This window comes from Oryctolagus cuniculus, chromosome 21, assembly GCF_964237555.1.
Source record: "Oryctolagus cuniculus chromosome 21, mOryCun1.1, whole genome shotgun sequence".
Lineage (NCBI taxonomy): Eukaryota > Metazoa > Chordata > Mammalia > Lagomorpha > Leporidae > Oryctolagus > Oryctolagus cuniculus.
This window is the reverse complement of record NC_091452.1, coordinates 18,110,789-18,391,314: the sequence shown is the minus strand read 5'-3', so window position 1 is coordinate 18,391,314 and position 280,526 is coordinate 18,110,789. Positions and strand designations below refer to the sequence as shown.

Genomic DNA, 280,526 nt, shown 5'->3' with positions numbered 1-280,526 from the left:
CCCGGGCTCCGTCAGCCAGGGACCCCCACACTGGCCCCTGATGGGCTATGTGTATGAGGGGACTTCATCAAGTTTATAAAGAAATGGAATACAAAGGAAAGTTTATTTGGCAACCCCACATTTTGAATCCCATGCACACTTGAAAAAGCTCACAGAAATACATAGGATGGAAAAACTATGCAGAGATTTCAAAATTTTTGCCACCCACTTTAACTTTTTTATTTATTTGAAGGCCAGAGAGAGATAAAGAGAAAATGACCTTTCACCCCACGGCTCAGCCATCAGATGCCCACAACGGCTAGGGCTGAGCCAGGTGGAAGCCAAGAGTCAGGAACTCCAATCTAAGTCTCCCAGCTGGGTGACAGGGACCCAGGTACTCGCGCCCTCACCTGCTGCCTCCCAGAGCGCATTAGCAGGGGGCTGCATTGGAAGTGGAGCCGGGACCGTGACCTGGCACTCTGATATGGGACGTGGGACTCCCAAGTGGCATCTTCACTGCTGTGCCCACGCCAGCCACGCTTTCTCACGCATGCCTGTGGCTTTCACGTACTGTAGACATGAGCCGCCGTCCCGGATGCTGTGTGGTCTGCAAAGCCTAAAATATTTGCTACCTTTCCTCTTGTCCTGTTTAGCATCAGTTTCTCTTGTGCAGGAACCCGTTTTCAGAATCAATGGTATTTTGCAAACTACACACACCAAAAGATGCAAATAAACACTTCATGGTTTCCACGCAGCCTTCCAGCCTGGACGGGCGATCCTCCCCAACTTAGTTTTCTTATTCTTGGCAATTCTGCTTTTGCAGAACCTAAGCAAGCTGAAAAATACCACTCATAAGAGCTGAAGTTGAGATGTCACTGTCCCAGACCCACACTTGCCTGCTGGCTCTGCGAATACGACCCCGAAATACACACCACGAGGAGCTGGAAGCCGGTTCTCGCACAGAACTTCTGCGCCTGCTCCACCATCAGGCAGAGTCTCTGTCTCCAGAAATCCCTTCCCAAGGCGCTGTCCTCGATTCTGAGTGAGAGCTCCCCGGGGCAGCTAACACGCAGACCAAACGTACGCCAAAGAAGCAAGCAGGCTCTGGGAGCTGCAGGCAAAGGGGTTTTAGCCACGAAACCGACAAGGTTCAAACCCGGTTTGGTAAAGATGGTAACACTGCACTGTTCTGCGTGTGGGTCTCTGCACGGACAGTTCTCCGCCTGAAACGAAGGGTGACCTTTGTCACCAATGACAAGAAGCCTGTTGGGGTTTTATTATCCAGCGGCAGCCTCTGCATCACCCCTGAATGCGTACGATTATGAACAATGCTTCCAAATGGCCTTATAGACCACGTCCAGCACAAGTGAGAGCGGTTCACGGGGATTTGATGGGCCGGAGGGAGTGGGGGAAAAAAGTCACCATCTACGGGCGTGCTTTTCAGCATCCAGAGAGGGCAGAAAGAGGCAAAAGCAAGGGCTGGGCTCTCTCACTGCTTCCTGATAAGTGATAAAGGCCAGGAGAAGACCTTGGGGGACCCTTTCTGACATCCTCAAACTCCCTCTCCCTGGAACAAAGGCTGTTTCCTGGTGCGGGAGCTCTGCAAATGCTTGGCAGAGACTGGAGGTTGACAGTGGATTATTCTAAAACCTAATTTGGGCCAACAAATGCAGTTTTCCCAGAATTCTTTCCCTACCCTGTAGTCCAAGTCCCTTTGGGTTAATGAAGAAATTGACAGCAGACAACTTTCCACGTGGCATTTGAATCATTCCTTTGAGGGAGTAATTAGTGCCCCTATAAACTTGTATTGCTCTTGGGATAAAAAGGGTGTTGCAATAGAACTTGGGGAAAGATGACTGTGACTTGTGGCACATTTAGAAATCACTTGAACCTAAGGCTGCACAGGAAAGGCTTCCCGTATCTAAAATGCTTGGAACCAGAAACGTTCAATTTCCGATTTTTGGAATATTTGCAGATATGTGAGATGGGATCCAAGTCTAAACACAAAATTCATATATACTTTATAAACATAGCCTGATTGTAATTTTATGCATCTGTGTTTTGTTTTAAAGATTTATTTATTTGAAAGGCAGAGCTACAGAAAGAGGGAGAGAGAGAGACAGAGAGGGGGAGAGACGGGGTGGGGAGAGAGAGGGAGAGGGAGAAAGGGAGAGGGAGAAAGGGAGAGGGAGAAAGGGAGAGGGAGAAAGGGAGAAAGGGAGAAAGGGAGAAAGGAAGAAAGGGAGAAAGGGAGAAAGGGAGAAAGGGAGAAAGGGAGAAAGGGAGAGGGAGAGGGAGGGGAGAGGGAGGGGAGAGGGAGGGGAGAGGGAGGGGAGAGGGAGGGGAGAGGGAGAGGGAGGGGAGAGGGAGGGGAGAGGGAGGGGAGAGAGAGGTCTTCTATCTACTAGTTCACTCTCGAAATGGCTGCAATGGCCAGGACTGGGCCAGGCTGAGGCCAGGAGTCAAACTCCACTCAGGTCTCCCACATGGGTGCAGGGGCCCAAACACTTGACCATCTTCCACTGCTTTCCCAGGCACATCAGTAGGGAGCTGGATCACAAGTGGAACAGCCAGGACTCGAACCGGCGCTCTGAAATGGGGAGCTGCCGCTGTAGGTGGTGGCTCCATGCCTATGTTCTGATTGCAACCTGTCACCCGTGGGATTTTCCTGTCATGGTATCAGGAAGGTGCTCAGAAGGTTTTGGATTTTGAAGTTCAGGTTTTTGGTTTAAGGATTTTCAACCTGGAATCATCAGAGTTAGCAGAATTATCTGAGTCCGCATGTTTTACAGATCTCCTAGGTGGCCCTGTGAAGGGGTCCCGCACTGTACTGAGAACACAACCCCTCAAACTGTGGCCCATGGACCAGCAGGTCCAGCATTGCCTGGGGGCTCGTCAGGAACGCAAAATCTGGGTGCCATGGCACAGCACCAGCTTGAGTTCCCATTTCTGATCCAGCTCCCTCCTAATGTGCCTGAGAAGGCAGAAGGTGGCCAAGCACTTGGGTCCCAGGTTCCTGGCTTCCACCTGGCCCAGCTCCAGCCATTGCAGCCACCTGTGGAGTGAACCAGAGGAGGGAAAGTCTCTCTCTGCATCACTATGCCTTTCAAATAATTTTCTTTTAAAAGAAAAATATTTATTGGGGCCAATGCTGTGGCATCAGCATCCCATATGGGTGCTGGTTCGCGTCCCAGCTGCTCCTCTTCCAATCCAGCTCTCTGCTGTGTCCTGGAAGAGCTGAAGATGGCTCAAGTCTTTGGGACCCTGCACCCACATGGGAGACCAGGAAGAAGCACCTGGCTTCTGGCTTTGGATCGGACCAGCTCTGGCCATTGTGGCCATTTTGAGAGTGAACCAGTGGACGGAAGACCTTTCTGTCTCTCCCTCTCACTGATAACTCTCAAATAAATAAGATCTTTAAAAAAAGATTTGTTTATTTATTTGAAAGGTAGAGTTACAGAGAGGCAGAGGCAGAGAGAGGGATCGATCTTCCATCCACTGGTTCATTTCCCAAATGGCCGCAACGGCCAGAAGCCTCTTTTGGGTCTCCCACACAGGTGCAGGGGTCCAGGGACTTCAGTCATCTTCTACTCCTTCCCCAGGCCAGAGCAGAAACCTGGATCAGAAGTGGAGCAGGGGCCAGCACTGTGGTGCAGTGGATTAAAGCCCCGACTTGCAGCGCCAGCATCCAACATGGGCGCCAATTTGAGTCCCAGCTGCTCCTCTTCCAATCCAGCTCTCTACTACAGCCTGGGAAAGCAGTAGGAAGAAGATGCCCCAAGAGCTTGGGCCCCTGCACCCATGCGGGAGATCCGGGGGAAGCTCCTGGCTCTGGCCTTCAAGTCAGCTCAGTTCTGGCCATTGTGATCATTTGGAGAGTTGAACGCACGGATGGAAGACCTTTCTCTCTCTGGCTCTACATCTCTCAGTAACTCTTTAAAATAAATAAAAATGAATCCTTTAAGAAAATAAAAAGCATACTAAGATTTATTAAAAAAGAAAGTGGAGCAGCTGGGACTCGAACCAGTGCCCATATGGGATGCCGGCACTGCAGGTGGTGGCTTTATCTGCTATGCCACAGTGCCGGCCCCCAGATTCTTTTTTAAAAAGCAAAATCTCAGGTCCAGTCCTGGGGTCAGAATCTGCATATTTCACTGTTTGAATAACACAGGTGTGGGCTGCACATGGCTGGTTTCCCCAGAGTTCATGGATTGGAAACTTGATCTCTGGTGAGGTCCTCTTAAGTGGGCGGGCCCTTTCAGAGGAAGAGTTGTTCCTGGTGCTGCTGTCTGGCTTCCGGTCTTACCTCGTTATCTGTCCCTCTCGTTACCATGATGTCAGCTGATCCCCACCACATCTCAGCTGATGCTGGTGCTGTGCCATTCTCTTGCATCTCCAAAACTGTGAGCTAAATAAACCCCTTTTATCAAGTTACCCAGCTTCAATGATTTAAGCTTCAGGAAGATCAGGGGTAGGTGTTTGGCACAGTAGTTAAGATGCCACCTGGAGTAACAATAGATAGAATTAAAAAGGAGAGAATGTTCGAGTGGGAAGCAGTCTATGCAGCAGACTCATAGAATGACAATCACTCTAAGTAGCACTCTGACCTCAAAATCAGCCCTTAAGGCTTCCTGGTCTGGCTGAAAAGCCCATGAGAGCATTTCAGGCATGGAAAGCCAAGACACTGTGGCAAAAAAAATGTTCTACATGAAGGATTTTTGTGAAAGAGACTCCAATGGAAAGAAGTGGTCATCGAAAAAGGATGTACTTTTCTCTGAAGGGAGGAAAGAACTTCAATTTTGCTTATGGCTTGTCCAAATACTGGCAGAGTTTGTGGATTCAAAAGGCTCTCATAGCCTAGGCAGCTCAAGTCAAGAACCTTGGGTGATCACTGACGTCACACATAAGAGTGTTAATTACTAAATTACTAAATTAACAACAGGAGTAACTGTGCACTAACTCCTCATGCAGGACCTCTGTCTTCAAAGAGTTTATTATGAGAGCTAACTGTAAAACTAGTTCTATGTGTGTGTGCACATGCAAATTGTTGAAATCTTTACTTAGTATAGAGTTGGTCTTATGTGTACAGTTAATTGAAAATGAATCTTAATGGAGAATAGGAAGGTGAGAGGGAGGGGGGGGAGGGGTGAGAGTATGGGGGGGAGGGTGGGAATGGTGGAAGAATCACTATATTCCTAAATTTGTGCTTATGAAACATTCCTTAAAGATAAATTTTTTAAAAATATGCTACCTGGGATGCTCACAGCCCATGGGCTGGGTTTGAGTCCCGGCTCTGCTCTCAATTCCAGCTTCCTCCTAATGCACACCCTGGGAGGCAGCAGGTGGTAACAAAGTACTTGGACTCTTTTTCCTTCATCTAGGGAGTGGAGTCAAAACATCTAAATCTACAAAGGTGAGAGGCCTGCCTCCTGGCGCAGCAGGTTACGCCTCCCCTTGTAATGCTTGCATCTCACATCAGAGCACCAGTTCAAGTCCTGGGTGCTCCTTTTCTGATCCAGCTCCCTGCTAACGTGCTTGGGAAGGCAGCAGGGGATGCCCCAAGTCCTTGGGCCCCTGCACCCGTTGTGGGAGACCTGGAAGGAGCTCCTGGCTTCTGACTTCAGACCAGCCCAGATCAGGCCATTGTGGACATTTGGGGAGTAAACCAGCAGATGAAAGACCTTTCTAACTCTGCTTTCAAATAAATAAATCTTAAAAAAAAAAAAGGGACATTCAGAGTCAACAATAAGTACTCTTGATAGTGGTGGCTGCTCTAGGAATCTGTAGCTTTGACAAAATGGCAGTTGTTTTTTTTTTTTTAACTTGCTTTCTGGATGTGTCATCAAGTCACACAATTATACTTGAACTGTGGCAGAAGAACCCTCCACAAACACTGCATGTGGACACAAGCCATGTCTTCCCTGCTGTGTGACAGGGGAGCCCTCTAAATACTGACCGAGTTCCTACAACTATTTTCTCTGAGTTAAAAATGGAGAAAAACGGCACCTGCCCATGTGACCTGCGTCAGGTGAACATTCGAACCAACTCTGAGGCCTGCTTGTAACTAATGCCAATCAAGTGGCAAGAAGCAAGCGCCAAGTTCATTGGCGTCATGATCCCATGACTTCAATGCATTTGGCTTTGGTCACCAAACCCAAGCTCCATGGGAGGTCCTTTCTGAAGGACTCCATCTCTAATATTTCCAAGCAAGTGTTTTATTTTTAACTTTTATTTTGAAATATTATGGACACACAAAAAGTGGCAGAAATAGCATAGAGAGATCCTGTGTACCCTTCACTCTCCCAAAGGTAAATCTATTTGTAGCAACAGAAAATTCATGTGGGTACAATATTCAGACATTACTCAGATTTTTTTATAAATACTTATACTCATAGGCGTGTGGTTCTATGTAATTTTTATCACATCCAAGGAGTCTTACGATGACCAGGACAATCAAGACACAGAACGGCTTCCTCACCCCAAAGATGGGTACCCCTCTGTGAAACTGCCATGTTTGCTGAGTTCACTTGTGAATCGAATCCCCCAGTTCATAGAGCATAACTGTATTGGGGGGGGGGGTCTTTGGGAGTCCTTAGGGCTAGATGGGGCCATGGTGGTGGGCCATGAAGGCATTGGTGGCTTCATAAAAGGACTTGAATGAACATACCTGCTCTGGCTCCCCAGGGGAGCGAGAAGGCCCCCATATGAGGCCAGTACCATGATCTTGAACCTCCCAGCCTCTAGAACCATGGGCCAGATCAACCTCTGTTCTTAGTGACCCAGCCCCAGGTACTGTGCGATGACCACACAGAAAGGACAAAGACACACACGTAACCCTCTCCCTAACCCCGGCAACCAGTAATCTGTTCTCATCTCCATAGTCCTGTCATCTTGAGAAGGATACACGTGGGTACTTCCTAAAGGTCATGGAGAAAATGAATGAAAAGATAGTTCGTTTGAGCGCAGACACTGCCAGGGATGCCCGTGTCACACACCGCAGCGCCTCCCTTTGAGCCCCAGCTCTGCCTTCTGTTCCAGCTTCCTGCTGATGCACACCCTGGGGGGCAGCAAGTGACGGCTCACGTGCTCGGGTTCCCGCTGCCCACGAGATAGAGGCGAATTCCCAGCTCCCGCAGGAATCTGAGGAGTAAACCAGCAGATGGAAGCTCCTTCTCACTGTCTCTTGCCTTTCAAATATATTTTAAAAGATAATCCAGGTGCAAAAATTTTGAAATCCATGCATACGACTTTTCATATTGTGCATGAAGTAGATGCAGTATCCATTTCATAATATCTATTTCCATGAATTTTTGAAGATCCTTCATATGCGTGGATTAACATTTTTGATACCCAAATAAGTTTATCCTTTGATTTCAATTTCCATAAACTTGTGAAGTTCCTTCAGATACAGTCATATAGTAATATAATCTTTCGAAGTCTTTTTTCTTTGCCCAGTATAATGCCTTTGAGACTGTCTAATCCCTGTGTATACCTATATTTATTTTAACTGTAGAGTAGTACTATATCTAAATAAATTTTTAAAAGGTTTGTTTACTTGAAAGGCAGAGTTACAGAGAGACAGAGACAGTGAAACAGAAACAGATCTTCCATCTGCTGGTTCACTCTCCAAATGGCTACGACGGCCAGAGCTGTGCTGACCTGAAACCAGGAGCCAGGAGCTTCCTCCAGGTCTCCCACGTGGGTGCAGGGGCCCAAGCACTTGGGCCAAACTCCACTGCTCTCCCAGGCACATTAGCAGGGAGCTTGGCAGCCAAGATTTGAACCAGTGCCCATATGGGATGCCAGCACTTCAGGCAGTGGCTTTTTACCCACTATGCCATAGCACCAGCTCCATAAATAATGTCTTAGCAAAGGAAGTAATTTATAAGGAAGGTATAGGACCTTCATTCTTTTTATAAAAAAAATTATTTGAGAGAGGGAGGGAGGAGAGTGAGAGCTCCCATTTCCTACTTTTCTCTTCAACTGCCCCCTCCATTAGCCAGGACACGGGAACAAAACCCAGGCCTCCCACGTGGGTGGCAGGGACCCGATGACTGCCTCCCATGATCGTCACATCAGTAGGAAACTGGAGTCGGGAGCTGGCACCAGCAATGAGAGCTTGGCCTCCAACGTGCGAGGTCAGCAAGCTACCTGGCACCTTAACTGCCAGGCTCAACGGCTATCCTCATCACTTTGTTAAAAGTGGAACTACACGTCAGTAACTCGGTATGTTTGCTTTCACATACATTCCACGTAGTCATGGCGATAACCAAGGCCACATGTGCCCCTTCTGGACGACAAGCCTGCCCATCGATTTCCCTCTGCAACATCTCTCCACCCCTACTCCACCCACCCACCCAATTGCTTTCTCCCCAGAGTGATCCTTTGGAGATGAAAGGCAGGAAATGGCACAGAAATGGCCTTGGTCTGGAGGCGAGTGCCATTGTAAGTTACCGGTTGCCAAGACGACAGTATTTGGTGCTACAGAAATGGATAACTGAATGGATCGATGACAGGCTGTAGCTAGAATTTCTTCGTGGAGCGCGAGGCTGCTGGGTCAGCTACTGAATTATCCTCCTTGCATACCTAGCGTGTCTCTGCAGGCTTTCTGGCAATCTGGCAAGTGACGCGATCCTTCCACAATTAATGCTTCTGAAACGCACAGCCTACGAGATGGGCATGCAAAACTCAGCAACAAGGAGTGTCCTTTGGAGTTCAGGCTTGAAACTAACTCCAGGTTTGGGAAAACCAACAGGTCTGATACCGAGTTCAAGAGCTTTTTCACCATCTGCCCGGCCAACGAAAACAGCTCGGCTTCAGCTCCTGGGACAGTCTGGGATCACGGCATCTCACAGAAACGCAACACCCGAGACAACAGAGACACTTTACCACAATCCTACGTGTCCAAGCAAGTGTTCCCTACGACTGTCTTCTCCACTAGCTCACTACTGCTTCAGATTCTCCCTGTGCTCAGGCAGTAGCCACAGCCAGCTTCTGAAATTTACAAGAATTAAGTGAGGTTTAAACTGAGCTGTGTAGCCACACCAACCGCATTTCAAACACTCAGTAGTCGTAGATGGCCCACGGTCCCTCACACAGGCCACTTCTGTCACCCCAGCAAGTTTTACTGGAACATGCCATTCTACAAAGCTCAGCTTGAATAAACAGTAACTCCCTCTCCCTTCTGCCTGCCTGCCAAAGGCGACAGCTCCCTGATCATCAGAAATCAAGTGTTTCCCCAAATAAATTCAGAATCTCATCCATGAGCCCAGATCTTTCTCCAGGCCCGTCGGAGACCCAGCATCGCTGCCACCTAAGGCTCCCTGGGGCCACCTGCAAGTCCCGTCACCTTGGATGCCATGGTGCCACGGAGGCAGAGCGCCTTAACCACGGGTCCACCCGAGCCGCTCCAAACTTGCGTCGGTGCAGGATACGGCGCCCAGCGACCAGGTCGCAGTCGGGGCGCGCTCCCCCAGCACAGGCGCAGCAGTCAATAATTCATGCAGTGAGGAGGGCCCGCCTCCCAGGGCGGTCCACCTGTTTGCACGCAGGGCCACGCCAGGGTGATAAGAACTGGAAACCGGACCTCCCTTGGGGATCGTGTTCCAGCTGCTGCCCAGGCACCGGCTGTAGAAACCCAGGCAGGACCCTCTGTCAGCCGCGCTCTACATTAAAAATGCTCCCATCGCGATTGCCTCTGTTCCCTTTGGAAACTGCAGTGCAGGGAGCGCGTGGCCCTGGGTAGCATCAAGGGGTGAAATCCGGAGATTCTGGCCCTTCTCAGGTTGCCTTTCTTTTCGTTCTATTAACTTCTGTTCCAGAGACGTACTGTATTTATTTGAGAGAGAGAGAGAGAGAATCTTCCACCTGCTGGTTCATTCCCCAAATGGACGCAATGGCAGGGGCTGGTCCAAGCAGAAGCCAGGAACTTCATCTGGGTCTCCCCTGTAGACCACAGAGACCCAAACACTTGAGCCACCTTCCGCTGCTTTCCCAGGCACATTAGCAGGGAGCTGGATTGGAAGTGGAGCAGCTGGGACCCGAACCAGTGCTCCGATGGCAGCATCCCAGCTGAACCTGCTGCTCCACGAAAAGACACAACAACACATCCTGGCCATCTCTGGGTAAAACCTGCACCCCATATCAGAGCACTGGTTCATGTCCCAAGACTCGACTTCCCACCCAGCTCCCCACTAATAACGTGCCTGGAAGCAGCAGGTGGCAGTTCGAGTATCCGAGTCCCTGTCACTGTGTGGGAGACCTGGCTGGAACTCCTTCCCACAGCCCACTGAGGAGGGCATTTGGAGGACGAGTGAGTGGATGGAAGAACTGCCCCTTGCTCACTCCGCCACTCTGCCTTCCAAACAAGTGCATCTTTAAAAGTCATATTACTTAAGGAAGTAGAGTCCACCCCCTTCCAGGCCTGTCTTTGTGAGGTTGTATTTGCTCTTTCAAAGATGCTCATTTGCTACTAACGGTCAGGAAAAGCCCTCGTGTTCTTTCCTCAGATACCTTTCCAGCCTCAGACAGGTGAGCACTGTGTTAGCCTTAGACCAAGAAGCTGGTTCATTCTTTCTGTGGTGCTCATCCAGTGCTCACGTCCAGGCAAATTTAAAGGAACTGCTAAGGCTGCTTCAAATGTTATCTGATTCCCTTAAAATACATGTGCACAGACATTCTTTTTTCAAGGGCTTAGATTTTTTTTTTTTCACAGGCAGAGTGGTCAGTGAGAGAGAGAGAGAGAAAGGTTTTCCTTTGCCGTTGGTTCACCCTCCAATGGCCGCTGCGCTGTGGCCAGCGCACCGCGCTGATCCGATGGCAGGAGCCAGGTACTTATCCTGGTCTCCCATGGGGTGCAGGGCCCAAGCACCTGGGCCATCCTCCACTGCACTCCCTGGACACAGCAGAGAGCTGGCCTGGAAGAGGGGCAACCGGGACAGAATCCGGCTCCCCGACCGGGACTAGAACCCAGTGTGCCGGCGCCGCAAGGCGGAGGATTAGCCTAGTGAGCCGCGGCGCCGGCTCAAGGGCTTAGATTTTAATAGATGAATCAGTTTGGGAACCTGAGCTGTTTTTCCAGGTTGAAGTCCTAGGTTGTGAAGTAATTAACTTCTGGAATCATGCCTACTGTTACTCTAAGTAGAAACATGGGGAGTTTTTTTTTTAATGTGAATTTTCATTTATCTTTAAAAATTTAAAGTCAACTTTTGTTAACCTTAAATCCACTGAATTGAATCTACAGAAGTGAGACATCTCGGACCTTCACCCATGCTACAGGCTTTGCTTCCCAGTGGCCACAATACCCAAATGCCTGTTGTATTTATGGATTAAAAACTGCTTATACAGCAACAACAACAAAAAAGCCCACTCCTCACCTACCACATGGTCTAACCCACAGCCTAGACAACTTCAAGAACTAGAGCCCTGCACAGCAAGTGACAAGAACTGTTGAGCTTGGCATGTGTTTGGTCATTCGCGTGGGCATGGCTGCCCCCAGCTTCCGTCTCCAGCACACTGGCTGCCAGGAGAGCTGGCATCCCCTGGCCCTGCTGCTCACCACCTCTTCCAGCCGAGGCTCAGTAACCCTACTTGTCACACCTGAGTGTCCCCTCATCAAGTAACCACTTGTTGCCATCCTAACTCTCACCGCACACACACACAACCCTGGTACTGCACGCGTATCATATCCGTAAATACCCCAGCTACTACAGAGAGAATGTCGCCACATAAACAGACATGGCGGGAACAGGTGTTTGGCTCAGCAGTTGAGACGGAGGAGTAGACGGGTCCTCGCCCCTCCCGACTCCAGCTTCCTGCTCACGTGGCCCCTGGGAGGCGATGGGGATGGCTCAAGTGATGGGGTCCCTGCCCATGTGGGGAAAACGTGATTGAGTTCTGGGCTCCTGGCTCTGGCCCCTAAGTGGCGCCAGCCAGTTGTTGTGGGCATTTGGTGAATACACCAGCGGATGGGCCCTCTCAGTTAAATAAATGATAAACACAGAAATAAGAAACTAACTCTGGGACAGAGTCAGGAGAAATGAGACTAACCCTTCTTCTGAGCGAGGAAAGCAAGCTGTCCCCACCCATGGTTGGCCAGGAGGGGCCATGGTGAACCCAGGACAGGGAGCCCTGACGCCATCTCCGGCACTATGCTCCCGGCCATTAGGACAGGTGCTTGTCACCAGTGGCTCTATCCTGGTGTTCCAACCTTCAGCCCTGAGCAACCCCATGTTCTTAGAGTCAGCTCTCCACTCCTGCAGGATTTACCCCATGGATTCAACGAACTTCAGGTGGAAACCTTGGGACAAAGCCGTACACCTCTGAACTTATAGGTGTTTCTTCTCGTCATCATTCTCTAAACGGTTCAGGGGGACAACTGTATACTTAGCACTTATGTTGTATTAGGTACGAAAGGGCTTCCAGGGGCCGGCGCTGTGATGTAGCGGGTTAAGCTGCCACCTACAGTGCCTGCATCCCATATGGGTGCTGGTTCAAGTCCTGGCTGCTCCACTTCTGATCCAGCTCTCTTCTATGGCCTGGGAAAGCAGTGGAAGATGGCCCAACTCCTTGGGCCCCTGCACCCATGTGGGAGACCTGGAAGAAGCTCCTGGCTTCAGATCAGCCCAGCTCCAGGCATTGTAGCCATTTGGGGAGTGAACCAGCGGATGGAAGATCTGCCTCTCTAACTCTGCCTTTCAAATAAATCTTTTTATAAAACCTTCCAAATGTGCATGGAAAATACAAGTGTGCATAGCGTCATCCATGTTATCAGAGTCCATGTGATGCTCAGCACCTCCCCCAAGAAGCAGCTTAAGCAGGGACTCTGCCCCCTCCTCAACGGAATGAAGCTTGGTTTCAACCCCCCACCCCCACCCTCTGTCTGGGCAGGCTCAGCCCCACTCTTTACCCCTGTACACTGTCCCCCCTAAAGTAAGTCTCATCTTTAAAAAAAAAAAGCACGCATGGATTTCAATGTATTTTTATACCAAAAAAAGCTCACCTAATTTCATTCTCCGTAAACTTTAAAAGTTATTTCCCCCCAGTGGAAAGGCAGAGATAAAGACAGAGATTCTCCACCTGCTGGTCGACCCCTCAGCAATGGTGGTAACAGCTGGAGCTAGGCCAAGCCACAGCCAGGAATCCCATTGAGACACCAACATGGGTAGCAGGGACCCAAGTGCTGGGGCCATCATCCACGGTCTCCCAGGGTGCACCTCAGCAGGAAGCTGGAGCAGAAGTGGAGCCGGGCCGGGACCAGGCACTGCCGTCTAAGACCCTGCAGCAAATGCCTACCTCTCCGTGAGCTTCTTGTACATAAGCAATCTAGACATGACCTCAACCTACAGGAGGGTGTGCGGTACTTGATTACATTCAAGCATGACTTCGCCGCACATCAGGGACTTGAGCACCTCAAAGTCCGACACCCACCAGTTGTTTAAGAACCATGCACAAGGCTCTCAGGGATGACAGGCTGAACCTGCAGCGATTAGCCTTGGGCACCAGCCTCACCTGGTTAAGGGGTGTCCAGAACACTGCGCACATGCTGGGTGCCTCCGTGGGCATTTCGCTGGCCGAGATGGGCATGGTTTCCGAGTCACACTGGGCTAAGAGGATCTGCCCTCGTCCAAGGGGGTGGGGTGGGGGGTGGGGTGCAGCATCCTGGAGGCCTGGGCGGAACCAGAGACAGAGGAAGGGCGACCCCACTCTTGCTCTTTACCGGAGCTGGGGCATTCATCTCCCGCCTGTGGACGGCGGAACTCGGGACTTGCACCAGACACTCTGCAGGTTTGGAGACCTTCCGGCTGGGACCACCCTGGGTAGCCAGTTTCACCCAACATCCAGTTGCAGGCAGCTGTCAAGGGACCTCCCAGCCTCTGGAACCACAGTGCCAGTCCCTCTGGGAGATCTCCTGTCTGTGTTTCTGTTCCTCTGCAGAACCCTGACTAATGCAAGCCCTGAGGGAATATAGCAGAAGGATTAGGGGAGGCGGGGAGGGGGGAGAGGGAGGGAGGGAGGGAGCAAGCGAGCAGCAATCTCATCGGCAGGTTCACTCCCCATAAGCTCTTGAAATCAGGAGCCGGGAACTCGATCCAGGTCCCCCACGTTGGTGGTGGCAACCTCCATGCTTGGGGTGCACCTTAGCAGGAAGCTGGAACTGGGCACAGAGCTGGGACCCGCACCCAGGCACCCCAACTGCTAGGCCAGACGCCAGAGGAGGAACACTCAGTTTTAATCAACCAATGTCGTTAGAAATGACTCAGTTTTTGGCGGGCACTGTGGCTCACTAGGCTAATCCTTACTTTACAAAGTCAATACCAAACATTATTTATCCTGATCACGGTCCCTTAAACTTTACATCTGCTCTGTTTGCCTCATGTCAGTTCTAGCCCCGCAGTTTCAAAATTATTAAAAACAAAATCCCAAATGGATGTAAGTGAAATATTTGAGAATACGGGTGAGGTCATTTCTCATTTCTGGTTGATTCCTTTTATATAAGATTAAAGAAATGCCTTCATTCACTACCAAGTCTTCTAATCCACCTAATCTCCTAAAGACCATGTAGAAATTGTGAACAAGGCTGGCACCGTGGCTCACTAGGCTAATCCTCCACCTTGTGGCACCGGTACACCGGGTTCTAGTCCTGGTCGGGGCGCCGGATTCCATCCCGGTTGCCCCTCTTCCAGGCCAGCTCTCTGCTGTGACCAGGGAGTGCAGTGGAGGATGGCCCAAGTGCTTGGGCCCTGCACCCCATGGAGACCAGGAGAAACACCTGGCTCCTGGCTTCGGATCAGCGTGGTGCACCGGCCGCGGTGTGCCGGCCGCAGCGCGCCAGCCGCGGAGGCCATTGGAGGGTGAACCAACGGCAAAGGAAGACCTTTCTCTCTCTCTCTCACTGTCCACTCTGCCTGTCAAAAAAAAAAAAAAAAAAAAGACTCAGTTTTGTAGTGGACATCGAATGTACCATGTGGGGGGGGGGTCAGAAAGACCAACTATACCAGAAATGTTTTATTTCTTTATATCATGGTGGGATCTCTGACAGCTCCACCCAAGACAGACTTATTGAGCACCTACTGTATGCCTTCCCCATGTCAGACACTGAGAATACAGCAGTGACCGAGGGGGCAAATGCTTTTTACAGAATTCTTTATATTTTCTGTATGTCTGAAACATCTATTTTAATTGAAATTGAATTCACACTTACCTTAGAATTCCCCTATTTACAGCCCACAATTCTGTGATTTTTTTGAGTCTATTCATAAGGTTGTACCATCATTACCACGATCTCATTCCAGAACATTTTCATGACCCCCAAAAGCAGCCGTGTCCCCGTTGTCAGCCGCTCTCCATTCTCCTCGCCCCAGCCCCTGGCAGGTGCTAAGCTCCTTTCTGTCTGTAGCGATTTCACACTCTCCCGTCCCCACGGACCAACCAAGAAACCCAAACCCGCCTCCCCGCCCAGCGCAGCGCCCTGCCACAGCCGGCGGCGTCACACAGCTTCCCCGCACCCACAACCTCCAATCACTGTACACCTGAAGCCGCCCCGCCCATGCCCTGCAAAGCTTTCCCAGGCTTCTGCCAGCCTTCGAGTCTGGGCCAGAATGCACGTGACCGTGGCCGACCCACCGTGAGCGCTCCTGGCCAGCTCAGTCAGTGGCTCTTCCTTTATCTCCACTATCATTTATTGTGTCTGCTTTCTACAGAACTCCAGGAATTCCTACCCTGTGTAATAAAAATGGGTGGCAACTTCCCTGATGAAGAGGTCTCAGCAAAACCATTCCAACCCTACAGACTTGGAAGCTGCAAGAACTGATCGGAAGAGACGGACAAGATCATTGATGGAATGTATTGTGCAAAAAATCTTTATGGATCTCTGCTCCACTTATCCTGCTGTGTAAGTCTTTTGCTAATGACACGTCTTCTGTTTCACATCCAACAGCCATGCGTGCTCCAGAAAGAGATGGATAAAGCCATCGGCAGACATGCAGAACACTCGCGAATGAACTGCAGTGACTGATAGGCGAGTGTAACCTTTCAACCTTTCCCCCAAACACGTGTTAATGCAATTAAAGATAGGACTCTGTTTCTTTTCCTGTTTCGTGGGGCAATATTTTAGTTTTGAAACATTTTCCCTGGCATAGTTTTATAGCTCTAAGGTTCAATAAAGGACTTCACCCTCTCCCTTTCTTTTCTGGTTATTGTTATTTCATGATTACTGCTGCCAATAATTTTTTTTTAAGGGAAAGAGTTTATTGGGGGAAACCTGACAGACTGGAGGGAAGGGGCAAAGAAGGAGAAGAGGGAGGAGGGCGTAAGAGCTCCAGACAGAGATCAGGAGCAGAGGGGAGAGACAGACACGTGTTCAGGAACAGGTCCTTTTAAAACTTTGCCGGGGGCAGGCAGCGAAGTAGGGGCAGCGAATCCCATGAAGGTGGGGGTGGGGCTTGACAGCAGTGGTTGGGCCATGTGGCCACCTGCTGCCAATCATTTTGCCAAATGGGAGAGAGGGGTGTGAAAATGGCCTTTTGTAGGTCAGGTGCAATCTGGCACAACACCATATTGCCTAGTATTTTTAAAAGGCCTTTATTTATTTAATTGAAAATCAGAGAGCCAAAGAGAGATCAATCCTCCCAAATTCCTGTGACAGCCCAGGCTGGGCCGGGCCAAAGGCACGAGCCTGAACTCAGTCCAGGTCTCCCACATGGGTGGCAGGGACCCAAGTGCTTGAGTTGTTACCTGTGGGCAGGCTGACCACTGTGCCGGACGCTGGGTCCAGACACCCCCACTCTACCCAGTGTCCTTTCTCCAGACCGTGTCAAGGCCTCCTAGTAGGGATTCACCATCAAATACTGAAGCGTAGTGTTTGGGCTACTTCAAGTTTTTTGCTACCATAACTAATGCTGTATATGGAGAACTGTAGGACACGGAATTCCTGTAAGTCAAGGTTTATGTGACGTTCATTCAGCGTTTTGCTAACTCTGCCATAATGTCTCTTACCAAAGAGGCACAAACGTGTAACAGCGCCTACCTCATAGGAAACAAGCGACACCCCCTTCACAGCAAGGGGTCCAGCCTCTTTCTCACGTGTAAGAACCACTGTCACTTCTTTGTCTTTAATCGTTTTTTTTTTCCTCAACTGCCCTTTAGATAGTGATCATTTTTCAAAGAATTATTTAAAATTTTTTTTTATTTGAAAGTCACAGTTACAGAGAGAGGAGAGACAGGCAGAGAGAGAGAGAGAGAGAGAGAGAGGTCTTCTATCCACTGGTTCTGTTTTCCCAGGCCATCACAGAGAGCTGGATCACAAGTGGAGCAGCCGGGACTCGAACCAGAGGCCACATGGGATGCCGGCACCGCAGGCAATGGCTTTACCCACATGCCACAGCACTGGCCCCAAAGATTTATTTATTTATTATGAAAGTGAGATAGAATGAGTGAGTGACTCTTCCATTCACTGGTTCACTCCCCAGATGCTTCAGCAGCCGGAGCTGGGCGAGGCTGAACCCAGAGCTTCTGCCAAGTCTCCCACACAGGTGCGGGGCCCAAGCACTTGGACCATCTTCTACCGCTTTCCCCAGGCCATTTGCAGGGAGCAGGACCAGAGTGGAGCATCTGAGTCGCTGGTACCACAGGCAGCGGCTTACCTCACTTTACCACAGTGCTGGCCCCATGGTCATTTTTCTAATTCGTTTGTAACAGCTCTTTATATCTTAAGGAATTTGGTCTTCGGTCACCTGGGTGACACCATTTAGGATTTCTCGGAATTCATTTTCCATTTGTCCAGGGTTGAGGACAGTTAGAAATCTTGTCCTTAATGGCTTCTAGGCTGGGGTTTTGCTCACCAAGGCCTTTGCTATTCTGGTCTTTTAAGTGATAACATGATGCTCGTTTGCCCTGAAAACTGACTTAGGAAGCAATAAGATGCTGTGCACAAACTCTTGTCTCGTGGAAAAGGGAAGATCTTTTGAAAGCCCCCCTCAAACTTGAGTGTCAAAACACCACCACCACTGCATGCCCCCCACCCACCTCCCCGAGAAGGAGTGTTTACACAATTCACTTTGGGAAACGAGGGACGGCTCTTCCAAATTCTGGAACCTCCCAAGCTTGGTGTGAAGTCGTCTCCCGTGGCTCTGGGAAAGGAGTCCTGCCGCGCTTCAGTTTTCACATCTGCGGAATGGGAGCAGGCGATGCTCCCCACCTCACCTGGCGTAACGGAGGCCGTTAGCTTCACTGCTGGCCCCGTGATTGCTTCCACGAGGCAGAGGATGGGCGCTGTCCATCACTCCCACTGTTTCTGCCACGACTACATAGGAGGCAGGAGACGCAGACACACCCAGCGAGGAACCAAGAATGCTGCAAGACTGGATGAGGCAGGGATACAAAAAGTCGTGTCTGCTGGGGGCCCGTGTCGTGCACAGCAGGTTAAGCTGCCACCTGCAGTGCCGGCATCCCATACGGATGCTGGTTTGAGTCCCAGCTGCTCCATTTCCAATCCAGCTCCTCCATAATCTACCTGGAAAAGCAGTGGAAGTTGGCTCAAGGACTTGGGTCCCCACCACCCATGTGAGAGACCCCAGCTGAGCTCCCAGCTCCTGGCTTCGGCCTGACCCAGCCCAGCCATTGGGCATTTGGGGAGTGAGCCAGCAGCTGGAGAGCCTGCCCTCCTTTCCATCCCTCCCTCCCTCTCAATCTTTCAAATAAAATAAATGGGGCTCGGCACTCTGGCGTAGCAGGTAAAGCTGCCGCCTGCAATGCTGGCATCCCATATGGGTGCCAGTTCGAGTCCTGCCTGCTCCACTTCAGAACCAGCTCTCTGCTGTGGCCTGGGAAAGCAGTAGAAGATGGACCAGGTCCTTGGGCCCCTGTACCCACATGGAAGACCCGGAAGAAGACTTTCTTTCTCATTATTCCCTGGGAGCGCAGCCTAACATTGGCTCGCATGTCACTGACATCGGCTCAGCTATCCTAGAGACAGCAAGAACTACCCAGAAGGGCTGCATGGGGCCTGTGCAGACACTGAACCATTTTCTATAAGTCACACCAATATCCATGGAGTTTGGTGCCTGCAGGGGGTCCTGCAACCCATACCCTGGAGATTTTGTTCATTTGTTAGTGACTTATCTATTTGAAAGGCACGGATGAGAAAGAGGAAGAGAGGAAGAGAAAGTGGATCTTCCATCTATCAGTTCACTCCCCCAAAGGGCTGGACCAGGCTGAAGCCAGGAGCCTGGAACTCCATCCAGGTCTCCCACCTGGGTGCAGGGGCCCAAGTACTTGGGCCATCTTCCACTGCTTTACCCAGGCCATTAGCAGGGAGCCGGATCAGAAGTGGAGCAGCTGCGACTCAAACTGGTGCCTCCTATGCCACAGCGCCGGCCCCATGTGCTGCAACATCTTAGAGTCTATGAACAACCATGGGTCATTTGAACTTGGAGCCACCTCCAAAGACTATCAAGTTATGTTTCATCTTGTTTCTACTCAGGACCCTCAGGGAGACCTGGACCCCTTGAAAGAGAGAGAGAGAGAGAGAGAGAGAATGAATGAGTGTGTGTGTTTTGACATTTCAGGTCACACTTCATAAAAACCATGAAGCAAGCCAGCGCTGCAGCTCACCAGGCTAATCCTCTGCCTTGCGGCGCTGGCACACCGGGTTCTAGTCCCGGTCAGGGCGCTGGATTCTGTCCCGGTTGCCCCTCTTCCAGGCCAGCTCTCTGCTGTGGCCAGGGAGTGCAGTGGAGGATGGCCGAAGTCCTTGGGCCCTGCACCCCATGGGAGACCAGGGTAAGTGCCTGGTTCCTGCCACCGAATCAGCGCGGTGCGCCGGCCACAGCGCGCCGGCCGCGGCGGCCATTGGAGGGTGAACCAACAGCAAAAGGAAGACCTTTCTCTGCCTCTCTCTCTCACTGTCCACTCTGCCTGTCAAAAAAAAAAAAAAAAAAAGAGAGAGAGAGAGAGAGAGAGAGAGAGAGAGAGAGAGAAAACATGAAGCAAAGCCCAGGACATACTCTGCCATTTTTCTTTAATCACAGCCAGCAGAACGTGGTATTTGGAGACTGCCTGGGTTGCGTCCCAGCCCCACCAGCTGAGTGGCATTTATGGGTCACTCGGCCTCTCCACACCACCACCTCCTATTTGGGAAATGGGACACTCGTACCACCTGCTACTAGGCTTCTGCTAGAGCTAACTGTAGACACAAACAGCCCCAACACCCCGATCCGAAATGCTCCCGAACCCAAGACGGCACCAACACGACGCTCAAGAAGCTTTAGGTTTGCAGCATCTTGGATCCCAGAAATCTGGATCAGGGTCATTCAAAGCCGTCAACTCCAGGCAAATATTCTAAAGTCTAGAAACTCAGGGGCAGGCACTTTGTGCAGCCTGGGAGGCGAGCAGCCCCTATTTCACTACCTGGGTTCGAGTCCCGGCTCTGCTGCTAAATTCCAGCTTTCTGTTGCTGTGCACCCTGGGAGGTAGCAGGTGACAGCTCAGGTGCTGGGGCTCCTGCACCCACGTGGGAGACCTGGATGCAGTTTCTGGCTCCTGGCTTTGGCCTGGCCCAGCTACAGCTGTTGTGGCCATTATGTGAGTGAACCGGTGGAGTGAAGATCTCAGCCTCTCCCCAACTCGCCCTCTGATATTCTGACTTTTAAAACAATTCTGTCTTTAAAAACAATCCACACTCTAAGATGTGATAATTCTGGTCCCAGACATTTTGGATAAAGGAGACTGAATCTACACTAAGTATTATGGAATAAATGCGTACTTTTAGTAAAATCTTTAAAAAAAATAAATTATTTATTTGAAAGAGTTACACAGGGAGAGAAAGAGAGGCAGAGAGGCAGAGAGGCAGAGAGAGAGGTCTTCCACCTGCTGGTTCACTTCCTAGTTGGCTGCAACCACTGGAGCTAAGCCAATCCGAAGCCAGGAGCCAGGAGATTCTTCCAGGTCTCCCATGCAGGTGCAGGGGCCCAAGGACTTGGGCCATCTTCTACTGCTTTCCCAGGCCATAGTAGAGAACTGGATCAGAAGTGGAGCAGCCAGGACTTGAACCGGCGCCTATATGGGATGCCGGCCCTGCAGGTGGTAGCTTTATCCACTATGCCACAGCGCTGGCCCCTGCTTTTAGTAACCTTAACACACAAGCCAAGGCCAGCGCTGTGGCACAGTGGGTTAAGCCAGCACCTACAATGCTGGCATCTCATAGGCATCTGAGTCCCAGCTACTTTATTCCCATCCAGCTTCCTGCTAATGCGCCTGGGAAAGCAGCAGAGGACGGCCCAAGTGCTTGGGCCCCTGCTACCCACACGCGAGGACCAGACAAAGCTCCAGGATCCAGGTCTTGGCCTGGCTCAGCTGTCTGGGCAATGAACCAGTGGACTGAACATCAATTTTTCTATCAAAAACAACAAAAACCCACACAAACCAAAGTGATGTGGGCATACGGTTCCCAATTTCAGGATTTGTAATCTGGTGAATTCTTGACACACTGCAGATTGCCGTGGTCCAAATTAAACACCAATGGTCTTCTTCTGGTCATGGTTTTCAGCGAGTACCCACTCATCGTCTCTTGGAGATGGCGTCCAACACCAAGCGAGGACAACACCTGGCGACCATGAAACTCAGGTCAAGTTGTCCTCCAGGCCCTCAGCCTCGCCCACCACTCACACAACCCGATTCTGCTCCAAGGCAGTGGGGAGAGAGGGAGCTGAAAACAGAAGATGAGGGGAAAGGAGCAGGAGTTCACTTCAGATATGACCAAGACAGAGCTTGGCCAAAAGAGCTCCCGCTGGACAGGAAATGGGGCTCCGGATGGTGGGGTGGTCAGAAGCTGAGCCTCGGTCATCTGCGTTTGCCCTGCAAGTCACTGTCCTTTTCCCCAGTCACCGTTGTTTATTTGAAAGGCAGAGACAGAAAGAGGCGACAAGACAAACATAGACAAGAGACGACAGACGACAGAAAACGAATGAGAATCTCATCTAGTTATTCGCTCCCCAAATACCTCCAACAGGCCCATGTCAGACCCAAACCAGGAGCCTAGAACTCAATGCAAGTCTCTCCCGTGGGTTGCATGGGCTCCACCTGCTCCCTCCTGGGCTGGGGAATAGGAGGTAGGAGCTGGGATCGGGAGCAGAGCCAGGACTTGAACCCGGGCAGCCAGGTGCACATGGGGATTCCCATGCCGTGTCGCAGCTGCTGAGCTAAATGCCTGCCCAAAGGCACCGGCCTTCTAGATGCACAGTTCTTCCTCTGCAACGAAGCTCAGACCCTGAGCCTACAGCTTCCTTGTCCCAGGTCGTTAAGTACGGCGTCTAGGAGGGCGTCTAGGAGAGCTTCCTGTTTGCTGCAGAGGTGCTGTTTTGATATTTTTTGACAGGCAGAGTGGACAGTGAGAGAGAGAAACAGAGAGAAAGGTCTTCCTTTGCCGTTGGTTCACCCTCCAATGGCCGCCGCAGCCGGTGCACTGCAGCCGGCGCACCGCGCTGATCCAAAGGCAGGAGCCAGGTGCTTCTCCTGGTCTCCCATGGGGTGCAGGACCCAAGCACTTGGGCCATCCTCCACTGCACTCCCGGGCCACAGCAAAGAGCTGGCCTGGAAGAGGAGCAACCGGGACAGAATCCGGCGCCCTGACCGGGACTAGAACCTGGGGTGCCAGCGCCGCAGGCAGAGGATTAGCCTATTGAGTCGAGGCGCCGGCACAGAGGTGCTGTTTTAAGTGGTTTTTGGCATGTGGGCGGGCATGCTCCCTTTCTCCTGAACTCAAATGGCCTTTCCAGTTTCCCATACAGACTGGTCCCTAAATTGAACTCATGCTGAGATCTGGGAAACCTTTTGAATCTATGCAGCGAGCTATCTGTATATTCACGAAGATCTCAGAAAATCACGGCAAATCAAAGTCAACCCCTCGACTGATTTAGACAGCTCAAGTGTCCGCTGGGAAGTAGCTGCCTACTGCACTGCCCTCGGATGAAACATCTGTGGAGGCTGGCACTGTGGCATAGTGGGTGAAGCCACCGCCAGCATCCCATATGGGCGCCAGTTCAAGTCCCAGCTCATCTACTTCAGATCCAGCTCTCTGCTGTGGCCTGGGAAAGCAGTGGAGGATGGTCCAAGTCCTTGGGCCCCTGCACCCATGTGGGAGACCTGCAGGAAGCTCCTGGTAGATTCAGCTCTGTCTATTGCAGCCATTTGGGGAGTGAACCAGCAGATGAAGACCTTTCTCTCTCTCAAATAAAATAAATCTGAAAAAAAAAAAAAAAGAAAAAAAAAGTATTTCTGGCCATGAATGAGTACACAGCGAGAGTCGCATGGAAGTCCAGGCACAGGTTTACTATCATCACAGCCTTGCCTTAGAAGGGGCAGAGTTAGACAATGAGAGAGAGAGAGAGAGAGAAGAGAGAGAGGGGGGGGGGGAGAGAGGGGGGAGGGGGGAGGGGGGGAGAGGGGGGCAGAGGGGGGGAGAGAGGGGGGAGAGAGGGGAGAGAGGAGAGGTCTTCCTTCCATTGGTTCACCCCCCAAATGGCTGCTATGGCTGGCACACCATGTTGATCTGAAGCCAGGAGCCAGGTGCTTCTCCTGGTCTCCCATGGGGTGCAGGGCCCAAGCACCTGGGCCATCCTCCACTGCCCTCCCGGGCCACAGCAGAGAGCTGGACTGGAAGAGGGGCAACTGGGACAGAACTGGCACCCCAACCGGGATTAGAACCCAGAGTGCTGGAGGATTAGCCTAGTGAGCCGTGGCGCTGGCCACAAAGCTCTTCTCTTTGGTTACCTCAGTTCTCAGAGTAGAAACACCGCTCCCTGGAATTCACAGCAGAGAACACTTTCGGGGTGAGTGAGTGGCCCAGTGGTTAGAGGCCACCCAGCATGCCCACCCACGACTCAACTCAGAGGACCTGGGAACAAGTCCTGCTCCAGTCTCCAGGCCAGCTTTCTGCTAACGCTCACCTTGGCAGGCAGTGATGATGGTTCAAGGAGCTGGGCCCTGGACACCCATGTGGGAGACCCAGATGGAGCTCTGCCTTTGGTCCAACCCAACCCTGGCTGTGGTGGGCACTGGAGTGCTTGTGTCTTCATTCACTCCTTGCCGGGTGCATTAGCAGGGAGCCGGGTGGGAAGTGGAGCAGCCCGGGCTATGATGGCAGGCGGCAGACTAACCTGCTGCACCACAGCGCTGGCCTGTGTATCTTAAAAGTTTAAAAACCCACCCTCTAAGTGTCTTAACCCCCACATATAAAACTGTACACAAAGAATTACAATGTATCATTTATCTCCTCTGAATTTGTCTGTACTTCCCTCCCATCCTCAAAGGGTTGTATTTTTGCTTTGGCCTCCGGTCAGCTCTTGCCTTCTGATAACTGACCTCTCTGTCTCTCTGCCCCTCCTTCAGAGACCACCCCACTCCTCTCCCCAGAGCTGGGAAGGCAGCGCTGCCACCTGACACCACAGCAGGTCGGTTCTGAGGGCAGCACATTCCAGCAAGAAGGGGAGAAGGTCTCCAGGACATAGTCCAGCAACAGGACTCAAACCGCCAGACACACCCTCTCCACCCTCCTGCCCCAGAACCTCTGTGAACAGTCTCATAGGTGTGTGTCCACTGGTCCAAACAATGCACATCAAGCCAAGTATCCACCACTTAGACGCACAGAGAGATACTGCCTTCGGGGCCACCGTTAGTATCCAAGTACCTGTACACGTCGCTCGTTCATTCCTTCCTTCAATAAATATTTATAAAGTTCTAACCAAAAAAAAAAAAAAAAAAAAAAAAAAAAAGGAAGCTGAAGAGGCAACAGCCAAATGCAATGCCTGACCCTAGACTGAATCCTGAGCTCAAAGGAAAAAAAATGCTAGGAAGACAACAATGTAGGGGTGGGCATCATGGTATAGCGGGGGACACTGCCCCTTGGGGTGCCCGTATCTCAGAGGAGCACCTGGCTCCAGTCCTGGCCACGCCCTTTCCCACCCAGCTTCCTGCCAACACACACCTGAGGCAAGTGATGGTCCCAGAACTTGGGTCCTCGTCACCCACATGGGGGACGCTAATGGAGTATTAGGCCCCTGGTGTGACCTGACCCAGCCCCTGGCCGTTATGGGCATTTGGGAAGTGAGCCAGCAGATGAGAAGGTACCCGCCTCTCTGCCTGCCACCCCCACACTTGAGCACACTCTGGAAGTTACCAGGCTAGTTCTAATGGTCATTTCCAAACAGAAATAGGCTTTTTGCTATTTTAGGATTCTTGACCTCTTTCTTTGATGGATTAACCACTCCCAGATTCCTGTCCAACTTTATCTTACTAAACTGAGATTTTCCTCCTTTTCCAAACATTCAGAGCCTGGCCTTCATGGTAACCATCACGGCACCAAGCATAGATGTGGCCTCAATGTCAAATAGCACTCAGCAGACACGAATCTCCAAATCTAAGGTAGGGTTAACACTCAGGAGTGATAGATTACCAGTAAGTTGACGAGCCATGCTGCGTAGCACACACAGATAGTCACCCCACCTTTAAACTTCTGATTGCTTTAGCATGCACTTTGAATACCTTACTGTACAAAGTCAATACCAAACATCATTTATCCTGATCCCGGTCCCTTAAACATTACATCTGCTCTGTTTGCCTCATGTCAGTTCTAGCCCTGCAGTTTCAAAATTATTAAAAACAAAATCCCAAGTGGATGTAAGTGAAATATTGGAGAATACAGGTGAGGCCATTTCTCACTTCTGGTTGATTCCTTTTATATAAGATTAAAGAAATGCCTTCATTCACTACCAAGTCTTCTAATCCACCTAATCTCCTAAAGACCATGTAGAAATTGTGGACAAGGCCAGCGCCGTGGCTCACTAGGCTAATCCTCCGCCTTGCGGCACCGGCACACCGGGTTCTAGTCCCGGTCGGGGCGCCAGATTCTGTCCCGGTTGCCCCTCTTCCAGGCCAGCTCTCTGCTGTGGTCAGGGAGTGCAGTGGAGGATGGCCCAAGTGCTTGGGCCCTGCACCCCATGGGAGACCAGGAGAAGCACCTGGATCCTGCCATCGGATCAGTGCAGTACGCTGGCCGCAGCAGTCATTGGAGGGTGAACCAACGGTAAAGGAAGACCTTCCTCTCTGTCTCTCACTGTCCACTCTGCCTGTCAAAAAAAAAAAAAAAAAAAAGAATTGTGGACAATTATATACAGTGTGAAAAAAAAGTGTCCATGAACTGAAGTAAAAGCCAATGTATTATATCCATGCAATCAGATACTACTCAGCCCTACATAAGGAACGGGATTCTGATACATGCTACGTCATGGATAAACCTTGGAAACGTGATTCTGTGTAAAACAGGACACAAAAGGCCCCACGTTGCACGATTCCACTTACATGTACCCCCAGAGCACGAAAGTCCACGCAGGCAGAAAGCGGGCAAGTGGCTGGCGGGGACTCGGGGGACGGGGAAAGAATAGCAAAGGAGGGCAGGTACAAAGCCTCTAGAGGTTAGCAAGAACGTTCTAGAATAGTGGCAACGGTCATACAACTGTACACATAGGAGAGTACTTGAAAAATCTCTGAAAATAGAAACGGAAGTCGTTCATTTTGGTGCCAAAGTTTCTTGAAATCTAGGCTGACAGGGTCTTTAAGATGTTCACGAAAAATGTATACTACAAAAAATGTATACTACAAAAAATGTATACTATAAGAAAAACAGCCTTAAGTTTTTTCTTTGTGCTGAGATAAACTTACTCTTTAATTCCACTTCCCATGAAGTTTTCTCATCCTAAAACCCACCAGACTGTCTACTTTAGAAGTGTGTCATGGGGCCAATGTCATAGCACAGAGGGCTAAGCCACCGCCTGCAATGGCCCAGCAGTTCTCATCCAGCACCCTGCTGATGTGCCTGGGAAAGCAGTGGAAGATGGCCCGAGTATCTGAGTTCCTGTTCTCCATAGGGGAGACAGGGATGGAGTTTCAGGCTCCTGGCTTCAGCCTGGCCCAGTTCTTTTAAAAAATAAAAAATAAATAAAGATTTACTTTATTTATTTGAAAGACAGAGTTACAGAGAGAGGTAGAGACAGAGGTCTTCCATCCACTGGTTCACTCCCCAGTTGGCCGCAATGGCTGGAGCTGCATTGATCCAAAGCCAGGAGCTTCTTCCAGGTCTTCCATGCAGTTGCAGGGGCCCAAGGACTTGGCCCATCTTCCACTGCTTTCCCAGGCCGCAGCAGAGAGCTGGATCAGAAGAGGAGCAGTCGGAACTAGGAACTGGTGCCCATATGGGATGCCGGCGGTTCAGGCCAGGGCATTAACCCACTGCGCCACAGTGCCAGCCCCAAGGCCCAGTTCTGATTGCTGTGGCTATTTGGATTTCTCTGCCTTTGAAATAAACATTTTTTACTAAGTTTTATGCTATGTAGATTACAACAGAATAATGGAAACAAAGAAGAGAAAACTAACGCAGCACTCACAAGAATACAGAAGAGAAGCAGAGGGGAACCGCCTGTAAACGAGACCATGAACACACCCCGTGGGAAAGCGGCCGAAGCCGGAGGCGGTTAAGGGTGCACAGCCTTAGCTGCTCTCAGCGAGCGCCCTGGCCTTACTCTGGCTGCACCTGCAGCGACCTCAGTTTCTCATCTGCAAAGATGTGGACAGCATCCATTACCCAGGGCAGAAGTAGAGCACGTGGGGTCATGTATACACCGACTCGGGCACACAGTAGGCCCTCAAGTCATGCTGGCCAGGGCCATATGCAGCGGTGTGCCTCCACTTGTAGCTTAGCTCATTTCTTGGAAACCAACGAGATGAGACAGCAGTGACTAGACTGACCAGACCAAGGGTGCAAGAGAAAGAATGTTTGTTTTATTTTTATTTTTATTATTTTTTATTTATTTTATTTTTTTGACAGGCAGAGTGCACAGTGAGAGAGAGAGAGAAAGGTCTTCCTTTTCCGTTGGTTCACCCCCCAACAGCCACTGAGGCTGGCGCGCTGATCCGAAGCCAGGAGCCAGATGCTTCTCCTGGTCTCCCATGCAGTTGCAGGGCCCAAGGACTTGGGCCATCCTCCACTGCCTTCCCGGGCCACAGCAGAGAGCTGGACTGGAAGAGGGGCAACCTGGACAGAATCCAGAGCCCCGACTGGGACTAGAACCCGGGGTGCTGGTGCCATAGGCAAAGGATTAGCCTAGTGAGCCGCGGCGCTGGCCAAGGAGAAAGAATATTTGAGGAGATTGGCCCCTGCAGAGATGAGTAGAGAGCTAGCAGAGAACAATGAAGACAGAGGACGGATAAGCAAATCCGGGCCCCGCTGGAGTGACTCGGAGTTCCGAAGGCCTCCAGCTGCTATCCAGACCTTGTCTCCCTCCTCCCCCACCATTAACCTGTCTAAAGACCATCATTGAATTGTGGATGTACTGCCAAGTCTGGTGACCTGCATATAGAAGCTAGTGACAGGTTTGGCCCCTTGGGAACATTTACATGTGAAAATATGCACCAAGATCCACAGGGCAGTGGTGGATGGGCGACTCAGACAGCAGCAGCCACGGAAGCAGCTCCATCTGCAGGTGCAGGGGACCCTCGAGGAGCCCCGTGTGCCAAGGGCTGCTTGTGAGAGAGGACCCCCCCCCAGAATTCCACAAGCTTGGTACCATGTCCCCCAGTGGTTCATGTGTTGGCAGTGGGGTCCCCAGTGTGGCCATGTTAGGAGGAGGTGGGCCCTTTAAGGTGGGGTCTGGTGGGACTTGGTTGCATCACCGGGGAATCTGCCTCTGGAGGGGTTTGAGGTGGTTGCAGCGGGACTTAGGCAGTCGACAAGAGTTGTTAGGAAAGAGCAAACCCGGTCTTCCCTGCACACCGGCTGCCATCTCCCTCGCCACCCCTCCCTTGTGCACAGGCTCCCGGCACAGTGCCCTTGGCTGTGACGTGACGGGGGCAGGAGGGCTCTCCCCAGATCCAGCACCAAACCTCCAAGCTCAATAAACCCCTTTTCTCACAAAGCACACCAACTCAGCTGTTTTGTTAGAGTTAACGGCCAGGGGACCATTACACCCGGCACGAGACAAAAATGGTGCTGAGCAGAAGGGCAGGAGAGAAGGGTCATCCTCTTCTGCATCCTGGAGTCTGCCCACTGGTGGTGGATTCCAGCTCTTGGGGGGAAGAATCACTGCTTTGGGGGCCACTCCTGTCACCAATCTGCCACTGCCCCATGTCCCGCCACTGCCCCGTGTCCTGCTGCTTCCGGTCCCAACCCCCTGCCCACACCCTCCCCAGGGGCAGCAGTGATGGCTCCAGTACTCGGGTCCCTGCCACCCGTGTGGGAGACCTGGGTGGAGTTCCAGGAGTTCCCGGCATTGGGCCTGGCTGTTGTGGGCATCTGAGGGGTAACTCAGCAGATAAAGGATCTCTGTCTCTCTGCTTCTCATTTACAATTAAAATAGGGGGTAGTATTGAGGCATAGCAGGTTAAGCCACCACCTATAATGCCGGCATCCCGTACGGGTGCCAGTTCAAGTCCTGGCTGCTCCACTTCCGGTCCAGCTCCCTGCTAACACGCCTGGGAAAGCAGAAGGTAACTCAACTGCTTGGGCCCCTGCTACCCAGGTGGCAGACATGGAAGAAGCTCCAGGCTCCTGGCTTTGGCCTGGCCTAGTCCTGGCTATTGCAGCCATTTGAGCAGTGAACCAGCAGATGGAAGACCTCTCTCTCTAACTCTTGCCTTTCAAGTAAATAAATATCTAAATAATAAAGGAAATTAAATTAAAAAGTAAAGCAGCACCAAATCCGAGCTGCTGGAGACAGAAAGATGGTGGAAGGGACTGGAAGCCTCGAGGGTGCAGAGAACCCTGGCCGGTTTCCGCTGTGCAATGCAGTAGAACCACACTACCTATAAAAGTAGGAGGAACAGATGGCGCCAGGAGGGCGGAGTCGCGGCACGGGGGCGGAGTCGCGGCACAGCAACCACAGGCCCCACCCCCCACTCCCGCACCATCCTCCCGCCGCCCCGGGAGGCTCACCTTCCCGCCCTTTGCAGGAAGCCACGTGGGAACGCAGCCTGGCAGAACCGCTGCCCGCTCCTCTTCCAGGGTGGGCTGCTACCCGGCGCTCTTAGCTCTCCCGAGGGCCCGGAGCAAAGGGGAGGCTCAGAGCCCCTGCTGCCACGCGACTCCACCTCCTCCAGGCCCACGGCCAGTGTCCAGGCCCCGGACTCCCACCTCGAGCGCCAACATGTTCTCAGGAGGCCGGGGTCGGCCTTCAAGCCTGTCCGATAGGGGTCGGTGGGCGTCCGGGGGTCTGTGTGTGTGTGTGTGTGGGGGGGTGTCTCCGCTGGGAAAGCAGAGACAGACAAGCACACGCCAGGAGTGGAGACCCTCGCCACTGGGCACTTCCAGAAGCTGGCTCTCCCTCGTCGACGATTTAGCCTGTGATGGGCCAGCAACGGCCGAGTTCCGAGCACATTGCAAAAATGAGCCCTTTCAGTGATGGAAGTCTTATCCAGGGCACAATACCAGGCCCCAGACGGCATTTAAATACTCAAGTGAGCAATCAGTCCAATTGCTGATTATAATATTCATTGATTTTGAAAGAAAAGTTTGCATGGTCTTTAGCCAGGTGCTGGGGGAAAAAAAAGCAAACCAAACCCACAACCACAAAACCTAACTCCTCGCCTGCCATAGATGTGGCCAGTCTTCATTCAATTATTTTTCCATCCAAGAACCAAAGACCACAACTATGAATTTAGGGGGTGCTGTTGGGGTTGTGGGGTGGGGAGGAGGGAAGAGCACACAGGACAGAAAGTAGTGTGACTTCTGGAAATCTCTCAAATGCGATTTCACTTTGAACTTGGCACACAAATACCCAGGCATGATCTGCCCAAAACTGGGTGGCGCTTCCTTCCCAAACGACCGGCCCCAATTAAAAATAATGAGGCCTGTCTCCAGCCGCCAGGCCCAATTAGAGATAATGAGGACCAATGGCTCCTGGAACAGATTCATTTTTCTCTGATAGACGAATTGGGACAGGGGTCTCGGCAGAGGTCGCCGGGATAGGCCTGGCAACAAAGCGTGGGGCACTGAAGCTTACGAAGCCAGTTGTTAAATAAGGAAGTAGGAACTTCCTGGGCTCCCGAAGTGCCAGCCTGCACCCGGCAGCCACGGTCGCCGCGACACAGGCTGTGTCCACTGATAGGACAGGCGCAGTCACACACACACACACACACACACACACACACACACAGGCTGCGTCCACTGATAGGACAGGCGCAGCCACACACGCACACACACACACACACACAGGCTGCATCCCACTGATAGGACAGGTGCAGACACACACACACACACACACACACAGGCTGCATCCCACTGATAGGACAGGCGCAGCCACACACACACACACACACACAGGCTGCATCCCACTGATAGGACAGGCGCAGCCACACACACACAGACACACACACAGGCTGCATCCCACTGATAGGACAGGCGCAGCCACACACACACACACACACAGGCTGCATCCCACTGATAGGACAGGCGCAGACACACACACACACACACACACACAGGCTGCATCCCACTGATAGGACAGGCGCAGCCACACACACACACACACACAGGCTGCATCCCACTGATAGGACAGGCGCAGACACACACACACACACACACACACACAGGCTGCATCCACTGATAGGACAGGCGCAGCCACACACACACACACACACACACACACAGGCTGCATACGAGCATCTGTGGATACAGCACATTGAGTGTGAGGGAAAAACGCTACAAAAGTGCAACCGACTTCATGGAAGTATACACACGTGTGTGCGGCGTGTGTGCGTGTGTGTGTGTAGGAGCCCTTCTAATCCAAAAATCCAAAACCCAACATACTCCAAACTCTAACATTTAAAAGCTTTTTTTTAAAGTTTATTTTTAAGGCTCTTACCCACTGGTTCACTCCTTAAATGCCTGCAGTAGCCCAAACCAACGCCAGGACCTGAGACTCCGTCTGGGTCTCCCGCGGTACCAGAGCCATTGCCGTTACCTTCCAGGATGTGCGTTAGCAGGAAGGTTGGAACTGGAAGCTGAGCTGGGACTTGAACCCGGGCACTCTGATATGGGATACAGGCATCACAAGTGGCATTCTGACTGCTGGACCAAACACCTGCACCCTCCGAACCCAAAACTGTGAGCATGGACAGGACTTCAAGGAAAGGGAGATTCCACGCCTCCCTTCACCGAGTCACACCACAAACCAAGTGCACTGAAAATACCACATCAAATCTTTCAGCCTGGGGGTATAAGGTACGCAGGAAACATAAGTGAATCGTGTGCTTACACTTGGTCCTGCCCCCAGAGTATCTTCTTTATGTATATGCAAACATTCTAAAATCCAAAACCCTTCTAGTCCCAAGCTGGACGAAGTATATACTCAACCTGTATAGATACACACCTGTTTGCACGCATGCATCTTTCACTTGGAATTTTGGATTTACAGAGAAGCTGCAAAGACAGTACAGAGTTCCCATGCACCCTGCACCCAGTTTCCTGTAACATCAACACCTCGTATAACCTGGCACATGGGCTGCATGCGAGAAATAAAATTCACGATACTTAAACTCCCAGCTGGGTTCGGATTTCAGTTCCCACTTCGTGTTTGTTTTCCGTCCCAGCATCCGACTCAGGACACCACCCTAAGAGGACCTCGTTTGTCCCCTGCCCCGCCCCCTTGGAGTCCACAGGGCGGGGCCCACGGCTGTCCCTGCCATGCCTGCGTTCCCAGAGCTCAGGCTGCATCTCGATGTGGACTTCTAAGAACCAAGCACACTGTCGCCAAGCACGTCGGAGGCCCCCTCATCAGGGCCACAGCACCATGGCTGGCATGTAGTTGGCAGGCGATGCACAGGGCTGAATGGCTTGTAAGGAGGGAGGCTCAGTACCACGGCCAGAGCACACACTGGCAGGTGCTTCATCCTTGGCCGGATGAGTGAAAGCAAAAGGCTGTCATTCAATGAAGGCAGGAACCCACTGAGCTCCAGGCAGCTCCCAGCTTAGGGGCCATCACGGAGGTCTCCTTTCAATCCCTTTGCAGCCTAAGGAGTAACCAGCACCTAGGTACACTCCCCAGGGGTTCCAAGTGTCATTATAACCACTGAGATGACCAACTGCCTTTCAAATAAGCTAGTCCTTAAAAAACAATTACAGGGGCCAGCATTGTGACACAGTGGGTTAATGCCCTGGTCTGAAGTGCTGGCATCCCATATGGGCACCGGTTCTAGTCCCGGCTGCTCCTCTTCTGATCCAGCCCTCTGCTATGGCCCAGGAAAGCAGTAGAAGATGGCCCAAGTCCTTGGGCCCCTGCACCCATGTGGGAGACCCGAAAGGGGCTCCTGGCTCCAGATTGGTGCAGCTCCGGCCGTTGCGGCCAATTGGAGAGTGAACCAGCAGATGGAAGACCTCTCTCTGCCTCTCCTCTCTCTGTGTAACTCTGGCTTTCAAATAAATAAATAAATCTTTAAAAACAATTACATATCCCTATTTGCAGATGACATGATTCTATATATAGGGATCCAAAAGACTCCACTAAGACTACTGGAGCTCATAGAAAAGCATGGTAAAGTAGCAGAATATAAAATTAACACACAAGAATCAACAGCCTTTGTATACACAGACAATATCACTGCTGAGAAAGAACTTCTAAGATCAATCCCATTCACGATAGCTACAAAAAAAAAATCAAATACCTTGAAATATAGATGATACAAAAAAAAAATCTTCCATGTTCATAGATTGGAAGAATCAATATCAAAATGTCCAGCAATTTACAGATTCAATGTGATACCAATAAAAATACCAAGCATTCTTCTCAGATACATAAAAAAAAAAATGCTGAAATTCAATTGGAAACACAGGGCAACCCGAATAGCTATAGCAGTCTTATATAACAAAAACAAAGCTGGAGGCATTACAATACCAGATTTCAAGACATACTACAGAGCAGTTATAATCAAAACAGCCTGGTACTGGTACAAAAACAGATAGAGCAATGGAACAGAATAGAAAGGCCAGGAATTAGTGCATCCATCTACAACCAACTTATCTTTGACAAAGGAGCTAAAATCAATCCCTGGAGCAAGGACAGTCTCTCCAACAAGTGATGCTGAGCAAACTGGATCTCCCCATGCAGAAGTCTGAAGCAAGACCCCTACCTTACACAAAAACCCACTCAAAATGGATTAAAGACCTAAATCTATGATCTGATTATTATTAGAGAACATCAGGGAAACCCTGCAAGACATTGGCATAGGCAAAGACTTCTTGCTAAAGACCCCAGAGCCACAGGCAATCAAAGCCAAAAATGACAAATGGGATTACATCAAATTGAGAAGCGTCTGTACTGCAAAAGAAACACTCAGGAAAGTAAAGAGGCAGCTGACAGAATGGGAGAAATGATTTGCAAACTATGTAACTGATAAAGGATTAATAACCAGAATATATAAAGAGATCAAGAAACTCAACAAAACGACAACCCAGCTAAAAAATGAGCCAAGGACTTAGGCATTTTTCAAAAGAAGAAATCCAAATGGCCAACAGACACATGAAAAAATGCTCAGGATCACTAGCTGTCAGGGAAATGCAAATCAAAGCCATGTGAGGTTTTACCTCACCCCAGTTAGAATGGCTCTCATATAGTAATCAATAAATGCTGGTGAGGATGTGGAGAAAAAGGTACCCTAATCTACTGTTGGTGGGACTGTAAGCTGGTACAGCTACTGTGGACAACAGTATGTAGACACCTCAGAAATCTGAATATAGACCTACCATACGACCCAGCCATCCCACTCCTGGGAATTTACCCTAGGGAAATGAAGGCGTTCTCTGCACCCCCATGTTTATTGCAGCTCAGTTCACAATAGCTACGATATGGAATCAACCCAAATGCCCGTCAACTGAAGACTGGATAAAGAAATTATGGGATATGTATACCATGAATACTACACAGTGATTAAAAACAAAAGTGAAATCTAGTCATTGCCAACAAAATGGTTGAATCTGGAAAGCATCGTACTTAGTGAAATAAGCCAGTCCCAAAGAGACGAATACCATCTGTTCTCCCTGACCTGTGGTAATAGAGCACCTAACAGGCAGTCTGTAGAAGGGAAATTAGCACTTTGAGAAGCAGTGACTTTGAACAGCCCTCGTCTTGACAGTTGAGCAACAGTTGTGTTTTTCCCCCATACTATTTGTTGAACTCTTAACAGACTTAATCGTATGTGTATAAAGTTAATTGAAAATAGATCTTAGTAAAAAATAAAATAAAAAACCTGGCCCTGGTTCTCATAGGAATTTGGAGAGTGAACCAGCAGATGGAAGATCTCCTTGTCACTTTACCTTTCAAAATAAGTAAAATATCTTGGAAACAGAACACAAAGCAAGTAGTGGGCCACAGGCTGCTTTTTGCTCACTGATCAGCCTGTGACCCGTGACCTACCCTCCCCCCCAACATGACACAGGGCAATATGTAGAAGGGAGTGGGTACAACACCAATCACGCTATGCAGCAGGCAGAGTCTGTGCACATGAAGGAAGGTGGTTTCTAAAACCCACAGTGATCTGCAAGAGCAAAATCATCACCCACTTCACTTCACGATGCCGAGAGCTACTGTTGTAGTCCATGATAGGAACAAAAAGGTAGGGGCTGGCGCAGCACGTAGTAGGCTAAGCCTCCGCCTGTGGTGCCGGCATCCCATACGGGCACCAGGTTGAGTCCCGGCTGCTCCTCTTCCACTCACAGCTTCCCACTAATGACTTGGGGAAGCAGTAGAAGATGGCCCAAGTGCTTGGGCCCCTGCACCCACATGGGAGACCCAGAGGAAGCTCCTGGCTCCAGATTGGCTCAGCTCTGGAAGACGGAAGACCTCCCTGTCTCTCTGTCTTTCAAATAAATAAATTTTAAAAAGAAACTTCTAAAAAACAAAAAACCCAAAAAGTGGCATAGCAGATTGTCCTGGCTGCTCCACTTCTGGGAAAACAAAAGATGGCCCAAGTATTTGGGCCTCTGTCACCCACATGGGAGACCCGAATGATGTTTCTGGATGCTGCCTTCAGCCTGGCTCAGCCCTGACAGCCATCTGGGGAGTGAACCAGCAGATGGAACCGATCCTTCTTGCAAGCTTGAAATACTTTTAAGTGATACCTGGACCAATAGGATAGAACCCCCTTTAACCCTGATTTTCAAAATCTTATAAAAAAGCAACAAAACAAAACAGCAGGAAGCGCAGCCCCTCGTAAGAGTTACCATTCATTAAATCAGGTCAGAACACCTGGAACACACTCCTTAGCGAATTTCAAGGCTATGTTAATTAGCTTGACTGTGATACTTTTTTTTATTTTTTATTTTTATTTTTTGACAGGCAGAGTGGACAGTGAGAGAGAGAGACAGAGAGAAAGGTCTTCCTTTGCCGTTGGTTCACCCTCCAATGGCCGCCGCGGCCGGCGCACCGCGCTGATCCGATGGCAGGAGCCAGGTACTTATCCTGGTCTCCCATGGGGTGCAGGGCCCAAGCACTTGGGCCATCCTCCACTGCACTCCCTGGTCACAGCAGAGAGCTGGCCTGGAAGAGGGGCAACCGGGACAGAATCCGGCGCCCTGACCGGGACTGGAACTGGTGTGCCGGCGCCGCAAGGCGGATGATTAGCCTAGTGAGCTGCGGTGCCGGCTACATATACATATTCAAAGTATCATATCGGGGGTGGGTGGGATTTGGCCTGGCGGTTAAGATGCTATTGAAGATACCAGCATCCCACCGGAGTTCGAGGCCTGGCTCTGCTCCCAACCCCCAGCTTTCTGCTGCCACAGAGCCTGGGAGGCCAGGGTGAGGGCTCCGGTGACTGGGCTCCTCCCGCCTGCACGGAGACTTGGGCTGAGCTCAGCACTGGCAGGCATTTGGGGAACGAAACAGAGGTTGAGAGTCCGCTCTCCACCTCTCAAATAAATAAGAAAATAAATAAAAGATAATTGTGGTGTTCTTTGGGATATGTTATCAAGCAGCATGAAACTCAGGGGTGTGGAAGAAAGGAAATGAGTCCAGAGCCAGTGCTGCCTGCTGCCCCTGGGTGCAGCCCGCTCTGTCGCCCTGCCCCGCCCTGGGCTCCCTCACCGCCCAACAGCACAGCTGGCCACGCCTCTCCCTGGCCTGGTGTGAGGATGAGAAGTTAGTGCCTGTTGCTTCTACAGCACAAGTAGATCAAATGCCACGGCTTTGTTTGCTTTAGACCAATTAAGTTCTTCTCCGAGTTCTCGCCTCCACGAACAAACAGATGAGGTGGATTGCATCTGCGTGCTGCGGACTCTGAGGACTAATTTTGGAATCTTCCCAAGAACGGCAACGTCTCGACAACCGTGAAACACCTGTGAGTGGTGCATTTGAATCGCTACCGATCCTTCCTGCAAGCTTGAAATACTTTTAAGTGATACCTGGACCAATAGGATAGATCTGACACACGTGCATTTCAAACGTCTTAAGAAAGTTACTGCATACAAAACATTTAGGATAGGACCAAGAAGAGCCAGCCTGTAGTAAATGCTAATTGTTATTATGGCACACAGTCTGACACAGTAAGTTGGGGGTGGCTTACCCTACCCTATTCAGTGCTACCTGGAAGGAGGAATGACTCTCAGCTGACCCCGAACCTACGCCCTGCTGACCACACGAATGCCAGCAGGCATGCTGAACTCACCAGAACCGTGGGCCTTCTAGAACCTTCTCAGGTTGGGGGACCACAGCATCAGTACCATCTGGGACCAAAATCCCGGCAGTCTCCCAGGCTGACAGGATCAGAATCTGCCTTCCCATAGCACCCCTGCACTGAAGGCAGAGAAATAGGGCTCTCAGCACCCATGTGTCTCTCCCTACGGGCCGAGTGCTGAACAAGGTTCACCTGCATGTGTCCCCAAACCTGTCCTTGCCTAGGACACTTGTTCTTGTAACTGAGTCACTTCAATATCAAAGAAGCCAATGGAGCATCCCTCAGTATGCCTTATGGCCCCTGGATTAGCTTCCATTGAATTAGGGAAGGGAGAAACTAAACGATTTATGATGAAACTGTAGAGGGATTCTACCGTCAATTGTTTAGTAAGCATCATTATGTTCTTGATGTAATAAAGGAGCCTGGGACCACAGACAGTTTATTATGGGCATAATTAAAGCAAGAACATGACCAACTTGGCCCTACATCCTAAAAGCTCCAAAGATGTGTAATAGACCAGAATAGTTCCAATACTTAAGATTTTATTTGAACATTTTTGGCAGATGTTAGAGACTGGTAGCTGTAAGGCCTCACTCAGCCTCTTTCTTCCTTATCCCACAGCTTCAGTTTTTATTTGAAAGGTGAGGGGAGACAGAGAGGGAGGGGGAAGAGACAGAGAGGGAGGGGGAAGAGACAGAGAGGGAGGGGGAAGAGACAGAGAGGGAGGGGGAAGAGACAGAGAGGGAGAGACAGAGAGGGAGGGGGGAGAGACAGAGAGGGAAGGGGGAGAGACAGAGAGGGAAGGGGGAGAGACAGGGAGGGAGAGGGAGAGACAGGGGGAGGGGGAGAGACAGAGAGGGAGGGGGAGAGACAGAGAGGGAGGGGGAGAGACAGAGAGGGAGGGGGAGACAGATCTTCCATCTGATGTTTCTCTCCCCACAAGTCCACAACAGCCGGGGCTGTGCCAGTCTGAAGCAAGGTGCCTGGAATCTCCATGGGTCTCTCGTGAGGGTCTAGAGACCCAACTACTTGAGCCATCACTGCTGCCTCCCAGGGCGGGCACTGGAAGGAAGCAGGAATCAGAAGCAGAACCAGGGCTTGGACCAGGCACTGACCTAGGATGTGGGGTCCCAAGCAGCATCTCAACCACTGTGCTGAGCCCCCAGCCCCATCCTCGCTGTTTTAAGCAGTGAGACAACGACTATATACACTGTACCTGATAGTTTGGTGCAGGCTCAGACTGGATAAAAACAGACCCCGGGGTGGGGCTGGGGGGCAGCAGCGCTGTGGCCTAGCAGGTAAAGCTGCCTCCTGCAGTTCTGGCATCCCATGTGGGCACCGGTTCGTGTCCCGGCTGCTCCACTTCCAATCCAGCTCTTTGCTATCGTCTGGGAAAACGGTCAAAGATGGCCCAAGTCCTTGGGCCCCTGCACCGGCATGGGAGATCCGGGAGAGGCTCCTGGTGTCGGATTGGTGCAGCTCCAACTGTTGTAACCAACTGGGGAGTGAACCAGAGGATGGAAAATCTGTCTCTCCTTCTCTGTGTAACCCTTTCAAGTAAACATTTTAAAAAGACTCAGGTTCTTTCTAAGGAGCAAGCCTCGTCATACAGGCTGAGTTACTAATGCCACTGATAACCAGGACAACAATGGCTACACTGACCATTCCGAGTGGGGTATGATCCCACCCAGGCCAGGGGGCCATGATAGAAATAAGGGCCAGGGACAAAGCACCTCCAGAGTCATCCCGAGACGCTTATGAACACCCTCAAGGCCCTTCCAGGATGGGGGACAATGAATGGGCCCAGTGTAGGGGCACAATCATTATTCCTCAGCTGGCCCAACACTGGCCCAGATTCCTGGCTTAGGGCTAAGCACCACGGCCAGTGAGGAGGCAGCATTGGGTGCAGCGATGGAGACACCAGTGGGGACATGCACATTCTCTATCCTAGCGCCGGGGTTTGAGCTCAGCTCCTCTCCCAACTCCACAGCTGCCAGAGGTGAGTCAAGAAGTTGGGTCCCCACCACTCACCCGGGGGATCCAGACTGAGTTGCTAAGCTTTGGACCCGCCCAGCTATGGCTGCTGGGGCATTGGATGGGAGACCTGGCAGGTGGAAGCTCTATCTGCCATGTGCGCCTATGTGTGCACATCTACTGTGTCCTACTCTGCATCTTTGCTTCTGCCCTGCCCCAACTCTGCATCTGTCTCTGCCTTTCTATTTTTTTTGAAAGCTCCCAACTTACAAATGAACCAATTGTGTGTGTATATAGGGCAAGTGCCTAAAAGAACATGAAGTATCCCTGTGTAGATGGAGACATTCACATTCTACACCACTTGTACTTTTGCTCTAAGTTCTATTAAATAGGTTCATGGAAGAATGGTATTTGGGATAAATAACTCATTTGGAAGAGGGTCTTTTTAGTCATTGTTTTACTTGCCTTGTTCAGAAACAGATCTAAAAGGCCCAGGGAAATAAGTGTGTTTTGTTCTTTTAGGCATTTGGGGACTTTGCACTTGGGGAAAAATAAAGGAGAAATGCAAAACTTCTTTCTCTACTTTGCATCAAAAGTCAAACAGAACAGGAGAGAGGATTTTAGGAGGTGTAGATAGAAGCTGTAATGAATGTAAATTGCCATGGAAATGCCCCCCCCCCAAAAAAAAAAAAAAAGATAGTACACTGTCCAAAGTGAACTATAAACTTCTTGGAACAAGACAGCCACGTTCCGTTACCCCGAGGCCCGAGCACACCCTGGCGGGCCCCATACGAGGGAGTGTGCCGTTTCCACTCTCAACGTCCAGCAGCCCGGCGGTTTTCAGCCAGCAGCTCAGCTGAATGACAGTTTCAAAATCAAGGCCATTGTCCTCGAGAGTCCTTTTCATTTCAGGTGCAGATTAATTTTGGAGGCAGCCTGGCTGCCGCGCCCCCCCCCCCCCCCACCAGCTCCTTCCCGTTGGTTAGTGAACAGCCGGTGTTGGTTTGGATAATGAGCCCTGGGCCGGGCCCTCAACAGGCTCTGCTGGGAAATCGCTCTTGAAATCGATTGCGGCACAATCCCGGGGCCCGGTGCCTGCCGCACACCAAGAGGCTCCTGCACACGCACTCGGTGGGTTTCAGAGCCAGACTGCAGAATTTCACCAACGCTCGGAGTTGAAACAGACATTCACAGGGCCCATTCATCTGGGACTCGAGTGTCCCCAAACAAGCAGGCGCTAGGACCTCCATCGTATTCTCCCAGCCTAAAATGCAGTCTTTTTGTCCGTTACACCCATGCATGTAATCAGCGATTGTTCCCATTGTAAATCCCAGATTCACCATCTGTATGCGCCAAAGGGCCGGGGGATGGTTAATACGCGGTCCCTATGGGATTAATCTGCAATTTCACACTAAATGATTTTTAAGTATAATTTGTTACAATGATACAACATTACCGTTTCTAAAACAAACAGCTGTGATGGTTACATTGTGATACAAAAGAAAGCCGAATTCCAACCAGTTTATGTCACTGGGCCTCACGGTTTACTTTAGAGGCAGATAGGGGGGAAAAAAAATCCCAGGCTAGGATCTAGGGAATGGGGCTCAGGAAGAAATCACCCTGCTTTTGGTCAGTGGGGCTCCTGGGTCTGAACTTGAGAAAAACCATGCAGTTCTTCGAGCTATTCTTTAAGCCCGGCAGGGTTGTTCGTCGTTTGCAGGATGAACTGCTTATAGCGACAAGATGGCATTCTGGTAAACATCAAACCATCGAAGTCTCTTGTGTCAGAGGAGCCCTTGAGATCAGTCTGTGATATGACAAAAAGCTGGCTTGAAGCTTGTCAAGAAATGATTCCTTTTCATGCCATTTTTAAATGTCTTGGTTTATAGCATCAACAATCTATTTGAATTTCACAACATAAGCATATACTTCAACAAGTTTGCAAAAAAATAGCATTGAAGGATAAGGCTGGCTGCAAACAATCTTACAATCCATATGTAGCCTTTTCATAACATGTTTTCATGAATTTTAAGTTCCTTCATGTTACCCAAGAGAATATACTTATTTGAAATCAAGACTAGCCAAAGCAAGAAGACTAAAAAGTTTAATATCTATTCGAGAGGCAGAGCTATAGAGAGGGAGAAACAGATCTTTACCCGATGGTTCACTCCCCAAAGGGTTACAACAGCCAGTGTTGGGCCAAGTCAAAACCAGGAGCTTCATCAGGGTCTCCCATGTGGGTGGCAGGGACCCAAAGACTTGGACTGTATTTCAATGCTTTTCCCAAGCTGTTCACAGGGAGCTGGGTTGGAAGGGGAGCAGCTGGGACACAAAATGGAACCCAAATGGGACACCGGCATGCAGAGGTGGCTTTACTCACTCTGCCAGCCCCAGAATATCAAAGTCTGACACTTTAATCTGCTTTACCAAGCAGGAAGCTGTAGCTGGGTGGCTCCAGCATGCTATATGGCACCGGTTTGAGTCTCGGCTGCTCTATTTCCAATCATGCTCCCTGCTAACATGCCTGAGAGGCAACTGAGGATTGCCCAAGTGCTTAGGCCCCTGCACCCACGTGGGAGACTGGGATGAAGATCCTGGCTCAGCTCCGATGGAACAAGTGGATGGAAGACCTTTCTCCGTCTCTGCCTGTCTGGAACTCTGCCTTTCAAATAAATAAATCTTAAAGAATGAAGTCATTCTGAGATTCAAACAAATCTGATGATCTTCCTGAGCTATTTTAGATAGGGTTTCAATGAGTCTTCATAGGGGTCACGTGGCCAAGGTGTTCCATCTGGGTACTCGGCAGGAACACTTGCTCAGCCTCCCCTTTTTACTGCGGTTCAGCCCATGAACTACAGGTGCGTCCTCTGTGGGGCCAGCCAGGGGAGCAGCCATTCCTGGAAGCTGGATTCTCCCTGGTGCAATCTAAGGTTCTAACCCAGGAACCATGAAAGTAGTAGCAAAAGAGCTGCTGTCAGAAACCAGCGGGCGCAGACAAGCAGAAGAAGGGGTTCTACATACAATCAGGTCGACAGGCAGGGTACACCAGGTCACATCCACTTCCTGTCCCTCATCTGGGGACACTAGCACCCCTCTCCCTGTATCACCAGGGCTTCAGAAACATGTACAAAGCACTTAGTGCATCCCTGGGTTAAGTATGTTGTTGGGAAAGGCCAGTTTGTCCTTGTCATTAGCTACTCACAATCCTGAGGTTTTGACACTCATACGCGAGTAAGTGAAACATCTTATGTTCGTCCTCTACTGTGAGAGAGACAGCAATGACCCATGAAAACCCGTTGAAAGACAAACAGCAAAGGGTAGGTTTGGGGGCTGGGCAATGAGCAATAGTGGGGCTTGTAGCAAACTGGAGGTCATGTGACTGGCATTCTAACCCAAGGCAACCGTGCTCAGCCCTAGCTGCTGACCACCTCCAGGGAATGTGGCCTACTGTGGCCAGTTTCTCAATGTTTGAAGAAACCTGAAAATCCCACCTTGGAGAATTTTAAAATTTTGGCATCTAATTCTTTTTTTTTTTTTTTAAAGAAAAGCTGCAGGGCCAGTGCTGTGGCATAGCAGATAAAGCCACTGCCTGTAGTGCTAATTCGAGTCCTGGCTGTGCCACTTCCAGTCCAGCTCCCTGCTCATGCACCTGGGAAAGCAGTGGAAGATGGCCCAAGTGCTTGGATCCTTGAACCCAAGTGGGAGAAGCTCCTGGCTTCCCAGCTCCAGCCATTGCAGCCATTTTTTTTTTTTGACAGGCAGAGTGGACAGTGAGAGAGAGAGACAGAGAGAAAGGTCTTCCTTTGCCGTTGGTTCACCCTCCAATGGCCGCCGCGGCCGGCGCGCTGCGGCCGGCGCAGCGCGCTGATCCGATGGCAGGAGCCAGGAGCCAGGTGCTTTTCCTGGTCTCCCATGGGGTGCAGGGCCCAAGCACCTGGGCCATCCTCCACTGCACTCCCTGGCCACAGCAGAGGGCTGGCCTGGAAGAGGGGCAACCGGGACAGAATCCGGCGCCCCAACCGGGACTAGAACCCGGTGTGCCGGCGCCGCTAGGCGGAGGATTAGCCTAGTGAGCCGCGGCGCCGGCCAGCCATTGCAGCCATTTAGTGAGTGAACCAGCAGAGGGAAGATCTCTCTCTTACTCTGACCCTCTAACTCTGCCTTTCAAATAACTAAATTGGTCTTTAAAAAGAAAGAAAAGCCTGCAAGCTAAGGTCTGTGTGTGGCTGAATGCAGATTGCTCAAGATCTGATAACATATGCTAGGAGGGGACGTGGGTCAGAGAGAGCAGCACAGGTCTGTCGGTGACGGAGACCCAGGCGCACTGTGCAGTTACACATAAGCTACTCCCCAACGGAGACCTAGAGGCTAGAACACCAGCCCTGCAGGAGATGAGAAAGTAACATGAGAGTCACAAAGTGGCTGGATTAAAGCCACCCCAGCACCGAGGGGCAACACCGCCTTTCCCCACCTGCAGATGGTGAATGGGGTTTCCTGAGGGAGAAGGAAAACAAAGGGCTTAGATGGGGTAAGGTTATGGATTCCGGGAAAAAGACAAGGAGCCTAGTTTTCCATGCATTAAACAGCATCACCTTGAATGAACAGAAGCTGAATTCTCCCAGGGTGCAGGAGAAGGCTGTGCAGGTCGTCACGGGAACTGTTTAGCAAATGCAGATTTTCCTGGCTTTAAAGGGTGAGATCCTTTCTTGGAGAGTATGGGGAAGAGGCGAGAGGAATACGAGATGACCTGGAAACGCAGCCCAGGTTTGGGGAGCAGCAAGTGCTGTGTGGAAGCGTCGCCCAGCCCTGGAAGATGCTTGCTCTTTTACAGACCGGCAAGCAAAGGTGCAGGGAGGATGGCCCAGGGACAGTCAGTGCCGAGACTTGAACCTGGGCTGCCTGGCAGCCGAGCCATCAGGAAGCCCACCCAGGTGCTGTCACCACGCTTAAGGATGTGCTGTGGGCAGGGAAGGAGCGACACTGGATCACTCTAATTCACATGGAATCATTGTGTTCAAATGGCACCAGTTATTCACTTTCCACAAATCAAATATGCCCAAAATTATGTCAAACAACCTGGTACATCTTGTGATGAACACAGATCTCTCGGAATGTCTCAGGGCCCACGGTTCATCAACTAGCAGCATAGCAGAGAAATTCAGTAAGAACAGCCAAGAGATGGCCCAAATCTTTAGAAAAATTGTTTTAAGCTGTAGATGCCTTATTTGTTTTATAGGCTTCAACTTAAGCCAGGGGTGGGTGTTTGGTACAGTGGTTGAGATACTAGTTTGGATGCCCACATCCTAGATCAGAAAAGCTGGGTTTGAGTGCCGGCTCCACTCCCGATTCCAGCTTCCTGCTCAAACACACCCTGAGGGGCAGCAGGTGATGGCTCAAGCACTTAGGCCCCTGCCACCCACATGGGAAACCTGGCTTTGGCCTGGCCCACCCTCAGCTGTAGGGGATATTTAGGGAGTGAACCAGGGGATGGAAGATGGAAGATCTCTCTTTATGCCTTTCAATTAAGTGAAAGCCAGTAAATAAGATTTTTTTTTTTTGACAGGCAAAATGGACAGTGAGAGAGAGACAAGGAGAAAGGTCTTCCTTTTGCTGTTGGTTCACCCTCCAGTGGCGCTGCGGCCGGCACACTGCACTGATCCGATGGCAGGAGCCAGGTGCTTATCCTGGTCTCCCGTGCGGGTGCAGGGCCCAAGGACTTGGGCCATTCTCCACTGCACTCCCGGGCCACGGCAGAGAGCTGGACTGGAAGAGGAGCAACAGGGACAGAATCCGACGCCCCAACTAGGACTAGAACCCGGTGTGCCAGCGCCGCAGGCAGAGGATTAGCCTGTTGAGCCGTGGCACTGGCCCAGTAAATAAGATTTTTAGCGGCGGCCATTGGAGGGTGAACCAACGGCAAAGGAAGACCTTTCTGTCTCTCTCTCTCACTGTCCACTCTGCCTGTCAAAAAAAAAAAAAAAAAAAGGCAACTTTAAGCCCAATAGAATATCTAAAAAGTTTCAGTGTTGTCATCACCAAGAATATAGTTACAATAAATTGGTACAGCATTAAGTGTTTCCATGTTTGCACTCCCCTGTGTTTAGAGGTAGGTATTTGTTACAGCAGCGGAAATGGCATCCTGACAGTCAACACAAAATTTCCTCTGCACCTGCATGGACTTGGCCTCGAACTCTCAGGAGGAGACAGACCACCAGGGATGTCGGCGCTGGGGGTGGGGAGGCTCAATGATTTGCGGCTCCTCGCTCCCTCCACTCAGCAACAGCTGCGTAGGTGGTATTTTCTCTCTATCCTCAGAATTGATAAGCCGGCCCGGGGTCGCTCTGTTCACCAGTTTTCCCTTATACTGATGGAAATAAACCTGGAACCTACAACCTGGCCTTCTCCATTCTTCGTGGAGTTACAGAATCAAAGGCCTGTGGTTTCTATTCTTTGCCCCCCCCAAAAAAATTCTCAAAAGAAAGTCAATCGTCCAGAAGAAAAAACAATGAAACAACCGAAGCACCTGCGCCCAGGGTAGGTGAGGCACACCCTGTCCGCAGCTCAGTTTGTGCCCGCCTACCCTCCCGAGAACCAGATTGGGACAGTGCAGGGACCGCATCCACAGGGAGGCAGCAGGACGTCAACAGGACGCCGAGACCTTCTGGACTCCCTCTCTGGAAACGTCCAAGGGTTCAGCACCGTGCAGTAAATAAGACATAAAGCATTCATAAGCAGCAGTCCCTCCACACTCGCGCTCCCAAAGCGAACTCTAATCCACTTAGCAGCCACGCTAACGGCGGCAGAGAGATCCGGGCCTCCTCTTGGGAAGCGGCTTTTAAGCCTTGCGCTACAGCTTTGTGCTGCCTTGGAACCCAGGCTCAGAGACTGCTGGCACGAACCCCGACGAGAGACATGGGATAAACCTCCCATCGGAGTTTTTCTCCTAAGAAAACGTCGCCTCACTAGTTGATAGAAGTTGGCAAAAACAAGGGGGAAACGCCAGTCTCCAGCATGACTGCTATGGCTCAGACACAGCCCGGGGCCCCCCGGGGGTGTCCTAGCATCACCATTCCTCAAGCAAACTCTGGGTGCACCTGTTTCATAACCAACCCCTGCAGCTCACTGGACGGGGCCAGTGGCCAGGGTGGGAGACAGAGGAGTGATTACTTCTTGCTGCAAATTATGTATTCCTGACCTTCGTCCTCACCACTGGGAAATTAAAATCAGAGAAGAACCTGGGGACAAGGAGGAATAGTTACGAGCTGTAATGAGATGGAGCTACTTTGTGATTAAATCAAACATGCTCCCGACTTGCTAAATGAGTTCATATCCATGCTGACACTGCCCTTCCACTCCGCCTAGGAGAGATCGGCACCCCCAGCTGAGTCCGAGTCCGTTTGAAACTCACCATCAGTGTCACAGGCACCTGAGCTCTGAACAACCCAAACCTAGGACACCCAGGCCGGCCGGAGCATTTTCCACCTCAATAAAGCCCAAAGCCACAGTACCTGCGCATTTCTTCTCCTGCAAGATTTCCCGTTTGGGCAGAGGTCTGATGACTTGGGCTGACCCGGCGCCTTGTGGGAGTCTCACTGTCAGGGCATCTTAAATGCCTTCTCAAAGACTCGTGCTACAGGTGAGCAACTGATGAGGGTACTCAGTGGGAACAGGTGAACGCCACATTCTTCCCTTTTATAAGGAAACAAAAAGGACCAGAAAGTACTCACCTGGGCAGGTGCCCCAGCACACGTGATCACAGAAGCAGCAGAGACAAGGGTGACAAAATAAGGATTCCCCTCCCCCTCCCGCCAAGCTCTTTCCTGCCGTGGCTCTGCTGTCATTCAGGTGACACGCAGTGGAGACGCCCCCTATCTGTAGCAAAAGGGAAGACAGCATCGGTCTCAGGCGTTTCAGTGGCAACACTTGGCAGCAACCGCACCTGGAGCAAAGAAGGTCTCAATTCTTTAGGGAAATGGCCATGACTCCCGGACACAAGTGCCTGCAGAGAAACCAACTTCTCCTAGCAGGGGTGGGCACCCTTTCTTCTGCCAGGGACCCTTAGGGTATTGATTACACCGTTGGTGTTATCAACATCAAACATAGCCTGCTATACGTGCATTGGCTGCATTGTGGTTGCATGGGCAGGGCCAGAACAAACAATGGCCTGCGGGCTGTGAACTTTCTCCATCTTTTCCATCATGCGTAAATCTACTCTACAGAATTTACAGACTGCTGTGACAAGGGACTGAAAGTTCAATAGGTTATTTTGCTTGGTTGTTTTAAAGCAAGGCCTGTTCTTCATAAAATTAAATGTTAGTTTTTTTTAAAAAAAATTTATTTTTCTGAAAGTCAGAGTTACAGAGAGAGAGAGAGAGAGAGAGAGAGAGAGAGAGGTCTATCCATCTGATGGTTCACCCCCTAACTGGTTGCAACGGCTGGAGCTGTGCCGATCCGGAAACAGGAGCTTCTTCCAGGTCTCCCACGTGGGTGCAGGGGTCCAAGCACTTGGGCCATCTTCTATTGCTTTCCCAGGCCAGAGCAGAGAGCTGGATTGGAAATGGAGCAGCCAGGTCTCGAACCAGCACCCATATGGGATGCCGACACTGCAGCCCAGGATGTTAACCCGCTGCTCCACAGCGCCGGCCCCTTAAATGCTAGTTTTTAACTGGCCCATTTCTAGCTTCCGTACCTCTGCTTGCTTGATAATGGCCAAGGCCACTGGACTGTGGTTTCTCCTGTCTACTCCCAGCCGAGGACACAGGATAGCACAGGTGGCGTCAAGGTTACAAAAAGCCTGGCTAATTAGCCAACTGCTTCTCGCTTCTGTGTGCCTGCTTTCTGCTTGCACAAGCTCACATGCATAATCAAATGTCTGATAAAAGGTAGGTTCTGCCTTTACAAAGCCCCCAGCACTGCAGCTCGGGGCTGTCTTCCCTGGACTGCTCCGTGAGAGGGCAGTCGCCAGCTGGCTAATAAAGAACTCCTAATTTGACTTCAAAAGTCTCTCTGTGTTTTTCATCTGTGCGCCCCACAACACTGCATGGATGCTTTTGACTTTTTTTTTTTTTTTTTTTGACAGGCAGAGTGGACAGTGAGAGAGAGAGACAGAGAGAAAGGTCTTCCTTTTGCCGTTGGTTCACCCTCCAATGGCCGCCGCGGCTGGCGCACCACGCTGATCCGAAGGCAGGAGCCAGGTGCTTCTCCTGGTCTCCCATGGGGTGCAGGGCCCAAGCACTTGGGCCATCCTCCACTGCACAGCCAGGCCACAGCAGAGAGCTGGCCTGGAAGAGGGGCAACCGGGACAGAATCCGGCCCCCCGACCGGGACTAGAACCCGGTGTGCCGGCGCTGCTAGGTGGAGGATTAGCCTAGTGAGCCGCGGCGCCGGCCTCCTTTGACTTTTTTTATGATTTATTTATTTATTTGCAAGGCAGAGTCACAGAGAGGGAGAGGTCTTCCATCTGCTGGTTCAGTCCCCAAATGGCTGCAACTGCTGAAGCTGGGCCCATCTGAAGCCAGCATCCTGGAGCTTCTTCTGGGTCTCCCACACGGGTGCAGGGGCCCAAGCACTTGGGCCATGTTCTGCTTCTTTCCCAGGCCATAGCAGAGAGCTGGATTGGAAGTGGAGCAGCCAGGACTTGAACCAGCGCCCACATGGGATGCTGGCACTGCAGGTGGCGGCTTTACCCGCTGCACCACAGCGCCACCCGATGCCTTTGAGTTTAAAAGCTTTCCAGGATCCATCAACTGTCAAAAGAGAAACTTGACCCCCAACGCTCTGAAGGTACAAAACCAGACCTGAATGAAAATGACTGTTACTTCAAAAAGAGGTGCCAGTCACCCACGTGGACAATTCCAACCACGACGAACGCGGTGCAGCCCAGTGCTTGGAACACCTTTGCTTAAACGCAGCAGTAAATTTAAGTCCTGCAGGGACATTCCAAGCAACCACACTGCGGAAAACCACCTTTTTAAGCAGCCAAAAATCAAAACTTAAAGATCTACAGGTTGGGGTGAGGTGGAAAACGGGAGTTTCACGACCACGACCATGAGCTGAACTAACACCTGCAAACTGCATTCTGGCCTCCGGGACCCCCCGCTGATCTGTTTACTCTTGGGAGGCACGTCCAGGGGCTGTGGGTCACATCTCACCTAAATGGAAAAGTCCAGGCACACCCAGCCCGGGCAGCCAAGTGCTCTTCCTGAACCCCAAACTCAGAGTAAGGAAAGGCTCCCCAGTACCGGGGCGCGGGGCCCCCGCGGCTGAAGACGGCCGCAAAAACTCCCACGCAGCGTGGGAGGCCCCACCGTGCACCTGCCTTGCAGGTGCAAGGGTGCAAGGCGGGCCCGGGACGGGTTCGAATCCCGACGCTGCCCATTCTGGCCGTGAGCCCTGGGCCCAGCCTCTGCTGCTTCGTGCAGCAGACCCTCGCCCCCACCCCACTCCCGGTCTAAGCGGGGCCCGCCCCGTCTCCAAAGAGGCAGGTGTAAAAAAGAAACCAGAAACTGGCGCAAAGGACAACGCACAATCGGGGGAGGGGCGGCCGCGGCTGCTCCGTTGGCCCTTCGCTTCCCCGGCCCAGGGCTAAGGCCAGAGTGCGCGGGCGAGGGCGCCGGCAACGAGCCCGGACTGATTCCTGACACCTGGCGGGGCCGGGCCCGCCTGCAGCCCGCGCTTCGCGCCACCTTTCCCGCGCCGGCGGGGACGCGGGCCGGGAGGCGGGCTGCAGACGGGCTCCAGCCGCCAACGGCTCGGCTCGGCTCTGCGCCTGTCCCCGATCGAGCGCCGCAGCCTCCACCGCCGTCGCAACACCCGGGCAGCCGAGCCCCGCGGCTGGGGGTGGACGGGGGTGCGGGGCGCCCCCAGCCGCAGCCTGGGCAGGTGGAGGCTCCGGGCGCCAGTGCTCCCGGTTCCGCGGCCCCTGCCGCCGCGCGGACGCAAACTTTCTTAAAGGGACAGGTGACCGGGGCGCGCGCCCACCAGGGCCCCCGACTGTGTCCCCTGGCCCGCGCCCCCAGGAGGGGACAGAGGGCCGGCCGTAGGTCCGCCGCCCGCCCGCCCGCCCGCCTCCTTCAGCCCGCTCGTGAGTTTCTGTGCACGCGGCAACCTTGTGCCACTGAGTTCCCTCTGTCCACGCCACCCTCCCGCTGTCTACACGCATGCTCGCGGGCGCTCACTGGGTCAAATCTGAGCGGGGGCGTCCCTGCCCCCCACATCCCCCAGCCCCGGGCGGCTCCCCCGACCCACACCGGAGCCCCCCGGGCGCGCCGGGCTCGCCGCTGCCGGGGAACGCCCGCTGCGGTCCCCTTGACCCTGCCCGGTAACTGACCCTTGGGGGAAAGAAAAAAAAAAAAAAAGCCCCCCGCACGGCTACTGCGCATGCTCTGAGCTGGACAGCTCCGGAGAGGGAAATTTAAAAACGGTTCGAGCTGCGACGGCGGCCAAATTGCAGAACGCGAGGGGCGAGCGCCAGGGAGGCCCCCTCCGGAACCCCGCGCGCCGCCACCGCCGGCTGCAGGTACCGCAGTGCCGGGCCGTGCGGGGCCGCGCTCGGCGACTCCCCCGTCCCAAGCCTCTCTCCCGGGGGATCCTGCAGAGATGGCCCTGGGTGGGTTTCCCTGTGCGTTTTCAGGCTTGGAGTTTGCGACACTTAGGGACGCCCTGAGAGGTTATTTTTTTTAAAGGCTTCCGGGGGGCGGGTTGGGGAGCCGGGCTGGTTTCCCCCACCCCTCTTTTTGCAACTGCGGTTTTCCAGGGTTGCCACCCGGATCCTAGGGGCTTCCCTCGGCCCTGGCCCCTGCGACTTTATTCCCGTCCCTTCATATTCTCCTACAACCTCGCGGAGGTGCGGGGTGGGGGGTGGGAGGACGTGACCCGTGCCGCCCAGGAATCCGCCAGCGGTGTTGTTTGTTTTTCTTTAACGACAGAATGTCCTGTAGGTTCCTGGAGCTCCACCCTCGGAGCTGGGGGGGAGCCGAGGGCGGGGGTCCCGACCCGTCGCCGCTGATGGGAGTTCGTCTTTTGCTTGTCTCCTCCCCGCCCCAAGGAGATGATAGGAAGTGACATCTCATCCATGATGTCGGGACTCATCCGAAACTCGGGGCAAAGCCACCACCCCTCTCCGCAGGAATACAGGTGAGGGCTTCCTCTTTTTCTGGCTCTCTCTCACTCTTGCTCTCTCGCTCAAGTCTCCACGCGCCGCTCGTGGCTTCTGAAACTGCCCCAGAACCGGCGCCAGGCTTGCATCCCCTGCCTTTGCAAGTCGGCTAGCAGGTCTTGATTTCCGAGGTGGTCTCTGCGCGTGCGCGGGCTGGCCCAGTGTGTCCCGGGTTAGGCGCTGTGTGGGCGTCTTGGTGGGCTCCTGCTTCCCCTCCGGCGCCCCTAGGGGGTGCCCCCTCGGAGGCTTTCTGGGGAGGTGCTGGGAAGGTTGTGGCTGTGTGACATTGGGCAGGTCCCTCACCCTCGCTGGGCGGCGTCATCTCCTCCTCACTTAAAAGATGCTGTTGAGCTAGATATCTTGGGGTCTCCTGTGTTTGAGGAGTAAAAGACATGGGAACTGAGGCCAAAATAATTCTCTGGAACAGGCTGAAGCAAGGTGCGGGGGAAAGCGGGGGAAGTCCTCGGAGCCCCTGCTGGAGAGGCCCTGAAGGGGTCACCCCTTCTTTTGTGGGTAGGGAAACTGAGGCCGGGAGAGGAGAAGGGGCTTGTCCAAGGTCACAGGGCTGTGGGGAGAAAGTGGAGGAGCCTGGAGGCCCCTGCAAGCCCTGACCTGGTTCCCCTGCCCCACCCCCGGCCCCCCGGGAACAAGCGCGCCCAGCTTCAGGAATGGGGACAGGACTGGGGCTGGCCCGGGGAAGAGCAGGCTGTCATCTTGGATCAGCCCTGTTTACCCAGGGGGCCCCTGGAACTCGGCAGCAGCACCTGCTGGGGCAGACCACAGCCCCAATTAGAGGCCGGCTGCCTTGTAAGACCCCAAGGAAGCTGCGCACTCAAAGGGTTTTAGCACAGAGGCTTCTGTGTGCAGAGCTGGGGCCAGGTGCCCGCCAGTTTGTCTGCCCCTACTGTGTGCAGCTCCTCCTGTTTCCTTTGCCCTACGGTGGGGAGCTACTGTACTGACCCCCCACTGCACAGGTGAGCAACAGAGGCTCAGAAAACCGGCTTCCCCAAGATCAGGCAACCCAGGACCCCTGAGCTTCCTTCTAGCGCTGTAAGGGTTTGAATGATGGCAAGTGGGGTGGGAGTAGATTATGGGTTAGCAGCTTGGGCTCTGCAGCTCTTTATAATCCCAGCTCCTCTGGCTGTGTGGAGCTCTCTGAACCTCGGTTTTCTCATCTGCAAAATGGGAATAGAACTAGTACCCGCCGCACGGAGTGATGGTGATTATATCAGCATACTTAGCTCTGCCATCTGCCAGCTGTCCCCGCGCGGTTTTGCCTCTGAATGTTTGTGGGTTTGGGCACTGGAGAGAATCAGAGCTGGCCAGCCCTCTAGGGCTCAGTGGCATCCCCTGTGAGTGAAGCTGGCATCCAGCAGGCACTGAGTGTGTCCAGGGCAACCCTGCCTGTGCCCTCCAAGCTGGGAGCTGTGGGAGAGCTCAGCCCCTCCCCCGCCCCAGGGGGCTTCACTGCAAGAACTCAAAGACCCGGATTCTCACAGTGGCCTAACCACATTCAGCAGGAGCCCTGGAGGCAGCAGTCAGGTGCAGGTGGACGCCAAGTCCAGCTTTGTACAGGTCCCGGGCTTGCTTCTGTTTCCTCCTCTTCCAGATGGGCATGGTCAGGGCCTACGGTCCCTGGTGTTGCTTGGGAAGCCCAAAAGTGAGGCTTGCGGATCAAGGATGCATAACCTGCCGTGGCTATAGCTGGTGACCCAGTGTGCAAGAGAAGGGTCTGTGCAGGTTCTTCAGGACGGGGAAGCGTGGAGGAACTGCAGAGGGGGTGGGGGCCCCTGGATCCAGGGGCCCCCAGGAACAGGGCACGTGGGGACTTGAGCTCGAAACCACCACTCCCCAAGTGCACTGTGGCCCCCAGCTCCGAGTCCCACTGGCGTCATGCACAGGGAATGGAACAAAATAGGCTGCTCCATTGCCTTGCGGTGGTGGGACCCTGGGCAGGGGCTGCTCCTCCCTGAGCCACTGAAGAGCCCAGTGGGGAGCTGTTGAGAATTTTGCACCTGCAGTGGGGCTGGGAGAGGACATTAGTGGCTGTGCAGTGACACCCCGCTCGGACCTGCTCCACTTTTCTCCCCACATAATGGCCCAGGAGCAGGTTATGGGCTGCTCTCTTACCCTCCCCCGTCTCCAGACAGGGCTGCTGGTCCAGCCGTGGTGCAGCCCCCACTCAAAGCCGCCTGACGCTGCAGCCCCCTGGGGCCCGGTGCAGCCGTTAACTCTCAATGGCTGTGTGCGGGGAGGGCGGGGGCAGCAGCTGGAGGCAGCAGCCCCAGCCCCGGGGAGCTGGCGGGAGTCAGTAGCCTCCCCGCCCCACTGCCAGCCAAAGCTGGGGACCAGGGGCGGTCCTGACTCTGGACAACAGCAAGGGGAACTCGTGTTCCCCACAGCGGAATTGGTTTCGTCTCAGCTCAGAGAGCAGGAGGGCCGTCCACCCTTAGAGGTGCTAGGGAGTATGGTTGTTAAGCATCAGCTGTGTGCCAGGCACCTGCTCAGCTCCTCAGCAGGTGCACTGTCCCGTTTCAGTGGGACAATTGACAGATAAGGGTCCTGAGGCACAGATATGTGAGCTACCCAAAGGCGCATGCTCAGAAGGGGGCAGAACCCAAGATCTGTGACCACTGCACCCAGCTTTTGGAACTTATCCTAGAGGTCAGGGTCAGCAAGCTCCTTTAGTGGGTTCCATTAATCATTTTGCTTTTTGAGAGGCAGACAGGATGAAGAGAGCTCCCATCTCAGGTTCACTCTCTCTTTTTTTTTCTTTTTTTTCTTTTTTTCTTTATTATTTTTTTTTTTTGACAGGCAGAGTGGACAGTGAGAAAGGTCTTCCTTTGCTGTTGGTTCACCCTCCAATGGCCGCCACGGCCGGTGCGCTGCGGCTGGTGCACCGCGCTGATCCGATGGCAGGAGCCAGGTACTTATCCTGGTCTCCCATGGGGTGCAGGGCCCAAGCACCTGGGCCATCCTCCACTGCACTCCCTGGCCACAGCAGAGAGCTGGCCCGGAAGAGGGGCAACCAGGACAGAATCCGGCGCCCAGACCAGGACTAGAACCCGGTGTGCCGGCGCCACAAGGCGGAGGATTAGCCTAGTGAGCCACGGCGCTGGCCAGGTTCACTCTCAAAAGCCCACAGAGCTGAGACTGGGCTGGAGCCAGAACCAGGAACCTGGGGCTCAAGCCAGGTCTCCCAGGTGCGTGGCTGGAACCCAATTCCTTGAGCCATCCCTGCTGCCCCCCAAGGGTGCAATGGCAGTGGGGTTGGGAGCTGGAGCTGGGACTTGGACCCAGGCATTTCGATAAGGGACAGGGGCATCTTGGCCACTGGGCTCAGCACCCCCTCAAGAAGCTCCTCTTCCAAAATAGGAAAGTGAGGCTCAGGGACCTGAGTAAAGGCAGGTGCTTGGCCCCTTGGGCTCACCCCTGCTTCAGGAGCCAGGAGGCTCAGAGGTCCTCCGCACGGGTCCTTATGCCTGATGTACCCCTCCCCAAACCTCAGTCCCTGCCCTAGGAAATAAGGTGGCCCTGGGGAAGTCCCTGCCCTTTCTGCACGCTGGGCTGTGTGTGTGTGTGTGTGTGTATGGAAGTGGTGGCACATGTGGACCGTCAATATTGATTGGCTAGATGGGAGACTGGCAGATACCTCATGAGAAAGAACACGTCTGCGGAGATCTGGTGATGACCCATAGCTCAGGAGCCCCGTGCGGGATGGTTGAACCCCATCAGGCGGCCCCTCCCATCAGCTGTAACCTCCCTGTGGGGAGGGGGCCCCTCCGCCAGCGGTGGGGACGGTCCCAACATCTGCACAGCCCTCAGCACGCACGGAACAGCTTAGGCTACCTTGTGGGCCAGGAAGCGAGGTGGGGCCCAGCCCTGTTTGGGTGTCTTTGCATTTCTTTTTTTTTTTTTTTTTTTTTTTTTTTTTATTTTGACAGGCAGAGTGGACAGTGAGAGAGAGAGACAGAGAGAAAGGTCTTCCTTTGCCGTTGGTTCACCCTCCAATGGCCGCCGCGGCTGGCGCAGCGCGCTGATCCGATGGCAGGAGCCAGGAGCCAGGTGCTTTTCCTGGTCTCCCATGGGGTGCAGGGCCCAAGCACCTGGGCCATCCTCCACTGCACTCCCTGGCCACAGCAGAGGGCTGGCCTGGAAGAGGGGCAACCGGGACAGAATCCGGCGCCCCGACCGGGACTAGAACCCGGTGTGCCGGCGCCGCTAGGCGGAGGATTAGCCTAGTGAGCCGCGGAGCCGGCCTGTCTTTGCATTTCTACCCCTGAGAATCATCTGCATGCATGTGCACGCAAGTGTGGACACACACACACACACACACACACACACACACACACCAAGTCCCAAGACAGCTGCCATTATAGAAAGAAAAAAATTCTCGTTTCCAAACGCATCAAATCAGCTCCATGCACGCCCCCGTGGTCCTGTTGGCAATTCCCCTGGCTTGCTAGGTAGCATTTGCTCACCTTTTCCTGTAAACAGTTGCAAAAGATAGCTTAGCTAAATAAACACCTTGGGAAGCGCTTCAGCCCTCTTTGGGTGGTGGGTAGGCCCAAAGCAAGAACGGCTCTTGGTGAAGGAACTGACTTGGGAAGGAAGCTTCCCTGAGAGGAGGGGTGGCCGAGCTGTCCCGGGGAGCGGGAGCGGAAAGGCCTCTGAGCCGCTGGGGTGCTGATTGCTAACGACCTTTGCCGTGCCAGGCCCTCCGACAGGCAGGGTTAGGCGTGAGGGGGAAGACACCTACTATGAATACTGCACCTACTATGTGCCAAGCCCTGTCTGATACAAATGGGTCTTGCCCTCCCCTCTGCCCCCTGGGGTGGGGATTACGGTTATTCCATTGTACTTAGGATGTAACCGAGACACAGAGAGGTGAGGTGACTTGTCCCAGATCACCCGGCCACAAACGTGCAGAGATGGGATTTGAACCCCGAATGGGTGTCCCTTCCTCTGTACAGTCAAGGTGTTGATTCTAAGGAACCCCAAGATCGCAAAGCGAGAGCTGGATGTGGGCTCCAGACAGGGGCTCTGAGAGCAGAAACCCCCAGTGGGAACCGTAACCAGCCCTAAGTCCGCGTGGCGCCGTGCAGGCACCGGCTGAGCCCCCACAGTGTTCCATCTCTGTTGCAGCGGCCATGGGCTCCAGCTGGCCTTGGACGGGTGAGTGCTATATGTCCAACTGAGGCCTGGCAGGTTGCTGTGGGTCTCGCGCCAACGGCAGGTGTTGAGCATCTACAGGGAGGAGCAAGTTAGAGCAGGCGGCCAGATACGACTAATAGGTGATCCTGGCATTCTATGCTACGTGTGGATGCTGACAGCTCCAGGCATCTCAGGGGAGGGAAAGACTGGGAGAGGGTTGGCTAGTCTGCGAGGGCTTCCTGGGGGAGGTGGTGTCTAAGCTGGGCAGGAAATGGGAGGAGCTTGGGGACCAGGATATGCTGCCTCTCCTTTTCCTACTCCGGCAAAGACGTAATGAGACACGGATATAAATAAACCCCTCACCGCAGAGCGCCTGCTCTGTGGACGCAGACAGGAAGGGCCATGGGAGGACAGCATGGCCAGGGAGGGCCTTTCAGGAGAGGGAACATTTAGGCTGAGAAAGAGCCAGCCAGGAATGAGTGCCTGGAACAGCACTGCAGGCAAAGGGAAGAGCATGTGCAAAGATCTGATGATGTCAGAGCTGAGTGTGTTTGGGGAGCTGAAACGTGGCGAGGTTTGCAGGAGCAGAGGGGAGGGAGGGAGCGAGGCAGGGGAGAAGGGAAGCTGGACTCCCTGCGGGAGTTTGACGTCCCCATAAAAGGTCCGGCTGCTGTGTGCTAGCTGCATCCAGCCTACAGTTTCCCGGGACCTGCCCTGAGCCATCACTGCCCCGTGCCCACCTGTGGTTACCCACCCCGAACAAGAGGCCCTGGGAGCGGCTATGATGCCCGCGTCCCATGTCAGAGGCTCTGGCTTTGATCCCCAGCCCCGGCCGCTGACTCCAGTTTCTCACCAACGCAGACCCTGGGAGGCAGCAGGTGATGGCTGGAGCAATTGTTCCTGCCATCCATGTGAGAGACCTGGAGTCCCCGGCTCCAGGCTCCCAGCTCCAGCCCCAGCCCCAGCCCTGCCCCTGCAGGCATTTGGAGAGTGAACCAGAACGTGGGAACTCTCTTTGTCTGTCTCTCATATAAATAAAAGAAAATTAAAAAAAAAAAAAAACAACCAGGGTGATCCCATCCTCTCCCCATTTGACACTTGGGGATCTGAGGTTCCACGGCGTTCCCTACCCTGTGCGAGGTCCCTGCCCTGGGAGTGGAGCAGGACTGGCATCAGGGTCTCCCTGGGCCCCTGGGTGCTGCCCTGCTGGCTCTGCCCACTCATCCTGTCCTCTGTGGCAGCACAGCCCATCAGCGGAGGGCGCTGTCTGTGCAGCTCACTTGGGCTGACAACCTTGGACTCCACGGTGTCTCGCCTTGCCCGGGGGCACCAGGGGCTCCCCTCACCAGTGGCCCTGTCACCATCAGGACGCCGACAGCCTGGCCCTTTTAACAACCATATGATGACGCCACCTCCTTCCTGCCCACGGCGTGGTTTATTTCAGCCGTGGCAGGATGGCCCTGTGCGAGCGCTCGCTCCTCTGCTGTGGCCATGTCTCTGCGTGTCTCCGGGCCTCAGCCAGGCAGTCTGCGTGGTGGGGATGAGAGGAGCCGACACACAGCAGCCAGGGAAGCAGGAAGGAGCTGACCTGCCGGGGTTGCCTGGAAGGTGGGCTCTCTCCTCTTTGCATCCCAGGGCCAATCTCGTTGGACACAGGGAGCTTAGCCCGCCAGGACCTGACAAAGAGCAGCTCAGGAAATACTCAGGATGGAACATGGGACACCCTAGGGAGCCCACTCCTTGTTGGTCACAGGATGTTGACAATGATGTGAACCAGCGCTGCCTGGGGTGAGCACCTGCAATCCACAAAATACCTGTGAGATGGGAAGGAGGTTAGCACTCCCATTTTGCAGGTGAGCAAACTGAGGCTCAGAGAGCCAGAGGGCTGCAGATGAGACTCCCAGCTACCAAGTGGCTGGGTGGGGTTCCAGTCCAAGTCCAGCAGACCCCAGAGTCTACAGTGGTGACCACGCCTCAGAGAGGACCCCTGGGGACCGTGACTGGGCTGCTGGCTGGGATGGGCTTCGGGTGCCATGTGGCAGAGGGTCTGTACCTCTTGAGGGGCCCAGAGCCTTCCCAGCACAACCCAGAAGGGCACAAAGGTAGCAGGTGAGTGATAAGCACAGAGCAGGCACTTGGAAAATGGGTGACACAGGTGACAGTCTGCTGTTGGCTTTCCTGGTGGGTTGAGAAAGACGCGTTGTCAGGAGCCACCTAGGGCCCTCCCTCTGATCTGGCACAGGAAGAAGCCGTGGGCCAGCTCCCACACCCTCCGTGGACAGCTGAGGCTGGGGGCCATCCCTATCTCCTCTGTAAACCCAGGGAACCTGAGGCCCAGGGCAGGTGAGACACTGGACCCAGGTCACACAGGACCCCTCTGCTCAGTCACTGCTGCTTTACAAGTGGCGAAACTGAGGCCAGGCCAGGGCCAAGGACCTGTGGGAGTGGGACCGTCTCTGTGCCCCAGAGACTTCCACAGCGGCCTGGGTGCATCTGCCACCCAATAGGGACCTGATGAGTGGTCCCCTTGGCCCCTTCTTGGATGCCCGTGAGATGGGGGGCTCACAACTTCGTCAGAGCCTTATCCTGTCCCCCTTGCCGGGGCGGGGCGGATGGAGATTCTTTGATAAGCAACCGCACTAAAGCTTGAAATTCCGTGAAATCAGCTCCCGAACTCCCACACTTACAGCACAGCTCCGGGTGTTTAACGGCAACGCGAAAATCACGCAGTCACTGAACCTCCATTGTCCTTCAAGCGGCTGCGGTTGGCTCGCGGCTACCAGTTGGCAAGTACAGGGCTGTGGTTTCTAGAATTCGCACAGGACATGTCTGTAGGCAGGGAGGTGGGACGAGGGGCCTGTGGCTCAGAGGTAGAGGTGGAGTCCTGGCTCCACCGCCCCCAGCGGGGTGACCTGCGACTGGCCTGCGCCTCTCTGGTCTTGGTGTGCACATCTGGCAAGTGGGAAGCTGGTCACCAAGCACATGCACAGTTTTAGCCTCGGGAGCTGTGCCCCCAGGCCAGGGCTGTTCGCCCCCGCGTGGGCACCTGGAAAGCTGCGGCTCTGCGCTCCTTTATCCAAACTGAGTAATTATTGAGCGCCCACTGTGTGCCCAGCCACATGCCCTCCCTTGGGGGCTGTGAGCGCCCCTGCTTCACCATGGGGGCCTCCCAGGGCCACTTGCATCCAGAAAGGACTCTCAGAGTCCCCCAGAGACCAGGGGTGCAGCTCCTGCCCTCCCTGGAGTAGGAGGTGGCTTGAGGCCAACTGGAGTGCTCTCTTGGGGTCGGAGAAATAGGAGTCGGATAGAGAGACACAGAGAGGAGGAAGGAAAGGCGTCCATTGGGAGAGAACAGAAGGTGTGGGGGGTATGGAGGAAGGCAAAGTCAAGATGTGAGCGGGGGACAGTGCAGCTGGAGACAGAGGGCCCACCCCTTGCTGCATCCAAGCTGGCCCAAGACCTGGGGTCGTTAGCTGCAGGCACCTGTGCCTCCTTCCCACAAGCCTGGCTCTGTGGCTCTGGGCAGCTGGGGTGGTGGGCACACAAGTGTCACGCTTTGGGGCCTGTAGTGGGTGGGCAGGATGGAGAAGGGTCTATGGGAGACTGGGGGAGAGGATGGGCATTGGTTAAGAGCTCCTGTGGGTGCTCTGCCTCCCTCATCATTAAACCCATTCTGCAGATTAGGAGACTGAGGCACAGGAAGGCTTGGGAGGACGTCCAGCAGGAAGCCCGGGGCTGCTCAGCTGCAGGGACAGGAAAGGAGAGAGTGGAGGAAGCTGGCAGAGGGAGCTGGGTCTTTGGAAGCTTGATTCTTCTCTGCTACCTCTGGGGGTGGCGCCATGCAGGCCAGGGTTAGCCAAGAGCTGCAGACAATGCACAGGGCATGGGCAGACCTGCCCTGAGGACCAGGGCCACTCCAGGCTGGGCTTGGTCTTTTTCTTTGAATTGCATATGTCCTGTCCTTTCTCGGCCTAGAAGGCTGTCTGTCTGTCTGTCTGTCTCTCTCCTACAATGGCTCATAAAACCACTTCACCCCCATACTTCATGCCAGTCCTAGGAGGCACAGGTACTGCTGCTATGAGCATTATCGCTCATGCCCATTTTACAGGTGGGAAAACTGAGCCCAGGGGTTAAATGCCATTCCAAGGACATACAGCTGAGAAGCCAGGGCAGCTCCTGAGCCACAGTCTTTGCTGGGTCGCAGCCACTGTGGAGCCTGTAGTTAGGCTGCCTCCAGGAGGTGCGAGGAGTGAGCGGGGCTGGCACGTGGGGTGGTCTTCAGGCATTGGTGAGGGAGGGTGTTTTTTTTGGGGGGAGGCTTATGGTGCAGCTCTCTGCAGGGGGCCAGGGTCACCCAGGGCCTGGGCTGGGCCATGGGGATGAGGCACTCCCACCAGGGCTCTGACACATCAGCCCCAGCCCCTGTGACATATATTGAAGAGACCCCCAAGTCTGAGGGAGACCCTAGAGGCAGGGGGAAACAAGTCAGGCTTTGGAGCCAGTGGACTCTCACCACAGTGCTCCCTGGCAGGCATCCTGCAGGGCTGGCTGGGGCCACTCGCCAGCCGCCCCAGCTTGGGGATAGGCACAGGGGAGGACCTGACCACCTCTGGGACACCTGCTGAGCCCAGATTAAGGGACAGGCCTGTGCCCCCAGTGGAGCACGCACTGGCTTCTCAGAGCCCCTCAGTCACCCCAGGAACGAAGACTTGGTGACTTGTCCCAGGACATGCAGCCCAGGGCTCACAGACTTGCACCCAGAAGGTTGATCCTTGCCCAAGTCTCAGCCCGCCCCCTCTGGGCTGTCCTCCCTCCCCAGGGCAGTGGGGAGGACTGGGGTGGGCCTCCGGGAGATGCTGGGTTGCAGAGCCCTAGCCCAGAGCCCTGGGCTTGGTGGGATTTCTGCCCCTGGACATCAGATTCCTGCCCGCAGAGCCCTGGGAGCAGCCCGAGGCCGGGGCAGACAGGCCCAGGGTCAAGTCCTGGCTGCCTCGCTTCCAGGCAAAGGGGCTTTGCTTTGCGGGGACTGGCCTTGGTGCCCCCATCCATAAAGTGGGCCTGGGCCGCTCCCTGTCCCCTTCCTAGGACTGCCGCGAGGCCCGGAAGAGACAACAGATGCTCTATCAGCTGTAAAAGGGCCAGGCCGGGGAGCAGGCCTTGGGCACAGGGGCTAAGGTGCTGCTTGGGATGCCTGCACCCCTTGTTTGAGCACCTGGGTTTGTCCTGCCTCCACTTCCTGGCCAACTTCCTGCGAACACACACCCAGGGGAGCAGCTGGTAGTGGCTCAAGTACTCCAGGCCCCTGCCACCCACATAGAAGACCTGGGTTGAGTTCTGGTCTTCTGGTTTTGGTCTGGCCCAACTCCAGGAGTTTTAGGCATTTGGGGATGGAAGGTCCCTCTCTCTCTCTCTCTCTCTCTGTCACTCCCTCTGCATTGTCATGTCACTCTCAGGGTTGGTGGCCTGGTAGCCTGGGCTTGGCCTGTTTTAAAGGCACTCGCTGTGTGCAGGACACAGGGCTCAGGGTCGAGGCTCAGTGAGCCAGGAGGCAGGGTGAGGGCAGAGAGATGGGCGGGGAAGCCTCATCCTGGCCACGAGCAGGGAGCAGTAAGGATGCACACGGGGTCCCTGAGTGTGCGGGAGGAACCGGAAGTTCTCCCCCTCACTCAGCCGGTTTCCCATTTAAGAAGAGGGGTAGCCTCAGTGACACTGGGGACCTCCCAGGCTTGGCGGCCAGGACACAGATTTCGAGGTTGGCATCAGGGCATGGGCAGGGAAAAAGCAAAGCTTTCCTGGCAGGGGGCATAGAGGCACAGCCGGGCATAGGTGCACCAGGGCAGGTGCACCCTGGGTAGATGCAGCAGGCCGTGGCTCTTCCCACAGAGGAGCAGTGAGGCCAAGGGAAAGGGGACCCCGGTGGGCCCCCAGTTAGGATGGAGAGGCAGTCACCAGACAGCACCTTCGATCTGGCCCTTGCGCACTAAGCACCTGACCCATGGGGAGACAGGCTTGGAGTCCTTTAAGTGACTTCCCAGGCCTCAGTTTCAGTTTCTCCATCTATAAAATGGGGATGGTGCAGAACCCCAGTCTGGCATACGGGAAGTGTGAGGAGTGGCAGCAGGGCAGGTCCCTGCGACCTATGTACAGAAGCTTGCAGACCCCAGGGCTGGCTAACAGTAACGTGACTATGACCGTCGGGATTGGGACTAAGAGCTGTACGATAATAGCCATGCGCCAGACACCCCTGCAAGTGTGCTGCATGGAAAAACCATTTGGTTCTCCAACATCTGATGGGGGAGGGGGTTATTTTCATCCCAAGGTGCACAGACAAGGGGAAACCAGGATCCGAACCCAGAGCCCCTGCTCTTAACCGCCCCCTGTACTGCCTGTCAGCCTCACCCCTACCTGGGGTTCTGTTCCAGCTCATCTCTAGCGAGCAGGAGGAAAGCAGTGAGGGCAGTGGGGAGCTATGGCAGGTTCCTGAGCAGGAGGGGCCTTGCCTTACCAAGCACTGCTGAGTCAGCTGGCCACGGCGTGGCAAGAGGAGGAAGGGCAGGGGCCGGCCAGGCGTCCCCAACGGTGGGCCCTGCCCCTCCGCCTCATGCCGTGCTGAGGGGCCTAGGGGACACAGATGGCATCTCTTGGGCCTGGCCCGTGGCTGTCACCGGGCCAGATGAGTTATGAGCCAGCTGAAGAGGCAGCAGCCAGGAGGGGGAGGGGCACAGAAACAATTGCACCGAGACCCCAGGACAATGGGGGCCACGTGCCACGGGGCCAGCAGTCGCTTGTCACACAATGGGGCTCCGGGGACAGCAGCCGGGCCAACCGCTGCCAGTGACACGGGCCGGCTGGGTTTTCAAATCGCCCCAGGCACTGTTTTCCTATGAGGCAGCCAATGGCCAGGGCGGCCTGGCGGTCACCTGACGCCAGCACCGTGGGCTGAGGGCCCAGGCCCTGTGACAGCGGAGCAGCCGTGGCCATGGCAACACTAATTGGGGCCCTAAAACACTAGGGCAGGGAGAGCAGTGCTGGGGAGGAGGGGTCGAGGAAAACCAAAGGGGGGAGAGAGAAAGAACTGGACCTAGAGGCGCCAGGCAGAGAGGGGGCAGACAGGCCCCGGACCAGAACCTGGGGCTTCTGGGGTCTCTCTCTGTCCCCGTACTCTCCCCCAGGAGGCCTGAGCCACTGATCTTTAAAACTTGGAGCTCAGGATTTGAGCCGAGGGCCTCCCAGCAACAAGACAGCCAGCCCCTTGCTGTGACGTTGGCAGGTGCGCTGGGTCCCCGCAAGGGTCCGTTGGCGCATGCGTCACTACAGAGGCCAGATGCCACTGGGCGGCCTGGGCTCTTGGGGCCACCTGGCCAGTGCGACCTCAGAAGAGAAGTTGTCCAAATCGGGTGCAGCCTCTTTCTTCCACAGGAAGCCAAGTCTCTCTGCTCAGGATTCCATGGCGCGTGGTGGGTGGGGGTCTCTCACTGGAGCCTGCAGGAGCTGCCTGGGGTCCTGGGGAAGCAGTTGGGCTTCAGGCTGCACCCAAGCCCCCTGCCCCACCACTCTGATGCTGTGTTGCCTTGGGCACGTGACCCCGTGTCCTGCGCCTCAGTCTCCCCACCTGTAAAAGAGGGAGTTGAGCATATCCCAGTCTCGGGGCTGCTGTGGGGATTGAGGGGGGACCGTGCTGAGCACTGAGCCTTGAGCATGGCATGGAGCAGGCACTCAGTCAGCTCAGCACGTAGCCAACCCCGTCACCCACGTGGACTGTCCCCAAGCCCCACGCCAGCCCCGAGGGATACTGCATGGCCAGAAGCCACCCAGGACCTGGAACCTGGCAACCTGGGTGCAGCAGTGGCCTGGGTGACCACAGGCTCTGCCTGCTGTGTGCTGTGGAGTCCCAGGTGAGCTCCTATAGTGCCTCAGTGTCCTCACTTAGCCTATGGGGCCCAGAGACAGGGAGCGTTCCAGAACTCAGATTCTAGAATCTGCATACACAATGCTGGGGGAGAGGACTCAAGTCTCAACAGGACATCCATTCATGCTTCCCGAACCCCTCACTCTGCAGGGAACATGATACAATGTTGGTACTGCACCCGCATCACGACACAATGTTGGTACTGAACCCGCATCATGACACAGTGTTGGTACTGCACCCCCATCATGATACAATGTTGGTACTGCACCCCCGTCATGATACAATGTTGGTACTGCACCCGCATCACGACACAATGTTGGTACTGCACCCCCATCAAGATACAATGTTGGTAGCCGGCGCCGTGGCTCAATAGGCTAATCCTCCGCCTTGCGGCGCCGGCACACCGGGTTCTAGTCCCGGTCAGGGCGCCGGATTCTGTCCCGGTTGCCCCTCTTCCAGGCCAGCTCTCTGCTATGGCCAGGGAGTGCAGTGGAGGATGGCCCAGGTGCTTGGGCCCTGCACCCCATGGGAGACCAGGAAAAGCACCTGGATCCTGGCTCCTGCCATCGGATCAGCGCGGTGCGCCGGCTGCAACGGCGGCCATTGGAGGGTGAACCAACGGCAAAAAGGAAGACCTTTCTCTCTGTCTCTCTCTCTCACACTGTCCACTCTGCCTGTCAAAAAAAAAAAAAAAGATACAATGTTGGTACTGCACATGCATCACGACACAATGTTGGCACTGCACCCCCATCATGATACAATGTTGGTACTGCACCTACATCCTGCCATCCCACACCAGGTCACTTGAAGAATTTCCTCCTTGCGGCACTACGTCTGTACTCCTGATTTAGGAATATTTTGAATTTTGTGCTAATACCAGTGCTTGCCTTGTGGGGTGATGGGGGTATTAAATGGGATGAGGCCCGCAGTGAGCACCCCACTAAAGGCAGGGCTAAGAGAGATGGGCTCGCCACGTCCCCATGCTCAGTAGGTTGGAGGGTGGCTTGGGGGCAGTGAGGGGCCTGGGGTTCAGGAAGCTCCCCCACCCCAGGAACCGGCTGAGCCCCCCCACTCCGCCCGAGCTCCTTGCTCCTCTTCGCAGGCTCCTGGCTTCCACCAGCAATGAAGACCTCCCTGGGGACCTGCAGTCCCTGTCGTGGCTCACGGCCGTGGACGTGCCTCGGCTGCAGCAAATGGTAAACAGCCGCGTGGACCTGGGCGGCCCCAGGGCACCACATCCACACACAGGTAGGCTCAGGGCCCAGGTGGGGTGGAGGGAGGAGAATGGGGGAGGGGCATCTGAGGCCCAACACTCACACTTGCGGTGTGGCCGGGTCCCTGCATTCCTCTGGGCTGTAACACGGGGCTGATTCCAGCTGCCTTTGAAGGATGGAATTCATCACGTATCGAATGCAGAGCACCAGGCCCTGGATAAGCTGCGGGTCCTGTAGGGAGGAAGCCACACCTGCTGCTCCTCCAGTGCTTTAAAAAAAGATTTATTTATTTGAAAGGCAGAGAGAGAGAGAGAGAGAGAGAGAGAGAGAGAAACTTCCATCCACTGGTTCACTCCATCAAATGGCTGCAATGGCCAGGACTGGGTCAGACTGAAGCCAGGAGCTTCGTGTGGGCACAAGGGCCCAAGCTGCTTTCCCAGGTGCATTAGTGGAGAGCTGGATTAGAAGAGGAGCAGCCAGGACTCGAACCGGTGCCCATACAGGATGACGGTGCCACAGGGAGAGGCTTAACCTACCACTCCACAGCGCCGGCCCTGAGAATGGTTTTTATTCTTCAAGGGTTGTAAGGAAAAGATGACGGAGACCACATGGCCCAGGAAGCCTAAATCACTTTCCCTTGGCTGTTTTGGGAAGCCCCTGAAGGCCCAGGAGCAGGAGGACGGTACACAGCTGCGGGTTGCACTGGCAGCAGGTGGATTCCTTAGAGATGTGGAGAATGCTCAGGGGCAGGTACCTGGTGCTGCTGGGGGCACCCGTATCCCATATCCGAGCGCCTGGGTTCAATTCCAGCTTCCTGGTAATGCACACCTAGGAGGCAGCAGGTGATGGCTCAAGTACTTGGGTGTCTACCACCGATGTGGGAGACCTGGACTGAGCTCCGGGCTTCAGCCTGGCCCAGCCCTGGCTGTTGTGAGCATCTGGGGAGTGAACCAGTGGATGGGAGATCTCTGTCTCTCTCTGCCTCTCTTCCTCTCTTCCTCCCTTCCTCCCTTCCTTAGATTTCATTTATTTATTTGAGAGGTAGAGTTATAGACAGTGAGTGGGAGAGACAGAGAGAAAGGTCTTCCTTCTGTTGGTTCACTCCTCAGATGGCCGCAACGGCCAGAGCTGCGCTGATCCAAAGCCAGGAGCCAGGAGCTTCTTCCAGGTCTCCCACGTAGGTGCAGGGGTCCAAGCACTTGGGCCATCTTCCACTGCTTTCCCAGGCCATAGCAGAGAGCTGGATCAGAAGAGGAGCAGCCAGGAATAGAACTGGCGCCCATATGGGATACTGGCACTGCAGGTGGAAGATTAGCCTACTGTGCCACAGTGCCAGCCCCCTCTCTGCCTTTCAAATAAATATGTTTTAAAATGTTGAAGAAACACGATGGAAACAACCAGCACAGTACATTAAATGAACCAATAGTTGAAAAATCAATGTCTAGGATTTTTTTTTTTTTTAATTGAGCCAATCATTCCTGCACAGGGATCCGCAAACTCTTTCTGGGAAGGGCCAGGTGATAAACATTTTAGACTTGCTAGCTGCACAGTCTCCATGGAGGCTAGTCCATTTTTGCTCCCATGGCACAAATTCAGTCACAAACAGTGTGAAAATAGGGGCAGCCGTTGGGCACAGAGGTTAGACCAGCCCGCATCCATATCAGAGGGCCTGCTCCACTTCTGAGCCAGCTTCCTGCTAGTGAGCTCCTGGGAGGCAACAGATCATGGCCCGAGTGCTTGGATCTCTGCCACCAATATGGGAAACCAGGATTGAATTCCAGGTCCTGGCTGTTGCAGGCATTTGGGGAGTGAGCCAGCAGATGGAAGAGCTCTCTCTATGTCTCTTTCTTTCTCTTCCAAATAAAACAAGAAAATAACTAAAAATTTATAAGCAAGAAAACAAATAGGAATATTTCAAAAACTCCATGGAAATGGAGTTTATTATTATTTTAGTGCAAAAAAAGTTTTTGAAATCTACACATAGCTTTTTTTCCCACAAAATGCATCTCCCAAGAACTTTTTGAAGACCTCTGATAGGTGTGCCTGTGCCAATAAAACTTTATTTATACAACCAGACTGTGGGCCGCATTCGGCCTGCTGGTCGTGTTGCTCACCCTGGATCTGGAGCCCAGGGAACAGGCACATGGGGGGGTTGCCCTCTGATCTGAGCTGGTTCCTCGTCTGCACTGAGCTGTGACACAACTGTTCTCCTGGGGGAGCTGTGATGGCTCAATGCAATGGGCACAGAGCACGGGAGGCATTCCACGAATGGTAAAGTAAGGAAGCTCCTTCCATGCCCACCGCACCTGCTGGGTGCCTCTCACGGCCCAGTGTGTACAGCAGTGAGCCATGGGCGGTGTGGTCCCTGTTGTCTGGGCAGGCAGAAAAGGCCAAGACAAACAGACCAAAGCCTGCAGGGTGAGCCCAGGCAGCAGCCAGTACTTGCAGAAGAACTAAAGGACCCAGAGGGCTTCCTGGAAGAGATGGCCCTGGGGTGGCATCGTCTTGCAGGGCAACTCTGCCTGATTGCAAGTGACTGGCTGAAATCAGGCTGGTGTGGTGAGACTCTGGGATGGATTAGCAATGTCTGTCACAGGCCCAGCACAGGCAGGAGGAGGCAGCTTGTACACCGGTGATTCCTGTGCTGATTCTTGGTTAGAGGAGCAGAGCTTAGCAAAAGGAGAAGAGGCACACAGAAGCATTGGACCTAAACCTGGAGGCACAGGGGAGCCACGGGGGAGTCACGGGGGAGCCATGGGGGAGTCAGGGGAGCCACGGGGGAGTCAGGGGAGCCACGGGGTGTCAGGGGAGCCACGGGGTGTTTTAGAGAAGAAAACGCACAGTGAATGGCAGCATTGCCTCTGGGTAAAGGACAGGTGTTAGTTACATCCTCCTCCTCCTTGGCTCCTGTTGCCGGCTGGCATCCCACATCCGGCAAGGCGCTAAGTAGGCACTTGATGGGCATTATCTCATCTCTTATCAGAAACAGCAGCAGCCCAAATGCAAGCAAGACCGGTGCTGGCTGCAGTCATGCGCCCAGGAGGGACTGCCAGGCCCTTCATGGTGGGGGTGGCGCTGCCTTGGGGTGGGCTGGGCCTGCCTGCAACCCTGTTCCTCCAGCTCTGCAGTCCCTCTGCACCTCTCCCCTGCAGGTGCCCCGGCCGGGGCTGCTGACCTGCACGTGGGACCTACCCCAGGGCCCCTGCTCCCTGGTCCAGCCGGCATGGCCCCCCGGAGCTTGCTGGGCCTGGGCCCCGTAGCCAGCCATGGAGTCAGTGTAAGTGCCTCCTGGGGGGTGGGGGTGGGGGAGCAAAGGGATGCCCCCCAGGGCTTGGGTGCCCCACTGCCACCCTGACCCCCCTGCCTCCTCCTCTCCCGGCCCCAGCAGATGAGCCAGTTCTCAGTGGGTGGCCAGCCCTCACCTCGCTTGCAGGACACGTCCCAGCTGTACCCACCGGCCACCCAGCCACCATTCCCTCTCCCTCCAGGCGCCCAGCAGGTACCAGAAGCTCCCAGCAGCCCCGATCTCAGAGGCAGACACCCCTGCCTTGGGGCAGCTGGGGGGACCCCTGGGCCTCAGTTTACCCAACATCACCCATTGCTGTGCTGGGGTCATTGGTTCTGTTGTCCCCAGACTCCTGGCCCCACCCCCATCAGCCTCCCCTGGGCAGGGCAGGGGTCTTGTGTGTGACTTGTTCCTTCTCACCTCCTTCCCTCCCTCCCTCTCTCTCTCCCCCTCCCCCTGCGGGAAGTGCCCTCCTGCCGGCCTCTATGGCTCCCCATTTGGGGCACGGCCCCCCTACCCCCAGCCCCACATGGCTGTGCTCCCATCTCAGGAACTCCGTCCCAAGCACTACCCCAAGCCCATCTACTCATACAGGTGAGGTCCATGGTGGGCGGGGCCAGGTGCAGGTGCTGGGGGAGGAGGGGTCGGGGCTGCGTTGGGGGGACCTGGGGCAGTGAGAGAGCCCCCAGGTGCCAGCCTCCACATGGGTCGGCCAACACCAGGTCCAAGAGCTCACCCACACCCCGCTCCAGCTCTCCCAAGCTGTGTGGCCTGGGGCGGGGCAGGGTGTCTCGGCCTCTCTGAGCGTCAGTCTCTTCCAACATGGAAAGTCGTTGGGATAGCAGCCAGTGGGGCCTTGTGGGTGCCTGGCGGGGGTGGGGGAGGGCAGCTGGGGCAAGACCTGAGGGGCTGCAGATGCTCTCTACCTCTACAGGGATGTACGGAAGAGGGGGAGACAACAGTGAGGAAGGCTGAGCCCAGGGTCAAGGAGAAAGGCAGAGGGGATTGGGGGGAGGGGAGATGAGGCATTGAGAGCATGCTGGGGTCAAGCAGGGTGGGCTTCCTGGAGGAGGGGGGCTTTGGCGAGTCAGCCCCAGACCCCTTTCACACCCAGCCCACCCGGCCTCTCACTCCCAGCTGCCTCATCGCCATGGCCCTGAAGAACAGCAAGACAGGCAGCCTGCCCGTGAGCGAGATCTACAGCTTCATGAAGGAGCACTTCCCCTACTTCAAGGTGAGGCCCCGCCCTGGCTGCAGGTGCGAGAGCTGCCCGGGCTTTCGTCTCCGAAACCAGGGCTGCCCCTTAGGCCCCCCGTTACGCCCCTCTGCTGGCGGTAAGGACACACATGTGTGTAGGGGCACAGATGACGTCAGTATTAGCACTGGACTCCGAGGGAGGCAGACGAGCTCGCCAGGCAGCTCAGGGCACAGATGGAGGGTGCAGAGGCCAGCTAGAGCCCTGCCCTCCCCGCGCCTCCTCGGTTAGGAGGGGAGAGGTGAGGGGTCTGCACCCAGAAGGTCCCACGTGGGCCGCTGTTAGCAGCAATGCGCACTGCCACGTTTCCGGCCCCGACAGCGACCTCGGCCATGAGGCTGCAGCACAGTGAGAGACGGGGAGAGAGAGGGAGAGAGAGAAAGAGAGACAGAGAGAGACAGAGAGAGAGAGAGAGAGAGAGACAGCAGACAGGCAGGTGTTGCCGTATCTGGTTCCCTGGCAATAAAGCACAAGCACCTACAAAGTACATGCGTGTGACACACTGGGTGCTTTGTCCAGGCCTCAGCCTCTCTGCCCGGCTCCTGCGTGGAGAGAGGGTGATGGATCCACTGCCTTACAGCCGCTGGGGGCTGGGGGCTGGGGGCTGGGGGATGGGATCGCAGGCCCCTTTCAGCAGGGCACGCCCCCAGGCTGCCTCAGATCTCGCTCGCTCTGAGCAGCTCCCCTGCCACTGCTGGGTCCCATCCCGCGGGCCTGTCCCTGGGGTGAGGGTCTCTGCGGGGGTCCCGAGTTCCGGGCCTCCCCGCAGACGGCACCCGACGGCTGGAAGAACTCGGTGCGTCACAACCTGTCCCTGAACAAGTGCTTCGAGAAGGTGGAGAACAAGGCGGGCGGCTCCTCGCGCAAGGGCTGCCTGTGGGCCCTGAACCTGGCCCGCATCGACAAGATGGAGGAGGAGCTACACAAGTGCAAGAGGAAGGACCTGGCTGCCATCCGCCGCAGCATGGCCAACCCCGGTGAGCCACGCGTGCGCACACACATATACCACGTGTACACACACGCATACACCAAATGCACACACAATCACCACACCATCCGCCGCAGCATGGCCAACCCTGGTGAGCCACACACGTGCACACATGCACACCATGTGTACACGCATGCATACACCACATGCACACGCACACACGCTCACCACACCATCCGCCGCAGCATGGCCAACCCCAGTGAGCCACACGTGTGCACACACGCACACCATGTGTACACGCACGCATACACCACATGCACACACACTCACCACACCATCCGCCACAGCATGGCCAACCCCGGGGAGCCACACGTGTGCACACACATACACCACATGTACATGCACGCATATACCACATGCACACGCACACATGCTCACCACACCATCCGCGGCAGCATGACCAACCCCGGTGAGCCACGCGTGCGCACACACATACACCACATGTCCACACACATATACACCATGTGTGCACACTCACCATGCCATCCATCACAGTATGGGCAACCCCAGTGAGCTCCACGCATGTACACGTATACCACGTGCACATGTAAACCACATGCACACCCATGCACAATACATACTCATGCATACATGTACACACCATGTGTACATGCATACACATCAGCACACACGTACACCATGTGCACACATGCACACACACCATGTGTACACGTGCACACACATACATCAGCACATATACACGTGCAGCATACATACACACATGTATGCCACACACGTGCACCAGCACACACGTGTATACAATATGTACACACAACACATGCCAAACACATACACACCAGCACACGTGTACACCACACACACATACACCAGCACAGACACATGTACACGTGCACACACAATGTGCACACGTACACACACCAGCACATATATGTGTACACCACGTGTATACATACATACCATATGCACGTGGATACATGCCAGCATACATATATATACCATGCACACACGTGTACACCACACACATGCATGTATACCACACACATGCACCCTGTACACACAGGCCAGTGTCCACACATGCACTTACCAGCATGCACAATTCACACTTGCACACATGCCAGACTCCACACTTACACACCTGCATGCCCACAAATACCACATGCACACACAAACCACGGCACCATGCATACCACACACACCACGCACACACATGCACATGGTGGGGGCAGCACACGAGGGGAGGGCAAGGGCTCAGAAGCCTGCAGCCAGGGCCGTCTCCCGGCCTGCACAGAGGTGGTCCAGGACCACAGCCCGTGGTCGCTGAACACAGTTCCTCACCCAGAACTGTTTCTGGGAGCGAAAGCGGACAGGGTGAATCGCCGCGCCACCGAGGGCTGGTGAAGCAGGCGTCAGGGCCCCTGCACCCGGGTTAGGACTGGCAGATGCTTTAGAGGGGACGCGAACACAGCCTCCCCCTCCCGAGAGAGGGCACAGCGGGGGCTGGTGTCGAAGCAAGCTGCCGTAAGGTGCAGGCGCAGCTTCAGACCGAGCGTATGCACGCGTATACAGTTGGCGCTCATCACCTGCAGATTCCAAAATCGGTGTAAATCCCCCCATTAGGCAAAGCGGCAGGGGCTGCACAGAACCCACACTTGGGCCCCTGTGCGACGGTGCTCCAGACTTCAGAGGAAACTGGGAATATAGATGTTCACTGTGAAGTTCAGGTACACAGAGGGCTCACGGGGCGGTGTCGTAAAGGAAGATGCACGAGTCCACAGGTGTTGGCGCCAACGTGAGCTGACCTTCTGCTGCCACTGTGCTGGGCCCTCTCTGATGGGCTCCTGCCCCGCGCACACGGGGAGGAAGTGCAGGTGGCGCTGTGTAGTTTCGGAATAGCGACGCGGGAGAAAAGCCTGCACACGCCCAGTACAGACGGTGTTGAGACAGATTTCCAATCCTCCGCTGGATGGATCTGCAAACCCAGAATCACAGAAACACAGAGGGCCTGCTGTGTACACACACACACAACTGTGCACACAAAAACACACAACTGTGTACACATACACAACTGTGTACACACACAACTGTGTACACACAACCATGTACACAAAACCACACAACTGTATACACAAAAACACAATTGTGTACACATACACAACTGTGTACAACACCAGCTGTGTACACACACAACTGTGTACACATACATAACTGTACACAAAAACACACAACTGTGTACACACACAACTATGTACACAGAACACACAACTGTGTACACCAGCTGTGTACACAATAACACACAACTGTGCACACACACCAGCTGTGTACAAACACCAACTTGTACACATACCAACTGTGTACACACACCAGCTGTGTAAACATACCAGCTGTGTACACAAACTGTACACACAAACACCAACTGTGCACACACACAACTGTATACACACAAGAACAAACTGTGCACACTCCAACTATACACACACACACAACTGTACACAAACGCCAACTGTACACACACCCCAACTGCACTGTGTACACACACCCTGACCAGGAATGTGTGTCCGGGCTGTCTATCCACAGCCCCGCAGGGGAGCCGGCTCTGCCCAGCCTCCGCCCACATGGCCTGGCTCCCTTGAGGTCTGGCCCGAGGGAGGCTGGGAGTGCAGCTCGGAGGTGAACAAGCCAGTGAGGTGGGGGAGGGCCGCAGGGGCGCCCCAGGCTCTCAGCTGGGGTGGGGGTCACGCACCCCGACCTCAGCAAGAGCTCTGGGTCTGGCTCGAGAGACCTAGGCCAGTCCTGCTGCATATTAACAGGAGGGACTGCCAGCCTCTCTCTCTCTCTCTCTGCCTTTCAAGCAAATAAATCTTAAAAAAGAAAGTGAGGTCTTGGGCAGCTCATTTGGCCTTCTAGATTCTAAATGTTTTCATTTCTTTCCCTTAAATTTTTTTTAAAATTTATGTACTTATTTGAAAGACAGAGAATGGGGGTGAGAGAGAGAGCGAGCGGGCTCTCATCCAACGCTTCAGTTCTCAAACGCCTCTGACACCTGTGCTGCGCCCAGCAGGAGGCGGAGCCGGAACTGCGTCCAGGGCCCTCACGTGGGCAGCAGGGACCCAAGCAGCGGGCCAGCACCTGCTGCCTCCAGGGTGCGCACCAGCAGGGAGCCGGAGTCAGGAACCGAGCCGGGACTCAAACCCGGATACTCCGGCATGGGGTGCTGGCGTCCCAAGCAGCTGCCCCTGAGTGTTCCCAGTTCTGAAGGGGTTGGGGGCGGCCCTGCTAGACCAGGGGACCCGAGGGTCGGGTGTCCGCGTCGTGATCCATTGCACAGGTCAGAGCCCACAGCCCCACGCAACGTCAGAGTAACAGCGCCCCCTTGCTTCGGCAGCAGGGATGGGCCAAGACCCCTTGCTTTTCAGTCCGTGGGGGCCTGGCCCCATGGGGGTCTCTCATGCCTGCCTGAGCTCTCTCCCTCGGCTGGGGTCCCAGGGCCCCGCTCCTCCCTCCAAGACCCTGCAGCACAGGTGATGCTGTGCCCTAGAAGAGGAGACAGACTCCGAGAGGCCGCGAGGCGTCTGAAGCCGGGCGGGGCTGTGGCCTGGTGCCTGCCGGGTGGGTTCTCAGTGACCTCCCCCCCTCACCGCCCCATTCCCGCAGAGGAACTGGACAAGCTGATCTCCGACCGACCTGAAAGCTGCAGGCGCCCTGGCAAACCCGGAGAGCCGGAGCCCCCTGGCCTGCTGCGCCCTGCCACGGCGACCATGGCCCACGGCTGCCTGGCTGTCTCCCAGCTCCCTCCCCAGCCGCTCAGGACCCTGTCCCTGCAGTCGGTCCCCCTGAACCACCAGGTCCAGCCCCAAGCCCATCTGGCTCCAGACTCCCCGGCGCCGGCGCAGACCCCGCCCCTGCACGCCCTGCCGGCCCTGAGCCCCGGCCCCCTCCCTCACCCCGCCGTGGGCAGGGGCCCCGTGGACTTCATCAACATCGGCACGGACATGAACACTGAGGTGGACGCCCTGGACCCCAGCATCGTGGACTTCGCTCTGCAGGGTGAGGCTGGAGGAACCGGGGTTGGAGACAGGTGATGGGCATGGGCGGGGCGGGGGAGGAAACCGACACTGCCTGCATCCGCCCAGCCTCGTTGCCATAGCAACCCCCCTAGGAATAGCTAATCACAGCAAACAGTGAGCACTTCCTGTATACCAGGCCGGGGGTGAGGGGCAGGCATGTCAGAGGCGTCATGTCATCTGTCATGGTCCCCTGAGGCCACGCCCTTTCCTGTCCAATGAGGAAACTGAGGCCAGGGGCCCAGCATCCGCCAGCTGGCTGGTCCTTGAAGCCGGCACTCAGCCCGGGTCTCTCTGGCTACAGACTTTTCATCACTAACCACTGCACTCACAGCTGTGAGCCCGGTCACCCGCTGACCCGCGCCCATGGCATGGTCTTCAGTAAAGAGGACGTGAACGAATGAATGGATGGATGGATGCGCAATTGGGGATTTCAGGCTGCAGGAACGTGGGTGCACCTGCCACGTGCCAGGGAGGCCTCCTCCCTTAGACCGGAACCTGACCCGAGATGTCCGGTGTGTCGCCGACTCACGGGGCCCCTTGTCTTGGCCAGGGAACCTGTGGGAGGAGATGAAGGAGGACGGCTTCAGCCTGGACGCCCTGGGGACCTTCGGAGACTCCCCGCTTGGCTGTGACCTGGGGGCCTCGGGCCTGACCTCCGTGCCTGGCGGCAGTGAGCAGGGCTTCGCAGATGTGCAGCTGACGGGTCTCTACGCTGCCTACTCCAACCCCGACGGTGTGGCCGCGGCGGGCGCCGCCTCCTCCACGCAGTACCTGGGAGCGCCGGGGAACAAGCCCATCGCCCTGCTCTGAGCCCTCGGGGCTGGCACTGACCGGAGCAGGGCATTCCTGGAAGGACCGCCCCCTTGCCTCCCATGGGCCCCTCCTGGAGTCCTGGCAAGGCTGCAGCCTCTCTCTCTCTCTCTCCAGCCCCTTTGGTGCCTCCCACAGGAAGCTTCTGGAACCTTCCCAAGACAGAAGCACAGGAGAGGGTGGACCAAGCTGCCTGGTCCAGCTCTGTTGAGAATTTCTCCAGTGCAGCCTCTGGCTGCCAGGCCGCCTCCCCAGGCATCTTGGCGAGCAGCCCAGCGGGGGCACAGGCTAAGGGGCGGAGACAGCCATCTTGGGCTCCACGGAGGCCAACCTTGAACTTCCCGGTAGACCCCAGCGCGGGCTGAACTCTGGAAGGAGAGCCTGCCTGGGAGGCTGCCGAGCCCGCTTCACAGCCTGTTAGCGTCTTTAGCATCTCCCGGAGTGGCCTCCTGGGCGTGCTGGGCTCTGTGCCTGCATGTCCATTTATTTATATTTATTGTGTCTCACTCCCCCTCCATGGACTCCTCCATTGCTGCCCCATCCCGGCAACTCCCCAGCACCTAAGCCACTGGCGCCTGGCACCCGTGGTGGGCTCGGGGTGCCCCGGCCAGCCGTGGATGTCTTACTCCAACAAGCACTTTTGATCCTGGGAAGCTCCCTTTTTTTTTTTTTTTTTTTTCATACCAGAGAGCGCTGTTTTGCTGTCGGTTCAGTCACTGTGCAGACAGGTTCCCTGGGGTTGTGGAGGGGGAGGTGCCATGGTCTGGGGCTTGAGGGGGGGGTCTTTCTAAGGGCATATTGGGGTGGCAGTGGGAGGAAAGAGGGGTGCTTCTGGTCCTGGGGTTTCAGACAGTTCCAGAAAGAGAGAAAGCAAATGGCACGGCGTGGCGCTTGCTAGGTGCCAAGGGCAATGCCAAATATTTCCTGGTGGCACTCACTGCGGCCCTTTGGCAATGACTGATTCCCCAGTGCAGGATCTGTAGACAGTTGGGCTCAGGGGTCCTTGTCGATGGGGTGGGGAAGGAGAAGGTAACCAAGGCTTTTTTTTTTTTTAAGATTTATTTATTTATTTGAAAGAGTTACAGAGAGGCAGAGACAGAGAGAGGGGTCTTCCATCCACTGGTTCACTCCTCAAATGGCTGCAATGGCTGGAGCTGGGTTGATCTGAAGCCAGGAGCTTCTTCTTGGCCTCACACGTGGGTACAGGGGCCCAAGGACTTGGGGCATCTTCTACTGCTTTCCCAGGCCACAGCAAAGAGCTGGATCGGAAGAGGAGCAGCCGGGACTCGAACCGGCACCCATATGGGATGGTGGCGCTGCAGGTGGTGGCTTTATCCACCAGGCCACAGCGCCGGCCCTGACAGAGGCTCTTGCAGCAGCAGAAGAACCTGTGACTGTCACAGTGGCCGCGACACGACCCTTCCTAACCGCCCGATGCTTGGCCATGTGCTGGGAGCTCCGGGACCCGAGGGCCAGAACCTTCAGCCTTGTCAGCAGCCAGCCAGCTGCCTGAGGGGCGTGGCGCAGAGCCCTCTCTCCCAGGGCCCTCTTTAAGTCATCGCTGGTTCTGGAACTTTCTATGGGGCATGCATCCTGTTGAGACACAAAGCCCAGCACAGCCCATTTGTGACCTCAGCTCCATGCGACGAGACTCCGATGCTGTTTCCGTTGTTGTTGATGAAGATTCCACGACTGGTCCACTCCAGGGTTCTCTGCTGTAGTGTTCAATGTCTGCTCGCAATAAAGGCTGGACGGCCGCTCTGTGACTCTGGGGCAGGTGCAAGGGCAGGGCTGCAGGATAACCATGCCATTCATTCCCCCCCTGCAGATAATAGCTACTTTACAGATGAGGGAAACTGAGGGTTCGAGGGGCCATCCAGCGAAACATGGAGCCCAGGTCTCCTGACACCAAGCTCCCAGCACAACAGAGATGGAGGCGGGGCTGGGGGAGGGGCACGTGTCATCAGCGAAGTGGCTGTGGCCTCTCTACCGTCCCTCAGGGATTGTGAGTGCCGACTGCTGCTCAGAAGGCAGGGGACAGAGAGGTTCGGGGTGGGGGTCTGTGCTCAATCCCAGGGCAACCTCTTGGGTGGCCCCTGGGATCAGACATTGAGGCAGAAGCAGACACACCCTTGGCTGCACCTGCTGTGTGCCAGGCCCTGTGGTTGCTCATTCAAGCCTCACAGTATCCCCGCTGGTGGTGTGGCTTATTAATGACACCCACGTTGCAGATGAAGAAACTGAGGCGCAGAGGAATAAAGCAGGTGACTTGCTGCCCAAGGTCACAGCCAAAGGCAGACTGACAAGGAGTCTCGCTCTTCAGGCCACCCAGGCAGTGGCTGGCAGGCTCAGCAGGGAGCCTGGGTTCATGGGTGTGCGGTGAGCAAGTTAGGATGTGTAAGGATTGAAGGCCCGGGAGTGGTGAGGTTCTGAACAGGACCCACTGCCGTGGAGAGCAGGCAGGCGGTAGGGAGCTGGTGCGTGCAGCGCCCCGGGCCATCTCTCTCGGCCCCTCACTTGCCCTCCCTGGCTGGGCTGCTGGGTGGTCCTGTGACCCAGGCGCAGCCAACAAGAGCCTCGCAGCCCCCAGCCAGCCTCAGCAGGGGGTGGCAGTCACCAGCCCAGGGCCTCTGCAGAAGCTACAGGTCAGGGCGCCCTCCTCCGCCCTGGGCGCTAAGCGGGGAGGGGGAGTCCCGGGCTGCCAGGTCACCCTGTGGAAAGGCAGGGGAGCCCGCCCTGGTGCCTGAGTATTTCTGACCGCGGGTGTGTGGGAGCCAGGCCCGCGTGGGGTCAGGCAGAGACGCCAAGGTCCCAAGCTCCGAGCAGGGCCACGGGGAGGCCAGAAGAAAGCATGCGCAGAGACAGGAGCAGTGAGGGCTTTTCTCTGGAGTCAGGTGACTAATACAGGAGGGAGAATGCAAATGGCTAGTATCTGAGCACCTACTGTATACCTCACCCAGTTACACACAAGCCAGGCACCATCTCCCCCATAGCAATCCGCACCGTCAGTGGACACGCCCATTGCCCAGATGAGAAAACCGAGGCTCAGAGCTCTCAGCCCTGCAGCTGTGCTCCCCCAACCCTGACAGACACAGCAACCAGTGCTGACCTGCTCCACGCTAGGGGCGTGGTGACAATTTATCCATTTATTCCTCCTTGCCCCCGTGGGTGGAGCCATTCACTCACAGGGGGAGCCTGGGACCACGTGATGTGATGTGGGCAGCAGCAGTGACACAACGCTGACCAGCTGCCCTTAAAACAGGGAGGGCGTCCTGGGAGGGTGAGGGGCGTGGGCGACCACAAGGGCGAGGAAGAGCAGGCAGGGGCTGGGCACAGGGGTTAAAGGTCACATCCTGTCCCGAGCACCTGCCTTCAAGGCCCCCGCTCCGCGTGCGAGTCTGGCTTCCTGACAACGTGCACCCTGGGAGGCAGCAGCTGGGGGCGCCAGAACTGGGGTCCACAGGTGGAGTTCCCAGCCCTGACTGCGGTGGGCACTGGGGGAGTGAACCAATGGGTGGACAAGCTGTGTCTGTGTCTGGCTAAGAGAGAGAGAGGGAGGGAGGGAGGGAGAAGGAGAGGGAGATGAAGGTGTCACGGAAGATGCCTTAGGAAGCAGGAAGGAGTAGGAAAACCCCTTGTGCTCTAGTGGCTCCGAGAGCCCGGCCGCCGTGCCGGTGCAGCCCAGGGAGGCCCCCGTGGGACTCCTGACAGCCAGGGCTGTAGGATGATATGCGCGTGTCGTCTGAAGCCACAGTGCACGCCGGGGGCTCAGGGCCCTGGACAAGCACAACTGGATCCCAACAGGTCCGAGAGCAACACTGAGTTGTATGTGGGTTTGCATCTCCTGCACTCACAGCGGCGGTGACAAAGGCACAGGGAACAGCTGCTTGCTGCCTTTGTGTCCGTGACGATGGTCGGATACACGCACAGAGACATCTAGACCTATCCACACACAGCCACAGAACACACGCAGCCACACGTGGCCACACACAGCCACACGTAGCCACACAACACATGCAGCCACACACAGCCACACGCAGCCACAGTCACACCAGCTGCATCCAGCCATGGCCCCTAGCTGCTTATCTGGGTTTACAGACAACAGGGGCCCAGGGCCAAACCATTACATAACAGACTTGTGGGCAGCTGGCCAAGCAGGTGGGCCTGTTGGTCACCAGGACACCGGCTACCACAGAGACAGAGACACAGGAACACAGCGACAGGGGAGAAGGGCACAAGGCTGGGAACTTGACAGCTGCACCTGCCCACATTGCTCCTGGCACACACAGCAGCCATGGAGGCCAGTTCTGCCCCATTCAGACAGGACGCAAAGCCTAGAGAGGCCGAGACGGGAGAGCAGGCAGGGGTCGGGGGCCCCACCCCAGAGGGCTCGGCTGCTTCAGGAAGCCCTAAGGGGACATGGCTCAGTCTGAACCCCAGGTCTGCAGTTTCCCGTCTCTCCTTGGCTCCCCACTGCCCAGCTGGGTGTGGGCCTCCCAGAGGCGGCTGCCGGAGATTCACGGACAGGACTAAAATGTTAAAAGTAGGAGACAGGCAGCGGGGTGCTGGGACTGCGCTGGCTGCGCAAACTGTCCCCACAGGCGGGCACAGGCACGGGGTGGGGGTGGGGGTGGGGCCAGGGCTGGCAGCACCCAGAGCAGACCTGCAGCTCAAACAATGGAAGGTTCATTAGCAGCGCGCCCCCTGGAGGAGAAGCCAAGACAGGCCTCTCGCGGTGCCCAGCCTACTCCCTGCACCTTTCAGACCCGGCCGCCTCCGGACAGAAAGCAGACGCTCAGAGAATGAGAAACAGCTCCACTCACCTCTGACAGCCACCGCCCCCGACCCCCAGCATCTCCACTCCACGCCAAACCTGATGCCTCCTCCTCACCCACAACTGACCGGCATCCCTGACGAACGCAGGAAGCCTGCTCAGACCATTGATTGCACCTGCTGGGGCCCTGCCTGGGGAGGGCCAAGTTGTAAACAAGCACCCCGGCTACGCTGGAGAATGGCCAAGGCAAAGGTGAGAAGATCCCAGGTGAGAAGCGTGGGGGGCCGCAGCCGGAGCCGACCCAGACCAGTGGAGCCCTTGGCCTCGTGTGGATCCTACAGGAACCTAGGGCAGCTGTGAAGGAGGACCAGGCGCCAGGAGAACTGCGGAAAGACAAGCAGATCTCCCGTGGGTCCCTCCTGCCTGGCCGCGCCGTGGCTGCAGCTTCCGGCCCCACTGGCAGGGCAGCAGACAGAATGGAGAGTGGGAAGGCGGGCTGAGGGCTGTGGAGCCTGCAGGCGCACAGGTGCCGGCTGTTAGCCCCTCGACGTTTGGGGCTCGCCAGGTGAATGGTCCAGGGACTGTTTTTTTAAGATTTATGTATTTATTTGAGCAGCAGAGTTAGAGAGAGAGAGGGAGGGAAGGAGAGGGAGAGAGACAGAGACAGAGAGACAGAGAGAGGTCTTTCATCTGCTGGTTCACTCCCCACATGGCCAGTGCTGCACCAATACAAAGCCAGGAGCCAGGAGCTTCTTCCAAGTCTCCCACATGGGTGCAGGGGCCCAAGGACTTGGGCCATCTTCTACTGCTTTTCCAGGCCATAGCAGAGAGCTGGATCAGAAGTGGAGCAGCTGGGACTCGAACCAGTGCCACAGGAGGAGGCTTAGCCCACTCTGTCACAGCCCTGCTCCCCCGACCACCCCGCTCCACACGCTGGGACTACTGAGTTAAGATTGCTTTTTGGCTTTTACCTCTTGGGCCGGCTGCTGTTAAAACCAAAGCCAACCCCAAACACCACAGCCCGGAGGACAAACCATGCTGGCCAGGTTGTGGAGAAGTTGGCAGTGGGGATGTAAACTGGTGCCACAGCCATGGAAAACAGTGGTGAGGCCTCCAAACACCAAAAATAGGACGTGTCGCTGATGCAGCGATTCCACGGCCGGGCGCACACGCAAAGCAGTGAAGGCAGGGACTCGCGTGGGCGCTCGTGCACCAAGGCTCCCAGGACGACTGGGCCAGCAGCCCCGAGGTGGGGGCAGCCAGGTGTCCATCAGGGGAGGACTGGCAGTGGCCAGTGTCGTGGCACAGTGGGTTAAGCGGCTTGCGATGCCAGCGTCCTGTATCGGAGTGTCCGTTCGGGTCCCGGCTGCTCCGCTTCTGGATGAGCTCCCTGCTGTGCACCTGCCCAGAGACTGCTCTGCACGGTCCAACCACAGCTCAGCAACCAGAGGACTCTGGGGACCTCCAGGTGAGTGAGAACTGATTGTTCAGACTGGTGGGTGGGAGGTGGGGCTGGGAGCAGCCGCGAGTGCAGTGAGGAGTCCCTCCCAAGGGCGTCAGGAACAGGGGACGGGCACGCGGGGGGAGGTTGGCTCGGGCACTGGCTACCCAGGCAGAACCCAGCAGCAGGCAGTTACGGACACCCAAGAGGCAGCCTCTCCGTGGCCCCTGGGACATCCCTGTTCCTGTCTGCGTCCTGTTGCTGTCACATGGACTCTGAGGCAGGACCCTGGGCATTTCTGGGCTCAGCAGGCACAGCTGGGACCACAAAGTTCTCCTTATGGAGAGCCACTTACAATTCCTACGCGGGCAATGCGCGGTGTCAGCTCCCAAAGGCCCAGTGGGCTGCCTTGTTCACAGCTCTGCTCCCTCACACAGTGATTGGCACGTAGCACTTGCTCAATAAAAAAAGCTGATGAGAACATTTCTTCTGGGGCCACAGTCACTGCAGGCCCGGGATTCCCTCGCCAGCCACGCAGCCCGCTGTGTCATCTCGAAGCTCTGTGATCATCCATGCACAGGCAGCCTTCTGCACCCATGAATTCTGTGCCCACGGATCCAATCGTAGGTTGAAACACTGGGGGGGGGGCTGCATTGTGGCACAGTGGGTTGAGCCTGCCTGCAGTGCCGGCCTCCCATACTGGTGCAGGTTCGAGCCCCGGCTGCTCCACTTCTGATCCAGCTCTCTGCTAATGCACCTGGGAAAGCAGCAGAAGATGGCCCAAGTCCTTGGGCCCCTGCACCCACGTGGGAGACCCGGAAGCAGCTTCAGGCTCCTGGCTTCAGCCTGGCCCAGCTCTGGGTAATGACCAGCGGATGGAAGATGTGTGTGTGTGTGTGTGTGTGTGTGTGTGCCCACCCTAACTCTTTCAAGTAAACAGTCTTTAAAAGGGAAAAGAAAAATACTCGGGAAAAGTACAGCAGCCAGGTTGAAGGTGTAGTCTTTCTTGTCTTCATTCTGTAAGACCCCAGTGTAACAGCTGGAAGCATCTGGCGATGATTTAAGTGCACAGGAGGACGTGTGGGGGCTCCACGCAGTGCTGCACCCCTTCGTGTCAGGGGCTGGAGCCCCTCTGGGTCCGGGTAGCAGTGGTCTCCTGGAACCTTAGAACCGCCCCCCCCCCCCCAGACAAAAAGGTGTGAGCGCACACCTGGCTGCATTTCAGCCAGCTCTCAGCTCCCCACCTCCCTCCCAGAGGTGCACAGCGTCGTCACGGAGCTGACGTGGGTGGAAACCAACAGCGCCCTCCAGGGCTAACGGGGCCACGGCTGGAGCTGAGGATACAGCCCCAACTGTAACTGCTGCAGGCGTTAAAAATCGTAAAGTATAGGGTCCTGGGGCTGGGCCCTGGCTTCAGGCATGGCTGCAACTAGGCGTCCAAAAACAATAGCCAGAGGACTCCCTCCATCTCGGGTGGCTTCCTGCCCAGGTAGAGATCCCTGGAAGAGATGTTGGCCAGAGGGAAGCAGCCGTGGGTGCTGGCGCTGGCGCTGAGAGGCCGCTGCAGACAGGCGGCAGAGAGGCGTGTGCACGCCGGCCCTCCCGGCATGCAAAGGAGGGGTGCACGCAGGGAGGGAAGCCCCACTGGGAGAGGTCCAGAGCCCTGCACCGCCCCTCTCTTGGGATGCAGCTGCTTTCTCAACAGCGCCCCCTGGCGCTTCAACAGGGAAGATCCGGGGGAGACGGCCGAGCCAGCTCCCACCCAGGCCCTACCGTGGGAAGGGGCTCCCAGGGGACCCCCCGGCAGGCAGCCTGCCTCCTTGGACCCACACAAGCCATGGCACAAGTGCTTCCTTCAAAAAATAGTTTATTCTGCTCATTTCCGGCAGCTCGTCCGGCCGCCGGCCCGGGGCAGCAGCTACTGAGGGCCCCGACCCAAAGGCATTTTACCTTCTGTTCCCGAGGGGTCATTCCTTGCCCCAGCTGTGAGGCCTCGGGTCGGACAAGGGGCAACTCCTCCTCCTCCTGCCCCCCAGGCCCGCCGCTGGCTGACGGCCAGATCCCCGCTCGGGCATCCCAGGCCCAGTGTGCTCAGAGCTCACACGCCGCCCACCCACGCCCGCCCCGTCTCAGGCAGGGAGGCTGAGGGACCACAGGGTCGCAGGTCCCCGTGCTGTGGGGCTGCTGGGGGCATCGCAAAGTCCTCTCTGAGCACACGGGTAGGGGCTCCCAGCCCAGTCCTTGGTCCCCCGCGGCATGGCCCCTCGGGGTTGGAGCCCGGCGTGGACATCAAGGCCACAGGGGAGGCAGAGCCGGCTCACACCGGCTCTCGGGCCGCCACGGGACACGCGCGCGGGGGGGCATTCCTGAGCAAGCCGGGCGCTGAGCCTGGTGGGGGCCCCGCCCCTGCACCCCAGCTCTGGCAGGAGGGTGCACACCCCGAGGTGCAGGGCCCCTGGAATCTTCAACACAGCCTGGACCCTGCGGGCGGGGCCGGCGGCTCCTGATGACACCCCCCCTCCCCCGGCGTGTTGCCTTAATTGACAGACGTTCGGGCACTCCATTTCCAGGGGTGGAGGCGGCGTCCACAGAGCACCTTGCCCGAGTGGCTCCTCTCCAGCCCTGTCTCTCTGCGCTGTTCCTGCAGAGACTCAAGGTGCTCACGTCGGGAACCGGTCTTGGGAGTACGGAAGTGAGAGAGCCCACGGACCTGACAGAAGACGAGCCGCTGGATCCCACATGCCAGGCGCTGGAAAGCGAGAGGGGCCGGCTGGAGACAGAAGCAGCCCACGTGCCCCCCACCGAGGGGACGCCGACCCCTGCTCGGAAGGAAGAGGGTCTTCTGGGTCCCCCGCTGAGAGGGGCGTAGGCTGGGGGCCAGCGGCGCCCGGGGGTGCCGGTCAGTTGGTTGATCTGGCTGCGAGCCCCGAGGTCCCATGAGGGCCTGTGGCTGGCGCGGTCTTCCTGCCTGTGGTCCCGGGAATGGCCGGGCGGGCAGCTCAGGTGGACGCCGGGCTCTCCAAGGTAGACAGCAGCTGGGCCACCTGGGCACGCTCGGCCGGGCTGATGTGCTGGCTCAGGTACACGATGCAGTCCATGGCCACCTCGGGGTTCTCCTGAACCAGGCTGCAGGGCGGGGACAGAAGGCGGGGTCACTCCTGCCTCTCAGCACAGTGGCAGAATACAGACCCTCATCCCCTTCTTGCTGCGGCCATCGGGGGCGGGGGAGAGGGGGCCTGGGTGGCACAGCCTGGCTCCGGGTGTGATGGGACGTGGACAGGTGCCACTCCCCAGCCTTGGTGGCCCCCCTTGCTGCCTGCCTTCCTGGGGGCCCCACAGCCCGTGGGTGCAGCCACTCAGCACTCAATTCCACTTTCCGTGCACCTGCACCCGCGCCAGCAAGGCTCGCCTCGCCCTCCTTACCGCCTACCGGCCCCGGCGCCCAGCGGCCAGCGGCGGAGCGTGGCCACTTACCCCCGGATGGTCTTGAGCACCGAGTCGCGCTTCAGGTACTTGATGTTCTCGCGGATGGTGGAGCGTGCGCCGTCCCCCACCTGCCAGTGCTGTTCCAGCCACCGGACCACCTCCTGGTTGTTGTCCCACAGGTAGGCCTGGGGGTGCAGAGGCTGCCTCAAGGCGGGAAGGGGCGGTGCTGGGCTCCCCACACCCCTCGGCCCCAGCCCTGGGCTCCCCAAGGGCCTCCTCACCCCGCCAGCTCGGGCCCCGCCCCTCAGTGCCGGCCCTCCGTGGCCCCGCCCCGCCCCTCCGCGGCCCCGCCCCCTCCGGCCCCGCCCCGAGCCCACCTTGACCGCGCCCTCGGTCTCCACGAACCAGCGGCGCAGCATGGACTGGATGTGCACGTGGCTGAGCTCGCTGCTGGCGCGCAGGATCTCCTGCCTGACCTGGTCCTCCAGCAGCAGGCGGCGCAGACGCCAGTACAGGAAGGCGCGCGCCGTCTTCCACTCCAGGACGTCCTGTGCGGACAAGGCGCGGCCTGAGCCCCCGGCATGGATGGGTGCGCCCGTGGGGGTCTCGCTGGGCATCCCCGGAACACATGGGAAGCCTCCGCCGCCCCCTCGGGAGGACACCTCCGCACAGGGGGGCGGAGGCTCCCGCGGGAGGCCGTCCCAGGGCGAGCGGACCCGGTGTCCCCGAAGCCACGCCCCCCGCCCGCGGTGCTCACCGACACCACGCCCTTCTCCAGCATCCGGCCGGGCGTGTCGTGCAGGTCGGCGAACTGCACCGCCACCTGGTGGTAGATGGGCAGCAGCAGCTCCTCGCGAGCCCGGAGCCGGCTCTCCAGGTCCTGGCGCTCCTTCTCCGAGAGCGGTGCCGACCCTGCGGCGGGGCGGACGCGTGAGACCGCGCTCTCCCTCGGCTGTCACTCGGCGACGCACACGCAGCGGGCAGCCCAAACCCGCCCGCGGCCGTCAGATCTCGGGTTCTGGGCTCCCGGCCCCGCCTGGCCCAGCCGCGGCCGTGGCAGGGGGGTGCAGCAGCAGATGGAACACCTCCCTGTCTCCTCCCCTCTCGGCCACTCTGCCTTCCAATCAAAAACCGAATATATTCGAGAGGCAGAGCTAGCAGAGTGAGCTGGCATCTGCGGCTTCCTTCCCCAGACGCCCCCAACAGCTGGGGGCAGGAAACTCAACCCAGGTGCCCCACGTGGGGCAGGAACCCAACGACTCCACCGCGGCCCCCCAGCTCCGCACGAACAGGAAGCTGGAATCAGGCGCCAGAGCTGGGGTCAGCCCCAGGCGCTCGGGTGACGGGCGCAGGCACCCTCACCCCTGGGCGGGCGACATGCCGGCTCCAGACACTGGATCTGCCTGAGACACCTCCCGCCAAGGCACGGGCGCTGTGGCGCAGCGGGTTAAGCCACCTGCCTGCACCACCGGCGGCACCCCGTAGGTATGGGTTCAAGTCCCCCCTGCTCCACTTCCAACCCAGCTTCCCTAATACATCGGGGAAAGTGCTTGGCCCCTGCAGGCCACATGGGAGACCCAGATGGGGCTCCTGGCTCCAGCTGTTGCAGCTATTAGGGAAGTGAACCAGTAGATGGAGATATTTCTCTCTCTCTCTTTCTCGCTGTCGCTCCCTCTCCAACTCTACCTTTTGAATAAAAAATACAAATCTTCAAAAAATAAAAGTTTACAAAAAGGAAACTCCTCCCCCTCCCAAAATTTACATAAACAATGTCACCCCCTCCCCAGACTGGGAAAACAGGAGACGCTACCTCTGAACTCACCCTCGGAGATCAGTGCCCCCCCCCCACGCCAGACCAGACTCGCTATGGAGAAGCTTGGGAGTGCGGGTCCAGCGTGAGCGTCCACGGGGAGAACCATCTGGACACGAGGAGCAAGCAAAGGTGTCCCCCAGACCAAAGTGGCGGGAAGCCTCGGGCCTCACTGCACATGCGCCCAGGTCCGGCCGTGCCAGCCGCAGAGCCAGCCATCACAGGCGCGGCCTCGCTGCTCTGAAAATCCAGGAGCCGAGCCCTGACCGCACACGGACCTTCCGCGCGTGGCCTCCATGCAGAACGCGGTCGGAACACAGGCGCACCTGCCTGGGTGCGGGAGCCGTGAACGGGATACACTTGACTGTGATTGTGCGCTCAACCAGGGTCCCGGCTCCAGGACCGCTGCGTGTACCCAGACTTCCCCATCCAAGGACACAATCTTGACCTTCAGGAGACTTCTGGCCCCAGGCATTTGTGAAAGGGGACATCTAACCTCTGTGTGTGCACACACACACACACACACGTATATACATACACCTCAAAGCGGCTGATTTGAAATGGGGTGATCGCCCAGTGATGGTGGCTGGGTTCGGGACGTCTTCATCTGTTGTTTTCTTTTACATGTATGTTATTCCCCACAACTAGCGCCGCGCCCTGGGGAGCTGCCCGGGCCCATGGGCGGCTTCTTACCCAGCTGCTCCACCAGCTTCCTGTAAACCGGGTCCATCCTCCTCATCGCCTTCGTCAGATCTTTCTTCCGGAATTTAATCTCCACCGTGCCTTCGGGCTCCAGCACCCCACCCCTGCAGAAAGAGAGGGGTGGGTGAGGCCACCCAGCCAGCGGGTGACAGCTGGTGGGTGCTGAGGGGGCTGGGACACCTTGGGGGCCGGGCTCAGCTGCTGCGCTCACGGGCCGTGACCCGGGACCCGGGCTCAGCTGCTGCGCTCACGGGCTGTGACCCGGGACCCGGGCTCAGCTGCTGCGCTCACGGGCCGTGACCTGGGACCCGGGCTCAGCTGCTGCGCTCACGGGCTGTGACCCGGGACCCGGGCTCAGCTGCTGCGCTCACGGGCTGTGACTTGGGATGCAGGCTCAGCTCCCGTGCTCACGGGCTGTGTGTCCCTGGGCAGGCTGCTGCCCCTCTCTGGGCCTCTGTGTGGGTATCTACAGAGGGAGGGGCTGAACCCACTTTTTCAAACAATGCTATCAGCGGCAGGGGTTCACGCCTTCCCCACTGCAGCCGAGTCTCCTCCTCCGACCTTGCCAGACCTTGCCCGTGTAGGCTCTCAGGCAGCTGGGACACCGTCTCTGGTCTCCTCTGAGCTCAGGAAGGCACAAGGGGGGCTCAGCTCCCTCCCATTCCCAGCCTCCTCGGCCTCTCCCCAACCTCTTCCTCCTCTGACGGCTCGGACCCTCTGAGAAAAGACGACAGGCAGCTCTGAGCTTCCTGGGGGCCAGGGTGAGAAAGGCTGATGACCCCCCTGGGTGCTGCTGAGTCCCTCGAGCCTTCCTGGAGGACAGACTTCGGCGGCCCCCCAGGCCTGGGCGCCAGGAGAGCAGGAAGGGCTTGGCGGGCTGCCACCCTCTCTCGATGCCTAACTTAGGGCCTGGCATGTGGTAGGCGCTCATCAGATCCTCGCTGACTGCATGGGGGATGAACAGAGGGGCGGCACGCCTGTGGCTCGGGCTGACTTTGCATCCGGCACAGCAGGCCACAGAGTTGCCCCCTCGGAGGCACCCACATGCTCTCCATCAGAGCTCCTGGGGCCAATCCTGTTACAGCAGGTCTCTATGAAGACTGATACTCACTCACGCCACTGTCCACTCAGTCATTTGTTCGGCCACTATTTGCTGACTGCCTCCCAAGACCCAGGCACTGTGCTGGGCTCTGGGTCATCAAACTGAATAAAACAGCTCCCACAGGAAATCACAGCTCTGGGAGAAACTCAGAGATACTGAGAGACAGGACTGAGCCAAAGGATTGAGCCAATTTCCCTTTTCACCCAGGCTGCCAGGAAGCTCGGGTGCGTTTGGCTTCCCTTTGTATTTCTTGGTTGCAAACTTCCCTGGGGAGAAGATGGGTCTGAGTTACGAAAACAGAGACAACAACTTGTGCACCACCTCCTGGCTCCAGCCACTAACAGCGGAAAAGACCCAACCACGCGCTGGCCTAGTTTGGGACTGGTCAAGCGGGAGGTCCTGGGGCCGTGAGAAACTCACTCCACGGTGCTCAGCCCTCGGCCCACGGGTGCAGGGCTCCGGGCGGGGAGTGAGCAGGCTGAGCCAGCCTGAGGGCCACACACGCACCTGCTGTCCTTGTCCGCATACATTTCTATGCACAGGGGGTTGATGGTGGAGTCCACGACCACCCAGGAGCCACCGCGGAGCTCGGCGTAGGGCGGGATATAGATGAGGACGGGCTGCTTGTACTGCCGGAGGCCGTCCACGATGTAGGCCCCGAACTTCAGCACCTGGTCGTACATGTCTGCAGGGCACAGAGCTGCTGGGGAGGTGGCCGTGGCCCCCGCGCCGCCCGCCAGGGAGGTGGCCGTGGGCCCCTGTGCCGCCCGCCCGCCCACCTGCCCACAGAGCCCTAGCCCCATCGTCCACAGGGTCCTGAGGAGCCAAGAGCTGGTCCAGGCCGACTGTGCCCTACGTGGTGGGGACACAGGCGCAGGGAGCGACTACCGGCCCTGAGGTCCAGCTCTGGTCGGGCGATCTTCTGTCCCTCCCCCCAACACGCCCATGGGCGGCTCTGCCCTGACCGCCCACCAGGCCACGCCCCCTCCACTGTCACACGTGGTGACCGCAGAGCAGCCCAGCACTGAACCCTGCTTTCGCTTTCTGTGGGTTCAGACGCCTACAGTCAGTGGTGGGTGGAAGAATATGAAATAGAAAATTCCAGAAGCAAGCAAGACAGGAGTTTCAAGTGGCACACCCCTCTCGGGGGGAGGGGCGTCATAAAGTCCCTGGGGTGTGAGCCTGCCTGGCCCGGGTACCCACACCGCACACACCATGCTGTATACAGCAGGCGCTCAGCAGCCCTCCTGGTTATGCGGTCCCGAGCCGCAGCTGCAGGCCCCCACTGGGGGGTCCTGGAACACGTCCCCGGGACGAGGGCCGTGACTGTCAGCCATCAACACAGCAGTGCTGGGGGGGCTCGGGTCAGCGCACCAGATCCTGCCCCCCCCTCCGGGGCTGGTTCTGCTCCCACCCCCCTTCACAAAGCAGGGAAACTGAGGCTCAGAGCAGCGCTGAGCCTGCCTCCCACGCCAGCCCCGAGAGCCACCATCTCGGCAAACGTGCTCCACACCTTAAACACCTGAGCACGGCCATGCGGTCCCTCCGGCCCCCAGCGGCCCCGAGGAGGGGACCGTGTCACCCGGCCGCTTCCCGTGCTGCCACGCACAGCGCAGCTCGGGGGAGTGACACCTTGCCTCCAGCCCCCAGCTCCTCATCTCTGGAACGGGCTGATGGGACCCCCCCCACCGTCTCCTGTCTCGGGGTTCCTGCCAGGTTGCAGCCCAGGCGACCCTGGGGCTCACACGGGACCCGGAGGCGTGGCCTCACCTTTCATGCCCCCCGAGAAACCCCTCCAGTTGGCAAAGAGCATCAGCGGCAGCCTCTCCCGGTTGAAGTCCTTGATGGCCTGGGCCGTCTTGTAGGCGGAGTCGGGGAACCACACCTGGCCCGCCTGCTGGACCACCTGTGGCAGAGAGGCCCGGATAAGGCGCCTGCAGGCCACGGGGCACCAGCGCCACCAGAGCGGCGCCCAGAGCTCGGGCAGGGCCGCGCCAGCCCAGCATCTGGGGCGGGGGCGGGGGGCGTCCTTGGGATCTTCATTACCCCCTGAGGATGTAGGGAGGCGGTGTGGGACACGATGCAGCCCCCAGAGGGAGGGCCCGAGACACAGGCGCCCTGCCCCCAGGGCCACCATCTGCGAGGTCTCAGAGCCAGGAAAGCGGCGCAGACTCCCCGCTGGGAGCCACCCCTCACCTTGGCCTCGGAATCCAGGTTGGCGGGGTCCGCGGGGATGGCCACCTCCACAGTCCGCGTCTCCACGGCGATCACGCCCACGGGGATGCCCCCCAGCCTGCAAGGCGAGCACGGTGAGCTGAGCACCAGGCAGCAGCACCCCGAGAGGACCCCGGGGTCGGTGGGGCCCACCCAGCCCCAGTGTGGGTGTTTTGGGGTGGCCTGGAGAGGGAAACCCCCTTTTTAATCCAGGGGTGGGCTTCATCAGACGGCCTAGAAGAAGTTCCAAAGCGGACAGTCACAAGCTGGGAGACCTATGCGTGCCCTCTAGGGGCAAGAGCTGCCAGCGGAGTGCCCAGGTTAGCGTGACCTTCTAGAACTTTCTGTGATAAAGGTCGTGTTCTCTGCGGGCACCATCCAACATGGCAGGCGTGAGCTGCTTATGGCCCCTGGGCCGTGGAAGTGGTGAGGAACCAAATAGGACATCGTCTGTCACCATAATTCACTGGAACTTCAGCCTGGATCACCACACGGGGCCAGCAGCCAGCACCCCAGCCAGCGCGAGCCCAGACACCAAGTCACTTTTTACAAATAGACAGCCTGGGGCGCCAAGTTTCTTTCTTTAAAAAATAGTTTAAAACTTCTTTGAAAGAGAGAGAGAGATCCCATCTGCTGGGTCAGTACCCTAACGCCCCAAACAGCCAGGGTTGGGGCCGAGCCAGGAGCCAGGACGTCCATCCGGGTCTCCCCTGTGAGGGGCAGGAACTCAGCACGTGAGCCAGCACCTGCTGCTTCACGGGTGCGTTAGCAGGAAGCTGGACTGGAAGTGGAACAGCTGGGACTCGAGCCAGCTCTCCCATATGGGATACAGGGTCCCAAGCAGTGGCTTAAACTGCTGTACCCTAACAGCCACCCCCAGGGGTTCTGGTTTTTTAAGTGTTTTAAACAGGGAGAAGCAACACTGTACCAGCCTAACACTCGCTGCCCAGAATCCCTGCCCACACGCACTGCCCAGGAGGAAGGGGACAGCAGTACCAGCAGCTACCACCTGTGGCGCACTTGGGACATTTTAAGCGCCACACATACAAGGGGACTTCAAAAAGTGTATGGGAAGCAAAATTCAAGGAGATATTAATTTTGGTGCAAAAGAAATTGAAAGCCAGCCTAACATGGGTCTTCAAAAAAGTTAATGGAAGTTGCACATTGTGAAAAAAGCAGCATGGATTTCAAGGTTTTTGAACTGATATAATCTTTTTTTTTTTCTTAGCTTATTTGAGAGGCAGAGGTGGAAAGAGAGAGACCGCGAGTTCCTAACTGCTGGTTCCCTGTCCGGGTGCCCACAATGGCCAGGGCTGGGCTGGGGCTGAAGCCAGGAGCTAGGAACACAACCCAGACCCCCGCCATGGGTAACGTGGGCCCAGCTAGCGAAGCCAGGGCCACCGACCCCCAGGTCAGCCTTGGCAGAAAGCCGGGGTTGGGGGAGCAGCTGGGACTCCAGCCATTGGGAGACATGGACATCTTAACCGCCAGGATCAGCGCCTGTCCCTAAACTTCCCTCCGACCTCACTCTCCCCCAAACTTTTAAAAGTGTGTTCTCCTTTCTCATCTTCACAGGAAGCCTCTGGGTCGATGACTATGAGCGGGGACGTGTGGCTCGGACACGGCGGCACCGGGAATCCGGGGGGCAGCCCACGAGGACACAGCTGGGGCTGTCTGCAAAGCCGAGGGCCACAGCCCTGCAGAGTGGGCAGCTCAGCTTCGAAAGCATCCCAGCATCTCGGCCTCCCACTGCAACAGTGCGCACCAGGGGCTCCCGCCCACGGCCCTCCTTGAAGGGGTTCCCAGAGTTGAGTGTCTGTGGTGGGCACCCAGGGCTGCCTTTTCACAGCCCTTGAGAGTAGCGGATGAACACCAGGGACAAGGGGCCCAGCCCCAGCAAGAGGCTGGCTGGATGGGATGCCTCTATCATGCACTGCTTTCCCAGATGCGTCGGCTGGGAGCTGGACTGGAAGTGGAGCAGCCGGGACTCGAACTGGCGCCCACATGGGGTGCTGGCATCCCAGGCGGCAGCTGCACTACTGCTGCGCCACGGCACTGGCCCCAGCCGACATGCCTTCCAGGGCACGAATCGAGATGTCATGAAAAGGTTCACCATCCCCAAACTGGCTGCTTGTTCCAAAAAGCCCTGGGGCTGTGTGGAAAAGGCCCCTGGTGGCCCCAGCCCAGCACTGGGGTCCCGAGGCCTGGAGAAGCCAGGCCGGTGCCCTGGTCCCTCCCGCGGCGTTACCTGGCTCGTCCCGTCACCACGGTCTGGGCCCAGGGTGCCATGATTTCCTTGAAGCTGCCCTGGTCGAAGAAGCCGCTCTGCCAGGCCCCCTTGACAGCTGTGGGCAGCAAAACAGAAGGCCGGGTTGATGAGGACGCCTGGGGTCCGCGGGACCCGCCCGGCCGTGGACAGGCAGCCCAGCTGCCGCCTCAGCCCCCACCCCACCCCAGGGCCCTGGAAAGCCACAGACCCCAACCTCGCGCCAAAGAAAAAAAACAAACCCAAACCCAAACCAGGGCTGCCCAAAATGCACCAAGGCAGGGGCTCGGTGCAGACGGAACAGCCGACAGCCACCCACCGCCCGCCAGCACTGCAAACGCCCCAGCGCTGCCCGCACTCCGCTTCCCTCGCCTGGGGACAGACAGGAGCCTGCCAGGAGGTGGGACTTCAGGGAGGGGAGGGGTGGGAAAGGGAGAAGTGGAGGTTGGGGGGGGGGGTTGGGGAGAGGGGAGGGGAGGCAGAGGGGAGGAGCCTTCTTTTTTTTTTTTTTTTTTTTTTGACAGGCAGACTTAGTGGGAGAGAGAAAGGTCTTCCTTTGCCGTTGGTTCACCCTCCAATGGCCGCAACCGGCACGCTGCAGCCGGCGCACCGCGCTGATCCGATGGCAGGAGCCAGGTACTTATCCTGGTCTCCCATGGGGTGCAGGGCCCAAGCACTTGGGCCATCCTCCACTGCACTCCCTGGCCACAGCAGAGAGCTGGCCTGGAAGAGGGACAACCGGGACAGAATCCGGTGCCCCGACTGGGACTAGAACCCGGTGTGCCGGCGCCGCAAGGCGGAGGATTAGCCTCGTGAGCCGCGGTGCCGGCGTCTTTTTTTTTTTTTTTTTGACAGGCAGACTTAGTGGGAGAGACAGAGAGAAAGGTCTTCCTTCTGTTGGTTCACCCCCCAAATGGCGCCTACGGCTGGCGCGCTGAGCCGATCTGAAGCCAGGAGCCAGGTGCTTCTCCTGGTCTCCCATGCGGGTGCAGGGCCCAAGCACTTGGGCCATCCTCCACTGCACTCCCGGGCCACAGCAGAGAGCTGGACTGGAAGAGGAGCAACCAGGACAGAACCGGCACCCCTGCTGGGTCTAGAACCCGGGGTGCCGGCACTGCAGGTAGAGGATTAGCCTAGTGAGCTGTGGCGCCGGCCAAGCCTTCTCTTTAAAACACTGACGTCTCAGCTCAGGATTTCCCACCTAGGAGACCACGCGGCAGCGCAGAGAGGGAGGCCATGACGCCGCCTGCACCTCGCCTCCAACTGTCAGCTCCAGAACCCAGAGCTGCTCCCGCTCCTTCCTGGCAGTGAGAAATCGGGGTAAAATCTCCTCCCCCTGCCCTGGCTCCCGGGTGTGCCCCTCCCTCTGTCCCAGGCCGTGGAATGGAACACGAGACCCAGGTTCCAGGCAGAGCACTCCGGGACTTACTCGGGTGAGGCCTCCCCGCGAGCATCCACCGGGGGTCGTAGGGCGCTCTGGATGGGAAGAACTCAACTTCTCTGTCAATGGGGTCGCTGGGTGTGACGATGGGGACCGGGCTGCGATTATCCTAGAAGAGAGAGTCAGGCTCCAACTGTGTGCCCGGAGCCTGTCATCTGGTGTGTGTGTGTATATGTGTGTGTGTGTGTGTGTGTGTGTGTTCTACTCTGGCTACGACTATGCCTGGGTGGGCAGCAATAGCCCCTCACTATGGCTTCTGGAGCCACTGTTCTGGTTGGAGAGCGAGTCAGGCATCGCCCCTGCCACGGGTGACCTGAGGCCCCATCTACAGATTCCTGAGGGCACCCCAGAGCTCGGAGGGAACAGATGGCCCTGGGGCATGAAAGAGGCAGGAAAGGGTCCCTGCTGCGGCACAGGTGCTGTTATCACCCCATTTCACAGGTCAGGAGACTGAGGCTTAAAACGAGACCGTCCCAGGGTCCCACTAACATGAAGCAGCCAGCAATCAAGTCAAGTCCAGCCAGCCTGGAAAGCCCGAGGGTTCTCTACTGTCCAGCGTTGTCACTTTTCTTGACAGACAGGGAGACAGACAGACAGAGAGAGGGGCTCCCGTCCCCAAATGCTGGCAACAACCAGGCTGGGCCAGAGCCAGAGCCAGGAATCAAACCCAGGAATTCAGATGTGGGCCACAGGCAACGTGACCACCGGGCTGTCACCGCTCCCTTTACCCCTTTCTAAAGAGTCAGCAGACACACCCTGGGCGCGGCAGGAGTGCCACCCAGACGGCACGGGACAGCAGGTGCAGGGCGGGGCGCCAGGCAGGGAAGGAGGAGGGGCTAGAGAATGGAGCTCCAGCCGCCCCCACAGTGCCCCCCGCTCCCCACCACCCAGGAGGTGACAGGGGCACAGCACAGGAGCTTGATGACATAGGCCCCCCCGATACACACACACACACACACACACACATATACACACATGCACAGATACACATACACACACATGCACACACACACACACAGCCGGCTCCGGCTGCAGGGCCGCGCCGCACCTTTGGCACGTAGGACAGCCACTCCAGGATGGTGTACACCCCCTCGAAGTCGTCCGGCACGGTGATGTGCGAGACGCCGTTGTAGTGCATGATCTGCACCCCGCCCAGCTGGTTGTTGGACGTGTAGACCTCTCTCCCCAGCACCTGCGTGGACGCGACGCGGTTAGCAACACCCTGCGCGGCCCAGGGTCTCCGTGGAGCGGCTCGTCTGCGATCCTGGCTGCGACTTGGGAATCACCCGACTCCTTTCAAAACCCTGCTGCCCGGGCTGTACCCGCGCGATGACAACAGCACCCTTGGGCTTGGAGAGGGCGCCACTTTGTGTCCTGTTGATTTCCAGGGAATTCCAATCCGCAGCCCCACTCCATCGCCAGTGGCTGCCGCCCACGGCTAGGCCATCTCAGCTGCAAAACCCTGCCCGGCGCTCCTGGGTCTGAGGTCTGGGGTGGGGCCGGGCACTGCTGAGGCTGGCGGTACCAGAGCCAGGCTTGGGGACCCTTGGTGGGAGCCGAGACGCCGGTGCCACAGACAGCCGCTCTACCTGCTACGCCACAGCACTGGCCCCTCAGTCAATTTTTTTATGGGGCAGGGGACTGGCACAATGGTTAAGACGCCACACGGAACACCCACAGCCTGCATCAGAGAGCCTGGGTTCCCGGCCCGGCTCCACTTCCAATTCCAGTTTCTGTGGGTGCTCAGCCCAGGGGCAGCCGCTGACGGCTTGAGTACTTGGGTTCCTGCCACCCACATGGGCGACCTGGACTGAATTCTGGGCTCCTGGCTGTGGTCGGCATTTGGCGGAGTGAACAGGCAGATGGACGATCTCTCTCTCTCTCTCTCTCTCTCTGCCTTGCATATGAACAAAAAGAAACTTTCCAAAATACTAACTTTTAAAAACATAATACAGGGAGCGGGGCTCACCGCAAGAGTCTGACATTCACTTTACTTAGGCTCCCAAGGGCCCGGTCTGCAGCAGTTACACAGCAGCTCTCCCAGCAGCAGCAATGTAACTGCTTTCCCACGGAGAGGAGAGTGGGAACTTGAAATGACCCTCACCGGGCTGGTGCTGGGGCCTAGCAGGTAAAGCCTCAGCCTGCGACGCTGCATCCCATATGGGCGCCGGTTCAAGTCCCGGCTGCTCCTCTTCCCATCCAGCTCCCTGCTAATGCGCCTGGGAAAGCAGTGGAAGACGGCCCCAGTGCTTGGGCCCCTGCACCCCCGGGGGAGACCCAGGGGAAGCTCCTGGCTCCTGGCTTTGGGCTGGCTCAGCGCCGACCCCTGCCCCTCAGATGCACGCCCCATCACCTTGTTGAGAGCGCTGGCTCCTGTGAGGATGATGTGGGAATTTTCCACCTGGATCACGCGCTGGCCCAGCCTCACCAGGTACGCCCCGATGCCCAGGGCCCGGCAGGTCACCTGTGGAGGAGACACCACCCCTTCTGAGTCCCAGGGGTGGAGTGCCTCATCGCCCCCTGGTGGCCATAAATGGAAGTTCCGGCTTGGCCCGGGTTCCACCTGAGCCCCAAATGGCAGAAGCAAAAGCCTGTCCTACCAGGCACTTGGAGCTTGGCTTCCTATCCGGAGAGAACCCTGCCAGCTAAGAAAAGCACGGGAAAAGTGAACAGATGGTGAAGGCTCGGGGTCTTAGGAGGCCTGGGTGCATTTCTACTGAACTTGGCCATTCCAGAGCCATCGCACAACCCAAACGTGCGGGAGAGCCCGGCAGATAAAAATGATGGAAGCCAGGGACGGCCTGCGTGGAGCTAACAGGACCGCGCCCATGGCAAGCTCCTGGTTCCAATCCTGCTCCGCGGGGGAGGCGGGAGGACCAGCACACAGGCACTCCCTGCGCCATTGCGGACTGTCTGGTGAGCCCTGGGTCCCTGCACGATGGAATGAAAAGGCTCCTACATTCTGATGCAAAAAAGAAACCTCAAGTCCGTGCCCTACGAGGGGTCATCCTTGGGCTTGGAGCGGGCACCAGTGTGTGGACGCTGCCCACAACTAGGCCATCTCAGCAGCAAAACCCTGCCCGGCGCTCCTGGGTCTGAGCCCTGGGGTGGGGCTGAGCACATTTCTAAGGAGAGCCGGGCACTGCCGAGGCTGGCGGTTCCAGGCTTGGGACCCTCGGTGGAACCCGAGCCGACCTGCAGCACAGGGACTCAAACTGGTGCCCACACGGGATGATGGCGTGTTCACACCAGAGGGAAATGGACCATGAAGAAGGCAGGCATGGGTCCAAACCATTCCTTCTGCATCAACACAGACTTAGCTATCTGTCAGTTCCATTTGTCCCATGAACCATCAGAAATGGCTTCCCGGCCTCGTGGTGATGTTGGGGGAGGAGGTAGCCACTAGCTGGGTTCCAGGTCCACGCGGAAGTACTTCCAAGGGCGGCTTTGAGATTCCCAGCCAGGGGCAGCGGGCGGGGGTGGAGGTGACCGCAGTGGCCACACGGTGTTCATGGGTGCAGGCACACGGTGGATGCCCGGGGGTCCTCGCTGGGCCACGGGGCTGGGCGGGCGGGGGCTCACCATGCTGATGGTGACGATCTCGTCGTACGCCAGGGAGGACTCCCCCGCAATCATGCCCGAGCCCCGCAGATTCTCCACGCCCAGGCCGTCCTCCTTGCCCACGATGTCCGTGATGACGTATCTGCAGGACCAGAAGCCCGTCGGAGGCCGAGCCCCGCCCCTCGCACCCATGCCAGGCTCGGGGAGGCCGGGGTCCAGGGCCCTCCCCCTCGTTCCCCGCGATGCCCGCCCATGCTCTGAGAGCCGCCCCTCGCCCCTACGCTAGCCTCGGGGCGGGCGGGGGGGATCAAAGGGAAGAACGGGGTCCAGGGCCCTCCCCCTGGGCCCCTGCGATGCCCGCCCACGCAGAAGCTCCATCCCACCCACGCTCCGAGCCCCGCCCCTCACGCCCACGCCAGGCTCGGGGAGGCCGGGGTCCAGGGCCCGCCCCCTTGGCCCCTGCGATGCCCGCCCATGCTCTGAGAGCCGCCGGAGCCCTTCGCTGCAAAGGTTCTGAGAAGGCCTGCAGCAAGGTGTACATCACATGGCCCTGCACAGTGTTCGCAAGCTCATTTCACTACAGAAATTTAAATTTTTTTTTTTTTTGGCCCACATATCACTAATGCACATTCCAGAAACCCCCATCTGGGAAATCCTGATTTAGTCGGTCGCACTCAGGGAAGACCGAAGTTTCCCTGGGAACGATCGACGGTCGGTGGGGGGCCTCAGGTTCTCAGTGGACAGACCCCTGCCCCGCCCACCATGTCACTGCGGAGCCAGGAGCCCAATTCTCCCTGCAGGCTGTGCGATTTTGACAAAGGAGTGGTTCATTTCAAGGGTCCCAGCCGTGCTCGCCCCGGAGGGCACTCAAGGATCCCCTGGCGCAAACGCCACCACCCGCCTTGAAGATACTGCCCTGGGGCGGCGGCGGCGAGAAGCCACGGCCCTGCGCACAGGTGCACAGGGAGGGGCCAGGAGCCCCCAGACTTACCTGGATTCTCCTCCTTCCTCGATGTGCTTGCAGTGCACGGAGTTCAGGGAGCTGATCTTCGTGTAGTCTTGCGGGGTCAGGTACAGGTATTTGAACCCCTTGAAAATCGGAATTCAGTGAGCCCCGGGGGTCCAGCTGCCTGCACCCCTGGCCACTGCTTGTTAATGCCTGTCAACGCGGTGGCGGATGACTGGCCTGGGTGATCTGGCATCCCATAACCAAGTGCCTGGGGATGCGCACCCTGGGAGGCAGCAGGGAAGGCTCGGGCACCTGGGCCCCCCCCCGCACCCCCATAGGAGACCTGGATGGAGCTCCTGGCTCCTGGTGTCCCCCTGGCCCAGCCCTGGCGGGTGTGGGCGTTTGGGGAGTGAGTCGGTCAATGGAAAATCTCTGTCTCTCTCTCTCTGCCTTTCAAATAATTTTTAAATTTATTTATTTATTTATTTGAGAGGTAGAGTTACAGACAGAAAGAGACAGAGAGGTCTCTCATCTGCTGGTTCACTCTCCAAATGGCCTCAATGGCTGGAGCTGGGCCAATCTGAAGCCAGGAATCAGGAGCTTCTTCTGGGTCTCCCATGCAGGTGCAGGGGCCCAAGGACTTGGGCCATCTTCTACTGCTTTCTCAGGCCACAGTGGAGAGCTGGATCGGAAGAGGAGCAGCTGGGACTCGAACCAGTGCTTATATGGGATGCCAGCAGAGTCTTAACCTACTAGGCACAGCACCTGCCCCTCAAAGTTTTAAAAAGTTTTTAATGTCAGCACTGCGTAAGTAACCCAGGCTAATAACAGCTGGACACTCACGGGCATTTTGAGCTCCGCTTTGCCCACCTGGCCCTCTCCCACCGCCGCTGCCACTCAGCCTTCCTCCATCTTTTCATTACCACTACCCTGAAGAACCTGCTCAGGTACTCGCTCCCTTCAGGCCAGCCACCCCCCCCCCAACCTTGATGTTAAAGTCAGACTGGTTGTGCTCTCTGCGCACGGGGTGTGTGTGTGTGTGTGCATGTGTGTGTGTGCGCGCACACTCATGTACTTACTGTTCCTTAGCAGAAATGCTTAGGGACACAAGTGTTTCAGATGTGGAATTTTCTCAAATTCTCCAGTTTCTGCAAATAACGAGTTCTTGGGGATGGGACCAAGTCTAAACACAAATTTCACTTCTGTGGGGCCAATGCTGTGGCGTAGCAGGTTAAGCCACCGTCTCCAGCACCAGCATCCCATATGGGCGCTGGTTCAAGTCCTGGCCGCTCCACTTCCAATCCAGCTCCCTGCTCATGCACCTGGGAAAGCAGCAGAGGATGGCCCAAGTGCTTGAGCCCCTGCCACCCACGTGGAGACCTGGAGGGAGCTCCGGGCTTCTGCCTGGCCCAGCCCTGGCCATTGCAGCCATCTGGGAAGTAAGCCAGCACATGGAACATTGATCAATCAATCTCTCTCTCTCTCTCTCTCTCTCTGCCTCTCTGGAATTCTGCCTTTCAAATAAATAATGAATAAATCTTTACAAAAAAAGGGAAAACATTCACTAGTGTTTCACGCACACCTTATGCACACAGCCTGAAGGGAATTTTACAAAGTAAGCTTCACGCGCCAGCCTTTCGCCGTGACCCCGTGGCACGGGCTCAGGCGTGGCCCTCTCCATGGGTGGCGTCACCGGGACTCACAACCATCCTGATCCTGCAGCGCTCTGCCCACCTGTAGCAGCTGAGCGTCATGCGGCCACCCCAGCCCCAGGGCGTGCGTACCTTGTGGGGGTCCTCGGGGTCCACCCAGGCCACCTGGAACATGTGTTTGATCTCCTCGGCCAGGCCGATGCGGGCCCCGCTGTTGGCCGCCAGGTAGACTTTGGGGATGCCCTCGGCCCGGGCCAGCTCGGACGCCCGCATGTACAGCAGGTCCTCCCCCTGGCCGAAGGAGCCGATGCGGAAGGTGATGTCGTTGCCGATGACGATCACGTCCCGCCCTTCCGGGTACTCCCGCGTCTTGAACCGCATCTTGAAAGCCACCATGCCCACCTGCAGGGAGAGGCGGGTGTCTCAGGGCAGCGGGCTTGTGTCTGCAGGGGGGCCTTGGAGGAAGACTGAGCCGGCCTCCGGGGGGCTGGGCTCTGCCGAGCGCCTACCTCGTTGCCGCCGGGAAGCCGGTTCATCTCCACCAGCTGGCCCTGCGGGTCCAGCACTAACTCCGTGTAGGTCAGGATGTCCTTGGGGTACTTGTCCGGGGAGCCCCACAGCTTAAAGAGGGCCTGGGGACACAGGAGGAGAGAGGAAACACGTGATGTCCTTGGTACAACTCAGTCTGGGTCTCCCAGTGGGCAGCGGGGGCCCAGGGACGGCAGTGCACCTGCTGCCTCCAGGGAGCACCTAGGCAGAAGCCGGATGGAAGTGGAGGTGGGACTTGAACCCAGGCCCTCTCAGATGGGATGCAGGGGTCCTGTGAGGACTGAACCGCTGTGCCACATGCACGCCCCTAGGATCAGCTTTCCAAATTCTACCAAAGAATACTCTGGAGTGAGCCTGAATGTACTAATTGTGTGAACTAACTTCACAATATAGAATCTTTCCATCATGCATAAGTGTGTGCCGTCTCTTCATTTATTTACGGTTTATGTATCTCCACAAAGTGGAGCATCCAGGACACAAACAGGCGCCCATCTGGGATGCCGACACCGCAGGTGGCAGCTTAATTCACCGCGCTACAGTGCAGCCCCTCTGAATCTGTTTTGATAAGACCCATTTCCCTTGGAAATTTTCCACTTCAGCTGTTTGCAAAGGTGGGGGCTGTCTACAGTACAGCTGGGGCGCCGCTGATTTGGAATCCGAAATCCAAAACACTCTGAAGCCTGACACTTTCTGAGCACCAACATGACCCTAAGAATCAGACTTGGCCGGCGCCGCGGCTCACTAGGCTAATCCTCAGTCTTGCAGCGCCAGCACACCGGGTTCTAGTCCCGGTTGGGGCACCGGATTCTGTCCCGGTTGCCCCTCTTCCAGGCCAGCTCTCTGCTGTGGCCAGGGAGTGCAGTGGAGGATGGCCCAAGTACTTGGGCCCTGCACTCTCATGGGAGACCAGGAGAAGCACCTGGCTCCTGCCATCGGATCAGCGTGGTGCGCCGGCCACAGCGCAGCCATTGGAGGGTGAACCAACAGCAAAGGAAGACCTTTCTCTCTGTCTCTCTCTCTCACTGTCCACTCTGCCTGTCAAAAAAATAAATAAATAAATAAAAAAGAATCAGACTTTGCTGGAACACTTCAGATTTCAGATTTTTGAATCAGGGATGCAAAATGGTAAAATCTATGCTCCCAAGCATTTCAGATAAAGGCTACTCAACCGGTACCCTGCTTCTTTATCAAAAAGAGAAAGAATGGATTTGCTTCTGATTCAGTTTTACTTCTTCTGCTACGACCTACGAGGGCAGAGGCAAAAGACACAGACAATGATATTCATAATGGCAGATTCATTAGGTGCCTATGGAATACCCCACATATATGTATTTATTGGGCACTTCCTGAATATTTCACACATATTCATCAGGCACCTACTGAGTTCTTTACATATATTTACTTATTTGCTTATTAGGCACCTACTGAATATATATATATATATTAGGCACCTACTGAACACTTCATATATATTTCTCCAACAGCCCTGTAGTCAGGTACCACCACTGTTCTTTTCGAGAGCAGGAAAATGAAGCCCAGAAAGGTACAGAACTTGCCCAGGGGCAGCAGGAAGCAAAAGTTCAAGGCCAGGCTGCAGTGACTCCGGTGAGTAGCTTTTCCAACTGTGCTGCATCTCCCCCAGCTGGGGCACAGGTAAGAACGGACACTTCCCGCCCAGTGGGAGGCCCTGGACCTCGGGTTCACAATTATCAGTCACCGAGCACTGGAGGGGGAGTGGAGAGACAGCCCAGCACTAGGTCAGCTGGCTTATCTCTTCTACAGGCCCGGCTCCATTGTTTAAAAAGGGGCAGAAAGCAACCACTGAACACATTCAAATGTTGCTACAACTGAAAAGCATCAATAGTGGGTGCACACATTGGCCGTGACTTTGTTTCCTTCTTCCCATCCCCCTCTGCATTTCCCACTGCCTTCAATCAGAACCACGTAAGGAAAGATTCCTTTCTGGAAGGAGGCTTGGGGCAGGTGTTGTGGCCCAGTGCACGGCGCCACCTCTTGGGACACCCGCGTCCCCTACAGGGTACCTGGGATCGAATCCCACCTCCGCTTCCCATGCAGCTTCCTGCTAACGCACACCCTGGGGGGCCGCAGGTGACAGCTCCAGTACTTGGGCCCCTGCCTCCACATCGGGGACCACGATGGAGCTCCTGGTTCCTGGATTCAGTGTGACCCAGCCCTGGCTGTTGTGGCCATCTGGAGAGTGAACCAGCAGATGGACGCGTGCGCGCTCTCTCTCTCTCTCTCTCTCACTGCCACTCTACCTTTCAAATATAAACAAACAAACAAGTAAATAAGTCAAGGCAGTAACCCCCTGCTCTTCACCCTGGTCCACCCAGCCTTAGAATGGAGCCTGGCGAGGGGCAGAGACTTAATAAAGGGGACATTTAAGAGGCGGGAAGCAAAGGCAACAGAACGCTAATTGATTGGTCACAGAACACGGATGGAGGACTCACTTTTTATCTTTCTTTCGGTCTCCTTTATTTTCTGAAATGTCTCCCTGGGACTACCTTATCTCTGGGATGGAAGTGGGTTTGCTTTGGGAAAATGGGTGCCTAACTCATTCCCAGGGTTTGCTTCTCCGTGTTCGTTAGCCTGAGTCCCAGGGAGCAGCCGAGGACCCGGGGGACGGGGGTGGAGCAGCGGGACTTGCCTGCCTGAACATTTCCGGGAAGTCGTACACGTAGGTGGTGCCCAGCGACTGGGCCTGGAACCGCTTGGCTTGCAGCAGGTCTTTGGTGACGTAGGGCGTGTTGATCAGCATCCCGTGCTGAGGCCCCTGCTTGTGGCCGAAGGAGTGGAACATGATCTGTTCCGGGAGGCAAGAAGGCGGACGGTGAGGGAGCCCGCGGACCACCTGGCCGCCCCTCCCCTGTCTCCACCCAGCCCTCGGCGGACTCGCAAAGGCAAAGCCAAGCCCTGCAGCCTCTCAAGGGAGGGTCCGGGCTGGTGTACGGCCCTGCTGTGTCTCTGCTGACAACCAGGACAGACGGCTCTGAGGGAGACGCGGAGGCTGAGCTGGAAATGACCATGACCCTCGTACCACTCACACACGCACACACATGTGCACACACATGTGCACAGTGCACACGCATGTGCACACATGCACACACAGAACAGGACGGCTCTGAGGGAGACGCGGAGGCTGAGCTGGAAATGACCACGACCCTCGTACCACTCACTCACGCACACACGTGCACACACATGTGCGCACATGCACACACAGAACAGGACGGCTCTGAGGGAGACGCGGAGGCCAAGCTGCAGAAACGACCATGACCCTCGCACCACTCACATGCGTGCACACACAGTGCACACACACACAGAGAACGGGACGGCACAGAGGAGATGCGGAGGCAGAGCTGCAGAAATGACTATAGTCATCATACCATTCACAGACACGCATGTACACACATACACACACGCACACATGTGCACACACACATATGCACACACATCCACACATGTGCACACACATATGCACACACAAACAGGACGGCACAGGGGGAGACATGGAGGCAGAGCTGCAGAAATGATCGTGATCATCTTACCATCTGCACACACACACATACAAACATGTGCACAGGCACACGTACACACACGCACACACACAAGTGCACACAAAAGCCGGTGAAATCCGAGGACGGCCTGTATTCGAGGGAACAGAACTGCACCGTGCCAATCCCCTGTTGGGAACACGCTGCTGGGGCTGCGTGAGCTACTGTCTCAGGGGAAGCTGGGAGAGGGGACACAGAACTCGCTCTCCTGATTCCGCAACTTCCTGGGTGTCATCTTCACTTCCAAATAAATACAGTGTATTTCAAAATTACTAAAATCACGTGTGTGTGTGTGTGTGTGTGTGTGAGTGTGTGAGAGAGAGAGAGGAGAGAGACTTCTAAATGTTCATGGAAAATGGAATGAAAAGTGTGAGGCGTGCGTCCGCCTCAGCAGTACAGATGCCCGCACCCCAGATCAGAGAACCTGGCTGTGGCTCCTGCCTCCAGCTTGCCCCAGTGCAGACCCCACGAGGCAGCAGTGATGGCTCCAGCAGCTGGGTCGCCGCCACCACAGGGGCGACTTGGGTTGAATTCCCCGGCTCTGCCCCAGCCCTGGCCACTGCACGCATTTGGGATGTGAACCAGCAGATGGGAGCTCTGTCTGTGTCTCTCTGAACAAACAATTTTTTAAAGCTGATTTTAGTGTAAGAGAGGGTCTTTAAAAAGTTGTAGACAAACACCTATTATGAAAAAACTCTGGGGCCAGCGCGGTGGCATGGCTGGTGAAGCCGCTGCCTGCAGTGCCGGCATCCCATACAGGTGCCTGTTCAAGACCTGGCTGCTCTGCTTCCGATCCAGCTCTCTGCCATGGCCTGGGAAAGCAGTGGAAGATGGCCCAAGTGCTTGGGCCCCTGCACCCACGTGGGAGACCTGGAGGAAGCTCCTGGCTCCTGGCTCCTGGCTCCTGGCTCCTGGCTTCGGATCGGATCAGCTCAGCTACAGCCATTGTGGTCATTTAGGAAGTGAACCAGCAGATGGAAGACCTGTCTGTCTCTCTCTCTCTCTGCCTCTGCCTCTCTTTAACTGTCTTTCAAATAAATAAATAAATCTTAAAAAAAAAAACTCTGCATGGATTTCAAAAGTTTTTTGCCCCAACAACACTTCCCTAACTTTTACTCCATCTACCATGAGTACTCTCATATACACACAAATGGCCGGCAAAAGGCCCCCTGACCCACTTCACAGAAGTGAAACAGCCGGGGACAGTACTTCCCTACACAAACCAATTTGGAGGCGGCACCACGATGAACCCGGGTACGCGGGCCTGGGACTGGACGTCACTGCGAGAAAAGGTGCCCGCCCCCGGGGTGGGGGGTGGGGCTGCTGCTTAGGTCGGAAGTGCGGATGCGGCACAATAAGGATGCAATGAGCATGCACGTGCACGTGCACGCGCGCGCGCACACACACACACACACACACACCCCACCGCGGCAGCCCCCCGCGCCCCCGCCCGGCCTCACGTTGCCAGATCTGGGCTCGGTCACTTCCTTGTAGAGGCTGATGTCCAGGTAGTAGCCGGACTCGTTGGTGATGAAGAGGCGGACCGGCAGGGCGCTGCCGCTGGTGCTCTGCCGGATGTTGATCTTGACCTCGGCTTGGAGCACGCGCAGCTTCCACAGGCGGCTGCCGTAGCGCATCACCATGGAGCGCACCGACTCCTCGATCTGCCCCAAGACACACCAGGGCCCGTGTCAGAGCCCTCTCCCCGCACACTCCCAAGACGGTGGGGCGGCGACGCGGACTGAAGGCGCAGCGTTGGCGCCGCCCGCATACCCCGCACGAGCTATCAGCCTGGAACGACCCGAGGCCCCTAGCCGAGTGGTTAGACACTGGCCAGGCGCGGTGCCCGTCTCACGACACAGCTGAAATTAACAACAACGAGTCTCAGAAGGTTCCGGGGTCTAATGGAGGCAGGCGTCTCCGGCTGCCAACGAGGCTGCAAGGTGCTGGTGTTCGCCCGCAGCTCCGCTCTCATGGGCCGGGAGGGGAGACCCCAAAGCAGCGTAGCACGAAGAGCCGGGTGAGACGCCCTGCCTCCCCGGGAGAGCCACCCCCTGCCCCGCAGGCGAGACCTTGAGGGGGTCCATGATGACGGTGGGCACGAAGTTGAGAAAGATGTGGTTGCAGTCGGTGCGCACGCTGGTGTTGTTGAAGGCCACCTCCAGCTCGTCCATGGCCTCCAGCAGCAGCCGTTCGCCCTCGTTTTGCAGGTACTCGAAGGACGCCTCCTGCGGGGGGCGGGGCAGGGGTGGGGCTAAGGTGAGGAGCGCGGAAACACAGCCTGGGAGGGGCGCAGAAACACAGCCTGGTAGGGGCGCACAGAGGGAGTCGCAAACATTGCCCTCCTCCCACGTGCCAGGCAGGAAGGCCTAGCCCAGGCGCCCAACAGCCCCAGGTCTGGTAGCCTCTTGTGGTCGCAGCTGACCCTGGAGGGGCTGCCCCACCCCTACCCAAAGCTGGCCAGGTCCTAGGGACAGCCAACACCGTGCCTTCGGACTGTGGTCTTCAGTGCAAAGCAACCAACCCCGGGTCACCGCCAGCCACCTCCATAGCTGGCTCTCAGCCTCCAGCCCCGCACCCCAGGGACCTGCCGAAATGACTCACAGCCTCCCCTAACCGTAAACCTGCTTGCCTGGGACTTGTCCATGGCTGCCTTCGGAGACCATGGTAAATATTCCTAGCCACATTCTCCCCTGTCACCTGACCTCCCTGGGACTTCCCCCTGGCGCCCCCTTGCCCCGTTTAGGCATGGCGAGCCCCGTCCTTGGAAACCGTATATGAGAAACTATGCAATTTCAGCAACCATCATGTGTGTCCCCCATCCTCTCCCCGCCACGTACAACCCACCTCCGTCTGTCGGCTTAACCAAGCCTACACACAAGATCTATATTGGGGTCAGCGCTGTGGTGCAGTGGGTTAATGCCTTGGGCTGAAACTCCGGCATCCCATATGGGCGCCGACTCAAAACCTGGCTGTTCCACTTCCGATCCAGCTCTCTGCCATGGCCTGGGAAAGCAGTAGAAGATGGCCCAAGTCCTTGGGCCCCTGCACCCACATGGGAGACCCAGAAGAAGTTCCTGGCTCCTGGCTTTAAATCGGCCCAGCTCTGGCCATTGCGGCCATCTGGGGAGTGAACCAACAGATGGAGGACCTCTCTCTCTCTCTCTCTCTCTGCCTCTGCCTCCCTGTAACTCTGCCTTTCAGATAAATAAATAAATCTTTTAAAAAATCTATTAAAACATCTAATCTAGCTGACTGCAATGGCAAAACCGGAGATTAGCTTAATGTCCATCAAATGGGATTGAGTTTAGGGGAAAAAAAAAGCATCATGGACAATTTTTCATTAACATGGAGAAAGGTCCCCAAGTAACTGGCCAGTGAAAACCAGGCCCAGAAGTAACTGGCCAATGAAGGCCAGTGATACCTGGCGAAGGAGCTCTCTGGCCTGAGCCCTGGCATGTGGCATAGCACCTGGCACTCGAGGGTGCCAGCCCAGAATCAGGCCCACAGAGGGTCCCCACCAGGGCTGGCCCTTCTATGGCAGCATTCGGGGTCCTTCCACCTGATCCGGTTTAGCACGATTGGGGGTGGGCAGGGGGCCTGGTGGGATGCTCGCCTTTCGTTATCAGAGCGCCGGGGTTCAAGTCCTGGCTCGGGCTCCTGATTCCAGCTTCCTGCCCCCGTGCATCCCCAGAAGCAGCAGGTGATGGCTGCAGTCCTTGGGTTCCTGCCACCCATGTGGGCAACTCAGAGGCAGTTCCTGGCTCCTGGCTTCAACCCACCAGCATTTGGGGAGTAAGCCTACAGATAGGGGAGCTCTCTCTGTCTCTCCAATAAATAAAATAATTTTTTTAAAGCATTACAAAGGTTTGCAGCAGTTTGAAATTTCCACACCATAGATTTTGCTAAACATAAGAAACCATGAACAACGATTACTCATTGGCAAATGTAAGAATTTCCGCGACAAACCAGCAGTTTCCTGTCTTCTCGGACAGAGACCCTCAGGGGGACAAGAAACAGATCCCAGCACGGCCAGCTGGGACGTGACAACAGGCCACGTCACAGCCCCCGCCCCCTCCAGGCCGGGGGCCACAAGTGTGGGAAGTGGGTGCCCCAGGCACTGCTCTGAGCAGGCATCTGGGCTGCGGCCCGAGGGCCGAGCCGGGAGAGGGCCGGCTGGGGCCGGCTGGGGCCGGCTCACCTTGGTGATCAGGTCCGAGTGCCTGATGATGGCGCGGATGAAGAACCTGTGGTCTGTCACCTCCGCCCCTTCCTTGACCTTGGCGGCGCCCAGGTACAGGTGCATCTTGTGGTTGGCGCAGGGCACGGCGGTCAGGTCGAAGTTGCGCATGCGGCTGAGTTCCAGCTGGAAGGCCAGGGCCGGCTCCAGGTGGCGGTAAATGCGGTCCTCCGCGAACTGCAGGCCGGCCAGCCGGATGGAGCAGACGGACAGACAGACACAGGCACGCAGTGTGACACAGGTGCCCTCTCCTGCAGACCCCCGTACCCAGGAACGTGGCATTCACTGTATCAGCTAACTGGTGAGCAACCCGCAGGTGCAAGGGACCTGCAGTTTTGCTGAGAGCCGCTGAGAACTGGGAGACCATGTGCCGGGGCACTGTTGCCTCCTGGTCCTAGCTGAGCTCGTGGCTCGTGGCTGCAGCCTCTCCGGCTGTGGGAATCCAGTGGGATCTTGCATCTGAGCCTACCTGTCCCAGATCAGGGTCAATGAACCATGAACTCTTTCTTAAAGGGCCAGAGAGTAAATGTTTCAGGCTGATGGGCCAAATGGTTTCCACCTCAACTACTCATTCTCCACTGCACAGAGAGAGCCACATTGTACAATTCGGAATCCAATGCATGTGGCTGAGTCCCAATAAAACTTTATTTACAAAAACCAGGGGGCCAGACTAACAGTTATAGTCTGCTAAGTCCTGGGCAAGATGACCACGCGAAAAAGAGGCTGGTTTAGGGCCGTCTTCCCAGCGAGCCACCACGTACAAAACTGTCCAGGTGAGCCAGACACTCAGAGAAAGGGCAGGATTTCACAAGGTCTGTGCTCCACGTGGGAAACACAAGGCTCTCGCTAGAACCACCCTCCCAGCAGGAGCTCGGTCTACACAGACGTCACCACCTTCTGTAAGACGGGAGACCCTACGTGGGGAGCGCATTTTTCATGCAGATCAAAGACGCCTTGGGAGAGAGTCCGGGATCCCGGCTTTCGGGCTTACCTCATCTCTTGCTCTGAAAGTGAAGAACTTGGGGAATTCTTTCTGCAGAAAAAGATCCATACAAACGACAGGTAAGTCCAGCCAGACTCACGGGAATACCTGCAGAACTACTTGGTGGCTGCTCCCGGTAACCCAAGGTCACTTCCACGTGGAAAGCCTTCTCTTTTCTAATAACTGACCCCACCCCGATCTACAGACCAAACATCAAACAAACGGCACTGAGCCCAGGGGAAGCGAACAGACTCCCACAGGCGACCCGGGCACCCGACTGACCTGCTGGGCAATCAGGAATGTGATTCTTCGCAGCCCGTAATCCACAAGGATATTTTTCTGCATTGCAAACCAGACACGATGGGATATTATTTGCCAATGTAAAGGACTGGCGTGTTGCTGCTGCTAGTGCACGGGGGACCTCGCCAGCACCATGCCCAGTGGAGGCAGCCAGTCACCCAACACGGGGAGGATCCCTGGCTCCTGGCTTCAGCCTGGCCCAGCCGTTGGGGCCAACTGGGGAGTGAACCAGCGGATGGAAGACCTCTCTCTTTCGCTCTCTCTGTCTTCCCATCTCCCTCGTTCTCTCCCCCTCTATCTGTAACTCTGCCTTTCAAATAAATAAATGCATCTTCATAAAAAATAAGAAAGAGGTAGACACACACCCTTAAGGTGACAGTTTAGCGGGATGCAGGCTGGAAAGAGAACAGATGAACAGCAAGACAAGGGAGATTCCAGTGTAGGGAAAGTAGCCCAAGGATGGGTTCCCAACTAAGGGTGGGGCACACGTGTGCTGGGAACATGTGTGTGACTTGTGTGTGAGGTGCGTGTGAGTGTGCATGCTTGTAGTTAACAAAAACATTTAAATATAGCAAGACATAAATCATACACATATGTATTTTGCCCTTTCCCCAATATTTATATATCCTGGCAGCTCAGAGCTGGGTGAGGAGGCAGTGGTGGGCCTGGTGGTTAAGACACTTGCATCCCACCATGGGGTGCTTGTACCCACTCTGGACCCCAGATTCCTGCCAGTGCAGACCCTGGGGGCAGTGCATCCCACCCTGGGGTGCCTGTATCCACTCCAGACCCGATTCCTGCCAGTGCAGACCCTGGGGGCAGTGCATCCCACCCTGGGGTACCTGTATCCACTCCGGATCCCAGCTTCCTGCCAATACAGACCCTGGGGGCAGTAGGGAATGGCTCAAGTACTTGGGTTTCTGCCACCTTCATGGGAGACTGGATTGAATCCACAGCTCCCAGCTCCAGCAACAGCCGACCCCCGGCCACTGTGGGCACTTGGACAGTGGACTAGCAGATGGGCACTCTCTTTGTCTCTGTCTGCCTATCTCTGTCGGTCTCTATATCTCAAATAAATAAAGTGGGGGGCCGGCGCTGCGGCTCACTAGGCTAATCCTCTGCCTGGGCGCCAGCACCCCGGGTTCTAGTCCCGGTCGGGACGCTGGATTCTGTCCCGGTTGCCCTTCTTCCAGGCCAGCTCTCTGCTGTGGCCAGGGAGTGCAGTGGAGGATGGCCCAAGTGCTTGGGCCCTGCACCCCATGGGAGACCAGGAGAAGCACCTGGCTCCTGCCTTCGGATCAGGCTGCCACAGCGGCCATTGGGGGATGAAGACCTTTCTCTCTGTCTCTCTCTCTCTCACTGTCCACTCTGCCTGTCAAAAATAAATAAATAAATAAATAAATAAAGTGGGTTTTTTTAAAGTTTGTGGAAAATGAAATTAAAAGATGAGTTTATTTCGGTGAAAAAAATTTAAAGCCCATGCATGAGCAGTCTTCAAAAACCTCATGGAAAATGTGTGAAGAAAAAATGATGCAAAGATTTCAAAAAATTTGGGCACCAAAATAAATTTATCTTCTAATTCCATTTTCCCATATCCTCTTTGAAGTCGCTCATACACACTTAGAATATCGTGGATTACACACATGACATACAGTGGTGCATAATACATGCTGATACACAGATCTCACAGATGCACGCATCTATTATTAGATCTCACGGACGCTCTCCCAGGTCAGGGTTTGGGGAGCTGCTCGGCCCCTTCCGCCAGCCACGTGGCACCCCACGACACGGTAACTAACTCACGCTGCCACATTCCCTGCTGCCCACACATCCTGGAGGTGGTCCTGACCCCCTCCCCACCGCCCTCTCTGGACAAAGGCACCAACAATCTTGAGCTTTGCTGGACTTGGTCAGGGAGGCTCACACACTCCCCCCCAGTTCAGGCGTCCCCGTATCTCTGCCGTGAGACGCCAAGTGGAAAATCCCGTGGCGATGTCAGCTACGTGGAGAGGAAGGAGGCACTGGGTTGGGCATGTGGTGCAGGGTTCAGTGGCTGCTTGGGACACTTGTATCCCACATGAGAGTGCCTGTGGGCCGGCACTGTGGCGCAGCAGGTAAAGCCTCTGTCTGCAGTGCCGGCATCCCACATGGGCACCGGTTCGAGTCCCGGCTGATCCACTTCCCATCCAGCTCTCTGCTATGACCTGGGAAAGCAGTAGAAGATGGCCCAAGTCCTTGGGTCCCTGCACCCACGTGGGAGACCCAGAAGAAGCTCCTGGCTCCTGGCTTTGGATTGGCTCAGCTTTGGCTGTGGTGGCCATTTGGGGAGTGAACCAGAGGATGGAAGACCTCTTTCTCTCTGCCTCTCTGTAACTCTGACTTTCAAACAAAATAAATCTTTAAAAAGAGAGAGAGAGAGAGAGAGAGAGAGAGAGAGAGAGCCTGTTTCAAGTCCCAGCTCCTCTGCTCCTGGTACCAGCTTCCTGCTAACGTGCACCATGGAAGGCAACAGTGACAGCTCAGGCAGGTGGGTTCCAGGCTCCCGGACTTGGCCTTGCCCAGCCGTGGCTGGTGTGAGCGTCTGTGGGAGGGAACCAGGGGACAGAAGATCTTTGTATCATCTGTCTCTGTCTCTCTACCTTTCGAATAAAATGAAAAAAAGAAGAAAGAGGCAGGATGGAAGGATGCCAGTATTTTCATCATGGCTGCCGCGGGCGGTGGACTACGAGTTTTGTTAAAAACCCACTGTTCAGATTTGCCTACACCTTGAACACCATCTATGATGAGCAACATGATGTAGCTGGTTAATGGGGGGAAGGCTCATGAAACCCAAGCTGCAAGAGCCGTGCCCAGGGTCTGCGTAGCATCATCCATGATCCCACACCACCTGGCCAGCGTCTCGGGTCCACAGAGTGCCAGGGCAGGTCCTCTAGGGACCACCAGGTCAGAAAGGAGCCAAGAACGTCCCTCCCGCCAGGATGACACGGGAAATGAAACAGACACACAGGCCGACAAAGAATGCAGCAGCGGGCGGATCCCAAAGGATCCCAAGATCACGCCAGGCGAGTGAAGAAGCAGCAGCCTGGCAGACGTGGTGCTGTTATGAGCTGAACAAGTCAGCAGCCCACGTCACATGTGGGGACACGGGATCAGAGAGGTCAAGCTATCTGCTCCAGGTCACACAGGGATAAACGCCCCCTGCCTGGCCAGCTCCCATAGGCTGCTTCTGCTCCCCCTCTGGCTGCAGCTGAGATGTTTGGACCTGTGCAACAGCGCCCCCTACTGCGAGGTGAAAACACACGCCGGCCAAGGCCAGCACCTGCCCACAAGGGCAACCTGCGGCGATTCCCGTACTTGGTCGGCAATCCAAGTAGCTGTTTTTCAATTGCAAGGGAGTAGGCATTTTAGCCTAGTGGTCACAGAGGTCCACATCCCATATCGGGGTGCCTGGGTTTGAGTCCCGGCTCCATCCCTGGTTCCGGCTTCCTATTATGCTGATCCTAGAAGGCAGCAGGGGATGGCTTAAGTAGTTTGGTTCCAGCCACCCAAGCAGAAGAACTGGACTGGGTTCTCAGCTCCTGGATTTAGCCCTGGCCCATCCCTGGCCATTGTGGTCACTTGGGAGTGACTTAGCCAATGGGTCTCTCTCTCTCCCTCTCTCTCCTTTTCTGTCCCTCTCTCTCTCCCTCTCTTCCTCTCTCTCCCTCTCTTCCCCTCTTACATAAATACGATTTTTGAAAAATACAATAAAATTGAAGATTCTAGGTTCAAGGTTACTCCAACAAAAAACCCAAACTGTGCACCGAGTGAATCCTTTGTGCCCAAGCCAGGCGGAGTGGTGTGTGTATTTTGTCACTGGGTCACTGCAACACCCCGAGAGACACAGATGCTGCCCCTGCGGTACCAGCGAGGAAACCCAGGTCCTGCCAAGCTCAGCCATCCCTGCCCAAAATCCCTGGCTGTGAGGAGCAGGGTCAGGATGGAATGGGATGCCTGCCAGGGCTGTGGGCGGCGGGCACTCGGCAGGACTGGCTGCTCCACACGCTCTGGCACCTGGGACACCTTGCCAAGGCCAAGCCCCCCACTCCGTCTCCAGGTCCCCTCCGCCTGTGCTGTGGTTAGAATGTGGTCTGTTCACAGTGCAGCTCCGTTCTTCCACGTCCTTGTACTGAAGTGATGGGGCCTTTAAGGGAGATAAGAAGTCACAGAGCAGGCCAGCGCTGTGGCATAGTGGGTAAAACCACCACCTGCAGTGCCAGCATCCCATATGGGCACTGGTTTGAGTCCTGGCTGCTCTACCTCCAATCCAGGTCCCTGCTGATGGCCTGAGAAGGCAGTGGAGGATGACCCAAGTGCTTGGGCCCCTGCACCCACGTGGGAAACCAGGAGGAAGCTCCAGATCCTGGCTTCAGATAACCAGCGGAAGGAAGACCTCTTTCTCTTGCTCTCTCTCCCTCCCTCCCTCTCTGCAACTCTGCTTCTCAAATAAATAAATAAATCTTTTTTAAAAAGTCACAGAGTACCTCCTTTGGAAGACATTAGTTGTTAGGGAAAAGCGAGCCCAGCCCCTGCCTGCTCGCTCTCCCACCACGTGCCGCCCTCTGCACAGGAGAGACCCAGTCCCGAGCCTCTTCCCTTTATAAGGCGCCCAACCTTGGGCACCTTGCTACAGCAGCAGACAACCTGCCCCTCCCCCAGCCCTGACCCCGCAGGCACGCCCCGGTCAGAGGACCTTGGACTGCACGAACGTCCGGAAAGTTGGCACCAGCGCCTCGTCGCCCAGGTGGTCCGCGCACTGGATGGCCACGTTCAGGATGTGGATGGGCTCTTCCCGGAGGCTCTGGGAGACAGGAACGCAGGCTGGGGTGGGGGCACGTGGGGGGGGGGGGGTGCGCGGCCTGCCCCTTCCCCAGGTGCTGCCCGGGCAGCGACCCTCACCTTGGAGTCGTCCTCAGGGTACAGGGAGTTGCCGGCCTTGCTGAAGAGAGGCGTGTCCTTGGGCACGTTGGCAAAGCAGGAGATGACGTCATCAAAGTTCCTGGGGGAGCGGGGCGGGGAGAGAGGCTGTGGATCAAGCTCTCGGGCCAGGCCGACAGGATCCCAGGCCGACAGGATCCCAGGCCCTCCTCTGCCAGCCACACTCTGATCTCATCCGAGCGTGTGGGGGTCCCTGGGCTGGGGCGACAGCACCCCCGATGGGGGCTTTCTCCAGGGAACATTCAGCCTACATGATCCATCTACGAGCAGGGAAAGGATTCCAGCACCTGGGGCACTGCCTGGGCCTGGGGTCCACTCTGGGCTCCCTCTTTTACCGGCTGAGACCCCACCTCACCGCGGAGTCAGACGCAGCTAAGAATCACTACAGCTCTCGGGGCTGTTGGGAGAATCCAGCAAGGTGACAAGCACAGTGCAGCACGAGCACGGAGACAGGCAGCCGGGGTAACGGTGCCGCCAGCAACCATCCGTCATTTGCATATTTGGTACAATTTAAATATGCCATTTGGGGGCAGTGTTGGGCGGTTAAGACAGAGTCTGGGACGCCCATGCCGCATACTGGAGTGTGTGGGCTGAAGTCCCAGCTCTGCTCCTGTTTCTGGCTTCCTGCTAATGCTGATCCCGAAGAAGTCGCGGTGATGGTTCAAGTACTTGGGGCCCTGCCCTCCGCATGGGAGATCCGGATGGGGTTCCTGGCTCCCAGCTTCAGCCTGGTCTGGTTCTGGTTCTTGCAGGAATTTGGAGAGCCAACCAGCACTCTCCTTACCCCCCACCCCTGCCATTTCTCCCTACCACACTGTCTCTCTACCTTTCAAAGAAATGAAATCAATATTGTTCCACATACAGCATCTCACATCACTTTCATGGCACCCCTAGGAAGTAGGTTTTCTGTGACTCCCATTGTACAGATGAGAAAGCTAAGGTTAGGTCAGGTCCTTGGTCCCACAGTTAGGGGCTGCAGAGCCAGGGTGCAGACACACGCAAGCAGACACGCTACTATGATCCTGGCATCATTAATCTGCTGTGCCCTGTGCCTGCCCCCCCAACAAGGTGCCCAGCGAGTGACTGGCGGGCAGGAGAAGCACACACAGCCCCCTCCCTGCCCAGGGCGCCGGCTACCTGGTGAAATCCTCGAATCTCCTGAAGGCGACCATGGCCCCCATCCGCTGGCACAGTGGGGAGAAGCCGCTGTCCATGAAGAGCTCCGTGCTGTGCCTGAGCAGGTCGGGGTTGGTGACGCTGATGGGCACGGCCATCCTGCAAGGCGGCGACACAGCTTAGGAGGCCCCCCCAAAGCGGGCTTCAAACTGGGGGCTGTGGGACTGAGGCAGGGGTCGGGGGCTGAGGGGTCCTGGAGTAGAGTAGGAGCTCAATGGATGAATGAATGAATGAGTGAGTGAGTGATGTAGGCATGAAAGCAAGTCCAATCCCGGCACGGCCCCAAGGTCCATCCAAGCATGACCTTGGCCACGCAGAGGATGAACCTCCCCAGGGGAGCCCAGCCCCAGGCTGCTGGTGAAGGGGGAAGGCTCGGTCCTGAGAAGCACCCCGGGTCTCGACGGCCCCTCATTCCTCCGTCACATCTGCTCTGGGGACAAAGTCAGCAGCCAGTGAGCGCTGGGATGCCTGCTGCGCCCAGGACTGGCCTCTCTCTGGCAGCAAATCCAATGGGCACTGCCTGAGACAGGTCGGGCCCTGGAATGGAATCAGCACAGGACAGTGAGCAGACGGTGTGCAGGCCCGAGGCTGCGTCTGGGGTCAGCCCTCAGCTGGCATCTGGGAACCTGGACTTGGGGAGGATTCCCGTGACTCCCTAAGCGATCAGGGTGGCTCTCGGTGCCAAGATCTGCTTCTCCCGGGAGCCTGGGTCTGGTGCTCTGCAGAGGGTGCCTACGTGAGCAGCCTGGGCACGGAGTCTCCAGAAAGTCGGCAGATGATGCCCCTGTGTTGCGACCACAGGGAGGCCCCCAGACGCTTGCTCCTGGTTCCCTCTGGCTCCACCCGCACACTATCTACCTTTGCAATGTCCTGCTTTGTAATTTTGTGCTGCACCGAGTCCTAGCCACGGGATGACTGTGTACTGAGTCCCGGGAGTCCCCCTGGCAAACCACCGAACCAGCTGGGGGCTCCTCAGGTTGTGTTCCAGGATTTCCCAGAAAGCCTGCTCCAGGACAGCCGATGCCAGAGGTCACACACTGGTCGTGGCGTGGCTGAGTCAGCCCGCCGCCTGCCTCTGGCCCAGGCACCCGGACACGGGTCACCTGCCACGTTGGAGAAACAGAATCCGCATTGCCTCCTTCTCTTGGGGAAGACACGGAAAGGCCCGGCCCTGCCTTGCCGGCCTCTCTCCTCCAGGGTAACCATGGGCAGGGCTAGAACAGCAGCCCCTCCCCGGGCAGCAGCAGGGCTCAAGACCCCTTGACCACTGGGTGAGCGACCCTGCTGAGTCCCAAGCTACAGCCCACGCAAAGCTCCTCCCAGCTCTGAGCGCCCCTTGGGTCTCAGGGACTCAATGCACCACCATGCACCTGGCTCCACAGACACAGGTGTTCCAAGGGCCAAGCTAGCCCTCCTAGGTAGGGGTCGGGGAGACCTGGCTTCTCAGGGGCCTTGCTCAGGGGCCACCCAGGGAAAGGAAACCCCAGCACCCCCAGTATAGCAACAGCGAGGACCTGAGATGGCCAGGAACTCCCTGCAGGGTCCCCATGGTCCCTCTCTGGCTCCATACAGCAAGGAGCCTGTGTCCACACCGGGAGTCACAACCAACAGCCTGGCACACACGCGGTGCTTCCCTAAGATCTGCAGCCCTTGGGGGAGCTGAGCTGGAAACCGAGAGAGGAAAGACTTGCTCCCTGCGGGGTAGGTATGGTCCAAATACGGCCCACCGCCCACCACCCACCTCCCACCGCCCTCAGCGTCCTCCCCTCTTCCCTCCATGGGGTGAAGTGTCACCATCTGTTTTAAGGAAATAAGGCAATACAATAAAAACCAATTCAACAACAACAACAGATTGCAGGTGCTGCTGGAGGAGGCCCCGCTGTCTCTGTCCAGAATGGTGCAGCACCTCCTTTCTCAAAACCAACAGGAAGAGACACCTGTTCCCTAAACCAAGACACATCCCAGCTTCAAGAACGCACGAGCCCTGCTGCTGGGAGAGAGACAAGGTGCGATCGCTGAACCCCAAATCACAACGAGACCATGGCCCCCCGCAAGCGGGGCCTCTGGGCCTCCCCGCTGAGAGAACCAGCGACAGAGGACAAGGAAGAGCGAGGGAGACCCAACGGCCCTCCGCAGGGCGCCACACTCCGCCTTCGTGTCCTGAAATCAGGCGGATTGGAAAAGACAGCATGGGCAGCCCCCCTCAGACCCACGTGTCCTCCAGTGGGGACACCGAGGGCACCAGCTCCTGGACAGCACACGTGGACACGGACAGGCCACTGCACCTGCCCCCAGGCCGGCAGGTGGTGTGGCAAGACCGCTGAGGTGAGCACCTGACTCAGGCTCAGATTCCTGCCCCTTGTAAATGACTGGCTCAGCCTCCAACAAAGGCGGGCCCTGGGCTTCATCTGCACAAGGCGGAAGAGAACACGGTTTCGGCCAAGACAGGCAGAGTTAGTGAGAGAGAGTTACAGAGAGAAAGGTCTTCCTTCCGTTGGTTCACTCCCCAAATGGCCGCTATAGTTGGCGCTGCGCTGATCCGAAGCCAGGAGCCAGGTGCTTCCTTCTGGTCTCCCATGAGGGTGCAGGGCCCAAGCACCTGGGCCATCCTCCACTGCCCTCCCGGGCCACAGCAGAGAGCTGGCCTGGAAGAGGGGCAACCGGGACAGAATCCGGCGCCCCGACCAGGACTAGAACCCGGTGTGCCGGCGCCGCAGGCGGAGGATTAGCTTAGTGAGCCGCGGCACTGGCCTATCCCATTTACTCTTCACAGTGGTCTAGGACAAACAACACTGTCATCTAGAACTTTCTGTGCCCATGGAATGTTCTAGAACTACACTGTTCAACAGGGTGGCCGTGAGCCACAGGCAGCTGCTGAGGACTTTAAACACAGCTGGGATTGGGGTGGGCATTTGCCCCAGCAGTTCAGATGCCAGCTGCGATGCCCACATCCCATAGCAATGAGCCTGGCTTCGAGTGCCAGCACTACTCCTCAGTCAGCTTTCTGCTAACGCGCACCTAGGGAGGCAGCAGGTGATGACTCAAGTCCTTGGGTCCCTGCACATGGGAGACCGGAAGAAGCTCCTGGCTCCTGGCTTCGGATCAGCTCAGCTCTGGCCATTGCAGCCATTTGGGGAGTGAACCATCGAATGGAAGACCTCTCTCTCTCTCCATCTGTAACTCTGCCTTTCAAATAAATAAATAAGTCTTTAAAAAAAATGGAAAGTTTTTACAAAGTAACCGACGCAGCTGGCGTGAGAGAGGAGCTGCACTTCACTCCCATTCACCGGTAGAAGCCGGCGTGGGTCCTGGGCGCCATCCCGGACACGGCAGGCACAGGCAGCAGCATCAGCTTACCTCCACTTTACAGCAGGGCGGGGGGGGGGGGGGCAGAGATGCTACAGTCGGGGAGCCCCGTGTCCCTGACACCTCCCCAGCAGCATCCCCAGACACACAGACGCGGGACTCCAGGGGGTCAGGGGGAGGAGAGCCACGGGCCATCCCCCCCGGGGAAGCCCGGCCCGTACCGGTTAGGGTGGGAAGAGGGCAGCATGAACTGGAATTCCACCACGCAGGTGCCATCCGGGAGCTGCCGGTGCTGCAGGCTGTTCAGCTCGTAGGCGATGTAGGCCCTCCGCACGTACACCTGACGGAGAAGCACAGGGGACCTTCCTCAGAGCGCGGGCGCAGGCAGGACCATGCCAGGAGCGCCCCCTAAGTGGCAGCTGAGAGCCATGCGCTCCATTTCAGAGCGTGGCCAGCTCCGCCTAATACGCTCCTAACACCTGGAGCAGGAACGCATAAGCGTTTGCTATAAAGGACCGAAGAGTAAAGGTTTTAGGCTTCATGGGACAAAACTCAGTGGCAACCAAGCAACTCTGCTGTTACAGCATGGAGGCAATATGCAAATGAATGGGCATGGTTATGTGCCAATAAAACTTTATCGACAAAAACAGGCAAAGCGGGCCACATGTGGCCCAGAGGCTACACCCGGAGCAGCTCTGTCCAACAGAAATGTAAGCTAAGCCGTGTGTGTCATCTGAAATCTTCAAGAAGCCACTCAGGAAATAAAGTAACAGGTAAATAGACTCTTCAGAATGTATTTTATTACAACCAAACACCCAAAATATTTTCATTTTAACATACAATCAATACAACAAGTTCTTGTCATTCTTTTCTTGATAGTAAGTGTTGGGAATTGAGTATTTTTTAAAAAATATTTATTTTATTTATTTAAAAGGCAGAATTACAGAGAGAGAGAGAGAGAGAGAGAGATTTTTCACTCCCTAAATGGCCGCGATGGCCGGGGCTGGGCCAGGCTGAAGCCAGGAGCCAGGAGCTTCTTCTGGGTCTCCCACATGGATACAAGGGCCCAAGGACTTGGACCCCCATCTTCCGCTGCTTTCCAAGCATATTAACAGGGAGCTGGATCAGAAGTGGAGCTGCTGGGTCTCGAACCAGTGCCCACATGGGATATCCACATCACAGGCAGCAGCTTAACCGGTTATACCACAGTGCCAGCCCTGAGTGTATACTTTATAAAATTTATTTGGAAGGCAGAGTGACAGAGAAAAAGGAAGAGTCGGAGAGAGTGGGACAGATCTTCCATCTGCTGGTTCACTTCCCAAATGTCTGTAACAGCTGGAACTGGAACAGACAGGCCAAAGCCAGTAGCCAGGAACTCCATCCTGGTCTCCCACATGGGTGACAGGAACCCAAGGACTTGGGCCATCATCCACTGCTTCCCCAGGAGCATTAGCAGAGAGCTGGATCAGAAGCAGAGCAGCCAGGGCTCAAACCAATGCTCCGGTATGGGCTTCTGGCATCACAAGCTGTGACTCAGCCCACTGCACCACCACACCAGCCCTTGAGCGTGGAATCTACACTCTGAGCATAGCTCCGCCCAGACCAGTTGCATGAACCACATGTGGCCAGGGCAGCCACAGGAGACCACATACTTAGGGCATTTAAATGCTGGTAGTTTTCCATTTGAGTAGGGAATGCAGGGCCTGGACGGCGGGAGTCAGCATGGCAGCCCTGGTGCTGGCCTTGGCCAGCCTTGGGGACCCTGGATCCGGGGAGGGTCCCCGCCACTCGCTGCTGGGAGTGGCTCTTGGTGCCTGATGCACCTGTGCCCACAGCGTGGTTCACACAGAACTTCTGCCGTCTTGCCTGGAGTTCGTGCAGGCTAGGCAGAGCTGTCCACGTGAACGGCCTCCACCGGAACCTCCGGGGCCCTGAGGCTCAAACGCTGCCCTGGCAGACACCTCAGCTGTGTTCTCACAACTCGCCGCTAGGGGGATTCAGTGCATCTTGTAGGGACCCCATGGGGCAGGGCAGGGACCCTGGAGGCCTGGCCCTGACCTCTGGGGGATGTCACCTCCTGTGCCTTTTCCACCTGGCTCATGGCTTTGTATCTCTTTGCTGCAATAAACCACAGCTGTGACTACAACGGTATATGCCAAGTCCTAGCGAATCATCACACTTGGAACTGCTGACCCACTTAGAGCCCTGTCAACAAAAGAGACTGAGTCAAACTCCCGATTGCTGGGGCTGGCGCTGTGGCATAGTAGGTTAAGCATCCACCAGCAGTGTCGGCATCCCATATGGGCACCAGTTCGAGTCCTGGCTGCTCCACTTCTAATCCAGCTCCCTGCTGATGGCTTGGGAAAGCAGAGGAAGATGGCCCAAGTCCTTGGGCCCTTGCACTCACATAGGAGACCCAGAGGAAGCTCCTGGCTCCTGGCTTCAGATCGGCCCAGCTCCAGCTGTTGTGGCCATTTGAGGAGTGAACCAGCGGATGGAAGACCACTCTCTCTCTCTCTCTGTCTTTCCCTCTCTCTGTCCTTAACTCTGCCTCTCAAGTAAATAAATAAATCTTTAAAAAAAAAAAAAATCTCGTTCACCACACTCATCTTGGGTCAGAAGCAAATGGTTGAATCGTGCCCAGGCAACGTGCCAGCCCAGGCAACGAAGGTTTGAGGCATCCTAGAAAAACCTCCAGCAGACATAAACAGCATCCGACTTCAAAAAGCAAGCAGAGGAGACGTATATTGGTTCTCACTGTCAGAAACTGAGACCGCAGCCGTTGGAAGATTCTTCCAGAACTGGAACCCACAGAGGGAGGAAACACTACAGCCCCACGAGACCCCGCAGCTGTCACAGGCTGCCAAGCCCCAGCAGGTCTCCATGAAGAGGCTGCCCGGAGGCCCCAGGACGGCAGAGCACGGTACCGCCAGCAGAGCCATGCCTGTGTGGCTGGCGTTTGGCCTCAGGGTTAAGACACCCACTTTGGCTCTGGCGCTGTGGCATGGCAGGTTAAGTCGCCCCCTGTGACGCCAGCATCCCATGTGGGCACTGGTTCGAGTCCCAGCTGCTCCACTTCAAATCCAGCTCCCTGCTGATGGGCCTGGGAAAGCAGCAGAGGATAGCCCAAGCCCCTGGGCCCCTAAACCCACGTGGGAGACCTGGAAGAAGTTCCTGGATCCTGGCTTCAGCCTGGCCCAGTCCTGGCTGTTGCAGCCATTTGGGGAGTGAACCAGCAGATGGAAGATCTCTCTCTCTGTCTCTCTCTCTCTTTGCCTCCCCCTCTCTATAACTCTGCCTTTCAAATAAATAAATAAATCTTTTTAAAAAACTGAATTCTATACACAGATATTAAAAACTTGGATTTCCAGAGTCGGATGTCGTGGCACAGCAGGTGAAGCCACAGCTAGGGATACCTGCACCCCTCATCAGAGTGCCTGGTTTGAGTTCCAGCTAATACACTTCCGGTCCAGCTTCCTGGGAAGGCAACGCATAATGGCCGAAGTGCTGGGGCCCCTGCCACCCGCGTAGGAGACCAGGATAGAGTTCTGGGCTCCTGGCTTCAGCCTGACCCAGCCCCAGCTACTGCAGGCATCTGGGGAATGAAGAAGCAGTTCCCTCTCCCTCCCCCTCCCCCTCCCCCTCCCTCTCCTGTGTGTGTGTGTGTGTGTGTGTCTCCCTATCAATCTGCCTTTCAAATAAATAAATCTTTAAAAAAAAATCCACCAAAACCCAGATTTCCTGAGACTAGCCAAGCACACATCCCAGGCCCCGAATTCAGAAAGACAGCAGGAGTAAGGTGGCGCTGGCCAGGCTTTGCGAATTCCTGACTCACGGGGGTGTGTGTGCGCGCACGTGTGTGTGTGTGTGTGTGTGTGTGTGTGGCCTACAGCTGTCCTCTGGGCCCCTCCTCGTCATTCCCCGTGGAGAAAGCTCTCAGAGGGATTTAGTGCCCCATGGCGGGTGGGAAGTCTGGCCAAGGGGCCTCAGGCCCGGCTCTGGGGTGGGGTGGGGACTGGTACCCAGCTGGGCCCTGTGCGGCAGGCTGCCATGGCACGAGACAGCAGGGACTCTGCAGCAGGACAGACCCACGGGAACCCCAGACCCGCCCTTGCCGGCGTGGGGTCTTGCACAAGTCACTTCAGCTCTCTGGGCCTTGGTCCCTCCCTGTGTCCAACAGAGACAGACGCAGTGGCCACCACGCCCAGAGAATGAGACCGCAAGGCGTCGGACCCAGGCTCGGGCAGCCAACACTAGACCCGGCACACTCGGCACCACTGGCGCACAGGTGCTAGGGTTTGCACAGAGCCTGCGCGTCCCCCAAGGCCTACTGTGTTGGAAGCTGAATCCCCAGAGGGCAGAATCGCACTGTGATGTTTGCAATGGGGTCTTCGAGAGGTCCGAGGAGGCTATCAGAGTGGAGACCCCACGACTGGATCCTGATGACTTTGTAAGAAAAGAGAGACCCAAAGAGACACATGCACACACACTCATGCACATGCACACACATGTACACACACATGCACACGCACACGCACACGCACTCCCTATGTCTCGCTGTAGGATGCCCCGCGCCGGCCGCCTCGGCACCCTGCCAGCACGAGGCCATCACCAGATGCACCACCTTGACCCTGCCCCTCCAGAGCTGTGTCCAGCTCGGGTGCTTTGTGACAGTGACAGGGAGCGACAGGGAGCAGACCCAGGGCAGGCGGGCCGCTTACCTCCAGGGAGGCCATGCACACGACCTTGTTGGCGTGGTAGAAGAACGTAGGTAGCACATCAAAGATTGTAGTCTCCGAAAGGATCAACTTCTGCAGAGATGGGGGGAGGGGAGGAAACGTGAACAGCTGAACCTCCAGCCGGGGAGGAGGGCTCGGCCAGGCTGCCGGGGCAGAGCGTGGCCACGGTCTGTCCCAGGAGATCTGGCGGCACCCAGGGCCGGGCGCACGGCTTCAGACACTGAGGGGGGAAGCTGGGAGCTCACATGAGCCAGAGCGGGGCTGGGGAAGAGCCTGGGTTGGGGCCTTGGGGAGACAAAGCTGACACCCAGCCATGGCGGGCTCAGTGCCTTCAACTACAAGCATACTTGAGAGAACGCATGGAGAAATGCAATGAACGGATGTCCGTTTCAGTGCAAAACATTTTCCAAATCATGCAGAGTGTTTTCCATAATCCACATTTCCGTGAACCTTTAGGAGACCCCTCGTGGGCATCGGCACACCTGCACCAGGACGCCCTCGTGCCCGACATCCTGTCTGTCCTACAGGGCTGTGCTCCCAGACCCCGCCCGATGCGGGGGCCATGCTGGCTGAAATGGCTGCCTCTGGGGCTGTGCCGGCACTGCATTGCAAGCACCTCAGGGCCAGGGCAGCATGTGCCCCCGAGACCCTCCCCCGGGGAAGGTGAGCGGGAAGAAGTGCCTCACCTTGAGGTTTTCTGGGCAGAACTGGTGGCCGTACATGTCGATAGCGGACAGGAAAATGGACTCCACCTGGTTGTGTCTCAGCTCATAGGAGGGGAGGTGAGAGGCAATCAGGACCTGCAGAGGGGACGGAGGGCTGGGGTGGGTGGCCACGCAGCGGTGAGGCAGGGGATGGGGGGAGGGGGGAGGGGATGGAGGGCTGGGGTGGGCTGGCCTCACAGGGGGAGGCAGGGGACAGAGGGCTGGGGTGGGCTGCCCACACAGGGGGAAGGCAGGGGATGTGGGCGGGGGAGGTTTGGAGGGAGGGGATGGAAGGCTGGGGTGGGCTGGCCTCACAGGGGGAGGCAGGGGATGGCGGGGAGGGACACAGGGCTGGGGTGGGCTGACCACACAAGGGGGAAGGCAGGGGATATGGGCAGGGGAGGTTTGGAGGGAGGGGACAGAGGGCTTGGTGGGCTGGCCAGGCAGGGGAGAGGCAGGGGATGGGGGGGAGGGACACAGGGCTGGGGTGGGCTGGCCATGCAGGGGGAAGGCAGGGCTTGGGGGGGAGAAGAGGGATGAGGGGACAGAGGGCTGGGGTGGGCTGGCCACACAAAGGGAGGCAGGGGATGTGGGGGGAAGGTTTAGGGGGAGAAGGCAGGGGACTGAGAGTGGGGGTGGCTGAGGGGGGCAAGCACACAGGGCAGCAGGCTGGGGGGAGACCGGGACACAAGACGGTAGCACAGCGGGAGCCCCGCGTGAGGGTGGGGAGGGAGGGCCGTGCACGGGGCGGGGCGGCGTCTCGGGCCCCACCTGCCTGGCTCGGAGAGCCACTTTGCAGTGTTCACTCTTGCTCAGCTGCGTGAGCTCGTTGAGGATGGAGGTCAGCTCGTCCGACAGGGAGGGGTCTGGGCCACACAGCTCGTCCTTTGGGGACGAAGACAGGACCCAAGTGGCTCTCCTCTGTGGAGGGAAACCCCAGCACCCGGCCCGGCCAGGGGGCGCGGCTGCCCCAGGCAAACCAGACCCAGCTCTCTGGGCAGCCCTGTCTGCCCTGGACCTGCCCACTCATCTACCCCCAAAACACCCCCTCAACAGCCAGGAAGAAGGCAAATGGCAACCAAGTGGAGGCTTCTTTTTTTTTTTTTTTTTTTTTTTTTTTTGACAGGCAGAGTGGACAGTGAGAGAGAGAGAGAGACAGAGAGAAAGGTCTTCCTTTGCCGTTGGTTCACCCTCCAATGGCCGCCGCGGCCGGCGCACCGCGCTGCTCCGATGGCAGGAGCCAGGAGCCAGGTGCTTCTCCTGGTCTCCCATGGGGTGCAGGGCCCAAGCACCTGGGCCATCCTCCACTGCACTCCCTGGCCACAGCAGAGAGCTGGACAGGAAGAGGGGCAACCGGGACAGAATCCGGCGCCCCGACCGGGACTAGAACCTGGTGTGCTGGCGCCGCTAGGCGGAGGATTAGCCTAGTGAGCCGCGGCGCTGGCCCCAAGTGGAGGCTTCTTAGAGGCTGCGTGCCCCTTATCCAAAACGCTTGGGCCAGAAGCGCTTGGAGTTTTCCACGTTCTGGAATATTTGCAGATGCATAATGAGACATCTCGGGGATCCTGGGGACAGGACCCGCGTCTAAACACCAAGTTCATTCACATTTCAGGTAGGCCTCACACGATGCGGCCCGAAGGTAATTTAGAATTTTACTTTATCTTACTTTTATCCATCTGAAAGGCGGCGAGACAGGGAGAGAGTTACATACAGACGGCGAGAAGGAGCTCCAGTCACTGGTTCACTCCCCAAAGGCCTGCAACCCCCAGGGCTGGGCCTGGCTGAAGCCAGGAGCCTGGACTTCTCCGCCCAGGTCTCCCACGCGCCCCAGCGTCTGCAGCAGCGGAAGCTGCAGCTGGGAGAGGAGCCGGGACTGGACCTCGATGTGCGACATGGGGGTCCCGAGTGGCCTCTCGGCTGCTGAGCCCGACGCCCGCCCCACAGAGGTCATCTGACGTATTTTTAGTGCACCTGCATTTTACCTGTGACCCTTCACGTGAGGTCACGTGTGGAAATTTCCACTGGAGGGGGCACCCCACTGGTGCTCAAAATGTTCAGAATTCAGAGCATTCTGTCTTTCAGGGTGGGTCCCTCAACCCCGCACCACTACCAGCCAGCAACCGTCAGGTGCTGACCACGCACCAGGCAAGCAGGCCCTTTACGTCCAGTTCCCCAAAGTCTGGCACCCCCTGAAGAGTTGCTGGCATGAGCCCATTGTATAGACAAGGAAACTGAGGCTCAGAGAAGCACTGCTTCCTGCCCCAAGACCACAGGCACCTGCAAGGAGGGTCAGATCTGAACACGGGTCTGTTCTGTCCTGGGGACTCTGACCCGTCCCCTAGCCGCTGCTGCCTGCCTTACGAGGCAGGGGCCGTGTCTCGAAAGGGAGCTCCAGGGGAGGGCTGCTATGAAGCCTGAGCCTGGGCCCAGCCACTCCTGTTCTCTGCTTCCCAGCTCGCCAGGCGATCCTTCTGCCCCACCTGCCCCACCATCCTCCATGGGCCCCTTGCCACGGCCAAATGCTTGGGACGCCCTCATCCCCGTCTGAATGCCTGGGTCCAGTTGAGGCTCCTCCGCTTCCGATCCAGCTTCCTGCTAACGTGCACTCTGGGAGGCTGCAGGTGGTGACGGCCCAAGCACTTGGGTTCTTGCCACCCACGTGGGAGACTCTGAGTTTCAGGCTTTATGGCTTCAGACTGGCTCAAGCCTAGCTCTTGTGGCAATCTGGGGAATCAGCCAACAAATGGAAGCTATGCCTCTCTCTCTCTCTCTTTCAAATAAAGTTAAAATAAATGTTTCAAAGAAGACAGAAAACTATCCCCCACCTATCTATAAAACCGTGAAAATGCCATAGAAAGTGAACATTCCATCATCAGTGTTATCTCATACGCAGCCCCCTGCTTAGGTTCCCCATCGGGCAGGTGTTCGGGAGCACAAGCGCCTGAGGCCGCCCGGGAAACTCGGACTGAGCTGACACGGGTGGATCCTGGGCAGCTGCATGTACGGAAGCCTCATGGCCCCCCGCCCCAGTGAGCCGCATTTGCCACCAGGATCGAAAGCGGCTGCACGAGGAGACTTTCAACTGGTTCTTTACAGAAACGCCAACTCTGACAAGCACCTCTCGTTCCGCGTGAACTGTCCTGTAGGCCCATGGCCCAAATCCAGCCAATAAAGTTTTACAGAAACGCAGCCACGCTCGCTCATCTCCATATTGTCCGCAGCTGCGTCTGGCTCCGGGGGCAGAGGTGGCAGAGCTGAGAAGCTGTACTAAGGGCTGTTTGGTCACAAGCCTAAAATATACACTATCTGGGGCCCTTTATAGAAAAAATTCTCCGCTGACTCCCTCCTCCCATCAGCCAAGTCTGCTGGTCCAACATTTTCCAAGTCACTTGTCAAGGTCCACTACCAAGGAAGAAAACCTTCAGTTACACCAAGCCTGATGCTTGCTATCTAGCAGGAAAAGGAAGAATGAGGGGCTGGCATCATGGCACAGCGGACTCAGCCCCCACTCGGGACGCCTGCATCCCATATCGGAGTGCCTGGTCCCAGCCTAGGCTCCCGCTGACTGCATCCTGGGAGGCAGCAGGTGGTGAGTGGCTCAAGAACTCTGGTCCCCACCACCCACATGGGAGACCCAGACAGAGTTCCTGGCTCCCAGCATCAGCCTGACCCAGCCCCAGCTGTTACAGGCATTTGGGAAGTCAATCAACGGATGGAATCTGTGTGTGGGTGTATGTGTGTCACTGTGCCTTTCAAAAAAAAAAAAAAGTTTATGAAAGGGAGGGGAGGAGAGGAAAGGGGAGGGGAGGAGAGGAAAGGGGAGAGGAGAGGAAGGAAGGGGAGGGGAGGGGAGGGGAGGGAGAAGGGAGGGCGGGGGAGGGAGAAGGGAAGGAGGGAGGAGAGGGAGGAAGGGGAGGGGAGGGAAGAGGAGGGAGAAGGGAAGGAGGGAGGTGAGGGAGGAACGCCACACTTCTCCAAGAAGCCAAAATGAAAGACCTACTACAAGACTCATAATCCAACATCCTCTAATAGCTCATGGCTGTGGGTTCCAGTCCTGGCTCTATGCTTACAGGCTGTGTGTCCCTTAGGCAGGTGGCTTTACCTCGCTGTGCTCTGCCGAAGGGACTGGGTACAGCACCCACTCCTAGGGTGGCTGCAAGAATTCAGTGAGTCACTATGCATCTGTAAAGCACTCCAGGAGCGCCTGGCACATAGTAGGTGCTTTGTGTTAGGCATGATCCTCCCAGGGGCCCACAAATCCCACCTACCGCCTGCTTCTGTCAATAACATGTTATAGGCGTGTGGCCACGCCCACTCTCTTCGCGGTCAGGACAGAGATCCCACAGCCCACCAAGTCTGAACTACTCACTTCCGGGCCCATTGTAGGAAAAAGCCGGGGCCCTACCTCCTGCCCCTGCCCCTGCCCCTGCCCCACCAAGGGCCCTGTGTCCGGCTTACAATCAGCATGGTCACCAGCTGGTTCTTCTGGGCCACGTGCGCGTGGGAGAAGATGCAGTCCAGCACCTGGGACATGTCCGGCTTGAACTGCTCCCTGAGGTTGATCACGCACTTATCATAGTGGGCTGCGGTGGCAGACAAGGGGGCACACCGGGTAAGGCCCAGCCGGCTCCCCGCCCGCCCCGACAGCCCCGGGGGCTTGCCGCTGGCCGCTGCCGCCGCGTCTCTTGCCTTGTTGGAAATGGTGCTCCACCTGCAGGTACCGCCGCAGGAGATCCAACACCACCGTCTTCATGTAGCCGCGGGTGCCGCTGCGGTACCTGGGAGGGGAAGGGCGGCGGCCGTGAGCACTCACTTCCTGCTACGGTTTCCAGGTGGTTTTGGCCCCAAAGGTCTGAGTGCTGGAAGCTGGGTCCCCAGTGTCACGGCACTAACCGCTGAGAGGTGGGGACGGGGAGGGGCGGTGACCAGCTCACGACAGCCCCCCCAGTGAAGGGGCTGATGGCAGTCCTACAGAAGGGGGTTGTTATAGGGGACAGGTGCGGTGGGCCTGGAGGTCGGGATACCTGAGTCCCATATCAGAGTGCTCACTTCCTGGCCGGCTGGCTCTGACCCCTGACCCCAGCTATTTTTTTTCCTTTTTAATTTATTCATGTGAAGGGGAGAATGAGAATGAGCAAGAGAGAGAGAGAGAAAGAGAGAGAATCTTCCATCCTCTGGTTTACTCTGCACATGGCGGGGATGCAGGGCAACCAGGACTCCAATAGGCGCTCCAATGTGGATGCTGGCACTGCAGGCAGCGGCTTAGCTCACTGCGCCCCACAACATCAGCCCGGGTCCCTGCTCACTCAGACACCGGCGGGCAGCAGTGACGAGCCCCTGCCATCACGTGGGAGACCTGGGCTGAGTCCCCGGCTTCCTGCTTTGACCCAGCCAGGCCTGGCTGCTGTGGGGACACAGGGTGCATGGGCTGGGAGTCTTTCTCTCTCCCTTACTCATAAACAAATACATGAATGAGAAAATGAATGAATGACTAGCGAGTCCCAGGCGCTTGCTTCCTGTCAACACGACAGCTCTCACCCTCTTCATCTCCCTCCCCCCCCCGCCCTGACACACACACACACACACACACACACACACACACTCCCACCGTGAGATTCCATCCACCATACTTGGCACACCCAGGGGCCCCAAATAAGTGTCCTGTCTCTAGAAGTCACCCGATCCCAAGCCCCTGTTCTGGCAACATGACACGGACAGGGACACCTCCAGCGCCCCGTGAACCGGACCATCTGCAGCCAGGGCGGCCGGGATTCTGAGAAGTGCTGCGGGCCGGGCCCGGGGACTCTCGGGCTTGCGAGGGACACAGAGTCAGTTCTCTGGCACCTGCTCTGCAGTGCCTGGCCCGAGGTCCCACACCAAACCAGGGACAAGGCGGGGTGCAACCCAAGCCTGAGGCTTAACCTACTAAGCCGTGACGTTGAATGGGTTAAGCTTAATGGCCCCACTAAGTGGATTTTTCACAAGTGGCCTAAACATTTTATCGTCAGATTAGCTCTCTAGGGGCCGAAGCTGTGGCGCGGTGGGTAAAGTTGCTGCCTGCAATGCTGGCATCCCATATGGAAGCTGGTTTGAGTCCCGGCTGCTCCATTTCCCATCCAGCTCTCTGTTATGGCCTGGGAAAGCAGTGGAGGATGGCTCAAGTGCTTGGGCCCCTGCACCCACATGGGAGACTTGGAAGAAGCTCCTGGCTCCTGGCTTTGGATTGGCCCAGCTCCAGCCATTGTGGCCATCTGGGGAGTGAACCAGTGGATGGAAAACTCTCTCTGCCTCTGCTTTCCTCTAACTGCCTTTCAAACAAATAAGTAAAAAATCTTTTTTTTTAAAAAACAGATCCATTAATTATTCCAAAATAATTATCATGAGAAATGCTTTCATTCCCATTTTACCAACTGGCAAACTGAGGGCACAGCAGTAAGCCAAGCACAGGGTCTGCTGGAGCAATAGTGGCCCAGGGCTGGGCTGCACTTCCTCTCAGCGTGCCTTGCCCTTGGGGCAGCCTCAGGCACAGGAGTTTCACCCAGCGGTTAAGACACAGTTCGGGACTCCCACAGCCCTAATCAGAGTCCCTGGGTTCAAGTCCCAGCTCTGCTCCTGCTTCCGGCTTCCTGCAGACGAGCACGCTAGGAGGCGGCAGGTAATGGCTCAAGTGTCTGGGTCCCTGCCACCCACTGGGAGCCCCGGATTGAATTCTGGATTCCTGGCCTCAGCCTGGCTCAGCCACAGCAGGCATCTGGGGGCGAGCCAGCAGCGGGGAGATCTCTGTCTCACGGGTGCGAGGCCTGCAGGGCGAGGCCGGCGCCCCGGGCCCAGGACTCACCGCTGTACCAGCTGCACGATGCTCTGTGTGTTCATGAAGAAGACCTCGCGGTCGGCCTTGCGCTGCAGCGTGGCCGCGTGGCAGTCCAGGATGGTGGCTATCTGGTCGGGCAGATGAAGCAGCACGGGTCGGACAACACGGAAGCCAGCGGAGGGACCCACAACTGCTCCCAGGAAGGCCCCTGTGGCAGACCAAAGAAATCCCAGCCCCCCTCCCCCAAACAGCCCCGTGCATCCCTCAACGTGCAGCCTGAGGAACCCAGGAGTTCAGAATGACGATGGCGAAAAGAGGGGTCCACATTCCTACTCGCGGTCCCCACGCTCCTGGGGAGTATGGGCAGGGCCAGCCAGCGCGCGGGGCCTGGGCCGGGGCGGGGGCTCCTGTCTCTAACACTAGGTTCCCTGCTGCTGTAGGGACATGGCTTTGGGCAGCAAACATACTGGGAAGAGGGGCTGGTGCTGTGGTGTAGTGAGCTAAGCCTCTGCCTGCAGTGCCGGCATCCCATACGGGCACCGGTGCCAGTCCCGGCTGCTCCTCTTCCCATCCAGCTCTCTGCTATGGCCTGGGAAAGCGGTAGAAGATGGCCCAAGTCCTTGGGCCCCTGCACCTGCATGGGAGACCCGGAAGAAGCTCCTGGCTCCTGGCTTCGGATCAGCCCAGCTCTAGCCCTTGTGGCCATTTGAGGAGTGAACCAGTGGATGGAAGACCTCTCTGTAACTCTGCCTCTCAAATAAAATTTTTAAATCTTTAAAAAAAAAAATCTACTGGGAAGACAAAACAACTGCCCGGGTGACGGCTTCCTGAGCATTGTACCTGGACTCCTCCCAGCGGGGCCCCCTGAGCCTCCCCTGCACCCTTATCAGCTGAGCTGGGACTCACGAGCCACGCCCCTTCGCAGCAGCCACGCCCCTTCACAGTGTGTGCCCCGCGGCTTCTCGGACTTTCTGGGAGCTGTGCCCGTGGCAGTGCTGTCTGATTTCAGAGCCTTTTCTCTCACCTCTAGGGGAGTCTCATCCCCGCGAGCGGCCCCTCCTCGTCTCTCTCTCCCTGCCCAGGCCCCAGCAGCCCCTCTGCTACCTTGGTCACCCACACACTGGCCGATCCGGGACAGTTCCTAGAAGAGGAATCCCACGTGACATGGTCTTCCGGGGTTGGCTTTGTTCCCTTGGCTTAACAGGCTCACCCCTGTGGCAATGTGGAACAGAAGTGACGCCTTTTCCTGACAGCGTACTATTCCAGCTCCTAGAGCTGCCGAGTGACTGGCCTATGCTGACCTCTCGCTCCCCGGATGGCTCATGTGTGAGTGGGAGGATGATGATGGCAGGGAGGGGAGGAAGGCAGGCAGACGGGCAGAAGGGCTCTCCCCAAAGCAGATTATCTTTAAAATACTCCACGAAAGCAACAAGAAAATGAACAATGTGAGGCCGAGGTACAACCACCAGAGAGTCTACACTACCCTCAATGGTCTCCACTCTTTTTATTTTCCCTTTATTTGACAGAGAGAGAGAGACAGAGGGATTTCCTAGCCGCTGGTTCACTCTCCAAATTCCTACAACAGCTAGGGCTGAGCCAGGCCAAAGCTGAGAGCCAGGAACTCCATCCGGGTCTCCCACGTGGCTGGCAGGGTCCAACCATCCGAGCCACCCCCTGCTGCCTCCAGGGGTGAAACCCAAGCCCTGGGACATGGGATGCAGCTGTCCCAAGTGGGCTCTTACTGGCTCTGCCAAATGCCTGCCCTTGGTTTCCAGTCTTAAAAAATATTATATATACGCGGGCCCAAGAGCATGGCTTATGGAATCCAGAGGGGGGAAAAATGCTACAAACCAGGAAAAAAAAAAAAAACTGGGATTTCCCTGGAGACTTCAGCCAGTTCATTATTTGTGAAAAATGCTCACTCTCTGCACCAAGTGCTCGCTGCCCTGCTGGACACAGGTGACGCCTCGAGACTGTTGATGGGCATCCCAACAGCCCTGCCTCCGGAGAAAACCTTGAGGCCCCAACGTCCTGGGTTGTAAGTGGGTCTCAGGACACCCCCTAGTGGCCAGGTGTTGAAGGTGAGTGTCCTGGGGTTGGGTTGGGCTGGGCTGGGCTGGGCTAGGGCACGCACCTGCTGGCTGGGGAACTGGCACAGCACCGAGGTGATGTTGCTGGCGTACTGGGCCATCACCCTGCGGACCGCCTTCTCCACGGGGGCCGGGATGCGGCCCGCCACGCTCGTCATGATCTCCTGGAGCTCGAGCAGTGGCAGCGACGGGTGCCGGAGGGTCATCATGAGCTTCTGCACCCACTCCTTCAGCTGTGGCGGGACCACAGCGTCGGCGCCGGGGCCCCGCACGGGCGTGGGCGCCACCACCCACCCTGCAGCACCCAAGACAGACAGCTCCACGCATCCAGGCCCCGTGCACCAGAGCGGCCGGCGACCTGGAGCCTTCCCCAGGCATCCAGAAAGCCATTGCCCTGGGATACGCTAACCTCTGTTGCTTGAGCGTGGAGTCAGGATTCAAACCTAGGCTCCCCAGTACAACATGCAGATGTCCCGAGCGGCAGCTTAACCACTGCACCGGCAGCCACCCCATGAGCTGACGTCCCACCTCCACTGAGTTATCCTCCCCATAAGAAACCAAGAGGCAAAGGCAGCTGCTGAGCCCGTGAGACTCCCAGAGTGCCCCGGTAGCCGATGGGGAGGGTCTCTGGGTGGGGACAGTAATACTGGCATCCCTGGAGGGTGGCTGTGAACCTTGGCCATGAACCGACACCCATGGTGGCAAGAGCTAAGACTACACAAGTGCTGCAAGTGTGGCCCTTACCACCAGGCAGCACAGCACAGGGGTTAAGACTCAGAGTTTGAAGACCAGGGTTCAAATCCCACATCTGCCGATTCCTGTGTGAGTCGGGGCAGGCGTCCGAGTCCCTCTGTGCCCCCAGCTACCTCACTTGGAAATGCTGACTGGGAGGATTAAACTGGTTGTAACTGCTAAGAGTCGTGGCATCCGAGACTTGACTTGGCTGCCACTATCATTGCCAGCGACCTCGCCATCACCACCACCACCACCACCAAGATCTGCTGTTCCTATGTGAACAGTGATGCACCTGCAGTGACGTCACCATTCCTGCTAACTTGAGCATCCTGGCTATTGTGAGATCTTGTTCCTCCCGGCCTAAGGAGACCACAGAGGGCCGGCTGCAGGACCCTGGCACAGGCTGCATACTTCGGCTTTCTCCCACACACCTGCAGCTCCCCGGGGCCTCTCTCCCCGGCTCACTTACCTTTTTGCTAAAAATAGGCTCCGGCAGACAGTAGCCACTCATGACGTTAGTCAGGTTTTCTAGGACGTTGTGGAAAACCTGGTGCAGCTTCTCCCCAAGGATAGGCAGGGTTTGCTGGGCGGGCAGCTCGCCCGTGAAGGGCTCAGCCTGAGGACACACAGGAGGAACAGAATGTCAAGGTCACTGCAGCATCCTGCAGGAGACCTGGGGACCAGGGAGGGGTGGGGTGCAGCTGCAGGCTTGCACAATCAAGTCAGGATGAAGCCTGGGGAGGGAGAAGGCAGCAGAGGGGCCGGCTTTGTGGTGCAGTGGGTTGAGCCACAGCCACGTGAGCACTGGCTGGAGTCCTGCTGCTCCATTTCCCATCCAGCTCCCTGCGAATGTACCTGAGAAAGCAGGGGGAGACAGCCCCAGTGCTTGGGAGATCCGGGTGGAGTTCCAGGCTCCTGGCTTTGGCCTGGCCCAGCCCTAGCCAGTTCAGCCATTCAGGAAGTAAACCAGTGGATGGAAGCGCTCGCTCACTTGCTCTCTCTCTCTCTCCCTCTCTCTCTGTTCCTCTGCCTTTCAAATAAATGAAATAAGTCTTTTTTTTTAAGTTCATAGAAATGTGTATTATGAAAAATCTTTGCAGGATGTCAAATATTTTGGCAACAAAAATTAACTCCATCTTCCATAAACTTTTTGAAGCATCCTTGTAAACTTAAGCACATAAAAAAAAAAAAAAAAAAAAAAAAAAAAAAAAGGCCGGCGCCCCGGCTCACTAGGCTAATCCTCCGCCTAGCGGCGCCGGCACACTGGGTTCTAGTCCCGGTTGGGAAGCCGGATTCTGTCCCAGTTGCCCCTCTTCCAGACCAGCTCTCTGCTGTGGCCAGGGAGTGCAGTGGAGGATGGCCCAGGTGCTTGGGCCCTGCACCCCATGGGAGACCAGGAAAAGCACCTGGCTCCTGGCTCCTGCCATCGGATCAGCGCGGTGCGCCGGCCGCAGCGCGCCGGCCACGGCGGCCATTGGAGGGTGAACCAACGGCAAAGGAAGACCTTTCTCTCTGTCTCTCTCTCTCTCACTGTCCACTCTGCCTGTCAAAAAAAAAAAAAAAAAAAAAAAAAACCTAAGTAAATCTGAGTAGAGGATGGGTTTGAGTTAATAACAATGTGTCAGGGAGCAGGTGTCTGCCGCAATGGCTAACCTGCTGCTTCAGACACCTGCATGCCCTACTGGAGTCCTGGATTCGAGTCCCAGCTGCTCTGCTTCCAATGCAGTCCTTGCTAATACATCTCCTGGCTCGGGCACTTGGATCCCTGCCACCCACACGGGACGCCTGGATGAGTCCCAGGCTCCCGGCTTCCGCTGCATTCACTGTGGGCATCTGGGGAGTGAACCAGTGGATGGATGATCTCTGTCTTTCAAATAAAATAATCAAAATGAATGATTTTTTAAAATGAATAATACAGTATTAAGGGCAGGTGTTTGGCTTAGCAGTTTGTTTTTTTAAAGGCTTATTTTATGTACTTGAAAAGCAGAGTTACAGAGAGAGGGAAGGAAAGATATATATATATATATATATAGAGAGAGAGAGAGAGAGAGAGAGAGAGAGAGATCTTCCATCTTCTGGTTCACTCCCCAAATAGCTACAATGGTTGGAGCTGGGCTGATCCGAAGTCAGGAGCCAGGAGCTTCCTCCGGGTCTCCCACATGAGTGCAGGGGCCCAAGCACTTGGGCCATCCTCTGCTGCTTTGCCAGATGCATTAGCAGGGAGCTGGATGGGAAGTGGAGCAGCCAGGACTCGAACCGGCACCCCTTTGGGTATGGTGGTGTTACAGGCATTGGCTTCATCTGCTACACCACAGCACCAGCCCCAGCAAGTTTGAGATGCCAGTGTTTCAGACTGCAGCACCCAGCTCTGGCTCCTGACTCTGGCTTCCTGCTGTTGGTCCCAGGAAGCAGCGGGGAGGGCTCAAGGAAGTGGGGCGCTGTCACCCATTTGGGAGACCCAGATTGCACTCCCACCCCCCAGCTACCATTTGGCCCAGACCCAGCCACTGTGGGCATCTGGGGAGTGACCCAGTGGATGGGCACTCTGCCTTCTCTCTCTCTACTTCTCAAACAAATAAGCTTTAAAAATTAATAATAGCACATCAGTAGTGGTTCATTAGTTATGAGAACTGGACCATACTATTACAATAATAATTAAATCAATAACAATAAAATAATCCTTAATGATGACAAATATAATAATAATCACAGGGAAGTTGGGTGCAAGATGTTTGCAAACTCTTTGCACTCTCATTTTTCTGTAAATCTAACACTGTACAGGAGGTGAGAGGGGGAGCCCTGGGAACACCTTGGGGGGGCGGGTCCTGCCAGGTACAGAGCCCCAGGTGGGAGGGTGGAGGAGAGGGCTGGGGGTAGCCTGTCTGGGGCCTTGTAAGCCAGGGGGAGAATGTGGGTTTTACTCTAAGCGGGAGGAGGATGCCAGAGAGGAGTTCAAGCAAGAAGGGCATGGCCACCTCATGCTTCTGCCCCACCAAACCTGCTGTTGGGGCGAACCAGGGCTGCAGGACAAGCAGGAGTCTCAGGTCTGGTCTCCCGGGGCGCACCTGCACCAGCCAGGGCATGCGGCAGCAGCGCCACCTACCGGGCGCACTTTCGAAGGGTCGTCCAGCTCCAGCCGGGCTACCACACAGCCGGCCTCCAGCACAGCGCCGGGCCTCTTGATGTATCTCACCCGGCCGCTCTCCTGCACGCTCAGGGTCATGATCATCTTCATCACCTGCAGAGCAGACAGAAAGAATAAGACACAGCTCCCCCGGGCCTGGCTGCACGTGTGGCAGCCAGCGTCACCCAGATCTGGCGACGATGGAACAGGCACCATGTCATTTAAATACGGTGACTCGTTGGGTGGGGCAGGTACTGTGTACCTGATGTGTGCCATGCATGAGGCTGTTTGCAAATTCTATCCGCCCACAGAGCCAGCCAGGGAGGCAGGTGCATACGGTGCTCATTTTACAGACAGGGAACCCAGGAGCACGCCTCAGTGTCTGCAGGAAATTGGTGTAAGGCCCCTTTCCCCCAAAATCCATGGGTGCTCAAGGATTTGCACAGAGCCCGTGCACCTGCTCCTAATACCGGCCAGCTCCAGTGCCCAGGACAATGGAAATGCTAATTAAATAGTTATCGCACTCTGTGCTTTAGGGAATGGTGACAAGAACAAAATCCGTATGTGTTCAGTGCTAATGCAATTTTTTCCCATTACTTTCAATGCACAGTAAGTTGGATGTGAAGATATGAAGTACTGGCTATATTTATCTTCAAATACATTTCTCTCTCAATAGAGAACATGTTAAATTGGGGACAGTATTGTGGCACAGTGGGTTAAGCCACTGCCTGCAACACCAGCACCCCATGTGAGTACCAACTCAAGACTTTGCTAGGGCCAACACTGGGGCGCCATCATCCCGTAGGGGCGCCGGTTAGAGTCCTGGCTGCTCCACTTCCCATCCAGCTCCCTGCTAATGTGTCCGGGAAAGCAGCAGAGGATGGGCCGAATGCTTGGGCCCCTGAACCCGCATGGGAGACTCAGAAGAAGCTCCTGGCTCCTGGCTTTGGATTGGCCCAGATCCAATCGTTGCAGCCATTTTGGGGAGTGAACCAGTGATGGAAGACCTCTCTCTGTGTGTCCCTCCTTCTCTCTGTAAGTCTGCCTTTTACATAAATAAATAAATGTTTAAAATACATTAAAGCGCCAGCCCCTTCAGCCGGCCTCACGGTGTGCCCAGCTGTGTGAGAGATGGGAGTCTGGTCACTGTGGCACTGGCTACAGGCAGTCAGGACCACGCTGCCTCCGCCTGGCCGCTCACAGCCGGGCCCCGGTGTCGTGTCAGCCAGGCCTGGCCTAGAACCCACTCCAGAATGCACTTTCCTCTCTCTGAGCCTCACCATCCCCACCTGTAAAATGGGAAATGGACTCTGAGGATGACTGAGACGAAGTAAGTATTGGGAGGGAATGGCGCTGTGGTGTAGCGGGTAAAGCATCCCGTAGGGTCGCCGGTTTGAGTCCCGGCTGCTCCACTTGTGATCCAGCTCCCTGCTAATGCACCTGGGAAAGCAGCAGAAGATGCCCAAGTGCTTGGACCCCTGCACCCACACAGGAGACCTGGATGGAGCTCCTGGCTCCTGGCTTCAGCCTGGCTCAGCCCCGACCTTTGCGACCACTTCAGGTGTGAACCAGTGGATGGAAGACCTCTCTCTCTCTCTCTCTCTCTCTCTCTGTGTATGTGTGTGTGTGTGTAACTCTAACTTCCAAGTAAATAAATCTTCTTTTAAAATGCAGTTAAAAAAAAAAAAAAAAGAAGCTAGCGGGAGGCCAGTGCGCATGCGTCATTATGACTGTGGTACTTTCATAGCCGTCATGGTCATTCCCGTCCTGGGCAGCATGGAGCCGAGGCTTTGTGTGGCTTCAGGCGAGCGCCTTAGCCTGCCTGGCCTGGTTGCTTCCCATGTGAGTCAGGAGTCACGTCTGTGCCCACCTCACCCAGGTGCTGGGCAGGGTTAGGAAGTAACGCTCTGGGCAACGCTTGGGACGACAAGGGCTGGCTCAGCGCCATCCCATCAGCCCTTGCTCCTTCCGAGGCAGGTGGGCGGCCGCTTGGGACGACAAGGGCTGGCTCAGCGCCATCCCATCAGCCCTTGCTCCTTCCGAGGCAGGTGGGCGGCATCTGAGGGTTTTCCCTGGAAGACTGCAGGGAATGTAGGCTGCACTCCACAGCCTGGCTCTGCGGGGACAGAGGCCAAGATAGGAGCTGCTGGTGGACACCCCCGGGTGGGGGAGGGCTCGGCGGTCACCTCCATCTCGGCGTAGCTGCTCCCGGCCTCCACGTGGCCGCCGTCCTCCACCGTGTACTGCATGAGCTTCCCCGCCGAGGGTGACCTCAGCACCGTGGGGTCGTTCTCCTTCTCGAAGACGCACGTCTTGTTGCCGATGGTGATCCGGTAACTGGGGGAGAGGAGGCGGAGGCGGGTGCTCAGCAGTGTCTCCCCCTTCCCCAAAGGCAGCCACGCGCACCTGCCCCGTGCGGCCGCAGGGACGCTCCGTTCCCACGCGGGGTCACAGAGGCGCCAGGACCAGGTTGGATGAGCAAAGCAGGGGGCCCTCTGCTGGCTGAAACTCAGCTCCTTTGACAGACCTCACGCCCACAGCCCTCACCAGAGAAGGTAATCGATACATTTAATCCAGTCAATATTTAGGGACACCAAGCCTGCATCTTCTAACGAAACTGGGGGCAGCATGCCCGGGGTGGAGCCCCTAGTTTTAAAGATTTATTTTAAAGATGTATTTTATTTATTTGAAAGGCAAAGGTAGAGAGAGAGACAGAGAGAGAGATCAATTTACATCTGAGGGTTCACTCCCCAAATTGCCACATCAGCCAGGGCTGGGACAATCAGAAGCCAGGAGCTTCTTCCGGGTCTCCCACGCAGGTGCAGGGGCCCAGGCACTTGGGCCATCCTCCACTGCTTTCCCAGGCCATAGCAGAGAGCTGGATCGGAAGTGGAGCAGCCGGGACTCGAACCAGCATCCATATGGGATGCCAGCACTACAGGCAGTGGCTTTACCCACTATGCCACAGCGCTGGCCCCAACCCTGCCTTTTCAATAAATAAATCTTTTTTTTTTTTAAAAAAAAAAACACAAAGTCTTGAATATTCTTGGTGAAGACAACATGAGTTACAAAAGAGATTAAAAAAAAATATATATACATATATATCACCCTTTGGGGCCGGTGCTGTGGTACAGCAGGTTAAAGCCCAAGCCTGAAGCGTCAGCATCCCATATGGGTGCTGGCTCGAGTCCTGGCTGCTCTACTTCAGATCCAGCTCTCTGCTATGGCCTGGGAAAGCAGTGGAAGATGGCCCAAGCCGTTGGCCCCTTGCCCCTACATGGGAGACCTGGAAGAAGCTCCTGGCTCCTGGCTCCTGGCTTCGGATCAGCCCAGCTCCGGTCGTTGTGGCCATTTGGGGAGTGAACCAGTGGATGAAAGACCTCTCTCTCGCTCTCTCTCTCTCTCTCTCTCTGCCTTTGCCTCTGCCTTTGAAATAAATAAATAAATATTTTAAAAAATATCTCACCCTTCACTATACACAACTGTCAGCATACGGAATCCACCTGGGTACCCACTGACCTGGGAATGGATAAAGCAAACGTGATCAGGCAGTGAGATATTATTCAGCCATGAAGAGGCTGACATCTGTCCCTTGTGACAACACGGATGAAGCCAGATGACCTTGTGTGAAGTACAACAAGCCAGGCACAGAAAGAGAAGTCCTACACGATCTCACTCACCTGAGGAAGCTAAAATAGCTGGCCTCGCAGGGGAGAGGAGTGGCTACTGGGGCCGGGGCGAGGCGGGGAAGGGATGAGGCGGGGAGGGCGGGGAGGTCGGGGTGCTGTCGGAGGGAAGGCTCTGTGGCACAGTACTATCCTAATGGAGGATATCAGGCAAGTGTGTATCTCCAAACCACTAGTAGAGTGGGTTCTGGACGTTCCCAACCCTAAGAAGTGGTGCACCTCCAAGGGGACAGTCACACCGGTGACCCGCCCTGGGGGCTACACACTGAACACGCGCTGCAAGCTCACAACGTTCCCCGTCAATATGCTCAGTTGCTATGTGCCAATTAAAAGGTTTAAAGTTGTTTTGAATTAACAATGAGGTGTGGGGCCAACGCTGTGGCATAGCAGGTAAAGCTACTGCCTGCAGTGCCGGCATCCCTCCCATATGGGCACTGGTTCTAGTCCCAGCTGCTCCACTTCCGATCCAGCTCTCTGCTAAGGCCTGGGAAAGCAGCAGAGGATGGCCCAAGTCCCTGGGCCCCTGCATGCATTTGGGAGACCTGGAAAAAGCTCCTGGCTCTGGGTTCCTGGCTTCAGCCTGGTCCAGCCCCAGACACTAAGGCCATCTGGGGAGTTAAGCACTGGATGGAAGATGTCTGTCTGTCTGTCTCTCTCTCTCTCTCCCCCTTCTCTCTGTAACTCTGCCTTTCAAATAAACAAAAAATAAATTAAAAAATGAGAAGTGGACATTGTGGTTGAGTGGATCAAGCCCCTGCCTGGAACGCCCACACCCCATCCAAGTGCCTGCTCCAAGTCCCAGCTACTCTGCACTTGGGACTCAGTTTCCTGCCACTCCGTGGGCCAAGGCAGCAGATGATGTCCCTGCCACCCACGATCACTGTCCAAGTCCACACCGACTCTGCAAGCTCCCACATGCATCACGGATCAGTCTGCATCTGGCTGATTTCACCAAGCACCAGAATCTCGCGTTCCACTGACCTGTCCACAGACCACGGGACCCCGCACCTTCTCGTGGCCAGCCCACGCCTCCTCCACCCACTCAGCCCGCCTGGCGTTTCAGACTTCCTGCCAGCGGCAGGCCCCCGCCCCACACACCTGTCCACTTCTTCCTTCATGTAGGTGGTGTAGCTGCTGCCATTGTAGGAGAGCAGCAGCCCCCCGTCATTGAGCCGGTGGGCGTCGATCTCCACGTAGCAGCCGTTCATGATGAGCACGAACATGGTCAGGGACTGCCGGGCCACCTGCAGGGACAGGCCCGCGTCAGAGCGCCCCCTGCAGGAGTCGGTGCACACACCCCCATGCCTCCAGCCCCGTGGGAGTCAGTGTGTACACCCCATCCAGTCAGCATGCACACCCCATCTCCCCAGCCCTGTGGGAGACGGTGTGCACACTGCCATCCCTCCAGTCCTGCGGGGACAGGCCCACGTCAGAGCGCCCCCTGCAGGAGTCGGTGCACACACCCCCATGCCTCCAGCCCCGTGGGAGTCAGCGTGCACACCCCATCTCTCCAGCCCCTCACTCCTCCCCAGCGGGCCAGCTGATGGCCAGTGGCTGCAGATGAAGGCCCTGCTCAGCCACCTCCCGTCGACTCCACACCCTCTGGAGTTGGGGGCTGCCTTCTCGTTCCACCCCCAAGCTTCAGCCTCAGGCAGGGCCACCCTGGGGCCCCTGCTCCAGTGGAGGGAACCCTGGAAGCCCCGCCCGTGGGCGCCGTGGGCCTAGTGTCCCCACTGAGATGTGTATGCTAAACCCCTGACCGCTGATGTGATAGGGTCAGGAGGCGGGGCCTTTGAGGTCATGAGGGTGGAGCTTCGTGTCCAGATGGGAGAGGCCCACTGAGCTGCTCTGGCCCCCTGCTGAGATGCCAGCCCCACAAGGCCCTGCTAGCTGTGTGTGTGCTCCCTCCGAGAACAAGCCGCATGGGCGAGAACCACAAACGCACACACATTGTCACTAAGAGGAAAGTTTATGATGGTGCAAAACACGTCCAAATCCATGCCTAGCTCCTTCAGAAAATACATTTCCCACAAACCTCTGGAAGACCCCTACAAGGAGTAACAAAGACAGCACGGGAATATTTAGTGCAACATTATTTGTGCTAACAATAAAAACTGACATCTGACAGCCATCAAGTGGAACGCTCCCCACCTGCCTGGCCCACACGTGGCCACTGCTAATCAAATTTGGTAAAAATAAAAGGAAAACGCAAAATCCAGTTCCCCAGTCACACGGGGCCCCACGCTGGAGAGCACAGAGAGACGTGTCCCATCTCTCCCGCTACGCAGGGCTGCAGACGGCAAAGGTATGAGAAAGGAAGCGTCCTCACGACACGGGGGAAGTCCAGGCCGTGACGTCACAGCGGGAAAGTCATGTCTGCCCCCTAAGCTTGACTTCGTAAAATCAGTGCATGTGGGAAAAAAATGATCACTGATGAGAAATCTATAGCACTAGTAACAGAGACAGACTTCCAGTGTCACCGGGATGGATTCGGTCTTGTGATTCTTCTTTAAGATTTATTTATTTATTTGAAAGGCAGAGTTACAGGAAGAGACAGAGCGACAGAGATCTTCCATCCACTGGTACACGCCCCAAATGGCCAGGAGCCTAGAACTCCACTCAGGTCTCCCACGTGGGCACCAGCATCCCATATGGGCACCAATTCTAGTCCTGGCTGCTCCACTTCCTATCTGGCTCCCTGCTATGGCCCGTGAAAGCAGCAGCAGACGGTCTGAGTGGTGGGGCCCCTGAACCCATGTGGGAGACCTGGGTGAAGTTCCTGGCTCCTGGCTTCAGCCTGGCCCAGCCCCGGCCATTGCAGTCATCTGAGGAATGTACAAGCAGATAGAAGATCTCTCTGTCTCTGTCTCTGTCTCTCTCTCTCTCTCTCTGTTCTCCCTCTCTCTGTCACTTTGCCTTTCGAACACAAGGGGAAGTCAATGTATGCTGAGCGACATTAAAAACCCAGTAAAGGAGCTGGCGCTGTGGCGTAGCGGGTTAAAGCCCTGGCCTGCAGCGCCAGGATCTAGTTCTAGTCCCAGCTGCTCCACTTCCACTCCAGCTCTCTGCTATGGCCTGGGAAAGCAGTGGAAGATGGCCCAAGTCCTTGGGCCCCTGCACCCACATGGGAGACCCAGAAGAAGCTCCTGGCTCCTGGCTTCACATCAGTCCAGCTCCAGCCATTGCAGCCATTTGGGGAGTGGACCAGCAGATGGAAAACCTCTCTCTCTCTCTGTGGCTCTACCTCTTTTTCTTTTATTTATTTATTTTTTAATTTATTTGACAGAGTTAGACAGTGAGAGAGAGAGAGACAGAAAGAAAGGTCTTCCTTCTGTTGGTTCACCCCCCAAATGGCCGCTACAGCTGGAGCTGTGCCGATCTGAAGCCAGGATCCAGGTGCTTCTTCCTGGTCTCCCATGTGGGTGCAGGGCCCAAGCACTTGGGCCATCCTCCACTGCCTTCCCGGGCCACAGCAGAGAGCTGGCCTGGAAGAGGAGCAGCCGGGACTAGAACCGGCACCACAGGTGGAGGACTAACCAAGTAAGCCACGACACTGGCTCCCTCTACCTCTTTCTGTAATCCTGTCTTTCAAATAAATAAAATAAATATTAAAAAAAAAAAAAGCAGTAAAAGAGGATAAGAGCAGTGGTCTCACGGGCTGAAGTGAACCCTATCCTCGGCTTTACCCCGCACCCCCAGGACGCCAGGCTGAGAAGCCACAGGCTGGCCCTGGCTTACGCAGTCCTCGGCTCCTACAGCTGCTCCGGAGCCCGGCACACCAAGGCCTGGCTCCACCAGCTCGCGCGGACTCCGGACATCACCCCACACCTGATATCCTCAGGGGTGCACTGAGCTCCCGTGGCCCAGGCGGGGTACCAGAAACTTCCGGCAGTAACCAGAGTCAGCTCCAGGAAAGAGACCGGAAGTCTGAGTGTGAGTTCTCGGTGCAGAGACACAGAGCAAACCCAGCCTCGCAGCCCCTGGAAACACACCCAGACCCCTCCGGTGAGCCAGCGAAGGTCCTGCCTACCCCCTGCTGGGTGGGAGCTTCCACCATGCTCACAGCGGAGGTGGAAGCAGGGGTTGGAACAGCCAAGGCAGGCCAGCAAGAGGCAGGAGCCAGAGGTCTGGCCCGGGTCCTGCCCCTGCTGTGGCCTTCACGCAGGACGTGTGAATGCCACAGCTGTGAGAGAACAATTGTCTATACCTGAAGCCACCGACGGCTCATGCCCCGTGGCCGCAGCCCCAGGAACCCAACGTGGGCTGCACCCCACGCCCTCTGACACCTGCCGTGTTTTTAGGTCTCAAGGTCATGGACTTCGTGGGTGGGGATTCCTGAAGACACACGTGCTCAGGTCCCAGCAGGAAGAAATCGGCTGCAGGCCAGTGGTCCAGGGAAGAAGGGGCCCCTAGAGCCCCCAGAGCTCTGGAGACCCCCGGGAAGCACAGGGCTTTACCTTGAGGATGTACTTGGTGCCTCCGTAGATTAACTCCACATCCACGATGTTCAACAGAGAAGCGGCTGGGAGGACCTGGCCCCTGGAAGGGAAGAGAGGCCTGGGGCAGCCTGCAGAGGGGCTGGGGCTCCGCAGCCACCTGCTGGGCTTAAAAACCCACCCAGGGGGTGCACGCTGAGTGCAACGGTTACACTGCCACGTGGGACACTCGCATCCCACGTCACAGGGCCTGGGTTGCAGTCCCAGCTCCACTTCCAATTCCAGCTTCCTGCTAGCGCACACCTGGGAGACAGCAGGTGATGGCCTGAGTACTTGGTAGCTGCCACCCATGGGGGAGACCTGGGTGGAGCTCCTGGCTCCTGCTTTGGCCTAGCCTAGCTCTAGCTATTGCAGGCATTTGGGGAGTGAACCAGCAGATGCAGGATTCTCTCTCCCTCTCCGTCCTCCTCCCCCGCCCCCCAGCCCCGTGTGTGTGTGTGTGTGTATGTCCTTGCCCTTCAATTAAGTAATTTAAAAAATAAATAATATAAACAAATTTAAACTCATCCAGCAACCTGACTGCATCACAAAAGCTCCATCTGATTAAAAAGCAGGAAATTATCCCCAGAAACCCAATATTCCATGGGACTTCGGGAACTGGCATTGCTGAAGGATGGGACATTTGTATTTGAAGATTTGTTTATTTGAAAGCCAGTTACAGAGAGAGAGAAAGAGAGAGAGACAGAGAGAGACAGAGAGAGAGATCGCCTCCATTAGTTGGTTCACTCCTCAGATGGCCACAACAGCAGGAGCTGGGGCTGGGCCAGGCCAAAGCCAGGAGCCAGGACCTGCATCCAGGTCTCCCACGTGGGTGCAGGGGCCCAGGCACTTGGGCCATCCTCCACTGCTTTCCCAGGCACATCAGCAGGGAGCTGGATCAAAACTGGAGCACCTGGGACTCGAACCAGCACCCATATGGGATGCCGGCATCACAGGTGGTAGCTTTACCTGCCATGCCACAATGGTAGCATCAAGGAAAGGAAATTTTTACAAAGATTTTGCAGGAGCAAGATCCACAATGGCTTCCTCTTGGGAAAATTCTGTATCTGGCAACCTCACCACCACTTCTTACAAAAGAAACCAGCACAGGGCCTCTGCTCCAAGCACGAAACATTTTGCTCTTTATTTTCTCTCTCTGGTCATTTCACCAGCTCTCACAGAGGTCCTCAGCCAGTGGTGACCTGGCCCCTGCCCCTGGACCACTGGCAATGCTGGCTTTGTACCCGAGGGCCATGGATGCCACCAACATCCCACAGCACACAGACTGTGCCACCTGCAGAGACCACCCAGCCCTTGAACATCAATGGAGCCGAGGCAGAGGTGCCCTGGCCACTCTCCATCCCATCCCAGTCCACTCCATCAGGCCCTGGGAGAGCAACCAGCCTAGAGGTGACCTTTAACCTGCCTTGCTTCTCAAATCCATCTCCTTGGACTCTGAACTCCTGGGTATTACCGGGCGTGTTGCACAAGTCAGCAGGAATCTGCAGGCAGAGCTGCCAGCCCTGGTGACTGTGGCCGTGGCCTTGACACCCCTCCCTCCCCGACTCCCACTTCTCCCATTCTCAGCACCTTCAAGAGACAGCCCAGGTCAGTGGCAGCCCAGGACTGCCTGCCTGGTGACTGATTGGCCACCCACCTAAATCGTCCCGCCCCCTGGGTGACCGACGCCCTACCTCTCCAGGGAGTGCAAGAAGTCCGTCATGCAGGTTCTGAACAGGGCATCCGCCACGTTCAAGGCCCCGCACACCACCCCGAGCATGATGTCCGGCTTCTCGGCCTGGGGAAACCCAGCTTCAGCACCCCGGGCCGCGGCCCCGCCCCCAGCCCGGGGGAGAGGGGGGAAGCCGTAGGCCGCCCCGGACCTGCACTTTCTCGGCGATGAGGTAGTCCAGCCAGCCGGTGTCAATGTCGTTGCTCTGGAAGCTCTCGGTCTCCAGGAGGTTGATGAGATACTCCACCGTGGTCCTGAAGTCGCCGCGGATGGACAGCTCCTTCAGAGCCACCACCATGTTCCTACGGGGGAGAGGCACGCGGGCCGTGGGCCAAAGTCTCATGCACACGGGGTTCAGGGGGCATTCTCAGGACGGGGCGCTCAGAGCACAGGCATCAGAGGGAACGGCACAGGTGGGAGGGGAGAGCTGGGCGGCCTGGTGTCCCTCTCCCTGAGCACTCCTGGAAAAGCGGCCTCGCTAGCTGCTCTGGGCCTCGGCTCCCTCATCTGGAAAATGGGAGCACAACCCCAAGGTCACGCCAGTGACAATGAACACGAGACAGTCCAGGGCGGGCAGTTGGTGCAGGGGTTAAGATGGCCTATCTGAGGCCTGGGTTCGAGTCCCAGCTCCGCTCCTGCCTCCAGCTTCCTGCTAATGCACACCCTGGGAGGCGGCAGGTGGGGGCTCAAGTCGTTGGGCTCCTGTCACCCACATGGGAGACCCCAACTGAGTTCCAAGGTCCTGGCTTCAGCCTGGCCCAGCCCCCGTCATTTTAGGCATCTGGGGAGTGAACCAGCAGATGGACGACCTCTCTCACTCGCTCTCCCTGTCTTTCAAATACATGAACACAAATTGAAAAATAAACATTTTAAAAAGGAGAACGGGGGCCGGCGCCGCGGCTCACTAGGCTAATCCTCCGCCTAGCGGCGCCGGCACACCGGGTTCTAGTCCCGGTTGGGGCGCCGGATTCTGTCCCAGTTGCCCCTCTTCCAGGCCAGCTCTCTGCTGTGGCCAGGGAGTGCAGTGGAGGATGGCCCAGGTGCTTGGGCCCTGCACCCCATGGGAGACCAGGAAAAGCACCTGGCTCCTGGCTCCTGCCATCGGATCAGCGCGGTGCGCCGGCCGCAGCGCGCTGGCCGCGGCGGCCATTGGAGGGTGAACCAACGGCAAAAGGAAGACCTTTCCCTCTGTCTCTCTCTCTCACTGTCCACTCTGCCTGTCAAAAAAAAAAAAAAAAAAAAAAGGAGAACGGGAAAGACCCTTTGTTAATATGGGTTTCTCAGGTCTGCAGGTGCTTGGCTGAGCCGGGGGCTGGGGGCTGCTGTCACGCTGCAGCGAGACGCACCCCAAGACACACAGGTTCGGTGTAAAACACCGCTAACGAGGGAACGGCTACAAGGCTGACATTTCTAGGGGTCTCCGCCTCATTTGTCTTCCAGATTCAGGACCCAGCACCTCTTAAGCTCTGGTGACACCTGGAACCCTCTTGAGGTCTCCTTTGAGTTGGAGGCTCCCAGTCCCAGCGCTATGGCGCAGTGGGCTAAGCCGCCATCTGAGGCGCTCCCACCCCATATGGGCACCGGTTCAAGCCCCGGCTGCTCCACTTCCCCAAAATCTCCCTGCTAACACGCCTGGGAAAGCAGCAGAAGATGGCCCCAGTGCGTGGGCCTCTGCACCTGTGTGGGAGCCCTGGAAGAAGCTCCTGGCTCCTGGCTTCTGCCTGGCCCTGCCCTGGTTGTTGCAGTCATTTGGAGAGTGAACCAGCGAATGGAAGATCTCTCTGTCTGTCTCTGTCTCTTTTTCCTTTTCTTTCTAATTTTAACTTTCAAATAAATAAAAATCAATCTTAAAAACAATAAAGAACTCTCATCAGCTCAAAAGCAAGTGGTCTTGATGGGCTTGTGGGACCACACAGGTCTCCGTGAAGGAAAAAGAGCAGGCTTTGTTCTTGGACTGCGAGCCCAGGGTATTTGCAAGAGGGGCTGCCTTGCGCCACAGCCCTGCAGCCAGAACACGGGGCAGCTCTAGGAAGGGGAAAGGGGAGGCGAGAGGGTGGGCAGGAGGCAGGGAGGGAGGCAGGAGGGAGGCAGGGAGGGAGGCAGGAGGGAGGCGGGGCGGGAGATACTGACGAGATGGCCTCCTCCCGGTTCTCTCCCCAGGAGAAGCAGTGGCCAAACTGGGAGTCGGCGAACTCGTGCAGGCCTCCGGTGGCCGCCACGCTGAAGTAGCCCCACACGTTCTTGTTGCTGCGGAAGTTGAGCTCCTGTACCGTCCCGGAGCTCGGCTTAAACCCCTGGAAGTCAGACAGGAAGAAGTCACAACCCCACGCCACTCATCAGCAGAACCCAGTCCTAGGGAAACCCAGGAACCACTCCAAGAGCCAGAGCCCAGAGGGACTGACGGAGCACGGGGCTCTCCGGGCACGGGTGTGGGCGTGGCGAGTCACGGGGGAACCACGGGAGCGCATCAACGTTCGTGATCTTTAAAAAAAAAAACTGTGAAATGTGGAGAAGGAGGTGCTGGTTCGAGTCCCAGCTGCTCCACTTCCTACCCAGCTCCCTGGAAATGCATCTAGGAAGGCATGGGAGGATGGCCCATGTCCCTGGGCCCCTACTACCTCTGTGGGAGACCCAGCTTAAGTTCTGGGCTCCTGGCTTTGGCCCAGCATAGCCCTAGCCGTGGCAGGCATCTGGGGAGTGAACAAATAGAAGAGCTCTCTCTCTCTGTCTCTCTGCCTTTCAAATAAAAACAGTATAAATTGTGGTGTTTTACAAAGTGAAGAGAGGTTACATTTGCCGTTTCATCCCGAGGATGAAAACTCCCTGGCCCCCACTGCTGCCCACGCACGCGGGGTTCCCTTTGCAGGGCTGGTCCTCTCCCCTTGTGCACAATCACGGTAAGGGTGCATAGGTGTGAACCCAACTGGCTGGGATCAGGGCTCCTGGATTAAGTCATGGAGCACACCGTGCCGGCAGAGGTGCCTGGAGGTGAGCGATGGAGAGGTCCAGGAGCCGTCCCCCCAGAGCCCCGTCTCCACCAGCGTCAGTGGTTCGCCTGCAGCAGAAAAACTCAAAGGAACACAGCTCACATCAGATAAAAGTCTCTCTGACTCCAAGTTTGCTGGAGGCCACAATTCAGCACGGTGCCTGTGGGCAGTGCCAGCTGGGACGTTTTTCAAGACCCGAGTAAGAGCTGTCAGAGGAGCTCGCTATAATGGGCCACACTCTATTTCTACTGCAGCAAAAAAGCACAGGGAGCCAGGAGTCCAATGGCTGGCGTTTTGTCCGTTGGCCGTTGTCCCAAAGAAGGACACAGACTACAGAACCAGCCCAGCTCCAGCAGGTCAAGGGGCCTCAGCCTCCTGGGCCGTAACCCGGGTCACAGTGCACAGGGGAGTGAGCAGACACGAGAAGGGCGTACACATCCAATAACCCCATCACCACCACATGCCCCACCCCCCAAATCCCTGTGCCTCAGTTCCTTCATCCGTGGGCTAGGAAGCCTGGACCCTGGGGTCTCCCTCCAGGCTGAGGCTCGGGCTCTGCCCACACCAGGAGGCTGGAGGTGAAGGAGACACAGAGGCCCCACACTTGCCTCGTCTGGGTTCTCGCTGGTGATCCTGGCTGCGATGACGTGGCCCCGGGCGAGTGGAGGGTTGGCAGGGGTGTCGAAAGAAATGGGCGTCACCCCCCATGGCGACTCTCCGTACAGGAGTCGGATGTCTTTGAGCCGGTGCAGCGGCACACCCATGGCAATCTGCAGGCAAGAAAGCCACCCCGCAGGCTGTCAGTCCCACCAGAGCCCCGTCCCGGGGCGCCGAGCCCAGCGGCAGACGCTGGGGAGGAAGGGGTGCAGGACACGCCTTCAGAGAGGCTGAGCGCCAACTGTGGATGCCAGGTGCAAAGAAGACGCCCTGGGGAGCAGACAGGGGCCCCGGGGAAAGGGAGGAAGGCTCAGGGGAGCAAACGTGGGCGTCGGGAGGGCCGCACAGGCTTCTGGGGGCCACGGGAGGAGGGAGTTAAGGGAGGCTTTGTGGGGGATGCCAGGAAGGCTGAACAGGAAGAATGTGGAACAAGCAGGCACCCAGGAGGGCTGGCGCTGCAGGGCAACAGGTTAAACTGCCGCTTGCGACACCCGCAACCCACATGGGAGCACAGGCTCACGGCCTGGCCACTCTGCTTCCAATCCAGCACCTAGGAACGCAGCTGAAGACAGCCCAAGTGCTTGGGCCCCTGCACCCAGGTGGGAGACCCAGATGGAGTGCCTGGGTCCTGGCTTTGGCCCCTTGTGGGCATCTGGGGAGTGAACCAGTGGATGGATATCTGTGTGTGTGTGTGTGTGTGTGTGTGACCACGTGTGCCCGTGTCCCGCCCTCTCTGCCTTTCAAATAAATATTTAAAAGTAAAGACAATAAAAGTCCTGGTGAAAGGTGGAAAGAGAGCGGAAGGCGGGAAGGAGCCCCGAGTGAAGAAATGTAAGATGCCCGTTCATGCAGGGGTTCGCACTCGGGGTCACGTGTTCTCACAGGGACAATGCCGCCTCTGGGGGAAGAATATCTGTTCACAGAGGCAAACAGCCTCAGTCCTTTATGTACACAGAGCCGAGGTATCTGCAGAACCCAGACAGGAGACGCGAGATGCTAAAACCTCGTGGGGGAGAGACTGGGCAAAGAAAGAACTCAACCACTTGCTGGGGGAGCCATCTCTGGCACTGGAGGGGGTGGGGGGGTCCACAAACACCCCCGGGAAGAAGGGCTGGCATTCGCCGGTCTCTCAAATGTCCTGTGGCCCAGCACAGAAAGCAAACCTTCCCCTCACTGTGTCTCCCAACGCTACCCACACATCAAACCCGCACCTGCCGCAGGACATCCAGCCACGGGATGGGCGGCAAGGGTCCAACCAGGCGAGGACTCACACCCCAGCCCCACCTGGGCTCGGGGCCCCCGGGCTCACCTGCAGCTGGGCGGCCGGCAGGTTGACGTCGGCGATCATTTCCGTGCAGGGATGCTCCACTTGCAAGCGAGGATTCAGCTCCAGGAAGTGGAAGCTGCCGTCCTGGCTGTACAGGTACTCGACCGTGCCAGCGCTCACGTAGCCCACGGTCTTGGCCAGGCGGACGGCACACTGTGGGGAGACAGAGGCAGAGGCCGAGAGCTTTCCCCAGGGTTTTCAGGGTAGAAAGTGCCCACTTCACCGGTTCCCTTGCCGGACACACACAGAGGTCCGGGTACTCGCAAATAGGCAGATCAGGTGTTCCCACACACCTGTGCGACACTGACGTCATCGCTAGGGTGGGTGCTCCTCTACCGCGGGGTCCCCTCCTCACCCTGGGGCCACGCCAACCCGGAGCACAGACCCGGAGCACAGACCATTTCTCCTCCCCGCCACCACCAGCCTCATGACCTCTGCAAGGCGCACCTGCTCCATGAACTCGAACACGGCCGGCGTGGCGATGGTGGCCGGAGCCTCCTCGATGATCTTCTGGTGCCGCCGCTGGATGGAGCAGTCGCGCCCGAACAGGGACACGGCGTTCCCGTACTGGTCGGCGAGGATCTGCACCTCCAGGTGCCGGGCGTGCTGGGCCAGCTTCATGAGGAACACGGGTGAGCCCGGGATCTCGCTCTGCACCTGTGGGGGAAGCAGCACTGCTCACTCTTCATGGAGAAGCTTCTGGAAGTTTTTGGAAAAGGGCATGAAGCAACAGCAGTGACGTCATCAGGGGACTCCCCATGATGGTTGATTATGTAGATTTTGTATTAAAAAAAAAAAAAGGGGTCCGGCGCCGCGGCTCACTAGGCTAATATTCCGCCTAGCGGCGCCGGCACACCAGGTTCTAGTCCCGGTTGGGGCACCGGATTCTGTCCCGGTTGCCCCTCTTCCAGGCCAGCTCTCTGCTGTGGCCAGGGAGTGCAGTGGAGGATGGCCCAGGTGCTTGGGCCCTGCACCCCATGGGAGACCAGGAGAAGCACCTGGCTCCTGGCTCCTGCCATCGGATCAGCGCGGTGCGCCGGCCACGGCGGCCATTGGAGGGTGAACCAACGGCAAAAGGAAGACCTTTCTCTCTGTCTCTCTCTCTCATTGTCCACTCTGCCTGTCAAAAAAAAAAAAAAAAAGGATTGATTTGATTTGAAAGGCAGAGTGCAGAGAGAGAAGGAGAGACAAAGATCCTTCATCTACCAGACACTGCCCAAAACGGCCAGAGCCAGGCCAGGCCAAAGCCAAGAGCCAGAAACTCCAACTGGGTTTCCCATGTGGGTGGCAGGGGCCCAAACACTGGAGCCGTCACCTGCTGCCTCCCAGGCACATCGGCAGGGAGCTGGATTGAAAGTGGAGGAGCCAGAACTGGAACCAGGGCTCCGATACAGGATGTGGCGCTCCCAGATGGCAGTTTAAGCCACACACCACAATGTCTGTCTCCGATTTTATACTCTTCTGACTTCTCGCAAAGACGAGACATTCTCGTGGTATCAAGTCAAACACTGTGAAAATTACAAAATCTCCCCACAGTCCCATCACCTGGAGACGATGCACTAAGGGTTAGGTTTCCGGGGACGTAGCGCCAGCGCGGGGATGACACGACCGACACTCAGCAGTCGTGGACCATACACGGCACACACAGAAAAAACCACAGCGACGTGAGGCAGGGATCTGGGAACCGAACTGAGGTGACAATGCCACCGCACACACATGCATCAGGCTATCATGACGTCTACGTGTGAGAGATACATATATGAAGTGCGCACACACATGCATCAGGCTATCATGACTTCCACACGTGAGAGATACATATATGAAGTGACTTCAAAAAGCTTGGGGGCATTGGAGTTAAAACGTGAGTTTAAGGGCGGCATTCAGCCCAGCAGTTAAGGCTCCGGTGTAGCCCACATCTGAGTGCCTGGGTTCAAGTCCCAGCTCTGGCTCCTGACTCCAGCTTCTGGCTAACGCACACCCTGGGAGGCAGCAGCAAGGGTTTGAGTAGTTGGACCCCTGCCACCCACGTGGGAGACCTGGATGGAGCTCCCAACTCCTGCCTCGGAGCTGGCCCAGGCCTGACTGTCACAGGCTTTGGGGACAGAGCCAGCAGAAGGAAGCTCGGTCTGTCTGTCCATCTCTGCATCTCAAACAACTAAATCTAATAATAGGGGCCAGCACTGTGGGTTAATCCTCCGCCTTCAGCGCCGGCATCCCATATGGGCACCGGTTCTAGTCCGGGCTGCTCCTCTTCCAGTCCAGCTCTCTGCTATGGCCTGGGAGTGCAGTGGAGGATGGCCCAAGTGCTTGGGCCCTACACCCGCATGGGAGACCAGGAGAAGCACCTGGCTCCTGGCTTCGAATCAACAACTCCAGCCGTAGCAGCCATTTGGGGGGTGAACCAATGGACGGAAGACCTTTCTCTCTGTCTCTCCCTTTCACTGTCTGTAACTCTACCTCTCAAATAAATAAATAAATAATAAAATCTTTTTTAAAAAACTAATAATAGATTATTATTAATAATAAAATCTTTTGATAGGCAAATATCGTCACACACAGGTATTTGGACACCGTATCTCAGAAATCACTTAAAGATGTCATGATTCATGGAATAAAACCGTCTAAGGAATTGGTATAAAAGCAACACAACCACAGAACTCCGTGAGTAAAACTGCTCCCATTTGCTTCAGAATATGAGAGTCCTTCAAGACGTCCATGGGGGAAAAAATGCACATGAAAGGTGAGTTTGTTTTCAAGCAAAAAAAAAAATTGAAATCCATGCATGTTTTTTTCATAACAAACAATTTCCATCAACTCTTTTGAGGGCTCCTTCATATGCACAGATTGAAAAATTGGAAGGCACCAAAATAAACTCATTTTTTAATCCCATTTTCAACAAACGTTTTTTGTAAGATTTAGTTGAAAGGCAGAGTTACAGAGATAAAGAGAGGGAGAGACTGTGGGGAGCAACTGGGAGCAACTCGGACTAGACTAAGTTACTGGAATTAAGACTTATTCTATGCATCTGCTCTCCCACAATATGGCGCTGGGAGAGGAGAAAACAGCTTCTACACAGCTGCCTCCAGTTCAACCAATAAACTGTAGGACTTGCTCCTGATTGGAGGAGAGCAGTGTACTCAGCGTGTGGGTAGCAGAGTTGGGATTGGCGGAAGAGGACTATAAGGGAGGAGAGAGACAGCATGCACCAGGAACATCTAAGGGGAACATCTATCTGAAGGAACACCTGTGCAGCCCCCGAGAGAGCCGGCCGGCGGTGTGCTGCTCCCCCGCGGAAGTGGGGAATGTGGCAGGGGGAACCGCCCTTCCATGGAGGTGGAAGGGACGGTAGCCAACCCGGGAAGAACCAGCAGCAAACCCGGGGAGGGCCGAGCAGACAAAAGAACAGCGCAGGGTCCTGTGTCGTTCCTCCACGAAGACGGGGAGCGACATAATGGTGCCGTGACTCGGATATGAAGCCTAGGCAGGGCTTAGTGTCGTTCCTCCATGAAGAGGGGGAGCGACAAGAGACAGAGACAGAGATCTTCCATCCGCTGGTTCACCCCCCAAAATGGCCACAACAGCCAAGGCTGGGCCAGGCTGAAGCCAGGAGCTTCTTCCGGGTCTCCCACATGGGTGCAAGGGCCCAAGGACTTGGGCCATCTTCCACTGCTTTCCCAGGCCACATCAGAGAGCTGTATCAGAAGAGGAGCAGCTGGGACTCGAACCAGTGCCCATATGGGATGCTGACAATGCAGGTGGAGGCTTAGCCCACTAGGCCACAGCGCCGGCCTCTCGACAGACTTTTGGAAGTGCCCTTGTTCAACACAGCAACAGCCTTAGCTCCCGTGGACTGTGACAGGACAGCACCGACAGGCGCGACCAGGAGGCTGACAACGGGATGAAGCCCTTCCCAAGGACACGCGGAGCCATGGCCCACCTGTCTGAAGAGGATGGGGAAGTCCTCCGCGCTCTCGGCCCGCCGGATGCCCTTCCCGCCGCCGCCCTCGGAAGCTTTGATCATCAACGGGAAACCGATCTTCTCTGCCGCCTGCCGCACAGACAGAGCTCTTCAGAGGTCAGGGAGGGCAGGGCCACCGCCACCCCCGGGGGCAGAAGGCGCTGGGCCCCGCGCTCACCTCCAGGCCCTCATCCACGTCTCTCACGCAGCCCTGGTTGTAGATGTCCTCGGGGACATGGATGATCTTCCCCTGCTGCAGATCGTCCTGCGCCCACGCCACGGTCAGACCTGCAGAGGCACAGAGGGACGTGACGCCTCCCACAGCCAGCTCCCAGTGGCCTTAAGGACTGGCCCTGACCTTGAACGGGAAACCACGCTTAGGAAACTCAAACTGAGGGGCCGGCACTGTGGCGCACAGCGGGTAAAGCTGCCACCTGCGGCGCCCGTATCCCATATGGGCGCTGGCTCAAGTCCCAGCTGCTCCACTTCCAACCCAGCTCCCTGCTAATGCTCCTGGGAAAGCAGTGGGAGATGGCCCAAGTGCTTGGCCCCCTGCACCCACATGGGAGACCTGGATGGAGTTTCGGGTTCCTGGCTTCAGCATGGCCCAGCCTGGGAGGTTACAAACATTTGAGGAGTGGAACCAGTGGGTGGAACCTTTCTTTCTCTCCCTCTCTCTATCACTCTGTCATTCACATAAACAAATGAATCTTTAAAACAAGAAAAATTATCAAACCTGTATTCCTTTGAATAATTTTAACACTAGAAAACAAGTTAAGAAACAACCTATATAACTTAAGGGGATTATTAAGTAAATTACATTCAGTCCCCATGACATAGTCCTATGCATTATAAATGTATAAAGTATATATATTGAGGGGCCAGCGCTGTGGCACAGCGGGTTAACGCCCTGGCCTGAAGCGCCGGCATCCCATATGGGTGCCAGTTCAAGTCCCAGCTGCTTCTCTTCTGATCCAGCTCTCTGCTATGGCCTGGGAAAGCAGTGGAAGATGGCCCAAGTCCTTGGATGGAAGACCTCTCTCTCTCTCTCTGCCTCTCCTCTCTCTGTATAACTCTGACTTTCAAATAACTACATAAATCTTTAAAAAAAAAGTGTATTTATTGATATCAATAAAGATATTTACTAATTAAAATAAAGGTCACAAACTAGGAAATGTAAGAGCTGGTTCTTTTAAAGGATACGCCTAGGAAAACAGGCTGAGCAGACACTTGGAATGCAATGCATGGTTTACCCTGCTCATAGGACTATGGATGACTCCTATTTCCTCCTCACACTACTCATATTTCTAAGTTGCCCATGATGAAACCATACCACTCACTTGGAGATTTAGCATTGTCATATTGCGCAGTTTTGAAAAGCACAGTCTCCCACCACCCCAGCTGCTCCCGTGCGAGCAAGGCTGGGCCAAGGAGCTCCCCCAGGGTGAAGCTCTGGGCCCCTTACCGCTTCCACTCCAGGGCAGGGTTGGAATCTGCAGTGTCTGGGCCACAATGGTGGAGGCGATTTTGTCTCCCAAGGCCCACATGGCCTCACTGGGAGGACCTGAGGGATCCAGGACAAGAAGGAGAGCAGATAAATCAAGTCAGCCCCACAACGCGGGGGGCCACTCCCGTGTGCCGGGGAGGGCACAAGACAGAACAGCACTCACAGCCCAGCACCCAAGGAACCGAGCTCACGCCTGCTATTGCACCCGTCCACCTCCAGCACATGTGGTCCAAGTCACAACCTGAACTACTGAGGCAAATGCAAAAAGTTCACTTTGGAAGGGAAGCAAAACCCTAGCCCACAGGTCAGGGCCTGTGACACACTGGCATCCCATACGAACACTGGTTCAAGTCTCGGCTGCTCCACTTCTGATCCAGCCCCTTGCTGATGCGCCTGGGAAAGCAATGGAAGATGGCCCAAGCTGTTGGGCCCCTGTACCCACATGGGAAACGAAGCCCCAGCCATTGCAGACAGCTGGGGAGTGAACCAGCGCCTGCAGTGTCTCTCTCTTCCTCTCTCTCTCTGTCACTGTTTCAAGTAAGTAAATAAATCTAAAAAGTTACGTGCTCAGATTTCTTTTCCTGTCCCAATGCCCTCAACAATACAACGTGACAAGTATGCACACAGCACTGATGCCGCGTGAGGGGGTGTGAGCCATCTAGAGAAGATCCAGCTCCCCCAGGAGGACGTGTTTAGGTGACACGCAAACTCCACGTCCCCTCACAGAAGGGCCCTGAGCACGTGAGGCTGCTGGGCCCCAGGACGGCTCTAGAGCCAGCGCCCAGAACAAAGCTGCCAGACACAAATGCAAATGCTGGAACCAACAGGCGCCTTCAGACAATCAGCCTGTGCCACATGAGTGGTGGAGACAAGGGGCTCTGGTCCCCGGGGAGCTGGGGACATTCTAAAGACCTGAGGACAGCCCAAGAAAGGTGCAGCCACCCGCGACCCCTGAGGTCCCAACATGACCAACACCTTGGTAGCCCCAGAAACACCAGCCGACGCTCAGCGTCCAGCTGCTGCGGTAACCATGGCAACAGCCCTGGACACGCCTGCTCCTCACAACGAAAGGCAGAGGTAGGGAATGCAACTGAGCCCACTCCGCCGGGCAGGACTAAAAGGAGAAGGGGACCCAGCTGAGTGTCCGGCGGCGCCCCAATTCCCGCGGCTCTGGTGCACACGCTACCTAGGAAAGCAATCCCGTGCTTGCACAGCAGCTCCGGCAGCTTCGGGTTTTCGGAAGCGTGGCCCCAGCCAGCCCACACGGCCTGCAAACACAGAGAAGGGCAAACCAACGTCGCGTCTCAAGGGTCCGCCTCCCAGGGCGGGCGTCTGGCATGGTGGTTCTCCTGCCCCCTAGCAAGCTAGCATCCCAAGTGCCTGAGTTCAAGTCTCAGCTCTGCTCCCAAAGCCAGCCCCCTGCTAAAGCACACCCTGGGAGGCAGCAGGTGGTGGCTCAACACGTGGGGCACTGCCACCCACGTGGGAGACCCAGATGGAGTTCCAGGCTCCTGGCTTCAGCCTGGCCCAGCCCTGGCTGCTGCCGGCATTTGGGGAGTGAACCAGCAAATGGGAGATCTCTGTCTGTCTTGTCCAAATGAACAAGACAAACGATAAATTTTTCTAAAAAAGAATTCTCCTCCCATCAAGCCAGCAGCTCTTGGCCCCCTTATATCAGCCTGGGATTTGGAGCCTCGCGAGTCCCGGTCCCTCCGCCCCCCTGGAGTGGTTCCACGCTGGGGCATCACCGTGGGTACCCCAGGTGCCCCAGCCGTCTCACCTGCACAGGTATCCTCTTGGCAATGTCCACGATGAGCTCCACGTTGGCGTAGTTGTTGTTATTGGGCCCCCCAGGGACGGGCACGTACTGATCCGCCATCTTGATGTACTCTGGGATTCGACGGGAGGGAAGGGGAGAGAACCACTGAGGGCCGGACACCAGCTCAAGGGCACGGGAGGCAGCCCGCGTGCAGCCCCAGCACCCAGAGGATGCCACAGCAGCAAAGCAAGACCGCGTGTGATCGATCACCCGAGGACCACTGAATGTGAGCTTGACCACGTGAGAACAGGTGGGCCCGAGGGAACAAAGGAAGCAAGCCGGCGGCCAGGACGCCGGGATCAGATGTGCAGTTTTGAAAATCCCTTGGGGACCAGCACTGTGGCTCAGTGGGTTGAGCCACCCCTGGGCAAACCCGCATGCCAGGTTGGAGCCCTGGTTCAAGCCCCGGTTGCTCTGCTTACCATCCAGCTTCCTGCTAATGCACCTGGGAAGACGATGTCTCAAGTACCTGGGCCCCTGCCACTCCCATGGGAGCCCCAGATGGACCCTCTGGCTCCTGGCTTCCATCTGGTCCAGTCTCAGCTGTTGCAGCCATTTGGAGAGTGAATCAGCACACAGAAGATCCCTCTCCCTCTCTCTCTCCTCTCTATATTACTCTGCCTTTCACAAATAAGTAAACCATTTTTAAAGTTTTACTTAAAATCTATCTTCTTTTTTTTTAAAGATTCATTTTATTTATTTGAAAGGTGAGTGACAGGGAGAGAGAGGGAGAGATCTTCAAAACACTGGTTCACTCCCCCAGATGGCTGTAGCTGTCCAGATCGGGCCAGGCCAAAGCCAGGAGCTTCACCCAGGTCTCCCCCATGGGTGGCAGGGTCCCAAGCACTTGGGCCATCTTCTGCTGCTTTCCCAGGCGCATTAGCAGAGAGCTGGATCAGAAGTGGAGCAGCCAGGGCTCAAATCGGCGCCCACTTGGGATGCCAGCATTGCAGGTGGCGGCTCAACCCACTGTGCCACACGCAGGTCCCTAAAATTTATCTTAATACTGCTTATCATTAAACAATGCAACGTGTTTTCTTTAACAGTGGTTACGTGCAACATCTTAACCATTTTTGAGTATGCGGTTCAGTGGTGTTAAGTATGTTGACTTCCTGGTGGAACAGGCGCCGGGAACTTGAAATTCCATTTTCATTAACTCCCCTGTTCGCCTCTCTGAAGGCCTCGGCAACCACCATTCCACTTCCTGTCTCGGAATCTCACAGCTCAAGCCACGCCAGTGCAGTCACACAGGATGTGCCCTTCTGTGACTGGATATTTCACTCAGCACAGCGTCCTCCAAGTTCATCCACGCTGTAGCTTATGACAGCATTTCCTTTGTTTTTCACGCCGAATACAACACAATGTTTGGACTTAAAAATACTCCTGGGAGATGGGTGTTTGCTGCAGGGGTTACGTTGCCGCCTGGAACGAGTGTGAGTAGGCGCAAGTCCTGGCTCCACTTCCAGTTCTAGCTTCCTGCTGATGCAGCAGGTGATGGCTCAAGGACTGGTAGAGACAGACCTTGGTTAAATTCTGGGCTCCTGGCTTCAGCCCAGCCCAGCCTTTACTGCTGTGCACATCTGGGGAGTGAATCAGTGGAAAAACAATCTCTGTCTTTCTCTCTCTCCCTCCATCTCTCTGCCTTTCAAATCAATAAAAATTATAGGCTGACGCCGCGGCTCACTAGCCTAATCCTCTGCCTGCGGCACCGGTACTCCGGGTTCTAGTCCTGGTTGGGGCGCCAGTTCTGTCCTGGTTGCCCCTCTTCCAGGCCAGCTCTCTGCTGTGGCCCGGGAGTGCAGTGGAGAACGGTCCAAGTGCTTGGGCCCTGCACCTGCATGGAAGACCAGGAGGAAGCACCTGGCTCCTGGCTTCAGATCGGTGCAGCATGCCAGCCATAGCGGCCATTTGGGAATGAACCAACAGAAGGAAGACCTTTCTGTCTTTCTCTCTCACTGTCTAACTCTGCCTAGCAAAAAAAAAAATTTTATAAAAATAGATAAATAAAATAAAACACTCATGTTATTTAAGCCAGAAATTCTATTTCCAGGAAAATGTCCTTAAAACCCACTCAACAGGGCTGGAGTTGTGGCCCAGTGGGTTAAGCACCGGCATCCCATATGAGTGATCGTTCGAGTTCTGGCTGCTCCACTTCTGACCCAGTTTCCTGCTAACGAGCCTGGGAAAGCAGCAGAAGATGGCCCAAGTCCTTGGGTCCCTGCCACACACATGGGAGATTTGAATGAAGCTCCTGGCTTGGCCCAGCCCAGGCTGTTGTGGCCATCTGGGGAGTGAAACAATGGATGGAAGAGATTCTCTCTCTCTCTCTCTCTCTTAAACTCGGCCTTTCAAAACAAATAAATCTGAGGGGAAAAAAATAACACTCATCAATGTGGCCAAAGAATGGCATAAAAAGACCACTGCCGAGCAATTCTGGACTGTGAAGTCAGACTCAATCCAAAATCAAAGCTTGGTACTTCTGCACTCAGAATCCCCTGAGGTCTTCCATCTGCTGGTTCACTTCTCAAATGGCCGCAAGAGCCAGGGCTGGGCCAGGCTGAAGCCAGGAGCTCCAACCAGGTCTCCCACATGGGTGCAGGGGCCCAAGTACTTGGGCCATCCTCCGCTGCTTTCCGAGGCCATTAGCATGGTGCTGGATTGGAAGTGTCCTCAAGTAGCCAGGTCTCAAACCAGCACCCACACGGGATACTGGTATTGCAGGCTTAACCTGACAGGCCACAGCACCAGCCACCCCACCTAGTGCCAGTTTGAGGCCCAGCTGTTCCACTTCTGATCCAGCTCCCTGCTAATGTGCCTGGGAGAGCAGCAGAGGATGGCCCAAGTGCTTGGGACCCTGCACTCACATGGGAGACCCAGTGGAGTTCCAGGCTCCCATAGTGGCCATTTGTGGAACGAACCAGCAAATGGAAGATCTGTTTCTCTCTCTCTCTCTCTGTTTCTCCCTCTAACTCTGCCTTTCAAATAAGTAAGTCTTTAATAAAGAATACTGAATTTCTCTTTTTAAAATTTTTTTTAGAATTTATTTATTTACTTGCGATTCATAGTTATAGAGAGAGGGAAAAAGAGAGAGTGAGGGAGAGGGAGAGGGAGAGAGAGAGAGATCTCTCATCTGCTTGTTCACTTCCTAAATGGCCGCAATGGCCAGAGCTGAGCTGATCCAAAGCCAGCAACCAGGAGCTTCTTTTTTTTTTTTTAAGATTTATTTATTTATTTATTCATTTGAAGGCAAAGTTAGAGAGGCGGGGGGGGGGGGTTCCATCTGCTGGTTCATTCCTCAGAATGGCTGTGCTGATCTGAAGCCAGGAGCCTCTTCCAGGTCTCCCACGTGGGTGCAGGGGCCCAAGAATGTGGGCCATCTTCCACTGCTTTCCCAGGCCATAGAAGAGAGATGGATTGGAAGTGGAGCAGCCGAGACTCAAACTGGTATCCATATGGGATGCCGGTGCCACAGGCAGGTGCTTAACCCACTACGCTACAGCACCAGCCCCAGAATACCAGATTTCTACTCTGCCTGTTAACCATGTGCTCCTTCTTGTCATCAGAAGACACTTGAGTTCCGGAAGAAGGGCAAATAAAACCAGCCTGAAAGAACACAAGATGCGCCCTGGGACTCTGCATGGGCTCGCCCAGTGGGTGCAGAGGGAGGGCAGGCAAGAGTAGGGTGCAGCCGGGGTGAGGGGCCAAGGCCCAGGTACCTGCGTTGGCCTTGAGGTCCTCCGGGGTCACCATGACTACAAACCGGATGGCCCTCTCGTTGCGGAACATTTCGTAGGCCCACCTGCGGATGGAGCGCATGCACTTCACGGCGGCGATGCCGTTGTTGGCGATGAGCACCTGCGGGGGGCACAGGGACGGAGTCGCGGCTGCACATCCACCCGCAGCGGGGCAGTCTCAGAGCAGAGAGCTTCCCACAGCAGCTGGAACACTGCACTGCTCCATGTTCCTGCGGCACCCAGCCAGCGCAGAACACGCATCAGGGGAGGGAGCCACCAGCCACAGGCACGGAGGGAGGGAGGGGGGGAGACAGGGTGAGTGGACGGACAGAGGGACACATGGATGAACAGACGGGTGGATGGGGGGAGGGAAGGAGAGAGACAGGGACAAAGGAAGAAGGAAGGAAGTGGGTGGACGGGTGAGTGAATGGACAGATGGGCAGATGATGGACAGGTGGTGGACAGATGGATGGATGGGCAGATAGGTGGATGGGGGACAGAGGAAGGAAGGAAGTGATGGACAGACAGACGGATGGGGGAGGGAAGGAGAGAGAAAGGAACAAAGGAAGAGGGAAGGAAGTGGGTGGACAGGTGAGTGAATGGACAGATGGACAGATGATGGACAGGTGGTGGACAGACGGATGGATAGACAGGTGAGTGGATGGACAGATGGACAGATGGTGGATGGACAGAAGGATGGATGGATGGATGGATGGATGGACAGGGGGAGGATTTTTCACTCCTTTGTTGGCACCATCATGATCAGCCTTAACATTTCCTGAGTGCTCAGTGTGTCCCCAGCGAGGGCCCAGTGTATCCTGCCTGCGTTATTTTATCTCATCCCCACCATGACCATCCACGGAGGCTTTGTAATCCCCTGCACTCGGATATTAACAACATTAAAACTCCAATCAGGGCTCTGCCCAAGCTCCTACAGGTAGTGGGTGGCAGCATGGGGACTGGACCTGCGCCTGACCACCCCCCACCCCGGCTGCCTCTGCCTCCTGGGGATTAAAGACCCCCGACCCAGGCAGGAGAGGCAGCAGTAACTCCAGCTGGCCCTAGCTGTCCCCAGCCGTCCCCAGCTGCAGAGGGCGACAGAAACGGCCCTGCTTCAATTCCTAGCTGTGTGGCACCCCCGCTGTGGCCTCAGGCAGACCCCGCCCTGTCTGAGTTTCATGTCCACACAGAGGTCAGACTGGCCGCACGCCTAGCCTGGTCTCTAGGGAATAAAACCAACTTAACTGGGTGGGGAGGGAGGGGTGGAGAAAAAAAGGCATCTGGCCTCTAAGCTCCCACTTACACAGCAAGTCCTTCACTTTCAGGCCTCCTCCACTGCTGTTTAACCTTCGTGGAGCCCAGAAGGGCAAGTCTCATTAGCAACCGGGCTGTGATCACGTCCACTTTACAGATGGCAAAACTGAACCCAGAGCTCACACCTCTTGAGTGGCCACACGCTGGGATGTGACCCCAGGGTTCCTGGCTCTGGTTCAACGTCCTTTCTACCCTGTCAGAAACGCCTCTCAAGAACGGAAGATGGGGGCCGGCGCTGTGGCGTAGCGGGTGAAGCCGCCGCCTGTGACGCCGGCTTCCCATACGGGCGCCAGTTTGAGTTCTGGCTGCTCCACTTCCAGTGGCCTGGGAAAGCAGCAGAAGATGACCCAAGTGTTTGGGCCTCTGCCACCCACGTGGGAGACTCAGAAGCAGCTTCTGGTTCCTGGCTTCAGCATGGCTCAGCCCCGGCCATTGCAGCCATTTGCGGAGAGAACCAGCAGATGGGAAAATCTCTCTCTCTCTCTCTCTGTCTCTGCTTTCCAAATAAGTAAATAAATCTTAACAACAACAACAAAAAAAGTTGTGGGGGAGGAGGACAAAGATAGGCTGCCCCTTTCTCAGTGTCATTACCAAACCAGGACTTGGTCAGCAGGGAGGACTCAGACGGCCTGGCTTCCCCCAGCCCCGTTGGTTCTGGCACAGCACGTGTCGGGGAGCCCCTGGGGAGGAGGGTGCTGCGGGCCAGCTGCAAGCAAGGCCCTGGCCAGGGTGCCAGAAGCCCAGCTTCAGGATGGGACCTGGGCGACACTGAAGACCACTCGGGACTGCACTCAGGCCCACTGGGTTGAGGGTGTGGGGGGCTGGGGGCTGGGCTCCCAGCACTCAGTGTTCAGGTCCCAGCACCCTCCCCGCTCTGACCTCAGTTTCCTTGTCTGCAACACCACGCCCACCGTGGGGGTGGCCTGAGGACACAGGCAGGGCCAAGAGGATGCCTGCCCCCCAACAGGGCAGCTGTCGCTGCCTCTGCCACTGCTCCTGCTCCTGCTGTTATTCCCACCACACTCGGACGAAACGGGAGAGAACAGGGCCTCACAGCCACACTGCAGGGTTCAGACCCGGCCTCCACCACCGACCAGCTACACGCCCCTAGACAGCCAATGCCAAACCGATGCACCCGAGGTGCTGCAAGAATACAAGGGGAACTGTCACACAGCAGGGGCCCAGGGCCTGCATCAGAAGGAAGAGGAGACAACACAAGTCAAGTCGGAGCTGCTGCCAGTTCGCTCCATTTTAAGTCAGGGGTCTGCTCTCCTCTGAGAAGCTGTAAACCCCTGGAGGGCGGGGCTGGGTCCTCCGCCTCCCGCCCAATACCTAGAGAGTAGCCCCTCTGGGGCAGCACCCAGCGGCCTTCCCAGGAGCCTCCTGACCACGCCCTGCCTGCGAATGGGTGTCATGCACCTGTCGCCTGGGCACTGGACCCCTCGCTGGCCTGACGCCAGTTCTCCCACCTCCACCCAGAGCGCATGACTCATCAGTACCTTCTCGATGACCCGATCGCCCCCAAAGCGTGTGACAAACTCGGCGGGGGAAGCCACGGTGAAGTCCCTGTGCAGGTCCAGCTTCTTGTGTTCCCGGCCCCTCTTCACCAGGTGGAGCCCCGACATGCTGGGTCTGCAGAGCAGAGAGACAGAGACCTGTGTGAGGCCGGGAGCTGGATGGAGACTGGGGGGGGGGGGGGACTCGGAGGTCACACCTACAGCAGCACCAGCAGGGACGCTCCAGATACCGACAGGAGGCTCCGGGCAGGCAGCGGCTCAAAGGCCAGTGGACGAACTCTGCACACGAACCCGGGACCACATAGGAAACCCAGAGGAGGCTCCAGGCTCCTGGCTTTGGATCAGCCCAGCTCCAGCCATTACATCCATTTAGGGAGTGAACCAGCGATGGAAAACCTCCCTCTCTCTCTCTCTCTCTCTCTCTCTCTGTCTCTCCCTCTCTCTGTCTGTAACTCTGCCTTTCAAATAAATAAATAAATATTTTTTTAAAAAATCCTACAACTCACAGGACAGCCCCCAACACAAGAAATGCTCTGGCCCCAAGGGTCAACAGCACCACCACGGCTGAGAAGCCCTCACCGATGGAGCCAGCGCCCCAGGCCTGGAACCTGGAACCTGGAACCTGGAACCTGCCATTTACGACCTGTGCGCTTACGGGGAGGTTACTTCCGTGCCCTGTGCATGCGATGGGAAACAGCCTGCAGCCGTCAAGCCTGGAGCTCCCTGCAGGGGAGCTACCCTGGCACTAACCAGCCCTAATGCCCTTGCCCTCTCTTTTCCCCTGTAGAACAAGGAGGGCAAACAGCTGCCCTGACTGTGAGAGCCACGAAGGGCTGACGGTTTCTATTCTTACAAGGGGCGGGCACTGTGGTACAGCGGGTTAAGCAGCCAATTACAGCACCAGCATCCAAGTCCCAGCTGTTCCCTGCTAATGCACTTGGGAAGGCAGCAGAAGACAGCCAAGTGTTTGGGCCCCTGCCCCCCAAGGGGGAGACTTGGATGGAGTTCTGGGCTCCTGGCTTCAGCCTGACTCAGCCCTAGCTACTGTGGCTATTTGGGGAGTGAATCAGCAAATGGAAGAGTTCTGTCTCTCTCCCTCTCTTGGTCACTCTCAGATAAACAAATGAATAAATCCGAAAAAAAAAAAAAAAGGCAATGAAGCCAGGAAGGGCATTATGGCACTCGATAAATGCTAAGACAGAACTTATCTTGCGAGGGCGCTGTGGCATAGTGGGCTGAGCCTCCATCTACGGCACCAGCATCCCACATGGGCACTGGTTCTAGTCCCAGCTGCTCCTCTTCCAATCCAGCTCTCTGCTGTGGCCTAGGAAAGCAGTAGGAGATGGCCCAAGTCCTTGGGCCCCTGCACCCATGTAAGAGACCAGAGAAGGCTCCTGGCTCCTGGCTTCAGATTGGCTTAGCTCCAGCTGTTGCAGTCATTTAGGGAGTGACCCAGCAGTTGGAAGACCTCCCTCTCTCTCTCTCTCTCTCTCTCTCTCTCTCTCTGTAACTCTACCTCTCAAATAAATAAACAAAATCTTTCAAAAAAAAAAGTTATCATCAAAACAACACAAAACTAGACTCCCAGATAAATGGGCCCATGGGAATTTCTCAGGCCCCCGCCTCCTGGGACGGCCACCCTAAGACCAGAGGTGACCAATGAAGGCCCCGTCTGCCCCTTGTTCTTGCACCTCCCACAGCTAAGAAGGATTTCTTAACATTTTGAAATGGTCCAACAACAAAGCGACAGAATTCTATTTTGGGATACATGAAAGTTACATGAAATTTGATTGGAACACAGCCAGGCTCAGTTAGCAACACAACCAGGGCTGCCAGTACAGGAAATAGCACCGGGAGCAGCTGCAACCGGGACCACATGGCAAGGAAACTGAAAATATTTACTATCTCTTCCTTTACAAGAACGGTTTGCCAGCCCAGAGACAGGCAATGGTTTTCAACCCCGACACTGGGGGCTTAAAAGATCCTGAAGGTGGAGCCAGCGCTGTGGCATAGCCGGTAAAGCTGCTGCCTGTAGTGCCGGGGTCCCGTATGGACACTGGTTTGAGTCCCGGCTGCTCCACTTCCAATCCAGCTCTCTGCTAAGGCCTACTGCTTTGTAGAAGATGGCCCAAGTCTTTGGGCCCCTGCACCCATCGGGAAGAAGCTCCTGGCTTCTGCCTTTGGCCTGGCCTAGCCCCAGCCATTGCAGCCCTTTGGGGAGTGAACCAGTGGAAAGAAGATCTCTCCCTCTGTCTCTCTGTAATTCTGTCTTTCAAATAAATAATAAAATCTTACGCCCAGCCCCACAGTGGACTAATTAATCGGCACCTCCAGAGCAGGGGAGTGAGGTCCAGGCACTGGACCCCAAGAAGTTCTGATGTGCAGCCAAGGTAAGGACTACAGAGAGGTTTACAGTAGCACCCCCATCCTCAGGGATAATTTCAGATTCGCCAGTAGATGCCCGAGGATGGCACCAGCCATATATACGAGCATACTACGTTTTTCCCTATACATATACACCTATGACAAGGTTTGATTTATCAATCAGGCACAGTAGAAGCTTAACAACCGTAACTCATAATAAGACACAACGGTGGCAAGATACTACAACAAAGTTGCCAGGTTTATTACTCTCAGGCTTGGGGCCTTTGTTAAGGCAAACAAGAATGACCTAAACCCAAGCCCCCAGCTGCTACGACCGACGAGCTGAGAACCGAGACGGCTGCTGAGTGCCTGATGGCTAGGTGGCGTGCGCGGTGTGGACAATGCCACACACAGCTCGTGATGGAGGTGGGACAGCACAGGCTGGCCGAGAGCTCATCATGAGACTCAGAACCCCACGCTGTCGAAAGCTGATGGACTGTTTATTTCTGGAAGCTGCCGAGGGACTGCACTTCACTGCAGGTAACTGAAACCGTGGGCAGGTGGAGGGGGAGGGGGTGGGGGTGGAGGGGCTTCTGTTCTGGGAAGGGGTCTGCCCCCACTACCAGCTCGTGGCCTCCTGGACGGCAGAGGTCATGTTTCCCAAGCACTTTTGTGGCCCTTCCTGCCCCTAGATACGGCAGAACTTCGGTACAGGAGGTGAGGTGTGCAAACAAAAGTTATGGGCCTGATAAACGCACCTCTGCTTTTCAAATAAACACACAAATCTTTCTTTAAAGAAAAAAGTAAACATGAAAAGCGGCCATTGTGATACAGCAGGGAAAGCCGCCATCTGCCAACATCGGCATCCCACACTGCTGTTAGTTCATGTCCCAGCTGCTCTGCTTCCAATACAGCTCCATGTTAATGGCCTGGGAAAAGCAGAGGAAGATAACCAAGTGTTTGGGAAACCCAGATGAAGCTCCTGGCTCCTGGCTTCCGCCTGGCCCAGCCCTGACTTTCAAATAAACTAATACAATCTTGAAAAATAAATAAATATTGGGGCCGGCGCTGTGGTGTAGCATGGAAAGCCACCGCCTGCAGCGCTGGCATCTCATATGGGCGCCGGTTCAAGTCCCAGCTGCTCCTCTTCTGATCCAGCTCTCTGCTATGGCCTGGGAAAGCAGTGGAAGATGGCCCAAGTCCTTGGGCCCCTGCATCCTCGTGGGAGACCAGGAAGAAGCTCCTGGCTCCTGGCTTCGGTTCGGATCGGATCGGCGCGGCTCTGGCCATTGCAGCCACTTGGGGAGTGAACCAGCGGATGGAAGACCTCTCTCTTTCTGCCTCTGCCTCTCTGTAACTGCCTTTCAAATAAATAAATAAAAGAAATGCGGGGGGGGGGGGGGAGGAAAAAAGACCGGTCTTGTGCACAGACCATAGCGTTGCATGAAAAATACAATGCGTCCTGTAGGGCTGAAGTTTCTACATTCACCATCATCAACCACAGAAAGGCTGCAAGCCACACAGCAGCTGGTAACAAGATCCCAGGCGGCGCTCGGGGAGCACCCCCACCCCCACGCTTATCTGTCATTGAACGTTCAGCAACACCCAGAACGTGGCTTTGGAAATTCTTCCCAAGTGTCATAAAACGCAGACAAAAGAAAAACAAAATCGAGCAGGCGGGGCCAAGCAGCCGCAAGGCGCAGAGACGCGCCTCCGCCCCTGCGCTCTCGGCGCGGTCCGCCCGGGCTGCGGGACACCGCCCCCGGCCTCCAGGCCCAGCGCCCGCCCCGGTGCAGCCGGAGCTCCTAGGGGCGGGGTGGGGGCTGCACGGGTTTGTCAAACCGCAAGATCACGAAAACTGCGGGCTTACTTACTTCACTCGGCCATCAGGGAAACAGATCCTGCACTTGGCAGGACTCATGCTGACCGCCCCGCCGGCCAGCCCCACGGGGCTCCCGCAGCGAGGGCCGGAGGGCACGCTCCCCCTAACTCCTGGAGGCAGACCTCGGTGCCGGGGCCCTGAGCGCGGGGCAGAGGCGCGCTCCTACAGAGCCTCAGGAGGGCTGCAGAGGCGGCCGGCGGCCGGCGCCCAGCCCCGAGCCTAGACTGCTCCATCCCAAAACGCGCCCTTCGCGCGAAGGCCCGGGGAGGACGCGCCCGGCCGGCCCCGCCCAGGCCCCGCCCAGGCCCCGCCCCCAGGCGAACTCCGCCTCCCGGGGATGGCCCCGCCTCCGCCTCGGGCCCCGCCCCCCACCAGGCCGGCCCTTCGGCGACCCGCGCTGACCTTGGCGCCGGGAGACGCCTCTGGGCTGCTGTGCTCCGCCCCCCCCCCCCCCCCCCCCCCCCCCGGTGCTGGCAGCCACCGATCGGCTAGGACACACGCACGACAGGGGGAGGGGCGGGACGCAGGGGAAATCTGAAATGTTAGAGGTCACCATGGCTCTGGACACCCTGTCGTCAACTTAACCCTCTGTGTGCAGGTTCCTGCTTTTACTGGGCCTTCCACCTGCAGCAGGCACGGGTCTGCTCTGCACCCCGGGAGCCGCTGGCAGGAGCTGTGAGCCACCTGCGTCACCAGCTAAGGGACCACCCAGCTGCCCCCAGCCACTAAACAAGGCCTGTGAGACTCTCACCGCGGTGAGCTGCCCTGGGCCTGTCTCCTGTCATTCTCACAGCAGTCCTGGTGTTCCCCCTCCTGCTGACAAGGAACCCGTGGCCTGAACCCAAACACACTCACTGCAGGCAGCTTCAAGTAGCATCATCACACACCCGGAGGATGCAAAACCCCGCCCAGAAAACACTGCAGTGATAATAAGTGAAATCTGCGTTCGCAAAAAATAATGCCAATGTTGGCCAAAACAACTCCTTTCAGAAGGCGCAGGGGTGGGGCGTTTGGCTTCGCAGGTAAAATGCTGGAGCCCGATATCAGAAGACTCTGGTTTGATCCAAGCTCAGGCTCCTGACTCCCACTTCCGGCTAATGCAGACCCTGGGAGGCAGTGCTGATGGCTTAGAGCCTGGGTCCCCACCACCCACATTGGAGCCTGGATTGTGTTCCTGGTTCCCAGCTTCAGCCTGGCCCAGCCCTGGCCATTGCAGGCATCTGGAGAGTAAACCAGTGGACGCAAACTGTCTGTCTCTCTCTCTACCGCTCAAAAAAAAAAAAAAAAAAAAGGCAGGGGCCCTGCACTCTGACAAAGCATCAGAGTGCTGGCATCCCATACGGGTTCAAGTTCCAACGGCTCCACTTCTGATCCAGCTCTCTGCTATGGCCTGAGAAAGCAGTAGAAGATGGCCCAAGTGCTTGGGCCCCTGCACCCGCATGGGAGACCCAGAAAAAGCTCCTGGTTCCTGGCTTCGGATCAGCCCAGCTCTGGCTGCAAAAGCAATTTGGGGAGTGAACCAGGGGATGGACGACCTCTCTCTCTCTCTCTGCCTCTGCCTCTCTATAGCTCTTTCAAATAAATAAATAAGTCCTTAAAAAGAAAAAGGCACAGGCAGAGTGACACCTCACAAGGGTGCCAGCCACAGGGCCACCACGTGGACAGTGACCACCCCAGAGCACAGGGAGCCCTGCCTGAGGACAGCGGTTCCCTGTTGTTCCAGCCATATAGTAGATACTATTTCAACAACAGGCTTAAGAAAAAAAGGAGGAAACAGGTAAACCAAACTCCTCGTTCTTCAGAGTTTCTAGAAGATTCTATATAGCCTTCATGCACTGCTCTAGAAAGGAAAAAACCACATTCGACTGACTTCTCTTTTTCTTTTTCTTTTCTTTTCTTTTTTTTTTTTTTTTAAGTTTCAAACCAAAAGCAGAAAGACCTGATCCTCAGAATGAGCCCGATTGAAGTAACCATGACCAATCTGGAAAGTGACGGAAATCAGGAAATGGAGAAATCAAGGCACCCGTGCCCCAGCCTGCCCTCGGGCTGCCTAGATTCTGACCAGCTGTGAAGCCCACCGTTCCTGGAACACGGGGCGGCTGCTTTAACCTCTCTGCCTCCTCCTGACGGACCCGCGAGGGCCCTGCCCTCTCACCAGAGCGTTCACTTGGATGTTCCTCTGCCTGCTTCATTAGGAGGTAGAAGACAAGCCCACCACGGAGGGCGTCCCCGTGAGCCCGCGCTGGGCTGACTGAATCCCAGGTGGAGGATGCCGCCCCCTGCCCGCCACAGCTGAGCTGCACAGCTGACCACAGGGCGTGCCCGTGAACGCTTCGTGGCCGGAGCGCTGCAGCTGCAGCCGCCACCCAGCACCACAAGATGGGACTGAACCCCCAGGAACAGATCAAAATTCAAACTGTGGCTTCTTACACTAAACGCATATTGTGTCCACACAAGTTGAGCCCCCCCCACCCCCCCGTAGGTTTGGGAACGGGCTGTGTGCACCCTGCGCCCAGCACAGCGGGTCACGGGGCCACTCCGTGAAACAGCGCGTGCGGAGCCGGGGCCAGCGGCTCCTGATTTCCTGATTTCCGCCCCTCCTCCCGGATTAGCAGAGGCTGAGCTTAACTCGCTGGCATTGCAGAGGGAGACCCAGGTCACTGACAATGCACACAGAAACTGGACAAGGAAACGCACTCACAGGTGAGGAGCGCGGGACAAGGCCTGGGCAGCCAGCGGCCGGGGGCTTGTCCCTGCTCCGACGCGTGACTGTGGGCAAACCCCTTCCCCCCACTTCCTCTTCTCTTCAATCACCCATGTATAAACTGTCTTCATCACAAGGGAAATAAGATGCTAAGCTGCCACTTGCAATGCCAGCACCCCACATTGGAGCGCTGGTCTGAGTCCCAGCAGCTCCACTTCCAACCCAGCTCCCTGCTCATGTGCCCAGGCAGGCAGTGGGCCCCTGCCGCCCATGGGGGAGCCCCAGACGGAGCTCTGGGCTCCTGGCTTCAACCTGACCCAAATCCAGTCATCATGACCATTCCGAGAGTGACCCAGTGGATGGGAAAATCTTTCTGTCTCCCCCCTCTCTCTGTCACTCTGCCTTTAAAATAAATAAATCTTTTAAAAATAATAAAAGATAAGTTTATTTGGGTGCAAAAATTTTTTGAGATCCCGGGGCCGAGTGAAGCCACTGCCTGCAATGCTGGCGTCCGGTACTGGAACACCCTTTGGAGTCCCAGCTGCTCCACTTCCACTCCAGCTTCCTATTAATGCACCTGGGAGAGCAACAGATGATGGCCGAAGCACTGCCACCCATGGGAGACCCAGCTGGAGTTCCGGGCTCCTGGCTTTGTCCTGGTCCAGACCTAGCTGTTACAGTCATCCGGGGAGCAAGCCAGTGTTTACAGATCTTTCTCTCTGTCACTCTCTGTCACTCTGCCTTTCAAATACATAAATCTTTAAAAGAATTTTTTTAAATCCCTGCATAGTTTTTTTTTTTTTTTCATATGACCCTTTCTGTATATGATGCTTACGCCAGAGCCGGCATTGGGCATGGCAGTCAGGGCCCCGCACGGGAAGCCTGCATCCCACGCCAGAGTGCCTGGTGCAGGTCCCGCCTCCTCTGCTTGCAACCCGGCCTCCTGCTGATGTGCACCCTGGGAGGCAGCCAACCGGGGACGGTCAAGCACTTGTGTCGCACAAGGGAGGCTCAGATGGAGCTCTGGGCTCCTGGCTTCAGCCTGGCCCAGCTGTGGCTGGTGCAGGCATTTGAGGAGCCAACCAATACATGGAAGGTTACTCTCTCTTTCAAATAAAATGAAACAATAAAAAGCCTAGTTCCTTTCCTCTCCACTGAGAGAGAGATAAATATATCCACAAATACCTATAGGGCAAACAAAAGAGGGAAGAGATTTTTAAACATTTTTTTATACCAAAATGAACTTCTCATTCCATTTTCTGCAAGCTTTCTGATGTCCCCTCAGATAGAGCAGTAAACAACGCTGCTGACACAGGGTGCTGCTGCTTCGGGAGAACAGGTGGAAATGCTGGCTGTCCGAGCCCTGCGTTCTCCCGCACCTCGGGGCCTCTCCGCCTGGAGAACAGCTCAGAGACCAAGCTGCGCTTTCCCCCAGCCTCCCAGAAAACCATCTTTAGGCTCTACAGAAATTTGAACAATGGGTTCGTGCCAGCCTGTCCTTGCTGAAGTCAATAAATTAGGAAATAAATTAGAACGTCGCAGAAAGAGCCTTGGCGTTCCATTCAGGAACACGCGAGAATATTTACAGACGACTGAAGATTCCATGACCTGCTCGGAGCTGATGACAAGAGAGGTGCATCGGGGAGGAGGAACCGGAAGCAGCCGGGCAGCTCCCCTTGCAGGCCCCCCAGGGTGTCACTCGGGAGAGGGGGGACACCCCAGGCGCCCGGTGTCGGTCCACTGTCCTGGTGCTTCTCCATCTCCTTCGTGTCCAGATTCCTCGGCACCTCCCTGGCCTTCCTGGCTCCGAGGTGTGCACCACCAACCTGCTGCCAGCTCTGCGATCCCAACGCGGAAGTGAGCGGTGCCGGGGAGAAGGACCCGGGCCTCGTGTGCGGCTTTGGACTTTATCCTTTCCTCAGAGATATTTCACCTGCCTCGGCACTCCTCCTCCTCCTCCTCCTCCCTGGACACAGGTTGCTACAGCTTCCAGTGCGTGCCCAGCCGGAGTTCAGGATGAGCTGTGGCCGTGGCCAAGGACTTGGGGACAAGCCCACTCATCTGGCGGCCACTGAGCCACTTCTCACTCGATCTCAACAGTCTGTGCCGGGATCATCCTGCTTCCGGGGAGCTGAGCTGACGGTGGGTCCCAGGCCCTTCCCGTGATGCTGTGCGCCATGGCCAGGGCTCGCAACGCCCTGCCCACAGCACCTCCACGAAGCCTGACCCTGCTGCACGGAGACCTAGCTCTGGAGGTACACCAAACTCACACAGCTCGGCTGCAAGTCACACAATGGCTGTTAGGGTTTGCATGTTGAATGTCCCCTAGAGGCTCCAGGATGGGAGGAGGTGGAACCCTCAGGGGCCCAGAGCTAAGTCCTTCGCCCACGGAGGGTGCACCTGTGGCATGGTTGTTACAAAAGGCTGAGCTCTGCCCAGGTGTGCTCTCCGCTGCCTGGCTCTCCGGGGGGACCCTTGTTCTGCACCATTGCTCCCCACTGTCCCTACCAGGGGCCAAACTAACGGGGTCCCCTAATCTTGGACTTGAACCTCTACAAGTGCCAGCTAGGTGAGCAACCTTTCCTCTTTATAAAGTGAGTGCCCTCCAGGATTTCATCGTGCTAATGAAAAGCTTGCTAAGACTGTGGCCACGTGTAGCAGCCAGTCTCTGGCCTGAGTGATCTTAGCTGCTCCCTGACTGTACCTCTGGTGGAGGGGGGGCGGGGCTGTTGTGCTCCCAGGCCCCTCGGCCCCGGCCGCCCTGAGCACAGGACCTGGGTCTCCCCATCTCTGTATCCCCAGTGCCAGCCACAGTGCCTCGCACCCGGGAGCACTGCTGTGACACTCCCAAGGCCAGTGGATGGGTGAGGTCAACCGTAGCTTCTCGCTATAGGGATCTCTCTATTTCAACCCTGAGTATGTCCTCGCTCTGGCTAGAACTCAGACCAGCTGTGGTGATCCACTCTAAATTAACAACCGTGCCCCTCAATTCCCACTGCTCTCTTCCCTTAACTCCCCGCCTGCCCCCCGCTGTACAGCCTTCCATGCACACATACATTGGTAGAGGCACAAAGGACCCTGCTCCCGAGACCGGAGGTCACTGAGCCTGAAGGTGGCCTGGTAAATTTTCCCTGTCTCCTTGCCCCTCCCAGTCCTGCACAGAACAAGTGTGTGTGTGGGTGCCCTTCCTGGAGCCCAGGCCGCATGGCCAGTACTGGCAGCCTGCAGTCCCACGTCTGACCTGCACCTGCTGAGGGTCTGGGTTCGAATGGTGCTCTGGGCCACTGTGATTCCTTTGCTGGGAGACCTCAAAGCTCTCTAGGTTTCAGTTTCTTATCTGGGAAAGGAGACAATGAGTTCGGTGTTTCCTCCAGTCGCTTTTATACTTATTAGGCACTGTTAGAACAGATTATAAAAATGAATAGAAAATGCAGAAGAGAATTTCAGTCACAATCCTATCACAGAAGAAAACGATCATTCGTGATTTGGAGACACTTTTTTTTAATGTGTTTAGTTACACATGGAGACACACACCCATGCATTGAACAGTTAGAAAGCACAAGCACTTTGGGGGTTTGCTGTCCCAAACACATCACATACGGTCCACAGTCCCTTCTCTGAAACTCCCAGGGCCTGATTGGGTTTGGAATTTGGAATTTTATTTATTTACTTAGTTTTAGGCAGGTTAAACTTTACGTGCTACATGATCACGTCACATTTTAGCCACGGAAGTCATGAATAGTCTCGCAAAATGGGCTAAAGACTATCTGTAACTATGTATCGATTGCTGGTCTGTCTTGCTGCTTAGCGAGTTCACTGCCAGTTCGTGAACTTTAGTTTCATAACTTTAAACCCCCAGACCGCTGCTGAATGAGCCTGCCCCTGTCCTATCCATCCAATGCATGCGGGGCAGCCCCCGGGGCAGCCCCAGGAGGGGAGCAAGCCGGTCAGAGGTGACTCTGAGCCTGGCAGTGTTCCCTCCACCACCAGGCACCAGCCTCCCAGCCACGTGCTCAGCAAAACGGACACCCGCCCAGCAGCGGGCTTTTGAAAGCGCTGTGGTTTCTGAGGGTGGGAGCTGGTATTTCGTCCCCTCCTCTGCTCCATTTCCAAGAGCTGCACAGGACTGCCAACCCTCAGGAGCTGTTTCCAACTCTAAGGAAAGGCCGAGTCCCAGCCCCCGCCCTGAGATAAATCCCAGGGGCAGGAGACCAGAGAAGAAGCCTGAACACACAGCACCAGGTCGTTGGATAGAATTGCTTACCAGCCCTTGGCGGGTGGGGAAAGGAGAGGAAGGGTGAGCGAGCAGAACCATTTTAAAGACAGAAGGAGAATTCAAAACCAGACTCCAGACCTAGTCTACAAAGCTACAAGATACTCGCAACAAGAATTTTGTAGAAACAAGAAGTGTGCTACAGAGCAACAACAAGACACCTGCCCTATCTCCATCTGTCCGTGCACCCATCCATCCATGCACCCACCCATTCCCGCCCTCACCCATCCAGGGCTTTGCACGCTCTTGCAATGCAGAATCCTGTCTTTGGCAGACTTGTGTGGCTCACTTCATCCATGCATCTGGCCAATAGCCCTTCAAAGCCTGCCATGAACCAGCCCTAGGCAAGGCAGCAAGGGGAAACAGGCCACCATCAGGATGGCCGTGCCTTCATGGAGCTTAAAGTCCAGGGCAGGAGCTGATGCTGTGGTGCACTGGGTTAAAGCCCTGGCCTGCAGCGCCAGCAACCCATACGTGCACCGGTTCAAGTCCCAGCTGCTCTGCTTCCCATCTGGCTCCCTGCTTGTGGCCTGGGGAAGCAGTAGAAGATGGCCCAAGTCTTTAGACCCCTAAACGCATGTGGGAGACCTGGAAGAAGCTCCTGGCTCCTAGTTTTAGATCAGCCCAGCTCCGACTGTTGCAGTCATCTGGGGAGTGAACCAGCAGATGGAAGACCTGTCTCTCTCTGTCTCTGTCTCTACCTTTCAAATAAATAAAATAAAGTCCAGCTCAGGGAGCCAAGCTCCTCCCAAGGAAGCGAAGGAAGAAATCAAAGTACCACAAAGACAACAAATCAGAGGGACTGACACTGGGGGCAGGCAGGGGCCTGGGAGGAGGTGACAGCATTCAATGCAATGTTGTCAGGGTCCAGTACAAAGTAAAAATGTGAAGCCCCTTGTTCAAAAATCATTAGGAATCTCAAGACAGTGACCACAGAGCATCCAACCAAGCCTGGGCTCCCTCTGAGCCCAAGGCACGTCTGTGTAGGCAGGCCTAGGGGGCGAGTGAGAGAAAGAGCGGTTGGTTCTCAGGGCCCAGCAACAGAGCAAAGGCTGGGGACAGGACGGGGAGGAGCCGGGGGCGTCCTTCGACGCCCGCAGGAAGAAGTCCTCTCTCAGGTCTGCGTCCCACAGAGCTCCCTCCCCCCTAAGCCACACACACACACATGCGCACTCCACGCAGGCCTGGCCGGGCTCCCAGCTAGTGGCCGGCAGGAAGAGGCCGACGTGGGAGGTGGCCTTCCAGGACAGCACAGAGGTCAAGGGGCTCCCTGGGGATCTGCAGAGGAACTGCTGGCGGCAGAGTTGCTGGCACGGCCACTTGTCCGCTGTGCGCACAAAGCCCTGCAATCAACATCCAGGCTTCTCCCAGGCCTTGGCTTCCTGTCTTCCTAACAGGGTAAGGGTGAGACCAGGCCTGGAAGGACTTGGTCCAGACCTTAAACCTTGCAGCAATGGGGCCTCGGAAGGTTAGGAGGTCTGTCCGAGGGTACAGCCTACTTAGCAGCTTCTCAGGAAAAATATAACATTCCCCAAAACAGGAGCTTCCTGGTTTCCACTGACAGTGACTCCTGATCAATATGTTTGACTACTTTCCTCCTTCCCTCCCTTTCTTCCTTCCTTCGACAGAGAGAGAGAGAGAGAGAGAGGAAGATTGATCTTCCTTCCATTGCTTCACTCCCCAAATGGCTCCATCTGGGTCTCCCACAGGGTGACAGGGACCCAAGTACTTGAGTCATCTTCTGCTACCTTCCCACGCACGTTAACAGGACGCTAGATCAGAAGTGGAGCAGCCAGGACTCCAACATTGCAGGCGGTGGCTTAAGCTCCTGTGCCACAACACCAGCCCCTGGTTTTGCCTCCGTGGGTCAGGCTTTCCTTCCTCAACCCTCCAGCTGTTTCAGGCCACCGGCTGGCCATTGTGCCCACCCTGCTGTTAAATCTGGGGGAGGCCATTGTTTTAGACTGAGCTTCTCCTGTTCTAGGCCTCAGCAGACCCGCCACTCATGCTAAGATCCACGAAATCAAGATGGCGCCACTCATGCTAAGATCCGCAAAATCAAGATAGCGCCACTCATACTAAGATCCATAAAATCAAGATGGCAACACTCATGCTAAGAGCCACGTAATGAAACTGAACTTTGAAACCAGCTTTCAAAAAAAAAAAAAACAGACTGGCGGCAACCAAGCCGAAGGGGTTGAAGTCCCCTACTGTCTTGACCCTTTCAGGAAAGTAACCCCTTTTCTTCCTGGAACACCAACCTCCTCCGCCCTGCTCACATGAGACTAGTGGCCACCAGACTAGACAGCGCAGTTCTAGAACATTCCATCATGGCAGAAAGCTCTGTTGAACCACTCTGGTCTAGCTTGAAAGTTGCCTGGTCTGAGAGCCCCTCCCTGACCCAACCATCTGGTTCTGAACTAGAGCCCCTGGGCTGTTCCTCGCACCCGGCACTGGACACATTTGGAGAAGATCAAACCCGCGCACCTGCCTCTTTGTGCAGGTCCCATGTCCTGGCTGCGACGCAGGCTCCCCTGGCAGCAGCAGCCACCACTGTCTTGTTTCCCATCAGGGCCCTCATGACCAGCGCCTGACCCCAGTCCTCCGGCTTCCTCGGATCTGCCCGGCAGCCCTTGGAAATCTACTCCTCATGCAACCACGGATGCTCAGCTCTTTCCCCTGGTCCCCGCTGACCCTGCCACACTGCGGGGAAGAAGGGCGCTTGGAGGGGAGAGAATGTTGGAGACCACCAGGAGAGCACACTGGCACGCGGCAAGAACGTGGGCTACGCAGCCCGACAGCCCCGGCCTCAGGCCTCAGCTCTGCCACGCCCAGCTCCATCAGCTGGGAAAGAAACTTCACCCCCCTGAGGCTCCGCTTTGCTCATCCATAACACGGGGGATCCTCTGCCGGCAGGGCCCTTGTGATCCTGCGTAAATGGATACTTTTTATAAACTGCAGGGAGGAGGGTGGGGGAGCCATGCAGTTGCTGGATGGGGAGGCTGCAAGGAACTGGGGAGAGGCTACTGCTTTCTTTTTTTTTTTTTTTTTTTGACAGGCAGAGTGGACAGTGAGAGAGAGAGACAGAGAGAAAGGTCTTCCTTTGCTGTTGGTTCACCCTCCAATGGCCGCCGCGACCGGCGTGCTGCAGCCAGGCGCCGCGCTGATCCGATGGCAGGAGCCAGGAGCCAGGTGCTTCTCCTGGTCTCCCATGGGGTGCAGGGTCCAAGCACTTGGGCCATCCTCCACTGCACTCCCGGGCTATAGCAGAGAGCTGGCCTGGAAGAGGGGCAACCGGGACAGAATCCGGTGCCCTGACCGGGACTAGAACCCGGTGTGCCAGTGCCGCAAGGCAGAGGATTAGCCTGTTGAGCCGCGGCGCCGGCCGCTACTGCTTTCTATGCACCTGCTGTGTACCACACTCTGCATCCTTTACAAACATAGGCTCCTACTGTGTACCACACTCTGTATCTTTACACACATTTGCACCTACTGTGTACCACACTCTGCATCTTTACAAACATAGGCTCCTACTGTGTACCACACTCTGCATCCTTTACATAGGCGCCTACTGTGTACCACACTCTGCATCTTTACATATTTACCTACTGTGTACCACACTCTGTAGCCTTTACAAACATTGATCACACTTAACCCCTTCCATATTTTTCAGGAGAGGGACTGAGGCTGGGAGAAGGGAAGCGTCGTGCCCAGGTCACATTGTAGGAGGCTGAACCCAAGGACTGAACCCACTTCTGCCCAATGCCAAAGGTTATGCTCTTTGTACCAAACTCCGAAATCCTGTCTTCCTTTTCATCTTTCTATTGTTTTTAAATATATATTAGAAAGAGCAGAGGCCAGCACTGTGGTGCAGCGGGTTAAAGCCCTGGCCTGAAGCACCAGCATCCCATATGGGCGCCGGTTTGAGTCCCAGCTGCTCCACTTCTGATCCAGCTCTCTGCTATGGCCTGGGAAAGCAGTAGAAGATGGCCCAAGTCCTTGGGCCCCTGCACCTGCGTGGGAGACCCGGACGTAGCTCCTGGCTCCTGGCTTCTGATCAGCGCAGCTCCGGCCATTGAGACCATCTGGGGAATGAACTAGCAGGTGGAAGACCTCTCTCTCTACCTCTCTCTGTAACTCTTTCCAATAAATAAAATAAATCTTAAAAAAGAAAGAAAGAAAGGAAGAAAGGAAGAAAGAAAGAAAGAGCAACAGAAAGAGAAAAAGAGAGAGAGAGAGAGATCTTCCATCTGCTGTTTTACTCCCCACACAGCTGCAACAGCCAGGGCTGGGCCAGGCTGAATTCAGGAGCCCAGAACTCCACCTGAGTCTCCTACATGGGTTGCAAGGATCTAAGTACCTGGGCCATCCTCCGCTGCCTTCCCAGGCGCATTAGCAGGGAGCCGGATCAGAAGCAGAGAAGCTGGGACTCGAACAAGTGATCACCTAGGAAGCAGGCCCTGCAAGCAGCAGTGTAGCCCACTGTGCCACCACGCTGGCCCCTTCACCTTTCTAGAAACTGCACAGTCTGCAGGGGGTCAGTCCTGGGAACGCTTGCTTTTTCCTCTTCTCAGGTTCCACTGCCAGCCACTCGGGTTAAAATCAAGCTCCCGGGTTAACGTGGGCGCAGGTAGAAGAGTTCACCCGGCTCTTTCTCATGTTTGAGGGTGGGGGCATGGGGTCGTTTAACAGGAGCCCGGCCCAGGGCAGAGGCCAGACGGGAAGGAAGGGGTGGGGGAAGGAGCGTGGAGTTGTCCGGCAGGCTCACTTCCTCTCTCTTGAACGTCCCTCGTTTTCTCCCCAGAACTGCAGTATCCCACACTTCACTTGTGGAGAACGGAGGGGAAGGTGGATAACAGAAAATAAAAATAAAAAAAGACAAAGCCATTGGCTGCACCTTGGCTCGCCCCAACTGTGATGAGCCCACAGGTGTTCAGTTCCCCAAACCAAATTAAGGGAGATGCTATAGTATTGGGGCTTCTGCTTTTTAGGCACTGCCAGGGGGAGGGGTGCTGCTCCCTTGTTACGTCCTGAATGAATGAATGAATGAATGAATGAGTGAGTGTCTCTTCAGGAGGCAGGAAGAACTGCCCCTCCCCCCTCCCAGCTCTGGCCTCCTTAGCTCATCTGGCCGCAGTTATAACAAGTTACACACCAGGCCGTCTTCCCCCATGAGACTGAGGTTTTTCCAGAAAGCCAGCTTCCCGGCAGGTGGTCCTGTACACAGTAGGTGCTCAATAAATGATGCCGAGATGGAAGGGTTCTGGGTCTGCAGGTGGCTTGACTGATGGGGGTGGGGGGCGGTGGGAGCGGGAGGGTGCACACCCTGCCCCAGGAACAAGGAGGAGGGTGCCTTACCTCATGGTGGGGACGTGGGTCTCAGCCTCCAGGGCCAGGGTGCCCAGGCTGGCCCTGCTGCCCTTCCGCGAGGACTCCCGGAACGCAGCAGTGCCCGGGTCCTCGTCGGAGGAATTGTCATCAAAGGAGCCCAGGATGAAGTTGGTCATCAGCTGCCTCCTGATGTGTTCCTGCTTCTCCTCCTCCCGGGAGGGGGTGCTGGCCGGCGGGCCCTGGAGCCGGGCTGGGCCGGGCAGGCCATTGGCATCAGGGGCCCCAGCATCTTGGGTCCCCATCTTGTCTTCCTGCAGTTCTGGGGAGGGTGATGAGTTGTTGGGAGAAGGAGGGGTCTTGGGGGACTTGTGCCGCGAGGCTGGGAGGGAGTTTCTCTGCCGGCGGTGGGAGGCCGGCTTGGCCTGGCTGGGGGCCTCGGGCACACCGCTGTGGTTGCCATTTGCCTTCGGGGGCTCCCCTGAACTGTCTGCGGCTGGAAGGGGCTCCTGGTTCAGGATGAAGGTCACGTCCGAGTGGCCGCTGGCAACTGGCTTGGAGTCCGTCATTTTCCTCCAGATTTTTAACCAGGAAGCGGTCAGGCAGGAGAAAATCAGACAAGACAGAAGAACCAGCAAGACCATTCAGATCTGTAAAGAGAAAGAGACGGGTGGGTGAGGGGGCGCCTGAGGCTGGGGGCGAGGGGCACTGGGGTCCCGTGTATCTGAGCCCTGGACAGGGGCTGGAGAGGGGAGGGGCGCTCCTCCCGGCTCTGCCCACACCGTGCTCCGCTGCCCTGGGCGTGGCCTGGGCCCCTCTGCACCCCAGTTTCCTGCCTCTCCTTTAGGTCTCTGCTATGGTGTGACTGTGCCCCCCAAATTCACGTCTCGGGAACTGTGTTGGTCACTTGTTACTGACACCAGAATGCCCAAGAGGGGTTTCCTAGGAAGGAAGATTTGTTCGTGCACAGTACATGATGGGGCAGCCCTATCGGTCTAGCAGCCCACAAGGGCGCTACGGGCAGGGGGCCCACAAGGTGACCCAGGAGCAGAACCCAGGGGGCGCATCCACCCTCGTGACTGGATCACGAGCTCCATCCCAGCAATGGGATCCAATCCCAGCCCTTCCCAAAGGCCCCCACTCCCAGACGCCACATTTGGATCAAGCCTCCCTCCTAAGCCAACAACCGTTAACCTAAGACACAGAAGACACTGGGGTATGAACATGTCCACGTGTTTGGAGAGGCAAATCCTGTTCACACCATATCAGAAACAGGGTTCCCAGGGCAGGATTTTGCAGAGGTCAGGACTTGCAGAGGGTAGAGGGCAGAGGGATTCTCCTGGGAGCGGGTTTGCTGTTGCAGGACCGGGTTTCCTATAAAAGCCAGTTCAGTCCCCTCTCACCTCCTAGCAAGTGTTCTCTGGGCCTCCCTCCGTGCATCGCAGGCTGACGCAGCAAGAAGGCACCCGCCAGATACAGAGCCCTGAGGCTGGGACTGCCCAGCCTCCATAAATACAGAAACCAATCTCTCAGGCATCCCTCGATAGCAGCATGGAACCCAGCAGGGGGTCAGTGTGCACACGCTCAACGCCAGGCATGTGCACGTGTGCGCACTCGAGTGCAAACTCGCTGAGATGAAGTGAGCACACAGCTGATCAGCAGGATGCCGAAAGGTGGAAGCAGCCCAAAGCCCCGTTAGCAAATGAATGAATGAGCCAGTAAAACGAGAGCTGTACTTCCTCCAAAGGGATTGCTATTCCACCAGGAAAAGATCGGAGGCATGCAGCCGTGCTGCACCGTGGATGAGCTTTGAGAACCTCATGCTATTCAGATCTGGCTAAAAAGCCCAGGAGAGCATTTCAGGCATGGAAAGGCAAGACACTGTGGCAAAAATGACCTACATGAAAGATCTCTGGGAGTGAGACCCCAGTGGAAAGAACGGGCCATCAAAGAAGGAGGTACCTTTCTCTGAAGGGAGGAGAGAACTTCCACTTTGATTATGGCCTTATCTAAATAATGTAGGAGTTTGTAGACTCAAGAGGCTTCCATAGCCTTGGTAGCTCATGCCAAGAGCCTTGGGTGATCACTGACATGATAAATAAGAGTGTCAATTGTTAAATCAACAACGGGAGTCACCGTGCACTTGCTCCCCATGTTGGACCTCTGTCCTTAATGTGCTGTACTGTTAGGTAGGAAGTCAGTTATGAGCTTATGTGTGTGTAACATAAAGGCCTAAAGAGAAGACATCTATGTCCAGCATATGCCGCATCTCAAGGTTATCCCGATGGTGTATCAGGGGCAGCCCGGTATTCACATCCTGCCCTGCCCTGCCCCCTTCCACCTGATAACCTGACAGGTGGGGGTCCCCACCCCTTCTGCCTGACAAATCTTCCACAGTCTCTCAGGTGCAGCCCAGTATCTGCACTTCAAATACCCTGCCCGGGATCCCCATTTTCTAGGGGGTCCTGCCCACCCTTCCTCCTGTCTGATAACATTTGCATCCATAAAGTCCTTTGTTTCAGACCTTCAAGAGAAAACTCAGATAGACGTTTTTCTATTTACATCCAAAAAGCTCTTTGTTCCAAGAGGAGCAGAAGTGGGGAAGCAAGACCCATCTCCTTAAAAACCCCCAGCCTCAACCGGACTGCGGACTGCCCACTCAGCCCTCTGCCTCTCTGCTGAGCCGCCCACCTGGCCTGGTGGTCAGGTGTACTCTCTCCACTCAACAATGTAACCTCGCTCCTCCCCCCCTCTCCCCCCCCCCCCGCCCCAGTCTGAGCGACTGGGTACCCTCTCAGTCTCAGGCTCTGTCTGGAGAGGTGCCCATCCGTCCTTATTGGATGTCCCTTCCCTAATAAACCTTGCTATTTTACCCCCCACTACTCTCTGTCTCACGCCTGAATTCTTTCTTGCGCGAAGACAAGAACCCTGCAATTTCTCCGGTAACAGTCCTATGAAAATCAATGGTAAAACGAGTCTTCAAACAGTACTTTAAACTTTGTGTTTCTGTGTGGGTGCAAATTGCTGAAATCTTTACTTAGTATATACCAAGCTGATCTTCTGTATATAAAGATAATTAAAAATGAATCTTAATGAAGAATGGGATGGGAGAAGGAGTAGGAGGTGGGGGGGAGTGGGGGTGGGAGGGTGGGTATGGGGGAAGAACTGCTACAATCCAAAAGTTGTACTTATGAAATTTATATTTATTAAATACAAGCTTTCTATAAAAAAAAAAAAAGAAAAAGAAAACATCCAAAAAAAAATCATGCTAGGGATCGGGCACTTAGCCTACAGGGGAGGACACCCGGGCCCCCCATCCGCGTGCCTGGGTCCCATGCCCAGCTCTGCCTGGGTCCCATGCCCAGCTCTGCCTGGCTCCCGACTCCTGCTTTCTGATGTCCTGGACCCGGGAGGCAGCAGTCAAGGCTCAAGTCATTGGGTTCCAGCCACCCACGCTGGGGCCCCGGGTTGAGCTCCTGGCTCCCAGCTTCAACCCAAGCCCAGACCCAGCATTTGGGAGTGAACACACAACACACACACACACACACACACACAGACTGTAGCTATCTTTCTTTCTGCAGCTCCAATAAATAAACAAACAAATCTTTTTTTTTTTTTTTTTTTTTTTTTTTTGACAGGCAGAGTTAGACAGTGAGAGAGAGACAGAGAGAAAGGTCTTCCTTTGCCGTTGGTTCACCCCCGGAATGTCCGCCACGGCTGGTGCGCCGGGCCGATCCGAAGCCAGGAGCCAGGTGCTTCCTCCTGGTCTCCCATGCAGGTGCAGGGCCCAAGCACTTGGGCCATCCTCCACTGCCCGGGAGGGCCACCTCAGAGAGCTGGACTGGAAGAGGAGTAATTGGGACAGAATCCGGCGCCCCAACCGGGACTAGAACCCGGTGTGCCGGCGCTGCAGGCGGAGGATTAGCTTACTGAGCCACAGCACTGGCCATAAGCAAACAAATCTTTAAAAAGAAAACATGCTGAGGCCAGCACTGTGGTGTAGCGGGTAAAGCCACTGCTTACAACACCAGTATCCCATGTGGTCATTGGTTCAAGTCCCAGCTGCTCCACTTCTGATCCAGCTCCCTGCTGATGGCCTGGGAAAGCAGCAGAAAATGGCCCAAGTGCTTGGGCCCCTGCACCCACGTGGGAGACCCATATGAAGCCCCTGGCTTCAGCTTGGCCCAGCCCTGGCCATTGCAGCCATCTGGGGTGTGAACCAGCAAATGAAAGATCTCTCTCTCCTCTCTCTGTCTCTGCCTCTCTCGCTGTAATTCTGCCTTTCAAATAAATTAACTAAAAACAAAAGAAAAAAAAACAAAAAACCCACATGTTAGGTGAGAGAGGATCATATGATTCCCCCATATATGAAACATCCAGAATAAGCAAACTCAGAGAGACAGGAAGATCTGTGGTGTGAGCCTCAGTGCGATGGGAATGCTGGCTAAGAGTGCAGGGTTTCTAGGGGACCGGAGCTGTGGTGCAGTAGGTTACTCTTCTGCCAGCACCCCATATGGGCACCGGTTCTAGTCCCGGCTGCTCCTCTTCTGATCCAGCTCTCTGCTGTGGCCTGGGAAAGCAGCAGAAGATGGCCCAAGTCCTTGGGCCCCTGCACCTGCATGGGAGACCTGGGAGAAGCTCCTGGCTCCTGGCTTCGGCCTGGCCCAGCTCCAGCCACTGCAGCCATTTGGGAGTGAACCAGCAGATGGAAGACCTTTCTCTCTCTCTCTCCTTCTCCCGCTCCCTCTCTCTGTAACTCTGCATCTCAAATAAATAAATAAAATCTTTAAAAAAAAATTTACAGGGTTTGTCTGGGGGAAGAGAATGTTCCAGAAGCGACTGTGGGGATAGTTACACAAGTATGTGAATATTCTACTTGAAGTGAGTGGATGGTATGTGTCGCTCCCCCTCTTCGTGGAGGAGCAACACAGGACCCTGCGCTGTTCTTTCGTCTGCTCGGCCCTCCCCGGGTTTGCTGCTGGTTCTTCCCGGGTTGGCTACTATCCCCTCCACCTCCGTGGAAGGGCGGTTCCCCCTGGCCGCATTCCCCACTTCCGCAGGGGAGCGGCACACCGCCGGCCGGCTCTCTGGGGGCTGCACAGGTGTTCCCTTAGATGTTCCCCTTAGATGTTCCTGGTGCATGCCGTCTCTCTCCTCCTTTATAGTCCTCCTCTGCCAATCCCAACTCGGCTGCCCACACGCCGAGTACGCTGCTCTCCTCCAATCAGGAGCAAGTCCTACAGTTTATTGGTTGAACTGGAGGCAGCTGTGCAGAAGCTGTTTACTTCTCTCCCAGCGCCATATTGTGGGAGAGCAGATGCATAGAATAAGTCTTAATTCCAGTAACTCAGTCTAGTCCGGATTGCTCCCCACAGATCCCCCTTTCTTTTTATTTTTTGGCGTTGATACGCGCCTGTCTTCGGTGTCCCACGGCACACACTCTGCTCTGCTTGCTAGAGTTGCCACAGGTTCTTACAAGTCCTATCAATCAGGCAAACCGAATCCGGGTCCTCTCTTCGCCATGTTGTGAGGAGGTTTTTAGGCGCTGATGCGTGCCTGTGTTCGGTGACCTGCGGCTCATACTTTGGTCGAGCCGCCTCCTGGCGCTTACCGCCTTAATCAGGCAGACCGAATCCAAGCTTTCTCATTGCCGTATTGTGGGGGAGACTTATTAGTGTTGGTTCGTGCCTATCTTCGGTGACCTGCGGCGCACAAGCTGCTAGCCGCCGCAGGTGCTCATCGCCTCCCTAATCAGGCAGACCGAATCCAAGCCTTCTAATTGCTGTATTGTGGGGAGGCCTTTCTGATGTTAATTTGTGCCTGTCTTCGGTGACCTGCGGCGCATAAGCTGCTAGCCGCCGCAGGTGCTCATCGCCTCACTAATCGGGCAGACCGAATCCAAGCTTTCTCATTGCCATGTTGAGGGGAGGCCTTTCTATTTCTCTATTTCTCTATCTCCGGGCATTCCTATTTCTCCCATTTTACTTCTATCTTCCAGCATTCCTATTTCTCTCATTTTACTTCTAAACTTCTGTTTCTCTTATCCCCGCAGCTTCCCGCTCTCATTCTTATCCCCGCGGCTTCCCGGCTGCGCCCGCCCCGAGGCTGCTTCTTGGCAGCTTTCCGGCTCTGAGCCGCTTCAGCCCGCGCCTCTCTCATCTGCGCGGCTTCGCGGCTCTGCACGGCTCGGCTTTGCGCGCACACTCCGCGGTCTCCGCGCTAGCCCCGCGTTCCCTATGTACTTGAGCCCCGCACGCTCTGTCTGCGCGCGGCAGCCTCCGCGAGTCACACAGCGTAGCTTACGTGTCCGCCACTAGCATTCAATCTAAGTTCCCCGGGCTAGCCTGGCGAATTCAACCCAGCATACGTCTCTGCCCCACGGTTTGGCTTCCCGTCCTTTGCTCCCCTGGCTAATCAGATGGATCCCAACCAGGCTTACGTTTCCGCTTCTGGTTTTAACTTTTCGCCCCCTATTCCCGGGCTAACTTGAGAATCCCAAAGTGGCTTTCGTTTCCGCCTCGGCCTGCCCCCCGCGGCTTCAATTTCCCTACCATTTTTCTCTACCCGGTATGTTTCCCCAAGCTTTCCTCCAACAATACTCCTCCCTCATTTCTCCTGGCCTCTCCCCACAGTCCGCATCCGAGTCTGTTTGTTCTAGCTTTCACTTTCGCTTTCGACCTTAGAGATTTCTCCCAGCTTCCCCCCGTAGTCCGTATCTGAGTCTATGCCTAGGCTTTCAACAGCTTCTTCCGGCACCTTTTTCGTCTGGCTTTTCCCTAGGCTGTTTGCTAGTCTCTCTCTCCAGTATTTTCCCACTTCTTCCCGTTTCTTCCCTCCTAAGTTTCCTATCTATCCTGGGTTTCCTATCCGAGCTAGGTTTCCTATCCGAGTCAGGTTTCCTATCCGAGTCACGGCACCATTATGTCGCTCCCCCTCTTCGTGGAGGAACGACACTAAACCCTGCCTAGGCTTCATATCCGAGTCACGGCACCATTATGTCGCTCCCCATCTTCGTGGAGGAGCAACACAAAACCCTGCCTAGGCTTCATATCCGAGTCACGGCACCATTATGTCGCTCCCCCTCTTCGTGGAGGAACGACACAGGACCCTGCGCTGTTCTTTCGTCTGCTCGGCCCTCCCCGGGTTTGCTGCTGGTTCTTCCCGGGTTGGCTACTATCCCTTCCACCTCGTGGAAGGGCGGTTCCCCCTGCCACATTCCCCACTTCCGCGGGGGAGCGGCACACCGCCGGCCGGCTCTCTCGGGGGCTGCACAGGTGTTCCTCTTAGATGTTCCCCTTAGATGTTCCTGGTGCATGCCGTCTCTCTCCTCCTTTATAGTCCTCCTCTGCCAATCCCAACTCGGCTGCCCACACGCCGAGTACGCTGCTCTCCTCCAATCAGGAGCAAGTCCTACAGTTTATTGGTTGAACTGGAGGCAGCTGTGCAGAAGCTGTTTACTTCTCTCCCAGCGCCATATTGTGGGAGAGCAGATGCATAGAATAAGTCTTAATTCCAGTAACTCAGTCTAGTCCGGATTGCTCCCCACAGGTATGCTACGTAAATTCCAGCTCAATAAACTGGGATGGTTTCAAGACTTAACCATCCAGCTGGCCCCCTGCGGCTGGAAAAATTCGGAAAAAGAAAAATAGCTGTATCTGTATGGAACATATACCGACTTTTTTTTCCTTGCCATCATTCCTTGAAGTATGCCATGTAGCCCCTGTGGAGGTGGCATTGTCTCACCACTTCACCTGGCGGGGACTTGAAGTCACCAGGACGACCGTGCAGGTTCCAGGCAAACACGGCAGCCTGAGCATCTGTAATGCTGGTGCCGGCAAGGGGGCCTTGGCACCAGCGCCCCGGAGGATTCTGGGGAGGCCTGGGTTCCACCTTAGAAACAGGCGCATCAGGCCGGCGCTGCGGCTCACTAGGCTAATCCTCCGCCTTGCGGCGCCGGCACACCGGGTTCTAGTCCCGGTCGGGGCGCCGGATTCTGTCCCAGTTGCCCCTCTTCCAGGCCAGCTCTCTGCTGTGGCCCGGGAGTGCAGTGGAGGATGGCCCAAGTGCTTGGGCCCTGCACCCCATGGAAGACCAGGATAAGTACCTGGCTCCTGCCATCGGATCAGCGCGGTGTGCCGGCCGCAGTGCGCCGGCCACGGCGGCCATTGGAGAGTGGACCAACGGCAAAGGAAGACCTTTCTCTCTGTCTCTCTCTCTCACTGTCCACTCTGCCTGTCAAGAAAAGAAAAGAAAAGAAAAGAAAAGAAAAGAAAAGAAAAGAAAAGAAACAGGCGCATCAGTCACCGTCTTTGTCACCATCACCATCCTTACTGCAGCATCAGGATCATGGCGTTAGTGCGGCAAGAGGGCGGGAGCCCCGCATTACTGCTCCGTGTGCACCTGTCCCAGAGCTCACCCCAAGGCAAGCCATGCAGGAGCTCGGCGAGGCCAGGGCGGGGCTGCTCTCCTCCAGGCTCGCACAGTGAATTCAGATCCTCTGATCTCCAGTGCACGCCTCTGTCCCACTGACTCTGTGAGTGAGGAGCATGCTCTTTGAAGGATGTACTGTTTTTTAAGTTTTTTAATTTGCAAGGCACAGAGATAGACTAAGAGAGACAGGGAGATGACAGAGAGCCCCTACCTGCTGGTTTACTCCCCAAAATGCCTCGAACAGCCAGAACCTGGCCAGGGCCAAAGTGGAGAGCCAGGAACTCAACCCAGGTCCCCCATGTGGGTGGCAGAAGCCCGTTACTTGAGCCATCACTGTTTCCTGCCAGGGTCTACATTGGCGGGGAGCTGGAGTGGGCGGCTGGAGCTGGGACCAGGCACGCATTTAACTGCTAGGCTAAACGGTCACTCCATGCAAATAGGTTTACAGAAACTAAGTTAGGGATGGTGGTTAAAGTGACCACTGGGACACCTGCATCCCACACTGGAGTGCCTGGTTCCAGCCCCAGCTCCTCTGCCTCAGGTCCAGCTGCCTGCCAGTGCACAGTCTGGGAGGCAGCAGGTGACAGCTCAAATAACTGGGCCCCTGCCAGCCACGTAGGAGACGGGGATGGAGTTCTGGGCTCCTGGCTTCAGTCTGGCCCAGCCCTGGATATGGGCATTTGGAGAGTGATCAGGAGAATGGGAAGATTCTCTCTGCTTTAAAAAAAAAAAAAAAAAAGGAAAGAAACCTAAGTTATAGTTACATATAAGTAAGAAATCGTGGGGTCCTATTGCACACTAGAGAGCAACCATAGCTAATGTTAATGTACTATATATTTATGTGTAAACAAACAAACAAACAAAAACCTAGAAGAAAAAGTTTTGAATGTTCTCACCATAAAAACATGTTAAATGTGTGAGGCGTTAGATATGTTCACCTGGTTGGACATTACACAGAATATACACATACAGAAACATTACTGGTACCCCATACATATAAACAAGATTTTAAATTTTTATTTATTAAAGAGAGAGAGAGCACGCCCATCCCCTGGTTCACTATCCAAATGCTCACAACAGCCAGAGCCAGGCTGGGCCAAGGCCAAGAGCTGGAAACTCAACCCAGGTGGCCCACACAGGTGGCAGGAGTGAGTGATCCGAGCCATCATCACTGCTTCCAAGTATCTGCACTAGCAAGAGGCTGGAATCAGTAGCTGGAGCCGGGTACTGAACCCAGCTATCCTGATAAGGGAAACCAGTATCCCAACCACATCTCCACTGCTGGACCCAATGCTCACCCCAGCAGAAGCCATATTTGTGTGTCAATGGAAAATAAACATTAAAGAAAATGAGGGGACCAGCGCTGTGGCATAGTAGGCTAAGCCTCTGCTGGCATCCCACATGGGGCACTGGTTTGAGTTCCGGCAGCTCCTCTTCCAATCCAGCTCTCTGCTATGGCCTGGGAAAGCAGTAGAAGATGGCCCAAGTGCTTGGGCCCCTGCACCCACGTGGGGTACCTGGAAGAAGCTCCTGGCTCCTGGCTTCAGATTAGCCCTGCTCCAGCATTGCAGCCATTTGGGGAGTGAAACAGTGGATGCAAGATCTCTCTCTTTCCCTCTCTGAATCTACCTCTCTCTGACACTTTGTCTTTCAAATAAATAAATCTTTTTTTTTTTTTTTTTGACAGGCAGAGTGGACAGTGAGAGAGAGAGACAGAGAGAAAGGTCTTCCTTTGCCGTTGGTTCACCCTCCAATGGCTGCCGCGCTGCGCTGATCCGAAGCCAGGATCAGCTTATCCTGGTGCTTATCCTGGTCTCCCATGGGTGCAGGGCCCAAGCACTTGGGCCATCCTCCACTGTACTCCCTGGCCACAGCAGAGAGCTGGCCTGGAATAGGTGAAACCGGGACAGAATCCGGCGCCCCGACCGGGACTAGAACCCGGTGTGCCGGCGCCGCAAGGCGGAGGATTAGCCTAGTGAGCCGCGGCGCTGGCCTAAATAAATAAATCTTAAGAGAGAGAGAGAGACCCAAATTTTTGTTGAAATTTCTGAACCAATTTTGCCAGAAACTTTAAAAAGCAGAACCACAAAGTTCAAGCAGATTAGCCAGGAATCTAACTGGCCTTATCTTATTTAATGTATTTTTTAAATTATATTATTTATTTGAAATACAGAGTTAGAGAGAGAGATAGAACCAGAGAGAGAGAGAGAGAGAGAGGTCTTCCATCTGCTGGTTCACTCCCCAAATGACTATAATGGCCAGAGCTGAGCTGATCCAAAGCCAGGAGCCAGGAGCTTCCTCTGGGTCTCCCACACATGTGCGGGGACCAAAGGACTCGGGCCTTCTTCCACTGCTTTCCCAGGCCATAGCAGAGAGTTAGATCAGAAGAGGAGCAGCCAGGACATAAATCAGCGCCCATATGGGATGCCGGCACTGCAGGCCAGGCCTTTAATCCACTGCACCACAGCACCAACCCTTCATGTTTTTTTAATAAAGTTTTATTTTGTATATTTTAAAGGCAGAGTTAGAGAGAGATCTATCTTGCATCCACTGGTTCACTCCCCAAATGGCCACCATGGCCAGGCTGAAGCCAGGAGCTTCTTTCTCTCAAGTCTGCCACACTCGCACATGGGCAGAGGGACCCGAGCACTTGGGCCATCTTCTTCTGCTTTCCCAGGTGCGTTAGCAGGGAGCTGGATCAGAAGTGGAGCAGCCGGGAATCAAGTCGGCGCCCACACGGGAGAGCAGCGTCACAGCCCGCAGTGTTGCCTGCTGTGCCACAGCGCTGGCCCCTTCCCTGAGTTTCAACACAGTGTTCTGCAGGATTTCCCGGAATCGCGTGACCCACGCTCTGGGCAGCAGATTTTGCTGAAATGCTGGCAAGGGCATTTTCTCGGTAATGACACGGGGTCAGAACGTGCTTTTGTTTAGTCATCAAGCTCGCATGATCATCTCTACAAACACAAAGAAAGTATTTGGCAGCACCCAACAACCCTCGAGACAGAAACATTCGGAAAACCAGGAACCGAAGGGAACGGCCGCATAATAAGGTGCATTTATGAAAAACCTACAGCGACCCTGCTCACTGATGAGAGCCTGATAGCCTTCCTCCTGAGACCAGGAACAAGATGGGAATGCTCGCCTTCAGTGTTGTACTGCAAGTTCCAGCCAGAGTGATAGACAACAAAGGATTAAACGGCATCCAAATTGGAAAGGAAGAAGCAAAGCCATCTTTACTTGCAGATGATATGATCCTATCTGTACAGAAAATCCCAAAGAACACACACATGCACACAAAATGACTACAGGTGAAAAATAAATTAAGTGGGGCCAGCGCTGTGGCGTAGTGGGTAAAGCTACCACCTGCAGTGCCTGCATCCCATATGGGCGCCGGTTGGAGTACAAGCTGCTCTACTTCTGATCCAGCTCTCTGCTGTGGCCTGGGAAAGCAGTAGAAGATGGCCCAAGTGCTTGGGCCCCTGCATCCATGTGGGAGGCCAGGAAGAAGCTCCTGGCTTCGAATCAGCACAACTCCAGCCGTTGTGGCCAACTGGGGAGTGAACCAGCAGATGGAAGACCTCTCTCTCTCTCTGCCTCTGCCTCTCTATAGCTCTGCCTTTCAAATAAATAAATAAATATTTTTTAAAAAGTGCCAATACTAAGGCACTTCAAGATGTCCATGGAAATGGAATAGTAGATAACCTTATAAAAAATTAATAAATTAATTAAGTGAAGTCTTCAGACACAAGAACAACATGCAAGCAGTTATCTTTCTGTACCTAGGCAATAAACAGTGTAAAAATAAAATTAAGAAAACAAGTCCATTTACAACAGCAACCCAAAGATACAAGTAAAAAATATGTAGGAGTACATTTAACCAAGGAGGTGAAAGACTTGTGTGCTGAGAACTACAAAGCAATGCTTAACAAGATGAAAGAATACTTAAATAAACAGAAAGACATACTACGTTCATGGATGGGAAGACGTGCTATTATTAACACGGCCCTACTGCTCAAAGCAATATACCAGATTCATACAAAATTGCAAGAGACTCCAAAAAGCCAAACAATCTTTAATAATAAGAGCAAAATTGGAGGACTCTGACTCCCCATTTTCTTTTTCTTTTTCTTTTTTTTTTTTTTTTTTTTTTTTTTCTGACAGGCAGAGTGGACAGTGAGAGAGAGAGAGAGACAGAGAGAAAGGTCTTCCCTTGCCGTTGATTCACCCTCCAATGGCTACTGCAACCGGCGCACCGCGCTGATCCGATGGCAGGAGCCAGGTACTTATCCTGGTCTCCCATGGGGTGCAGGGCCCAAGCACCTGGGCCATCCTCCACTGCACTCCCTGGCCACAGCAGAGAGCTGGCCTGGAAGAGGGGCAACCGGGACAGAATCTGGCGCCCCGACCCCGGGACTAGAACCTGGTGTGCCGGCGCCACAAGGCAGAGGATTAGCCTAGTGAGCCGCGGCGCCGGCTAACTCCCCATTTTCAAATCTTCCTACAAAGCTTCAGTAAACAAAAGAGTATGGTTCTGACATAAAGAAAGCCAGATGGACCAATGCAACTGAATTAAGAATCCAAAAATCAACTCACACATCTTGGCCAATTTATTATTTTTAAAGATTTATTTTATTTATTTGAAAGGCAGAATTACTTAGAGGAAGAGAGCGAGAGAGAGAGAGGTCTTCTATTCCCTGGTTCATTCCCCATATGGCTGCAATGGCAGGGACTGGGCCTAAGCCAAGAGCCTGGACCTCCATTGGGGTCTTCCACATGAGTAGCAGGGGTCCAACCTCTTGGGCCATCCTCAGCTGTTTTCCAGGTGCATTAGCAGAGAGTGGGATCTGAAGTGGAGCAGCCGGGACTTGAACCAGTGCTCCTATGGGATGCCAGCATCACAGACGACAGTTTAACCTGCTGTGCCATGACACTGTTGGCCAAGTTATTTTTGATAATGATATCAAAAGCATTCAACGGGAAAAGAATACTGTCTTCAACATGCAGTGCTGGGACAACCAGATTTCCACGTGAAAAGAAAAAAGTTGGGCCCCTGTTTTATACTTGATACAACAACTAACTTAAAATAAATCAGAGACTCTAAAATACAGAAGCTAAAACCACAAAACTCTCAGAAGGAAACACAGTGACAAATCTTCGTAACCTTGGACTTGGCAACAGGTTCTTTGTAGCCTGTAGCAAGCATAAGCAACATCAGAAAAAATAGGTTGGGTTTCATCAAAGTTAAGATCTGTGAACTGGGCCAGTGCTGTGGCACATCGGGTAAAGCCCTCACCTGCAGTGCTGGCATCCCCTATGGGCACTGGTCCAAGTCTCAGCTGCTCTACTTCCAATCCAGCTCTCTACTATGGCCTGGGAAAGCAGTGGAAGATGGCCCAAGTCCTTGGGCCCCTGCACCCACATGGGAGACCCAGAACAAGCTCCTGGCTCCTGGCTTTGGGTCAGCGCAGCTCTTGCCATTGCCGCCATCCAGGGAGTGAACCAGCGGATGGAAGACCTCTCTCTAAACCCTTCTCTCTCCCTCTCTCTTTCTTTTTTTTTTATTTTTTTATTTATTTTTTATTTTTTTGACAGGCAGAGTGGACAGTGAGAGAGAGAGACAGAGAGAAAGGTCTTCCTTTGCCGTTGGTTCACCCTCTAATGGCCGCCGCGGCCAGCGTGCTGCGGCTGGTGCACCGCGCTGATCCGATGGCAGGTGCCAGGTGCTTCTCCTGGTCTCCCATACGGGTGCAGGGCCCAAGCACTTGGGCCATCCTCCACTGCACTCCCTGGCCACAGCAGAGAGCTGGCCTGGAAGAGGGGCAACCGGGACAGAATCCGGTGCCCCGACCGGGACCAGAACCCGGTGTGCTGGCGCCGCAAGGCGGAGGATTAGCCTAGTGAGCCACGGCGCCGGCCCTTTCTCTCTCTTTCTGCCTCTCTGAAACTCTGCCTTTCAAATAAGTAAATCTAAAAAAAAATAATAATAAAATTAAAAAAAAAATCTAATCTATGAACCACCAGACATCGCCAAGGAAGTAAAAACACTACCTACAGAACAGAAGAAGAAACGTTTGCAAGCCGCAAACTAAACCTCATTGTCAGCAAAAGGTCTAGTGTCCAAAATACACAAAGAAGTCTTGCAACTCAAAAACCAAAAGACAAACAATCCAGCTTGTAAACGGGCAAAGGATGTTACTAGCCAGCAAGACGGACAGGGAGCTGCAGGGGCACTGTCTCTTTTTGGTTACTGCTATCCCCATGGTGCACAGTTAAACCCTCAAGGAAGGACCGGAGTGCCACCAAGAAAGGTCAGAGGTCACAGGCAGAGCAGCCGACTCACCCATGCCCTCAGGAAAAATGCGGAAAAGCCCTGGGCCAGCACTGGGAAAGTGTTCTTGGCTTCCCCAGAGGTCCAGCAGGCTCAAGCCCCCACCCCCACCCCAGAGAGGGACTGAAAAGCCAGAAACCCGGGGGCAGCCACTCTCTACCCCAGCACCCTCTGCCCAAGGCCATTTGCCACCCTGGTGGGCTCCGGGCTCCCTCTCGGCTCCACCTGCTGTGCCAGCCAGGGAGCAGCTGTCCATTGCGGTCACACACACACCATGGTGTGCGCTGTTCACTTAGCTGTCTCCTCCGAACAGCGAGGCGGCCCCTGGGGACGTGGACCGAGGGTCACTCACTCCTGGGTCCTCAGGCCCTGCGTGGTGTTCAGCATACAGTAGGTGCTCACAAACTGAATGACTGCATCCATGCACACTCATTGAGCACCAACTGATGGAATTTTGATTTTAGTGTATTAATTCTCTTCCTTTTTAAAATTTTAGTTAATTGGCCGGCGCCGCGGCTCACTAGGCTAATCCTCCGCCTTGCGGCGCCGGCACACCGGGTTCTAGTCCCGGTCGGGGCACCGGATTCTGTCCCAGTTGCCCCTCTTCCAGGCCAGCTCTCTGCTGTGGCCCAGGAAGGCAGTGGAGGATGGCCCCAGTGCTTGGGCCCTGCACCCGTATGGGAGACCAGGATAAGCACCTGGCTCCTGCCATCGGATCAGCATGGTGTGCCAGCCGCGGCGGCCATTGGAGGGTGAACCAACGGCAAAGGAAGGCCTTTCCAGGGTCAGGTCTGCCCCTCTCGTATGCGCTCCCATCATGCCATGCTGTGCTGCAGCCTGAGGCCCCTACGCCCTGGAATCTCCAGAACCAAGAGCTAGCTAAGCTAGTGGACTAGCACTAGCACGGGATGGGTAGGGGCCGCCCGGGAGCGGGGTTGCAGGCATGGGCAGGACAGACACACGCACGGCAGGTGACCGGAGGACGGTGCACAGAGATGCGGGGCGCTGTCATGAACGGAGGGAGCAGCTATTCTCCCAGTTTGGCTTCCTCTGCCCCTCTGCAAACCCTCTGAGATCTGCTGTGACTCCGATGGGGGCCATTTTTTTTTTAAGATTTATTCTTATTTATTTTGAAAGGCAGAGTTAGAGAGAGCAAGAGGGAGAGACAGAGATCTTTCATCCACTGGTTCACTCCACAAATGACCACGGCCGTGCCAGCCCGAAGCCAGGAGCCCAGAGCTTCATCTGGATCTCCCACGTGGGTATGAGGGCCAAAATATTTAGATTCATCTCCCACCGCTTTCCTAGGCCATTAGCAGGGAGCTAGATCAGAAGTGGAGCAGCCGGGACTTGAACCGGCATCCCCTGGGAAGCTGGCACAGCAGATGGCGGTTTTACCTGCCATGCCACAGCGCCGGCCCCAGGAGACCACTGGGATATTACGCCACAAACCCACCTTTCCTGGAGTCATCTGCATGAACACCCCCATGGCCCTCTAACTTTCTTTACAGGGTCACCACGTGGGGCCCCCAGGCCACCATACAGGAACTTGTCCCACGAGAGTGCCGGGAGACCCGTGGGGACGCTGTCTGGGAAGACAAGGTGGAGGAACTCAGCCTCAGCTTCCTCATCTGTCAGATAGGAGCCTCATTGTTGCCCCGGCGACCTGGCTCAGAGCTGCTCTTCCAAAGCCTGGACATAGACAGAAGCCATCGGGGTCGCTGGCACCTTCAGGTTTTCCTTCCTTCTGCCCCTCCTCCAACCCTCAGAGCCACTGCACAGACCCCGTCCTCATCACTCTCCTTGTTTTACTTCCGTCTTATAGTTCGGCAAACTGGCTCAAAGCCAGGCATGACAACCGTCCCTCTCCCCCTGCCCTGCCCTGGCAAACACGCAGGAACACATCCCAGCCTGTAGCAGGTGTTAAGATAAGCAAAGAGATACGCACGTGAGAAAACCCCCCAGACACCTGGCTGCGTGCCCTGGACATGGAGTCGGCAGCTGGATGGGTAAAGGGACGAGGCCGGCATGGCAGGTGGCCGGTGGGGCACGCTGCTCACGTGCTGGGGCCCCTGAGCGGCCAGGATCGCAGGAAGCCTACTCACGAGTTCCCGCACACCGTCTCCCACCACGCTGCTGCCACCACAGAAAAAACCCAGCCGGCCCCCAAACCGACGGCGGCCATCGCATCTGGAACCCAAGCGGCAGCTGCTCGGTGCCAGAAGCTCCCGTGGTCCTCGGCCCAGTGAGGCAGGAAATCACTTGGTTCCAACAAGTGCTGGCCAGGGGCCAATGGGGGCAGTGGCGGGGACTGGGGGCCAGGCTTTTGTTTTTTGCACCCCACCACAACACACACACACACACACACACGCGCGCGCGCGCGCGCACACGCACCAGGCGAAGCCTTCAGGGGACAGTTTGTCCAGCGATCCTCCTGCCCTTGGGAGTTTTTCCGCCCACCAGGATGAACTCCGGGCGCCTGCTGTCGCTTACCGTCTCAGGGGACAAGGCTGCGCCCTCCATTCTCCTGTGAGTCTGCCCGGCGGCGCCCACAGCATGACTGAGGGAGCCCGGCCCTCCCAGTGTCACCTTTCAGCAGCAGGCAGGTGGCGTGCTGCATCAGACCACGGGGGAGGGACTTGGAGCGGCCAGTGCCCCGCCACTAGGTCTCCACAGCACGCCCTTGTCTGCCACCTGCAAACTGAGCCCGCTCACCAAGGTCCAATCTCGGGCTTCGCTTGACCCCAAGTTCGGGTCCTCAAGAGGCTGTTGCGGCTCTGTGGAGCTTGCCCCATTCCTGGACTCGAGCCTACCTCGCTGCTCGCGCAATCACCACTTGCCCAACTCTGCGCCTCTGGAGCAGGTTTGAAAGGCTTCCAGGAGCACACAGCCGTCCCCCCAGGGGCAGACAGGGAAACAGGAGCAGGGCAGCCTCCTGTCGCTCTGTGGAACTTGGGTTTGGCCATGTGGGGGAACCACAGAGAGAGAAGCGACAGCAGCGAGACAGAGAGGAGGTGGCCGAGGCCCCTCCAGCTGGCAGGCAGGTGGCGCAATGCCCTTTGGCAAATGCACAGATAATTAAGGCGATAAGAGCAAGCCAAGTACAGCCTGGTGGACACCTTAACCTGCACTCCAGCCCCAGGGCAGGGGTGTCAGAGGTCACAGTGTTTCTCCCACGCCCCAGCCTGCAGCCTCCCCACGGGGATGGTCACGTCCAGGGTTCTAGTTTGACGGACGAGCAAACAGAGGTCCAGAGGTCTCACTTGCAGTGGGAGACACAGCCAGCCTCGGGACCAGGATCCCAGCGGCCGGCCGGCCCTCCTTCTGCATGGAAGCGTCACTGGCCACTGAAATTGACTGCCATCGGACACCTGGTTTGCTCCCCTGGAAGCTATCTAGGGGGGTCCGTGTTGCAGTACAGAGGCTAAGCCATCGTTACGACGCCAGCATCCCATATAGCAGTGCCAGTTTGAGTCCCGGCCGCTCCGCTTCCAATCCGGCTCCCTGCTGATGCACTTGGGAAGGCAGCAGAAGGGGGCTCACCTGCTTGGGCTAGGAGTGGAGATGGACAGGCGAGAGAGCAAACAGAAGGGGGCATTTGCTCTGGGACTTCGCAGGCTGAATAGGACTTACGAGGTGACCCGGTGGGCACAGTGCATTTATAATTCTACTGGCCGAGGCTGAGAGTCTGTGGTGAACAAAGCAGGTATATTGTGAAGGGTGATCATTTGTTTCATTTAAGACTTCCAGAGCCTGTGGCGCCGGCATATCCCACATGGGCACTGGGTTCTAGTCCCGGTTGCTCCTCTTCCAGGCCAGCTCTCTGCTGTGGCCCGGGAGGGCAGTGGAGGATGGCCCAAGTGCTTGGGCCCTGCACCCACATGGGAGACCAGGAGGAAGCACCTGGCTCCTGGCTTCAGATCGGCGCAGCACCGGCCGTGGCGGCCATTTGGGGGGTGAACCAACAGAAGGAAGACCTTTCTCTCTGTCTCTCTCTCTCTCTCACTGTCTATAACTCTACCTGTCCAAAAAAAAAAAAAAAAAAAAAAGACTTTCGGAAAAGATGTGACACTTAGGTGACAGTGGAGGGAGATGCTCCTTCCCTACAAACCCTGAGACTGGAGAAACACGTTCCCCTGTGACTGTGACCAAGAGCGCTGCTGACACGCCACGCCCTGACCCAGGGAGCACAGGGGGCCACAGCAGAACTGCAGCTGCTGCCTCTCAGCAGATCCTGCTGCCTGCGGGCCCCCAGGTCCAGCACCGAGGGGAGGGGCACCGGCCGATCAACAGCACCGCCGACAGGAGCTTCCTGCGAGGGAAGCCTTTTTCTTATCCCAGATGAGAATCCAACGACCAGAGAGGTGCAGCGACTTGTCCAGAGTCACACAGTACGTGACCTCGTCTCCCCCCTCCCTCCGCCTGATCCCAAAGCCGGATCTGTGGCAGGAGGGAGGTGAGCAGGCTGTTGGCGCAACTGTTTAATGATAGGTTGCCTTCTGGCCTGGGGGATTCAGAAGCAGAGCTGGGGGCCAGCAGTTCTCAAACTCAGGTTAGAGGAAGCCCAGCCAATCCTCTTTTTTTTTTTTTTAATTAAGATTGATTTTATTTATTTGGAAGGCAGATTGAGAGAGAGAGAGAGAGGGAGAGACAGAGAAAGAGAGAGATCTTCCATCCATTGGTTCACTCCCCAAATGACCACAGAGTCCAGGGCTGGGGCAGACTGAAGTCAAGAGCCTGGAACTCTATCCGGATTGCCCACTGGGGTGCAGGGCCCAAGCACTTGGACCATCCCGGGGCATTAGCCAGGAGCTGGATGGGAAGTGGAGCAGCTGGGACTTGAACCGGCACTCAGATGGGATGCTGGTGTCTGTCACAGGCTGTGCCATGATGCCCACTCCCCCCACCCCCAGCCCCAAACACATCTCTGGTTTTGTGCTGGACCACAAAACAGTCGACTCTAGAGCCAAAGGCATGAGCACAGCCTTGGAGGCCTCGGATTCTGTAACAACCTCAGTGGGTAAAACACAACAAAGTTCAAAATGTTCATGGAAAAGTGGGGTGAGAAGAAAAGTCTACTTTGGCATAAAAACTTTTGAGGAGGGGTTGGCGCTGTGATGTAGCGGGTAAAGCCCCCACCTGCAGTGCTGGCATCCCATATGGGCGCCGATTCTAGTCCCAGCTGCTCCTCTTCCAATCCAGCTCTCTGCTATGGCCTGGGAAGGCAGTGGAAGATGGCCCAAGTCCCTGGGCCCCTGCACCTGCGTAGGAGACCTGAAAGAAGCTCCTGGCTTCAGCCTGGCCCAGCCCAGGCCTTGAGGGCATTTGGGGAGTGAATCAGTGGATAGAAGACCTCTCTCTGTCTCTGTCTCTGTCTCTCTCTCTCTCTCTGTAACTCTGCCTTTCAACTAAACAAGTAAGTATATAAAAAAATACCTTTTGAAGTGCATGAATTTTTCAATCCCTCATAAGCATGGATTTAACAATTTTTTGCACCAAAATAAACTTATCTTTTAATCCTATTTCCCCACAGACTTTCTGAAGTGCTCTCAGACCTCTGAGAAAATTTGTGAATTTCAGCCCCCACCCCCCAATCAGGAAAAGGCTCAGAAGATCAAATGGGGCCAGAAAAGTGCCTGGCCCAGCTACAGGTGCTCACTTAATGCAGAGAGGAATCAAAGTGTTCGTATTATCGATTTTCATTTTATTTGAAAGGCACAGTGGCAGAGAGACAGACACAGAGAGATCTTCCATCAGCTCGTTCACTCCCCAAATGCTCACAATGGCCAGGGCAGCCAGGAGCCTAGAACTCCATCCGGGCCTCCCATGCAGGAGGCGGGGACCCAAGTACTTGAGCCATCCACCCCCTGCTGCTTTCTCAGGGTGCACATTAGCAGGAAGCCGGATCGGATGCAGAGCTGGGGCTCAAACCAGGGGCGCCAATAAGGATGCAGGTGTCCCAGGCACTAGCTTAACCGCTAAGCCAAACACCTGCCCCCAAAGCAAACTTTTGATGTAGCTTCTCTGCTGGTGCAGGCAAAACTGGCCCACAGGAAGAAGCAGCCACTTTCCCACCTCCCACGGACACCTGCGCTCCACGGTCTCAAGGGCCCATCAGGCTGACCTGTGGGGCCCCATGCACTACACCGGTCCCGCAGAAGCCACCATCTGACCCTCTCGTCCCAGCCCTTGCACCCTCTCAGGTGGACTCCTCTCCTCCTCCCCCTCTCCTGCTCCTCCGGCTCTGCCTTCTTCGCCCACTCCTACAGTCATCAGGGGCCACTCCCCGAGTGCCTGCCGACTGTGGCGCTGGCTGCTGGAGGCGCAGGGCCAACCAGATAGGACGAGCCCGGCCTTGCCCTCATGGGCCGGCGATCCCACAGGGGAGAGAATGAAATCACAGACAAATGCAGGGACCCGACCTGGAGACTCACAGAGCGGAGAGGCTTGGGGTGTGCCGCGGGAAAGACAGGGCCCAGGGGACACTGCCCTGCGGGGCGGGGCAGGCGAGACAAGGCTGTCCCGGGCTTGAGATGGGGAGGGAACGGGATGAGCCAGGTGAGGGGGCCGGGGCCAGCAGGTGCAGGAAACAAATGGGTTTGGGGCATCTGGTGCTGGAAGCACAAAAGCCCAGAAGCGGGCAGGAGCCTGGCGTTCTGCGGGAAGCACGCAAGGCCAGTGGGCCTGGCGCAGGGCCAAGGCTGGAGCGGGGATGGGGCAGCCGCCTGGGCTGCGCAGGATCGCGGGTTGCGTGGAGGGACTCAGGCCTCCTTCCTGGGAGCCCAGATGCGACACTCCAGCTGTCTAGACAAGTGGTGCCACTGCAGGAAGAGGAGTTAGCGTGGGGCGGGCCTTGTGGTGCAGTGGGTTGAGCCACTGCTTGCGACACCCACCCACATCTGGGTACTCTGCCTCCAACCCAGCTTCCTGCTAATGGGCCTAGGAGAGACAGAGCGGATGATGGCTCCAAGTACTGCGTCCTTGCCATCTGTGTGGAAGACCCAGACGGAGGTCCTGGCTCCTGGCTTCTACCTGGCCCAGTTCTGGCTATCATGGCCATCGGGAGAGTGAACCGCGGATGGAAGACCTCTGCCTGCCTCTCTCTCTCTGCCTTTTTTTTTTTTTTGACAGGCAGAGTGAACAGTGAGAGAGAGACAGACAGACAGACAGAAAGGTCTTCCTTTTGCCGTTGGTTCACCCTCCAATGGTCACCGTGGCCAGCGCACTGCGGCCGGCGTACTGTGCTGATCCGATGGCAGGAGCCAGGTACTTATCCTGGTCTCCCATGGGGTGCAGGGCCCAAGCACTTGGGCCATCCTCCACTGCACTCCCGAGCCACAGCAGAGAGCTGGCCTGGAAGAGGGGCAACTGGGACGGAATCCGGCGCCCCGACCGGGACTAGAACCCGGTGTGCCGGCGCTGCAAGGCGGAGGATTAGCCTAGTGAGCCACGGCGCCGGCCCCTCTCTGCCTTTCAAATGACAAATAAATCTTTTAAAAAGAGCCTTCATTTGCTCGCCTGTAAGATAGGGAGGAGAGCACCAGGCGCACCAGCCTGCTGGGGAGATCAGTAAGTCCCCACAATGTGAACCGCCTGGCCTGGCACACACGGAGCCTGCAGCCAGGAGCAGTCCTGCAGGGGAGCGCCGGCCTGCCCTCGGAACACCAGTGCTGCTGCCCGACGGCCGGCCCTGCCCCCCAGCTGCCGTGTGACTGGTAGTACCTCCTCTTCCGCCCACTGGCCAAGGCCTGCTGGCTGAGGGCCTCTGTGGGTTGTGGAGCAGGGCCAGTGCAGCACCGGAAAAGCAGTGGGGGAACTGTGCAGGAGGCAGACTGAGAGGACCCGGGGCTCCCACGGATGGGCGAGTCCGCCCGGCCCCCAGCTGTCCCCAGCAGAGGCCGCGCCACCTGCTCCCCGCTGAGCCACACCTTCCCCTGCTTTAGGCTGCTGCAGGGCTTCTCGCCAGTTTTGGAAACTCAGATGCAAACGCTGTGGGTTCGGCCTTCTGAGAAAGGGGCCGCTGCTCCTTGGTCCTGCCCCCGCCCTTCCAGACACAAAAGCAATGGCAGCACCAGACCCAGAATCCGCAGATCTGGGGGGTCCAGGTCTTGGCGCTGTCTCCGGCCAGCATGGGAATCTTTGAGCTGCGACTGCCTGGTTTTGAAAAATGCCCCTGGGGCCGGCGCCGTGGCTCACTAGGCTAATCCTCCGCCTTGCGGCGCCGGCACACCGGGTTCTAGTCCCGGTCGGGGTGCCGGATTCTGTCCCGGTTGCCCCTCTTCCAGGCCAGCTCTCTGCTGTGGCCCGGGAGTGCAGTGGAGGATGCCCAAGTGCTTGGGCCCTGCACCCCATGGGAGACCAGGAGAAGCACCTGGCTCTTGGCTTCGGATCAGTGCAGTGCGCTGGCCGCAGCGCGCCAGCCGCGGTGGCCGTTGGAGGGTGAACCAATGGCAAAAGGAAGACCTTTCTCTCTGTCTCTCTCTCTCACTGTCCACTCTGCCTGTCAAAAAATAAAATAAAATAAAATAAAATAAAATAAAATAAAATAAAATAAAATAAAATAAATGCCCCTGGAAGGACACAATGTGAACAGGCAATGGGAGGAGCTGGGGGCTGTGCAGGCAGCCAGGACGGAAGGCAGACTCGCATCGCGGCTACACACAGCACAGCAGCGGCAAGGCCTTTAGCAGCAGGGAGATGGACCGAAGGCTGGGGCGCCCTCGGGATCCCACTGGAGTCCCAGTGTGAATCTGCCTCCCAAAGGAGCAGATTTTTTTGTGCCAAAACCTAATCCAAGTCCAGAGTTTGAAGCTAAAAACCTTATAGGCAGAGGGAGTTAAGCCACTGCCTCCCATATGGGTGCCAGTTCAAGTCCCGGCTGCTCCACTTCCGATCCAGGCACATCCCTGCTGATTTACCTGGGGAAGCAGCGGAAGATGGCCCAAGTGCTTGGGCCCCTGAACCCACGTGGGAGACCCTGGCTTCAGCCTGACCCAATCCTGGCTGTTGCAGCCATTTGGGGAGTGAATAAGCAGATGGAAGATTTCTCTCCATATATAACTGCCTTTCAAATAAGTAAATAACTCATAAAAAAAAAAAAAAGAGTGCTACAGGCAACACAGAGTATCACTCAGCATCCGGTTCTGGAGTGGCCCAAGTTCTGAATGGACTCAAGTTCTATTTCTTTCTTTTTTTAAAAAAAGATTTATTTTATTTATTTGAAAGTCAGAGTTACACAGAGAGAGGAGAGGCAGAGAGAGAGAGAGAAAGAGAGAGAGAGAGAGAGAGGTCTTCTATCCATTGGTTTACTCCCCAGATGGCCACAATGGCTGGAGCTGTACCAATCTGAAGCCAGGAGCCAGGAGTCTCCTCCAGGTCTCCCACACGGGTGCAGGGGTCCAAGGACTTGGGCCATCTTCTACTGCTTTCCCAGGCCACAGCAGAGAGCTGGATGGGAAGAGGAGCAGCCAGGACTAGAACCGGCACCCATATGGGATGCTGGTGCTTCAGGCCAGGGCTTTAACCCATTGTACCACAGCACTGGGGCCCCCTCAAGTTCTATTTCTACACCTGCTTTGTTCTCCTGTGTGATCTTGAGCAAATCTCGTTGCCTCACTGAGCCTTGGTTTTCTGCAAGGCGGCTGCAAGGAAGACGATACCGCTGACCTCCTCGGGGCCTCCGCTGAGGGGGACGTGAAGCAATGATGATAAAAGAGCGTGCTAACATGTGCTGTGCTCTTCACGACATCCCGGGATTGTCCTAAGCGCCTTTACTAAGTTCAAGTTCAAGCCACTGTTCTCTCCCCTGGGATCATTGCTCAAGCTGCCTGCTTGACTCGCTGCCCCCAGGCTGGTCCCTCCCATCCCTTATGCACAGGGGAACCAAAGGGATCTTGCCCCGCCCTCACAACCCGCCCCCCCCCCCCCCCCAGCCGGATTGTGATGTCTGAGTGCCTCTCCCACTGAAAGAAACCAGGGCTCCTTGGAGAAATGGCAGAGCCTAAGGCTGGGGCCCGGCCTGAGACATCTCCTTCTGCCCAAAAGCAGGGAGCCTCTGGGGGCATGGAGGGGGAGGGGGCTGTCCTGCCAGAGAAGGGACAGACTGGCATCAATATCACATATCTGTTCAAAGAGCACAAGTCACATCGTCACTCACAACAGAAACAAGCCTCGCTGACAGCCAGCTGGAGACTCTGAAAACAGACTTTTCTTTTTACAAAAGGAGGCGGTCAGGCCTGCGTGCCGCCTCGGCTGCGGGCACCATGGTCGGGGACAACCAAAGGGTGGCTTCAGGTCACGTGTGTACGGAACCGTCACTGATAAACACAGAAGCATCGGTAGGACAGAGTCACTGTCCACAACCGGTAGCGCAAGTTAACGAGGCTCTACACTTTGCTCATTGGTGCCTTGTACAGGCAGCTGGGGACAGTGGAGAGGGGAACTGCCCGGGCTCACCGAGGAGCCAACACTCCTAAGAGCGGGGTCACCCAGCCCCACATTCTTGGCAACGCACGGTGCAGAGCTGTGGCCGGCAGGCGTTTCTGCCCACGCTGACTCAAGCCTGCAGACTTGAGCACTTATTTATAGCACGGAGGGACACGCTAGAAGGTGCCGGAGGACGCAAACATCCCAAAGGTGGAAAGTTCCGCAGGACGCACGGCCCGGGTCCCTCCCTAGGGAGCTGGCACTGCAGAAGGGGCAGTGTTCGCTGTGGACTAAGAGACCTCAGAGAGCTTTCGTGGGTGCTGCTCTGAGCTGATAGAGACAGCGGGGGGACCCTGAGTGTGAACAGCCACCGTTCGTCTTCCGTGTCCATGGCTTCTGGCAGCCACTGGCCGGACCTGGTGTGGGTAGAGAATATTCAAAAAAACAATGGTACAGGAGGCAGGCATTTGGACTCCTGGTTAGGACACCCACATCCCGTACCGTAGTTTCTGGATTCAATTCCCAGCTCTGGCTCCTGACTCTAGTCCCCGCTGAGGCAGGTGATGGCTTGGGCCCCTGCACCCAAGTCGGGTCTCTGCCGCCCACGTGGGAGACCTGGATTGAGTTCCAGGTTGTGGGACTTGGGGACCGAGCAGCTGATAGGAGCTGTTCCTCCGTCGATTGATCGATCGATCAATCGATATAGATAGATAGATAGATAGATAGATAGATAGATAAACTGCATACTGGGGCAGGCATTTGGCAAAGCAATGAAGACACTGCTCGGGACCCCCGCGTCCCATAGCGAGGATGTACGGTATAGGTAGGCATTATGCAAATACCACACCATTCACACATGGGGTGTGAGCATCTGGGAATGTGTGTGCCTCTGGGGCTTCCTGGAGCCCACCCTTCATGAATTCTGGGGGGGCGACAGTCCTGTATTAAGGAATTACCACTGCCGCTGGCTTTATGATGTAGCAGTAAGCCGCCACCTGCAACACCAGCATCCCCTGTGGGTGCTGGTTCAAGTCCCAGCTGTTCCACTTCTGATCCAGCTTCCTGCTAATGGCCTGGGAAAGCAGCAGAAATTGGCCCAAGTGTTTGGGGCCCTGCACCCACATGGGAGACCTGGATGAAGCTCTTGGCTCCTGGCTTCGGATCCGCGTAGCTCCGGCTGTAGCGGCCATTTAGGGGGGTGAACCAACAGAAGGAAGACCTTTCTCTCTGTTTCTCTCTCTCTCTCACTGTCTAACTCTGTCAAATAAAAAAAAAGGAATCATTATTAATTGTGTGTGCTTTATATAATTATAAAATTTTTAAAAAATTTCCCATCTCTCTTATGGATGTGTATTATTGGGTGAAATGGTACAATATTTGCCCTGTGATTTGCTCGAAAATGCCCCCAGGGAACAGACCGAATTCCTGACACGTATGCTGATGTACTCACGGTAAAGACACAGACGCCTGCAATACATGCAGCACATGCAAAATTCAGACAGAAAGGCGGACACGCGAGAGGACAGGCACAATGCGATGGCAGTGGGAGGACTGATGTGGTGGCTGCCTGGGCTCCTGCTGTCAAAATCCCTTCACACACATGTGTGCACACATGCACACGTGTGCACACATACCTGGCCTCACATGCGTGTGCACACACACCTGGCTTCACACACGTGTGTGCACTCACACACACACCTGGAGCCCTGTACGAGAGCTCCAGCCTGTCTCTTATCCATCCCACAATGATGCAAGAAAATGAGGAAGACCCAAAAAGATACTGATGCCCCCAGGAGGCAGCTGTGGGCTCTCCGTCCAGAGAAGGTCTCCACTTGCTGAGAAAGAAGCTTCTGCGGCCAAAGCCCAGCGTTTGCACAGGGAAGGCTCTGGGAAGTCCTGCTGTAAAAGCCTGGATCCCCCAGGGGCTGCCAGCTTTTGCCAAATGCATCGGCCCCACAATGCTATTGCCACGATTCCGTGGGAGAGGGCTGCAGAGTGGGAAAGTCGGACCAGCACCATGGCCTGGAGGCTTAAACAGCCGCCTGTGATGTGGATATCCCGTGAGTGCCGTTCAAATCCCAGCTGCTCCTCTTCCGATCCAGCTCCCTGCTAATGTGCCTGGGAAGGCAGTGGAGGATGGCCCCAGTGGTTGGGCTTCTGCACACATGTGAGAGACCTGGAAGAAGCTCCTGGCTTCAGATTGATCAAACTCTGGCCCTTAGGGAGTGAACCAGCAGAAAGACGCTCGCGCTCTCTCTCTCCCTCTCTCTCCATTTCAAAAATAAGGCCGCTGGGAAGTGGCATATTTCTGATTGATTAGCCCCAGAGCCCACCATGGGTTTACTTCTAAGTGGAAAGGAGTGTCCTCACCACCACTCCTGCTCATGGCTCCGTGTGATTGGAAAGGTGCGCGACCCTGGCTAAGCAAGGCACCTGCGCCGGCACCGGAGGCTCGGGTGTGCCACTGACCCTGGCAGTGGAGGTCAGGGCTTTGCTGTGTGCTGTGTGCCTGGCTGGGCCCATCGGGATTCTCTGAACCCTGGGCTGCAGACCCGGGGGCTGGGTGAACGCGTCTCTCCTGGGACGGGAGCAGAGCCTTGGCAGAGCCCAGCAGTAAGCACTTGCTACCAAGCACCCAGCAGTCGCCCCACCCTGCCCAGCCTGGACTCTGCAGCACAAGCAACCCCCGGGTCCTAGAATGGACAGCTCAGGGCCTGTCTTCCTGGAGAATCACCTTCCTCTGGAGCAGTAAGTTTGTTGCCGCCACTGCCACCTGTTGAACAGGATGTCAAACGCGCATGCGCCCATCAGATCAAAGGCGCCTAAGCGTGCACGGGGCCTCCCGGGGTCCCATGAACTCTCTTCTAAAGCCGGGCGCCCACAGAACTAGGAATCCTGAAGCTTCTCCCAAGATAAGGCTTGGGGGAAGTCTCCATGTCAAAAGATGACGCTTGTTTATCCAGGACCATGGAGCAGCCAGGTCCAAAGGTGATCAAAGGCGGAGGAAGTTCACACAACAGCTGTCCTCACACACGGCCTGCCTTCCCAGCGCACCCCAAAGCCGCAGACGGCGGGAACCAGGCCGACCTGCAGCTCTGATCCTGGGACTAGGGGCTGGCTGGGTCCCCCCACCGGGCACTTGGGGAAGTCAGGCAAGGCACTGCTAGAAGAAAAATGCAACTTAGGAAACGCGATCATCGCCCTGCAGTTTTAATTTTATGTCCTAAGTCCTGGGAATTCCCCTGCGCTCTGGGCCAACAGAGATGGTTGTTTCTCCCCCTACCTACAAGGAAGCCCATTTGTCTTTTTTTTTTTTTTTTTTTTTAAGATGTATTTATTTGAAAGACAGAGTTAGACACACACACAGAGGAAGAGACAGAGAAGTGTTCCATCCGCTGGTTCACTCCCCGAATGGCCACAACGGCCAGAGCTATGCCCATCTGAAGCCAGGAGCTTGGAGTTTCCTCCAGGTCTCCCACATGGGTGCAGGGGCCCAAGGACTTGGGCCATCCAGCACTGCTTTTCCAGGCGTAACAGCAGGGAGCTGGATCGGAAGTGGAGCAGCAGGGACTAAGGGTGCCAGTGTGGCAGGCCACAACACTGGTCCCAGGAAGCCCATTTGTTAGTAATTATGGTGATTGACAGGAGGGATGGGTTGAGTGCCAGGTGAGCACAGGCCTGGAGTTTATGCCCACTCAACTGATGGACACAACAGGTGCTCCGCTCTTACTAAGGCTTAAAATTTTAAGGGGGCCGGCGCCGCGGCTCACTAGGCTAATCCTCCACCTTGCGGCGCTGGCACACCAGGTTCTAGTCCCGGTTGGGGTGCCAGAGTCTGTCCCGGTTGCCCCTCTTCCAGGCCAGCTCTCTGCTGTGGCCAGGGAGTGCAGTGGAGGATGGCCCAAGTCCTTGGGCCCTGCTCCCTGTGGGAGACCAGGATAAGTACCTGGCTCCTGCCATTGGATCAGCTGGCCACAGCGGCCATTGGAGGGTGAACCAACGGCGAAGGAGGACCTTTCTCTCTCTCTCTCTCACTGTCCACTCTGCCTGTCAAAAATAAATAAATAAATAAAAATTAAGGGGCTGGCGCTGTGGTACAGTAGGTTAATTCTCTGCCTGTGGCGCCGGCTTTCCATATGGGCACCGGCTCTAGTCTCGGCTGTCCTCTTCCCATTCAGCTCTCTGCTGTGGCCTGGGAAAGCAGTGGAAGATGGACCAAGTGCTTGGGCTCCTGCACCCATGTGGGAGACCTGGAAGAAGCTCCTGGCTCCTGGATTTGGATTGGCGCAGCTCTGGCTGTTGCAGCCATTTGAGAAGTGAACCAGTGGACGGAAGACCTTTCTGTCTCTCCCTCTCACTGTCTGTAACTCTATCTCTCAAATAAATAAAATCTTTAAAAAAAATTTAAAGGGTGCCAACGCTGTTGCATAGTGGGTAACACTGCCACCAGCAACACAGGCATCCGATATGGGCTCCTGGCTCCTGGCTTTGGCCTGGCCCAGCCCCAGCTGTTGTGGTCATTTGGGGGGTGAACCGGAGGATGGAGGATCTCTGTCTTGCCACCCTCCGGTAACTCTGCCTTTCAAATAAACTAAATAAATATTAAAAAAAAATTTGGGGGGCCAGCGTTTTGGCAAAGTGGGTTGGGCACTGCCTGTGACACTGGCATCCCGTATGGGTGCCAGTTCAAGACCCAGCTGCTCCATTTCTGACCCAGCTCCCTGCTATTACAGCACCTGGGGAAGCAGAAGACGGCCCGAGTGTTTGGGCCCCCGCACCCACGTGGGAGACCTGGATGCAGCTCCTGGCTTCCTCTTGCCCAGCCTCGGCCATTGCAGCCGTTTGGGGAGTGAACCAGCGGGTAGGAGACCTCTCTCTCTTTAACTCTGCCTTTCCAATTCATTTCCAATGAAAAAGAATAAAAGTCTTTAAAGACAGAAAGGAAACCGTGTCTCCTAGCAGGAAAGACCCACTGGCTGCAAGCGCCTCGCTCAGAGCCTGCCTGTTAAACACACAGCAACAGTTGAGAAGAGACAGTTGTCAGAAACAAGACTTTCTGACGACGGGAGCTACGGGAGCAAAACAAGAAAACCACAGAGCTGCCTGCACGTGAACTGCCGTGGAGAAAGCGGGCGCTGTGCTGGGGCGTCCCTCTGCGCCCTGAAGCCCAGCAGGAAGGCAGCTCCCCGGGAAACCCCAAGTGTTGGCTCTTGCACGGCGCCGGCTCCTGCTAGCAGCTCATTTCTGCTCCCGGGGGACGCGCTGGCTAGCTTTCCCGAAGGACCCCGCGGAGGGCGGGCTGACTTACCCCTTGGCGCCTCGGTCCTCCTTCCCCATGTCCTCTCCACTGTGTGTTCAGGGTTACATTTTCTAAGTTCCGTGTTTGCCGAGCCCTGGAATCCACCCCTGCCCGCTGTGGCTGGCTGTTGTGAGTTTAAATGTCACTTTCAGATTAACCGGCCCCAGCTGTTTAAAAATATCCCCGGATCGCTTAACCTTCAAGGCCCCGGACAGCACAGTGGCCGGGCCGAGGCGAAGCGATCCCAAGGCCTGCCATCTCTCAGCCCCCTCACCTGCTTCGGTTCCAGATTCTTTGATAGCTAAGCCACCTAAAGCATCCTCTGAAGTCCAGGGGACACGGCCATTTGGGCCGCCTGTGCCATGCTGAAAACGAACTGCCCCCAGGTTGCCGGGCGTCAAGAGCAACCACAAGGCCTGAACGGGGAAGGCCACCCCTGCTGTCCCGTCCACCAGAGCCCCCCGGGAAAAAGCGCCACTGCATGGAAAGTGTCCCATTCCTTGTGACTTGGAGGGAAAACAGAAACGAACCCAAAGGCCCTGTTTTCATCCCGAGGTGGCTGGCTCTCGCTAGGGCCGAGCGGAGCGAATTCAGCACACGCTGCCGTTACAGAATGTTCCCTAACGGGGAGGGCTGGAGGCATGTGGGACAAAGGTCATCTCCTGGTCTCTGGTCCCTACGGAACTGGCGAGGCCAGCAGGTGGCAGGGAAGCACAGTGCTCAGACAGAAGGGAGGGGGGACTGCAGGGTTCTTAGCAGGGGCTCTGTGGCTCCCACTGCCCTGGGCGCATCTCCCAGTAAAGAAAAGCCCTCGAGTACTGGACTTCCAGGGATCTTCACCACCGGATTCAGAGGCAGGAAGTGGACTTCTTTTGTCTGTGTGTCCTGTTGAAGCCTTGGTGTCACCAGCTATAACTGGCAACAGTGTCAGGGACAGAGTATGTTAGGTAGGAAGTCAGAAATGCAGCCTGTGTGTGTGTGTGTTAGACCTGAAGACCAGCACCTACTGCAGAAGCCCCAGGAGCCCAGCACTTGCACTTCAAAGTCCTGCCCAGACCATGATAACCTCCCAGGTGGTCCCAGCCCTTCCCCCAAGGGAAGCTCCCAGAATTCTCTCTCAGGACCAAATGGGTTCCTGACCTGATAACTTGGGGCGATAAAACCTTCCCAGCTGCCCCTCTACTCTGCCCGGTGCCAGCAAATCTGGGCAGGAATTTGCTAATTTTCACCCAACAAACCCTTCCACCAGGACTCCCCATCCTTTGTCCTGGAGGAGAGGGAGAGGTGGGTAAACAGACTCCCTTAAAAACCTAGGGAGTCCAGGGCCGGTGCCGTGGCTCTTCTGCCTAGCGGCGCCAGCACACCGGGTTCTAGTCCCAGTCAGGGCGCCGGATTCTGTCCCGGTTGCCCCTCTTCCAGGCCAGCTCTCTGCTGTGGCCCGGGAGTGCAGTGGAGGATGGCCCAGGTGCTTGGGCCCTGAACCCACATGGGAGACCAAGAGAAGCACCTCGCTCCTGCCATCGGATCAGTGCGGTGCGCCGGCCGCAGCGGCCATTGGAGGGTGAACCAACGGCAAAGGAAGACTTTTCTCTCTGTCTCTCTCTCTCACTGTCCACTCTGCCTGTCAAAAAAAAAAAAAAAAAAAAAAGAAAAAAAAAGGGGGGGGGGGGAGTCCAAACGAAGTCCCTGCCCACCTGGCCTGGCCAGGTGCATTCTCTCCATTCAACCATGTAACCTCGCTCTCCCCCAGCCTGGGCACTCTCTGTCCCTTCCCCAATAAAGTCTTATCACTACGCTCTCCTGTCTCTCAGGCCTTAATTACTTCTTGCCTGAAGACAAGAACCTGGCGTCTTCTATGGCCTTTTCTCCAGTGACAGTCTCAAAGTTCTCAGAAAAATACAACTAAAACATCGGATGTATGTGGGTGTCTTCAAAAGCTTCGTGGAAAATATATCTTAGGAGAAAGATGATGCATAGATTTCAGTTTTTTTTTTTTTTTTCAGCAAAACCGATGTATTTTTTAATTCTATTTTTCCACAACCTCTTGAAGTTGCCTCGTACCTACGTCAGGCCTGCAAACGCCGCCTGGGAGCCATATGATCGCCTCGACCACGGCCTCTAGGACCGCTCCCGGGCTGTGCATGGACAGCTTCCTTCCGGAGTGGCTCGCAGGCTCCCTGGGAGGAGGCAACACTCAAACCACGTTTCTGGGGAGGGTCTTCTGTGACTCAAAGACCATTAGCAGGGAGCTGGATCGCAAGTGGGGCAGAATAGGGGGTGCCATATGGTGTCACCAGGACTCAAACCGGCGCCCATACGGGATGCCAGCGCCACAAGCAGAGGCTTAACCTACTGCATGCGCCACAGTGCTGGTCCCACCCACTACATACACACGAAGACGAGAACTCCAGTACCACAGTTCTCCCTTAACACTGTCTCTTTAAGATGTGGGTGTTTTCTAGAATTCATACGGATGACTTGAAACCGAAGTTATTCATAAACTCTCCACCAAACATGAGAACATTCACAGAAGCATATATTTATTCAGTGGTATCTGAGCTTCACAAAGTCTTACGTAAAGTTACTTGCCTAAGCAAAGCCGCCTCTGCACCCACCTTCAAGGTCCACGGGAAGCCACTCACACACATGCCCTACTGTGGCTCCTCCACCCCAGTCCAGCTGAGTCGTTTATACCAGAAACAAACTGAAGCGGAACGTGAATGCGACAGGGGAGGATGCATGATCTGTCGACGCATGCTAGTCTGTTAAACACACGTGCACACAGGTCACAGTCCCTAACCTTGCCCCCACTGGACTCAGATCAAAACTGACACTTCGACACAATTATTTGGCAACTCATGGTTCCCAGTACATTTGCATAATAACTGATTTTGTCTACCCAATTCTGAGAGCCCTCAGCGGATCCTTTTTTACTTGCTGGGGGGTGAACAGTAATCATTTCTGGCTGGGGTCTCATATGCTCCCAGGCTGGGCCACGTGGAACTGTTCATACACAGCACAGGACGGGGGTGGGGCAGCTCCTCTACACGAACTGCTCTGTCTTCTTGAATCTGCGGGCTCACTCCCTAAATGCTGACAAGGGCTGAGGCTGGGAACAATCCAGGCCTCCCACACCAGGCAGGATCCCACGTCCTTGGGCCATCACTGCTGCTTGCCAGCAGGAAGCTAGGGTCAGGAGCTGGAGCTGGGGACTAGATCCAGGCACGTGGAGTGGGATGCGGGCAACATAACCACTAGGCTACACCCCCCTCCGAGTGGTTTTCACATTTGTTAAATGCTCGGAGGTAAGAGTCCAAAGATTTCACAAAACACAAACATCACGGCAATTCAAATAAAGTTTTATTGGAACGCAGCCCCACATTCATTCACATTGTGCCCTGGGTGCTTTCTCAACAGTTGAGTGGTTCCTGCAGTCCTGACGTGTCCGACCCGTGAGTCCGAGACTGCCAGAGCAGCCCTTTGGTCCAGCGGTTACGTCGACCGGGACGGCCACATCCCCATCAGGAGTGCCTGGTTCTCTCCCAGCCTCTTGCTAATGCACGTCCCGGGAGGCAGCAGACAATGGCTCAAGTACTTGGGTCCCTGCCACCCACACGGGTGACCCAGATGGAGTTCTTGGCTTATGCCTTCTGCCTGGCCCAGCCCTGGCCACTGTAGGCACTTGGGGAGTAGTAAGCCAGTGAGTGAATAGATATTTCTTTCAAATAGAATGAAAATTTAAAAAAAAGTTAGACTACGAATGCCTGTTACTACTTCTAAAAGTTTAACATCTATTTTTAGAGAATCATTTGTTTTCTGAATTCCCTATGGCAACTTGGGCTTCTTGTTCCCTCCCTACTCAGCAGAGCTCTGTGGTGTCCAAAGCTAACCAGGGCCTTGGTCTTGAGGCACAGGAAGTCGAGCTGCAGCTTGCAATGCCCCCATGACATCAGCTATCCCGGGACCGGTTCAAATTCTGTCTGCTCTGCTTCTGACCCAGGTGCTTATTAGTGCACCTGAGAAAGCAACAGAAGAGGGGCCGAGTACTTGTCACCCACGTGGGAGGCCTGGGGGAGCTCCTGGATCCTGGCTGTTGTATTTGGAGACTAAACCAGTGGATGCAAGTTATCTGTCTTTCCCTGTCATTTTGCCTCTCAAGTAAACATAGAATAATCTAAGGTGAGGTCCCCACATCCCTGACCTGTTAGCAAGGTAGCTGCTGGTCTGAACGTCAGTAGCAAGTTCCTGCAGGCGTGTTTTTGCCGGTCGGAGCTGTACTCTTTGGGGCGCAGCAGCCTGACCCCACTCGGGCTGCCCACAGCACTGGGTCGGGTGCAGCTCCAGCCTCCTCTCTCCTATCAGGCCAGGTATGGAAGGCTAACAAGGGCGTGGCTGTTGCCAAGGGGACCAGGGTGGGGGGAGGGGACGGGTGCTCCCTCCAAGCACAAGGGTGGCCCACGGACACTGAAGGACGCTAGGCACAGAGCAAAAAGTTCAATAACCTTTTATTAGCAAACCTGTGCAGGCTAACTCGCTCACCCAGCTCAAAACAGCATCGCTAACAAGATCAGGCATGGAGGCGCACACTCAGTAAAGACCATCTCTTTATAAAAGGATTGAAAAATATCTCTGCTTAAGCATATTTGTTAAAAAAACAAACAAACAAACAAAAAAAACAAACTCCAGTGTTACAGAAAAAATATCCCAGTGACTTCAGTCCATAAAAAAACAGCACGTGGCAGTCACTGCTGCCTTAAACTCCACGGCAGGAAAACGGGAGAAAACTCACCCCTTCTGGTAAAAAACCAACACAACCCCTCACCCCACTTCCTCCTCCCGGTTCAACTCCCACCACCCCTTCTAGACAGTCGAGGTAACGGGAGAAACCAAGAGACACCACCTGAGCAATCAGGAAACAGCCCATTTCTGAGCCAGACTTCTAGAAACTGCAAAGCATCCTCAAACTTGGAGAGGACGAGGGCTCCTTCAAAGACCCGGGGACAGTGTGCCTGGCGGAGACCAGGATGCCTTTAGAAGCAAACATGCAGCACCTGCACCTGCCAGGTGGACAGCAGCAGCAGCAGGCACCGGGCCACCAGAAAAGCGCACGTGGCCCGCCGTCCCCACCCGGGGCGGGGAGAGAGCCGAGGAAGCAAGTACCTCTGGGGGAACTGCACGTCTCCCCCAAGGCCACCTCTGCCTTGGTTCAGGCTCTCGTCTGGTCTTGTCTGGAGGGGTCACGTGCAGAGACAGGGGTCAGAGGGCAGCCCCGCACACAGTACTTAGCAATGGGGAGCTTTGCAATGCCACGTGGTCGCGGGCGAGCACTGTCGGCAGCAGCTGCCCGGAGCCCACGCCTTCAGTCCCGGTCACAGCTTCGTCCAGTCGATGGGCTTCTTGCCAGACTTCCGCAGCAGCTCATTGGTTTTAGAAAAATGCCTGCAGCCAAAGAAGCCTCTGTACACCGACAAGGGGGAGGGGTGGGCCGTCTGCAGGACGTGGTGCCGCTTCTGGAAAAGACAAGAGGGCAGGTTTGGGGCCTTCAGAGACGGCTGTGCACCCTAAGGCAGGGGCACAGTTCCCCGACTCTGGCTGGACTCCAGGCCTCTTGCTTGTTCACCTAAAGCACCCACCTACCTGTGAAGCTCTCCGCACACGGAGGCCGGGGTCAGCCTTCCGTTTGGCGTGAGCTATGCCATTCTCAAGGGCCAGGCCCTTCCCATCGTGCAGTTCCCCCGCAGACTGCACTTGCTAACAGGCGCCGGGACGCGGGACGCTCCCTGCACTGCCTCTACCAGCCCAAGCCACATGCAAGCCCAGTGTCTGGAGCCACGCACACCCGTGTCCTCAGGTTCTTAGCTGCAGAATACCACGAAGCCACTAGAACGTGGCCTGACCAACACACCGATTTGGGACGCCTCCCGTTTATCAAGCGGGGGTAAAATAACAATCCACCAGCATTTATTTTCCTGGAAAAGTCTCCAAGACACTATTCATAGAATTCCTTTCAGGAACAGCAGCGATGGAAGACAGACTCTATACTCTGTACTGGAGTTACTTCTCCACAAAGACGGAACCCAAGGGGACTTCCAAACGTTCGTGGGGTTAAGAGAGTTTATTAAACTTTCAATTCTGTCTTCCCACGTGTTCACTGAGGCACCCCTGTACTCTTGATTTTTGGGGTCACTTGTAGCTATCTGTGTATGGAGGCTGTGGCCATTTTTGTCTTCCCTTTTTCTGTATTTCAATAGGAACTGCTCATCATCGCCTTTCAAAACATCCCTGCATTCAGGTCTCTGTCTGGGAGGCAGCGTATTCTGATCGACACAGCAGAGCCTGAGCCGGATGGCCTGGGCTCAAGTCCCAGTCCCACCCCAGCCGCTGTGTAGGCGGGGGAAGCGGCTGCAGGCGACACCACACTGCCGTATGCAGCTACGGAATGTGTCTCCAGCTTACCAAGTCCCCGCGGAAGGGCCAAGTGAGCAGCCCCGGTCCCTGTAAGCGTTAGCTCTGCTGACCGCAAGCCAGGCAGTGCTCCTGGGAGCCCTAACGACCTCCTTGCTCTGGGCAGAGGGCCCAGCTGTGCAAGCAAAGATGGAAGCGGGTCCAGGGAGAAGTGAGAGGCTTGCTCAGCTTGGCACTCGGGGCGCACAGAGAGGTGTTCTGGTGGGGGCAGGCTGGGGCCGACCCTGCCGCCTCTCGGGGAGGCATCAGTTGACTACCTGAGGGCCTAACGCAGGGCAAAGGCATAGTCAGGAAAGGGTGGGCTTGACAGGAGAGGACAAAGAATGTGGGATGAAGGACTGATGGCGTGTGGGGTGGGGAGCACAGGCTGAGTGAGCAGTGTCCAGGACGCCCGGATGCACGGTGTCAGCTGCACGGCCTGCAAGTGTGGAGGAGCAGCGTCTCATGGGGTGGAGGAGGAGACGGGGTTTCAGTTTGGAAGCTGCTGGATGGGATGTGCTCTTCAGACCCAGTAACAGGCACGGTGTGGATCTCTGCTTAGGACCAAGAGGCACAGGGCTGGAGACAGCACCCTGCCTTCTTTGTAAGATTTATTTGAAAGGCAAAGCTACAGAGAGACAGAGAGATCTTCCAACTGCTGGTTCACGCCCCAAACGGCCAGCACTTGAGGCTGGGTCAAACTGAAGCAGGAGCCAGGAACTTCTTCTGGGTCTCCCATGTGGGTGCAGGGGCCCATGCATTTGGGCCATCCTCCACTGCTTTCCAGGTGCATTAGCAGGGAGCTGGATCGGAAGTAGAGCAGCCGGGACTTGAACCACTGCCCATATGGGAAGCAGGCACTGCAGGCAGCACTCAACTCACTACACCACAATGCCAGCCCAGCACCCCACTTTCATCATCACGCTGCGTCTACAGTTTTTTTTTTTTTTTTTTTGGACAGGCAGAGTGGACAGCAAGAGAGACAGAGAGAAAGGTCTTCCTTTTTCCATTGGTTCACCCCGCAATGGCCGCTGTGGCCGGTGCACCACGCTGATCCGAAGCCAGGAGCCAGGTGCTTCTCCTGGTCTCTCATGTGGGTGCAGGGCCCAAGCACCTGGGCCATCCTCCACTGCTTTCCTGGGCCATAGCAGAGAGCTGGCCTGGAAGAAGAGCAACCGGACAGAATCTGGCGCCCCGAACGGGACTAGAACCCAGCTTTTAGGCTAAATCACGTAGACCACGAATGACAACCAACGCTGTGAGAGCTACGTGGCCGGAACCTTCCGGAGACAGGGAGATCAGAAATCACCCTTGTGCACACTCTTACCATCTTAATACCAGGCCCTAGCAGCTCCTGCGAGGTTAGTGCCCCAGACAGCTGCGGTCCTACCCTCAGAGCCTCTGGAGGGGTCAGCATGGAAAGTGTTCAGCTTGGTGCCATGTGGGATATGGGGAGGGGACCGTGTGCCCACAGCCGACACACCAGTGCCGTCCTACTGATGCGGGAAGCCGGTTTATCTCAGCTAAGACCCCTCGCCACTTACCGCAGCCTTTGCTCCAACCCTCCTCACCCACGTCCCTCCCTGCTGCCTGAGCGAACCCCGGGGCCCCGTCATGGCTCATCGATCCTGCGGGCCTGGAGAGCTGCTGCTCACCGGGGGGCAGAGCTGAGGGCGGATGAGGGCACGAGGGAAAGGACAGCCTCCGGGGCCAGTCCCGGGCGTCTGGGCGCAGCAGCCAGGTGTACAGGTGCGTCAGCAGTGACTGGGGAAGAACGAAGAGGCGACAGGGGGCAGGGCACGGTGGGACGGCTGGGCGGGTGGTGGCGCTGGGCCTTCCGTCAGAGCTCAGGCGGGGGGACCCTCTGTGCTGATGGCTGATTACTAACCCCAGGGGCCACAACCTAGCCAGCTGCCTTCCCGCCTGTCACTGGTCTAAACTCTACTGTCAATGGGAAACCCAGTTCTAGTTCTGACAGCCCTAAGAGGGAACAGAACTCATTCTAGAACATGAGCTTTCCAGGGCTACAGAGCAGGGACTCCTGGAAGACTCTGAACCCTCTAAAGTGTTAAAAACAGGGGCTGGTGTCGTAGTGTGGCGGGCTGAGCTGTGACACTGGCTCAACTGCTCCACTTCCGATCCAGCTCCCTGTTAATGTGCCTGGGAAAGCAGCAGAAGACGGCCCAAGCACGTGGGTCCTGGTACCCACGTGGGAGACCTGGATGGAGTGCCAAGCTCCTGGCTTTGGCCTGGCCCAGTCCTGACCATTGCAGCCATTTGGGGAGTGAGCCAGCAGTTGGAAGATCTCTGTCTCCCCCACCCCCATCACCCTGTAACTCTGCTTTCAAATAAATAAATTTTTTAAACAGTCCATAGAAGCCACACTATGCAAGCCTCAGAGACATGTAGCAAGTGTTAGCACAGGACAAGACATACCCGGTCGATGGCGCTGCCCTTCCTCTGAGCGTAGGAGCCCCAGAGCAGGAAGACGAGGCCACTGGAGTTGTGGTTCAGCCAGGACACGACCGCGTCGGTGAACTGCTCCCAGCCCCGGTCCTTATGGGAAGTGGGCTGGTGGGCGCGGACGGTGAGCACGGCGTTGAGCAGCAGCACGCCTACGGACACACAGCGGGGACGCAGGTCAGCGGTGGGCTCAGCCGCAGCAGCTGCCCCCAACAACGGGGCCGAACACACAGGAGTGAGGGGGGACTCCACACGGCTGAGGGAGCCCAGGGGTGCCCGCAGGGCGAGGGGGCGACAGGGCATTGTCTTCTCATCCCTGCCTTTGGCATCCCCCAGTCTGCTGTGGTAAACACGGGTCACATCCTCATCAGAATCAACTTGAAAAATACCCTAAGTGAGCTGCAGTGGCCCCAGGAGATTACAGAGAGCCAAACGGAACTAAAGCGTCCATGCTCTGCTCCTGGAGCGTGACGTTGTCATTATGACCAGGAAGGCAGAAGGAAATACCATGTATTCACTGGCTGCACGGCAAACAGCTCCACGCCCCGACTTCCGACAGAGAAATTCGCCAACGTACAAGCGAGCGCGCCAACCCGCAGGACAGCTGTGGCTGGCAGCGTGGTACGGCCACGGCCGGGGCTTTACCTTGCTTGGCCCACCCGGAGAGATCGCCATGGCCAGGATGAACGAAGCCTTCTATGTCTGTGGACAGCTCTTTGTAAATGTTTTCCAAACTGAAAGCAAGCCGGAAGAAAACAGGAGAAGCCTTGAGCGGTCAGTGTTTCCCAAGGGACAGGTGAAAGGCTCGGAGGCGGGGCCTCCGGAGCCAGCCCTGGACTGACAATGGAACACGCCACCCCGGTGACCCAGATCAGCACCTGTGGGCGTCCCGCTGGCTCCATCAGCCAGACCCCCACTGCCCGTGCCTGAGGAACAGCAAGACTTTGGAAGACCAAGTTCATCAGCCGCCTCCTCAAGGAAGCGGACGGCTTTTCATTTTTATTTTAAATATAAGGGAGCTTCAAAAAGTTCATGGAAAATGGAATTAAAAGATCGTGCCGACTTTCCATGACCCCGTTGAGGTCCCCTTACACCAGGCACGTGCACACATATAATCAGCCTCACACACGAAACCCTTCAAAGCAGTGGACCGTAACCAGTGGTGGCCGTGTCCCCCCACCGCCACTGGACGTCTCACAGTGCGCAGAACGACCCAGCCGCCCACGCACGTCAACAGCGCCCAGATTGAGAAATCCTGCTCCGGAGGCAAGTGGCAGTCTCCCACAGTCGCACCTGGCTCTTGCGAGCACACGCGCACAGGCAACCACGACTGGACTGGCGCCAGCGTACCTGGGTGGAGGCGGGACAGGTCTCTGGACGCTGAAGCAGAGCCCGTGCGCTTGACTGGGTCCATGATATGGATCCTGTCCCAGGATGACAACTTTCACCTGTGAACACCAAGCACAAGGAACCAACGACACTGCTGTGCAGGCCGCACCACACCGGGCTGACCTGCGATAGCCTGCGCAAGGGCCCAGTGAGAAGGGGAGCCTGAGGACCCCACCCCAAGGGGTAGTGAGTGATGCTCCGCTAAGTCCATGACCAAAGGGTCCTTCGCTCCGCCATCCTGACACGCTGCCCCACCTCCTTCCCGACGAGTGTTTAATAAAAACAAGCTGGGGTACCCAGGGTCAAGCCACCACGCGTGAGACTGGCACTGGGGTGCCTGTTGGAGTCCTGGCTGCTCTGCTTCCAATCCAGCTCCCTGCTAATGCACACGGGAGGCAGCTGATGTTAGCCCAACACCTGCGTCCCTGCCACCCAGGTGGGGGGCCAGCATGGACACCTGGGCTCCCGGCTTTGGCTTGGCCACTGCAGCTACTTGGGGAGTGAACCATCGATAGAAGACCTGTTGCTCTGCCCTTCAGATAAATTTAACTGGGCTTACTCAATGAGTTACATTTGGCATTTCCCCTGTCGCACACCTGGTCCAGAGTCCCCGGTCACTGGGCCCCAGCACCAAACTCCTGCACTGAGCACCTGGGACAGACACCCTGCCACCAAGGCTCTTACTCGCGTGGAACTGGCGCATCCCTAGTGGGGTCGCAGGCCCAAGGATGTGTGCATTTTAAATCTATGCAGAGCCACGCCCAGGGGCTCCTTGGTGAGTCTTAGTGATCCGGATACCCCACCCCACAAACGGCACAAGATGAAGAGCTGTTGAGGTCACAGGCGCTGGGAGTGGGTGGTCAGACGCAGGTCCCCAGTGTGCGTGCTGGGACTCAGGGCGGCCTGTCTTGCCCTGCCCTGCCCACGGCTTCACTCCCCGCTCCGCTGCTTTCCCCAGGATCTGCCTCCACGCGGACTTCTGCTCAAAACCCAGCTGTAGATGTCCCCGTGACCTGGGGGCTTCTGTGGCTCCCGCTGTGGCCTGCATGTCTGGACGGGGACACTCAGGCTGGGGGCCTCGGTCACGGGGGAGGGAGCATTTTGGGAGTCACCTAACCCCTCGGTCCTCTCTGTGCTCATCTGCCATGAAGCCCGGCTGGCCCAGGCAACCCCAAAATTATTTGAGAGGCAGGAGAGACATAGACAGGTTTTTCTATCTACTGGTTCACTGCCCAGATGCCTGCAACAGACAGGGCTGGGCCAGGCTGAAGTCGGGAGCCAAGAGCTCCATCTTGGTCTCCCACACGGGTGTCAGGGACCCAAGCACTTGAGCCATCACCTGCTGCCTCCCAGCATGCACATCAACAGGGCGCAGGAATGGGAGCAGAGTCAGGGCGCAAACCCAGGCACACTGCGGGGTGCTGCACCGAACGCCTACCCCGAGACGCACAGGCCTCCGTGTGTATAATGATCATTAATAGCCACAACGTGGCATAAAGGACAAACTGGTACTGAATTACCAAGACTCAATAAAAAAAAGAAAATTCTCAGAACTACAGAGCTATATACAAAGCTTTTGGTCTCCACTGAAAACTGAAATCCCTAAAGCCCTCCAGGGTGAGGGGAGGCGGCCTGTGTGGGAGGAGCTACAGGAAGCAATGTCCCAGGCCCTGGGCAACAGGCTTCCAGGAGGGGCTGCAGTAGGTGGAGCCAGTTGGTTTTCAGAACCCAGAACCAAGGAGCAAGGCCACCTTGCCCAACCCAGGGGGCGTGGCCACACAGCAGGGGGGCGTGGCCACAAGGCAGGAGGGCAGTTGGTGCTCACTTCTCAGGCCCAGGACTGAACCCGCGGACACAGGTCTATTTCCTCCACAGGGCAAAGGTTAAGAAGAGTAAGCCACAGCGTTAGTGTCTCTACTTAATTCTGGACCCCGACTCAACTCCAGAGCCCCCAGTGACAAAACAGCCCAGGACTCCCTCCCCTGCTAAGCAGCCTGTACTCACGTCTCGTATATCACACATCTGGGTCCATGTGAAGACCTGGTGTGGGGGCGGATAAACTGTGTGATGCTTTCTTTCTTCCGCAACAAATCCCATGAGCTTAGGTAAAGATAAAGCAGAGTTACAATCAGATCGGCACCGGCAGCCAGAGAAGTCAGAGGGAAAGCGTCTAACGCAAGCTTCGGGAAGGCTCCTCTGGCTCTTGGCCACGACCTACGTGCAAACTCCTTAAATAAACAGCAGCAGCCGCTGCTCCCCCCAGGCCCCTCTACCCCCTCCCCTACCCCCAGGCCTTGATTTCCTGACCCGCCAACTCCCCTCTCCTTTGTAAAGAGGCCAGTTCCGGCCAGCAGGTGCTTTTACTACACCAAGCTTTCCCGGCGAACAGACTAACTCAGTGGCTGACCAGGAAGTGACGTCACACCGTCCAAACGTCTTCCCTGAACCCAGCCGGAGTGCGCGGATTCCAAACAGCCTAGCCTTGTTGTACCCCGTCTTCAAGGAGCGAATTAAGTGCCCGCGCCGGCGAATCATCTAGGAGACGTGGACTTGGCCGGCCAGGCTATCAGGACGGGGAAAGGCCCCGCGGCGGGCACGCTCACCTTGATAAAGTACGGCTTCCCGAACTCCCCGCAGAGGTGCTTCTTCCAGCTCTCCCCAAAGCCCACGGGCACGTTGCGGGCCGCGAGCCGCAGCAAGGCCGCGGCCTTGTTCCTCTGGATGCGGACCAGCTGCTCGGGGCTGAGCGGCGACGAGGGCGGAGTGCCGGGCTCGTCCTTCCCGGCCCGGGCCTTCTTGGCGGGGCTGGCCTGCAAGGGGTGCCCGGGATGGCGGGTCACGGGCTGCAGCCGCCCCTTCCAGAGCGCCCGCAGCTCCCGGTGCAAACCCAGCGGCCATCGGCCCAAGATGCCCATGAGCGGCGCACACGCTTGCAAAACCAGCGCCCAGGACTGAGCCTGCCCCGCGAAACCGGGGTGTTCGGTGCTAAAGCCGGACCGGGAGAGCGGCCAGGAGGGATTCGCGGGGCTCGGGGGCCTGCATCCCTGCGCCCCGCCCAGCCGGACCCGCCATAGGCGTCCCCACGCGGCCTTTTCGCGGCAAAAATCTCCCCTGCCCCCGGGTCCCGCCTCCTTCCTCTTTTGATTGGACAAGCGGGGCGCCCAGGGCGTGCCCGCGACGCGCCCATTGGCTTAGTGGGCCTAGAGACACGTCCTCATTGGCCAGCCTCTAAGCATGGCGGCCGATGGAGTACCGAGGCGGCTGTTTTGAACACGTGGAGAGTGTTTTGAACCGGGGGCCCGGGTTTACCGACGTAGCGGGGCGCTCCCGCACCCCCTCGGCCACACGGGGCTCTCAGCTGCCTCCCCCTCCCCGGCCCCCGCGCCCAGCCCCCGCCGCGCCTCACCTCCGCATCTCTGCTCTCCTCAGTCGCGGCCGCCACGCCGGTCCCCGGGGCGGCCGGCTCGGGGCTGCGGGTGTGTCGCTTGCCGGCGGGGCTCGGGGAGAAGAAGGAGTAGAGGGTCTTTTGGCCGATCATCCCGAAGCCGACAAGGCAGCGAACGCGCACCGCCCGGGGACCCGCTAGGCTGGCTACTGCAGCGACCTCCTAAAATTGGCGCCAAAGGCCCGCGCATGCTCCGAGCGGGGGGCTCGGCGGGGGCGGGGTGGTCGGAGGGCTCAGTGCGCATGTGCGGGAGGGGCCGAGGCGCCAGGTGTGCGGGGTGAGGGGTGGGAGTGGCGCCGGCTGTAGGGTCCGGGCGCCCGCCCCTGCCTCCTGCGGCTCCCTCCTTGGGGCCTGAGTGAGCCTCGGGCGCGGTTGGCCGGGCTGTCGGTCATCCCTTGTCCGCAGCCTGTTTTCTAGGGCCTGGAGCCCACCCTGCGGGCCTGCGGGACCCTCCCCCGCCCCACACACCTGCGGGGTCTGGGCGCCATCTCTTTGTAGTGGAAATCCCGACCCTTTGGAAATGTAAATTGCGAGTCTAAACATTTCCTGCGGTTTCCAGGTAGGCTTAGAATAAAACTCTAGCTTGTAGAAAAGCTGGTTTCCTAGGGGGTTGGGCGGGGTGGGGGTGGGGGTGTCGGGCCCCTGAGACCCGGGCCTGGAAATGGGTGCATTCAGGACTTGTTTATTTGCGAAGCAGAGTTGAGAGAGAGAGAGAGAAGGAGGGAGGGAGGGAGGGAGAGAGGTCTTCCATCCGCTGGTTCACTCCCCAAATGGCCATAATGTCTGGAGCTGCGCCGATCTGAAGCCGGGAGCCAGGAGCTTCTTCTGGGTCTCCCACATGGGTGCTGGGGCCTAAGGACTTGTGCCTTCTTCTACTGCTTTCCCAGGCCATAGCAGAGAGCTGGATCGGAAGTGGAGCAGCCAGGACTTGAACCGGATGCTGGCGCTGCAGGCAGAGAGGCCCAACCCAGCGCGCCACAGCGCCGGCCCCTGGAGGTGTATTTTAACCTTTTTATTTTGATTTACTTGAAAGGCAGAGAGCGAGGGAGCAAGCTTCCTTCCACTGGTTCACTCCCACATTTCTGCAACAGCCGTGGCTGGGCCAGGCCCAAGTCAGGGGCCTGGAGCTCCATCACGGTGTCCTACATGGATGGCGGGGGCCCAGACACTTGGGTTAAGAGTCCCAGGCGCTTTAGTGGAGAGCTGGATCAGAAGCAGAGTAGCTGGGATTTGAACCGGGCTCCGGTTCCGACCTCGCCACAATGCCAGCCCCCATTATTTGATTTATTTGAAAGGCGGGTGAGAGAGAGCTCCCACCCACTGGTTCACTCCCCAAATTCCCACCGGGGTCGTGGCGGGGCTGGGCCTCCCTGCAGGGACCCGAGTCCTGGAGCAGACACCGTCTGCCTCCCGCTGAGTGCAGGTTCCCGGGAAGCTGAGCCGGGAGATGCGGTAGTCGTCACACCTGCCCCAGAACCTAAGGCTTGGAGCGCGGCAGCACTTCCCGCAGTCCTCCCGTGCAGTCTTCTGGGAGGCAGCGCACGCCCGGGGGAGCCCACCCCGCATCCGGACGCGAGGACGCCCGCAGTAGCGGAGTGAGCCTTGGTGAGCCCGATCGCGGCCCTGCTCGCCGGGCGCCGCCAGGGGGCGCCAGGAGGCCGCCCGCCGCGCGTTCTGCGCTCCCAGCGGGCCCCGCTTGGACGCGGAAGCAGAGCTGCGGCCCGGGGCGAGCCTACGTCCCGCCGGCGGGGCCCCTGCTCGGGCGTTTACGGGGCGCCGGGCTGCTCGGCGCCGCGCCGGGTCCACGCACGCACGCGCGCCGGTGCTCATTCTCGGGCTCAGAAGCCGGAGTGCGCATGACCGTGTTTAATGGTTTGTGTATTTAGCTCTTGTCTCCTCCTGCGCTGTGCTGTTTTAACGCTGCGTGGACCGGACACACGGACAGAGAGACCCTGCTTCTCTGGGTGTCAGGCTCCCCAGCTGTAAAATGAGGGTCTGGGGCAGGGCTGGGGGGCAGGGGCCAAGAAGCTGCCCAGGACAGCAGCATCCGACCTGCGGGGGCCTGGGCTCCAGCCCCAGCTCAGCTCCTGACTCCGGCTCCCTGCTAAGGTGCACCCTGGGAGGCAGCCGCGGTGGCTCCAGTACCTGGGTCCCCGCGCCTCCGCCCCCCGTGGGAGACCGGGATGAGCTCCTGGCTGAGACCTGGCTGTTGCGGCCCTGTGGGGAGTGAACCAGCAGGAGTGGGGGCTCTCCCTCACAAATGTTGATTTTTTTTTTTTTTTTTTTTTTTTTTGGTAATATAAGGGTTTGGATCAGAGATTCTAAATTTGACTATGGCATGTGACTTCCCAGGCGGAGTTTGTTACCAGGTCAGGTGCCTGGGCGCGAGCGCACCCCTAGGGGGTGCTGCAGGCCAGCTGTCAGCATAGCCAGGGTGAGAGACCCTGGACTAGGTGGTCCCCGCTGTCCATCTTCAAGGCGCTCTGCTTCCTTCCCAGGACGTGGTTTTTATACACTAACACGGAAGCGGGAGGAGGGAGGCTGGCAGAGTGACCCCTCCTGGGAACACAGTTTTGCATCGAGGACAGAGCCTGAGCAGTCCCTCGGATGGACAGATTCCTGGTGAAGGGGTCTCCAGGCAGCCTTCCAGGGGAGGGGAAGGAGGAGACCCGAGACAAGCCGGCTGCGGCGGATGGGGACGGGGAGCCCAGCAGCAAGAGGCCCCGGCGAGAGGCCGGCGGGAGCGGGGCCCACCCGGCAGACCCCAGCTGGCAGCACATTCGGGCCGAGGGGCTGGACTGCGATTACACCGTCCTGTTTGGCAAAACCGAGGCCGACGAGATTCTCCAGGAGTTGGAGAGAGAAGTGGAGTACTTTACAGGTAAGCAGAGGGGTGTGTGTGTGTGTGTGTGTGTGTGCGCGCACACGCCTGTGTGTGGACAGATTGGAACTTGGAAGCCCTGCGGGAGGGAGGGGTTTGCAGTTGTCACACGCTCCCTGCACGTGGTGGGGGGACAGTGCTGGGGATGCCACCTGGAATAGGACAGGCAGGCCTGTCCACTGGGAGCCCCACCTGGAGGCGGGAAGCGCACAGAAGCCTGAGACCAGCTGACTCAGAACACTAGGCCCTTTCAGACGGCTCCTGGGAGATGGAGTTAGGCGTTGGCTTAACTGCAAAAATAACTGAAACTCACGGACACGAAGGGTCTTGAAGATGTTCCTGGAAAATGTGCATTATGAAAAAACTACATGGATTTCAGAAATGGTTTGCACAAAAATAAATTTTTTAATAAGATTTTCATTTATTTGTGAGGTAGAGTTACAGAGAGTGAGAGAGAGAGACAGAGAGAAAGGTCTTCCTTCCATTGGTTCACTCCCCAAAGGCTGCAATGGCCGGAGCTGGGCTGATCCGAAGCCAGGAGCCAGGAGCTTCTCCTGTGTCTCCCATGTGGGTGCAGGGGCCCCTCCACTGCTTTCCCAGGCCACAGCAGAGAGCTGGACTGGAAGAGGAGCAGCCGGGACTAGAACCAGCGCCCATATGGGATGCTGGCGCCACAGGCAGATGATTAACCTACTGCACCATGGTGCCGGCCCCCACAAAAATAAATTTCTAATGCTATTTCCCATGAACCTTCTGAAATACTCTAGCAGCTAGGGGTGCAGCCTGCAGAGAGAGAGAGAGAGAGAGAGAGAGAGAGAGGATTTTCCATCCGCTGGTTTACTCCCCAGATGCTCACAACAGTCAGGTCTGGGGAAGTCCAAAGCCAAGAGCCAGGAACCCCGTCTGGGTCTCCCACACAGGTGGCAGGAATTCCTGGCTCCTAGCTCCGGCTGAGCCCCGCTCCAGCCATTGTGACCCCTGGGGAGTGAACCAGCAGATGGAAGATCTCTGTTTCTCCCTCCCTGTCACTCTGCCTTTCGAGTCAGTCAGTCTTCAGGTAGTGGGCTTTACCTGCTGCATATTGGGCGCAGCCGCAGGAAGCTGGCTCGGAGGTGTGGACTAGCCAGCGGTCTGCTTCCCTGGGCTCAGCGCCGAGCCCACCACAGTGAGGGCAATGAAATGGCACAGCCTGACCCCCGGTGATGGCCGCCTTGCTGACAGTCCCCGGTGGACGGGGCACCGAGTGGCAGGAGACAGGGGGCGCGTGTGTCTGTGTCCGAAGGCCTCCGTGTTCTTAGGAAGCCACCAGAATTCAATCACAGAGGCCCCAGTCTGAGGGCTCCCCCAAGGCCCGCCCTCTTAGCTGCCCCAGTCCGGGTGGGCGGGGCACCAGGTTACCCTGCAGGACACCGGGAAGTGGCACTGTATTTCCTCTCGTCTGGACACCCAGGGAGCAAGTGTGCAGCACTCACCTGCCTGGATTTCTGGGCTTGCGGCAGACAAGAAGGGCTCCGTTGCGTCCACACAGGTGCGCTGGCCAGGGTCCAGGTGTTCGGGAAGTGGCACAGCGTGCCCAGGAAGCAGGCGACCTACGGTGACGCAGGGCTGACGTACACGTTCTCGGGCCTCACGCTGTCACCACGGCCCTGGATCCCCGTGCTGGAGCGTGTCCGGGACCGCGTGTCTGGAGCGACAGGACACACCTTCAACTTCGTGCTCATCAACAGGTGATGCCCCTTGTTTCCTGTCCCTTCCCAAGGGGAGCCTTGGGGACCCCAGCACGCTGCCTCCATTCATAGGGTGGGTGATTCTCCAGGGCCCCAGGAGTGCGGTGCACCAGCAGAGCCGGGCTACGCGGGGCTGCCAGGCAACATTGCAGGCAGCGCCGAATGTCCTGGGAACCGCAGGCTCATCTGACTGCGAGTGGCTGCCAGCCAGGGCTTTGGGTCTAGGGCACGGTTTTTCCGGTGGCCCCACGCCTGACATTTGGGGCTGGGTAACCCTTGGGTGTGGGGGGCCCGCCTGCTGTGGGGCAGACGGCCTGGCCTGTACCCGCCAATGCTGCTGGCACGCACGCACACCCTAGTACATCCTAGCAACCGGAAATGTCTCCTGGGTGCAGAGCCAGCCTGGTTGAGAACCCTGGGAGGAGGCGGAGGGAGGGGTAGCTGCTAACTACAGGGCAGTGCCTGTGGGTGTGGGGGAAGCTGTGGGTGTGCCTGGCGCTCGGGATCTGCGTTTTCTCCCATGCATCCGTGTGACAGTGGTTTACGGGGGAACGGACACAGCAATGCGGGACAGGAGCTTGGCTTCCTTCCTTGTGTCTTCAAGATGAGATCACAGAGGGGAACACGGTGGAGCTGCGTGGGGCCCAGCTGCTGTGGGCCCCAGCCGAGGGTGGCAGACCCCGCCGCCCGTGGGGAGAAGGAGGTGTGGCCGGGCCGAGTCTCCGAGCCGTGCCTGTCTCCTGGCTACAGGTACAAGGACGGCCATGACCACATCGGGGAGCACCGGGACGACGAAAGGGAACTGGCCCCCGGCATCCCCATTGCCTCCGTCTCCTTTGGGGCCTGCAGGGACTTCCTCTTCCGCCACAAGGACTCCCGGGGCAGGAGCCCGGCCCGGCGCGTGGCGGGGGTGCGGCTGCAGCTGGCCCACGGGAGCCTGCTGGTGATGAAGCCCCCCACCAACACACACTGGTACCATAGCCTTCCCGTCCGCAAGAAGGTGCTGGCTCCGCGGGTCAATCTGACGTTCCGGAGAATTGTGCCTGCTAAGAAATAAAAGGGGTCTTAACAGTCACTTCTCGCTCTGCTTCTCTTCTCTCGAGGGAGCAGCATTGCTCACCACCGGGGAACTCGGGAGAGCTTTGATCAAAGCCCAGGTCAGAAAGAGGATGGACGTATCAAACAAAGCGTGTTTCAGTTATGCAAGAACCACACTGGGTTTTTTTCCTAACAAAATGATTCTTTATTGCTATAATACACAGCAGATACAAAAGTACCTTTAGCAAATACATAAATCAGCAATTACCACATCATGAACTACGCGTTTAACTTAACTTAGGGTTTTCTCCAGAAGGAAGCTACTTACTTCATAAATAACTTACGGCTCAAAATCAGATGATCTGGCTACTGCGGAACGTCTACTAATTTACAAAATGAAGTCAGACAGAGCTGCGGCTCAGGCTTACGACCCGGGCCCCAGGCCGGCCGCTGACCACACGCGTGCCCACAGCCAGATGCTACGGATGCTCTGGCCCCGCCACGGGCTGTCCCAGGGCACAGCGGCCATCTCTCGCAGCTGCAACTTCGCGGTGAGTTTAAGGCCACATGATCAGGCATCCGTCCCACCAACTCGGCTAAAGCAGGTGTGTCCATCCCAACATCTCAGTCAAGGTCGGCCGCCGTGTCCGGGAAGCGGAAGCTCTCAGTAGTGAGAGGCTGCGTGCTGGGCCCTGCGGGGGCGGGGCAGGGTTCCCCCAGGCTGTCTGCACTTGGCACTGCTGCCGCAGCCTGGGCCAGGGGGCGCCGGCTCTCCCCGGCAGAGGCGGCCCTGTTCTTGGCCCTGCCACGGGTCACCTGGGTGGGTCCGCTCTGCTTCCCAGTCCCTCTGGAGGGTCCTGGGAATCTGGTGTCCCTGCCCCACTTTGTTTTTAATTAAAAATCCAGGTAAAACATGGCTACTGCGTGCACCGAGGTCCCTGTGCCCCGGGCTTCGCTCCTTCTGCATTGGCCAGGAAATGATGCAGGCGAGGCGTGGCGAGGCATGGGCTGTGGCTGAGTGCTCTACGCCATCACACCTGCTTTCCTCTCTGTGTGGAGCTCTGGATCGTGGTGGCCGCCGAGCCGAACCCCTCGCCGAAGGTCCAGAGAAGCTGCAGCCCCCGCCAGCCCCGCCCTCCTCATCCAGCTCGCAACCATCGTAGGTTGTCCTTCCCCACAGCCCCGAGAGCGCCTCCCTGCGACTCTGAAGAGCTCCGAGTGTTTGATAAAGACACGAAAATACCCGTGCACGGGGATCCTGGCACAATCGGGAATTGTCTACAGCGTGGAGCGGGCGTGGGCGTTGCAAGGCCGCTAGCCAGTTCTGGCTGTGGGCCTGGTTTTATGATAGCTGCAGGCTGCAGCTGCATCGCGTCGTCCAGGATACAAAAGAGCAGAGCCCCAGGTGGGCACCTCCCCTGCACGGGAACCCCTGGGCAGTGACCGGGCCTCGCAGTGGGCGGGCACGCGTGGCAGGGAGGCTTCCCGCACACCAAGGACGGGCAGGTAGGACAGCGTACAAAAGGGAAGGGAAAGTGTCTCCAGGCTGCTGCTCGCTCCTGCCGGCCTCCCAGGACCTGGGCGGACGGGCGCTCTTCAGCAGGGGTCTCTGTGGCTCTGAGCTCGGGGCCTTTGCGAAGGGAAGTGCTACAAAAGCAATCAGAGGCGAAAGGCACTTTGTCGTCGAAATTGTTGCCTTTAGTAATTTCATGAATTCTTGTCAACAAGCTTTGGGCCCTGCTTGTTAGACATAAAAGATCTCTGTTGACAGGTCAGGGGCAGACAAAGGTGGCTCCCTCCAGGAGCACCACGCGTTGCCGGCGTTGCCGGAGTCCGCTCGCTTTAATTACCTGGGCCGGGCCACGAAAGGCGGCCTGGCCGCAGTGAAAGCTTTCCCCACACAGGGACTTCCCAGTGCGCATGAGCAGAGCTGTTCCGGAGCCTGGCGTGCTCCCCCACGTGGAACCTGCTCTTAGAACATGCCAGAAGCCTGAGGGGCAATGGGGGGGCGGCGACCTTGCCTTTTTCCCGGACACGTGGACGGCGCTGTCGGCTCCAGCTCTGGGTGGGACAGTCACTCCTCCGACTTGTACTCCTGGCTCTGGCGCTGCACCCTGGAGAGGACCCGCTCGTAGAAGAGCAGGTAAGCGCTGCAGGACAGCACCTCCTGCAGGCTGGCCTTGCGCACCGTGTCGTCCGACACCCACAGCCACTGGCTGCTGGTCGCCAGGGGGTTCTTGGCCGAAGGCGGGGACCGTCGGTAAGTGACGAAGTGTCCAGAGTGCATGTCCCCGTGGTGGACAACCACTGCCATCAGCCGGAAGAGGTAGGTGGAGGAGCTGAGGGAGAGGAGCGAAGCCCAGCGGTTTACACACACGGGAGAAAAAGGGCAGAGGACAGAAGAGTGCTGGCTGATACACACAGTGGTCACTGAAGACAGATCTGTGCCCGCTGGAGGGGCCCCATGGCCGGTCTGTGCCTGTGTGAGTACTGTGCACATAGGGGTATACACGTACATGCACACACACGAATACGTACATTTAGGTACTTTGAGAATTCTTATTTTTTAAAGGATTTGTTTTAGTTGAAAGGCAGAGTTATGGAGACAGAGAGAGAAACCTTCCATCTACTGGTTTACTCCCCAAATGACCACAACAGCCAGGGCTGGGCCAGGAACCTGGAGCTCAAGCACTTGGGCCATCTGCTGCTGCTTTCCCAGGCCACAGCAGAGAGCTGGATCGGAAGAGGAGCAGCCGGGACTCGAACCGGCGCCCATATGGGATGCCAGCGCTACAGGCTGCAGCTTAACCTACTATGGCACAACACAGGCCCCTTTAATTGTTATTTTTAAAGTGATTCCTATTTTGGACAAAATTCAGTGGGAATGTAGGACAGTGAAATACACCTTAAAAGGAAAGAAAAAAAATTCTGTCCGTGCAAAGCTAACTGCAGATACTGCTGGAAGCCACGGCCCTCGGGGAGTGACTCACCTGTAGTCAGGAATGACGGGGAGCGGGAAGGGCATCGGGGCAGGCAGCGGCGGCAGCAGAGCCGGGGCACAGGCGCCGTTCAGGAACACTTGTGTTTTGGGGGCCCCTGGCGGACTGAGAACTGCAGGAGAGGAGGGGGTGGGTTAGGGACACGGCCTTGGTTCTGAGGACCCCGAGAGTTAGCTCCCAGACTGCCGCAAGTAGGAGGCCTGCTTTGCTTCCTGCCTGGCTGCCCTGCGGTCTGCGCCTCACACAGGCCAGCCCGCTCCAGGCTGTGGCTTCCCTGCCCGGCCCTGGGCACCTCTGAGCCGCCTCTGCTTGCTGACAGTGTGTCTCTGCGTCAGGCAGAGGCTCGCTCACCGGCTTTGGGCCCCAGCTTCTCACCGCCAACACCGAGGGCTTGGCTAACTCTCTGTGGTGTCCTGGACTCCACCCATGCCCCGCTCCAGCTGTGCTAACCAGAAATGTCACCAGACACCGCCCAGCGTCCCTGGGTGAGAAGTGCGTGTCTAAACACTTCTGCCTTCTGAAACTGCCACACGAAGTCCTCGGCGTCGATGGAATAACTCAGTGGTCAGACAGCTCTTGCCCTTTCTGGCGCCCTGGGTCTTTACCCACAGGCACCATGCTCTGAGCGCCAGACACCCCACACCCCAGCCTGGGGGAAGGCCTGTGATGTAGACAAGAGTTAACCTCGGCACAGGGTGACCAAGGGCAGCTGCAGTCTTCCCAAGATGACGGCTCACCAGGCCACGTAACTGTGGTCTCAGGGCAGAACCAGAGGCTGCCTCGGCAGGAGGCGGAGGGGGCAGTACGCAGGTCAGCAGTCGTGCCCACAGCCACACAGGCCAGTGTGTCCTCCTCACCTGTGACTCTCAAGAACCCGACGCGTCAGACACCTTGAAAAATCTGCCCTGGGGGCCCGGTGCTGTGGCCTAGTGGGATAAGCCTCTACCTGCAGTACCAGCATTCCACATGGGGGCCGGTTCAAGTCCACTTCTGATCCAGCTCCCTGCTAATGGCCCGGGGAAGCAGTGGAGGATGACCCAAGTGCTTGGGCCCCTGCACCCATGTGGGAGACCCAGAAGAAGCTCCCTGGCTCCTGGCTTTGGATTGGCCCAGCTCTGGCCATTGCAGCCATTTGGGGAGTGAACCAGCAGACGGAAGACCTCTCTGTCTCCTCCTCTCTGCCTCTCCTTCTCTCTGTAACTCTGCCTCTCAAATAAATAAATAAATCTTAAAAAAAAAAAATTCTGCCCTGGAACCACACCTGAGTTCTGCCATTTGCTGTTTGCCCTACACTCAATCACTGAACCTCATGGACCCCCGATTTTCTCATCATACTGAGGCTGCTCCCCACTCCTGCGCCTCCCTGGGACCCACAGCAATGGCTGCCTCCGTGTGAGGGCAGTAACGGAATGGGTCGGAGGAGGTGGTAACAGAGCCATCGACCAAGCCAGGAGTCCAGAGACGCCAAGCCGGACAGTCCTGCCCACGCGGCCCATGGAAATGGGGAGAAGGGAGACACAATCCCTGGTACAATGTGAGCCATCGTCACTTTGAGGGACAGGAAGCGAGGCTGCACTCCCGCCTGTGACATGGTCTCACGGCCCAGCCACCTCTGTCTTTTCCCCTGGCCGCAGAAATCGCTCCTACTCCACCATCCGTCCTCATGCCGCAGCTCGTGACCTCAGGGCCCCGCAGGTGGGGAAGCCAAACCCTCCCCTCTGCTCCGAGAAGTCCTGCGTGCGGCTGCAGCTCCCTGGCACGCACCTGCTTTGGGGCCGGGCAGGTCCAGCGCGGGCCCCGGGCTCTCGCTGTGCTCGGGCTTGTGCTGCCGGGCCTTGTGGCCCAGGAGGCGGTACTTGTAGATGTCCATCATCAGGAACTCGTTGAACTGCACGTGCTCGTGCCGCTTCAGAGGCGTGCCGTGGCTGGACCAGCTCAGCCGCTGCAGGTGGATGCAGAGACACTGGGGCAGCTGCGGCGGGGAGAGAAACCAGAGCAGCACGGTGGGCTCAGGCAGGCTCAGGCGGCACGGGCAGCCCTCGAGAGCCACGGCCCCGGGGCCCGCGGGGCGCTCACCTTCCCGAGTTTCAGCTGCTTGACGAACGTGGTCCTCTGGTGCTCCACCTCTGCGCCGTCCAGCGTGCCCTTGGCTTCGAGCTGAAACAGAAACCACAGCGCTCGGCCGCAAGCCCTGGAATGTGGGGAGCAACCCGGACTAGACTGTTACTGGAATTAAGACTTGTTCTGTGCACCTGCTCTCCCACAATATGGCGCTGGGAGAGAGGAAAACAGCTTTTACGCAGCTGCCTCCAGTTCAACCAATAAACTGTAGGACTTGCTCCTGATTGGAGGAGAGCAGCGTACTCGGCGTGTGGGCAGCCGAGTTGGGATTGGCAGAGGACTATAAAGGAGGAGAGAGACGGCATGCACCAGGAACATCTAAGGGGAACATCTAAGGGGAACACCTGTGCAGCCCCCGAGAGAGCCGGCCGGCGGTGTGCCGCTCCCCTGCGGAAGTGGGGAATGTGGCCAGGGGGAACTGCCCTTCCACGGAGGTGGAAGGGACGGCAGCCAACCCGGGAAGAACCAGCAGCAAACCCGGGAAGGGCCGAGCAGACGAAAGAACAGCGCAGGGTCCTGTGTCATTCCTCCACGAAGAGGGGGAGCGACATAATGGTGCCGTGACTCGGATATGAAGCCTAGGCAGGGTTTAGTGTCGTTCCTCCATGAAGAGGGGGAGCGACATAATGGTGCCGTGACTCGGATATGAAGCCTAGGCAGGGTTTAGTGTCGTTCCTCCACGAAGAGGGGGAGCGACATAATGGTGCCGTGACTCGGATAGGAAACCTAGGACGGATGTGAAACTTAGGAGGGAAGAAACGGGAAGAAATGGGAAAATTTCGGAGAGAGAGACTAGCAAACAGCCTAGGGAAAAGCCGGACGAAAAAGGTGCCGGAAGAAGCTATTGAAAGCCTAGGCATAGACTCGGATACGGACTACGGGGGAAAGCTGGGAGAAATCTCTAAGGTCGAAAGCGAAAGTGAAAGCTAGAACAAACAGACTCGGATGCGGACTGTGGGGAGAGGCCAGGAGAAATGAGGGAGGAGTATTGTTGGAGGAAAGCTTGGGGAAATATACCGGGTAGAGAAAAATGTTAGGGAAATTGAAGCCGCGGGGGGCAGGCCGAGGCGGACACGAAAGCCACTTTGGGATTCTCAAGTTAGCCCGGGAATAGGGGGCGAAAAGTTGAAACCAGAAGCGGAAACGTAAGCCGGATTGGGATCCGTCTGATTAGCCCGGGGAGCAAAGGATGGGAAGCCGAATCGTGGGGCGGAGACGTGAGCTGGGTTGAATTCGCCAGGTTAGCCCGGGGAACTTAGATTGAATACTAGTGGCGGAGACGTGAGCTGACGCTGTGTGATTCGCGGAGGCTGCCGCACGCAGAGAGAGCGTGCGGGGCACAAGTAGATAGGGAACGCTGGGCTAAGTGTGAGACCGCGGAGTGTGCGCGCAAAGCCGAGCCGCGCAGATGAGAGAGGCGCGGGCTGAAGCGGCTCAGAGCCGGAAAGCCGCCGAGAGGCAGCCTCGGGGCGGGCGCCGGGAGGCCGCAGGGATAAGAGAAATAGAAGTTTAGAAGTAAAGTGAGAGAAATAGGAATGCTGGAAGATAGAAGTGGAATGGGAGAGATAGGAATGCCCGGAGATAGAGAAATAGAGAAAGAGAAAGGCCTCCCCACAACACAGCAATGTGAGAGCTTGGATTCGGTCTGCCTGATTAAGTGAGGCGATGAGCACCTGCGGGCGGCTAGCAGCTTATGCGCCGCAGGTCACCGAAGACAGGCACGAATTAACATCAGTAAGGCCTCCCCACAATACAGCAATTAGGAGGCTTGGATTCGGTCTGCCTGATTAAGGCGGTAAGCACCAGCAGGCGGCTCGACCAGAGTGTGAGCCGCAGGTCACCGAACACAGGCACGCATCAGCGCCTAAAAACCTCCTCACAACATGGCGAAGAGAGGACCCGGATTCGGTTTGCCTGATTGATAGGACTTGTAAGAACCTGTGGCAACTCTAGCAAGCAGAGCAGAGTGTGTGCCGCGGGACACCGAAGACAGGCGCGTATCAACGCCAAAAAATAAAAAGAAAGGGGGATCTGTGGGGAGCAGCTCGGACTGGACTGAGTTACTGGAATTAAGACTTGTTCTGTGCACCTGCTCTCCCACAATATGGTGCTGGGAGAGAGGAAAACAGCTTTTACGCAGCTGCCTCCAGTTCAACCAATAAACTGTAGGACTTGCTCCTGATTGGAGGAGAGCAGCGTACTCGGCGTGTGGGCAGCCGAGTTGGGATTGGCAGAGGAGGACTATAAAGGAGGAGAGAGACGGCATGCACCAGGAACATCTAAGGGGAACACCTGTGCAGCCCCCGAGAGAGCCGGCCGGCGGTGTGCCGCTCCCCTGCGGAAGTGGGGAATGTGGCCAGGGGGAACTGCCCTTCCACGGAGGTGGAAGGGATGGCAGCCAACCCGGGAAGAACCAGCAGCAAACCCGGGAAGGGCCGAGCAGACGAAAGAACAGCGCAGGGTCCTGTGTCGTTCCTCCACGAAGAGGGGGAGCGACATAATGGTGCCGTGACTCGGATATGAAGCCTAGGCAGGGTTTAGTGTCGTTCCTCCACGAAGAGGGGGAGCGACACTGGAACAAGACGTCCCCGAGAGCTGCAGGTCGCCCAGCGCTACCCCTGCACACACACGGCACCCGCGGGCCACCTGCTAAAGGACCCGGCTGCCCAGGGCCTGGGGGCCTGTCTCCCCGCCCCCCGTCGGGCACCAGCAGTGAGTGGAGACAGACTGAACCAGCACAGGAACCCTGTCACCGGGACGTCATTTCCTCTGTTCACTGTCTTCAACAATGGCTCCACGAAGTCAGCGCCTCGTATATCTGGCAATGGAATTACTTAGGGGTGTGGGGGACCTGACAGCTTAGGGCATGCGTGTCCCATCTCAGATCACGACTTCCACACTTCCTTTAAAGACTGGGGATGAAATGACACTCATCGGGGAGAGACGAGGCCCAAGTCAGTAACGTGGAAAGGGAGTGGGCTGAGGGGAGCCCTGGCACCCGAGGGTGGACAGGCCTCTGGGGGCGACGCCCCAGGCCGGACACTCACCCTGGTACAGTTGTCGCACACGACATCACGCACGGATTCGGACGAGATGAAGTGGTGAAGGCAGTGGTCCAGGGTCAGCGGATGCCCCTATAGTGTGACAAGGAGAAAATCCGTGTGGTTTACAAGAGGGCTGAGCCGGAACTATCAGCCGATGACCTGGGAGCCCAGAGCGGTGTTTGGCTTCTGTGGGCCGGGATGAGGCTTCGCAGTCACAGCCATGTCTCCTGAAAGCCCACGGCACCCGACTGCCCCTACTGGCCGACTCGCAGGCAGGACACAGCATGGCAGAAAGCCAAGGTCTTGTGCGCCGTGTGCACACTGTGCATGCACACACAGCCTTGCTGCCGCGAGAGGAAGCCACCTACCTTCATCTCCCCCCAGTCAGGCCAGGGAACCACATGGCAAAGTCAGGGCGGCGTTCCACCAGCCACGTGTGGTAATAACACACGGTGCCTCTAGGCCCCCCAACTGAGATGCCGCAAAACAGACCCCGCCATAGCCAGAGCACGGTACATACCCACGTAGCAGCAGGAATGCTTAGTGAGAGGCTATCAAAGGTGTCAAATCGAACAGGACTCTGAAACAAATATTGCAGAAAACCCACATGAGGCTCTGGAGGTAGGAGATACACGGCTGGGAGAGTTTCATATTCAGGTGCCCAACATGAACTTAATAAAACATTCCTACTCAGAAGCAAATTCTGTGAAAACATACCTTATACACAAACACAAGAGGCACGACACTGCTAGACCATCGGGGCAGCCACGTGGGGATTCTACCCTAAGAGAAGAGCCAGGGACCCACGTACAGAGACACTCATCACTGTTATTTGCGACAGCAAACCTCAGAATAGCTGGGACTCCTTGGAATGACTAGATGGAGTCTGGCATGCCCACCAAATAGAATATTTGAAACAACACAGCAGAAAGACACGTGCTTATGTGGGACCATGTTCCTGTTATACTGCTGGTTGTACAACAGTGGCTAAAACAGGGTGAGGGCGCCTGCTTTGTGGTAATGGCAGTTCCCTGGCTAACTCACCCTGCTGATGCTAACAGCTATAAAACATGAACCCACACAGAGCCACGTGAATGACTGGGCAGTAATCAAAGCAGCCAAAATGCAAAAGAAGTCAGTCCTTGGAAAACCAGGAACTCTGAGGGTGAGAGTTGCGAGTTGGTAGCTTTTCCGCCCAGTCTGTGTGGTGCTGGGTGGTGGGAAGCAGTGGCCTTGCAGGACAGAGGTGCTGGGAGACAGGGCAGGGGAAGGCCCAGGAGGATGGGAGCCACAGCGAGGATGAGCCCCCAAATCTACGTGTACACTCGGCCCATCCCAGGACCCTTCACTGACCCCCACGTGTGTGGGGAGGCCTCCTGGAGGCCTGCTGAAGAGCAGCAGCTAGAAGTGAAGCAATCCGAGTGGGGCTCTGCTGCCCGGTGTCGGGACACAGCCCGAGCCCAGCAGGGTGTCCTCACCACGTACACAGAAAAGGTGACCCTGTGAGCGGTTTCCATGAGCTTGACGGTGGCACTCACTCCACAATTCATACGTCCAACAAAGCATCACTTTGTACACCGTAAATGTATATGATTTGTATTTGTCAGTTGTGGCTCAATCAAGCTTGAAAACATCCTGTCTATGAGCTATCCATTTCTACTCACTGGGCCAGCTAGAACCGAGGCATCGGATGGTACATGCATGGGCGAGGCTGGCAGACACCGGGACCCACGTCCACTGCCGGAGGAAACTACAATGGTGCAGCCATCCGGGTACCTGGTAGTTCCCCGAGGGTCAAGCAGGGAGTTACCCTGGGAGCTATGGATTCATATACACCCAGCTGAAACCAAAGCACGCACACCTCTATGCAAAAGTGTGCATGCACACGTTGATAGCAGACAAGTGGGAAAGACCCAAGTGTCCATCCACGGATGAGCATGTGGCAAGACGTGCTCTCTCCATATGAGGCTTTGGTACCTGCTGGCATCTGCTCCGTGCTTCCACACAGGAGACCCTTGGGGAAGTCACGGTGAGCGATGCCACCGGCCACAGAGGGCGATCCCATTTGGATCATTTGGATGAAGTGTCAGAACGGGAAGAGCCTTGGACAGAGGTGGACTAGTGGCTGCCAGGCTGGGGCAGATGGAGAGAATGGGCCTGGGGCTTTTGCGGGGTTGTGGAGTGACTCAAATGTTCTAACGTGGATTGAGGTGACAGCTGCACAACTCCCTATTTTTGCATTACGTTGGACATTTTCCATAATTGCTCTAAAACCTCAAAAGCAAAAAAAAAAAAAAAAAAAAAAAAAAAAAAAAAAAAAAAAAGGCCGTCCTAGAATCTGACTGTTGTGAGGATAGACCCAAGCCTAGGGCAGGATCTCCCACCCCTGCACAGGGGCCTGGGGCTGCTGCTCGTGGTGCAGAAGACGCCCAGGGAGAACCAAGGGACAGGCTACCACTAACCAAAGGGGAACAGTTGGGCCACCAGCTGTGCAGGGCTCAGGCAACCGCAAATGCCACTCACGGAGGCCAGCCCCCCACCTCCACCCCCGGGTCTTTCCACGAATCCCAAGGGAAAACCCGGCCAGGAGCGCTCTCGCACTGGGGCTGGCTTTACCTGGTGTTCGCAGTGTTTGCAGACCATGTTACTCGTGAGCCGCCCGTGGAAGGGGTGCTGAGACTTCCAGTGCGGGGCCGAGGGGTGAGGCGACCCTGGAATGCAAACGCCCTGTGCTGTGCCACTTTCAGCCCTGGGCACAACCCCCTTACTGCATGCGGCAGAAATTTAGGCTTCTAAAAGGTTTATTTATTTGAAAGGCAAAGTGACAGAGGAGGGGAGACAGAGATCTTCCACCCACTGGCTCATTCTCCAAATGGTTACAACAGCCAGGGCTGGGCCAGGCTGAAGCCAGGAGTCTGGAATTCCATCCGGGCCTCCCACAAGGGTGGCAGGGGTCCAAGTACTTGGACCACCTTCTGTCGCTTTCCCAGGCCCATCAGCAGGGAGCTGGATTGGAAGCGGAGCAGCTGGGGCTCGAATCAGGGCTCACATGGGATGCCGGCATTGCAGGCAGTGGCTTACCCTGCTGTGCTACAATACTGCCCCCAAAACCCCCATTTAGGGACTGGTGCTGTAATGCAATGGGTTAAGCCAGGATGCCGGCAGCCCATGTGAGTACCAGTTCAAGTCCCAGCTGCTCCACTTCTGATCCAGCTCCCTGCTAATGTGCCTGGCTACTGTGGGCATTTGGGAGTGACCCAGCGGATGGAAAATCTCTTTCTCTGTCTCTCTCTCTCTCTCCATCTCCCCTTCTCTCTGTCACTCTGCCTTTCAGATAAATCTTTTTTTTTTTTAAATAAAACTCTCTCTTTAGACAAAATGTTCTCAAAAAATACACTGAAATAGATTTCATCATTGATGTCCATGAAAGACACACCATTCCTTTATAGAAGAACTTACAAGGTCTTCACAGGTGGTTTCTGTATAATGGGTACAGCCAGGGTTTAAAAAACGGTTTGTGTTCGCTAAGGTTTGCTTGGTTTTTTTATGCTGCTATGTTTTTACAAAGACATGCTTTAAAGGTTCGAAATGTCAGGACGCACACCACAAGTGAATATTCCATACGATGAGATGAAGCCCTGACTTACTGAGAAAAGCCGAGGCTGGCCAACGGGCCTGTCACTTGGCTAAGACAGGGGTTGGGGGACGAACCACTGCCGAGACAAGGGCTCTGCGGGGCAGCCCTGGGCTCAGCCCTGGCTCTGTTTGGTGGGTGCTCCGTGACCCGGGGGGTCTATTCTGCCGCTGTGGGCCTCGGGAGGGCTGATGGGGGTCACTGTTCCCCTACCCTGCTGGCATCAGTACCTTCACAGTGATGTCTGAGGCTTAACAGAGACACTGCGATGCCTGCACACGGTACGGCTGCAGACAATATCTGTTCCTCTTTCCTATGCCCCCTGCATGAGTCGTGCAGACAGTGAAGAACCGCAGGGAAAGCGGGCCTAGCTGGACCTGCCGAGGCCGAGACAGACTCGGCCGACAAAGTTCCTCCCAGCCACAAAGACGGCCCTCGTTGCGAGCACAAACGTGTCAGTGGAGAAGGCATGGGGCAGGGCGGGGGGTGAGCCAACCCCGAGAATCACTGGCAGCTGGCTTCAACACCCAGGTGCTTTTGCAAGGCTAAGCTGCGCTGCAGGTCACCAGAAAAAAAAAAAAAAAAAAACAAACCAACAGTTCTGAAACAAGCACACCGTGGTGTGATGTAGCGCGCCAGGCCTCGCGGGTAACTACCTCTCGTGCGGCAGGTGATTCGTTTAGGCGTTGCGTCTGACGGCTGCTGTTGGGGGAGAAAAGACACAGGCTGAAAGCCTCCTGCAGCCCCCTTCCTCGCCTTCACCCCTGCCCTGAATGAGACGAGCGGCTGGGCACAGGGCGCAGAAGCCACACAGAGCTGGAGCTTCTCAAAGCAGCATTCTGACCGCCCCTGCCCAGCGGGCTCCCATGCTCCGCCCCTTAGTAAGGGAGGCCTGCTCCGGGCTCCAGCAGGCCTCCCCGCTGCCGGGCAATTCTCACCAACTCCCACACTATCCCAGGAGTGAGGATTCCTTGCGCCCCTGCCCCCCCCCCCCATTAAATAGGGACGATAACTCCCTCTTTCTGCTCAAAGCCAACCCGACGGCAGCAGCCAATCATTTCAGGCAGCAATGACACTGCCCAGTGCACGTTCAGCACCTGCCCCAGCCTCACTCCCGCCACCGATTTGTACCGGGTCTCGCCTCGAAGGCTGGGCAAGGATTACAGCTGCGTCTCCGGCACTTGTTAGCTATGGGCAAACAGCATTCACTGCACAGACGTGAACTGCCGCGTACCTCCAGGGAAAGCACGTCGAACAAGTGTGTGACCCGCGGCTGGCGGTCCCGCTCGTCTTCCAGCGACGACGTGATGACGTGGAATAACTCATGTGCATCCTGTCAGGGGCAAAGCATCCTTCAGAGGCCTGGCGACGCAAGGGCTGGGGCAGCAGCAGCCTTCGGCGCTCGCCGCCAGGAGGGCCGGGCGCCTCACACGGGCAGAGTTCGCTCCTGCTTTCTCAAGGCCCGGCTCACGGACAGACACACCCTAGGCATCTTAAGAAGACTCAACGCAGAGGCCCAAGAGGCGAGAGGAGGAGGAGGAGGCTGGCGGCTGCCTGCACGCGAACCAGCGCCGCTGAGCTGGGCTTGCTTCACGGAGGCGGCCTTGACCTCTGCTCCACCCAAGTCCAGAGCACTGTTTGTTTTTAAACTGTGCTAAAGCATGCACAGCACACAGTGAACTGTCTTGCTTAATTTTATTTCCCTCTGGTTCCCAGGCCACAGTGGCTGGGCTAAGCCAAGCCAAGCCAGGAGCCAAGAGCTCCATCTGGGACTCCCATGGCGGTGCAGGGGTCCAAGGACTTGGGCCATCTTCTGCTGCTTTCCCAGGCCATAGCAGAGCTGGATCGGAAGTGGAGCAGCCGGGACTCGAACCAGCGCCCACGTGGGATGCCAGCACTGCAGGCGGAGGCTTCACCTGCTACGCAACAATGCTGGCCCCCATCTTGCTTATTTCTAAGTGTGAAGTTCCAAGGCACTGAGTACGTCCACAACATGGTCAGCTGCACCACTGTCCACCTTCAGAACTCTCCAGCACTCCCCGACTCAAGTCCGTACTCACTCGGTTCCCCCAGCCCCAGCCCAGTGGCCACCTCTGCTTTCTAGTCTGAGCAGTACAGGCAGCACGTGTGGGCAGTGTCACCCAGTGACCGGCTTAGGCCACTCGGCACCCAGGTGGGAGCTTAGGCCACTCGGCACCCAGTGACCGGCTTAGGCCACTCGGCACCCAGGTGGGAGCAGGCCTCTTTCTAGGGCCCCGTCGCATTCCACCACGAACGCTGAGGACCCGGGGGCTGCACCAGCTCTTCGGTTACTGCGAATGATGCAGCTGTGTCCACGGGTGTGTGAACCCCTGTTCCAGCCCCTGCGGCTGTGTCCACGGGTGTGCAAGCCCCCGTTCTAGTCCCTGCGCTGTGTCCATGAGTGTGCAAACCCCTGTTCCAGCCCCTGCGGTTGTGTCCACGAGTGTGCAAACCCCCGTTCCAGTCCCTGCGCTGTGTCCATGAGTGTGCAAACCCCTGTTCCAGCCCCTGCGGTTGTGTCCACGAGTGTGCAAACCCCCGTTCCAGTCCCTGCGCTGTGTCCATGAGTGTGCAAACCCCTGCTCCAGCCCCTGCTGTCAATGCTTTTGGCTGTGTCCCCGGAAGTGGAATTGCCAGACGGTGAGGATCGACTCCAGTGGTGTTCTTCCAAAAAGCCAGTGTTGGGAGGGGCAAGGTCTCAGGTGGTGCTGGCCCTCCCCAGGCCCTGGGCTCCTACTCACTTCACCCAGGCACAGCAGTGAGCAGACACAGGGCAGGGATTTGGTGCAGCGGTTAAGATGCCTCTCTGGGTGCCCGCAGCCCACCCTCGAGGGCCTGGCTTCAAGTCCCAGCTTCATTTTCAACCCCAGCTTCCTGCTGATGTGCATCCTGGGAGGTGGCGGGGGGGGGGAGGGGCTCAAGGACTTGGGCAGGGGGGAGACTCCGACTGAGTTCACGGCCCCCGGCTGTGGCCTGGCCCAGTGCCAGGTGTTGTGGGCATTTGGGGAGCAAAAACAGTAGATGGAAGATCTGTCTACCTGTCTGTGTCTGACTCTGTCTTTCAAATAAATGGAAAATAAATAAATATTTATTTATAAAAAGCTGACTTTTCTCTTCAGCCTTCCTGGCCTACAAAGCCTGCCATGACTGACTGCTGTCCAAGAGTCCCGCTCTCCTCCTCGACCCCTCTCCCTCACCTCCTGTGTCTGGCCCAGCCTGCAGCACACGAAGCTTATTCCTGTGCAGGCCAGGCCCACGTCTCCACGTGGATGCCCCTTCTCCTTGTCCAAAGTCGCCCCCACGGCCCTCAACCCTGGCCAATCAGCAGCAGTCCTGCGGGCTCCATCTCCCCAACACACCTCACCCTCCGGCTGCCCCAGCCAGGCCGGGACCGCTGCAGTGCCCCCGGCTTTCCCCTCGGCTCCCACTCCTGGCCCCAGAGTCCTTCCTTTTCAAACCCACGTCAGCTCACATCAGTCGGCTGGTCAGAGCCCTCCACTGCCCTCCCTGCACCAGAGTGAAAGGCCCGTCCCTGCCCCGGCCTCCCAGCCCTGCTCGCTCAGCTCCTGCCAGCCTCCGCCACCGGCTCCCGCACCGCCCTCCCCGCTGCTGCCTGGCTGGCCCCTTTTTCTGGAACACTCTGCCCCAGGTCTTCACGGGTCTCACAGCTCAACTGAAAATGCACCTCTGCAGGACACCAGAGGCAGCATCCTCCTCCTCTCTTGCCCCTCCCCTGCCCCGTGGCTCTATCCTATCCTCCTGTTGGGTATCCTATGCGCACATCCTGAATCCACTGCTGCTGTCTGTCTGCACACGTCTGCATCGGCCTGTGGTCCTGTTCCTGCCCAGTCCTCACTTAGCAAGCAGGCGTTGCCTCCTGGGCTCATCACAGCTGGTAAGGGAGCAGCGAGACTCAGACACAAATGAGGCTCTTGCCCTTGGGGGACTCACAATCCAGCCATGCTATTGCCAACAGCACTGGTGCTACAGGCCCCGCCCCGGGAGCCGGGAGAGACCCAGCTCCCCCTGGGACCCACCTTTGGAGCAAGTCCCAAGACAGGAAGGAGTCAGACCCGTGCCTATCCCATCAGTCAACACCTACCTACTTGGCCTGGAGGAAAGGGGCAGTGGGACAGAAGGGGGCGGAGCTGGAGCGGATGCGCTGCACTACTGGCCCTGCTGCTGAAACAGCTATGTGGCTTTAGGCAAATCCCTTCACTTGCCCGAGCTGCGGACGAGGCCCAGGCTGGACGAGAGCAAAGCCAGCCATGCCACGCTCTGCGTGCTGCACACTGCACACTCCATGGCTCAGCAGCTGCTGGGGCTGGAGATGCCAAAACAGCTCTATGTGCTGGGTCTGTGATGGAGGGTGGGACTTGGGCAAAAGCCCTGCTCTCAGTGGAGAGAAATGGGGAATGCACTAGGGGGAGGGGTTAGAATGTGTGTTCCCAGCATCCAACTGGGCAAGCCAGGCTATCTTCTAAGAAAGTACAGCTCTCCACACGCGACATGGCTCAGAGCAAGGCAGAACAAGGGAATGGGAGCTGGGAAGCCCCACCACCACTGCAGCCCCACAGTTTGGGAGGCTCGAGGGCCACGGCCCTGGTCATTGCCTGGTCGGCAGCAGCAGAGGACGCCCTCACAGAGCTGGAGAACACTGTCCTGTCCAGGTGGCTGGGAGGAGGCGCCGGGAGCTGGGAGCATTCGGTGTTGTCCAACACAGCACAGAAATCTGCAGCCAGGCCAGGCCCCCAGTCGCCAGGACAAAGGATTTTCCTGGCTATGCCCGGCCGACTGCTGACTCACCTGTTCTTCAAAGGAAGAGATCTGCCACCTGTACATTCTAAGGACATCCAGCAGGCAGCTTGCATCCAGGACCTCATCGTCAGTAACTTCCTGGCCGGACAGAGCTGCAAAGAAGAGGGTACGACAGTTATCAAACTCAGCAGCACCATGACCAACCAGAAAGCGTGCACAGTGTGACCCGCCGAAGTAAGCTGAAGACTGAGGGCCTGGAGCTCACCTTGGGAGGAGCTCCCCTGCATCCGGGCCCCTGTCGTCCCGTCTGACACTCAGTCCTCCCTCGGGTCTTCACCTCTGGTGAATGGGTGGAATTTCTCTCTTTTTAAAAAGGATTGAGGGGCCAGCACTGAGGCTCCGTGGGTTCAAGCCCCCACCTGCAGCACTGACAAACCAATATGGGAGCCAGTTCAAGTCCTGGCTGCTCCACTTCTGACCCAGCTCCCTGCTAATGTACCTGGGAAAGCAACAAAGGATGGTCTAAGTGTTTGGGCCCATGCAACCACATGGGAGACCCAGAAGAAGCTCCTGGCTCCTGGCTTTGGCCTGCCGCAGGCCTGGCTGTTGAGGCCATCTGGGAAGTGAACCAGTAGATGATCCCTGTCTCTTCTCTCTCTCTCTGCCTTCCAAAGAAATAAAATAAATCTTCAAAAATAAACAAAAAAGACTGATTGACTTAAGAGGCAGAATGAGAGAGAGGTATCTTCCATCCACGGTCCACTCCCCAGATGCCCACACAGCCGGGGCCGGGCCAGGTCTCCCACATGGGTGGCTGGGACCCAGTACCTGAACCACCCTCTGCTGCCTCCCAGCCACATTAGCAGAGAGGCAATCGGAAGTGAAGCAGCCGGGCCTCACGCCAGCACTCGGATGTAGGACGCAGCCATCACAGTGGCGGATCACCGGCTGCACCACAGCACCATCCGCGAGTGGATCTTCCACTGTCATCGTCAGTACATTACGGCTGCAAGGCCCTTACCGAGTGCAGTGCCTTTAACTCCCAGCCCTCAGGGGCCCTGTCATCGGGTCTGACCCCACAGGCAGAGCTGAGCTCCGCTCCCCAGCACCGCCTCACACCAGCGGCCTCGGTTTGCGTTTGCTCACATTTCTGTTTCTGGTCATAGGAAAGCACGGAGCTGCGTGTGGAACTCAGAGGGCCTGCCGAGAGGCTGCCCTTCGGCCCCGAGCAGGACCAAGCCCACTCTGCTGGGCTCGTGCATGTCCACTACAGTCACAGAGAGCAGGCCTGGCGCTCCTCCCCAAAAGGCTGGCCAGCCCACACCCGGGGCTCTGCGGCCAGTGTCTGCCGCAACTTCTCCGTGCAGGCAACACTGAACAAACAGGCATGGCTGAGTGCCCGTGAGACCACACGGACAGGGCCGGTGTTGTGGTGCGGCCGCAGAAGGCCTGCACCCCAAATCGCAGTGCCAGTCCCAGTCCTGGCTGCCCTGCTTCTGATCCAGCTTCTTGCCAATGCGCCTGGAAAGCCCGCAACCACGGCCCTAGTGCCTGGGTTTCTGCCACTCACACAGGAGACCCAGGCTCCTTGGTCCGCCTGACCCAGCCCTGGTTGTTGTGGGCTGTAAACCAGCGGATCTCTCCCTCTCTGTCTCCTCCTGTGCTCTGCCTTTCAAATAAACAAATCTTTTTTTTTTTTTTTAAAGAAACTTTATGTACAAAACAGGTGGTGGGCTGCGGCAGTGGACTGGTGGGCCGGCTGCTGCTCTTGACCACCTGCTCTCAGAGGGCAGCGTGTGGGACAGACAGAAGCAGGAGCCTGCTATCTCAGGGGACTCTCGAAGCTCAGTGAGCTCAGTGACTCCAGACAGAGCAAGCCAGGTTGTGCCTTCTCTGACTGCAGAGAATCTGAAAGACCCTTAACGGCCGCAGGCTCCGGAGGATCTGCACACCGCCAGTCCCCGCCTGGCCCACCCCCACCTCTGAGCAAGGCCAGTGACCCGGGCAGTGGCCGGAGAGGAAGCAGAGATGCAGGCAGCGGTGCTGGGAAGACCTGGGTCTGGCCGCACAGGTGCAACTATAGCCTGGGACTGGCCCTCCGCCCCCCAAGAACAAAGGAAGCAGAACTGGGAAAGGGGCTGTGCCTGCCTTTCTCCCTCACCCCTCAGGCAGCCCTTCTGCCGGGGTTCTCTGTCCCAGGGGAAACTGTGATGCCTCCTTTAACCCAGTTTTGTCCAGCACACACAGGGCGCTGTGGCGATGTCCACTAACACGTTCCCAGCCTATGATGCAACCACGTGACTTTTCCAGAATCTACCGTGCAGAAACAGGTGCTCACCTGCCCAAGGGGGCGTGTACAACAATGTGCAGCTGTAAGGACAATGAGGTTTACAAATCCCTTATGAACATCCGAGAAGGGATTAATATCCAGAATATACAAAGAACTCCTAAAACCCAACACCAGAAAACCCCAAACAACCCAATTCAATGGGCAGGGGACTTGAATAAGAGAGAGAGCCAAGAGAGATCAGAAATGGTAGATATGCACATGAAAAAAACTGTTCAGTGCCTCTTACTGTTAGGGACACACAGATGGAAACCACGAGGAGATATCACTTCACACGCACCAGGACCTGGAACAAGCATCGGGGAGGTGCAGACCCCAGAGCCCTCACGCAGTGCCCAGCCTCATCACACAGCACAAATCTGTGATACAGCGACACCACTTCCTGGGATGCACCCCAAAGAACTAAGCTGGATCTCCAACAGATGTGCGCACACCAACACCTGCAGCAGCGCGGGTCACAGCAGCCGGGCTGAATACCACCCACGTGTCCTCTGCCCCGTGAGTGGACAGACAAAACGCCGTGTCCACACACGATGGAACAGTATCCTGCCTTAGAAAGGAACAGAGCTCCCACAGGGGCTGTGACGTGGGAGGGTATTATGTCACATGACATAATCCACTCAGAAAATGACAGCTATTGTACAATTTCAAACTCACTGAGACAAAAAGTGGAAGAGTGCTTCGGGCACTCGGGAGCGTGTGTTTCGGGGGCACTGAGCTTCGCTAGGGGCTGACGAACAGCAGCTTGGGGGGAGGGGGGATGCGCTGATGGATGCACCACACTGTGACTGCACTCAATACCCCTGCACTGTGGCATTAATTTAAAACTGGTTGGGGCCAGCGCTGTGGTGCAGTGGGTTAACACTCTGGCCTGAAGCACTGGCATCCCATACGGGCACTGGTTCGAGACCCGGCTGCTCCACTTCCGATCTAGCTCTCTGCTATGGCCTGGGAGGGCAGCAGAAGATGGCCCAAGTCTTTGGCCCCTGCACCCGTGTGGGAGACCTGGAAGAAGCTCCTGGCTCCTGGCTTTGGATTGGTGCAGCTCTGGCTGTTGCGGCCAACTGGGGAGTGAACCAGTGGATGGAAAATCTCTCTCTCTCTATGTAACTGACTTTCAAATAAGTAAATAAATCTTTAAAAAAAATTAAAACTGGTTAAAACGGCAACTTTCACATTATGGATACTTGAGCACAGTTTTTAAATGGGCAAAGGACATAAGGAAGCAATTCACAGATGAAAACACGCATACGGATGAGCTCACAAAAAGGAACACGAATGACGCACAGCAGGTACGTAGCTGCTGCACCACACGCTCGCCCTCAAGTGCTTCAAGTTCCCACGAAGACGATTTATTCGTGTCTTACACGTATAATTAAAAATTATTTCTAAAATGACGAAATAGTGGGCCGTTGCTGCAGAATAATGGGTAAAGCTGCATGCCTGGGATACCAGCATCCCATAAGGGCCCCGGTTTGAATCCCGGCTGCTCCACTTCTGATCCAGATCCCTGCTGATGCACCTCGGAGAACGGTGCAGGACGGTCCAAGTACTTGGAGCCCTGCTGCCCATGTGGGAGACCAGTGTGGAGTTCATGGCTCCTGGCTTTGGCCTGGCCCACACTCGGCTGTTGCAGACATTTGGAGAATGGACCAGCAGATGGAAGATTTCTGTTTCTCTGTTGCTCTTGCAAATAAATCAATCTTAAAAAAGAAAGAGAAGCAGAAGTAGGGAAGGAAGCGTATGAGAGAACTTCAAAGAGTTACTGGAAAAATGGATTTAAAAGTTGGGCTTATTTGGCACAAAAATATTTTGAAATGATTTATGCAAAGGTTCTTCAACAGGTTTGTAAGAAATGTGTATTGTGAAAAAACTGCATGGATTTTTAAAAAGTTGCACAAGAATAAACATCTTTTAAAACATTTTTAGCCGGCGCCGTGGCTCAATAGGCTAATCCTCCACCTTGCGGCGCCGGCACACCGGGTTCTAGTCCCGGTTGGGGCGCCGGATTCTGTCCCGGTTGCCCCTCTTCCAGGCCAGCTCTCTGCTATGGCCAGGGAGTGCAGTGGAGGATGGCCCAGGTGCTTGGGCCCTGCACCCCATGGGAGACCAGGAAAAGCACCTGGCTCCTGGCTCCTGCCAGGATCAGCGCGGTGCGCCGGCTGCAGCGGCGGCCATTGGAGGGTGAACCAACGGCAAAGGAAGACCTTTCTCTCTCTGTCTCTCTCTCTCACTGTCCACTCTGCCTGTCAAAAAAAAAAAAAAAAAAAAATTTTTAAAAGGTTTATTTATTTATTTATTTGAAAGGCAGAGAGAGAGAGAGAGGGAAATCTTGCATCTACTGGTTCAATCCCTCAAGGCCACAACAGCCAGCGCTGGACTGAGCGAGGAGCTGCATTGAGTCTCCCCGTGGGTGGCCACCACCCCTGCCTCCCAGGGCCGTTGGCAGGACGCTGGATGGGAAGCAGAGGCAGCGCTCACCGCCAGGCCCTCCACACAGCATGCAGGTGCCCCAAGTGGAGGCTTCACCAACCCCGCGCCACAACGCCCAGCCCACCCTGCGTTTTAATTCCACATTCCCCACGAGCTTTTGGAATACTCCTCGTTCACACAGGTGAGCCCGGAGGTCAAGGCTAAGCAACCCTCAGTTTGCACGAGGACTTCACGTGGACAGCTTTGCACACGGTCTGTGGAGTGGTTTCTTCCTTCCTTCCTTCCTTCCTTCCTTCCTTCCTTCCTTCCTCTCTCTCTCTCTCTCTCTCTCTCTCTTTCTCTCTCTTTCTCTCTCTTTCTCTCTTTCTCTCTTTCTCTCTTTAACAGTAAAAGATACTATCCTCAAGTCACCACTTTTGCAGAGGGGCACACTTGCTTCAAGAAGAGGTCTGTGTCAAGGTCACACAGAGGTCACATAGCGGAATTCCTTCATGAAGCAACACTCAGCTGGGTGTTTTGTACATCCAGGTTTTTTTGTTTTGTTTTTTTTGACAGGCTCTGGCTGTGAGCGTCTTTTCAACTTGATACTCTGCAGCCCACGCCCCTCCCAAATTAAAAAGCAAAAACAAAAACAACTTCCCTAAAATGATTCTAAGCAGCTGCGGGCCTCGGCTCCTCCCGTCCTGTGCTGGCCACGCACGCTGCTCCCCCTCGGGGTGGGGCGCGGGGAACATCCCAAGCAGCGGTCACACACCATGCATGTAGTGTGTTCTGCATGATGCCCACGGGATGGCAGCAGAGATCCCAGGGAAAACACGCCACTCCCACGGTCAGAAAAGTGATCAACAAAGAAGGCCCACGAGGGGCTCCCTCAGACCTTCCCAGGCAAGATACACCCGAGTCGGGGCCGGTATCAGCCAGTCCCCGGGGGGGCTGCTTCCGGGACGCCAGATCGCGGGCCTCTGTTTCTAACTATCTCCAGGCGCCAGGTCTCAGATGTGGGGTCGCGAGCAGCAGGCTGCCTCCCCGAGAGACTGCACTCAGTGACACCCCCAGCAGCACAGGGAGTTGCCCGGATTTGGTGCTGAACCTTTGCTGACGGGCCCGAAAATGGCAGTCTGATGTTCTCTGTGTTTCTCTGGTGAGGGTCACGGAGGCTGCCCGAGTGCCCGGCGGCCGTGGGGAACGCCTCTCTGACAGCCTTGCGTCTTCAGCGGAGCTCCCCTCTCTCTAACTGAAATGTTGTCCAAACCTGTGTGCGTCTTATAGCACCGCGTCTGTGTGGCAGCGAGCTTTCCCCTCCTTAAACAGCTGCTATTAAACCATTCTTAAGTAAATGGATCTTTCTTTGATGTTTTTTTTAAATGCCTGTTGCTATCTACTGAGCTCTTGGGGGGTTTCTTTGTGACGCTCTGTATGATCTTATTCTACCAAAGGCTACTGACGAGCCCCTCACCTGCCATCACCCAGGACCCCCCAACTCCACCCTCACCTGCCATCACCCCCAACTCCACCCTCACCTGCCATCACCCCCAAACTTCACCCTCATCTGCCGACACCCCCAACTCCACCCTCACCTGCCGTCACCCTGGACGCCCCCAACCCCCGTGAGCCCCCGGCACGGTACCTTTCAGCAGGCGCAGCAGGGTCAGGGACAGGTACTGGTGTGGGGGCGGCTCCTCCTGCTCCTTGGCGTACTGGGCGGTGAACTCCTCCAGCCACTTGATGAAGGCGGGGCAGGCGGACAAGCCTTGCAGCAGGGAGTTCATGAAGCAGGTGTTCCCCAGATTGACCAGGCCCGGCACGAGCCCTGAAAGAAGAGCAGGGGGCAGGAGGGAGGAGCACGTCACGTGGGACAGGGGCAGGGTCTCGTCCACAGGGGCCTGGGGGCCAGGCCTGGTCTGCAGGTGCTGCCCCGGTAGACCGGGAGGGACAGCAGGAGAGGTCGCTGTGATCTCTGACACACGTCGTGGCCTCCACGGCAGCTCAGCCAGGAGTGAGTGAACGAGCACTCACTGCCGCCTGCGCGTTCCCTGGCACCTGCCGCCTCCCCATCCTTCAGAAGCGAGCCGAGCTCCTCAGGGCAGAGCACACCATCCCCTTGGTCTGCCAGGACAGCGCCGTCGTCCTCACCTGCGCCCACACTGGGAGCCCTGCGTCTGCACTGAGGACACAGCTCCCACGGTTCGACAGAGAGAACACACCCGACCCGCAAGGTGGGCGGCTCCTCAGCATGGTCTGAAACTTTTAGAGTTGACTGTCGTATTATTATTATTATTTTTTGACAGGCAGAGTTAGACAGTGAGAGAGAGACAGAGAGAAAGGTCTTCCTTCCGTTGGTTCACCCCCCAAATGGCTGCCATGGCTGGTGCGCTGCGCTGATCCGAAGCCAGGAGCCAGGTGCTTCCTCCTGGTCTCCCATGGGGTGCAGGGCCCAAGCACTTGGGCCATCCTCCACTGCACTCCCGGGCCACAGCAGAGAGCTGGCCTGGAAGAGGGGCAACCGGGACAGAACTGGCGCTCCGACTGGGACTAGAACCCGAAGTGCTGGCGCCATAGGCGGAGGATTAGCCTAGTGAGCCGAGGTGCCGGCCAGAGTTAACTTTCAAGGTTTTAAAACTCTACCTAAATTCTTTTTTTTTTTTTAAATTCATTTGATTTTTGAGAGGTAAACTTTTTTTTTAAAGATTTATTTATTTATTTGAAAGAGTTACCCAGTGACAAAAGGAGAGGAAGAGAAAGAGAGACAGAGAGAGAGGTCTTCCATCTGCTGGTTCACTCCCCAATTGGCCGCAATGGCCAGAGCTGCACTGATCCAAAGCCAGGAGCCAGGAGCTTCTTCCAAGTTTCCCATGCGGGTGCAGGGGCCCAAGCCCTTGGGCCATCTTCCACTGCTTTCCCAGGCCACAGCAGAGAGCTAGATCGGAAGTAGAGCAGCCAGGACTCGAACTGGTGCCCGTATGGGATGCCGGCACCGCAGGTGGCAGCATTACCCGCAACACCACAGTGCCAGCCCCTAAATTCTCTTCTATAAATGATGGTCAGGAGTTCAAAGGATGCTCTGCAAAAGGAACTCCTGTATTTCTGTTTCTTTGTTCTCAAAAAAATTGGAACTGTATTGTAAACATCCCACAAAGAATGACGACAATTTAGTCCAGTTTGTGTCTTTGTCAATGATTGTTTATGAATGATAACTGTCAAAAATATATTTTATAAGTTAAAAAAAAGTAATCACTGAGAGAGACACCATTGTACCCATTCTGATCAGACTTTCTGCAGGGACAAATGAGATCTGACACACGTCCCTCTACTACTGAAGATCTTTCTAAAAAAACTCTCTTATTATAAAAGTTCTGGGGCTGGCACTGTGGCACAGCATGTAAAGCCACAACCTGCAGTGCTGGCATCCCAATTGGGCACTGGCTTGAGTCCCGGCCTCTCCACTTCCAATCCAGCTCTCTACTATGGCCTGGAAAGGCAGTGAAAGATGGCCCAAGTGCTTGGGCCCCTGTACCCACATGAGAGATCCGGAAGAAGCTCCTGGCTCCTGGCTTTGGATCAGCTCAGCTCCGGCCATTACAGCCATCTGGGGAGTGAACCAGCAAATGGAAGATTTTCTCTCTCTCTGTCTCTGCTTCTCTGTAACTCTGCCTTTCAAATAAATAAATAAATCTTTGAAATAAATAGATAGGGGCCGGCGCCATGTTGCAGTAGGTTAATCCTCCACCTGTGGTGCCGGCATCCCACATGGGCGCAGGTTCTAGTCCCGGCTGCTCCTCTTCCAATCCAGCTCTCTGCTGTGGCCTTGGAAAGCAGTAGAAGATGGCCCAAGTCTTTGGGCCCCTGCACCCACGTGGGAGACCTGGAAGAAGCTCCTGGCTCCTGGCTTCGGATCGGCTCAGCTCCAGCCCTTGTAGCCATCTGGGGAGTGAACCATCGGATGGAAGACTTCTCTCTCTGCCTCTCCTCTCTCTATGTAACTCTGACTTTCAAATAATAAATAAATAAATCTTAAAAAAAAAAAGATGTCTGTTTATAAAGCGAGCATTTAAGTTTTTTAAAATTATTATTAATGAAGACCCTAACGCGGGAGCTCCCCCGTGACTAGCAGCTGGTCAGAGCAGGCAGACACACCACGGAAGACACGATTCCCACGTCCACGACAGCAGGCAAGGCGGCCACGACGGCGCATGCGCCACCTCCAGCCAGCGGGGCCCCAGGTGGAGATCCCTCCACCACAGTGGGCTCCTGAGTGGGCGTGGCAGCTGCGAGAGGAAACCCGGGAGCCCCCGCAGCGCCTCGCAGGGGCCGACGGCAGGGCCTGGGCCCGGCTGCGCTCGCTCCTACCTTTCCTGCGCTTCTTTCTCTCCGTCACCGGCCCCCAGATGACGTAGATGCCCGCCGCGAGGGCCGCGGCGATGCCGCCCAGAACGCCCCAGTTCCTCATGACCTTGTACCTGAAAAAGAAAGCGCGCTTACCAGCTGCCCGCATCCCAAACGCCGCACGCCAACGCACGGACGCCAGCAAGGACGGCACAGGCGGCAAAACCCCCACCAAGGACCCGGCCTCCTGCTGACGTCCGCTGACCGGGCGGCTGCACGAAGGACGCCACGGCTTCAGGATTGAAACGTGAGTGGGAGCCCGACCTTCCCAGAGCCTCGCCCTCCTGCTCGGCCTCCCACCCCCTGCACGCCGGACGCCACGCCAGCCACGCTCAAGTCCCGGGCTGCCCGGAATACTCTCCCCCCGGCTTGGCTCGCTCCTGCACCTGCCTTCTCCGCTCCTGGGATCCGGAGCCCTGTGCTGTACCCAGTTCCACTCACCCCCTTTCACACAAGGTCACTGCTCCCCTGTCTCTCGTCCATCTCTCTCAACTGGATTCACTGTCTCTGAGGGCCGCGGACTTGTCTGTTTTGTTCAATGACGTATCTCATGCCTGGCAATTAGTGGGTTCTCTGTAGAAAGGGAATTCTAGGGGCTGGCACTGTGGCACAGCAGGTTAAGCCACTGCCTGTAATGCTGGCATCCCACATGGGTGCCAGTTGGAGTCCATTTTTGATCCAGCTCCACTTCCCCCCGCCCCACAGGCAGAGTTAGTGAGAGAGAGAGAGAGAGAGAGAGAGAGGTCTTCCTTCCGTTGGTTCACCCCCCAAATGGCCACTACGGCTGGTGCGCTGCGCCAATCCGAAGCCAGGAGCCAGGTGCTTCTCCTGGTCTCCCATGAGGGTGCAGGGCCCAAGCACTTGGGCCATCCTCCACTGCCTTCCTGGGCCACAGCAGAGAGCTGGACTGGAAGAGGAGCAACCGGGACAGAATCCAGTGCCCCGACCGGGACTAGAACCCGGGGTGCCGGCGCCGCAGGCGGAGGGTTAGCCTAGTGAGCCGCAGCACCAGCCTCAGCTCCACTTCTGATCCTGCTCCCTGCTAATGTGCGTGGGAAGAGGAAAGAAGGTGGCCCAACGACTTGGGTCCCTGCCGACCATGTGAGAGACCCTGATGGAGCTCTGTGCTCCTAGCTTTAGCCTGACCCAGCTCCAACTGTTGTAGCCACTTGGGGAGTGAACCAGCGGACAGAAGATCTCTCTCTTTCTCTCTGTCTCTTCTCTCTCTGTAACTCTACCTTTCAAGTAAAAACCTTTAAAAAAAAAAAAAAAAGGAACTCCTTTAGAATATTAAACATGGAGAGGGTATACAATAAAGGGTCTTATGAGTGCTTAAAAAATTAAAGATTTCTTGATTCCAGGCTTGAACACTGAAGTCATTCTTTCAGTACACAGTTTTTCTAAAGTTAAGTGCCTCCGCCAAGTTAGCCAAAGCACGTCCTCATACCAGGATCTGGATCACGTGACCTTGGCTTTGACCTCAGGTCAGCCAAGAGTCACTGGACATCACAGTGGCTCTCCCTTACACCAATCAACATTTTTTCGTGTCATAGCTGGTAACTGAATTTCAAACACATTTTTGTGCTTCTAAGACAGAATCAATAGATTTTGTACAGAACTTGGTTAGGAAAGTGGGGTCAGGGGCCGCCCTTGTGGTACAGCAGGTTAAGCTGCTACCTGGGACGCCAGCATCCCACGTGGATGCTGGTTCGAGTCCCGGCTGCTCTACTCCCGATCCAGCTCCCTGCTAATGCCCCTGGGAAGGCAGCAGAGGACGGCCCCTCTGACCCATGGGGGAGACACTGATGGAGCTCCAGGATCCTGGCTTTGGCCTGGCCCAGCCCCCGCTGTTGCAGCCATTTGAGGAGTGACCAGCAGATGGAAGATCTCTGTCTCTCCTTCTCTCTCTCTAACTCTTCCTTCCAAATAAAATACATAAATATTTTAAAAAGAAGAGGAAGAAAGTGGAGTCACATGAATCTGGCTCAATCTTTGCTGTTTCGCCCCCTAAGCCTCCGCTTCCCCATCTTTACAATGGGCACAATCGGAGGGACGCTGTGGGGACGGACCAGGCCTGACGCACAGGCTGGGGTAAGAGCTTAGCAAACATTAGCTGCTGTATTAGGAAGGCTTCTCATTCCAGGTTCACCCATCAAAGCCACTTGTGGGGTTTCTCACTGCATCACTGTGCTTTTACGCAACACACACTCCCAGAAGTCCCCAGCAAGGTTGAAGAATTCTGTCCCTGCAGGGCTAGGGCACTTTGCTTCAAAACCCTCTCATCAAACACAGGTGTTCACGCACACGCACCCCGAGCCAGGCACTGTGACCCCGTCATCTCTTTCTGCAAACAACAACCCCACGAGGCGGCTGCCACCACCACCCGCGGATTCAAACTCAGAGCCAAGGCCAAGCCGGTCACAGCGCGTCAGAGGACACGGCCTGAAACCACGCGGGGTCCGGCTCGCCACTCCGTGCTTACAGTCCTGGAGGTGGAGGAATGGGACTGGAGGCAGGACTGGCCGGCGGGCAAAACCCCAGGAAGCTCCAGTCGTTAGCAAAATGACAGGGGGGGAGGGGGGCTGGGCGAGGCGTCAGCTGGCTTTTCCTCCCGGCCATGCCACCAGCTGAGCTTAGGGGGGCTCAGGCCAGGCTGCCTCAAAGCCCATTCCCCACGCACAGAATGGGGGCCCTGGGCAGGACAGCCTCGGGGGCGCCCAGCCCTGGGATAATGGGTGCGTTAGCCCTGCTCCAGTTCCAGAGGAGGCGGATCCACGTGTGCAACAGGTCTCAGCCATTCAGGGTGGGCAGCGGGGGCCTGGTGCTCAGCTCTGCCCAGCCCTGGGGGTGGGGGGAGGCAGTGAACAGAAGGAGGGGGTCGCAGGCTCTGACAGCGACAACAGGGGAGGGGCTTGCGGGGAGGAGCCCCGCGCGGGATAGCGAGCCTCCAGGCCGACTTGGAGAGCCTGGCCAGACCGGGGGACCCTGGCTGGGGCAGGGAGGGGGACAGAAGGGTCGGGGTCCCCCCAAAGGACTGCGGGGTCCTGGCAGTCTCGGGGCGGTGGGGGGTGGGGGCACGGGCAGCACTGTCAGAATTCGGGCTTTGACAGGACCGTGGCCCTGGGGGTGCTGGGGCCCACCCTGGCTCACGGCGCGGGTCGGGGGCTGACTTTCCTTCCCGAGGAACGCAGACAGAACTGGGGCTGCTGGAGGCCCCGAGAGGCCTGCGTCCTTTCCGCCTCGGTCCCGGGCCCCCGACCCTGCTGGACGCAGACGCCTCCGGAGCACCCCCTCGGGCCTGCGGACCCCGACTGGGGCGTGAGAAGGCCGCCAGAGGCCCGGCTGGGCACCCCGATCCTGGCCTCTCCGGCCGCCCCGCCCCCAAAGCTCACCTGACTGCGGCCCCGGTCCGCAAGAAGCGCTGGATGGCCCTGTCAGCTGCGGTCATCGCCGCCCCAGCCCGGGAACTGAGCATTGCGGCCGAGCCTGAGGCCCGCTGCCGCCCCCGCCGCGACCGCTGCCGCCGGACCCGAAGGCTCCTAGGGCTCCAAGCCTCCCAGGGCTCCCCAGGCGGCGGAACCCACGGCCACGTCCCAGATCCTCGGGGGAAGGTAGGCCAACGGACGCACGCCCCCCCCCCCCCGTCCCCGTGAGGACCGGAAGTAGCTACCACCGGAGACCAATAGCTGACGGACCACGACCTGGTTCTACCTTCCCCTTAGCAACGGGCGCCGGCGTCGGTTGCTAAGGGAGGTCCGGGACCCTCGGGTCCTCCTCGTTTAGATTTTGCCCAGACACAGCGCTCCGAAGAGGGACCTTGGGCCATGGTTTGAGATTTTCAGTGTGGAGAGGGAGGCCACTTTTCAAAGGTGAGGTCTTGCACGTTCAGTTGTTCCTGTGGTCAGCGGAAGTGGATGGAGAGGGAGGGCCTGCCATGGCGGTGGCGCGTCTCTGACAGCATCAGCAGGGCACCCGCGGCGATCGTAGCCGCCACGCTTACTGCTGGCTTGGGTGCCGGGGTACTGCTAACATGGCACGCCCCTTATTCACATGGACTGTTCACACCGACCACAGCATCGCCCACATTCACATCCCAGGAAGCCCAGGACATTTGGAAAAGTATCAAGTCTCTGGATACAGCTCGAGAGTGCCTAGGGAGCTGTGAGATCCGTCAAGTCTGCGTCTGCAGAACAAAGATGTTCAAAACAAATAGAATGAGACCCACTCAGGTGATTAAACTTGTAGCCAGACTCAAGCAAGAGGTGAACCTCTTAACCGTGTTTTACCGGGAATAGGCGTGCGGTGCAGTGGTTACATTGTCACCCGGGACGCCTGCAACTCTGAGTGTCTGCTTCCAGTCCTGGCTTCTCGGTGCTTCCGATTCAGCTTCCTGCTGGTGGACACCCTGGGAGGCAGTGGAAGATGGTCTGAGTCGTTGGGCCCCTGCACCCATGTTGGAGACCTGGAAGAAGCTCCTGGCTCCTGGCTTTGGATGGGCACAGCTCCGCCTTTGCAGCCATCTGAGTAGTGAACCAGTGGATGGAAGACCTCTCTGTCTGTCTCTATCTCTCTCTGTAACTCTTTCAAATAAATAAGATAAATCTTAAAAAAAAGAAAACACTGTCATATCAATGAGATAATTTACCATATGTTTTTGTGCTAGGTATGTCTCAACTTGGACCACCCACTACCTTTCACGTGCTCCGTCTGTGGCCAGTGGCTGGCTACCCACTGGACAGCACTGCTGATGGAGCATTAGCACCAAAGAGATTTTTCCTTTCCACGTAATCACTTTTGCAATTCCAGACCAAGTAATTGCACCTGCTTTAGTAAAAAAAAATTAACATATTAGCTCAGTGATTCTCAAAGTGTTTTGTCTTTGGATCCCTTGAAATTGTTTTCTTGTTCATGTGAGTTCTATCTAACCATTTAAAATTAATTGAAATTGAGAAATTGTTTTTGACCCCTTACATAAAAGTATAATTTACAAGGCAAAGTTTGCTTGTTTTTAGTTTACAATTCTGAGTTTCTATAAACACAGTCACGTAACCAACACCACAATCAAAATGGAGAATCACCTCTGCCTTCAAATCCCCCCCCCCCCGTCTCTCTGTAATCAACCCCACCACCCACCTCCAACCCTCGATCATGTAAAAACCTGGAGTGCAGGAGCAAACGTTCTGTTAGAAGACAGAAGCTCGACCCAATCAGATACTGGAAAGCCCTGGGAAACATCTGGGGTAAGTCACGAGTGAAGGAGAGAAGGGAAGGCAAACTGTGTCGTAGTCTTGACCTCAGTAACCCCCGAAAGGACTATGGATACCCTCAAGGAGCCTGAAGTCCACACTTTGAGAGTCACCACTTCAGCCCTGCTGGGTGAGTGCCCTCCACTCCCATTGCAAGTCTGCTCAGGGCTCTGCAGTCCAGACCACTGGAAGCGATTGGCATTTATAGAATATCCATGGTCAACCACTCCACAGGTGTTTCCAGCACACTGCATGCTTTATCTCATTTTTAAATGAGAGAGAGAGAAACACTAGCACTCCCATCTGGGGGTTTACTCCCCAAATGCCCAGTGGAAGTCAGGAGCCAGGAACTCCATCCAGGTCTCCCACGTGGGTGGTAGGGACCTACGTACTTGAGCCATCACCTGCTGCCTCCCGGGGTGCACATTAGCAGGAAGCTGGATCAGAAGCAGAACTGGGACTCGAACTAGGTACTCTGTTGGTGGATGTGGGCATCCCAAGGAGCCGCTGACCCCACTGAGCCACAACACCCACCCCAAGATGCTAAACGGCACAAGCCAGCAGTTAGTGGACTGCTTTTCTCCACTAAGAGGGCACTCACTTCAGAGCCTCCCAACCCCACCCAGACAGAAATCCTGTAATCAGGAGTCAGAATCTCAGCCTAACAGATGTATGCAGTTGTGTGAGTCACAGCTGCTTCTTTTCTTAACCAGGAGGGGCTCTCAGGAGCCAGCTCCCTTTGACAGATGAGGAATCAGGGGTCGCAAACCATTCCTCACCAAGCCCCTCCTCTCCCTGCAGAGACGCTGGGTTCATGGCCCACTGTCTGCTGAGAGCATTGACTGTGGCAGCAGCATGAAAAGAAGCTGAGTGCAGTAGCCCCAGGACCCTGCAGACCCTGGACCCACATTTCACACTGAACAAGGCTGACACTTGCAGCCCAGAGGTTCTTGTAGGAGGGCTGTGACATGAATTCCCAGGCCAGGCCATAAGAGACGTTGCTGCTTCTGCTTGCTTTCCTTGGACCCCTCGCTCTGGGTGAAGCCAGCTGCTGTGTGGTGGAGGCACTCAGGCAGCCATGGAGAGGTCCATGAGGCAAGGAACTGAGGCCTCTGGCCAACCGCTGAGACCAACTACCCAGCTGTGTGAGTGCGCCATCTGGAAAGTGGTCGTCCAGCCCCAGCAAGCTGTTTTTTTTCCTTCAATTTGAATTTTAAGGTCAAAGAGAGACAGACAGACAAAGATCTTCCCTTTGCTGGTTCACTCTCTAAATACCTGCAACAGCTAGAGCTGGGCCAGACCATGCCAGGAGCCCAGAGGTCAGTCCAGATCTCCCAAATGGGTGGTGTGGACCCAGCTTCTCAATCCATCGCCAGCTGCGTCCCGGAATGTGCATCCACAGGAAGCCGGAGTCAGAGCAGGCAGGGACTCAAGCCCAGGCACTCCCAGGAGGGATGCGAGCCCCAGGCAGGGTCTTCACCACTGTGCCAAATGCTCACCCCCACCAGACACGTGTTTAGAATGAGACTGAGCCCTGGCTGACAGCTGCCTATGCTCTCGTGGGAGACCCTGAGCTTGAACCACACAGCTAGGTTCTGTTGGACTTCTGGCCCACAGACACTGTGTGAGATAATAAAATTCTTTCTTTTCTTTAAAAAGATTTTATTTGAAAGGCAGAGTTACAGAGAGAGCGAGGAAGGGGGGGAGGGAGGAGAGAGAGAGAGAGAGAGAGAGAGAGAGAGAGAGAGAGAGATTGCATCCACTGGATCCCTCCAAATGGCCACAACAGCTGGAGTTGGACCAGGCCAAATCCAGGGGCCTGGAACTCCATCCAGGTCTCCCATGTGAGTGTCAGGGGCCTAAGCACTTGGGCCATCTTCTGCTGCTTTCCTAGGCACATTAGCAGGGAGCTGGATTGGAAACGGAACAGCTGGGACTGAAACCACTACTTACACAGGATGCCAGAGTTGCAAGCAGTGGCTTAACCCACTGAGCCACAGCATGGGCCCATCTATCAGCTTCTAAGATGCTAAGTTGTGGGCCAGTGTTATGGTGGGAGACCTGGATGAAGCTCCTGGCCCAGCCCTGGCTATTGGGGCCATTTGGGAAGTGAATCAGCAGATAGAAAGTCTCTTCCCCAACTCCCTCTGTTTCTCTCTCTAACTCTGCCTTCCAAGTAAAATAAATCTTTTTTTAAAAAAAGTGATGCTAAACTGTGGGGTAATTTCTCATGTGATAATAACCAATACATTGGAAACCACGTTCCTCAAGGTTTAGGCCTCACCCCGTCTACCTGAAAATCCCAAGTTGCTTGTTTTGTTTTGTTTTTGGACAGAGTGGACAGTGAGAGAGAGAGACAGAAAGAAAGGTCTTCCTTTTCCATTGGTTCACCCCCAATGGCCGCTTACAGCCTGCGCGCTGTGACCAGCGCACCCCGCTGATCCAAAGCCAGGAGCCAGATGCTTCTCCTGGTCTCCCATGAGGGTGCAGGGTCCAAGCACTTGGGCCATCCTCCACTGCACTCTCTGGCCACAGCAGAGAGCTGGCTTGGAAGAGGGGCAACCGGGACAGAATCCGGTGCCCCGACCAGGACTAGAACCTGGGGTGCCGGTGTCGCAGAGGATTAGCCTAGTGAACCGCAGCACCGGCCTCAAGTTGCTTGTTAATAATGTGGGTTGCCGACACCATCCTAGGCAAGTGGATCAAAACGTGGCCCAGGAATCTGGGTTTTGACACATTCCTGGCACAGTTTCCCTGGACTCCGACAATTTCCCGACCTCCACCACCCTCCCCTCCCATGGCAGCCTCCACCTCCACCACTTTATTTACTAACCTCCAGCACACAACTGTCTTTAAAGTTCTTTTCAAACATTTCAGGGGACGGGCCTTGGCACAGAGATTAAGGCATTGCATCAGCCATCCCACACTGGAGTGCCTGGATTCAAAAAAAGTCCTGGCCCCACTCCCAATTCCAGCTAACTGCTAATGCACTCCCTGGGAGGCAGCAGGTGGTGGCTCAAGCAATTGGGTCCCTGCCACCCACATGGGAGACCTGGATTCAGTTGCAGGCTCCTGGCTTAGGCCTGGCCCAATCTGCAGTGTTGCAGGCATTTGGGAAACAGGAGATCTCTCTGTCTCTGTCTCTCTGCTTTCAAATGTGAATAAATAAATAATGTAAAGTCATAATAAAAGTTGCTTTCACATATAGGAGAAACATACACCTGAAAGCAAGTGGCCATGTCTGATAATTAAAATGCAGTAAATCTTTTTTCTGTGCGTCACTTGAAGTCACCCTGATTATCCTCGGAGGTAAACACTCCATCCATGGTGAGGCGCTGGGAATAGAGAAACGGAGAACACTTGGAAGTGCTGAGACCAGGAGCTGCGCCCACGCTTCCCCCAGAAGTGGACCAGTCCTAGGTTCTGGCATTTGTAGCATCTCCTTCCACTCACACCACCCTCAGAAACAGCAGGCAGGGTGAGGTCTGTTAGCGCTGTTTACAGCCCAGAACACCGATCCATATCCAGGTCGTGTACTGGAACACAAGCCCCACCTCCTGTCTTCCCACAAAAATCATTTTGCGAGATACAACGCTCCTCCAAGGAGAAGGACTCTCTAGAGGTTTCCTGCGCAGCTTCCTGCTGATGTTTTGACCAAACTTTCTCAAAAGCACTCTTGTAATAAGCAGATGTTATTCTTCGGCTCTCCAGGAAGTCAAGAAGCTACATGCCTTCGACATCACCAAACACTGTAGCTCTCTCGCTCGCTCTCTCTTAGATTTTATTTATTTGTTTTTATAGAAAGCTTTTATTTAATAAATATAAATTTTGTAAGTACAACTTTTGGATTATAGCGGTTCTTCAACCCCCCATACTTGCCCTCCCACCCCCAGACCATCCCACCTCCTGTTCCCTCTCCCATCTCATTCTTCATTAAGATTCATTTTAAATTATCTTTAGATTTCATTTATTTATTGGAAACACAAAACTATAGAGAGAGGGAGAGGCAGAGAGAGAGAGAGAGCGTTCTTCCATCCACTGGTTCACTCCCTAAAAAGCTGCAATGGCCGGGGCTGGGCCAATCTGAAGCCAGGAATGAGGAGCTTCTTCTCAGTCTCCCACGAGAGTGCAGGGGCCCAAGGCCTTGGGCCATCTTCTACTGCTTTCCCAGGCCATAGCAGAGAGCTGGATCAGAAGTGGAGCAGCCAGGACTTGAACCGGCACCCATATGGGATGCTGGCACTGCAGGTGGCGACTTTACCCACTATGCTATAGTGCTGGCCCCTACAGCTGATTTCTTACCAGAAACCATGATGTTCAGAAGGTGATGGAGTGACACCTTCAAAGTTGTAAAAGAAAAAGAATTCTATATCTGGCAGCACTATCCCTCAAAACAAAGGAGAGATTAAGACATTTCAAATAAAAGGCAGAGAGTCTTGTCTCTAGAAGATATGCCCGCTAAGAATCCTGCAGGCGAAAGTGAGAAGGGCCCCTGACGGTGACTCAAACCCCAAAAGGAAATCAAGAGCGTCAGTAAAGGAGCTGCACAAGCTAAGATAAAAGGAATACTGGGGCCGGCACTGTGGTGCAGTAGGCTAAGCCCCTGCCTGTGGCACCGGTTTGTGTCCTGGCTCCTCCTCTACTGGTCCAGCTCTCTGCTATGGCCTGGGGAAGCAGTAGAAGATGGCCCAGATCCTTGGGCTCCTGCACCCATGTGGGAGACCTGGAAGAAGCTCCTGACTCCTGGCTTCGGATCGGCCGTGCTCCAGCTGATGTGGCCATTCGGGGAGTGAACCAGTGGATGGAAGTCCTTTCTCTCTTTCTCTCTCTCTCTGCCTGTAACTCTGCCCCTCAAGTAAATAAAAAAATAAAAATCTTTTTAAAAGGTAGTATCGACATATTTTTGTTTGCTAGCCCTTTTGTCTCCTAAATGATTTGAATGAAAATTTCATAAAGCAATATTTATAAATATATGTTGATATGTACACAATGCATAAAAATGTAATTTGTGACAATAACAGCTTAAGTGAGGGGAGTGAAGAGACATAGAATTAGATATCTTTAAATGTGAAGATTTACTTATTGGGGCTGGCATGTGGCTGCAACCTGCAATGCCAGCATTCCATGAGTCCCCACTGCTCCACTTCCAGTCCAGCTCTCTGCTAATGAATCTGGATGACAGCAGCAGGTGACCCAAGTTCTTGGGCCCCTGCCACCCACAGGGAAGACTGGGCAGAGTTCCAGGCTCATCTCATGCCTTCAGTCTGGCTGAGTCCCCACTTTTTTGACCAACTGGGGAGTGAACCAGTTAAGATCTCTCTCTCTCTCTCTCTCTCTCTCTCTCTCTTCCCACTTTCTCCCTCTCCCTGTTACTATGCATTTCAAATAAAATAAATCTTTTTTTTTAAAAAAGATTGCAAGGTACAAGATCAACATATACAAAAAGATTTATTTATTTTATTTGAAAGGCAGAATAGGGGGAGAGGAGGAGGGAGAGAGAGAAAGGGGGAGATGGAGATTTTCCATCCATTGGTTCACTCCCCAAATGGCTGCAATGGCTGGGGCCAGGCTAGGAGTCTGGAACACCATCTGGGCCTCATGGGCCTCATAATGTTCTGCAATTTTCTGTGGCCCTCCCAGGTGCATTAGCAGGGAGCTGGATCAAAAGTGGAGGAGCCAGGACTTGAACCGGTGCTCCAATATGGGATGCCCACATTGAAAGTGGTGGCTTAACCTACTGTGCCACAGGCTGACCCCAGGACTACAGTTTTTGTATATGATTGACATTAAGTTGATATTAATCCAAAGTAGATTGTTATAAATTAAGATGTTAATGGTAATCTCCAGGATACCATGGCAAAAATAACTAAAAACGTTTAGTGAAAAAAATGGCAAGGGAGCCGGCGCCGCGGCTCAATAGGCTAATCCTCCTCCTTGCGGCGCCGGCACACCAGGTTCTAGTCCCGGTCGGGGCGCCGGATTCTGTCCCGGTTGCCCCTCTTCCAGGCCAGCTCTCTGCTGTGGCCTGGGAAGGCAGTGGAGGATGGCCCAAGTGCTTGGGCCCTGCACCCCATGGGAGACCAGGAGAAGCACCTGGCTCCTGCCTTCAGATCAGCGTGGTGCGCCGGCCACAGTGCGCCAGCTGTGGCAGTCATTGGAGGATGAACCAACAGCAAAAGGAAGACCTTTCTCTCTGTCTCTCTTACTATTCACTCTGCCTGTCAAAAACAAACAAACAAACAAAACAAAACAAAACAAAACAAAACAAAAAACAAAAAAAAGAAATGGCAAAGGAAATTGTATGGTAAACTACAAAATATACACTTAAAAGAAGATAGTAATGGAAGACTAGGAACAAAAAGCCATAAGACATGTTGAAAACAAATAGTAAAATGGCAATGGAAATCTAATGGATTAAGCTCTCCAATTTAAATCCAGGGATTAGAAGAATGGATTATTTTTAAAAAGATCCAACTACACAGATTGGGGGGTAGACGTGGTGTCTACGAGTCTCATTGTAGAGTCACAGACATAAATAGTTTGAAAGTAAAAAGATGGTTGGGGCCTGCACTGGGGCATAGCAGGTAAAGCCACCGCCTGCAGTGCCGGCATCCCATGTGGGCACCAGTTTGAGTCCTGGCTGCTCCACTTCCGATCCAGCTCTCTGCTATGGTCTAGGAAAGTAGAAGATGGCCCAAGTCCTTGGGCCCCTGCACCCGCGTGGGAGACTGAGAAGAAGCTCCTGGCTCCTGGCTTCGGATCGGCGCAGCAACAGCCATTGTGGCCAGTTTGGGAGTCAACCAGTGGATGGAAGACCCCCCCCCTCTGCCTCTTTGTGTAACTCTGACTTTCAAATAAATAAATAATCTTAAAAAAGAAAGTAAAAAGATGGAAAAACATGTACCATGCAAACACTAACAAAAAAAGAGATGGAGTGACCAGGCTGAAGTCAGACAAAATAGACTTCAGACAAAGATTGCTGGGGCTGGCTCTGTGGCATAGCAGGTAAAGCCGCCACCTACAGCGCCAGCATCCCTATGAGCGCCGGTTCAAGTACCAGCTGCTCCACTTCTGATCCATTTCTCTGCTAATGTGCCTGGGAACGCAGCATAAGATGGTCCAAGTGCCTGGGCCCCTGCACCCACTTGGGAGACCCGGAGAAAGTTCCTGGCTCCTGGCTTTGGATCAGCCCAGTTTTGGCCATTGCAGCTGTTTGGGGAGTAAACCAGCAGATGGAAGACCTCTCTTTCTCTCTGCCTCTGTCTCTCTGTAACTCTGCCTTTCATATAACTTAATAATTTAAAAAAAAAAAAAACAAAAATTGTTCCTAGAGACAAAGAAGGAATTCTATGATGAGAAAAAGGGCCAATCCAACAGGAAGATATAACAGTTGTGAACATTGGCTGGCGCCGCGGCTTACTAGGCCAATCCTCCGCCTTGCGGCGCCGGCACACTGGGTTCTAGTCCCGGTCGGGGCACCGGATTCTGTCCCGGTTGCCCCTCTTCCAGGCCAGCTCTCTGCTGTGGCCAGGGAGTGCAGTAGAGGGTGGCCCAAGTGCTTGGGCCCTGCACCTCATGGGAGACCAGGATAAGTACCTGGCTCCTGCCATCGGATTAGCGTGGTGCGCCGGCCGCAGCAGCCATTGGAGGGTGAACCAAGGGCAAAAGGAAGACCTTTCTCTCTGTCTCTCTCTCTCACTGTCCACTCTGCCTCTCAAAAAAAAAAAAAAAAAAACAGTTGTGAACATGCATGCACTTAACAACAGAGCTTCAGAGCATGGAGAGGGGCAACAGGCAGAACTGGAGGGAGACAGAGACAATCCGACGGTAGAGGCGGAGACTTCAGCAGGCTGGAACTAGGCAGACAAGCAGGGAAATACAGGACTTGAGCAACACTTGAGACCAAATATTTCTAATAGGTGTTTATACAGCAGTCTGCCCGACCCCAGCAGAATACACCGGGAACATTCTCCAAGATAGTTAATATGTCAGGCTATAAAACAAGTCGCAACAAATTTAAAAGGACTCAAATTGTATCAAGTGTGTTCTCTGATGGCAATGGAATCAAATCAGAAATCAAGAGGGGTTGGTGCTGTTGTGGCGTAGTGGGTTAAAGCCCTGGCCTGAAGCGCCAGCATCCCATATAGGCTCTGGTTCTAGTCCCAGCTGCTCCTTTTCCGATCCAGCTCTCTGCTATGGCCTGGGAAAGTAGTGGGAGACCCTGAAGCTCCTGGCTCCTGGCTTCAGATTGGCGCAGCTCCGGCTCTTGTAGCCATCTGGGGAGTGAACCAGTGGATGGAAGACCTCTCTTTCTGTCTCTGCCTCTCTCTGTAACTCTGTCTTTCAAATAAATAAAAATAAATATTAAAAAATCAATAGCATACAGAAAACATAACTATGTGGAAGATTAAATGGCACACCTCAAAAATTAATAAGTAAAGCAAAAATTAACAAGGGAAATGAGAATATACTTGGAATAAATAACAATGAAGACACAAGTTAGGAGCCTCATTATTGCAGAAAAAAGACCACCACCGCTTTTATGGCAATGACTCATGCAGCTTGAGTGTCATGTGCTGAATGAGCTCTTTTTTTTTCAAATAAGATTTATTTATTTGAAAGGCAGAGTTAGGGAGAGAGAATCTTCCACCCACTGGTTCATGCCCCAAACAACTGTAACAGCAGGGGCCAGTTCAAAGCCAGCAGCCTGGAACTCCATCTGGATTCTCAAATGCCTACAATGGCTGGGCAGCTGGGGAACCAATCCAGCTCTGCTATGTGAGTAGCAGGAGCCCAGGTACTTGACCATCACCCATGCCACCAAGGGTCTGCTTTATCAGGACACTGCAGCCAGGAGCCAGACCGTTCGATGTGGGATGTGGGTGTCGTAACTGAAAGGCCAAATGCCAGCCCTGACCCTCAGAAACTTTTCATCCCACAAAGCCTAAGCCTGATCCCCTCCAAGCAGCAGCTCCCCACTGCCCCACCCTCAAGCCCTAGCACCCCCCCCCCCTTCTACACTCTGTGTCTATGCGTGTGACTGCCTTTGATAGCAACATCAGGAGAATCACTGTTTTATGCCTGGCTTATTTCACTTAGCATAGCACCCTCAATGTTCATTTTTTTCATTAAAGATTTATTTATTTGAGAGGCAGAGTTATAGACACACACACACACACACACACACAGAAAGAGAGAGAGAGATAGATATGAAGAATCTTCCACCCGCTGGTTCACTCCCCAAATGGCCGCATGGCTGGAGCTGGGCTGATCCGAAGCCAGGAGCCAGAAGCTTCTTCAGGGTCTCCCATGCAGGTGCAGAGGTCTAAGGACTTGGGCCATCTTTTACGGCTTTCCTAGGCCATTAGCAAGGAGCTGGATCAGAAGTAGAGCAGCTGGGACTTGAACCAGCACCTATATGGGATGCCAGCATTGCAAGCAGAGGCTTAACCTATTACACCACAGTGCTGGCCCCAAATTTCCTTATTTTTAAAGGCTAAATAGTATCTGTTTGTAAGCATGTACTCTATGCTGTACCTACTCATTCACTGATGATGCTTAGGTGACTCCCGCCTTTTGGCCATTGTGAATACTGCAGCAAAGGACCCCAGTGTGCATAGATCTCTTCAAGATCCTGCTCTCAATTCTTTTGGAAATTAACCCATTACTGGGTTAATTCTATGTGCAGTCTCTGGGGGAGACGCACTGTTGTAATCTTTTAGCCAACAGCCAAGTTTTTAAAATGTGTTTGAAAGGAGGAGAAACAGAAACAGATAGATAAAATGTCCCATCCGTTGGTTCACTTCCCAAATGACCAAAACAGGCAGGGTCAGGCCAGGTCAAAGCCAAGAGCAGAGAACTCAGTCTGGGCTTTCCACCTGGATGGCAGGAACCCAAGTACCTGAGCCATCGCCCGCTGCCTCCAGAGAGAGCACGTAGCAGGAAGCTAAGCAGAGACAGGACTGGAACCCAGGCATTTTGGTATGGGATGCAGATGTCCCCAGCAGTGGCCCAGAGGTCCACCATATTTAACCAGTGTTGAAGTGTGCAATTAAGTGGCATCAAGTATACTTACAATGCTATGCAGCCCTCACAACTCTACATCCCCGTAACTTTCCCATGAGCCCTGGCAGAAACCGTATACTGTTAATCATCACTCTCCAGCCCCTGGAAAGCTCTGTTCTACATCTGTCTATCAAGTTGCATATGCTGGCACCTCCAATGAGTAGAAACACGCAATAGCCGACCTTTAGTATCTGGCTTATTCCACTTAACGTGATGTTTTCAAGGTTCACCCTGGTAGCCTCTATTGGAATTTTGTTTCTTTTCTAGGATTGAGTGTCATTCTGTTGCACAGATATGCAACATTTTTTGTATACATTCATCTGTGGGTGGACACGTGAGTTAATTTCACCATTTGGCTTTTGTGAATCATGTTGCTATCAATGCTGGTGTACAAATATCTATGTATTTCTATCATCAATTCTTTGGGGGTTTCTACCTAGGAGTAGAATTGCCACAGCATATTGTAATTCTCCATTTAAGTTTCTTTTAAGATTTATTTGTTTATTCAAAAGGCATAGTGATAAGAAGGAAGGGAGGGGGGAGGGAGGGGGTAAGAGAGAGAGAGAGAGAGAGAGCTAGAGAGCTAGAGAGAGCAAGAGAGAAATCTTCCATCTGCTGGCTCACTCCTCAAATGGCCGCAACAGCCAGGGCTAGGCCATGTGATTGACAGGGGCTCAAGCACTTGGTCCATCTTCTGCTGCTTCCCAAGCATATTAGCAGGGAGCTGGATCCAAAGTGGAATAACCAGGACTCAAACCAGCACTCCCACATGGGATGCCGGTGTCACAGCGGCGGATTAATCCTCTGCACCACAACACCAGCCCTTTCGTTTAAGTTTTATGGGAACTGACAGTGGCAATTTTTTAAAGTGGTATATCTCAAACAGCTGAGACAGAAGTGATGATTACATGCTCTGGAAAAAACTGAGTTAAGTGAATAGAAAAGTCGACCCAGCATGACAAAGGCACTGCCGCCAAAGATATATGTGTACGGTTGGAACAAAATCGCTCCATAAATGTAATGAGGAAAAGGAGCATTTGAGAATGAGTTATTGTTTTAGGTAATACACCATTTTACATATACATAGCCACATTAATAAATTAAAAATTTCAATAGACAGTGAACATTTTTATCTAGTTCTGTAAAGCATATTAAGTTGATTTAAAAGCTTGGTTTTTTTGTGTGTTTTAAATACATTTTTTATTTGTGAATAATGTTGGATTTTCAAAAGAGCTTTAAACATAGAGCAGGGGTGAGTGTTTGATGTGGTGGTTAAGACACTCCGAGGGACATTCACATCCAATACCAGAGAGTCTGGGTCAAGTCCTGGATCTCTTTCTTTTTTTCTTTCATTCTTTTTTTTTTTTTTAAGATTTTATTTATTTATTTATTCGAAAGGCAATAGAAGAGTTACAGAGAGAGAGGGGAGAGACAAAGAGAGGTTTTCCGTCTGTTGGTTTACTCCCCAGATGGCCATTATGGCCTGGGCCAATCCAAAGCCAGGAGCCAGGAGCCAGGAGCTTTTTCTGGGTCTCCCATGTGGGTACATGGGCCCAGGCACTTGGGCCATCTTCTAGTGCTTTCCCAGGCACATTAGCAGGGAGCTGGGTGGGAAGTGGAGCAGCTAGGACTCAAACCAGCGCTCACATGGGATGCTGGCACCACAGGTGGCAGCTTTACCCTCTATGTCACAGCGCTGCCCCTGGCCCTACTTCCAACTCCAGTTTCCTGCCTGGAAGCAGCAGGTGACAGCTAAAATGCGTGTGTCTCTGCCACCCACGTGGGAGATCCAGACTGAGTTCCAGCCCCTGGCTTTGGCCTGGCCAACTCTGGCTGTTGAGGACTTTTGGGGAGTGAACCAAGAGTTACAAGATCTCTCTCTTCCTCTCTCTCTTCCTCTGTGCTTCAAATAAATAAAAAAATTAAAATAAGTAAAATATTTTTAAAAGATTTATTTGTTTACTTATTTGAAAGGTGGAGTTACAAAGAGAGAGGGAGAGACACAGAGAAAGAATTCTTCCATCTGCTGGTTCACTCCCCAGATGGCTGCAACAGCTGGAGATAGGTGGGGAGAAAGCAAAGAGCCAGGAGGAGCTTCATCTGGGTCTCCCACAAGGGGACAGGGGCCCAAGCACTTGAGCCATTTTCTGCTCTTTCCCAGGCACATTGGCAAGGAGTTGGATTGGAAGTAGAGCAGCCAGGACTCAACCAGTGCTCCAATATGGGATGCTGGCATCTCTGGCAGAAGCTTAACTCTTTGTACCACAATGCTAGCCCCAATAAATAAAATATTTTTCAAATAGTGCCACATCTTAAAAAATAAAAGCAAATGTAGGCTTTTAAAGGTCCTTTTAAAGAACTAAAGATAATCTCAAAAACTAAAAAAATAAAGGGAGAGGAAAGGAGGGTGGGAAGGAGGGAACATCATTATGTTCTTAGAATCGTATCTATGAACTCTATTGAATCTGTTAAAAACTAATTAAAAGGAGGCCGGCGCCATGGTACAGCAGGTTAAAGCCCTGGCCTGAAGTGTTGGCATCCCATATGGGTGCCATTACTGTTCCTCTTCTGATCCAACTCTCTGCTATGGCCTGGGAAAGCAGTAGAAGATGGCCCAAGTCCTTTGGCCCCTGCACCTGTGTGGAAGACCCGGAGGAAGCTCCTTGCTCCTGACTTCAGATAGGTGCAGCTCCGGCCATCACAGCCGATTGGGGAGTGAACCAGCAGATGGAAGACCTCTCTCTCTCCTTCTCTTTCTCTCCCTGCCTCTCTTTCTCTCTGTGTGTAACTCTGACTTTCAAATAAAAATCTTTCTTAAAAAAGATTTATTTTAAAAAATAAAGAAATTTTTTAAACAAACAATAAAACACATTATGCTGAGTGAACTAAGCTGCACACAAAGGGACAACTATATGAGTGGAATAGGCAATAGACAGAAAGTAGATCGGAAGTTACTGGGGGCCGTTGCTGTGGTGTAGTGGGTTAAACCACCATCTGCAGCACAGATATCTCATATGGTGCCAATTTGAGTCCTGTCCAAGTGCTTGGGCCCCCGTACCCATGTGAGAAACCCAGAACCCAGGTGAAGCTCCTGGCTCCTTGCTTCAGCCTGACCCAACTTGGCTCTAGCCATTGTGGCCAACAGGGGAGTGAACGAGCAGATGGAAGATTTCTCTATCTCTCCCTCTCTCTGTAACTCTGCCTTTCAGATGAAAACTAATTAATTAATTAAAAAAAGAAAACACAAGGGTGGAAGAGGAATGGGGAGTTATTGTTGAATGAGTACAGAGCTTCTCTTTAGGATGACAAAAGAAAAACTCTGGGCACCAGTGCTGTGGCCTAGTGAGTTAAGCTGCCACCTGCGATGCCAGTGTCCCATATGGGTGTGAATGGAACCAGTGGATCAGAGATCTCTCTCTAACTCCAACTTCAAATGAATAAAATAAACATTTAAAAAAGAAACTTCCAGGAATAGATATCAGTGACAGTTACATACCACTGTGAGTGCCCTTATCACCACTGACTTGGACACTTAGAAATGGCTAAAGTGGAAAAGCTTGTGCTTCCCCAACCCCAGTGCAGAAACTGATGCCCTAGCCCCTGTGCAACGGTATTCAGAGACTGGCCCTTTGAGAAGTAACTGGGGTTAGAGGATGTCGGGAGATGAGGGCGGGACCCCACGATGAGGACAGCGCCCTCCTAGGTAGAGATGTCTGAGAGCTTGCTTCCTCTCCCTCTGCACTAAGGGCAGCCAGAGTGAAGGCACAGCAGCCAGCCGACGTCTGCAAGCCCGGCAGTGTGCTCTCCCCAAAACCCAAACGAACCAGAACCCTGGTCTTGGACTTTCCAGCCTGCAGAACTCTGAGAACTAAATTTCTGCTGTTTAAGCCATGCAGACTGTGGTACCTTGTTAGACATATATTTTACTACAAGTATTTTTAAATATCATGGTAACAATATGCATATACTTTTTTCTTTTAAAAAAGGATTTTTTTTTACTTGAAAGGCAGAGTGACAGAGAGAAGGAGAGATAGAGAGAGAGAGGAAGAGATCTTCCATCCACTGGTTCACTCATTACCCAAATGGCTGCAATGGCTAGGGCTGAGCCAGGCCAAAGCCAGGAGCCTGGAATTCCATCTCGGCCTCCCACCACATGGGTGCAGGAGTCCACCTTCCACTGCCTTCCTGCACATTACAGGGAGCTGAATTGGAAGTGGAGTAATCGGGATTCAAACCCAGCACTCAAATATAGGATGCAGGCAACAAAGGCAGCGGCTTAACCTGCTATACAACAACACCAGCCCTGTACATGGTCTTCAAAATAAACTAGCACCCCCAAAATTTACAATTTCAAAAAATGTCTCCAGTCCCCATCTCTCCACCCCACCCTCAGTATTTTAACTCCCCTTTTTGGTACTGCTGTACTTCTAAACAAGGTGTGCACATGGCTAGGTTTTGTTTCCTTGGTTTCAAGTATTTTCTGTTGACTTCCATAAGCTTGATGAGGACTTAGTTCTCTCTGAAACACCATCCATACTTTCCTTTATAGGCAAGGTAATGTTTTGAAGAAATAGAAAAGATACTTTGGAACGGATAGCAGACATTTGGCCTGGTGGTTAAAGTACTCGTTAAGATACCACATCTCATATCAGGGCATCTGGGTTCAAATCCCCTGCTCTGGCTCCTGACTCCAACTTCCTGCTACTGTAGACCTTGGGAGGCACCAGGTGATGTCTCAAATAATTGGGTCCCTGCCACCCATGTGGGAACCCCAGATGGACTTCCTGGCTCTTGGCTTCAGCCTGTTCCAGATCTAGTTGTTGTGGCCATGTAGGGAGTGAACCAGCAGATGAAAGATCTCTCTGTTCGCTCTATGTGTCTCTGTCACCCCACCTTTCAAACAAACAAATAAATCTACAAATTGGTATCTTTAAAAATAAGTTGGAGTCCATTGGTCTGGGAGGGAACCAGGTGATTCTTACACGGAGCTTGACTCCAGAGCCATTCATTTATTCAGTATTCACAGAGCATCTTCCCTGTACCAGTCATGGGTCTAGGTTTTTGGGACATATCGGTGACAGCTCATGGAGCTCAAGTTCCAAAGATGGGCAAAAATCCTAGTGGGAGGTGGGCTGGGAGCCCCTGAACTCTCTAAGAAGGGCCCTGCAGGTGAAAGACTTTGCCTTATTCATCCCCAGTTCCCCAGAGTCAGGACTGTAGACATCCCTCCATAATGCTTGT

The 280,526-nt window shown here is 55.9% G+C and overlaps 5 protein-coding genes and 2 long non-coding RNA genes across 20 annotated transcripts; 3 read left to right on the top strand and 4 right to left on the bottom strand.

The window, feature by feature from the left end:
• The first annotated feature begins 51,072 nt into the window (after window positions 1–51,072).
• FOXN4 (forkhead box N4) lies at window positions 51,073–78,281 on the top strand. 3 transcript variants are annotated; one of them, XM_002723178.5, is made up of 10 exons: window positions 51,073–51,178; window positions 51,707–51,795; window positions 65,983–66,128; window positions 69,247–69,371; window positions 69,483–69,593; window positions 69,847–69,974; window positions 70,518–70,614; window positions 71,405–71,612; window positions 75,236–75,628; window positions 76,199–78,281. In XM_002723178.5, exons 2-10 carry the CDS (start codon window positions 51,710–51,712, stop codon window positions 76,456–76,458), a joined length of 1,554 nt encoding a protein of 517 aa, XP_002723224.1. In that variant the 5' UTR covers window positions 51,073–51,178; window positions 51,707–51,709; the 3' UTR covers window positions 76,459–78,281. The 3 variants fall into 3 exon arrangements, with proteins under 3 accessions (XP_002723224.1, XP_069922119.1, XP_051691841.2); XM_070066018.1 differs by lacking the exons at window positions 51,073–51,178; window positions 51,707–51,795 and having other exon boundaries at window positions 65,858–66,128; XM_051835881.2 differs by lacking the exons at window positions 51,073–51,178; window positions 51,707–51,795 and having other exon boundaries at window positions 65,858–66,128; window positions 69,480–69,593.
• LOC127488127 (uncharacterized) lies at window positions 58,077–61,608 on the bottom strand. Its single transcript, XR_007915571.2, has 3 exons — window positions 59,659–61,608; window positions 59,025–59,149; window positions 58,077–58,767 (listed from the first exon to the last, which is right to left on the bottom strand). It is a non-coding gene; the product is annotated as an uncharacterized lncRNA (long non-coding RNA).
• A 6,242-nt stretch (window positions 78,282–84,523) lies between the features above and the next one.
• On the bottom strand, window positions 84,524–215,029 carry ACACB (acetyl-CoA carboxylase beta). Of its 7 annotated transcripts, none has more exons than XM_051835875.2 (53): window positions 214,857–215,029; window positions 184,396–185,015; window positions 167,797–167,929; window positions 164,966–165,104; window positions 161,211–161,320; window positions 160,617–160,698; window positions 159,389–159,487; window positions 158,102–158,211; window positions 157,903–158,013; window positions 154,413–154,622; window positions 153,948–154,118; window positions 152,590–152,751; window positions 151,125–151,288; window positions 149,146–149,296; window positions 148,957–149,060; window positions 147,245–147,326; window positions 143,886–144,031; window positions 141,288–141,438; window positions 139,081–139,215; window positions 136,447–136,593; window positions 135,287–135,475; window positions 133,180–133,280; window positions 131,031–131,119; window positions 130,800–130,924; window positions 127,113–127,226; window positions 126,324–126,437; window positions 125,620–125,709; window positions 121,120–121,238; window positions 117,554–117,691; window positions 116,378–116,477; window positions 116,172–116,279; window positions 111,422–111,478; window positions 111,149–111,190; window positions 110,119–110,334; window positions 107,990–108,145; window positions 107,378–107,581; window positions 105,014–105,169; window positions 102,306–102,428; window positions 101,929–102,198; window positions 100,187–100,284; window positions 99,217–99,337; window positions 97,988–98,098; window positions 96,683–96,826; window positions 95,623–95,743; window positions 94,176–94,272; window positions 91,910–92,006; window positions 91,484–91,619; window positions 90,221–90,398; window positions 88,603–88,715; window positions 86,857–87,011; window positions 86,477–86,647; window positions 86,148–86,284; window positions 84,524–85,799 (listed from the first exon to the last, which is right to left on the bottom strand). In XM_051835875.2, the coding sequence occupies exons 2-53, from the start codon at window positions 185,007–185,009 to the stop codon at window positions 85,673–85,675; spliced, it is 7,338 nt and encodes a 2,445-aa protein (XP_051691835.2). In that variant the 5' UTR covers window positions 185,010–185,015; window positions 214,857–215,029; the 3' UTR covers window positions 84,524–85,672. The 7 variants fall into 7 exon arrangements, with proteins under 7 accessions (XP_051691835.2, XP_051691833.2, XP_051691837.2 ...); XM_051835873.2 differs by lacking the exon at window positions 214,857–215,029 and adding an exon at window positions 201,617–201,756; XM_051835877.2 differs by lacking the exon at window positions 214,857–215,029 and adding an exon at window positions 201,617–201,756 and having other exon boundaries at window positions 86,505–86,647.
• Window positions 215,030–219,329: 4,300 nt separating this feature from the next.
• On the bottom strand, window positions 219,330–228,780 carry UNG (uracil DNA glycosylase). Its single transcript, XM_002723177.5, has 7 exons — window positions 228,550–228,780; window positions 227,747–227,953; window positions 227,148–227,243; window positions 225,105–225,202; window positions 224,400–224,488; window positions 223,728–223,906; window positions 219,330–220,357 (listed from the first exon to the last, which is right to left on the bottom strand). Exons 1-7 carry the CDS (start codon window positions 228,679–228,681, stop codon window positions 220,217–220,219), a joined length of 942 nt encoding a protein of 313 aa, XP_002723223.1. The 5' UTR covers window positions 228,682–228,780; the 3' UTR covers window positions 219,330–220,216.
• Window positions 227,585–234,271, top strand: ALKBH2 (alkB homolog 2, alpha-ketoglutarate dependent dioxygenase). 5 transcript variants are annotated; one of them, XM_008251355.4, is made up of 4 exons: window positions 227,585–227,755; window positions 231,087–231,469; window positions 232,920–233,196; window positions 233,947–234,271. In XM_008251355.4, exons 2-4 carry the CDS (start codon window positions 231,196–231,198, stop codon window positions 234,251–234,253), a joined length of 858 nt encoding a protein of 285 aa, XP_008249577.3. In that variant the 5' UTR covers window positions 227,585–227,755; window positions 231,087–231,195; the 3' UTR covers window positions 234,254–234,271. The 5 variants fall into 5 exon arrangements, with proteins under 5 accessions (XP_008249577.3, XP_069922117.1, XP_008249576.3 ...); XM_070066016.1 differs by having other exon boundaries at window positions 227,592–227,755; window positions 232,998–233,196; XM_008251354.4 differs by lacking the exon at window positions 227,585–227,755 and adding an exon at window positions 228,848–229,147.
• Window positions 234,272–234,415: 144 nt separating this feature from the next.
• Window positions 234,416–263,541, bottom strand: USP30 (ubiquitin specific peptidase 30). Of its 2 annotated transcripts, none has more exons than XM_070066013.1 (13): window positions 263,367–263,541; window positions 259,939–260,048; window positions 257,219–257,401; window positions 250,860–250,963; window positions 247,267–247,365; window positions 246,689–246,731; window positions 245,015–245,109; window positions 242,919–242,978; window positions 242,402–242,488; window positions 239,310–239,390; window positions 238,998–239,205; window positions 237,225–237,345; window positions 234,416–236,573 (listed from the first exon to the last, which is right to left on the bottom strand). In XM_070066013.1, exons 1-13 carry the CDS (start codon window positions 263,447–263,449, stop codon window positions 236,309–236,311), a joined length of 1,539 nt encoding a protein of 512 aa, XP_069922114.1. In that variant the 5' UTR covers window positions 263,450–263,541; the 3' UTR covers window positions 234,416–236,308. The 2 variants fall into 2 exon arrangements, with proteins under 2 accessions (XP_069922114.1, XP_051691809.1); XM_051835849.2 differs by having other exon boundaries at window positions 246,689–246,734; window positions 263,367–263,449.
• A 69-nt stretch (window positions 263,542–263,610) lies between these two features.
• On the top strand, window positions 263,611–264,592 carry LOC138847424 (uncharacterized). The gene is made up of 2 exons (XR_011385235.1): window positions 263,611–264,203; window positions 264,333–264,592. It is a non-coding gene; the product is annotated as an uncharacterized lncRNA (long non-coding RNA).
• Window positions 264,593–280,526: the final 15,934 nt, after the last annotated feature.

Excerpts from the sequence above, each read along its gene's own strand:
- FOXN4 (XM_051835881.2), top strand. The coding sequence starts at position 65,861 with ATGCTCAGTAGGTTGGAGGGTGGCTTGGGGGCAGTGAGGGGCCTGGGG. Across the intron at positions 70,615-71,404 it reads AGCACTTCCCCTACTTCAAG|ACGGCACCCGACGGCTGGAA; the intron begins GTGAGGCCCCGC and ends GCCTCCCCGCAG. Across the intron at positions 75,629-76,198 it reads CGTGGACTTCGCTCTGCAGG|GGAACCTGTGGGAGGAGATG; the intron begins GTGAGGCTGGAG and ends TGTCTTGGCCAG.
- ACACB (XM_051835875.2), bottom strand. The coding sequence starts at position 185,009 with ATGGTCTTGCTGGTTCTTCTGTCTTGTCTGATTTTCTCCTGCCTGACC. Across the intron at positions 159,488-160,616 it reads GCACGGGATTGCTTTCCTAG|GTCCTCCCAGTGAGGCCATG; the intron begins GTAGCGTGTGCA and ends TGGATCCCTCAG. Across the intron at positions 110,335-111,148 it reads CTTTCAGAGCAAGAGATGAG|TTCGCGGAGGACCGCATTTA; the intron begins GTAAGCCCGAAA and ends GCCGGCCTGCAG.
- UNG (XM_002723177.5), bottom strand. The coding sequence starts at position 228,681 with ATGATCGGCCAAAAGACCCTCTACTCCTTCTTCTCCCCGAGCCCCGCC. Across the intron at positions 227,244-227,746 it reads GGAAGCCGTACTTTATCAAG|CTCATGGGATTTGTTGCGGA; the intron begins GTGAGCGTGCCC and ends TCTTTACCTAAG. Across the intron at positions 220,358-223,727 it reads AGGGCAGCGCCATCGACCGG|AAGCGGCACCACGTCCTGCA; the intron begins GTATGTCTTGTC and ends TGTCTTTTCCAG.
- ALKBH2 (XM_008251355.4), top strand. The coding sequence starts at position 231,196 with ATGGACAGATTCCTGGTGAAGGGGTCTCCAGGCAGCCTTCCAGGGGAG. Across the intron at positions 231,470-232,919 it reads AGAAGTGGAGTACTTTACAG|GGAGCAAGTGTGCAGCACTC; the intron begins GTAAGCAGAGGG and ends CTGGACACCCAG. Across the intron at positions 233,197-233,946 it reads AACTTCGTGCTCATCAACAG|GTACAAGGACGGCCATGACC; the intron begins GTGATGCCCCTT and ends TCCTGGCTACAG.
- USP30 (XM_051835849.2), bottom strand. The coding sequence starts at position 263,449 with ATGCTCAGTTCCCGGGCTGGGGCGGCGATGACCGCAGCTGACAGGGCC. Across the intron at positions 247,366-250,859 it reads TCTCTTCCTTTGAAGAACAG|GATGCACATGAGTTATTCCA; the intron begins GTGAGTCAGCAG and ends TGCCCCTGACAG. Across the intron at positions 239,206-239,309 it reads AGCAGCTGAAACTCGGGAAG|CTGCCCCAGTGTCTCTGCAT; the intron begins GTGAGCGCCCCG and ends TCCCCGCCGCAG.